Source organism: Oncorhynchus clarkii, chromosome 3 (assembly GCF_045791955.1).
Source record: "Oncorhynchus clarkii lewisi isolate Uvic-CL-2024 chromosome 3, UVic_Ocla_1.0, whole genome shotgun sequence".
NCBI lineage: Eukaryota > Metazoa > Chordata > Actinopteri > Salmoniformes > Salmonidae > Oncorhynchus > Oncorhynchus clarkii.
Genome location: NC_092149.1, coordinates 81,565,021 through 81,853,378, shown reverse-complemented (window position 1 = coordinate 81,853,378; position 288,358 = coordinate 81,565,021). Strand labels below are relative to the sequence as shown.

General features: G+C 43.3%; 7 protein-coding genes and 1 pseudogene across 17 annotated transcripts; 4 read left to right on the top strand and 4 right to left on the bottom strand.

Moving 5' to 3' along the window:
- The first annotated feature begins 11,984 nt into the window (after window positions 1–11,984).
- On the top strand, window positions 11,985–32,524 carry LOC139405508 (epidermal growth factor-like protein 6). The gene is made up of 12 exons (XM_071147902.1): window positions 11,985–12,186; window positions 14,242–14,348; window positions 14,974–15,066; window positions 15,453–15,572; window positions 17,290–17,409; window positions 18,415–18,549; window positions 18,645–18,767; window positions 21,752–22,006; window positions 28,529–28,603; window positions 28,692–28,787; window positions 29,024–29,286; window positions 29,497–32,524. The coding sequence occupies exons 1-12, from the start codon at window positions 12,113–12,115 to the stop codon at window positions 29,602–29,604; spliced, it is 1,569 nt and encodes a 522-aa protein (XP_071004003.1). The 5' UTR covers window positions 11,985–12,112; the 3' UTR covers window positions 29,605–32,524.
- A 197-nt stretch (window positions 32,525–32,721) lies between these two features.
- Window positions 32,722–34,960, top strand: LOC139405506 (ras-related protein Rab-9A). Of its 2 annotated transcripts, XM_071147892.1 has the most exons (4): window positions 32,722–32,949; window positions 33,402–33,521; window positions 33,613–33,642; window positions 33,768–34,960. In XM_071147892.1, exon 4 carries the CDS (start codon window positions 33,810–33,812, stop codon window positions 34,413–34,415), a length of 606 nt encoding a protein of 201 aa, XP_071003993.1. In that variant the 5' UTR covers window positions 32,722–32,949; window positions 33,402–33,521; window positions 33,613–33,642; window positions 33,768–33,809; the 3' UTR covers window positions 34,416–34,960. The 2 variants fall into 2 exon arrangements, with proteins under 2 accessions (XP_071003993.1, XP_071003994.1); XM_071147893.1 differs by lacking the exon at window positions 33,613–33,642 and having other exon boundaries at window positions 33,690–34,663.
- Window positions 34,961–35,095: 135 nt separating this feature from the next.
- Window positions 35,096–39,843, bottom strand: LOC139405507 (trafficking protein particle complex subunit 2-like). 7 transcript variants are annotated; one of them, XM_071147897.1, is made up of 7 exons: window positions 39,782–39,840; window positions 39,403–39,521; window positions 37,763–37,907; window positions 36,948–37,033; window positions 36,397–36,854; window positions 35,707–36,348; window positions 35,174–35,660 (listed from the first exon to the last, which is right to left on the bottom strand). In XM_071147897.1, the coding sequence occupies exons 2-5, from the start codon at window positions 39,493–39,495 to the stop codon at window positions 36,756–36,758; spliced, it is 423 nt and encodes a 140-aa protein (XP_071003998.1). In that variant the 5' UTR covers window positions 39,496–39,521; window positions 39,782–39,840; the 3' UTR covers window positions 35,174–35,660; window positions 35,707–36,348; window positions 36,397–36,755. The 7 variants fall into 7 exon arrangements, with proteins under 7 accessions (XP_071003995.1, XP_071003996.1, XP_071003998.1 ...); XM_071147901.1 differs by having other exon boundaries at window positions 35,707–36,387; window positions 36,454–36,854; window positions 39,772–39,830; XM_071147898.1 differs by having other exon boundaries at window positions 39,772–39,829.
- Window positions 39,844–52,102: 12,259 nt separating this feature from the next.
- On the bottom strand, window positions 52,103–108,622 carry LOC139405505 (neuronal membrane glycoprotein M6-b). 4 transcript variants are annotated; one of them, XM_071147888.1, is made up of 7 exons: window positions 108,486–108,586; window positions 66,541–66,727; window positions 64,122–64,278; window positions 63,593–63,761; window positions 57,462–57,535; window positions 57,202–57,267; window positions 52,103–54,824 (listed from the first exon to the last, which is right to left on the bottom strand). In XM_071147888.1, the coding sequence occupies exons 1-7, from the start codon at window positions 108,487–108,489 to the stop codon at window positions 54,675–54,677; spliced, it is 807 nt and encodes a 268-aa protein (XP_071003989.1). In that variant the 5' UTR covers window positions 108,490–108,586; the 3' UTR covers window positions 52,103–54,674. The 4 variants fall into 4 exon arrangements, with proteins under 4 accessions (XP_071003989.1, XP_071003988.1, XP_071003992.1 ...); XM_071147887.1 differs by lacking the exon at window positions 108,486–108,586 and adding an exon at window positions 78,645–78,783; XM_071147891.1 differs by lacking the exon at window positions 52,103–54,824 and adding an exon at window positions 55,271–56,477 and having other exon boundaries at window positions 108,486–108,622.
- Window positions 108,623–135,368: 26,746 nt separating this feature from the next.
- Window positions 135,369–176,046, bottom strand: LOC139406176 (NGFI-A-binding protein 1-like). Its single transcript, XM_071148673.1, has 8 exons — window positions 175,979–176,046; window positions 164,650–165,470; window positions 164,302–164,435; window positions 156,503–156,554; window positions 152,175–152,294; window positions 146,044–146,227; window positions 138,688–138,852; window positions 135,369–138,534 (listed from the first exon to the last, which is right to left on the bottom strand). Exons 1-8 carry the CDS (start codon window positions 176,001–176,003, stop codon window positions 138,464–138,466), a joined length of 1,572 nt encoding a protein of 523 aa, XP_071004774.1. The 5' UTR covers window positions 176,004–176,046; the 3' UTR covers window positions 135,369–138,463.
- A 47,299-nt stretch (window positions 176,047–223,345) lies between these two features.
- Window positions 223,346–238,478, bottom strand: LOC139405504 (major facilitator superfamily domain-containing protein 6-like). The gene is made up of 7 exons (XM_071147886.1): window positions 238,096–238,478; window positions 234,970–236,574; window positions 229,540–229,637; window positions 227,656–227,817; window positions 226,880–226,978; window positions 225,895–226,160; window positions 223,346–224,905 (listed from the first exon to the last, which is right to left on the bottom strand). The coding sequence occupies exons 2-7, from the start codon at window positions 236,568–236,570 to the stop codon at window positions 224,852–224,854; spliced, it is 2,280 nt and encodes a 759-aa protein (XP_071003987.1). The 5' UTR covers window positions 236,571–236,574; window positions 238,096–238,478; the 3' UTR covers window positions 223,346–224,851.
- Window positions 238,479–240,944: 2,466 nt separating this feature from the next.
- On the top strand, window positions 240,945–241,942 carry LOC139406175 (7-methylguanosine phosphate-specific 5'-nucleotidase-like; annotated as a pseudogene).
- A 12,797-nt stretch (window positions 241,943–254,739) lies between these two features.
- LOC139406174 (C-X-C chemokine receptor type 1-like) lies at window positions 254,740–256,863 on the top strand. Its single transcript, XM_071148672.1, has 2 exons — window positions 254,740–254,752; window positions 255,772–256,863. Exon 2 carries the CDS (start codon window positions 255,775–255,777, stop codon window positions 256,861–256,863), a length of 1,089 nt encoding a protein of 362 aa, XP_071004773.1. The 5' UTR covers window positions 254,740–254,752; window positions 255,772–255,774.
- Window positions 256,864–288,358: the final 31,495 nt, after the last annotated feature.

The window sequence follows — 288,358 nt, the reverse complement described above, 5'->3', positions numbered from 1 at the left end:
GACTCAAAGGCTTATGAACCCCTAGACAACGACCCTGTCCTGAGCCATTGTGTACGCTCACATTTTTTGACCAAACATTCGGGTAATTTAGGGCAAGCTTCATATTCAGTACCGGATATTGATATTGAATCAATGTAGTTTGTATTGCTACAGCATTAGTTCAGCATTGGACTACCCGAGTGCCACAGCAGTCAAAGGCAATGCATCTCAGTGCTCGAGGTGTTACTACAGACACCCTGGTTTGATTCCAGGCTTTATCACATCCGGCCGTGATTGGGAGTCACATAGGCCGTCATTGTAAGTAAGAATTTGTTCTTAACTGACTTGCCTAGTTAAATAAAGGTTAAATTAAAAAAAAATAGAAAAATGTCATGCCTATTATATCTATGAGGGAAAACTAGCTCAAGGCTTGAAGCCCTCAACTCTGACCCTTAGGACCTGACCTGGTTAAGGGGTCAAACTGACTGCAGTCATTTGAGCCATACGCTCTTGTTGACATGAACGGAAAGTGAGCTACTGTTCATCTTTTCCAATATGTCTCACTTCCTGTCTCAGTTTCTTAAGACTTCTGATAGGTGTTGTTCTCCCAATAGAGTGGCATGGTTAGTTAATGCGGCTGTGCCCTTTGATGGTACAGACATGACGAGACATGACCCAAAACACTGTGAAGAATTTTATTCTCCTGATATGAGTGGTTAGTTAAAACACATTGCTGTGTCTTGACCCTACCCTGATGCATAAGCCTAAGTGCAAAGTAGTTGATATAAGGGTAGTTAGCTGTTGTGAAAGCTTCAAGGAAGTGCAGCTAAGAGAGCTACTCAGGAATGACTCACCCTCACCAGAGGACCAACTGGTATGTACTGTGGGATATCTGGAATGTGTATTAGATCTCCAAACACTAATAGTTAGAAAAGGACAATTCAAAGGTTACACTGAAAGGTCTTGTCACATTTGTGCCTTCTTTTTCCTGATTAGCTTGATAACATCTGCTAAGGGGAAAGGCACACCTTAATTCAAAGGACACAGCTTTCATTTGAGCCGACGTTGGTTATTGGAGAGGAAAGGGAAATTGCTTAGCAGAGGCCTGGGGTAAAATCCAGGCTCATTTGACTCAAGGGGATCTGAGGTCTCTCATCACCATGGACAGTGGTAGGGTTTGGTGATTAAACACAGAAAACAAATAGCACATTCCTCAAATATCTAACTCTGAAGCTCAACGGGAATACCTGAATAGCTGCAGGAGAACGAATACAACACGTCTTAGCTTTGCAGGGGATTCAGAGTAGCCACATTGGCCTAGGTTGATGTGTTTCACTCTTGTGGGGTCTAGTCTAGTGAGAGTACATGTCTCTCAGAGAGGAAAATAATACTGTGAATCATCAGAGAGATGAATTATAAAGTCAGTGTGAAGTCAGTGAACGCCAATGAGAGCTCTACATCCTAACACAACACTGCCTTCAGCCAGTGTTGTGTTAGGATGTAGAGCTCTCATTGGCTGTGCGTTCACTGACTTCACACTGACTTTATAATTCATCTCTCTGATGATTCACAGTATTATTTTCCTCTCTGAGAGACATCCTAACACAACACTGGCTGAAGGCACAGCCAATGAGAGCTCTACATCCTAACACAACACTGGCTGAAGGGACAGCCAATGAGAGCTCTTCATCCTAACACAACACTGGCTGAAGGCGCAGCCAATGAGAGCTCTACATCCTAACACAACACTGGCTGAAGGCACAGCCAATGAGAGCTCTTCATCCTAAGACAACACTGGCTGAAGGCACAGCCAATGAGAGCTCTACATCCTAACACAACACTGGCTGAAGGGACAGCCAATGAGAGCTCTACATCCAAACACAACACTGGCTGAAGGCACAGCCAATGAGAGTTCTTCATCCTAACACAACACTGGCTGAAGGCACAGCCAATGAGAGCTCTACATCCTCTACATCCTAATTTATATAAATACATTTGATTTGATTTGATTTAACACAAAACTGGCTGAAGGCACAGCCAATGAGAGCTCTTCATCCTAACATAACACTGGCTGAAGGCACAGCCAATGAGAGCTCTACATCCTAACACAACACTGGCTGAAGGCACAGCCAATGAGAGCTCTTCATCCTAACACAACACTGGCTGAAGGAACAGCCAATGAGAGCTCTACATCCTCTACATCCTAATTTATATAAATACATTTGATTTGATTTGATTTGATTTAACACAACACTGGCTGAAGGCACAGCCAATGAGAGCTCTTCATCCTAACACAACACTGGCTGAAGGCACAGCCAATGAGAGCTCTACATCCTAACACAACACTGGCTGAAGGCACAGCCAATGAGAGCTCTTCATCCTAACACAACACTGGCTGATGGCACAGCCAATGGGAGCTCTACACCTTAACACAACACTGGCTGGGAACATGGAGTTTAGTGGATCAAACTGAAGAACCAAGGTTTTTGGGAACAGACATGAGATACTATTGTCCAATAACTGCAATCTTGATCTTATTTCAGTTCACATGACATATAATTTCACAATGTGAAACACTGACACACACTTACAGATGTGAGATCTTAATTTGATCACTCTTTTGTTTCTGAGAATTTGTATCAACCCCTGCAAATGATTTTCCTGAATTCACATAATAATTCACATTTCCTGTTGCTTCATAATTATTTTCCTTTTGTAGCAAACTGGTCAATTTAAGATCCTACATATGTAGATACAGTATACAGTCATAAGATCTATAACTTCATAGCTTCCTCTATTGCCTCAATGGACCAGGCTCTCAGGACAAGAATCCTGGAAGTGAACGGAATGAGCTGGCTTGTCTGTGACTATGACAGAGCTAATGGGCCACCATTAGCCAACCAGAATGAATAAGTAATGGACAGACGTGCTACAAAACTCCAGGGAGGGCCTGCCCGAGTATCTTCATCAAGGACCCGCTAATAACATGGCACAATAGTGTTTGCTGGATAATTAATGAGCAGATAACGGCAGGTGTCCAGCCGACGAGTGTTTAGCCCGTCACACCAGACATAGTGGAGTGAGAGTAGCTCCCTGATCTCATGGAGAGGCTAGCTGCCAGTCAAACCCTGCGGTCTGACTCACTGCATGACTGAGTTCCAGTGCCTGTTAGAATCATGGATAGGCCTAAAGCCATTAAGACGTGAGGACAAGAGATGTTCATGGTTTAACTTGACCTATGGCCTTTAACAGATGTGTTCGGTTGAGGTTCATGACATCTTGGCTTGATGACCTGACTGAAAAATGCAAAGACAAATGTGATCGCAACTACGGGCGGAAGAAAGTTACAGCTGACGCAAGCCAAATGTAACTGTGACTGAGTACAACCAACAAAGCCCAATCTGAAACTAATGTATACCACCAGCAGTGTTGGGGAAGCCACTCTGAAAATATAGTTTACCAAGCTGCCAATTACTTCACTCAGGAAGAAGTTAAGATACACTAAAGCTAGCCTTTAAGAAAAATATAGTTTACTGAATTAAATTAGTTGGTAAAAGTAGTTCACTACATCCAAACTACATTGTGATGAATTATCATATCTAAATATGAACCTTCATAGACTACACATTCCAACAACAGATAGATCACTGTGGAGTCAGATGTTAACAGAATGTGTAATTTGGCCGTTTAAACACAACAACTATGAATGAGGCAGGTCTGATACCGAAAAAGAAAGGAATTCTAGCCGTCTTCATCCAATTTTTTGTTGTTGCAAAAACAATAGTGTGTAGTTCCAGGAGTTAGCTACACTGCTACATGGTAAAATAGTAGTGTGAAGTTCCAGTAGTTAGCTACACTGCTACATGGTAAAACAGTAGTGTGTAGTTCCAGTAGTTAGCTACACTGCTACATGGTAAAATAGTAGTGTGAAGTTCCAGTAGTTAGCTACACTGCTACATGGTAAAACAGTAGTGTGTAGTTCCAGTAGTTAGCTACACCTCTACAAACAGTAGTGTGTAGTTCCAGTAGTTAGCTACACCGCTACATGGTAAAACAGTAGTGTGTAGTTCCAGTACTTAGCTACACTGCTACATGGTAAAACAGTAGTGTGTAGTTCCAGTAGTTAGCTACACTGCTACATGGTAAAACAGTAGTGTGTAGTTCCAGTAGTTAGCTACACTGCTACATGGTAAAACAGTAGTGTGTAGTTCCAGTAGTTAGCTACACTGCTTCATGGTAAAACAGTAGTGTGTAGTTCCAGTAGTTAGCTACACCGCTACATGGTAAAACAGTAGTGTGTAGTTCCAGTAGTTAGCTACACTGCTACATGGGAAAACAGTAGTGTGTAGTTCCAGTAGTTAGCTACACCGCTACATGGTAAAACAGTAGTGTGTAGTTCCAGTAGTTAGCTACACTGCTACATGGGAAAACAGTAGTGTGTAGTTCCAGTAGTTAGCTACACCGCTACATGGTGAAACAGTAGTGTGTAGTTCCAGTAGTTAGCTACACCGCTACATGGTGAAACAGTAGTGTGTAGTTCCAGTAGTTAGCTACACCGCTACATGGTAAAACAGTAGTGTGTAGTTCCAGTAGTTAGCTACACCTCTACATGGTAAAACAGTAGTGTGTAGTTCCAGTAGTTAGCTACATGGTAAAACAGTAGTGTGTAGTTCCAGTAGTTAGCTACACCTCTACATGGTAAAACAGTAGTGTGTAGTTCCAGGAGTTAGCTACACCGCTACATGGTGAAACAGTAGTGTGTAGTTCCAGTAGTTAGCTACACCGCTACATGGTAAAACAGTAGTGTGTAGTTCCAGTAGTTAGCTACATGGTAAAACAGTAGTGTGTAGTTCCAGTAGTTAGCTACATGGTAAAACAGTAGTGTGTAGTTCCAGTAGTTAGCTACACCTCTACATGGTAAAACAGTAGTGTGTAGTTCCAGTAGTTAGCTACATGGTAAAACAGTAGTGTGTAGTTCCAGTAGTTAGCTACATGGTAAAACAGTAGTGTGTAGTTCCAGTAGTTAGCTACACCTCTACATGGTAAAACAGTAGTGTGTAGTTCCAGTAGTTAGCTACATGGTAAAACAGTAGTGTGTAGTTCCAGTAGTTAGCTACATGGTAAAACAGTAGTGTGTAGTTCCAGTAGTTAGCTACATGGTAAAACAGTAGTGTGTAGTTCCAGTAGTTAGCTACATGGTAAAACAGTAGTGTGTAGTTCCAGTAGTTAGCTACACCGCTACATAGTAAAATAGTACTGTATAGTTCCAGTTGCTAGCTACACTGCTACATGGGGGGGGGGGGGGGGAAGTAATTAACTATTGAAAACATTACCAAGATTTTTTATTCAGTTCAACTACCACCAAGCTACTGCAGAATGTAGTTAAATTAAATTACTAGTTTACTGGAAACTCCAGTCAGTCACTGGTGGACATACTCAGTGTTCAGCCAGAATCCTCTTCGGATGTTCCCAAGGTTACATCTGTTGTTACAGAGTTCATCCTCTCCCTGTCCCTGTAGCAGCACTGTCCCCAGCCCAGCCACATCCCCATCGTAGCACACTGTGATGAAAGACACGTTAAAAAAACATCAGGCCCAGCTTACATGATGAGGCTCCTAATAACAGTAGGCCTAAAGACATTTCTTATCATTGTAAATGAAAACGGATCCTTGTGTAAATGCATTTCTGCTTTGAGGGGGTTCCATGGATAAGGTGCTTGATCTACGAGGAACAACAGTCAATGGTAATTCTGACATTATATTAATTGTACACAAAGCTGTGCCAATTGTAGACAATGAAGCTGGACAGAAATAAATAATTCAGCACTGTTTTATTTAGTGTTTGAGCCCAACACTCAACCCGTAACTGAGCACTGTTGATCTATTTCATCCTCTATGGTCTATGGCCTTTAATTTAACACCAGTCACTGTAGTTGCTACAATCACACACACACGCACACACACACACACACACACACACACACACACACACACACACACACACACACACACACACACACACACACACACACACACACACACACACGCTCGCACACACACACACACGCTCACACACACACACACACACGCTCACACAAACACACACACACACACACACACACACACACACACCCACACACACACGCACACACACATACACGCTCGCACACACACACACACGCACACACACACACTCACACACTACTCATCTCATCTCCCACACATGGCAGGATGTGGTCTTGTCGACTCTACTTTCAAAAGCCGTCTTCTCTCTCCTTTTATAGTCAAAGACATGTTCACCATGTTAACGTCACAGGCCATGTCACAGTGTGGGACACCTGACAGAACATGTAAGGTGATGAACCCTCCATTCAGTGTACTAGCAGAGGTTTACCCCGCTGACTATGCACAGGAACACCCATATAGATCCATGGAACATACAGCAGTGTTCTGATTCTACTTTGATAAGAACACCCACATAGATCCATGGAACATACAGCAGTGTTCTGATTCTACTTTGATAAGAACACCCATATAGACCCATGGAACATACAGCAGTGTTCTGATTCTACTGCATTATCCCTTGAATATCAGACTGTAGGCTTCCTGATAGTTAATAGCTAAACTGAAAAATAGAAGTAATGTAGGCCTACATGTGAATTCCAGGAAGTAGTCTGAAAAACATCCTGAAAGAAGTTGGCAATGACTCCACAGTATTGTAAAACACCTCACTGGAGTAAAAAAATGCAATATTCACATGTCACATATCACATGCAATATGTTACCACTTTAGGCCTTATGTAACAGTTCTCTTCTCTGACACTGATATGATCAAAAATTCACTTAATTGCGTAAACAAACAATTACATTGTTTTGTTTGTAGGGGCAGGGATAAGGAAGTATGGTGGTGAAATGTTTTCACTTTCAACATACTGAACGATCTGACAAATGATGCTGTTACAGTGTAAAGCCTGCTAGTGTCGGCATCACATGGACAGCCAAAGGGAGGAATGGTCAGCACTTCTCTTCGTAATGTTTCATGTTGTATTCTCATACAGGAAAATATCCAACTTCATCATGGCAGACTGAAATAGAAGCAGACAGAGACCTCTGGTGATCGACATTTTCAGATGGTTGAATAAATTAGCTCCACCTGGTAAAATTCCACTCTCAAAGAATTGACATTTCTACCCCGAGGCCAGGTAGTAGGATAAGACAGCACAGAACATGATTTACCAGGAATTAGAGAAACAAAACTAGACTTCTTGAATGATGAGCAAACACTAATCATTACATAACCACAATTATGTACATACTGTACTGATTACTGTATCCCTCAGATGCATGTGGGCCCACATTGGTTTAATGTTTTAAGAATGCTGCGATGAAGGCATTGTACAGTAAGGAAATATGCATTTTGATGGAATAGAATATCTCTCACTAAATACAATGAATAGAATGTCCATCTCCAGACAAATTTAATTTGAAGTTATCTTTTTCATTAGGATATCATGAATAGATTTTCAACCTGCGAGGATAGATCTGTCTATAAACAACAGGATTTGGTCTATTGTGGTAGGTCTTATCTTTTCGTTTCAGCCCATACAAATCCAATCCTGTTGCAGCAACGTAATTAGAAGCTCTGAGTTCGACTAGCTCAGGACTCCCCCATGTGGAGAAAACTGTCACAGGAAAACAAGAAGAGGGACATTTGCAAATCAAGTTGTTTTGGCCCATGTTTTCATGGAATAGCACCAAAACATAGTCATTGTTGGTTTGACTCATGTAGCTACATACTGGATCATATATACTATTGTGTTAATTAGCTCCCTTTGTACTGTAAGACATTGACATCTTAATTCTCTGTAAGATATTTCAATCTTAATTTGGTATTTCCCTGGTTACATAAAGGATAAGAGGATCAACTCATTCATTTTCATATTTCCCTTTTCTGATGCATATTTACAGCAACACTTCATACTGTCGCATCACCGTCAAAATGAAGAACGCAGTTCAGACATCTGCCAGATGGACAACGTACAATAAAGGTCTATAGCACATTCACTAACTATTGAACAGTGGAATGGAGAGCAGAACGGTCAATAGAGAGTCACCATCTGTCCAGACGGCTTAAAGACACTCAGATGAAACAGGCGCCTGGATCAAAGTCATGGGGCCAGTGGGGGCCAGAAGGGCCCGTGTCCAGTGGGAAACCCCTGGGTGTTTCCTCGGACAACGCCCCAGATTGGCCCCGAGGACAGAGGAGGGTGATGTTGTTGTGGGAATAATCCCTTCATCACAGCCAGCTGTGAGCCAGTCAGACATGCAGACAGAGAAAGCAGGCTCCATCACCTGTCAGCCTGGACTGCCCAGAGCCTGGACACCAGGAAACAGCTCCAGTGTCCACTGCCTGCATGACCGACATAACTCACATGCCTGAGATGTTCACCATACGGTGGCACTGACTAGATGAAGCCATGTGGACACTGGCATACAGGGTGTCGGTAGCGGAGTGTGAGTCGTAGAGATGCTGTCTTCCTACTCACATTCTTTTCATGTGTGAATTTCTGCAACCCAAAAATGTCCTTCTTATCAATCTTAATGTCAAAGTGCAATATGTACTGTAGCTGAACGTGAAACAGTGCAGGGAGAGGGCCAACGTGTCAACTGAATTCCGTTGAATTACTGCAATTATATATCTTGCCTCTGGGGGGAAAAAATAATTTGAAACAGGTCCAGGATATGAAAGGGTGACTCCAATATTCTCAAAAGGTACTTTGTTACAGGCACAATAAGTTGTACCTCCCTCATCTTTCACACGTTGATAGGGTTGCACTAGCAGTAAGAATTGTGTTCTCTAACTTCACTTATACAAGCTGAACAAAGGGATTTAGTAATGTGGGGTCGTCTCCTTCAAGTATCCAGATTTTATCCATCCCGTTCATTATTATTATTTCACATATCAAATACATGTCCTCAGTCAAAACATTCCTGAGATAGAGGCTGACGTGTGAAAGATGAGGGGGCTTGGTAGAAACACCTGGGCCAAACCAGGCAGTAGTTTCTGAAAAGTGGCAGATTTACGATCTCACTTTCATCTCATCTCAGCGATGATAAGAATAAGAGGAAGTGTCATAGATTATTATTTGTATTTTTTTTTAAAGACACTGGCCAAAATCTTTGCTCCCAGACTTCCAAGCTTCACATATACTGTATCATGCGTGTATGCCATAGGCCTACTTGAGGAAAATATTTTCCTTGTGCTATATTTGATTTCAGTTTCCTTCCTTAATGTATTACAACCATGTACTTGTATAAGACTTCATAGAACATTATCCTTGCAAGCCAGAGGACAGGACACATTCCTAAAGCAGGCAGTCATACAGAACATCTCAGAGGTCTGATTAGATCATTATTCCTAGCCAAGACCTGGGCTCGTCTCGTTTTCCTTTCGCAGACTTGCTAAGCCATGTCCCTCCTTCTCAGCAGTCAGCTCTCTAGACCGCCCCAGGATTGCTTTTACCGATTATCTCTGTAACAGAATAAGCCTCTTTTGCTTTGAACTCAGAGACTGAGATTTATGCTCAAGTCAAGGTAATGGTGTACATCAGAACTGTGCCATGTTGAATCATGTTACTGGAGGCCTATTACTGGAGGCCTATGTTACTGGGGGCCTGTGTTACTGGAGGCCTGTTACTGGAGGCCTGTTACTGGAGGCTATGTTACTGGAGGCCTATGTTACTGGAGGCTATGTTACTGGAGGCTATGTTACTGAAGGCCTGTTACTGGAGGCCTATGTTACTGGAGGCTATGGTTACTGGAGGCCTGTTACTGGAGGCTATGGTTAGTGGAGGCCTGTTACTGGAGGCTATGGTTACTGGAGGCTATGGTTACTGGAGGCCTATGTTACTGGAGGCTATGTTACTGGAGGCCTATGTTACTGAAGGCCTGTTACTGGAGGCTATGTTACTGGAGGCCTGTTACTGAAGACCTGTTACTGGAGGCTATGTTGCTGGAGGCCTATGTTACTGGAGGCTATGGTTACTGGAGGCCTGTTACTAGAGGCTATGTTGCTGGGGGCCTATGTTACTGGAGGCCTATGTTACTGGAGGGTATAGACTTTTTCCTTAAACTTTTCTACAAAACTGTGAATCAAATAGTTATGATCAGGTAAATTTAACATATAATCTGATACAATGTTATTGTTGATACCCCTTTGGCTACTGGACTACTGAAATAATGAGGAAACATGAACCACTTTTCTGGCATTCCCTTTTTCAAATTTCGGCAGTTAAATGGAGCTCCCCACAAACTCCGCCTCCCACAGCCTTGGTTGTGGTTAGCTACAGTACTGTATATATCCTAGAATGGCAGAGAAATCACAGGGCCGTATTTTACAGCTGAACTACACCATCTGACCGTGAAAAAAGCGTTCTTCTCCTCATGTGAAAGCAATTTCCCTTGTACCTCCCAAGTCCTTGTTTGAAAGCTTGGAGGTAGACTGACTCTTTGGAAGGTGTGTTTCCAGGGTTTAGGCAATACCGCACAAAGCTTTCCAATATAAAATGTCACTGCTCCATAAATCATTAGCAGAGAGGGAAAGAACAGGAGGGGGATGCAGATGGGATAGTGATACTCTAGATAGGTTTTAAAATGGATGAAAAGAGCACTAAGAAATATCAGCAACTTATGGACAAGTTTAGATATATTCCGTCTAAATCCCCAAAATATGTTTACAAAAGTCATAGTAAACTTTTAGGACAAAGCCATCCAATTAGAAAAGTTAATAGCACATGGCTGTGGTTCACTGAATTTAATGCTAAACCTGACAACCAAATATTCCAACAGCACCATTGTAGGTTGTGTAGTCTGGGTGCAGAGACAGAGTTAGACCAGATGTTAGAGTTCACTTTGAAAAGTTTGCAAACTCATTTTAAGGGCTTTTAAGTCTTAAACTTCGTATTAGCATTCATGAAAGAGAGTAGGGCTTTATGGGTGCTGGTCATTTAAAAAAAAAATGTATTCACCTTTATTTAACTAGGTAAGCTAGTTGAGAACAAGTTCTCATTTACAACTGTGACCTGGCCAAGATAAAGCAAAGCAGTGCGACACAAACAACGACACAGAGTTACACATGGAGTAAACAAGTGTACAGTCAATAACACATAGAAAAAAAGAAAGTCTATATACAGTGTGTGCAAATGGCGTAAGGAGGTAAGGCAATAAATAGGCCATAGTAGCAAAGTAATTACAATTTAGCAGATTAACACTGGAGTGATATATGTGCAGATGATGATGTGCAAGTAGAAATACTGGTGTGCAAAAGAGCAGAAAAGTAAATAAAAACAATATGGGGATGAGGTAGGTAGATTGGATGGGCTATTTACAGATGGGCTATGTACAGCTGCAGCGATCGGTTAGCGGCTCAGATAGCTGATGTTTAAAGTTAGTGAGGGAAATATAAGTCTCATAAGCAGGATATCAAAGGGAAGGGCAGCTTCTAATAACAGGCTTGGGCACATCTGGGCACAGCAATTAACACAGGCGATCCAGCTAATTAGCAACCAGGACAATGTCAGAGCAAGGCATGACATCAAGAGCCAAGATGGGTGAAACATGTGGTATCACCATGAAGAAGCAGATTGACACTGTCTGCGTCTGAAGAACCAGGGTGGTGCAAGAGGTGAAGTTCACAGGCCTCCTGTATATGGGGTTAAATAAGCAGGCAGTATTATGCTATGCATCTTATTTCATTGGTTCCCTATATGCTTTAAGTATAGCTGCAATGGTGATCACAGATCTGCCCCAGCTGGTTGAACTATTGCAGGAAAACAATGATCATGTGGAGATGTTTGGTGTACCCCCGACGTACAGCCACCAGACCCTCCAGACCCTTGCCTTCTTCCCATGCTCAGACCCCAGTGTCACTCATTGCAATGACAACCTGCCTCTGGAATTTCAGCCAAGAGAGAGAAAGAGAGCGAGAGTGGGAAGAAGAGAGAGAGAGGGGGGGACCTGACATATGGGCCTCAGATCACAGAGACTGCTATCAGGAGAGTGAAAAAGAGCGAGAAAGAAAGAGAGAGAGAGAGCGAGAGAGAGAGAGACAACATGAGCTGTACCCAGTCAGAGACATGAATCCCCTCAGCTGGATCGGTGTACTTCTCTTCCTGTTCTACGCTTCCTCTGGGAGCGCCGACGTCAACAGGTTAGTGAGCAATCAATCAAGACCGCTGTAGGAAATTATCCTCAAAGACATACTGCATGAAGTAATGGTCAAGCAATGTACTGTAGTTCATGCTTTTGTTATTGTATCCATTCACTTTGAAGCCTGCAGCAGGTGTAAAACTCTGTGTTTATTGGTAGGATTCATTCTAGATAGTAAAGGATTCAATCTGGACATTCCATTGCAGTGTCAAGGGAACAGCACTGCAAAAGCAATTGTTGCATCCCTAGCTAACTCTCCTAACAGCTACTAGCTAACACTCTGGCCAGACACAGCTGAGTGTTGTACGTGTTGTAAATGTATTACAGGTGTTTACTTTTACAGTAAAAGCAGTCGGCTCATACTGAATCCCCATCACCAGTAGCCGTGCTCATAAGACATGTGACACACACACGTTAGTCATTTAGCAAACACTACCCAGAGAGACTCAGTTTAGCTCATGACAATCACAGACATGTCATTGTTTAAATCCTACCATTACATCCTACTAAAATGTTATATTTCAATATGTACATGGGGAAAAGGGGTTGTTTTGTTGCCATGCAAGTACTGTCAGGCTGTCTGTGCCTTGGCCAGGGACTCTGTGAAGTATGGAGGCTGTGTCAGCTAAACGTTGCTCCTGACATGGTAACTGTTAATCACTGAAGGACAGCTGTCACACTATGCGGCCCCTGGCCCTCTCCTCCTGTGGGCTGTTCTGATTGATTTGTAACAGGACTCAGATTTCTCCAGACCCCTTGGAGCCAGGGGCTGCTTTCAGGAAGCCATGCAAACATCTGGAACATTTGAGTTTGGCACTGCGCTAGAGGTTAGAGGTCAGAGGCTAGAGGACTCACCAGATAATGTGTAGCAACTATAAGACAGATTTGATTCAGATCAGAAATGTTTCCCCAGCCAGATCTGCTTTTCAAAAGCCAAAGTTTTTCTGATATGAAAGGGGAAGTAGCAGATATAATTTACAGTTTAAAACACATGGAGATTATTTCCAAAGTGTTGACTTGTTGACAGTCATTCGGAACAACGTTACGTGTAATCAGATGGAGGGGGGAGGGGGGGGGGGGGGTCATGAAATTGGAGGAAATAGGTTCCTGCTTGAGGTATTCATGTAACACTGTAAGGACTCTAAGGAGTAACTGATGAAGTAGAAGTATAGAGCGTAACATGCTATTTACCTCCCTTTTCTCCCAAATAGGAGGGAGGCTCCCTTTTCTCCCAATAGGAGGAGCTCTTTTCTCCCAATATGTGGGAACCAACGGGGAACTTGCCATGGTGTAATTAGCTAGGATGTCTGCAGGTCTGCGTTTGGGAAGACTAAATGACACTTTGGGTGTCGAAGTTGATTGTCACCAAAAAGCACATGGGACATGTTTAGGGATATAATTATCTCCTCTATTTGCAGAATATTTACTGCAACTTGTGTACATTCATTTGGGCATTTGTTTTCTTCTGCGATCACTTGTAAAAATAATGATCAAACAACGTATTATGATCAAATTTTACTCACCAAATGTATTATTCCTAATCAAGAAGCTGTAGTCAATCAACTAACATTCAACTGTTCATGTAGAGATTTAACAGGGTAGATAGAGTTGTGTGTCACCTAACTGTGTGTCCTTGTGTGTCCTTGTGTGTCCCTGTGTGTCCCTGTGTGTCCTTGTGTGTCCCTGTGTGTCCTTGTGTGTCCTTGTGTGTCCTTGTGTGTCCTTGTGTTTCCTTGTGTTTCCTTGTGTGTCCTTGTGTGTCCCTGTGTGTCCTTGTGTGTCCCTGTGTGTCCTTGTGCGTCCTTGTGTTTTATTGTGTGTCCTTGTGTGTCCTTGTGTGTCCCTGTGTGTCCCTGTGTGTCCTTGTGTGTCCTTGTGTTTCCTTGTGTGTCCTTGTGTGTCCTTGTGTGTCCTTGTGTTTCCTTGTGTATCCTTATGTGTCCCTGTGTTTCCTTGTGTGTCCTTGTGTGTCCTGGTGTGTCCTGGTGTGTCCTGGTGTGTCCTTGTGTGTCCTGGTGTGTCCTTGTGTGTTCTTGTGTGTCCTTTAACTGTACAGGCACCGCAGACAAGTCCCCACCGGTGGCCAACCAGGTGTGTGTGGCTATGGCAGGAGACTGGTGTGTTGCTATGGCTGGAGAAAGAACAGCAAGGGACAGTGTGAAGGTAAGTATTTCAACAAAACAACTTGTGTTTACGTTTGGTTGAGATGTACTATATGTGGTTAAGTTTGGTTGAGATGTACTGTATGTTGTTACGTTTGGTTGAGATGTACTATATGTGGTTATGTTTGGTTGAGATGTACTATATGTGGTTAAGTTTGGTTGAGATGTACTATATGTGGTTAAGTTTGGTTGAGATGTACTATATGTGGTTACGTTTGGTTGAGATGTACTATATGTGGTTACGTTTGGTTGAGATGAACTATATGTGGTTGCGTTTGGTTGAGATGTACTGTACAATTGTCTTTGTATTGCTCTGGTCATCAATTTAACTTGTTCTATGTAACTTTCTCTGATTGAAAATATCACATACTGTAAATAGATACAGTATTCCATGAATGAAAAACTAAAGTTTGAGAATTCAAAAATGGTTCTCCACAATATAACGGGTTTTCCCATTTGTTTTTCTTTGTGGCTGAGTATTTTCCTGCAGCAGAAGAAACGCGGACTAAATTACCTCAGGGAAATTTAAACTGGTATAGCCACTATGTTGTTTCAGGTCACCAGTTTAACCCCTTCTTATTGTTCCCGCTGCTGCCTCTATGTCTCTCCTTTAAATACTTTATCAGCTCAGTGTGAACATGGCTGCAAGCACGGAGAGTGTGCTGGTCCCAACGAATGCAAGTGTTACCCAGGATACACCGGAAAGATGTGCAACCAAGGTCAGTAGGGTGACTACGGTCAATGGAATGCGAGTCAAATTGGTCTCTTGATAGAGAACAACATGAAGCTCAGATTTGCAGTCATTTTCCCTCTCTATTCCACAAGCCCCTGATAGATCACTTGATACCTCAATGTTTAGATATCAAAACAATTCATTTTCTGACAATGTAGAATAGTTAATCTGGAGAAACCCAAACTGTATACAATATGTTGGCCCTGGAACTAGGTAAGGTACGACGTCCGTGGGACAATATTCAAGTATTATGATTCAGGGAAACCATCATAGATTTATAGGTGCATCCTTTCTGATGTCCAGATGATACCTATAGCCATACATACATATCCCTGAAGTTCATAACGGAGGATTGACTGTCTCTCTGTTCAGACCTGAATGAGTGTGGCCTGAAGCCTCGCCCCTGTGAGCATCGCTGTATGAACACCCACGGCAGCTACATCTGTTACTGCCTCAACGGATACACTCTGATGCCTGATGGCTCCTGTACCAGTGAGTGGAAACTGTAACCCTGACTGTACCTGCTAGGGGAAACTGTAACCCTGACTGTACCTGCAAGGGGAATCTGTACCCCTGACTGTTAGTGCTAGAGGAAACTGTAACCCTGACTGTACCTGCTAGAGGAAACTGTAACCCTGACTGTACCTGCTAGGGGAAACTGTAAGCCTGACTGTACATGCTAGAGGAAACTGTAACCCTGACTGTACCTGCTAGAGGAAACTGTAACCCTGACTGTACCTGCTAGAGGAAACTGTAACCCTGATTGTACCTGCTAGGGGAAACTGTAACCCTGACTGTACCTGCTAGAGGAAACTGTAACCCTGACTGTACCTGCTAGGGGAAACTGTAACCCTGACTATACATGCTAGAGGAAACTGTAACCCTGACTGTACCTGCTAGAGGAAACTGTAACCCTGACTGTACCTGCTAGAGGAAACTGTAACCCTGACTGTACCTGCTAGGGGAAACTGTAACCCTGACTGTACCTGCTAGGGGAAACTGTAAGCCTGACTGTACATGCTAGAGGAAACTGTAACCCTGACTGTACCTGCTAGAGGAAACTGTAACGCTGACAGTACCTGCTAGAGGAAACTGTAACCCTGACTGTACCTGCTAGGGGAAACTGTAACCCTGACTGTACCTGCTAGAGGAAACTGTAACCCTGACTGTACCTGCTAGGGGAAACTGTAACCCTGACTATACATGCTAGAGGAAACTGTAACCCTGACTGTACCTGCTAGAGGAAACTGTAACCCTGACTGTACCTGCTAGGGGAAACTGTAAGCCTGACTGTACATGCTAGAGGAAACTGTAACCCTGACTGTACCTGCTAGAGGAAACTGTAACCCTGACTGTACCTGCTAGAGGAAACTGTAACCCTGATTGTACCTGCTAGGGGAAACTGTAACCCTGACTGTACCTGCTAGAGGAAACTGTAACCCTGACTGTACCTGCTAGGGGAAACTGTAACCCTGACTATACATGCTAGAGGAAACTGTAACCCTGACTGTACCTGCTAGAGGAAACTGTAACCTTGACTGTACCTGCTAGAGGAAACTGTAACCCTGTCTGTACCTGCTAGGGGAAACTGTAACCCTGACTGTACCTGCTAGGGGAAACTGTAAGCCTGACTGTACATGCTAGAGGAAACTGTAACCCTGACTGTACCTGCTAGAGGAAACTGTAACCCTGACTGTACCTGCTAGAGGAAACTGTAACCCTGATTGTACCTGCTAGAGGAAACTGTAACCCTGACTGTACCTGCTAGAGGAAACTGTAACCCTGACTGTACCTGCTAGAGGAAACTGTAACCCTGACTGTACCTGCTAGGGGAAACTGTAACCCTGACTGTACCTGCTAGGGGAAACTGTAAGCCTGACTGTACATGCTAGAGGAAACTGTAACCCTGACTGTACCTGCTAGAGGAAACTGTAACCCTGACTGTACCTGCTAGAGGAAACTGTAACCCAGACTGTACATGCTGCTATTCACTCTGAGATATCACTGTTAGTTCTAAATGTTCTACACAGAACCTTTAGTGTTCAATAAGTTCACTTTTCTGTGTGTGTGTGTGTGTGTGTGTGTGTGTGTGTGTGTGTGTGTGTGTGTGTGTGTGTGTGTGTGTGTGTGTGTGTGTGTGTGTGTGTGTGTGTGTGTGTGTGTGTGTGTGTGTGTGTGTGTGTGTGTGTGTGTGTGTGTGTGTGTGTAGACTCCAGGACATGCTCTCTGGCTCACTGTCAATATGGCTGTGAGGATGTACAGGGGGAGATCCGTTGTCTCTGCCCGTCTGCGCGGTTGCAGCTAGGGCCAGACCAGAGAACCTGTGTGGGTGAGTACCACTACCTTGGACCACCGACCCTGACACCATATCACTTCGTGAGGAGTTAAAAACGGTCCTTACTGGATCACTCCACCTCATAGATCATTAAGTGCTGCACACAATAGAGGGTGTGGACTTCTTAGAGATTTGTAAAGCTCTGATTTGTAAATCTCTTCTGCGTTTTCACATTCCTGCTCTGTCGCAAGGCTTCTCGTATAAGAACTTAATCATCTGTAGCAGCCTGTAGGTTAAAATGGGGTATGATATGGGTTAAAATGGGGTAGTGATGTGGGTTAAAATGGGGTAGTGATGAGGGTTAAAATGGGGTAGTGATGTAGGTTAAAATGGGGTAGTGATGTGGGTTAAAATGGGGTAGTGGTGTGGGTTAAAATGGGGTAGTGATGTAGGTTAAAATGGGGTAGTGATGTGGGTTAAAATGGGATAGTGATGAGGGTTAAAATGGGGTAGTGGTGTGGGTTAAAATGGGGTAGTGGTGTGGGTTAAAATGGGGTAGTGATGTGGGTTAAAATGGGGTAGTGATGTGGGTTAAAATTGGGTAGTGATGAGGGTTAAAACGGGGTAGTGGTGTGGGTTAAAATGGGGTAGTGATGTGGGTTAAAATGGGGTAGTGATGAGGGTTAAAATGGGGTAGTGGTGTGGGTTAAAATGGGGTAGTGGTGTGGGTTAAAATGGGGTAGTGATGTGGGTTAAAATGGGGTAGTGGTGTGGGTTAAAATGGGGTAGTGGTGTAGGTTAAAATGGGGTAGTGATGTGGGTTTAAATGGGGTAGTGATGTTGGTTAAAATGGGGTAGCGTTTCTTCCCACAAAACTGCTTGATTTGAGTGGGAGGAGCCTGTCTTCACACACACACGTCCATTGTTTTGTTAAACGTAAGTGTCAGTAAGGAATGGTTTACATTGATCCAAATATGAACCCTTCACTTCAATGGAGAATAAATAAGTGAAGTCATTCATTTCATGTTCAGCCTCTTTCTTCCCTTCCTTTGCCTTTAGATATTGATGAATGTGTCACAGGAAAGAACCTGTGCCCATACAACAGGCAGTGTGTCAACACGTTTGGCAGCTACTACTGCAAGTGTCAGAATGGCTATGACCTGAAGTATATCAATGGCAAATATGACTGTGTAGGTAAGGTATACAATCATTTCATATATACAACACATTTTGGTATTAATAATTCTGTGAGGAGATCAGCTAATCAAATCATCTAATTTCGTTTTCAGACAATGACGAGTGTGCCGCCAACACACACAAGTGCAGCCACCGCGCAGTCTGTCTGAACACTCAGGGATCCTACAAGTGCAAGTGCAAGCAAGGCTTCCGTGGCAGTGGTTTTGAATGCTCTGGTGAGACCTGAAAATATTTACTATTCATCAATCATCAAAACATTCTGAGAATGAAATCTATTTCCTGGAAAATGTGATGTGCAAGGGGGCCAGATTCGGACAGTGTTGATTTTCCAGACTGCATACACTATATTCAGCTCTTATATGTAGGCCGTCAATGTAAATAAGAATTTGTTCTTAACTGACTTGCCTAGTTAAATAAAGGTTCAAATAAATCCCTCTTAGTGATTTTACAATTGCATATTTCATCTGTGCTCTTAAAAGCATCAGCAAACATGAGCACTGCCAAAGCCAGTTTCCCATTTGCAGAGAACCTCTGCACTCTACAGATGTTACTTAGGGAGAGGCCCTGATTCAAATCACACCTGTGTAAATATCTGAACCCAGCCATCTGAAGAACAGAGGAAAGGAGAGGCATGTCTGTCTGTCTGTCTGTCTGTCTGTCTGTCTGTCTGTCTGTCTGTCTGTCTGTCTGTCTGCCTGCCTGCCTGCCTGCCTGCCTGCCTGCCTGCCTGCCTGCGAGCGAACAGGAGAGCCACAGTGCACTCTCTGAACCAGGTAGTAGATTATGTTGCCTAGGTGACATGATAGGTGCAACAAATGCCCCAGGGCTTTGTGTAAACGAAAATGCCTTTATATTTTTTGTAGTCAACCCCTATTATCAAAGCTCGTGGGACCAGGGAGACCAAGGCAGTGCATATGAACATTTCCTAAATGGTGAGATGTGTATGGAAGGCAACAAGGTTTTCCACTTCGTCTGTTCGCCGCCTACCATCTTGCTTTGTGAAACCCCCTCCGTCTCCCATGGTTCAAGGCTAGGTTCAGTCCCCACCACACACAGCTTGTTCTGCCATGTAGAACTCAGCATGAAACCATTTCAGACTTTTAAATTATGTACATAGAGCAGTAAATTAGATACAGTATACAGTGCATTTGGAAAGTATTCAGATCCCTTGACTTTTTCCACATTTTGTTACGTTACAGCCTTATTCTAAAAAATATGACATTGTTTGTGTTCCTCATCAATATACAACCAATACCACATAATGACAAGGCAAAAACAGGTTTTTCTTTTTTTTGTGCAAATGTATAACAAATTAAAACTGAAAAATCACATTTACATAAGTATTCAGACCCTTTACTCAATACTTTGTTGAAGCACCTTTGGCAGCAATTACAGCCTTGAGGCTTCTTGGGTATGACTCTACAAGCTTGGCACACCTGTATTTGGGGAGTTTCTCCCATTCTTCTCTGCAGATCCTGTCAAGCTCTGTCAGGTTGGATGGCGAGTGTCGCTGCACAGCTATTTTCAGGTCTCTCCAGAGATGTTCGATCGACATTAAAAGACTTGTCCCGAAGCCACTCCTGCGTTGTCTTGGCTGTGTGCTTAGGGTTGTCTCTGGAGCAGGTTTTCATTAACAATCTCTCTGTACTTTGCTCCGTTCCTGACTAGTCTCCCAGTCCGTGCCGCTGAAAAACGTCCCCACAGCATGATGCTGCCACCACCATGCTTCACCATAGGGATGGTGCCAGGTTTCCTCCAGACGTGACGCTTGGCATTCAGGCCAAATAGTTCAATCTTGGTTTCATCAGACAAGAGAATCTTGTTTTTCATGGTCTGAGAGTCTTTAGGTGCCTTTTGGCAACTCCAAGCGGGCCTTTTACTGAGGAGTGGCTTCTGTCTGGGAACTCTACAATAAAAGCCTGATTGGTAGAGTGCTGCAGAGATGGTTGTCCTTCTGGAAGGTTCTCCCATCTCTACAGAGGAACTCTGGAGCTCTGTCAGAGTGACCATCATGTTCTTGGTCACCCCCCTGACAAAGGCCCTTCTTCCCCGATTGCTCAGTTTGGCCGGGCAGCCAGCACTAAGACGGGTATTGGTGGTTCCAAACTTCTTCCATTTAAGAATGATGGAAGCCACTGTGTTCATGTCCAATCAATTGAATTTACCACATTTGGACTCCAATCAAGATGTAGAAACATCTCAAGGATGATCAATAGAAACAGGATGTACCTGAGCTCAATTGAGTCTCATAGCAAAATGTCTGAATATTTATGTAAATAAGGTATTTCCGGTTTTTTTTATACATTAGCAAAAATTTCTAAAAACCTGTTTTTGCTTTGTCATTATGGGGTGTTGTGTGTCGATTGATGTGGAAAAAGTCAAGGGGTCTGAATACTTTCCGAATGCACTGTATATGGCTGAGTCTGGCTGTCATGTCATGCATGGAGTATGATATTCCTGTTTGTCGTCCTACCCTCAATGCTCATCTGTCTATGAAAACATGTTTACACATAGGCAAATGCTTGTATCTCAATGAACAAGGTAAGTTATTAAGAACAAATTACAGTGATATACTGTCTGACATGTTTTGTCAATTGTCTTTATATCCTATGTCGTCTTTATAATCTATAATGGTTTTATAATCCATAATGTCTTTATAATCTATAATGTCTTTATGATCTATCAAAGTTTCAGAATCTATAATGGCTTTATATTCTGAAATGGCTTTATAATCTATAATGTCTTTATAATCTATAATGTCTTTATAATCTATAATGTCTTTATAATCTATAATGTCTTTATATTCCATAATGTCTTCATAATCCATAATGGTTTTATAATCCATAATGGTTTTAAAATCTAGAATGGCTTTATAATCCATAATGGTTTTATAATCCATAATGGTTTTATAACCTATAATGTCTTTATAATCTATAATGTCTTTATAATCTATAATGTCTTCATAATCCATAATGGTTTTATAATCCATAATGGTTTTATAATCCATAATGGTTTTATAATCTAGAATGGCTTTATAATCTAGAATGTCTTCATAATCCATAATGGTTTTATAATCTAGAATGTCTTCATAATCTAGAATGGCGGTGTAACCCCAGAATGTACACCTAAACTCTTGTATAATTGCATCAGATTCCACCTCTGTAGTTCCAGATGTATGACATGGTTCTTCTTCCTGCAGCTATCCCAGAGTCCCCAGTGAGGCTGCCAGGGAAGCTGGACAAAGAGCAGATCAAGAACGTCATCCCCGAGCCCAAGGTGACCGTCCCCCCTCAGATCCGCTTGCAGCCCTTCGACTATGACGGGGAGACCTACATGGGTGGCTCAGAGGAGGTGGGCCAGGTGGGCTTTACTGATGTAGGGAAGGAGGAAGAAGAGGAAGATGAGGAGGAGACAGATGTGGACAACAAGCTTAATTCAAGAGGAGATGTTTTCAGTAAGCCTTATTTCCCTCTAACTCTTTCCCACTAACCCACCTATTTATTGCCATCGTGGGTGGTCCCAAATCGGATTATTCCAACACTGATAATATGGAAGGTCGTACACCATTACTGCTGTGGTAATGTGCAGCGCTCGTAGTTATTCAGAAATAAAATCCCTCAGTTGTTTCAATAATTTGTGATACTGTACATACGGTTCTCTTCACCCTGTTAAATTTAGGATGATTACACATTTTCTATGCCCCCAAATGACACTATACAGGACAACTTCAAACACATAACTACGCAAAGTTCGGAGATGGATGGTCACAGGGTTAGTGCGGTGACATTGCTAAAGTAGTCAAATATTTAGTAGGAAACAACTTTACAAACTTTATCATGTTGTCAAATGACAGATGGCAATGTTGTCAGTAGCTAGCAAAGTTTGTCAAAAATAGCTTGCAATGCTAACGTTATCTAGCTACAATCCAGTGGCTTCCCCTCAATCTTAGCTAGCTAGCTAACGTTATACTGCATATAAAGTAAATCTGGTGGTATTAAAATGATGACAAAAGGTTTTTCTGCTATTTATTTGCCTCCTTTTGAATGGCATTGTATTACCATGACACTGTAATGCACTTTTGATTACATCTTCATCAGCAGTCTACATCTTCATCAGCAGTCTACATCTTCATCAGCAGTCTACATCTTCATCAACAGTCTTCATCTTCATCAGCAGTCACTGAAGATGCGTTGAGTAGAATGCTCAGTTGGGCATCAGTCCAAAACGAATGATCAAAACAATATTGTGACGAAACATGCAACCCATGAATACAACCAGCGGGTTATACAGTTCATCAAGAGGATAGGAAGGGAGTTCTCTCTGGCAAGAACAAAGGCAGGGGGCTCTGCTTTTTGACCAATAATAAGTGGTGTGACCGGGAACACAGACAGGAACTTGTGAGTTTCTGCTCTCCAGACTTGAAATACTTGGTAGTTTATTGCAGCCATATTTTTACCTTCCAAGAGAGTTCTCAGGGATTATCGCCATGGCTGTGTGCATCCCACCGACAGCAAAAATGCTCTCAAGGATCTTCATTGGACCCAGAACAAACTGGAAACTGACTACCTGGAGACAGCATTCATTTTCGAATTTGAGAACCGTGCTCCTGAATTACTATAAAAAAACGGACTGTTTTGATCATGTGGACTGGAATATGTTCCGGGTCGCCTCTGGGGATAACATCAATGAATAAGCCGACACAGTCACTGGATTCATCTAAAAAAAAGCATGATGTAATTCCGATGTAATGTCTTTCAAAAACGATCCAAATCAAAAACCCACTGATTGATGGCAGCCTTGTCAGGAAACTAAAGGAGAGAGATGCTGCTTCTAAACAAGCCAAGGTGGCCGGGGAGAATTGTATGGTTAAACGGAGCAAATAATAGCTATGCAGATCGATCAAGATGGCGAGGCACAAGTATAGGGACAAAGTGGAGGAGCAATTCAGCTGGTCGGACACGAGGCGTATGTGGCAGGGGCTTTTTTAACTATCACAATCAAATTGAGGTCACCAACGCTGCCCTACCGGACGAGGAGAAAAACACCTTTTTTCTCACACTTCGAGCAAAACGACTGAGCTGCCGAGGAAAGAACCGCACAAGGATGCCGGCCCAGATGATATCCCTAGCCGCACCCTCAGAACATGTGCAGACCAGCTAGCTTTTGTTTTCAGACATTTTCTAGCTCAGGCCATTATTCCAAACCTGCTTCAAGATGTCCATTATCAAAGGGAAAGTAACTGAACTGAATGACTACCGACCAACACTTCCGTCATCATGAAGTGCTTCGTGAGGCTAGTCAAAAATCCACAGTCGACGCAATCACCATTGCACTGCCCACTGACTTCACCCACCTGGACAAGACGAATGCGTATGTAAGGATGCTGTTCATAGACTACAGCTCAGCCTTCAATACCTTAGTGCCCTCTAAGCTCACCACAAAGCTCATAGCCCTGGGACTGAACTCCTCCTTATGCAACTTTGTCCTGGACTTCCTGACGGGCCGCCCCCAGGTGGTGAAGGTAGGCAACATTACCTCCTCCATGCTGATCCTCAACACGGGTGCTCCACAAGGGTTCTTCCTCAGGCCCCTCCTGCATACCCACGACTACGTGGCCTCACACAGTTCCAATACACAAAATAGTCTAAATTGGGGAAGCGAAATGAAAAAAAATCACTTATTTCAAAGAATAAAATAAAAAATAAAAAACAGAAAAGTGGTGCGTGGATATGTTTTCACCCCCTTTACTGTGAAGCCCCTAAATAAGATCTGGTGCAACCAATTACCTTCAGAAGTCACACAATTAGTTAAATAAAGTCCACCTGTGTGCAATCTAAGTGTCACATGATCTGTCACATGATCTCAGTGTACACTTGTTCTGAAAGGCCCCAGAGTCTGCAACACCACTAAGCAAGGGGCACCACCAAGCAAGCGGCACCATGAAGACCAAGGAGCTCTCCAAACAGGTCAGGGACAAAGTTGTGGAGAAGTACAGATCAGGGTTGGGTTATAAAAAAATATCTGAAACTTTGAACATCCCACAGAGCACTATTAAATACATTATTTAAAAAATTAAGAGAATATTGCACCACAACAACCCTGCCAAGAGAGGGCCGCCCACCAAATCTCACAGACCAGGCAAGGAGGGCATTAATCAGAGAGGCAACAAAGAGACCAAAGATAACCCTGAAGGAGCTGCAAAGCTTCACAGCGGAGATTGGAGTATCTGTCCATAGGACCACTTTAAGCCGTACAATCCACAGAGCTGGTCTTTACGGAAGAGTGGCCAGAAAAAGGCCATTGCGTAATGAAAAAAATAAGCAAACATCTTTGGTGTTCGCCAAAAGGCATGTGGCAGATTCTTGAGGGAAACCTGTTTCAGTCTTCCAGGGATTTGAGACTGGGACCTTCCAGCAGGATAATGACCCTAAGCATACTGCTAAAGCAACACTCGAGTGATTTAAGGGGAAACATTTAAATGTCTTGGAATGGCCAGGTCAAAGCCCAGACCAGAATCCAATTGAGAATCTGTAGTGTGTCTTAAAGATAGCTGTAAACCAGCAGAACCCATCCAACTTGAAGGAGCTGGAGCAGTTTTGCCTTGAAGAATGAGCAAAAATCCCAGTTGCTAGATGTGCCAAGCTTATAGAGACATACCCCAAGAGACTTGCAGCTGTAATTGCTGCAAAAGGTGGCTCCACAAAGTATTGACTTTGGGTGGGGTGAATAGTTATGCACGCTCAAGTTCTTTTTTTTTGTCTTGTTTCTCATTTGTTTCACAAGAAAAAATATTTTGCATCTTCAAAGTGGTAGGCATGTTGTATAAGTCAAATGACACAAACCCCCCCAAAAAATATATTTCAATTCCAGGTTGTAAGGCAACAAAATTGAAAAAAATCCCAGGGGGGGTGAATACTTTTGCAAGCCACTGTAAACAACCTCTCCCTCAATGTCGGCAAAACAAAGGATCTGATTGAGAACTCCAGGAAGAACCAGGTTAGGCATGCCCTCATCCTCATCAACAGGGGCCGCCGTAAAGACGACAAGTTCCTCGGTGTACAGATCTCCAAGGAGATGAAATTGTCAAACCATACGGACACCGTGGTGAAGAAGGCACGACAGCGACTCTTTAACCCCAGGAGGCTGAAGAAATGTGCCCTGTCCCGAAGGCCGTCACAGTAGTCTACAGGAGCACCATCGAGAGCATACTGTCGGGCTGCATCACAACCTGGTACAGCCACTCCACCACCGCTGACTGCAAGGCTCTACAGAAGGCGGTACGCTCAGCCGAACGCACCATTGGGTGCTCACTGCCTGCCCTCCAGGACACTTACAACACCAGGTGTCACAGGAAGGCCAAGAAGATCATCAGGGACCTCAGCAACCAGCCTGGTCTCCCTGTTTCCATCATTCAGACATGGGCAGTACAGGAGCATCATGGCTAAAACTAACAGACTGGTCAATAGCTTCTATCCCCAGACCATCAGGCTGGTTTAGTTAGCTGGACTAATTGCCTGGATTGAGTCCCTTACTTCTATCAAAGCCGTAGCATGGTGTCAGCCTGTCAGGCAGCATTAGCTTGAGGAGTAAAATTCCACAATAAAAAAAAGTCAGTTTCAAGCCCTGGACCTGTGTGTCATGATTCAGCCTGTTGCTTCATGTTCTATGCACTGAGTAGATCTATGGCTCAACATGAAAGATTCCTTATCAGTAAGCAGAGAACGGCCTCTGTTTCACATATTAGATTCACATGCTGCAAATACATATTCAAACCTTGTGTGGTTTAAAGGTATAAATAGCTAATGTGGTTAGAGGAGGAGTCATCAACACATTAGAAGAGTTCTTACTGTGTTACCTCCTGTTCTAAATAAGATGTAGCAAGAGGAAGTTGAACGAAGATACAGTTTAATGCTGCATGTAGTTCAATATGCATTTTGGTTGATGTCATCAAAACAGACGTTAGTTCTAGTGTTTGAAACAGTATTCTGTTTTGCCCCTGTCATTTGCCATTGATTATAAGGGAGACTAAAGACAGGAAAAACTGCTGTTGAAACATTAAGTGCCAGTGTGACAATCCCACACAACCACGACTGGGAAAGAGGTGATGGCACTGAGGCCATCAGTCAAACATGACCACTTCTCTAACCTTCTTTAAACCTTTATTTAACTAGGCAAGTCAGTCATTAAGAACAAATTCTTATTTTCAATGACGGCCTAGGGTTAACTGCCTGTTCAGGGGCAGAATGACAGATTTGTACCTTGTCAGCTCAGGAGTTTGAACTTGCAACCTTCCAGTTGCTAGTCCAACGCTCTAACCACTAGGCTACCCTGCCGCTCCTTCTCTGGCCATACGCTGAAACTGAAGGTTGAAAAGCAAGCATGAAGACAGCATAGAGATGAGTATAATCAGGCAAGCATGAAGACAGCATAGATATGAGTATAATCAGGCAAGCATGAAGACAGCATAGATATGAGTATAATCAGGCAAGCATGAAGACAGCATAGAGATGAGTATAATCAGGCAAGCATGAAGACAGCATAGAGATTAGTATAATCAGGCAAGCATGAAGACAGCATAGAGATGAGTATAATCAGGCAAGCATGAAGACAGCATAGAGATGAGTATAATCAGGCAAGCATGAAGACAGCATAGAGATGAGTATAATCAGGCAAGCATGAAGACAGCATAGATATGAGTATAATCAGGCAAGCATGAAGACAGCATAGATATGAGTATAATCAGGCAAGCATGAAGACAGCATAGATATGAGTATAATCAGGCAAGCATGAAGACAGCATAGAGATGAGTATAATCAGGCAAGCATGAAGACAGCATAGATATGAGTATAATCAGGCAAGCATGCATAAAAGCAATAAAATAAGCCTCTCATGCCAAATCAGTCATTTTGTTTAGAAATAAGAAGATGCTTAGCTCTTGGTATAAAACACACGTACACATAAAGGTGTCTCTGCAGTCTAATGTTTTGTCCCTGACCGGAGACATGGATCACCCCAGAGAACTTAATCTGACTAGGTTTTCTCTCATAGTCCGAGAGTCGTCGCAATGTTGGCACAGGTCTACTTATTTCTCCTAAATGGAGATATGGGCCAAAATAGATATAAATATTGGCTCTGCATCTTACAATCAAAACCCATACGAGAGTGGGCAAAGTATCACTCGTGCGATGGTATACCTCTCAGTGAGACAGTAACAAGGATATCGCTCGCCACTACTGTTGATCTCTTTATGGAAACAAGTCTGACAGTAGCCTGATCTTGCGGCAGGACGACTCAGAAGGCAAGAGGAGACAGGCCCTGAGACATCCAACAGCTCCAGGGAGGAATTTTAGTCCGCCGCCATGTGAGCGCCTCAGGATACACACAGCTCTCCCTGTGCATGCAGAGACGTGTGTTATCATCCCCCAGAACAGCTGTTCAGCAAACAGAGTCCTTGAAAGAGATAGTCTGTCATTACCTCCTCAAACACCAGCCCCCTCTGGCTGGTCAGGGTTCAATTAACAAAGTTGCATACATCTGGTTGTCTAGGGCAACTCGGTGAAGGGGGAAGTTTGTTGGGAGAGCTTTAAAGATGCGTTAGTTTTAATATCCTACGGTTAAAATGCACCATTCTGACAGATGAATGGCAGCAGGGCAGGCTTCCACTTGCAGGTTAAAAAGCCCCTTACTGTCTTTTGTTTTATGAGGGGAAATCTCTCAACTGCATAATCATCTGGAAGATTTTCAGGAATCACATATCTTCAGAAGAATGCTTGTAACTAAAATAGAGCTATATTATTAAGTAAATTAAATTATCTGGTTAGACAATGTTTTACATAAACAATAATCAAGGCTGTTGATATCCTGTTTGAATGTCATGTCTTTATTTATTTTTTTGGTGCTTTTTGCAAAAGTTAAGTACGTTATTTTGACATTTTATGTACCTTATCTTAAAAGAGTTATCTGTCTCCCAAATCAGTTCCAGAGGACTTTGAGTCCGTATTTGGTCCTGCAACGGATGTCAAAGAGATCGAAATAGCTCTAGGACAGGAAGGTAATCCTTGCTTTACTTGTTAACATAATGTGGGTAACCTTACCTTCATAATCCCTGTGAATTGTTGACATCTGACTGTGCCTTCCAGAGTTCTTCATGGACTGCAACTTCGATCAGGGCGTGTGTGAGTGGGTGCAAGACAAGGACGATAGCTTTGACTGGAGCGTGTCCTACCATGAAAATGGTACAAATTATACTATTAATTGGGCATAAATAGTTTTTACCTTCTATATTTGCCATGTAGTTTCATACAATGACCGATAAGGTAAATCCTCTATTGTTCACATGATTGTCTGAATCTATCTTCCAGAAGTTGCTCTTTGCTGTGCTTAATCTATGTATTCCCAAATAGCTGTTAGTCATACGTTAATGACTATCAGTGACCAGCCCATTGTCCACTCCCTGGTCCCTAACCCCCAGGTATGGAGTACTACATGGCTATGAGTGGTCTTCTGGGAGAGAAGAAGGACCAGGCCAGGCTAAAGCTGCTCCTCAGTGACCGGGCCCAGCAGGGAGGCTTCTGCCTCACCTTCAACTACCGCGTGATGGGCAGCCAGGTGGGCACGCTGCGGGTGCTGTTGAACAACAGCACCGAACTTGTGTGGGAGCAGAGCAGCAGCCGGAGTCAGGATTGGCAGACAGAACTGCTCACTGTAGACTGGAAGAACCAGGCCCCAGAATCTGTGAGTCACCATTCCATTCCAAACACCTAGAATGATAAAGGACTCGAATGGCGCCGGTGTATGTTCTGTGAATAACGGATTTACCAGCTCAATGTCATTCATTTAATCACCACACTTGCCAAATATGGCCACTGTTGACGGGAACAAAATACACCGCACAAGACACAATTTCCAAAACATCTAATCAACATCTTTGCTGTCATTCTGCAGATCATCTTTGAAGCTGAACGTGGGAATGGAGTTGGGGGAGAGATTGGGCTGGACAACGTGGTGCTGACCTCAGGCTACTGTCAAGGGGAAGACACAGCCATCTTTTAAACTGTGAACTCTGAACCTGTAGAAATCAGTCCAGTGTGGTTGACACAGACCTCAGAGGCAGAGCTAGCATCAGTCTCTCCCTTTAGTCTACTCTTTTTGGAGAGCAGACACATCTTCCTAAAACCCAAACTAAGGGTGTATTTTTTTTTGCTGTACTGTACAACAAGTATTAAGAAAAATGTGTATTTGCAGAATGTTTGGGAGTTCAGCCGTCCACATAGGAAAGCGTTGCTGAGGGATTGAGCATCATTGGTATGTGCAGGGATTTCATCTGCAAGTTTACAAGCTTTTCCTTTCATTTGAGCCACCAAGCCAAAGAGAGTAGTGTCCACAAATAAATGATCCACTACATGCAGTTCCGTTTTTCAATAATGTTCACAAATGTTTTTAAATATATTCAATTATTTTCACATAAATGGCAGGATACGGCAGGCTTATCTACAACAACAAAAAAACATTATATTGTGTTGCTTTTTATTTTTCTAAGTGACATTTTGCAGTTAGCTGCAATATATAAAAATAAGATAGACTAAGACTTGTAACATGTAGTTAAATGAACCCTAAATGTTAATATCAGATTCATCAAGAAGTCTTCCCTTGAACCCTACATGCTTTATAATCATAGTACGTGTATGTAACATGACTGCTGTAAATTCAGCTTTTATATTGTATTACATTTAAAAAAAAAACGTTTTTATAAGGGCTCTGTTCATGTTTTTTTTTTCATGGTCTTTGTCCATGGTCACTAGCTGCTGCGTGTCACTGATTCTATGGAGCCCTGTATACTGAAACTGTCACAACCTCTCGCACACCTTCAATCTTGACCTTGTCATAGCTGCTAGAAAGTTGTTGTTCCCTCAATCTCAAATCTCTCACAGAAAGTCACACATGTTCACTTAAAAAAAAGCAGTGGTGGAGTAGTGGAAAAGCCTTTTGTAGGGTTTGTGTTACATGGACATTGCAAAATAAGAATGCTATTTACTTGGCCAGGAGGACTCAAATAGACCACAACAGACAATGAAAAGATTAGACCTACAGGCATGAAATCAACTACCAGAAAATGTAAACTATGGGGCCTACAGTTCACGGAGGAAAAATGTTAAAAAGGAGCTTTTGTGCACTCACACAAAAAAAATAGCGTAAACAATTTACCAGGGTAATGCTTTATCTTTAACTTTGTCTATCCTATGGTCTCTGGACAAAGATTCTACCAAAGGTATCTAGATTTGGTAGTCTCCCTGGTGTCAGGTTTGGTCCTACCGTTTGGTGTCTGGTCCTATCTACTGTGTGGTGTCTGGTTTGGTCCCAACATGTGGGGTCTGGTCTGGTCTCATCTACCGTGTGGTGTCTGTTCTGGTCCTACCATGTGGTGTCTGGTCTGGTCCTACGTGTGGTGTCTGGTCTGGTCCTACCGTGTGGTGTCTGGTCTGGTCCTACCGTGTGGTGTCTGGTCTGGTCCTACGTGTGGTGTCTGGTCTGGTCTTACGTGTGGTGTCTGGTCTGGTCCTACCATGTGGTGTCTGGTCCTATCGTGTGGTGTCTGGACTTGTTCTACCTTGTTGTGTCTGGTCCTACCGTGTGGTGTCTGGTCTGGTCCTACTGTGTGGTGTCTGGTCTGGTCCTACCGTGTGGTGTCTGATCTGGTCCTACTGTGTGGTGTCTGGTCTGGTCCTACCGTGTGGTGTCTGGTCTGGTCCTACGTGTGGTGTCTGGTCTGGTCTTACGTGTGGTGTCTGGTCTGGTCCTACCATGTGGTGTCTGGTCCTATTGTGTGGTGTCTGGACTTGTTCTACCTTGTGGTGTCTGGTCCTACCGTGTGGTGTCTGGTCTGGTCCTACCATGTGGTGTCTAGTCTGGTCCTACTGTGTGTTGTCTGGTCTGGTCCTACTGTGTGGTGTCTGGTCTGGTCCTACCGTGTGGTGTCTGGTCTGGTCCTACATACCGTGTGGTGTCTGGTCCTACTGTGTTGTCTGAACTGGTCCTACCATGTGGTGTCTGGTCTGGTCCTACCATGTGGTGTCTGGTCCTACCGTGTGGTGTCTGGTCTGGTCCTACCGTGTGGTCTCTGGTCTGGTCCTATATGAGTAAGAATAATGAGTTGTACTACAGGAACTCACTATTGGAAATTCATATATTATAGTTTGATTACATTTTAGGGTATCTGAGGAGTCAATAGAAACTTATTTTGACTTGTTTCAACAAAGTTCCGGGGTAGATTTTTGGATTCCTTTCTCTGCATGTTGATTACTCAAATCGATGGCGCCAACTAAACTGACTTTTTGGGATATAAAGAATGATTTTATCTAACAAAACAACACTACATGTTATAGCTGGGACCCTTTGGATGAAAAATCAGAGGAAGATTTTCAAAAAAGGATGCCTCAGGACTACATGGCCTGATGACTCCTTGCTGTCCCCAGTCCACCTGGTCATGCCGCTGTTCCAGTATCAACTTTTGTGCCTGCGGCTATGGAACCCTGACCTGTTCACTGGACGTGCTACCTTGTCCCGGACCTACTATTATGGACTCTCTACTGCACCTGCTGTCTCTAACTCTGAATGATCGGCTATGAAAAGCCAACTGACATTTACTCCTGATGTGTTGACCTGTTACACCCTCTATAACCACTGTGATTATTATTATCTGACCCTGCTGGTCATCTATGAACGTTTGAACATTTTGGCCATGTTCTGTTATTATCTCCACCCGGGCCAGCCAGAAGAGGAGTGGCCACCACCCAGAGACAGGTTCCTCTCTAGGTTTCTTTCTAGGTTCCAGCCTTTCTAAGGAGTTTTTCCTAGCCACCGTGCTTCTACATCTGCATTGCTTGCTATTTGGGGTTTTAGGCTGGGTTTCTGTACAGCACTTTGTGACATCAGCTGATGTAAAAAAAGGCATTATAAATACATTTGATGTGGTCTCTGGTTTGGTACTATCTACCGTGTGGTTTCTGGTTTGGTACTATCTACCGGGTGTTTTGTCGTCCTCTGGTGGCTGTTTCTGTAAGAATAAGACGTGGTCTCTATTGGAGGTTCGATTGAATACTGGAGATAGCTATTTACTGGCTAAAACTTAGTCAACAGTGTAGCTGTATTTGTTTATAATTCATTATATCATAAATAATCTGCCATTCAAACTGAGTGATGTGACTCGAGAACGTTTCGAGACTTCTTAGGTCAGATGAGTGGAAACGGGCTAATGTTATCAGATGTTGTTCGAGCCAGAAGCTGCTAGGCTAGCTAACTGCTATTGAAGACCATCCTAGGGGGACAGCTACAACAACAACAAAGAAGAAGCTATAAACTATCACAGTCGTTGTATGTGTTCTTCAAAACTTGGCAACGGTAAATTAACAATTAAGTCCCATTATCAGTCTTATGGTTTAGCTAGCGGGCTTAATCGTTTTCAGCAGGATTGATAGCTAGTCATTAGGAGAAGAAAATGTGGCATCAACGTTTGGTAGTAACAACGCTAGCTAAATCAGCTATGTAGCTAAATATCGACTGTCATCCAACTTCACACTGTTGTGCGGGCGTATGTTTGCCTTATTTCTTATAGCTAGCTATCCACGCTAAGTTTCAAACATTATTCCTCGGGTAATAGGCATTTGTTCGTATCATATTCTAGATAACATTGCTTGAGAAATATAACTTGTTAGCTAGCTATGACGTGACAGTTTATGTATCGGCAGCTATGTTTTGTAAAAGTCTGGTTACAGACAGCTGTTGTAGTCACTGTACTGTATATAGTATGTTTGCAGGTTCAGTCAACACATTTGTTTGCTATTTCGTTCCAGCTGGTTGAATGTTGACCACGGTTAAGATAATGACCGACACGAAACATAGACACATGTGACCAAGCAGCTAATGTCTATAGCACATGATCCTGGCCAACTGGAGGCTTCAATAATTCACGGGTAAGTCCCCTTCTTCCTGTTTGTGTGGTAGGTTGATTTGCTGTGAATGCCACTGTAAGATAAAGTGCTAACATTCAAGTGTTTTTCTTAGGTTTCAGAATATCTACACTGAGTAGTAAAGGTAAATCTGGCTCCTAAAAATACCTTCTTCTTTTTTTTTTTAAATAGGTGAAACAAAACAGATTTGAAAAACCTGAAGGTTATTGTGCAACAGTCGTCAGTTGCACATTACATCCTGTCCCCTAGGTCCTATTTTCCAGAGGAAGAGACCACGTTTTGTTAAGAGCCATGGCCAACAAGTCATCCCTGCTGAAAATCATCCTGCTGGGAGACGGAGGAGTGGGGAAGAGCTCCCTCATGAACCGCTACGTCACCAACAAGTTTGACACGCACCTCTTCCACACCATCGGAGTGGAGTTCCTCAACAAGGACCTGGAGGTGGACGGTCGTCTGGTCACCATGCAGATCTGGGACACGGCCGGACAGGAGCGTTTCCGCAGCCTCAGGACTCCCTTCTACCGCGGGTCTGACTGCTGTCTGCTCACATTCAGCGTGGATGACAACCAGAGCTTCCACAACCTGGCCAACTGGAAGAAGGAGTTCATCTACTACGCTGATGTCAAGGAGCCTGAGAAGTTCCCCTTCGTGGTGCTGGGGAACAAGGTGGATGTGTCGGAACGGCAGGTTTCTGCTGAAGATGCCCAACAGTGGTGTCGGGAAAATGGCAATCACCCTTACTATGAGACCAGTGCCAAGGATTCCACCAACGTAACCATAGCCTTTGAGGAGGCAGTGCGGAGAGTGCTGGCCATGGAGGAGAGGGCAGACCACCTCATCCCCACGGACACAGTCAACCTCCACAGAAAGCCCCGTTCCAGCAATTCCTGCTGTTGACAACGTGTAGGGCTTACCCAGTGCTTGACTTGGACTGAAAGAGGTGCCATTATTCATTTTGGGTGCCGGTACTGTTTATATTTAGGTGCAGGAGCTCCACAATACTTTTGAACTAATATTCTATAAGAGGAACAGGAGCCCAAGCAGTAGAACATTTTGAGGTGCCGGTACTCCTGCCCAAGTCAAGCACTGGGGCTACAACCTATAAAGAACTGGAGCTAGGAGGACACACAGGCGTATTTATTAACACTCATGCTCACAAGTACAGTAAGCAAGCACTGGCTAGTGTCCGTGGATGATAATCCAATGGGTTTGTTGGTCTTGGGACTCATTGAATGTAAAGCGGGTACTTGAAGAAGAGTATTTTTGTCAGATTCCACCAAGAAATGCATTATAATTTAAATCGGTGCAATCTTTGAATTATATATATATATATATTATCTTAAAATATCACATTATATTTTGCCATCAATGTGGTTGCCAGAAATACATTCACAAAGCATCACTTCCTGTTCATATTACATAGCCAGAAAGAGGTTCCTTTTTTTGTAGAAAGTTTTTTTTACACTGTGACTGAAACCAAGGTTGAGATGAGCGGCCTTACCAGTGAAAGTATCATAATTGATTCCATTCAAAACATATTGCAGACCGTATGTAAATATAATCCCACCCAAATGTGATACAGTAGAAACAAGTCACTTTTAATCATCAATTGAGTTAAATGGGATTAGGTAAAAAAATATATATATCTAAACATAATATATTAATATTTATTACAACAAATGTTTATACAAAGCAGAGTAATTTATGCAGTCTTAATTTGAAAAAGTTAAAGCACTAATCTAGCATCACTACTTTATAGTACAGAGAGTGGGAAATCTAAGCAGAAATGAAGGTTTATGATTTCTTACACTATAATATTATTGGTGCTGGTAGCTGAATTTGCTGGCCTTGCGATATCTGCACAACGTACCGTAATGAATGAGTTATCATTATACAATGAACACAATGTTCAACACTTACACAGGACGAGCTGAAATTCTAAATATGAAAAGAATAAAGCAGAGTTCTTATGCTGCATGACATTCTGCTCTCTACCAATAATAAGGTAGTACATAACCTTGTTCTTACCATTCCAGAATCTCAGTGTTCTGATATCTTGGCTAATTGTAATTAACAGATGGGTGATACATTATGAACTTGGTCATGGTGTTGGATATGCTAAACCATGTTTAATGTATGTACCTGTCCATGTTTAATGTATGTACCTGTCCATGTTTAATGTATGTACCTGTCCATGTTTTTGTTTCTATGGGCATCTTAATTCATCTAACATGTATGTTCTTTACATTTATGGAGATCAATTTCATTTTCTTACGCACGAGTATAGTTTTAACAGTAACATTTGATTTCAACAATCATTGCTTATTGATTTTACAGTATTGTACATCCTCACAAAATAGAGTGTTGAGAACAGTTTTCTTTGCTCATTTTTTTATCATTTTGCAACAGCAGTGTTGTCCAATGCTATTTGAATAAAAACAGTCCTTGAATGAATGATCTTTCCTAAAGACGTTTGTTTGTAGTCTCCACTGTTACAGGGGGGAAAAACACTTTGTTAAAATGTGAAAAAGATATCAGTTAAGAGTTAGACTTCAGCAGTAAGTCATTTGGGAAATGTTTTCTGGTGTGGTGAATATTACTGCATATATACAGGCTCTATTTTACACGCAGAATGTGAGTGTTTGTCTTTGTACTTGCTTAATGATTAGTGAAATGTTCTGCCATTACTTTGTATGGCAAAGGCACACACATGCACGCTAGTGAATTATTTGGAAAGTGTTTTGATGAGAGAATCTGAACAGTAAGACATAGAACATTTCACAAACATCAGAAATTAAATATACATGTTTTAACCACGCTCATTCAAGGTCTAGCTCATACAGACCATGTCACTATTATCAAACTAGACCTCAGAGACCATGTCACTATTATCAAACTAGACCTCGGAGATCATGTCACTATTATCAAACTAGACCTCGGAGATCATGTCACTGTTATCAAACTAGACCTCGGAGATCATGTCACTGTTATCAAACTAGACCTCGGAGACCATGTCACTATCAAACTAGGCAACAAAATGTTGGTGACACTCACACATGCCATTAATTCATTATAAAACACTTCCCAATGCTATCTTTTATACTGTGGTTGGTAAGAATAAAGAAAGTAATAGAGTGAATTTATCAAAACACGACCAACAGGTGATCGTAGACCAATGAGGTGTATGATAAACACAATGAAGAAAATGAAAAAAGGTGCAGAACTCAGGTTGGTTCATTAGCTCAAGAGGTGCTTCTTTCCAAGGAACTGCACTTTTCTGTCAAATGCCGTCGACCGGATTGGAGCATTGGTTTCATAAAAAGGATTCATTGCAAACTGGAAAAGAGCACAGATTACTGAACAATGATCAATCATCAGAATGTTAATTTAAGTTAGGTGTATATGACCTGCACAAAAAGGGCAACTCACCTTAATGTATAAATCATACACATCATTAAAGAAGTTTTTGATTCCGTCTTCTTGTCGTACATCATGAAGCATGATGAATCTCATATGTGATGGAGATGGTTAAAGGGAAAAAAATGGAACACAGACACTACCCATATTTCTCTGGGCCCTTTGGCCAAGGAAACAATTACTATTTGTTGAATTGTAGACATATTTCAGGAATACATTATTCCATACTTTTTTGTTGCAACGTTTCCAGGGCTATATAGGTCTCAATGGCCCCGTGGTAAGTTTCGTCTCTGAGATTGGAAGGTTGGCTAAGGTTGGATCCCTGGCCGATTCATACCAAAGACTCTAAAAATGGAACCCGTTGCCTCTGCTTGGCACTCAGCATTAAGGAGATGGATTAGGGGTATGTCCCTGCTGATAGACTAGTGTCCTATCCAGGGGGTTGAGCTTGTACATCAAGCTGTCTCGCTACAGAAACGGGAGATATGCTCCTGTTAGATCAATCAAATGTATTTATAAAGCCCTTTTTAAATCAGCTGATGTCACAAAGTGCTTTTTACAGAAACCCAGCCTAAAACCCCAAATATTAAGTCATGCAGATGTAGAAGCATGGTGGCTAGAAAAACTCCCTAGAAAGGCAGGAACCCATGAAGAAACCTAGAGAGGAACCAGGCTCTGAGGGGTGGCCAGTTTTCTTCTGGCTGTGCCGGGTGGAGATTATAAGAGTACACGGCCATTAAGGCCAGATCGTGTCCTATGGACTCTTCTGCCTCAGACATTGCTACTTACTTACGTGTAGGTCTTGGGTAGTAGTCAAAAAAGGATATGTCCTGCGGTGACAAACGCAGAGACAAACCACTCATTGAACTTGTCCACAGTCTTCAGGTACATGTTGTTAGACAGCCACATGTTTTCATCCACCAAGTCGAGAGCTGCATGTGCAATGAACTGGTTCAGATGCCGGTGGTCATCCTGTTGACATATGGACAGAATGGATAAAACAATGACATATCAAGTGTGTTTATTCCCCAATGAAAAAGGCAAAAGAATACACAAAATATTTCTACTTGCTCTCAAACATTACTTCAAATGATCAACACACAGTGACCCCCCCCCAAAAAACTTCTGGATCTGCTTTAAGCTATGAAATTGAGTGAGCATCACAGTAACCTCTTCTTTTGACTAGATGTAGATAGAGATCTCAATACATAGGTAGTGATGAAGCTAGCTACCAATTTAGATAGGTCTATGCTCCTGACAACTATCTAAACTCAGAAAAAAAAGAAATGTCTCTTTTTCAGGACACTGTCTTTAAAAGACAATTCATAAAAATCCAAATTACTTCACTGTTTCCCATGCTTGTTCAATGAACCATAAACAATTAATGAACATGGAACGGTTGTTAAGACACTAACAGCTAACAGTAGGCAATTAAAGTCAGTTATGAAAACTTAGGACACTAAAGAGACCTTTCTACTGACTCTGAAAAGCGCAAAAAGATACCCAGGGTCCCTGCTCATCTGCTTGAACGTGCCTTAGGCATGCTGCAAGGATACATGAAGACTGCAGATGTGGCCAGGGAAATAGATTGCTATGTCCATACTGTGAGAAGCCTAAGACAGTGCTACAGGGAGACAGGACAGACATCTGATCATCCTCGCAGTTGCAGACCATGTGTAACAACACCTGCACAGGATCGGTACATCCGAACATCACACCTGCGGGACACGTACAGGTTGGCAACAACAACTGCCAGAGTTACACCAGGAATGCATAATCCCTCCATCAGTGCTCAGACTGTCTGAAATAGGCTGAGAGAGGCTGGACTGGTGGCTTGTAGGCCTGTTGTAAAGGCAGGTCTTCACCAGACATCACCGGCAACGTCACCTATGGGCACAAACCCACCGTCGCTGGACCAGGCAGGATTGGCAAAAAGTGCTCTTCACTGACAAGTCGTGGTTTTGTCTCACCAGTGGTGATGGTCGGATTCACGTTTATCGTCGAAGGAATGAGCGTTACACTGAGGCCTGTACTCTGGAGCGGTATTGATTTGGAGGTGGACGGTCCGTCATGGTCTAGGGCAGTGTGTCACAGCATCATCGGACGGAGCTTGTTGTCATTGCAGGCAATCTTAACTCTGTGCGTTACAGGGAAGACATCGTCCTCCCTTATGTGGTACCTTTCCTGCAGGCTCTTCCTGACATGACCCTTCAGCATGATAATGCCACCAGCCATACTGCTCGTTCTGTGTGTGATTTAATGCAAGACAGAAATGTCCGTGATCTGCCATGGCAGGCGAAGAGCCCGGATCTCAATCCCAGTGAGCACGTCTGGGACCTGTTGGATCGGAGGGTGAGGGTGCCTTGGTGGAAGAGTGGGGTTGACAGTGAGAGGCAGTTGACAGTGAGAAGACGTTTCTTTTTTTGCTGAGTATATATTATGTTGAGAATACCGTAAAGATATATACCTTTGACTCAGCTTTACCAGCAGGCAAGAACTCCATTTCAAAGACTGGGTTGTCATGATGACCAACCATGACGTAATAGAAACTGCCAGACATGTTTCTTTCCAGCAATCAACGCAGTTCTGTGTGAACAGGAATATGCATTGGCTATTTCTGTAACTTGTGATGTAAATGTGTTAGCTAGCTAACGTTATATAGCTAACTACGTTACGTAACTAACGTTAGGTAGCTATATAGCCAGCACGCTTGCAAATGCATTATTATCATCAAGATAAGCATATTGAAGCAAACTGAAAACGTCTTAATTTACAGATAGATGTTTAGATCCAAAATGTACATGTGAAGCAATAGTTTTAATTTTATAAAACAAACGTTTGTTTACCTGCAAAAAAATAATGAAACTCTCCTTATTTCCGGGGAATATCGTCACTTTTTGATGACGACATGAAAAGGTGCAATCGACCACCGAAATACATTTGCAACAAGTGAAACATTTTCAACATTTGAAACTAGTTTTTAACTTTGTGTATTTATATTTAATAGTATATATTAGTTGATTAATTTATCTGTACTTAGCTCTAATTTCAGAGACAGAATATGAAGGTCATAAATGTGCGACTGGAACTAAACAATAACATTGCCAGTTCGTTAAATTCCAACTGTTGGCACTTGGAGAGGACTTCTTCTTTTTCGATATAATGGCGTATTGCAAACAAATGTTTAAAATTCATGCTGCCACCTACTGTGCTGGAGTGTTTGGTCAATCATGGTTTACAACATTAGTTCCACAATTCTAAATCCTCCTACCTAACTCAGTACTTCTGAGAAAAAAAAGAGCCCTACAAATTTCTAAAATACACTCCCCTACCGGTCCAAAATCATCTCTGGTAAGACTCTCAGGTCAAACGGTGGAAGACTCTACCACACCTGTCGTGATAGGCAGGCCCACTACACACTGGACTGGCTCAACTTCAGAGCGCTCACTTCTGTCGACTGACGCCATTTAGAGATCATCAAGGTTCTCAAGAGAGCTTGAAGAGCTTGGAGATTACTTGGTTTGTAATCAGGAGACGTAGGTATGTACGCCTCGAATGAATGTGTATACTCAGGAGACGAATCTCTGATATTAACAGTGCCATTCTTACGCTTCCTCGCCATCACACTTCGTCCTCCCCACCTGCTAACCGTTTTTCTGGAAAGCAGACCATTGGTTACTAAGCAGGTCATTTCAACCCGAATCCCTATATATCAGTGCTGTAAACACAATATAAATGTTAGTCTCTTTACAGAGTATTAGGTTTTTGCCTTCAACAAGAAAAACCTGCAAGCTAGTATTCGTTGATTGACCCTCTCTTCCCCTGGAGGCTTTATCCCCAGATGAACTGAGGAAGAGGCTTTACCAAACCTTTAAGAATCGAGGCGTGCTTGACACACTTAAAGTAAGAATTTACATGAGCATTTTGCCTGTTAGATTGCATTAGTTAAAGTTGTACTACCGCCTTGGGCAGGCCAGTCCCTATGAAGTCTGACTCTGTCCTGATAACCACCAGTCTGGTGGCAGAACACCTGCAAAACTCTGCATCTAAGTATACCCTGTCTGTGCTCTACCCTGAATGTGTTCTACCCTGAATGTGTTCTACCCTGTCTGTGTTCTGCCCTGTCTGTGTTCTACCCTGAATGTGTTCTACCCTGAATGTGTTCTACCCTGTCCGTGTTCTGCCCTGTCTGTGTTCTACCCTGTCTGTGGTCTACCCTGAATGTGTTCTACCCTGAATGTGTTCTACCCTGAATATGTTCTGCCCTGTCGGTGTTCTAACCTGAATATTTTCTACCCTGAATGTGTTCTACCCTGATTGTGTTCTACCCTGTCTGTGTTCTGCCCTGTCTGTGTTCTACCCTGTCTATGTTCTACCCTGAATGTGTTCTATCTTGAATGTGTTCTGCCCTGTCTGTGTTCTACCCTGTCTGTGTTCTACCCTGAATGTGTTCTACCCTGTCTGTGTTCTGCCCTGTCTGTGTTCTACCCTGTCTGTGTTCTACCCTGTCTGTGTTCTACCCTGTCTGTGTTCTACCCTGAATGTGTTCTACCCTGAATGTGTTCTACCCTGTCTGTGTTCTTCCCTGTCTGTGTTCTACCCTGTCTGTGTTCTACCCTAAATGTGTTCTGCCCTGTCTGTGTTCTACCCTGTCTGTGTTCTACCCTGTCTGTGGTCTGCCCTGTCAGTGTACTACCCTGTCTGTATTCTGCCCTGTCTGTGTTCTAACCTGCATATGTTCTACCCTGTCTGTGTTCTTCCCTGTCTGTGTTCTACCCTGAATGTGTGAAAAGATCAGGAGCCCTGTTGCTTTGGAGCAGTAACACCGTTACTCAGATTGAGGAAAAGGATGTGTCTTTGCGGAGACGAGCTGTGTTGAAAGAAATATAAACCGTGTGATATAGAGAAGCAGAACAGAGGTTAACGATAGAGGCTTTTGGAAAGGAAAAATAAGTCATGTTACCACCCTCATGCTAAGTCATTTTCATCCTTAGTCATCCTTTATCAGGGTTGGTTTAGCGGCTTACTCGCAGACTGTGTGTTGACCACAGGACCTGAAAAATACAGGTGAAGTGATATCAAACTGAAAGAGCAAGCAACTATTATCTTGAAAAATGTACAGAACAGTCCAATTAGGCTAAATCTGCCATAGTAATACCATAAAGGACACTTATGATCAAAAGACGAAGAATGTGTTTCAAGGTATTATGATATTATTATGCCAGATTTAGTCTAATTGGACTGTTCTGTACTTTAAAAAAATAATTTAGTTGCTCGCTCTTTCAGTTTGATATCACTTCACTTCCCACTTCCAGCACAGAGGAGGCCTCATCGTTTCATTATTTCTATTCCGCTCTGCCTCCAGAAGGTGGCACTCTTGTGTAGGGCAAAAAATATGAATATTCATATCCTCTTTGTCTTGTTTGTTGTGATGTATTGTGTATTTTGGATCCAGTTTATCAGGACAATTTCTTCACCTTCTGATTCAATTTATAAAGAGCTATTGTGGTTCTGTTGTTGGTTTGGACCAATTGTTGCTGTCTCAGTAATGTATAGGATAAAATAAAGGCATGTTAGTAACTTTGAATGTTAATAAGTTTGACTCTCACCACTTCTATCACCTCTTCAACCCTACAAACACACAGTAGGCTATTTATTTTTTAGATTGTAAAGTTGGCGAGTATAGCCAGCTGTCAGTTAGCATTAGTATAACATCTGTGAGGACTGATCACAGAGGCTGTACAACAAGCAGTCCAGATGCATGGCTTCTTGAATAGAGCAGTTGCCTCGTCACATAATCCACAGTCTATATGCCGTATAATATTATGTCAAACGTTTGTGTTTTGTGGCTCATTTGCATGTTACAGTCTAAGTTTAAGAAGTTTGATGTAACACTTCAGGAAACCCTCATTGGAACGTACCTCATCCTGAGGAGAGACAGAGTGGAGCTGCAGGCCCAGCTCAGGCTGCTGAAGAAGCTGGATGTGGCTCAGGATGAGAACCAGGGCCTACGGGCAGGGGAGGAATGGTGGCTCAAGAAGAGAACCAGGGCCTACGGGCAGGTGAGGAACGGTGCATCAGGAGGAGAACCAGGGCCTACGGGTGTAACGGATGTGAAATGGCTAGCTAGTTAGCGGTGTTCGCGCTAAATAGCGTTTCAATCGGTGACGTCACTTGCTATGAGACCTTGAAGTAGTAGTTCCCCTTGCTCTGCAAGGGCTGTGGCTTTTGTGGAGCGATGGGTAACGATGCTTCGTGGGTGACTGTTGTTGATGTGTGCAGAGGGTCCCTGGTTCGCGCCCGGGTATGGGCGAGGGGACGGTCTAAAGTTATACTGTTACACGGGCAGGTGAGGAACGGTGGCCGAAGCCTGGCATGGTCAGGCATTAGCCTCCTGGATGTGTGTGGGAAACCAGTTAAGTCTTTGATTCCCTTTTTTTCTCACATTTTAGCCTCTCTGACCAGTCCTTTTCTCTAACGGGGAAAGTTAGTTTTTTCACTGTCGCTAGTTCAAGGTTTTTCTGCACACGAAAGTCTTGGACGGGTCGCCTAAGTGTGTCATCTATGTCCAAACAATATCATTATGTATTTTGTAAAATATACAATATATATTTTCGGGGGATGGGAAAACTTTTCAGTGTAAACTTAAATGACTATATAGCCACTGTGAATAATTCATTCTAGTCACCCAACTGGCCTTGGCACTGTGGTTGGGTCTTTTTGGATGTGCCCCAGCTGACTGTCAATGCAGGGAATCGTTGCAGTGTTTGTGGCTTTACAGATGGCTCTGGGAAGTGAAAGCAGGGGGATGTTAGTGTGGAGAGGCCAAGGAACTGAGGGGATGGATGGAGGAGGCGGAGTGCCAATGCTTCACCCCTCTCTGAGGGACACAATGATCTTCCTGTCAGAGGAGAGGAGGACGGGATATCCTTGAGTCACTTGCTAATTTACTCTCTCTCTCTCTCTCTCCCTTTCTCTCTCTCTCTCTCCCCCTCTCTCTCTCTCTCTCTCTCCCCCTCTCTCTCTCTCTCTCTCCCCCCCCCCCTCTCTCTCCCCCTCTCTCTCTCTCCCCCCTCTCTCTCTCTCTCTCTCTCTCCCCCCCCCCTCTCTCTCTCTCTCTCTCTCTCTCTCTCTCTCTTGTCCTTACTAACTGTCACTCTTGCTGCTGGTGAGTCTCTGATCCACCTCTACGCAGACGGCACCATTCTGTATACTTCTGGCCCTTCTTTGGACACTGTGTTAACAACCCTCCAGGCAAGCTTCAACACCATACAACTCTCCTTCCGTGGCCTCCAATTGCTCTTAAATACAAGTAAAACTAAATGCATGATCTTCAACCGATCGCTGCCTGCACCTGCCCGCCTGTCCAACATCACTACTCTGGACTGCTCTGACTTAGAATATGTGGACAACTACAAATACCTAGGTGTCTGGTTAGACTGTAAACTCTCCTTCCAGACCCACATCAAACATCTCCAATCCAAAGTTAAATCTAGAATTGGCTTCCTATTTCGCAACAAAGAATCCTTCACTCATGCTGCCAAACATACCCTTGTAAAACTGACCATCCTACCAATCCGCGACTTCGGCGATGTAATTTACAAAATAGCCACCAATACCCTACTCAACAAATTGGATGCAGTCTATCACAGTGCAATCCGTTTTGTCACCAAAGCCCCATATACTACCCACCATTGCGACCTGTACGCTCTCGTTGGCTGGCCCTCGCTTCATACTCGTCGCCAAACCCACTGGCTCCATGTCATCTACAAGACCCTGCTAGGTAAAGTCCCCCCTTATCTCAGCTCACTGGTCACCATATCAGCACCCCACCTGTAGCACGCGCTCCAGCAGGTATGTCTCTCTGGTCACCCCCAAAACCAATTCTTTCTTTGGCCGCCTCTCCTTCCTGTTCTCTACTGCCAATGACTGGAACGAACTACAAAAATCTCTGAAACTGGAAACACTTATCTCCCTCACTAGCTTTAAGCACCAACTGTCAGAGCAGCTCACAGATTACTTCACCTGTACATAGCCCACCTATAATTTAGCCCAAACAACTACCTCTTTCCCTACTGTATTTATTTTATTTATTTATTTATTTTGCTCCTTTGCACCCCATTATTTTTATTTCTACTTTGCACATTCTTCCACTGCAAATCTACCATTCCAGTGTTTTACTTGCTATATTGTATTTACTTTGCCACCATGGCCTTTTTTTGCCTTTACCTCCCTTATCTCACCTCATTTGCTCACATTGTATATAGACTTGTTTATACTGTATTATTGACTGTATGTTTGTTTTACTCCATGTGTAACTCTGTGTCGTTGTATGTGTCGAACTGCTTTGCTTTATCTTGGCCAGGTCGCAATTGTAAATGAGAACTTGTTCTCAACTTGCCTACCTGGTTAAATAAAGATGAAATAAATAAAAAATAAAATAAATAAACACTAGACTTCATTAACCACCCTCAGAGTTAGGCTAGTACCATGTGCTAGGCTAGTACCATGTGCTAGGCTAGGCTAGTACCGTGTGCTAGGCTAGTACCGTGTGCTAGGCTAGTACCATGTGCTTGGCTAGTACCATGTGCTAAACCACCTCCCAGCACCGTCTCAGTCAAACCAATGTCCTCTAGCTAGTTGAGGAGATTAACTGGATTGTATCACAAACAATGAATCGTTTAACTTCAACTGACATTAACATTTTTGTCACAACAATTGTCACAATACCTTTAACTAAAATACCTAACCTAAATCCATTATTTCTTGTCCGTAGTTGAAAAAAATAAAGATTGGTAACTGGATATGCTGTACAATGAGTGCCGTAGTCCTCTAATATGTAAGCTGTTAGCTTAGATGTTGTGACTCATATCCGATTGTCTCCCTGTAGATCTGGGCAGGCTGTCGGCAGAGCAGCTGGCGCTGCAGACAGAGCTGAGGAGGCTGGAGAGTGCCAGGATGCTGTCGAAAGAGGAGTCTGACAGACACAGACAGGTGCTGAAGGCCCAGCTTCAGAGTTAGGTCAGTGACACTGCTTCTCTGATAATGTGGGAAACAATGTGGAGTGTAGCGAGATGACTTTTCTTCAACACACATCTGCTCTACCGTTTATTTAGTCGTGGTTACGGTAACTCCATAAGGCCTTATATCTGGGTTGCAGTCCATTTGGGAGCCTACAGGTCATCTTGCACTTGTTCAAGGATATTTTTCTCTGTAACCCCTTGTTGGCCGTGTTGGCCGTGTTGGAGGTGTGTGTGTGTGTGGCTGTGTGGCTGTGTGGCTGTGTGGCTGTGTGTGTGTGTGTGTGTGGCTGTGTGGCTGTGTGTGTGGCTGTGTGGCTGTGTGGCTGGCCAAGATCTTCTCTACGTCCTTCTGCTGTTTGATCGTGTCTTGGTCCTCATCTTCTCTAAGTCCTTCTGGCGTTTGATCGTGTCTTGGTCCTCATCTTCTCTAAGTCCTTCTGGCGGTTGATCGTGTCTTGGTCCTCATCTTCTCTAAGTCCTTCTGGCGGTTGATCGTGTCTTGGTCCTCATCTTCTCAAAGTCCTTCTGGCGGTTGATCGTGTCTTGGTCCTCATCTTCTCTAAGTCCTTCTGGCGTTTGCTCATGTCTTGGTCCTCATCTTCTCTAAGTCCTTCTGGCGGTTGATCGTGTCTTGGTCCTCATCTTCTCTAAGTCCTTCTGGCGGTTGATCGTTTTGGTCCTCATCTTCTCTTCTTTCTATGCTTTCTTTTTCCTGGTTCTTCAACCTCTTGGTTCTGTATGATGCGGTGTTTTGTGTGATGTGTGATCTGTGTGTGATGTGTGTGATCTGTATCTGTGTGTGATGTGATGTGTGTGATTGCAGTGCGCAACTCTGGAGAATGATGCACTGCGTGACCCTTCCTTGGTGGTCCTCTCAGTGCTGGAGATCAGCCCTGATAAACTACTGCCTCCTGATATCTATGTGGACAGAGGTGTGCTGAGGGCTAGAAGGTGTAAAGAAGGTGTGATGGCCTCTCGAGGGTGCAGGCCCGACTGGGGGAGCATCAGCTCTCCAGAATCTGACGCTGACCTGGTAGACGGGGCCAAGGCCAGAATCAAAGAGCTGGAGAAGGAGGCAGAGACGCTGGAGGAAGCCTAAAGGAACACCAGCAGAGGGCAGTTCATGCCATCATGTCACACATGCTGCCCCCTCGACCCCTCTCACCACAACGAACACTGGTATCACTCCACCCTCACTCACCTCAGAGGCAACACCCACCAACGCCCTCCCTCGCCCCGAAAACAACACGTAACCCAACACCCTTGCTCCCACTCACTCCAGCATCCATAGACCTCTCTCACCCCAACGACAACCCCCTCCCAAGAGTAGCAGAACCCCCACGTCCCCCTAGAACCAGAGCCCCTCCTCCCCCAGAGTAGCAGAACCCCCACCTCTCGCCAGCCCAGAACCGCCAAGTCTCCCCAGTTCAGATCCAGAAACCCCACCTCTCCCCAGTCCAGAACCAAAACCCCCACCTCTCCCGAGAACCAGAAGCCCCACCCTTTCCCAGAACCAAATGCTCCAACTCTCCCCAGCCCAGAACCAAAAGCCCTACCTCTCTCCAGAACCAGAATCCCCACCTCTCCCTAGCCCAGAAACGGAAGCCCCACCTCCCCTCAGCCCAATATGACCTTTGCTGAAAACCAGCCCCAGCATCAGTACCGTGGTCCAAGGAGCATACTGGACTTCCACACTACTTAGTGAGGCTCTGTTCTTGGGAGACAGAATCCCACAGGAAGGCAGCTCCTCTCCCCCTGAATCGTGTCACACACCCCCCTCTCCATCTCCAGGAGGCGGCTTTGCACAGATCCTGTGGAAGTTAGGAGTCTCCACTCTGTTTTAATGGGTTGATTCACTTCAAACGGATGTAATGTCCCAAATGCTTTACTGCCAAGCCTGTAAATGTGTTTCACTGATTACAGTTACACGCACACAATAGTGGGATTATTGTGGAGAGTCAGATTAATAAAATCCTATTTACATGAACACATCTGAAAGCAGGCTACCGGAAACCTGATAAATGCAGAAAATCACCAATCCAAATATACATTCTACCACAACGACCATGTAATTTTTGGGAAGTATATTTAATTCTGAGTTCGGACATAGAGTATAAAGTTTGTAAGTGAAAACTACATCAAAGATGCATACATTCAGTTGGTTTGAACTCACTTCGCTCAAGCTAAACAGGGAGGCTCACGTTACCGGTGCTGGCACATGTGCAGATCAAATACACCACTGGAACGCCAATTAAGGTGTTTACGTCGGTATTTAATTTCCCATTCATAATGTCTGATTCAATGAGTCAGTCCATATCATTCATAATGTCTGATTCATTGAGTCAGTCCCTATCATTCATTAATGTCTGATCAATTGAGTCAGTCCATATCATTCATAATGTCTGATCAATTGAGTCAGTCCATATCATTCATAATGTCTGATCAATTGAGTCAGTCCATATCATTCATAATGTCTGATTCATTGAGTCAGTCCATACCATTCATAATGTCTGATTAATTGAGTCAGTCCATACCATTCATAATGTCTGATTAATTGAGTCAGCCCCTACAATTCATAATGTCTGATTAATTGAGTCAGTCCATATCATTCATAATGTCTGATTAATTGAGTCAGCCCCTACAGTTCATGTCTGATTAATTGAGTCATCCCATATCATTCATACTGTCGGATTAATTGAGTCAGCCCCTACAATTCATGTCTGATTAATTGTGTAAGCACATATCATTCATAATTTCTGATTAATTGAGTCAGCCCCTACAATTCATGAAATATTAATTGAGTCAGCCCCTACAATTCATGTCTGATTAATTGAGTCAGCCCATATCATTCATAATGTCTGATTAATTGAGTAAGCCCCTACAATTCATAGTGTCTATTTAATTGAGTAAGCCCCTACCATTCATAATGTCTGATTCATTGAGTCAGCCCCTACCATTCATAATGTCTGATTAATTGAGTCAGTCCATACACCATTCATAATGTCTGTCTATGTGTAGTCGTCTTCATCTTTCTCTCTTTGATCATTTCAAGTCTTCAGAAACATCATATGACAGTGACAGTGCTGAATCTGTATCTTCTGTCGTTTGTTGCATTCTCTAGTTAACAGTTGGTACTCCTGTCATCCTCAAGGGCTGAGGAGGTATCGTCTGTGGCGTTTCCTGTGCTGTCTCCTGAGAGGTGTCTCTCCCCCCTCGCCCTGACCCGCGGAGAGGTGGCGTCCTCACGGGACGTAACTTCCAATTTCTTCCCACCTCGCCGTCCTCAGCTCAGGAGCTCCGCACGAGAAACAAAGCAGGTAGCACCAGGGTTCACCACTGGAACACATTATAACAATATTTTACTGTTTACTTAATGGTTTGTTTACTTAATGGTTTGTTTACTTAATGGTTTGTTTACTTAATGGTTTGTTTACTTAATGGTTTGTTTACTTAATGGTTTGTTGAGATCGGTGTGGAAGAACTTGACTGGCCTGCACAGAGCCCTGACCTCATCCCCATCAAACACCTTTGGGATGAATCGGAACACTGACTGCGAGCCAAGCCTAATCACCCAACATCAGTGCCCAACCTCACTAATGCTCGTGGCTGAATGGAAGCAAGTCCCTGCAGCAATGTTCTAACATCTAGTGGAAAGCCTTCCCAGAAGAGTGGAGGCTGAAAGCGGGGGACAAACTCATATTAGTTTTGATTTTGGAATGAGATGTTCGATGAGCAGGTGTCCACATACCTTTGGCCATGTAGTGTATCTGCTGTGGATGGGAGATATCAGAGATGACACAGCCCTATGTGCACCCAGCATGCTTTGCTTCCTGAACACATTGTAACCGTGCCTTGGAAGAGGGGAGTGGGGCAGTGGGAGCAAACAGCTCCAGCACTGCAGGAATGCTGTTAGAGTATTTGTTATTGTTGCTGACCAGTGGCATTGCATTTCATTATACAAGATGCATCAAAGGTTGTCTGTATCTGGTGCAGTGGATTCACTGATCCATAGTCGATGTGGGAGTGTTTGCAAATTCAAGCATGTTTCCACCCATGAATGTGAAGCATCTTAAGACCTCAGTGCTGAATCAGTGCCAACCAACAGAGGGTACAGTACATACAGTATGCCATCTGTCTGCCCATGCCAAATGTTCCTCCTAACCCCAATTTTTTGCATTTATTCCCATACCTTTACTATGGCTCCTGTTAGGAATGACTGCTTGGCATTTCGTCATATTACTTACCTATTTTTTTCTTGTTTTTTACATTTTAGTTGCAGCCCTCCCATATATGCAACATGTGTAGTACCTTATTTTGTTGGAATAAAATTGTGATATGCAAAGAAAAGGAAAGTAAAGTGTCTATAGTATGTAGAATCTGGAAGTAGACGCTTAAACGTTGTTGTTCACTAGTTTACTCCAATTAAGGGAGGGGTGGTAGGGTTAGAAAGTACTAAAGAAAAATATCTAAAAAAATATATATATTTAAAAAATGATGTGTTTACATGTGGTGTATTTTGTGCTGTTGTTTGGTTAGTGTGATATGTTGTATGTGTTTACAATAGTGTTCTGTGTGTTACTTGGTTAGGGTGATATGTTGTATGTGTTTACAATAGTGTTTTGTGTTATTTGGTTAGTGTGATATGTTGTATGTGTTTACAATAGTGTTTTGTGTTATTTGGTTAGTGTGATATGTTGTATGTGTTTACAATAGTGTTGTGTGTTGTTTGGTTAGTGTGATATGTTGTATGTGTTTACAATAGTGTTATGTGATATTTGGTTAGGGTGATATGTTGAATGTGTTTACAATAGTGTTATGTGATATTTGGTTAGGGTGATATGTTGAATGTGTTTACAATAGTGTTATGTGATATTTGGTTAGTGTGATATGTTGAATGTGTTGTAAAGAAATTATTAATAAAGAAAACAAGACAAAAAACAATGACCGCTAGACACATAGTAATACATGCTATACAGTAATACATCTAGTAATGAATCTAGTAATACATGCTATATAGTAATACATCTAGTAATGAATCTAGTAATAAATACTATACAGTAATACATCTAGTAATGAATCTAGTAATAAATACTATACAGTAATACATCTAGTAATGAATCTAGTAATAAATACTATATAGTAATCAATATCTTGTTTTTAAATATCAAGTGGCCTTTATCAGGAATAAGTCATATTTTATGCATTCCATAAATGTACAAAGGTTGTCTATAATTCACTGTAACATCAACACATACTACTAAATCACTTCCGTCTGTTTTCAAATGTCTATGTTTTAATGGCTGTGTGACTGGCCTCCAGAGTGACCTTTCACTGGCCCTGCACAATGGTGAGGATGAAGGGCAGCTGATGATGTATTCTGTGTTGGTTATCCTGTCTGATGGTGTATTCTGTGTTGGTTATCCTGTCTGATGATGTATTCTGTGTTGGTTATCCTGTCTGATGATGTATTCTGTGTTGGTTATCCTGTCTGATGATGTATTCTGTGTTGGTTATCCTGTCTGATGGTGTATTCTGTGTTGGTTATCCTGTCTGATGATGTATTCTGTGTTGGTCATCCTGTCTGATGATGTATTCTGTGTTGGTTATCCTGTCTGATGATGTATTCTGTGTTGGTTATCCTGTCTGATGATGTGTTCTGTGTTGGTCATCCTGTCTGATGTATACTGTGTTGATCCTGCTGTCTGATGATGTATTCTGTGTTGGTCATCCTGTCTGATGATGTATGCTGTGTCCTCCTACCCTCACTGATTTAAGACCAGAGCATAAAGAGACTCATTTTGTGTCTCTCTAACTCTCCCTCCAGAGCCCAGCACATTCCAGAGCTACTACTCCAGGACACTACAGGCCCTGAGGAGGCCTCACTGCTCCCCCCCAGAACAGAAGGAGGCAGAGGAGCCTGAAGAAAAGAAGGCCCCGTCCTCGACAAAGATCCTCTCCAGAAAAACATGAAGATGGGCATGGAGCAAAGATGGAGTCAGCGTGTACAGGTGTGACACACACACATAAGTTGAAGAACTGTTGGTGTGTGTGTGTCTGTGTCTGTGTTTGTTTGCCTGTGTCTGTCTGTGTACCATGACATTAGGTTTTATGCCCTTTGGCATGGAAAATGAATGGCGTACATAATTTAGGAGTACATATTTAAAAAAATTATTTTCATAAAAACAATTAGAAAGAGAGAAATGTCAAAGTGGATCCCAGCCAGGACGTTGGATTGGTGTCCTCCTGGTGTTTGATCGGCAGCCATTTTGATTACTATTCTTTTTTGGTACATTATACACAGGAAGTACTGTATGATGGGACGGTAATGTCATTCAATTCACATCAAAGTCATATTCCTGCAGGCCACTACAAACCTTTTGAATATGTTGTACTATATTTCAGAGGCCACTTTGTTTACAAAACAATCAAGACATACAGTGGCTTATAAACTTTGGCCGAACCGTATTCCATTCATGGTCAGATTGGCATTTTCAATCATAGGGTGAGGTGTGATGATCAATATTCAGAATACTGTGACAAGTTAAGTATTACCTGATATAAATTCCCAAGGAAGACCTTGACACTAAATGAAAATACTATAGAGGAGTTATATACTTCAGAACTAAGAAACACCGTGGACTACAATGACATACAGTGGACTAAATTGTTCTCTGGAAACCGGCAAACACTGCCTACTATAGTTGTCAGTACAAATGACTACACATCACCTGTATCACTGCAGAAACAGTTTCTCCTTAATAATGCACTAATGAATAAACATCAATATTCCTGTAAGTCTCTTCTAAATAACAGATAAAGATTGCATCAGTAATGATGTCAGTATTTTAACAATTGCGCGTAAAAAAAAAACAATACTGAAATACAATTCAAGAAATTTAGAAAACATTTTTTTTGTTTGTTCTTTTAAGTGGTTATATTTTCAATAAAAAAAACAAGATTGAAACATCACAAAAAACACCCTAACACAGAGTTATCTCAGCTTGAATGGAGAACGGTTAATGTTCACTTACTTGCACTTTCTAAATCACAAGGTTTGCCATGGTAACAAAGCACATGAACATTTAGTTTCAGAACACTAGTTTTCTCTCAACCAAGTAAAATGTAAGCCTGTTGTATCTTGTAGTTACAGGGATAACGATTCGACAATCGCAAATGGGAATTTCAAGTCACACATGGGAATTTGGGATGAACTGTGGAAGATCATACACTATACAATAAGAAGCATTTATTCATCCCAACGATACTTTGGACATACAAGCCACTCTGTGCAACAAACCATCCTCATGTTTAATAGTCAAATTTGACCTTTATTTTTCATCTCACAAAGACATTAATCAAGACATTTTAAATTATATGTAGACTGTCTATAAAAATGCTACATTTGAAAAACTAAAACGATACTAATTATTAACCATGGAATCACACAATGGCCATGTATTAAGATGAAATATTTTGGTCAGTCTAACTGTATAATTCTTATTGGCACCATTCACTTGCCAGGGTAAAATAAATAAACTAAAATTGTAAGTTCTAATGGTGTAAGGACTAATGGTGTAAGAACTAATGGTGTAAGGACTAATGGTGTAAGGACTCAAAGTTTAAGGACTAAAAATGTAAAGGATTCCTCCTAAAAGGACTCAAATTTAAAAACCCAACCGCCACAGGTTTGTTTACAGTTACATGGGCACGTGGTTATCTCAGCTAAAATACCTGTGCATGTTCAGTAAGTGTACCTGCGTAGGCATGAGGTAGTTCCTCTTTTAGGGAATTAGGATTTTACATCATTATTACATCAATTCAAATATTAACATTTTAGTTGTAATGTAACTTGTGAAATTCTAGAATCAGAATGATCACACCTATTTAAACTCAAACTACTAGCAAGAGAACAGTTTTTTTAAACCCTAACCGTTTGAAATGGGCAGAGGGGCAACGTAAACACCTTGTCAAAGAAGCCAACACATACATGTTCTGTTGCACAATAGAATGTTGTTTTGCCTTCACATTCCTCCTCTTCATATGCTCTCCATTCAGAGCCAGGAGGAACTAACTTGTTTGCAATTAGCAACAGGACATTGCACCACTTGTATATATCTGTGATGTTGTAAGGCGTTTCATGTTGTGCCATGAGGTGTAATCAAAACTGCATCTTTGATAAAAAAAAATAATAAAAAAACGTATTCTCTTCTCGCTGACAAGAACTTCCCGCTCTTCCTTATTCATAATGGCCGACAGTTAGACCAGAATCACAACAGAGCACTCTAAAACAAGCTTCATTATTTATTTCCTTCATGTTTTAGAATAGTGCAATGTTTCAAGTTCACCAGCAATCACTGGTTAGAAAAAAATAAAAATAAGAAAAAAATAAATCGCAACAAAAACATTCCTATGAAAATTAGAAAAATAAAAACAAAAGTATATTCACACAAGAAACAGAGGTTCTGACACAGATGTCTTGATCAGTTAGTTGTAGAAAGAGACATTGATGCATTAGTTTGTTAGGAGCCGCATTACTACTGCGCTGAATGAGGGCAGCTGGCAGGTTATGGGTTCTCTTGGTCAGACCGCCTGAGATGGCGTGCGTGTGTGTGTGTCTGTGTGTGTGTGTGTGTGTGTGTGTGTGTGTGTGTGTGTGTGTGTGTGTGTGTGTGTGTGTGTGTGTGTGTGTGTGTGTGTGTGGACCAGGGCGTAATCCTTATGTGTAGGAATTGAGGCATTCCTTTGAACGAGACGTGAAGTCATGCAGCTCCTGCTCTTCCTTCAGTTTGATGTCCTGGTAGGCATGCATGCGACTGGCATCCTTTAGGTAGGCCCAGTTTGCTGAAAGAATCATGAGGAAGTGGATCTGGAAGAGAGGGCCGAGGTGGATGGCCAGTGAGCATGGTAAGATGCAAAGCAGGCTACATGAGGCAGAGCTAGGTCACACGCACGCACACACACACACACACACACACGCACACACGCACGCACACACGCACGCGCACACACACACACACGCACAGAGAAAACACAATGTTAAGCAGACAACAGACACACCTTCAAAGTAATGTCATTATCCTCAACACTACTAACATGATTATTAAAGAATATTACAGAGACATTTAAAAAGGGGAGAGGGAGAGGAAGGGTAGTGGGGTTTTAGGTTTTGCATGCCAGCTTGATGATGAAGGTGGTTAGTAGAGGTTAGAGGGGCATTGGATTGTGGTATGAGATGGAACAGGTTTTCTGTCACTGGTACTGTTCTCAGTGTCTCTTTTTCATTTGAGAAGAAATATAAAACCATTGGGGATATTTTGTACACAAAGATTGTTTATTTTGTATAGAAAGAGAAAAATAATAACTACAAGTCTTCAAAAATCTTCGGAAATAATTAAATATTTATGGAAATATGGAATATAAGTAATCATAAACAGATTAAGGAATCCAAATGAAATAAAGTAAGCATGCAGGCTCAGTGTTAAAAAAAACAACAACAACAACAGTGGCTCTTTAAAAAAAATGTAATGTTTCTGAATGAGTCAAAGAGGAGGAAGAAACCAATCAAAACTATCAGCTGAAGCTATGAAGGCATCAGGTCCCATAGCAATTACATTACTCCTCTAAAACAAGAACACTTCCTTTATAAAATATATGAAGTCATCAACTGAGGCTATATACCTTGATGGAAAATATACCCTTGGTACTGGGATTACCCTTCACAATACTAGTTATATGTGCAGTTATTGGTTTTGAAATGCTGTTCATCCTTGTCTGCGTCATCTTACGTGTGAAGACTATCTGTATCTATATATCTATATACGACTGAGGAACTAGTTTGTAATAGAAGCTTGTAATACTGACAATTCAAATTCACTGTGTAACACTTTGTGTCTTGCACCAAGAAAATACAAAAGTACACACGATCAATCCTAAAACATTAATGGGGGAAAGGCACTTTTCCAAGCCTGGCTGGTCTTCTGACAAATTGAACATTAGCAAAAAACAAATACATTTTCACCCCAAATTTAAGCACGATGGTCATGGCAACTGACGGAGAACTCCTTCATAATACAGTATTGTTCTCAGATTGTGTTTTTTGTCTTCCTCTTCCACGCCTACTGTTTATTAGCCAGAGTGCTATTAATTTAAGGGAGTTATTACTGATTTATTGTCCTAATCAGATCTTAACAAGAAATGGAGAAAAGCATAACCCTCTCAACTTTACACCACCCCATTCTTAAGACAATTCTCTTCAGGTACAGTTGGTCCTTCAGGCAAACCTATCTCTGGATAACACATGCTAAAAGATGCATACAATCAGCTATTTACACTTTAGGTGAAGGTTAATGGAGATATGTTGCTGACTATTTTTAGTCCGTGGAGTACGTGGCTGCAGGCTACTCAGAGCCGTGTCATAGACTGTGTCTCTGAACACCAGTTAAAACTTAGTGCAGCAGTCTTCTCGACTCTTAAACTTCAAAACGGCAAAGTTATAAGTGGTAGCCATCATGTAGATCAGCTGGTGGAAGAGAACAGAATACAGGCGGTAAGAGAACGCCCAAGGACATGCATGTGCATGGCTGCCATATTTTGGCAACAACTGATGTTTCAACTTTTTACTTGTAAAAAAAAAAAAACAACACAAGTATTAGTAAAATATTCATTTTTGTCACCTATATATATATGAGTTCAATGGAACCCTATGAAACACTCTTTGGTAGCAATCAGAGAGGAAAAAAGGACTGCATGGCCTTGACAGACAATTTCCCTCTTCTATCATTACTCATTGTTTTCAAAACACCCAAGACGGGACTCTATACTCTTCGGAAATGGGGCGCCCTTAGTTCAAAGAACTCTGATGTAGTCTACACATGTTTATATCCTTACAGATATTCCCCTTTATACTGTATAAACATAGCCATGTGTCCCGATACAGGACAAACGTCCACCCTGTTTCTACTTTTCTAAAATAAGTCTGGGGCCCGGGGCATCTAAGCAGATGGTTTACAGAGAATGGGATTGGAGTTGTGGAAAAGTCTACGGGTATTCTGCCTTACAGTCAGAGGTTACATAAACCATATGGGAAATGAGGAGAGGAGCACTGGATTCATGATCTACAGTCAGATACAAACTGCAAGGGTGGACTGAAGGAGAGGATGAGAGAGAGAGAGAAGAGAGAGAGAGAAGAGAGAGAGAGAGAGAGAGAGAGAGAGAGAGAGAGAGAGCGCGAGAGATGAACTTACCAGAGCAATGACAGTGGCCCCAGCTCCAGCACATGCTATGATGTACAGGTGGTAGGACAGGTAGAACTGAAAAAGACATTCATGTGATTGAACACAGTACCAGTACAGTAACTCATTGTGAATACAAATGTATGTTTTTCTGTGGACCTTGCACTGTTATTGTGAGCATGCATCTCAGAAGTAATGGCACCCACATAATAGACAGTACAGTATATCACTGGTCAAAATAATGACTGAGGATGGGAGGAGAGATGCCTTACCTCACTGGTATTACAGATGTCTCCAAGTGTGGACCCACAAGCCTTGCCTGGCGATGCGTTCCAGGGGATGATACCTGCAGACAGTCGTTCAATTCAAAGGTTAATATTGACACAGCAAATTCCTCACATCATGTCATCAGTATTCATATAATTCATATAGATACACAGTAAAGGAACCATCCTTATTTGGCCATAGCCACATATCACATTCAAATTTACGATGTGGTTATAACTTAGATGAAATCTCCATTAAAATGTCATGCTTGTAGAGTGGAGTGTAACAAACCTGTACAAGGTGACACACTGGTCATTTTAGGCTGTTATAATGTCTTATTTCTGCTATAAAACCTGAGAGGAGACGGAGGATATCGAGCCAGAGAAAAGATGCCACAAGTGGTATTTAGTATTTTATTAGGAACCCTATTAGCTGTTGCGAAAGCCACACCTACTCTTCCTGGGTTCCACACAAAACATGAAACATGTCATTTTTCCAACAATTGTTTACAGACAGATTATTTCACTTATAATTCACTGTATCACAATTCCAGTGGGTCAGAAACTTACATACCCTAAGTTGACTGTGACTTTAAACAGCTTGGAAAATTCCAGAAAATGATGTCATGGCTTGAGAAGTTCTGACATCATTTGAGTCAATTGGAGGTGTACCTGTGGATGTATTTCAAGGCCTACCTTCAAACTCAGTGCCTCTTTGCTTGACATAATGGGAAAATCAAAATAAATCAGCTAAGACCTTAGACCTTAAAAGTCTGGTTCATCCTTGGGAGCAATTTCCAAATGCCTGAAGGCACCACATTCATCTGTACAAATAATAGTATACAAGTATAAACATCATGGGACTATGCAGCCGTCATACTGCTCAGGAAGGAGACAAGTTCTGTCTCCTAGAGATGAACGTACTTTGGTGTGAAACATGGAAATGTCTTTGTGAAGATGCTGGAGGAAACAGGTACAAAAGTATCTATATCCACAGTAAAACACGTCCTATATCGACATAATGTCACACCCTGACCATAGTTTACTTTGTATATTTCTATGTTTTGGTTGGTCAGGGTGTGATCTGAGTGGGCATTCTATGTTACATGTCTAGTTTGTCCAGTTCTATGTTCGGCCTGATATGGTTCTCAATCAGAGGCAGGTGTTCGTCATTGTCTCTGATTGGGAACCATATTTAGGTAGCCTGGGTTTCACTGTGTGTTTGTGGGTGATTGTTCCTGTCTATGTGTTTTCACCAGATAGGGCTGTTTAGGTTTTCGTTACGGTCATTACGTCCTTTATTTTGTAGTGTTTGTATTGATTCGTGTTTTACGTTTGTTTATTAAAACATGGATCGAAATCTACACGCTGCATTTTGGTCCGACTCTCCTTCTCACCAAGAAAACCGTTACAGAATCACCCACCACAAACGGACCAAGCAGCGTGTTAACAGGCAGGAGCAGCGCAAAGAGGAATGGACATGGGAGGACGTTTTGGATGGCAAGGGCTGTTACACTTGGGAGGAGATACTGGCTGGAAGAGATCGCCTCCCATGGGAACAGGTGGAGGCACTTAGGAAAGCAGAGGCAGCCGGAGAGAGGAGCCAGCGATATGAGGGAACACGGCTGGCAAGGAAGCCCGAGAGGCAGCCCCAAAAATGTCTTGGGGGGGGGGGCTAACAGGGAGTATGGCTACGCCAGGTAGGAGACCTGCGCAAACTCCCTGTGCTTACCGGGGGGCTAGAGAGACCGGACAGGCACCGTGTTATGCAGTGGTGCGCACGGTGTCTCCAGTCGGTGCGGTATATTCCAGCTCTGCGTGTCGGCCGGGCTAGATTGAGCGTCGAGCCTAATGCAATGAAGCCGGCTCTACGTATCTGGTCCCCAGTGCGTCTCCTTGGGCCGGCTTACATGGCACCAGCCTTGCGCTCGGTGTCTCCGGTTCGCCTGCATAGCCCAGTGCGGGCTATTCCACCTCGCCGCACTGGCAGGGCGACCGTGAGCATTCAACCAGGTAAGGTTGGGCAGGCTCGGTGCTCAAGAGCTCCAGTGCGCCTGCACGGTCCGGTCTTTCCAGTACCACCTCCACACCCCAGCCCTCCGGTAGCAGCTCCCCGCACCAGGCTTCCTGTGCGTGTCCTCGGCCCAGTACCACCAGTGCCAGCACCACGCATCAGGCCTACAGTGCGCCTCGCCTGTCCAGCGCTGCCGGAGCCTTTCTCCTCTCCAGCGCTGTCGGAGTCTCCCGCCTGTTTAGTGCTGCCAGAGCTTTCCGCCTCTACAGCGCTGCCGGAGTCTCCCGCCTGTTCAGAACTGCCAGTCTGCAAGGAGCTGCCAGTCTGCAAGGAGCTGCCAGTCTGCAAGGAGCTGCCAGTCTGCAAGGAGCTGCCAGTCTGCAAGGAGCTGCCAGTCTGCATAGAGCTGCCAGTCTGCAAGGAGCTGCCAGTCTGCAAGGAGCCGCAAGAGCTGCCAGTCTGCAGGATGCCGCCAAAGCTGCCAGTCTGCAGGATGCCGCCAAAGCTGCCAGTCTGCATGGAGAAGCCAAAGATGCCAGTCAGCATGGAGCAGCCAGGGCCGCCAGTCAACATGGAGCAGCCAGGGCCGCCAGTCAGCATGGAGCAGCCAGAGCTGCCAGTCAGCATGGAGCAGCCAGAGCTGCCAGTCAGCATGGAGCAGCCAGAGCTGCCAGTCAGCATGGAGCAGCCAGAGCTGCCAGTCTGCATGGAGCAGCCAGAGCTGCCAGTCAGCATGGAGCAGCCAGTCAGCATGGAGCAGCCAGAGCAGCCAGTCAGCATGGAGCAGCCAGAGCAGCCAGTCAGCATGGAGCAGCCAGAGCTGCCAGTCAGCATGGAGCAGCCAGTCAGCATGGAGCAGCCAGAGCAGCCAGTCAGCATGGAGCAGCCAGAACTGCCAGTCAGCCAGACTCTTCCAGATCTGCCAGTCAGCCAGACTCTTCCAGATCTGCCAGTCAGCCAGACTCTTTCAGATCTGCCAGTCAGCCAGACTCTTCCAGATCTGCCAGTCAGCCAGACACTTCCAGATCTGCCAGTCAGCCAGACACTTCCAGATCTGCCAGTCATACAGACTCTTCCAGATCTGCCAGTCATACAGACTCTTCCAGATCTGCCAGTCAGCCAGACTCTTCCAGATCTGCCAGTCAGCCAGACTCTTCCAGATCTGCCAGTCAGCCAGACTCTTCCAGATCTGCCAGTCAGCCAGACTCTTCCAGATCTGCCAGTCAGCCAGACTCTGCCAGTCAACCAGACTCTTCCAGATCTGCCAGTCAACCAGACTCTTCCAGATCTGCCAGTCAACCAGACTCTTCCAGATCTGCCAGTCAACCAGACTCTTCCAGATCTGCCAGTCAACCAGACTCATCCAGATCTGCCAGTCAACCAGACTCTTCCAGATCTGCCAGTCAACCAGACTCTTCCAGATCTGCCAGTCAACCAGACTCTTCCAGATCTGCCAGTCAACCAGACTCTTCCAGATCTGCCAGTCAACCAGACTCTTCCAGATCTGCCAGTCAGCCAGACTCTTCCAGATCTGCCAGTCAGCCAGACTCTTCCAGATCTGCCAGTCAGCCAGACTCTTCCAGATCTGCCAGTCAGCCAGACTCTTCCAGATCTGCCAGTCAGCCAGACTCTTCCAGATCTGCCAGTCAACCAGACTCTTCCAGATCCGCCAGTCAGCCAGGATCTGCCAGAACCGCCAGCCAGCCAGGATCTGCCGGATCCAACTACCTGCCTGAGCTTCCTCTCAGTGCTGAGCTTCCTCTCAGTGCTGAGCTACCCATCAGTCCCGAGCTACCTCTGTCCCGAGCTGCCCCTCTGTCCCGAGCTGTCATTAAGGAGGGTAACCTATCTAGGGACGCTAAGGAGGTGGACTAAGACTATTATGGAGTGGGGTCCACGTCCAGCGCCAGAGCCGCCACCGCGGACAGATGCCCACCCAGACCCTCCCCTATAGGTTCAGGTTTTGCGGCCGGAGTCCGCACCTTGGGGGGGGGGGGGGGGGGTACTGTCACACCCTGACCATAGTTTACTTTGTATATTTCTATGTTTTGGTTGGTCAGGGTGTGATCTGAGTGGGCATTCTATGTTACATGTCTAGTTTGTCCAGTTCTATGTTCGGCCTGATATGGTTCTCAATCAGAGGCAGGTGTTCGTCATTGTCTCTGATTGGGAACCATATTTAGGTAGCCTGGGTTTCACTGTGTGTTTGTGGGTGATTGTTCCTGTCTATGTGTTTTCACCAGATAGGGCTGTTTAGGTTTTCGTTACGGTCATTACGTCCTTTATTTTGTAGTGTTTGTATTGATTCGTGTTTTACGTTTGTTTATTAAAACATTGATCGAAATCTACACGCTGCATTTTGGTCCGACTCTCCTTCTCACCAAGAATACAGTTACACATAACCTGAAAGGCCGCTCAGCAAGGAAGAAGCCACTGCTCCAAAATCACCATAAAAAAGCCAAACTATAGTTTGCAACTGCACATGGGGACAAAGATCGTACTTTTTCGAGAAATGTCTTCTGGTCTCATGAAGCAAAAAATAGAACTGTTTGGCCATAATGACCATCGTTATGTTTGGAGGTAAAAGGGGGATGCTTGCAAGCCGAAGAACACCATCCCAACCGTGAAGCTCGGGGGTGGCAGCATCATGTTGTGAGGGTGCTCTGCTGCAGGAGGGACTGGTGCACTTCACAAAATAGATGGCATCATAATGGGGGAAAATTGTGGATATAATGAAGCAACATCTCAAGACATCAGTTAAAGCTTGATTGCAAATGGAGCATACTTCCAAAGTTGTGGCAAAATGGCTTAAGGACAACAAAGTCAAGTTATTGGAGTGGCCATCAGAAACCATGACCTCAATCCTATATCAAATTTGTGGGCAGAACTGAAAAAGAGTGTGCAAGCAAGGAGGCCTACAAACCTGACTCAGTTACACCAGCTCTGTCAGGAAAAATGGGTCAAAATTCACCCAACATATTGTGGGAAGCTTTTGGAAGGCTACCCCAAATGTTTGACCAAAGTTAAACCATTTAAAGGCAATGCTACCAAATACTAATTGAGTGTATGTAAACTTCTGACCCACTGGGAATGTAATGGAATAAATAAAAGCTGAAATAAATCATTCTCTCTATTCTGACATTTCACATTCTTAAAAGAAAGTGGTGATCCTAACTGACCTAAGACAGTGAATTTTTACTAGGATTAAATGTCAGGAATCGTGAAAAACTGAGTTTAAATGTATTTGGCTAAGGTGTATATAAACTTCCGAGTTCAACTGTACATTTAAAAATGGCACATGTAGCCTACATATCAATGCATACACACAAACTATCTAGATCAAATAGGGGAGAGGCGTGGCACCGTGAGGTGTTGCTTTATCTCTAATGGCTCTAATATTATACTGTACGCTTTCTTGAATTTGGGGACTGTGAAAAGTCCCCTGGTGGCATGTCTGATGGGGTAAGTGTGTGTGTCAGAGCTGTGTGTAGGTTAACTATGCAAACAATTTGGAGTTTTCAACACATTCATGTTTGTTATAAAAAAAGGAAGTGATGCAGTCAGTCTCTCCTCAGCTCTTAGCCAGGAGAAACTGGCATTGGTATTTTGTTATACTAATATTTACCACACTAACGTGTTGGCTCTCAGCCACTAAAAACCTCTCCTTATCTTTATACACACCAGTGGAGGCTTCTGAGGGAAGAACGACTCATGATGATGGCTGGAACGGAGCAAATAGATTGGCATCAAACCTTGTGTTTGATGTATTTGATACCATTCCACATATTCCCCTCCAGCCATTAACACTAGCCAATCCTCCCCAATTAAGGTGCCACCAACCTCCTGTGATACACACCAATAGAAATCTGTGATCCACAGCCTCAACAGGCGACTGTACACATAAAGTATTGGAAACACCTGCTCTGTGTTATGGGTAGAAGGGACCCTGGATGGTTTTGGTCATATTCATTATGGCACAGCGTAGAGATAATGTTGCAACGGGAAGACAAAACAAGCCTTTCTTATTGGAAAAGTTCAGGTAATCCCTCTCAGTTTCAGTCTGTTTTCTTTCACATGGTGCCTAATGAAGATGACCCTGGCTGTAACTCCGGTTTTCCCTTACCGTACTGACGAACGTCGACACAGATGGTGTCCACGTTGGTGAGGTTAGCCACAGGTGACCTCATGGCGTTGCAGGTGGACCAGATGTTGTAGAAGAGGAAGACGGGCACGGCGGAGAAACCAAACACACCCAGCCAGGCGATACCCAGGATGTAGGTCAGGAACACAAACTGAGAAAACACACGTACAAAAATAGCATCACATTGGCATTAGGAAGATCTGGATCATAACTAGTATTTTCATAGCTGTTGTTTGTGTCTATTTGACAGGTAGGCATAAAAGAGAGGGCATGCTTTCGTGTCCGTTTGTGAAGAGTATTTGCTCAGACGTCGTCATTATGTCATCAGCTTGTTTGATTGATCACATTAAAACAGAACTCAGGTGTCCACGTGGTTCGGGTTGAGTACATAAAAACAAAGACTGGCTTGTTGCACGAAATTTGGTCTGATCAAGAGTGCAGTGAGTTTCGTTGTTTGGTGTAAGTTCAGTGCACGGTTAACACAGTCCAGTGGTTCACTTTAGTTACGTACCATGCCGCTAATACAGCGTCCACAGATGGTGGTCTTGAACTCGCTGTGCAGCTCCTTCACAGCGCTGGTGGTGTAGAAGCCCTCGGCCAGCAGGATGATTCCGTAGAGGAAGAAGAAGGAGGCGATGCCATAGATGACGTACTGCATCAGCTGTATTCTGTATAGGAGCAAATCCCACATAAACCCGCTCTGTGTTCTGTCCATTAGGGATAATCCAATATGACTATGTTATGTTTCAGCCTCCAACATGAGGCTAGAGGAGAAACCGTAAATGTGACAGGTGTTTGGAGGACATATTGGCACGGTTTGCCTGCCCTCGAAGACGGTGTTTGGAGGATATATTGGCACAGTTTGAGATGGAACGGAGTTCCATGCAATAATGGCGCTATATAATACTGTACGCTTTCTTGAATTTGTTCTGGATTTTGGGACTGTGAAAATACCCCTGGTGGTATGTCTGATGGGGTAAGTGTGTGTGTCAGAGCTGTGTGTAGGTTGACTATACAAACAATTTGGAGTTTTCAACACATTCATGTTTGTTATAAAAAGAAGAAGTGATGCAGTCAGTCTCCTCAGCTCTTAGCCAGGAGAAACTGGCATGGGTAGTTTTGTTATACTAATATTTACCACACTAACGTGTTGGCTCTCAGCCACTAAAAACCTCTCCTTATCTTTATACACACCAGTGGAGGCTTCTGAGGGAAGAACGACTCATGATGATGGCTGGAACGGAGCAAATAGATTGGCATCAAACCTTGGTCTTGGTCCTAACAACACCCGTGCCAAGATATCTTCCAAACACCGGCTTCTCTGGCATTATCACTTAAGTACACGTGACATTAAAACTTGAAAATTGAAATTAAAATGGGCACTCACAGAGACTCCCCTTAAACCTCATAACAAAACACTTGTCCTGTTCTTCCTCTCCTCTATGTTTCTCCTCTCTTGCTATAGACTAATGGATCTAAAATAGGTCTCATCTGGGGTAAGGTGCAAGCAGAGGTTTTTATTTGATAAAAAATAGCTGTTGTGATGAGCTCATTGAAGAAAAGATATATATATAAAAGTACCTGTAATTCATTGATAGGGCTTATCTATGCTAGGAGGCTCAGCTCACTAAGACTAAAAGGGTTGTGCTGATTAAAGAAGCAATAAAACTGGCCTTCTTTAGACAAGTTGAGTTTCTGGAGCATCAGCATTTGTGGTTTCGATTACAGGCTCAAAATGGCCAGAAACAAAGGACTTTCTTCTGAAACTCATCAGTCTATTCTTGTTCTGAGAAATTATCGCTATTCCATGTGAGAAATTGCCAAGAAACTGAAGATCTTGCACAACGCTGTGTACTACTCCCTTCACAGAACAGTGCAAACTGGCACTAACCAGAATAGAAAGAGGAGTGGGAGGCCTCGGTGCACAACTGAGCAAGAGGACAAGTACACTAGAGTGTCTAGTTTGAGAATCAGGTGCCTCACAAGTCCTCAACTGGCAGCTTCATTAAATAGTAATCTTCACTGTTGATGTTGAGACTGGTGTTTTGCGGGTACTATTTAATGAAGCTGCCAGATGAGGACTTGTGAGGCATCTCAGTTGTGCACCGGGGCCTCCCACTCCTCTTTCTATTCTGGTTAGAGGCAGTTTGCGCTGTATCTGTGATGGGAGTAGTACAAAGCGTTGTACGAGATTTCTCGCATGTAATAGCCTTCATTTCTCAAAACAAGAATATGAGTTTCAGAAGAAAATGATTTGTTTCTGGCCATTTTGAGCCTGTAATCGAACCCGCTCCAGATACTCAACTAGTCTAAAGGCCAGTATTATTGCATCTTTAATCAGAAAAACAGTTTCCAGCTGTGCTAACATAATTACAAAAGGGTTTCTAATGATCAATTAGCCTTTTAAAATTATAAAGTTGGATTAGCTCACACAATGTGCCATTGGAACACAGGAGTGATGGTTGCTGATAATGGACCTCTGTACGCCTATGTAGATATTCCATGAAAAAAAGCATCCGTTTCCAGCTACAATAGTCATTTACAACATTAACAACGTCTACACTGTGTTTCTGATCAATTTGATGTTATTATAATGGACGGAAAAAATGTTATTTACTTTCAAAAACAAGGACATTTCTAAGAGACCCCAATCTTTTTAATGGTAGTGTATAACTGGTAGAAATAGTTTATTTTTTCAGGATATCGTTGTAGACATATAGCCACTACTACTGCCTGGATTGACATGTACGGGTTTGGGGGACCAGTTGTATCTTAATAATGCTCTACTCTGGCCATTCAGTTGGATACTTACGGTTAGCCAGGCCTTAATTATAGCTTATAGGATATCACTAGGGAGCATTGCTTTTCATGGACAGGTTAAGGTCAAGGACTCCTAGCCCTACTCATGGGGTCAGGGTTCGGTCACTCACACGTCGGTCAGCATGGCGTGGTCAGAGGTGACTTTGGAGAAATGGTTCTCCAAGATGGTAAGGGTGCCGGTGAGGGCCACATGGCCGCAGCCACAGAACAGGGCCACGCCGGAGAAACATAGGATGGTGGCCACCAGCGATGCATACGGCACCCCGCCCAGACACTTGATGCAGCACTCGAAGCAACCTCCATGGAAACACAGAGAGAGAGAGAGAAATAGGGAGAACAGTCAACTTGTTGATTGAATCTTTCATCACAGAATAGTCAAAGCAGTAATTGTTGTCTTTTGAGAGAGACAATACATTTTTATTTATTCTTCTGTGCGCTTTTCACTGGGCCAAATTGGCCATTTTGGTCATATTGGTCAACCTGATATTTCTTAAACCATTGCAAAGTCCATATAAGGGCGTTGTGTTTCACTCCATCATACTCAGAAGAGCTGACGTATTGGTCCAGCACTTAAATCATATACATGGCCATCTTTACACTAGTCCATGGGCTGAGCTTAGGGACAACTTTCAAGTTCAACTCACTGAAACATTCAAATGAGCCGTTGCATAACCAATGACAGTACAGTCGAGGTAATTTAATTATTCACTGTTCATCAGAACTCAGTAAGAACATGTACTGACTTTCTCAACCTCCTCTAAATGACTCATCATTGCAGACTCCCCACCTACCAATACACTACAAAAACTATGTACACACACTACCAACACACATGTAGCGTGGACAGTGGAGTGGTATTTTAATGAGGTATGAGTGAATGATGATCAAATCTTGAACTTGTGGACTACTCATCATGATAGAATGAGACTTAACTTGCCATCTGGTATGGGCATCTATCTGCCTGCCTGCCTGCCTGCCTGTCTGTCTGTCTGTCTGTCTGTCTGTCTGTGCAGCCAGGAAGGGCAGTCTATCCTGACTATTCATCGGCAGAATTAAAGTGCACTAATGGGAGGCAGACAGGTCAGTACTGTGCTGGGGTTTCCAGCCAAACCCTAATGGAAATCAATGGCTATTCATAATGGCAGAATGAGGACTGGTACCTGTTTCGTGGTAGATTGAATCGTGGTAGATTGTATCATGGTAGACTGTGTCATGGTAGACTGTATTGTGCTAGATTGTATCGTGGTAGGTTGTATCGTGGTAGACTGTATCATGGTAGACTGTATCATGGTAGACTGTGTCGTGGTAGACTGTATCGTGGTAGACTGTATCGTGGTAGACTGTATCGTGGTAGACTGTATCATGGTAGACTGTATTGTGGTAGACTGTATTGTGGTAGACTATCGTGGTAGACTGTGTCGTGGTAGACTATCGTGGTAGACTGTATCGTGGTAGACTGTGTCGTGGTAGACTTTATCGTTGTAGACTGTATCGTGGTAGACTGTGTCGTGGTAGACTTTATTGTGGTAGACTGTATCGTGGTAGACTGTGTCGTGGTAGACTGTGTCGTGGTAGACTATCATGGTAGACTGTATCGTGGTAGACTGTGTCGTGGTAGACTTTATTGTGGTAGACTGTATCGTGGTGGACTGTATCGTGCTAGACTATCGTGCTAGATTGTACACTGTATTGTGGTAGACTGTATCGTGGTAGACTGTATCGTGGTAGATTGTGTCGTGGTAGACTGTATCGTGGTAGACTGTATTGTGCTAGATTGTATCATGGTAGATTGTATCGTGGTAAACTGTATCGTGGTAGACTGTATCGTGGTAGAATGCATCGTGGTAGACTGTATCGTGGTAGATTGTATCATGGTAGACTGTATTGTGACTGTATCGTGATAGACTGTATTGTGGTAGACTGCATCATGGTAGACTGTATCGTGGTAGACTGTATCGTGGTAGAATGTATCATGGTAGATTGCATCGTGGTAGACTATCGTGGTAGACTGTATCGTGCTAGACTATCGTGCTAGATTGTACGTGGTAGATTGTATCGTGGTAGACTGTATCGTGGTAGACTGTATCGTGGTAGACTGTATCGTGGTAGATTGTGTCGTGGTAGACTGTATCGTGGTATACTTTATTGTGGTAGACTGTATCATGGTAGACTGTATCATGGTAGACTGTATCGTGGTAGACTGTATTGTGGTAGACTGTATCGTGGTAGACTGTATCATCGTAGACTGTATTGTGGTAGACTGTATCGTGGTAGACTATCGTGGTAGACTGTGTCGTGGTAGACTGTGTCGTGGTAGACTATCGTGGTAGACTGTATCGTGGTAGACTGTGTCGTGGTAGACTTTATCGTTGTAGACTGTATCGTGGTAGACTGTGTCGTGGTAGACTTTATTGTGGTAGACTGTATCGTGGTAGACTGTGTCGTGGTAGACTGTGTCGTGGTAGACTATCATGGTAGACTGTATCGTGGTAGACTGTGTCGTGGTAGACTTTATTGTGGTAGACTGTATCGTGGTGGACTGTATCGTGCTAGACTATCGTGCTAGATTGTATCGTGGTAGACTGTATCGTGGTAGACTGTATCGTGCTAGACTATCATGCTAGATTGTACACTGTATCGTGGTAGACTGTATCGTGGTAGACTGTATCGTGGTAGATTGTGTCGTGGTAGACTGTATCGTGGTAGACTGTATTGTGCTAGATTGTATCATGGTAGATTGTATCGTGGTAAACTGTATCGTGGTAGACTGTATCGTGGTAGAATGCATCGTGGTAGACTGTATCGTGGTAGATTGTATCATGGTAGACTGTATTGTGACTGTATCGTGATAGACTGTATTGTGGTAGACTGCATCATGGTAGACTGTATCGTGGTAGATTGTATCATGGTAGATTGCATCGTGGTAGACTATCGTGGTAGACTGTATTGTGGTAGACTGTATCGTGCTAGACTATCGTGCTAGATTGTACGTGGTAGATTGTATCGTGGTAGACTGTATCGTGGTAGACTGTATCGTGGTAGATTGTGTCGTGGTAGACTGTATCTTGGTAGACTGTATCGTGGTAGAATGCATCGTGGTAGACTGTGTCGTGGTAGATTGTATCATGGTAGACTGTATTGTGACTGTATCGTGATAGACTGTATTGTGGTAGACTGCATCATGGTAGACTGTATCGTGGTAGACTGTATCGTGGTAGACTGTATCGTGGTAGACTGTATCGTGGTAGATTGTGTCGTGGTAGACTGTATCTTGGTAGACTTTATTGTGGTAGACTGCATCGTGCTAGACTATCGTGCTAGATTGTATCGTGGTAGATTGTGTCGTGGTAGACTGTATCGTGGTAGACTTTATTGTGGTAGACTGTATCGTGCTAGACTATCGTGCTAGATTGTACGTGGTAGATTGTATCGTGGTAGATTGTATCGTGGTAGACTGTATCGTGGTAGACTTTATTGTGGTAGACTGTATCGTGCTAGACTATCGTGCTAGATTGTATCGTGGTAGATTGTATCGTGGTAGACTGTATCGTGGTAGACTGTATCGTGGAAGACTGTATTGTGGTAGAATGCATCGTGGTAGACTGTATCGTGGTAGATTGTATCATGGTAGACTGTATTGTGACTGTATCGTGGAAGACTGTATCGTGGTAGATTGTATCATGGTAGACTGTATATGACTGTATCGTGGTAGACTGTATTGTGGTAGACTGTATCGTGCTAGACTATCGTGCTAGATTGTATCGTGGTAGACTGTATCGTGGTAGACTATCGTGGTAGACTGTATCGTGCTAGACTATCGTGCTAGACTATCGTGCTAGACTATCGTGGTAGATTGTATCGTGGTAGATTGTATCATGGTAGACTGTATTGTGACTGTATCGTGGTAGACTGCATCATGGTAGACTGTATCATGGTAGATTGTATCGTGGTAGACTATCATGGTAGACTGTATCGTGGTAGACTGTATCGTGGTAGATTGTATCATGGTAGATTGTATCATGGTAGACTGTATCATGGTAGATTGTATCGTGGTAGATTGTATCGTGGTAGATTGTATCATGGTAGATTGTATCGTGCTAGATTGTATCATGGTAGACTGTATCATGGTAGACTGTATCTTGGTACGTGTAGTTCTGATGAACTAGCAGAGCAGTGCCTCTGGACAGACATTATGTCAACAGTGCACAATGTGTTCGCAATAAGATCCATATATTTAGAAGGATGTTGTATTTCAAACAGCGGACTGTAGATGTGTAGCATGACCTGGTCCTGGTTGAGGAGGTGCGTATGTGAAGGTCTTATTAATGTGTGTTCCGTAGAACTGTACGCAGAGATTCATAGATTCACCTTGATTGTGTCCCAGACAACTGTTTCCTCCATTGGATATGATCTGAATGGAGGCTTAGTAACTGTGTAGAGGACATGGCGCTAAATACATTTACAGGCATGATTTCAGCATTACATTAACTGTCCATTGGTGCATGTTCTAGAATCTAGAGTCTATTCCAATGTAGAACTCTGACATTGAGATACAGGGCATAATATGCCTATTGAAATCCAGACCTCTTGCATGAGGCAGGAATCCTGAAAGTTCGTTAGTGTTTATCCTCTTTCTCTGGCCTGACAAAGGACATTAAAACAGATATATTATCATCAGAGCAGGGCCATTCAACAGTTGTGTGTTGTCAGAAAGTTCATCCCGTAGCCTTTTGTGTCACAGAGGGATAAAAACATTTTTGTCCGAGGGCTGGTGAATAGCAGTTGCCATGGCAGCATGTTAACCACAACCCAGTGAGTGTGCCCGCGGCGAAGCCCAGCAGAGTGGTTAACTCGGCCCACATTTCCCACACAGACACACATGGCAGGCAGGGCCAGGGAGAGTGAGACGGGACCAACATGAAATACACCTCAGGCCCAGTCAAATACTACCTGGTATAGTTCTACCTGATATAGATCTACCTGATATAGTTCTACCTTGTATAGTTCTACTAGTTCTACCTGGTATAGTTCTAACTGGTGTAGTTCTACTAGATCTGCCTGGTATAGTTCTACTAGTTCTACCTGATATAGTTCTACCTGGTATAGGTCTACCTGGTATAGATCTACCTGGTATAGTTCTACCTGGTATAGTTCTACCTGGTATAGTTCTACCTGGTATAGTTCTACTAGTTCTACCTGGTATAGTTCTACTAGTTCTACCTTGTATAGATCTACTAGTTCTACCTGATATAGATCTACCTGATATAGTTCTACCTTGTATAGTTCTACTAGTTCTACCTGGTATAGATCTAACTGGTGTAGTTCTACTAGATCTGCCTGGTATAGTTCTACTAGTTCTACCTGATATAGTTCTACCTGGTATAGGTCTACCTGATATAGTTCTACCTGGTATAGATCTACCTGGTATAGTTCTACTAGTTCTACCTGGTATAGTTCTACCTGATATAGTTCTACTAGTTCTAACTGGTGTAGTTCTACTAGTTCTACCTGGTATAGTTCTACCAGTTCTACCTGGAATAGTTATACCTGGTAGAACTATAGAGAGAGGTAGAGAGAGAGAGAGAGAAAGAGAGAGAGAGAGAGAGAAGGACATATTTAAGACCACAAATCGAAAACGTTACTGTACTGTATTCTACGCTACTGTACTGTAGTCTACTGTCATCTGAACTCTCTGTCCCCTTCACACTGTGATGCTATCACACCTCTGAGTGTTGTTAAACACCTCTCCTGACACACTCCGGCAGAGGGAACAAAGCTCTTTTTCTCTCCATGGAGAAGCCTCGTGCCTCGTGCCTCCTTCCCAAGGTGTTGAGTTTAATAACCATAAATTGGAGTTGGTGTTTTCACAGCTGGAGTAACGTTAGCCGTGCTGGCTGGGTCGTGTGTTACGTCTAACCCTTAACCCTGAAACAACACTGGCACCAGGACAGACCGACTTATTGACATGTGTTAGCATTTAACACCACAATAATACCACTCTATTCACATAGAACCACTATAAAAGGACTTATTCTTGGTACATGAGCCCGGAGGAAATTGAAAAAACACAATCTATCGCCTACACAGAACCTCAATGGGTCCTGCACAAAGCACCATATTGAGGGCTGTCTGCACTGACCATCATGCATCATGTTTGCATTATGTGGCACTAATCTCATCTCTGCAGAGATTAATTCAGTACAAAGGAGGAATAATATCCGGTACTGATTGTGGATGTGAGATCGAAGCTCCCGTATGGGTAAGTCCCAGTGGAGGCCAGTGAGCACATCTCTCTCACACACATAGTGCAGCAGTCTTTACATGTCCTTATTAACAGGAGGAAAGCTCTGTGAACCCTATTCCTCTTCCTACAGTCACAGTATTAATAGGAGGAAAGCAGTGTTCCTCTTCCTATAGTCACAATAGCAGACTGTAGTTTAAGAGCAGTAACTGGAGTTTCATGACTCTCTACCATGCTATTCTCAGTCCCTGTTTCTTGCTATTGCAGTCTAGACGTCTTTGCTCTCCCATTCACCACTTGCGAAATGACAACAAAGATGATATTTCAGCATTATGACTTTTTACCAGAGGAGTTTCAGTACAGGATTGAGAGTTAATGTGTAGAAGGTTGTGAGCAGGGAGATGTACAGTTATTACATCCCTCCTCTCATGTTGGTCGTCAACAGGCCTGGCTCCAGGGACTAGATAGGGAACCCTTCACGCTGGGTAAGACTGCCACTCAAATCAGAAGATTTTCTATAAAGCTCTTCTCTAATTGTAGGTCTTTATAGTACACCGATTATTACAGGATATTACATGCCTTGGTTTCTATAGTAACGTCCATCCTGTTTACTCTCTCTCTCTCTCTGGATGACACCCACAGGTAATCACACATAAGATGGAGCCTCCCGGCATGGCCCAAATAGAATGCTGCTTCAAATGAAAATCATATTGGTCCTCTGCTGTTTGTTGACTTTCACATGGCTTTCCTGGTTAAACCTCAACCCACTCCAGTAACTCTCCACTCCTCCCGTCCCTGATGAATACAAATATATATAGAGAGAGAGAGAGAGCGAGAGAGAGAGAGAGAGAGAGAGAGAGCAAGAGAGAGAGAGAACGAGAGAGAGAGAGAGAGAGAGAGAGAGAGAGCAAGAGAGAGAGAGAGAGAGAGCAAGAGAGAGAGAGAGCAAGAGAGAGAGAGAGAGAGCAAGAGAGAGAGAGCGAGCGAGAGAGAGAGAGAGCAAGAGAGAGAGAGAGCAAGAGAGAGAGAGCAAGAGAGAGAGAGAGAGCAAGAGAGTGAGAGAGAGCGAGAGAGAGAGAGCAAGAGAGAGAGAGACAGAGGGAGAGAGAGAGAGAGAGAGAGAGAGCAAGAGAGAGAGACAAAACAAGCAAGGGAGAGAGAGAAAACAAGGAGGGATGTGAAAACAGAAACAAACAGCTGTGACCAGCTGCAGTGACACTATGGCAAACTGTTGAGCCTCTCATTACTCTGGTCATGCTTAGAGCCTGAGTCAGAAACACACGGAGAGGGAGAGACAGAGAGAAATGGCACTCTATATAGCCATAATATGACATTTGAAATGTCTTTAATCTTTTGGAACTTTTGTGGGTGTAGTGCTCTTTTTCACTTTTGTTTATTATCTACTTCACTTGCTTTGGCAATGTTAACATATGTTTCCCATGACAATAAAGCCCTTAAATTGAAAATTGAATTGAAATTGAATTGCGAAAGAGTGCTGGAGACTGAGAGAAAGAGCGAGAGAGAGAGAGAGAGAGAGAGAGGGAGAGAGAGGGAGAGAGACAGAGAGAGAGAAAGAGTGAGGGAGAGAGAGGGAGAGAGACAGAAAGAGTGAGTGAGACAGAGAGAGAGAAAGCATGCGAGAGAGAGAGAGACAGAGAGACAGAGAGCGACAGAGAGAGAAAGAGCGAGAGCGAGACAGAGAGAGCGAGAGCAAGCGAGAGAGAGAGAGAGCGAGCGAGACAGAGAGAGCGAGAGAGAGCATGGATGGACGGCAGTCAGAAGAACCCTGACACAAAGAGCCAGTGTGTGTTGCCCCAGACTGTTCGTCAAGCTAAAGTTTCAAAGGGGAAGGACCATTCAGAGCATCTCTGGTCCAAGGCCGCGCTCTTCCGGCCTCTTAGTTTGGACTGGAGCACAGGGCAGGCCAACCACAGAGCTCCATCCTGTCCACCCAGCATGCATTGCACTGGCACAAAGCGCAACGGAGGAGATGGGTGGCAGCCCACTTCACACTCCAGGAGCATTCTGTCGATGTGGGTATCTGATGAGACACACCGGAATCATCCGCTGTGGCAATCAGTTTGCTCATTAGGAGAGACACCGCAGAGCAGACTGTCTACACACTGAGTGGAGGAGAAAGAGAGAGAGAGAATGTGTGTGGGTGTGTGTGTCTGTATGTGTGTGCGGCGTGCGTGTGTGTGCATGTATATCTGTGTAAGAAAGCTTTTTGAAAGGGGATCATATAAACATTGCCCAAGTGCTTTTACAGGCAACATAATGTAAGTCCTTTGTGAAAGAAGTAAGAGAGAGAAGTGGGGTGGGTTGAGAGAAGGGGGACGGCGTGTTGAGAGAAGGGGGGGGAGTTGACCTCTAACCCTGCTGCTGTAGATCATCCCCATGGTTTCTGGCTCCAGAACACTCCATCACCCCCTTCTCCCCCCACCTCTACCTCTACCTCCACAGCTGGTGATGCCCCCCCCCCCCAACCCCTCAACACCACCACAGGCCCCAACATAGCCCCTCACAGACCCTCACCCCAGTTACTAAACCCAGTCAGCCTTGCATCACTAAGCAACTCTGAGCATCACTGAGCAACACTGAGGAACACTGAGCAGACCTGAGCAACATTGAGAAGACCAGAGCTCCACTCAGCAGCACTGAGCAACACTGAGCAACACTGAGCAGACCAGAGCAGACCTGAGCAACACTGAGCAGACCAGAGCAACACTGAGTAACACTGAGCAGACTAGAGCAGACCTGAGCAACACTGAGCAGACCTGAGAAACACTGAGCAGACCAGAGCAGACCTGAGCAGACCTGAGCAACACTGAGCAACACTGAGCAGACCTGAGCAACACTGAGCAGACCTGAGCAACATTGAGCACCACTGAGCAACACTGAGCAGACCAGAGCAGACCTGAGCAGACCTGAGCAACACTGAGGAACACTGAGCAGACCAGAGAAGACCTGAGCAACACTGAGGAACACTGAGCAGACCAGAGAAGACCTGAACAGACCTGAGCAACATTGAGCATTTTATGCTGGCTAATGTAACCCGACTAACAGTTATTGTGCTGAAGTTGTTTCCAGAGGCAGTTTGGAACTTGGTAGTGAGCGTTGCAACCGAGGATACACTATTTTTTCAGCACTCCATCCTGTCCCGTTCTGGGAGCTTGTGTGGCCTACCACTTTGCGGCTGAGCCATTGTTGCTCCTACTTCACAATAACAGCACTTACAGTTGACCAGTGTAGCTCTAGCGGGGCAGAAATTTGACAAACTGACTTGTTGGAAAAGTGGGATCCTATGACGATGCCTTGTTGAAAGTCACTGAGCTCTTCAATGAGGCCATTCTACTGCCAATGTTTGTCTATGGAGATTGCATGGCTGTGTGATTGATTTTATACACCTGTCAGCAATGGTGTGTGAATGAAGTAGCCAAATACACTAATTTGAAGGATCTGGTACTGATTGTATTAAACACTTCTGCAATGGTTGTTGAGATGTGATATTCTGCGCAGCGCAAGACAAGACGTTAACAACATGTATGCTACACTAGCCCGCAAATAGATAGAAACAGAGAGACAGAAACAGAGAGACAGATTGAGATAGAAACAGAGGGACAGATAGAGATAGAAACAGAGAGACAGAAACAGAGACAGATTGAGATAGAAACAGAGACAGAAACAGAGAGACAGATTGAGATAGAAACAGAGAGACAGAAACAGAGAGACAGATTGAGATAGAAACAGAGAGACAGAAACAGAGAGACAGATTGAGATAGAAACAGAGAGACAGAAACAGAGAGACAGATTGAGATAGAAACAGAGAGACAGAAACAGAGACAGATTGAGATAGAAACAGAGAGACAGAAACAGAGAGACAGATTGAGATAGAAACAGAGAGACAGAAACAGAGACAGATTGAGATAGAAACAAAGGGACAGATAGAGATAGAAATACCAGAGTATTTGAGACCTCTTTTTATGTTTTCAAAACTGTAATGTTTACATGAATTCTGATTATTTCCATTGATACACAACATCCTGAAATATATGTAGATATATTTGTGTGTGTGTGTGTGTGTGTGTGTGTGTGTGTGTGAATGTCTATCGTTGTTTGTACATGTGTGTGTGTGTCTATGCGGTCTGTGCCTGCGCGTCTGCGTGTGTGTGTGTGTGTGTGTGTGTGTGTGTGTGTGTGTGTGTGTGTGTGTGTGTGTGTTGTTGACAGATCAGCCACTGCTCCAGAGGAGTGATTGATTTGTAGCGTGTGTATGGGGTTGATGATGTCTCTATGTCTTGATTCCCATCACCCTCTTTCACACACACACACACACACACACACACACACACACACACACACACACACACACACACACACCCTCTCTTATCAACCTCATTACAAGCGACACACCGATAACAAACCAACACACACAGCAGGAGTAATAATGATGAGGTGTGAAAATATGTCCTCAATAAGAGGACCAACATCGCCAGTGACAACCACAACATGACATCTATCATCCTCCACAGACTGAGCCGGAGACAACCGACACAGAAAACGAATGAAGTCTCATGCACAAGCAATCAAAGCCTTCCCAATACCCAACAGCCATTCAACATGATTCATGTTCCACATACTGTGTAATGTGCATCAGAAATGTTAACCATTCCAAAGCCACACACAACCATTACAAAGCCACACACAACCATTACAAAGCCACACACAACCATTACAAAGCAACACACAACCATTAAAAAGCAACACACAACCATTACAAAAGCCACACACAACCATTACAAAGCCACACACAACCATTACAAAGCAACACACAACCATTACAAAGCAACACACAACCATTACAAAACCACACACAACCATTACAAAGCCACACACAAATTACAAAGCCACACACAACCATTACAAAAGTCACACACAACCATTACAAAAGTCACACACAACCATTACAAGCCGCACACAACCATTATAAAAGACGCACACAACCATTACAAGGCAACACACAACCATTACAAAACCACACACAACCATTACAAAGCAACACACAACCATTACACACAACCATTACAAAGCAACACATAACCATTACAAAAGCCACACACAACCATTACAAAAGTCACACACAACCATTACAAAGCAACACACAACCATTACAAAAGCCACACACAACCATTACAAAGCAACACACAACCATTACAAAGCCACACACAACCATTACAAAAGCCGCACACAACCATTACAAGGCAACACACAACCATTACAAAGCCACACACAACCAATATAAAGCAACACACAACCATCACAAAGCAACACACAACCATTACAAAAGCCACACACAACTATTACAAAGCAACACACAACCATTACAAAACCACACACAACCATTACAAAGCCACACACAACCATTACAAAGCCACACACAACCATTACAAAGCCACACACAACCATTACAAAAGCCACACACAACCATTACAAGGCAACACACAACCATTACAAAGCCACACACAACCATTACAAAGCAACACACAACCATTACAAAAGCCACACACAACCATTACAAAGCCACACACAGCCATTACAAAGCCGCACACAACCATTACAAAGCAACACACAACCATTACAAAGCCACACACAACCATTACAAAGTGTGAGTGTGAGTGTGTGCGTGCGAGCGTGTGTGAGCGTGTGTGAGCGTGTGTGTGTGAGTGTGTTTGTGTGTGTTACACCATACACTGCACTGAATGAAGAAAACCCACTGATATCAGAGAGAAATTGTAAATTCTTAAAGCGAGAAAGAGAGATGAGACAGTGAATGTGTGAATGGAACTCCCACTGAGCAGAGTCTACCACGCTGTTGTGTGGTGTGAACCCAAGCAGCCTGAAGTAGACTAAAGCCCCAGTAAACCAGGCAGTGAAAGAACTATAGGAGTCCATTCTTACTGTTGATTCTGGTACCTTTTTTCTCCTGGCTCTGCTCTCGGTTCTCTTCTGATGTAGTTTCCATGGTTGTGTTTTATCCCATCCACTAAAAATGCTTCCTTTCAGCAGAATTCTCTCCTATCTCTCCCTCCCTCCATCGCTCGCTCTTCTCCCCTCTCTCTCTCTCTCTCTCTCTCTCTCTCTCGTGCTGCCTGACTAAAGCACAGCTCCAGAAACAACGCTGCCAGCTAACCTTATGCTCCACCATACATCACTTGAAATCCTCCTTTTCCCAGGAAATATTCTAGGTCTGCTTTATTTGCACTGACTGACTGTTTGGGCACTCAGACTGGGTAGCTATGGATCCACTTGTCCCATCAACCACACGCCCCCCCTCACACATACACACACATCGCCTCGACCCCCCCATACGTGCCCCCCATAGACACTCCCTCCTTGGAGGCGTCTGGGGCTAAGGGAGGAGCACCATGAATGACAAACCGGGGGCCTGCCTACCTGTCTGCCTGCCCTGCCTGGTAGAATGGTCAGGTTCCATCACAGGAGGGGATGTGTGTGGGAGAGAGTAGGGACCCCTCCTTTGGCTGCTGGGGGCTTCACTGAATGAAAACCTCACTCAATGTTGTGTGGTTCTGGGGGAGAATTTAGGAGAAAAAGGGGGACTGGGGAAGAATAGGGGAGAATAAGGGTGAATGGGGATAATAAGGGGGATAATGGGGGAGAATAAGGGAGAATGGGGATAATAAGGGGGATAATGGGGGAGAATAAGGGAGAATGGGGATAATAAGGGTGAATGGGGATAATAAGGGTGAATGGGGATAATAAGGGGGATAATGGGGGAGAATAAGGGTGAAAAAGAGGGGGAATGGGGAACAATAAGTGGGAATTGTGCGAGAATGGTGGAATGGGGGAGAATAAGGAAAAATGGGGGAGTACAAGGGGGATGGGCAATAATATGGGGGGGAATAAGGAGAAATGGGGAGAATGGGTGAGATTAATGGAGAACTGGGGTGAATAAGGGGGAATGGGGGAGAATGGGAGAGAACGGGGAAGAATGGGAGAGAATAGGGGAGAATGGGGGAGAACGGGGTAGAATGGATGAGAATGGGAGAGAACGGGGGAGAATGCATGTCAGCACACAATCACCAGCCACTCATCCAACCACAGTTGCAGGGCGGGAGTGGAAGGGGGAAGGGTGAGTTTGGTGTGTGGCGGGGGCTTCATATTCTGACTGGCACCATATGCCCCCTGCTCCCATGGCAACAACCTCTGACAACTGTCTCCCCTCCCTCTGGTGACTTCCAACTCCCACATAAAAGGACACAAGAAAAGGGGTATGATACTTCTCCTCTCCGAACAAAGAAAAAGGAGGCTCTCCAATATTTGTACGGGTGAAAGCACAGGGAGAGAATGGGCGAAAGAGAAATAAAGAACATGAGAATGGAAGAGAAATTGGGAAATAGAAGGAGAGAGAGAGAGGTGAGGGAGAGTATGAAAAAAATACGCCTGAAATGGTGAGGGAGAAAGTGAGTCTGCAGAGAAAAAGAGGGACAGATAGAGATAGAAACAGAGAGACAGATAGAAACAGAGAGACGGATAGAGATAGAAACAGAGGGACAGATAGAAACAGAGAGACGGATAGAGATAGAAACAGAGGGACAGATAGAAACAGAGAGACGGATAGAGATAGAAACAGAGAGACAGATAGAAACAGAGAGACAGATAGAAACAGTGAGACAGATAGAGATATAAACAGAGGGACAGATAGAAACAGAGGGACCGATAGAGATAGAAACAGAGGGACAGATAGAAACAGAGGGACAGAGAGAAACAGAGGGACAGATAGAGATATAAACAGAGGGACAGATAGAAACAGAGGGACAGATAGAGATATAAACAGAGGGACAGAAAGAAACAGAGGGACAGATAGAGATATAAACAGAGAGACAGATAGAAACAGAGACAGATAGAAACAGAGAGAATGAGATAGAAACAGAGAGACAGATAGAAACAGAGGGACAGATAGAAACAGAGAGACAGATGGACAGATAGAGACAGAGGGACAGATAGAAACAGAGGGACAGATAGAGATAGAAACAGAGAGACAGATAGAAACAGAGGGACAGATAGAGCTAGAAACAGAGAGACAGATATAAACAGAGAGACGGATAGAGATATAAACAGAGAGACAGATAGAAACAGAGAGACAGATAGAGATATAAACAGAGAGACAGATTGAGATAGAAACAGAGGGACAGATAGAGATAGAAACAGAGGGACAGATAGAGATATAAACAGAGGGACAGATAGAGATAGAAACAGAGGGACAGATAGAGATAGAAACAGAGGGACAGATAGAGATAGAAACAGAGGGACAGATAGAAACAGAGGGACAGATAGAAACAGAGGGACAGATAGAGATAGAAAGAGAGAGACAGATAGAAACAGAGGGACAGATAGAGATAGAAAGAGAGAGACAGATAGAAACAGAGGGACAGATTGAGATAGAAACAGAGGGACAGATAGAGATAGAAACAGAGCGACAGATAGAAACAGAGGGACAGATAGAAACAGAGGGACAAATAGAGATAGAAACAGAGGGACAGATAGAGATATAAACAGAGAGACAGATTGAGATAGAAACAGAGGGACAGATAGAAACAGAGGGACAGATAGAGATAGAGGGACAGATAGAGACAGAGAGACAGAAAGAGACAGAGGGACAGATAGAGATAGAAACAGAGAGACAGATAGAGATAGAAACAGAGACAGATAGAGATATAAACAGAGAGACAGATAGAAACAGAGGGACAGATAGAGACAGAGGGACAGATAGAAACAGAGGGACAGATAGAAACAGAGGGACAGATAGAAACAGAGGGACAGATAGAGATAGAAACAGAGGGACAGATATAATCAGAGGGACAGATAGAGACAGAAGGATAGATATAAACAGAGAGACAGGTAGAAACAGAGGAACAGATAGAGACAGAGAGACAGATAGAGATATAAACAGAGGGACAGATATAAACAGAGGGACAGATAGAGATAGAAACAGAGGGACAGATATAAACAGAGGGACAGATAGAGATAGAGATAGAAACAGAGGGACAGATATAAACAGAGGGACAGATAGAGATAGAAGGACAGAAACAGAGGGGCAGATAGAAACAGAGAGACAGATAGAGATAGAGGGACAGATAGAGATAGAAACAGAGGGACAGATAGAAAACAGAGGGACAGATAGAAACAGAGGTACAGATAGAGATATAAACTTAGGGACAGATAGAAACAGAGGGACAGATAGAGATAGAAACAGAGAGACAGCTAGAGATAGAAACAGAGAGACAGAAACAGAGGGGCAGATATAAATAGAAACAGAGAAACAGATTGAGATAGAAACAGAGAGACAGAAACAGAGGGTCAGATAGAGATAGAAACAGAGGGACAGATAGAAACAGAGGGACAGATAGAAACATAGGGACAGATAGAGATATAAACAGAGGGACAGATAGAAACAGAGGGACAGATAGAGATAGAAACAGAGAGACAGATAGAGATAGAAACAGAGGGGCAGATAGAAATAGAAACAGAGAGACAGATAGAGATAGAAACAGAGAGACAGAAACAGAGTGACAGAAACAGAGGGGCAGATAGAGATAGAAACAGAGGGGCAGATAGAAACAGAGACAGATTGAGATAGAAACAGAGGGGCAGATAGAAACAGAGGGACAGATTGAGATAGAAACAGAGAGACAGATTGAAACAGAGAGACAGATAGAGATAGAAACAGAGTGACAGATAGAAACAGAGGCAGATAGAAACAGAGGGACATATAGAAACAGAGAGACAGATAGAGATAGAAACAGAGGGACAGATAGAAACAGAGAGACAGATAGAGATAGAAACAGATAGACAGATAGAAACAGAGAGACAGATAGAGATAGAAACAGAGAGGCAGATAGAAATAGAGGGACAGATAGAAACAGAGAGACAGATAGAAATAGAGAGGCAGATAGAAACAGAGTGACAGATAGAAACAGAGGGACAGATTGAGATAGAAACAGAGAGGCAGATAGAAACAGAGGGACAGATAGAAACAGAGGGACAAATAGAGATAGAAACAGAGGACAGACAGAGATAAAAACAGATAGACAGATAGAAACAGAGAGACAGATAGAGATAGAAACAGAGAGACAGATAGAAACAGAGACAGGTAGAAATAGAGGGACAGATAGAAACAGAGAGACAGGTAGAAATAGAGAGACAGGTAGAAACAGAGAGACAGGTAGAAATAGAGGGACAGATAGAAACAGAGAGACAGATAGAAAAAGAGAGACAGGTAGAAACAGAGAGACAGAAACAGAGGGGCAGATAGATAGATAGAAACAGAGAGACAGATAGAGATAGAAACAGAGAGACAGATAGAGACAGAGAGACAGATAGAGATAGAGGGACAAATAGATGGACAGCCAGACACAGAGAGAGGTAGACAAACAGACAACAAGAGATGGCCACAGACAGACAGACAGACAGACAGACAGACAGACAGACAGACAGACAGACAGACAGACAGACTGTTGTGTGCTTTGTTTGTCTGAAGTGGTTGTGTCTGCATTGGGAGACTAGTTCTAAAGCATCCTAATGAGAGAGTGGTCTTTGAGTAGGGAGTCCTGCTGCTGGAGTGCTGCTCATGTGGGGTCTTCTCAAGGATCCTCCCCGCCCCGCAGATAGGAGGGGGAGCAGTGGGAGAGAAGAGGAGAGGAGAGCCTCAGGGGTAAGGAAAGAGAACGTAGCAGGGATCTCACAACAACAAACAAGCAACGTTTTTTCATGAATCATTTTAAGAGTTTACGTCATCTCATGAGGGGGAGAAACAAACTGAGTAAGGCCAACTACGTCTAAAGCTAATTTTACATGAGCTAAATCTCACAGTATAGAATTGCTGGCAGCATTGTAGATGTGGGATGATATAATGATTTGGATGTGATTGATACTAATTGATATAAGTGGTTCATGTGAGGCTTGTCATTATGGAGAACTTTGTAATTATCCAATTAAATAGTGTGCGAGAACTGCCAAGCGAACACATTAGTGAGGATGACACTGATGCCCCTCCTCATCCACGGTGTCACATAATGGCTGAGGTGGAGTTGTAAATGGAAGCAACTAATCCTGATGATGTTGTGATGAAATATGGACTAAGAAATTAAGTTGTGAACATCCTGTCCCTCTTTTATGACAGACATGACAGAGAGAAATACAGTTGAATTATGATTTACTCAAAACAGCCAAGCATTTTGGTAGACATGCTAGTAAATCATGAAGCAAGCTTAGGTTGGCAATAACCCCAGAGAGACTGTGTTGACCCACATAACCCCAGAGAGACTGTGTTGACCCACATAACCCCAGAGAGACTGTGTTGACCCACATAACCCCAGAGAGACTGTGTTGACCCACATAACCCCAGAGAGACTGTGTTGACCCACATAACTCCAGAGAGACTGTGTTGACCCACATAACCCCAGAGATACTGTGTTGACCCACATAACCCCAGAGAGACTGTGTTGACCCACTTTGTTTGATGGACTTCACAGGTCTGTGTTTCTGACTGTATGGCTAGCGTGCCTCACCATCCATGGTGTCATTGATTTTATTTCACGAAAGCACTGGTCCTCAAATCCATTCTGTTGTCTGTTGACCCATTTACAATATGTGGCTAAACAAGAACCAAAGCAGTTGAAATGCAATGATGGAATGGAAACAAATATTTAGCTTGACGCAAATAGCATTTTGGCCCTGCAGTTACTGAATATTTATCTGGAGAAAGCATCTGTCTCAACCTAGCGCTCATAGTTGGCCCAGTGTGCAGTGCAGACGATTGGGCCAAACCCTTAAAGAAATGCATTACACATGTCCAAGTAAAGCAGACATTTCTAAGGTCTTTAAGGTAGCGTTATTCAACTCTTATCCTTGGAAATAACCCCCAGGAGTCTAGCTAATGTTGCCCAGTCCTTATTCTGATGCTTTGATGGACCGTCTGAGGCTCTTGAACCTCCTCTGCGGAAATTCATGTTTTGTTTTTTTTTGCTGCAAAATTGGACATGCCATTAAAGAATAACTGTCCTCATTCATTACAGAGGGATTCATGTAGGGAGATGAAACCACAATGGGCTTTCTGTCAGTAATGAGCCTAATACTTCTGTTTTGCCATGTCAGACCAAAAGGCAACAGGCTAAGACACATGTACAGATGTAGGATCTTCCTTTGAGACAGTTTCTACAGCAGGAAAATAATCCTGCAGCCACAGGAAACGTGAATTTTTATGTGGAATTATAATTCATTTGGACATTGTTTTAGTGGTTGATAGATGTTTCAATTCCAAACTTCAGAAACCTGAAATAAACTAGACATTTGAAATGTCCTGCATTGCAGGAATGTTCTCCTGCGACAGGGTGATCTGTAAAACTCGCTCCTAGCAAGGACATAATATAAAGAAAGTCATAGTTTAAAAACATTGATTTTCTCTTCCCTTATGAAGAAATGTGAGTTTACAGCAAAACTGACATGCAATTCCGACTGATTTGAGGAAGTACAACAACTTCATAAACTACAATTATTGCATCCATGGATTTGCAAAGAAAACCTAACAAACTGTGAATTTGTAATGAAATGATGCTGGATGGGTAGTAAAGGTTTAAACGAGGGGGTCTAAAGTTCACTGGAAAAATAAATGACCTACACAACATTCACGTTGTTTACACCTCAAGCTAGAAGGATTTGAATGCTGATCAAAAACACATGTAGTTTTGTCCAAACTCCTTCGACTGGTTGAAGAGGCACTTCAGGGGCCACAGTTTGATATATTGTCACTCAGTCTGGACTACAACCTCTTTGGTAATAAACCATAGGGTTAATGTGCGGTGCATCATGAGTCTATTCACACATATCAACACATTGGCCTTTGTGCTAACTCCATTAGCCTAACAGGCGTCCACTTGTTGGTTGTGTTGGAAAGTTATGTACCTTAGCTAACCTTAGCTCTCTTCATTTTAGCTAGTACCATACCTTCTCGTTGAAAAGTAAGAACCTAAATCAACTGAAGTGACTAGTTCTCTGGGTTTGATGTTGGTGCAACCCATCTCTTGTGTTATACTCTCTGATCTGGTAGACATTCTTTCCACAGTGTTTGACCAAAAAATCCCCCAGACCTCTGACTCAGCGCATCCCTAATTACACGTTTGTGTTGCTGTCATTTGGGTCTGGAAGAAGAAGGAGGCGGAGAAGGAGAGAAACCACTCTGGGGGATGCCTGGCAGCCATGTTTCCCCTCTCATCTGACGTCACACTCCCATTGCTGGCACTTCCTGTAGGCCTGTGGGATTGGCTGCGGTGAGCAGCACCAGATGCTTCACATTACCCTGGCTTCCTGTCTGTTCCACCTTGGAAACTGCCATCGGGCTTGACAGGAAGGCAGGAAGCAGATATCCAAGAGGATGAAAGCCTCAAGACCTTTGGTGTCTTCACTTTAATGATGGCACCAGGACCAGGCTGGGTTACAACTGTGTGTATATAAACAAAAACTTTATGAGAGGCAGTACAGGTAAAGTTGGTCAATTGCAGTTGTTTCCAGGTAGAATTGTACCATGTGTTTTAGCTCCTTTTCGAAGTCCATAGGCCTGTTGACCTTCTTCAGTGGACTATTAGAACATTTTCTATTCTGTACTCAAAGTGAAAAGAGGATCTTTATCGTGCGCCTCTGGTCTGGACAAGGCTACTGTAGCTCTCCAAGATCCAGTTCAAAGCACATCGACTACACTATTTACACATAGACCACACTATTTACACATAGACCACACTATTTACACATAGACCATACTATTTACAAATAGAAAACACTATTTGCACATGGACAATACTACTTACACATAGACCAAACTATTTACACATAGACTACCCTATTTAAACATAGACCATATTACTTACACATAGACCACATTACTTACACATAGACCACATTACTTACACATAGACCACATTACTTACACATAGACCACACTATTTACACATAGACCACACTACTTACACATAGACCACATTACTTACACATAGACCACATTACTTACACATAGACCACACTATTTACACATAGACCACACTATTTACACACAGACCATACTATATACACATAGACCACACTATGTACACATGGACCATACTATTTACACATAGACCACACTACTTACACATAGACCACACTATTTACACATAGACCACACTATTTACACACAGACCATACTATTTACACATAGACCACACTATGTACACATGGACCATACTATTTGAAAATAGACCATACTACACATAGACCACACTACTAAAACATAGACCATACTACTTATACATAGACCACACTACTTACACATAGACAACACTACTTACACACATAGACCACACTATTTACACATAGACCACACTATTTACACATAGACCACACTACCTACACATAGACCACACTACCTACACATAGACCACACTACACATTGCAGCTCATTCAGTAATACAAAAACACATCTATGGGTAAATTCAGCTGATTCAGTGATACAAAACACATCTCTATGGGTAAATTCAGCTCATTCAGTAATACAAAACACATCTATGGGTAAATTCAGCTGATTCAGTGATACAAAACACATCTCTATGGGTAAATTCAGCTCATTCAGTAATACAAAAACACATCTATGGGTAAATTCAGCTGATTCAGTAATACAAAACACATCTCTATGGGTAAATTCAGCTGATTCAGTGATACAAAAACACATCTCTATGGGTAAATTCAGCTGATTCAGTGATACAAAACACATCTCTATGGGTAAATTCAGCTGATTCAGTGATACAAAAACAAAAACACACGGCAGGGTAGCCTAGTGGTTAGAGCGTTGGACTAGTAACCGGAAGGTTGCGAGTTCAAACCCCCGAGCTGACAAGGTACAAATCTGTCGTTCTGCCCCTGAACAGGCAGTTAACCCACTGTTCCCAGGCCGTCATTGAAAATAAGAATTTGTTCTTAACTGACTTGCCTAGTTAAAAAAAAAAAAAAAAAAAAAAAAAAAACACATCTCTATGGGTAAATTCAGCTCATTCAGTAATACAAAACACATCTCTATGGGTAAATTCAGCTCATTCAGTAATACAAAACACATCTCTATGGGTAAATTCAGCTCATTCAGTAATACAAAACACATCTCTATGGGTAAATTCAGCTCATTCAGTAATACAAAACACATCTCTATGGGTAAATTCAGCTCATTCAGTAATACAAAACACATCTCTATGGGTAAATTCAGCTCATTCAGTAATACAAAACACATCTCTATGGGTAAATTCAGCTCATTCAGTAATACAAAACACATCTCTATGGGTAAATTCAGCTGATCCAGTAATACAAAACACATCTCTATGGGTAAATTCAGCTCATTCAGTAATACAAAACACATCTCTATGGGTAAATTCAGCTGATCCAGTAATACAAAACACATCTCTATGGGTAAATTCAGCTCATTCAGTAATACAAAACACATCTCTATGGGTAAATTCAGCTGATCCAGTAATACAAAAACACATCTCTATGGGTAAATTCAGCTCATTCAGTAATACAAAACACATCTCTATGGGTAAATTCAGCTGATTCAGTGATACAAAACACATCTCTATGGGTAAATTCAGCTGATTCAGTAATACAAAACACATCTCTATGGGTAAATTCAGCTGATCCAGTAATACAAAAACACATCTCTATGGGTAAATTCAGCTGATCCAGTAATACAAAAACACATCTATGGGTAAATGCAGCTCATTCAACAATTCTTCTGGAATAAAAGAAGCCACTAATAGCAGTATTTGGAATTAAATGTTCCACTCCACAGGCGAGCCATGGCTTCTTTTCTCTGCTCAGGAAGTCCACATTCCATCTCCTCCAGAAAGGTCTGGGAGTTATTTAAACTGGGGAGGGAGGCTCTTGTAACAGCTCTTCTATCGTTGTCAGCTCTATCCTAGCCTGGTCCTATACTGTACAGTAGCAAGTCTTCTATCGTTGTCAGCTCTATCCTAGCCTGGTCCTATACTGTACAGTAGCAAGTCTTCTATCGTTGTCAGCTCTATCCTAGCCTGGTCCTATACTGTACAGTAGCAAGTCTTCTATCGTTGTCAGCTCTATCCTAGCCTGGTCCTATACTGTACAGTAGCAAGTCTTCTATCGTTGTCAGTGACTGAAGCACAAACAGAATGGACCACCAGGCTAGATCTACCCGTTCCCAGAAGCTGTTTCCAGGTGTATGTTCTGTGTGTGTCAAGACTGTTCTTTGGTAAAGATATTAGAGAGTCAGTGACTCCCCTGTGGAGAAGATATCCCTCTAATCTGATTCAATCTGTCCTCTCCATGAAGATATCCCTCTAATCTGATTCAATCTGTCCTCTCCATTCTCCACTGTGTCTATCTCTCTATCTCTCAGAGGAAGAGAGGAGCACATTCACACATCACAGCATTGCCAATGAAGCTCTCAGTCTTAGTGATGACAAACGATAATGGTCATAAACTGAAATTGCACCTGCTGATCTATCATTCCAGAGAGAGAATAGATAGAAGAGAGAGAAGAGAGAAAAGTCAGAGAAGAGAGAAGATAAAGAAGACAGAGTAGAGAGGGAAGAGGGAAGAGAGAGTAGAGAGAAGAGAGAATCGAGATGAGAGAAGAGAGAGAAGACAGAGAGTGGAGAGTAGAGAGAGAAGAGAGGGAGAGAAGAGAGAGAAGAGAGAAGAGAAAGGAGAGAGAAGAGATAGAAGACAGAGTAGAGAGAGAAGAGAGAGAAGAGAGAAGAGACAGAAGAAAGAGTAGAGAGTGAAGAGAGAGAAGACAGAGAGTAGAGAGAGAAGACAGAGAGTAGAGAGTAGAGAGAGAAGACAGAGAGAAGAGAGAAGAGACAGAATAAAGAGAAGAGAGAGAAGAGAGAAGAGACAGAAGAAAGAGTAGAGAGCGAAGAGAGAGAAGAGAGAAGAGAGAGAAGAAAGAGAGAGGAGAGAGTAGATAGAGAAGAGAAGAGAGAGAAGAAAGAGAGAGGAGATAGTAGAGAGAGAAGACAGAGAGAGGAGAGAGAAGACAGAGAAGACAGGGAAGAGAGAAGAGACAAGAGAGATAAGAGATGACAGAAGAGAGATAAGAGAAAAGAGAGAGAAGAGAGAGAAGAGATAGAAGTAGAGAGAGAAGAGAAAGGAGAGTGAAGAGAGAAGACAGAGTAGAGAGAGAGAGAGAAAAGAGAGAAGAGGAGTGAAGAGAGTGAAGCGAGGAGAGAGAGAAGACAGAAGAGAGAGAGGAGAGAAGAGAGAAGATAGAAGAGAGAAGACAGAGAAGAGAGAAGACAGAGAAGAGAGAAGACAGAAGAGAGCAGACAGAGAGGAGAGAAGACAGATAAGAGAGAAGACAGAGAAGAGAGAGGAGAGAGAAGATAGAGAAGAGAGAGTAGAGAGAAGAGAGAGAAGAGAGAAGAGAGAGTAGAGAGAGAGGAGAGAGTAGAGAGAGAAGAGAGAGAGAAGAGAGAAGAGAGAGAAGAAAGAGAGAGGAGAGAGAAGATAGGGAAGAGATAAGAGACAAGAGAGAGAAGAGAGATGACAGAAGAGAGAGAAGAGAAAAGAGAGAGGAGAGAGAAGAGAAAAGAGAGAGGAGAGAGAAGAGAGAGAAGAGTAAGAAGACAGAGTAGAGAGAGAAGAGAAAGGAGAGAGAAGAGAGAAGACAGAGTAGAGAGAGAAGAGAGAGAAGAGAGAGAAGAGAGAGAGAGAAAAGAGAGAAGAGAAGTGAAGAGAGTGAAGCGAGGAGAGAGGAGAGAGAAGACAGAAGAGAGAGAGGAGAGAAGAGAGAGAAGAGAGAAGACAGAGAAGAGAGAAGACAGAGAAGAGAGCAGACAGAGAAGAGAGCAGACAGATTAGAGAGAAGACAGAGAAGAGAGAGGAGAGAAGAGAGCAGACAGAAAAGAGAGAAGACAGAGAAGAGAGCATACAGAGAAGAGAGCAGACAGAGAAGAGAGCAGACAGAAAAGAGAGAGAAGAGAGAAGACAGAGAAGAGAGAAGACAGAGAAGAGAGCAGACAGAGAAGAGAGCAGACAGATTAGAGAGAAGACAGAGAAGAGAGAGGAGAGAAGAGAGCAGACAGAAAAGAGAGAAGACAGAAGAGAGCATACAGAGAAGAGAGAAGACAGAGAAGAGAGCAGACAGAGAAGAGAGCAGACAGAGAAGAGAGAAGACAGAGAAGAGAGAAGACAGAGAAGAGAGCAGACAGAGAAGAGAGAAGACAGAGAAGAGAGAAGACAGAGGAGACAGAGAAGAGAGAAGACAGAGGAGAGAGAAGACAGAATAGAGCAGACAGAGAAGACAGAAGACAGAGAAGACATAGAAGAGAGAAGACAGAAGACAGAATAGAGCAGACAGAGGAGAGAGCAGACAGAGAAGAGAGCAGACAGAGCAGAGAGAAGACAGAGAAGACAGAGAAGAGAGCAGACAGATAAGAGAGCAGACAGAGAAGAGAGCAGAGAGTGAAGAGAGAAGACAGAGGAGACAGAGAAGAGAGAAGACAGAGAAGAGAGGAGACAGAATAGAGCAGACAGAGAAGACAGAAGACAGAGAAGACAGAGAAGAGAGAAGACAGAAGACAGAATAGAGCAGATAGAGGAGAGAGCAGACAGAGAAGAGAGCAGACAGAGAAGAGAGAAGACAGAGCAGACAGAAGAGAGAAGACAGAAGAGAGAAAAGAGAAGAGACGACAAAGACGAGAGAAGACATAATACATCTACTGTGTCTCCTTTGTGTGAATAACACTGTTACTTGACTCTTGAATACTGTTTGTTTTCATGCCCTCTTTACGTTGCTTTCTCCCTTCTCAGTACATTGAAACGTCCTTCTGGCTATGAGAGGCACACAGTCATGTGAATAACCTCAGACCTGAGAAATCAACTGTGTCATTACATGAATATTCATTAGAAACTACAGCTGCTCCAAGGAATTCATTATGGAATTCGTTATTAATAAGTTAACATGGGTCATACAGTATGGCCAATACACGCAGTTGTCAAAGGAAATATAATGCACACTATGGTCATGTTTTACGTTTCATATATGCCTGTATTGTAATAAGGTCAACATATGTTTTCTTATTGCTCATTGTTAAGATGGTATCCTCTAAGAACATTGTTTTGCTTGTGTCCCAAGAAGTTCCAGATGCTATGATGGTTAATAACAGCTATTTAATTTAGCTGCTTATCAAACATACGCACAGAAACACACAATGGAGACATAATGAAACACAGAGACAAAACCCCTTTCCCCCTATCCTCCTCCTCCCCACTTCTCCCCGTCTCCCTCCCTCCCCGTCTCCCTCCCTCCCTCCCTCCCTCCCTCCCTCCCTCCCTCCCCTAGCTAAAGGAGTGTCAGCATTCATCTGTGGTGCTATGGCAAAAGAGGAGGTGATGGGCAGCTCACTTTAATAGTTTGTTCTGCCACGCAGCCCCCCTTATAACCCGGCTCTCTGTATCCTGGAAGGACAAAAACCTGACATTTCCCCCCTTTACAGATGTGATGTCCACAGGGGACTGTGGAAGCTGCTGGCCATTTATTAAATTCAGGACAAAGTGAATATAGGGTCAGAAGTGTCATAAGATTAAGTAATAGTATTGGGCCCTAATTAGGAAATGGGTTGGGAGGGGGGGATTTGTGTAATGTCTTTTGGTTTGTGGTTTCTGTACTGTATCTCTAAACTTCTCCTGTGTACATTATAACATCTAACAGTGTTCTAAACAGAGTTCTAACCAGTGTTCTAACCAGTGTTCTAAACAGAGTTCTAACCAGTGTTCTAAACAGAGTTCTAACCAGTGTTCTAACCAGTGTTCTAAACAGAGTTCTAACCAGTGTTCTAACCAGTATTTTAACCAGTGTTCTAACCAGAGTTCTAACCAGAGTTCTAACAAGTGTTCTAACCAGAGTTCAAACCAGTGTTCCAATCAGTATTTTAACTAGAGTTCTAACCAGTGTTCTAACCAGAATTCTAACCAGAGTACTAACTAGTGTTCTAACCAGAGTTCAAACCAATGTTCTAACCAGAGTTCTAACCAGTGTTCAAACCAGTGTTCAATACAGAGGTCTAACCACTATTTTAACAAGAGATCTAACCAGTGTTCTAAACAGAGTTCTAACCAGTGTCCTAACCAGTGTTCTAACCAGAGGTCTAACCACTATTTCAACAAGAGATCTAACCAGTGTTCTAAACAGAGTTCCAACCAGTGGTCTAACCAGTGTTTTAACTAGTGTTTTAACCAGTGTTCTAATCCGTTTTCTAACCAACATTCAATCAGTGTTCTAACCAGTGTTCTAACCAGAGTTTTAACCAGTGTTCCAACCTGTATTTTAACCAGTGTTTTAACCAGTGTTCTAACCAGTGTTCTAACCAGAGTTTTAACCAGTGTTCTAACCAGTGTTCTAAACAGAGTTTTAATCAGTGTTCTAACCAGTGTTCTAACCAGAGTTTTAACCAGTGTTCTAACCAGTGTTTAACCAGTGTTCTAACTAGTGTTTTAACCAGTATTTTAACCAGTGTACTCTCAGGCATTCTAAACCGTTTGGTATGAAACAATGACAGACACCATTTTAGAGACACTATATACCGTAAGCTGAATTCCAACTACCCGTCCTCTGCACAAAATGGCATTCCTTCCACCCTGAAGAGCAGCCTAAAATTAGCCCAGCTCATGCATCTGACAGTGCATACTTTGGGTCCTGAAGCCATGTTATTTCTCACTAGATTCACCCCAGTCCAATTGTGACCCACAGACTGAAAACATACAGTCATCCCTCAACACCAGTGAGGTAATACCAGCCAAGATACAAACTTAAGAAATAAAAACATGGATATAGATCATCACATTTGTTTTTATGTTTTGAGAAGTGAAACTGACCACAACTGAAAAGCTGTCCAGCTGGCAAAAACAGCTTTCCTTTAGCCTGACTGAAACCAGCTTTGAACTTGGTCAAGCCAAGTAGATGACGCACACACACACACACACACACACACACACACACACACACACACACACACACACACACACACACACACACACACACACACACACACACTGAAGTCTCTGTTAATAAAGTAGTGCGTATTGGGCGAGGAGTGAAGAAACACTGAATCCTACTTCTCAGGTCCACTATTCCTGATACTCTTCTACAAAGCTCTTCTATTGGCTCCTCTTCTATTGCCCCCCTAACAGTAAACCAGGGAGCTTATGGCTCCCTATGTTCCAGAGAGCGGCTCTCCATCTCAGCGGTGGCCTCTCTGTTGTCACAGCACTAGTTTCTCATAGAGCAGAGGTCAGACGATAAAACTACTTCTGAGACTTTGCAACAGTGCAAATTTCAAAGTGTACCGCTAACTCGTCTCTCCTGGTCTCCCCTAGTCTCCTCTAGTCTCCTCTGGTCTCTAATGGTATCCCCGGATCTCTCCTGGTCTCCCCTAGTCTCCTCTGGTCTCTAATAGTATCCCCTGATCTCTCCTGGTCTCCCCTAGTCTCCACATTGTTCCCCTGGTCTCTCCTGGTCTCCCCTGATCACTCCTGGCCTCCACATGTCTCCCCTAGTCTCCCCTGGTCTCTCCTAGTCTCCCCTGGTCTCTCCTAGGCTCCCCTGGTCTCTCCTAGTTTACCCTGGCCTCTCTTACTCTCCCCTGGTCTCCCCTAGTCTCTCCTAGTCTCCCCTGGTCTCTGGGATTTCCTCTCCCCGGCCCTGAAGCCTCTTGCTTCATTGATACTCTCTTAGTCCAGGGGCTTTGCAGTGCTTCCTCCTACTGTCCTCAATATGTTCACTTCTCACATCCTCATAAATGAACTGGAATGATACAAAATCCTCAGCCTGTTCTGTCTTATTAACCATAGAGCCACAGAGATGCTAGAGTTAAAACCCTTCTGGTATAATTTGGCCAAAATAGAAATGTTACTAATAATATTGATTGCTTTATACCAGTTTTTCTTTTCACATATGTTGGTGTTGAGAGGTTCGACCCTCAGTCGTGGATTTAGATTATGTAAACTACATTCTACATGACGAGTCCCTGTGCAGTGTAGAGGGAGAAACTATTTTGTTTTTTCAACTTTTAATCCACTTTCTCATTCCCCAAACAGTCTGAGCGGCAAAGCAAACAGGATCCCTGGACGCACAAGTTATTGGGTTTCCTGCAGCTGTCGCTTTATCCGGACAGAACGCTCGGCTAGAATTCTGTCTCTGCAGGGTAGAGAGAGGCGCCGTCTACGCCCATCGAGCCAATCCCTGGAGGACGAGAGGTAGAATGTGAGCTTGACTCAGAACCCTCATTACACAGGAAAATCCTTCTAGAGCTGAACGGTGTGATCAACACAGTGAAGACACTGGCTACATCAAAGTCACATGCATTAGAACCACAGTGATCTGACGGAGGCTGAATCATCATGTGGACACATATTACATAACATCTTAAGATGTGCTAAGAATATTCTAGATTTAAAAGGAGTTAGGCCATGTGGGTACACAATGACCTTTGGAACAGTTTAACTGATTTATCTCTTGAATGTATATTTGATATGTTATTATTTAATTATAAGAACATTGGTCTAATTATTCTCTGTTCAGCTGTTGCTTTTCGTAACCAGTGCAAATTGTACATTATTTTGTGGTTGAAATTTGGTTTGTGGTTGATTGAATTTGATAAATATAAAACTGAGAAAATTATCACTTTTTGTTTGTGGTTGATTGAATTTGATAAATATAAAACTGAGAAAATGATCAATTTTCTGTGGTGTATATTCCAGTGTTCAATTAAAAAAAAGTTAGTTATCTTTATTAACATGAAACTAGCCATATTAATCAGACATCACTCAAGAGGGCCATTAGCAAATTCCATCAGAATTCCAGAAGCAGTATCCATCCGCAGCTATACCACAGGGTAGCATCACCAGATATGTGGACGTTGAAGCGCTGATCCCACAAAAGTATTAATTTTAATATAGACCTGTAAAGGCACATAGGAAGTCTGAGAGGTTACTTTAGTTTATATTTAAAAGTCTGCTCGATACATCTCAAGCGTACCCTTTTGGCTGTGTATGAATGGCCAGGGTCTGGCCAGTGTTCCTGTTCATATGGTGAACACCTCTCAGCGCTGCACTGGGGGAACCTCAGATACTTTTGTCTTACGGTTGTTTAGCAGCAGCGCTAAAGGAGGCTAGCACAAAGAGCTATCTGTGGAGTTGTTGAATATGCTCTGTGGGCACCTAGCCAACAGGCTGGTCATCCAGACTCCTTCTTTAATGGTCCTCCTCCACCACACTACACCCCCACTCTCCCACTGTTCAAAATCAGCCTAATATATTTTCTCTCTCTCTCTCTCTCTCTCTCTCTCTGGCTCCCTGCAGATGACCTTGGAGGGGATTAGCTGGACGCTCTAAAACATTTGGACTCACTATAACTCTGCTGCTACCCTAATTGCCATCTACAGTCAAACAGTTCTCCTCTTTTCAAAAATGCCTACATAAAACTAAATTGGAAGGAAAACAGACAAAGGATCAACATGGGAGAAGTTCAAGCGATGGTTTTGAATAAGATCAGAAGACAATTAACAATATGGACTGAGCAATACAGACATCAACCATAGCATGTTGAAGTGTGCTGAATGTTAACTTGACCTATCCTTGATGGTGCTGACAGACAAATCACAACAAAGGTGCCTGGCAGTTATCTGTGTCAGGCACATGCTTTCAAATGGAAGGTGGTAGATTAGGGCTCCTTCACATCCACTGGCTTCCTTAAGCTTTGTCTGCACAGATACAGTCAGGTCCATGTCCTACTCGAATGTCCTACTCTATTGCTCCCACGAGACACACATCCAAAGAAAGTAATCTTGTTAATTGTGTTAGCCCCATCTTTGCTGACACTATCACTAACCCCCATCTCACCCTCTGACCTACTGGCTAATTCCCTGGTTCTGGTCTAGAACTGTAGGGAGGGCTGGTCCTGGTCTAGTACTTTAGGGAGGGCTGGTCCTGGTCAAGTACTGTAGGGAGGGATGGTTCTGGTCCTGGTCTAGTACTGTAGGGAGGGCTGGTCCTCGTCTAGTACTGTAAGGAGGGCTGGTCCTGGTCATGGTCTATTGCTGTAGGGAGGGCTGGTCCTGGTCTAGTACTGTAGGGATGGCTAGTTCTGGTCTAGAACTGTAGGGAGGGCAGGTTCTGGTCTAGTACTGTAGGGAGGGCTGGTCCTGGTCTAGTACTGTAGGGAGGGCTGGTCCTGGTCAAGTCCTGTAGGGAGGGATGGTTCTGGTCCTGGTCTAGTACTGTAGGGAGGGCTGGTCCTGGTCTAGTGCTGTAGGGAGGGCTGGTTCTGGTCATGGTCTAGTACTGTAGGGAGGGCTGGTCCTGGTCTAGTACTGTAGGGAGGGCTGGTCCTGATCTAGAACTGTAGGGAGGGCGGGTCCTGGTCTAGTACTGTAGGGAGGGATGGTCCTGGACCTGGTCTAGTACTGTAGGGAGGGCTGGTCCTGGTCTAGTATCATAGGGAGGGCTAGTTCTGGTCCTGGTCTAGTACTGAAGGGAGGGCTGGTCCTGGTCTAGTACTGTAGGGAGGGCTGGTCCTGGTCTAGTATTGTAGGGAGGGCTGGTTCTGGTCCTGGTCTAGTACTGTAGGGAGGGCTGGTCCTGGTCTAGTACTGTAGAGAGGGCTGGTCCTGATCTAGTATTGTATGAAGGGATGGTCCTAGTCTAGTACTGTAGGGAGGGCTGGTCCTGGTCTAGTACTGTACGAAGGGATGGTCCTGGTCCTGGTCTAGTGTTGTAGGGAGGGCTGCTCCTGGTCTAGTACTGTAGGGAGGGATGGTCCTGGACTAGTACTGTAGGGAGGGCTGGTCCTGGTCTAGTACTGTAGGGAGGGATGGTCCTGGTCCTGGTCTAGTACTGTAGGGAGGGATGGTCCTGGACTAGTACTGTAGGGAGGGATGGATCTGGTGTAGTACTGTAGGGAGGGCTGGTCCTGGTCTAGTACTGTAGGGAGGGCTGGTCCTGGTCTAATACTGTAGGGAGGGCTGGTCCTGGTCTAGTATTGTAGGAAGGGCTGGTCCAGGTCTAGTATTGTAAGGAGGGCTGGTCCTGGTCTAGTATTGTAGGGAGGGCTGGTCCTGGTCTAGTACTGTAGGGAGGGCTGGTCCTGGTCTAGTTCTGTAGGGAGGGATGGTCCTGGACTAGTACTGTAGGGAGGGCTGGTCCTGCTCTAGTACTGTAGGGAGGGATGGTCCTGGTCCTGGTCTAGTACTGTAGGGAGGGATGGTCCTGGACTAGTACTGTAGGGAGGGATGGATCTGGTGTAGTACTGTAGGGAGGGCTGGTCCTGGTCTAGTACTGTAGGGAGGGCTGGTCCTGGTCTAATACTGTAGGGAGGGCTGGTCCTGGTCTAGTATTGTAGGAAGGGCTGGTCCAGGTCTAGTATTGTAAGGAGGGCTGGTCCTGGTCTAGTATTGTAGGGAGGGCTGGTCCTGGTCTAGTACTGTAGGGAGGGCTGGTCCTGGTCTAGTTCTGTAGGGAGGGATGGTCCTGGTCCTGGTCTAGTACTGTAGGGGGGGCTGGTTCTTGTCTAGTACTGTAAGGAGGGATGGTCATGATCTAGTATTGTAGGGAGGGCTGGTTCTGGTCTAGTACTGTAAGGGGGGTTGGTCCGGGTCTAGCATTGTAGGGAGGGCTGGTCCTGGTCTAGTACTGTAGGGAGGGATGGTCCTGGTCCTGGTCTAGTACTGTAGGGAGGGCTGATCCTGGTCTAGTACTGTAGGGAGGGCTGCCTACCTATGGCACTGTACTAGCTACGTATGGGGACTTTACTGCCTGCGTATGGGACTGTCCTGCCTACGTAATGGACTGTACTGCCTACGTATGGGACTGTACTGCCTACGTATGGGATTGTACCACCTACGTATGGGACTGTACCAGCTCCGACACTTGTCTTATATGGCAGGGCTTGCAAACTATTACAGACTACAAAGGGAAGCACAGCCTCGAGCTGCCCAATGACACGAGCCTACCAGACGAGCTAAATCATTTCTATGCTCGCTTCGAGGCAAGCAACACTGAGGCATGCGTGAGAGCATCTGCTGTTCCGGACGACAGTGTGATCACGCACTCCGTAGCAAACGAGAGTAAGACCTTTAAACAGGTCAACATACACAAGGCTGCGGGGCCAGACGGATTACCAGGACGTGTGCTCCGGGCATGTGCTGACCAACTGGCAGGTGTCTTCACTGACATTTTCAACATGTCCCTGATTGAGTCTGTAATACCAACATGTTTCAAGCAGACCATCATAGCCCCTGTGCCCAAGAACACAAAGGCAACCTGCCTAAATGAATACAAACCTGTAGCACTCACGTCCCTAGCCATGTAGTGCTTTGAAAGGTTGGTAATGGCTCACATCAACACCATTATCCCAGAAACCCTAGACCCATTCCAATTTGCATACTGCCCAAACAGATCCACAGATGATGCAATCTCTATTGCACTCCACACTGCCCTTTCCCACCTGGACAAAAGGAACACTTATGTGAGAATGCTATTCATTGACTACAGCTCAGCGTTCAACACCATAGTACCCTCAAAGCTCATCACTAAGCTAAGGATCCTGGGACTAAACACCTCCCTCTGCAACTGGATCCTGGACTTCCTGACGGGCCGCACCCAGGTGGTGAGGGTAGGTAGCAACACACCTGCACGCTGATCCTCAACACTGGAGCCCCTCAGGGGTGTGTGCTCAGTTCCCCTCCTGTACTCCCTGTTCACGACTGCATGGCCAGGCACGACTTCAACACCATCATTTAGTTTGCAGACGACACAACAGTGGTAGGCCTGATCCCCGACAACGATGAGACAGCCTATAGGGAGGAGGTCAGAGACCTGGCCGGGTGGTGCCAGAATAACAACCTATCCCTCAACGTAACCATGTTCAATAACAAAAACTCAACAACAGAAAAATCACACCGACAAGGTCTTCAGTATGACTGACCATGTTAAACGGAACAAGTGTTCAGCTCCTAGCAAATCTGAAGGAGGAAGGCTGTAATCATTTACATATCCGGGACATTTTAAGTCTTTGATATTCCATCCTGTTTCCAGCACCATGTGGCAATGTGACAACTCTCTAACAAGGGTGAATTCTGGAGGTCAGAGCATTGATCCCCCCCCCCCCACTGTGGGATGGTGAATAGGCCCTTAATAAAAGCGAGGGGGAGGGGCCATGCTTGAGCAAGCATTCCCACTCAGGAACTTCTATTCCTATCATTTAATTTCACAATACACAACGGTCCTCTTTGTGACCGTAGGAGGACTTATTAAACTCAACAAATTAACATGAGTGCTTAGACAGAGCCACAATGTTGGCGGTGGGCAATCAACCAGCCACACTGAAGACAGAGAAGACAAGAGAGGTGTGGATGTGTGGAGAGAATGAGCAGTGAAGAGGAGAGAAGCAAAAGAAGAGGAGTAGAGAGACAGCAGGAGAGGTGGGAAGGTGGAACAGGAAAAGAGAGAGGTGGGGAGAGAATGAGCAGTGAAGAGGAGAGAAGCAAAAGAAGAGGAGTAGAGAGACAGCAGGAGAGGTGGGAAGGTGGAACAGGAAAAGAGAGAGGTGGGGAGAGAATGAGCAGTGAAGAGGAGAGAAGCAAAAGAAGAGGAGTAGAGAGACAGCAGGAGAGGTGGGAAGGTGGAACAGGGAAAGAGAGAGGTGGGGAGAGAATGAGAAAGGGATAAAATAGCAGTGGTATTTTGGTTGTACTAAGTGGTTTCACCATAGAGCCGCTCAGATAGTCTGAGAGATTAGGATTTGTGGGACTCATCTGCCGTTTAATTGACAAAGAAGATTGGTCAGATCCTCTGCCAAATAGAGAGAGCACCAGAAATCATTCCGTTTGGATGACAAATAACTCATTAATATGGATATTAAGTGTATGTGACCCATGGCAGAAAGCTGGGAGTATGTCGCACGTAACTTCTTCACAGAGAGGCATTTGAACATAACATTTTTTTGTTTTTTCATCAAAATTATATATTTTTTTCTTCCAGAAATGCCTTATTGAACATGTAAACTTTCATGTGCCTTACTAACAAACTTTTATGTACTCTGTAAATATAAATAAAATGTGAAATCACGAAGGTGTTTAGACATTGAGAAAATACAGAATTATGCCTAGCCATGATTAGTTCAGATAACGAGGGGGACATTCACGAGAAAGACAGTCCATTCTGTAACTCAAGGCTTCCCTGTCAAATACCATTTACATCTATCCAGCTGGTAATTATGGAGCTAAATCTTTGCTAAATCTAGCTAGTTATCTTGTGTCTGCATTGCCATTTTTGACCTGGAAGCGGGCATTTTCTCCTGGGATTCAGGACAGAAAGCACACTTCCACTAACATTATATCATCGAAGAGATATGTAAAAAACACCTTGAGGATTGGTTCTAAACAACGTTTGCCATGTTTCAGTCGATATTATGGAGTTAATTTGGAAAAAAGTTTGGCGTTTTGATGACTGGATTTTCATTTTTTTTTGGTAGCCAAACGTGACGCACAAAACGGAGCGATTTCTCCTAAACAAATAATCTTTCAGGAAAAACTGAACATTTGCTATCTAACAGAGTCTCCTCATTGAAAACATCTGAAGTTCTTCAAAGGTAAATTATTTTATTTGAATGCTTTTCTGGTTTTTGCGAAAATGTTGCCTGCTGAATGCTAACGCTAATGCTAACGCTAAATGCTACGCTAGCTAGCTACTGTTACACAAATGATTGTTTTCCTATGGTTGAGAAGCATATTTTGAAAATCTGAGATGACAGTGTTGTTAACAAAAGGCTAAGCTTGAGAGCTAGCATATTTATTTCATTTCATTTGCGATTTTCGTGAATAGTTAACGTTGCGTTATGGTAATGAGCTTCAGGCTGTATTCACGATCCCGGATCCGGGATGGCTAAGTGCTGATGAGATGAGTGTGTCAAAGGCTTTAGAGGGTTTGGTCAAAGGCTTTAGAGGGTGTGGTCAAAGGCTTTAGAGGGTGTGGTCAAAGGCTTTAGAGGGTGTGGTCAAAGGCTTTAGAGGGTGTGGTCAAAGGCTTTAGAGGGTGTGGTCAAAGGCTTTAGAGAGTGTGAACAAAGCTAAATGGGGGTAAACAAAGAACAACGTTGTAGCTGTTCAATGTGAAATGTTAGCTTTATTATACAACAAAAGGCTATTTAATTCTGCAAATGGTTTGCCTAATGGGGTATCTTAGTGAGATAATGTTCAGAGAATCTATTTTGGCAATTTAGCGAAAGTATGAATTTTCTAAATATATGTTTCCCAGGTATTAATGTGGAGCAAGTGTGAAAATCACAGCAAAAAAAATGTTTAAATGCCTTTTTCTCCTGAATGGGATTGTAAGTTTAGTAACTTTTAAAGCAGCATTACTTCTCCATTACTTCTCCATGTTTCCTCCAACTGCATATGCCATTTTGAAGCTCCGAGTTTCTACTTTTATCCAATGAAAAAACTCAATTTCAAATGTTGGAACATAAGACCGAAAAGGTTTGTCACATATTTAATTCAACTCATGAATGCCACTGAAAATGTCTAAATAATCATTTTTTTTTAAAAAACATGTTGGGCAGGCAAGAGGGGGCAATATTGTGATTAAGGAAACTTCATAAACAAATGGTTGAGTGACTGAGTAAATGTGTAATTATCCTTTGTAACATTAGTTGTACGCCGGTGGTGGAACGACATGGGTCACACGTGTGAGAATTCCAGATATTTCAACAGCAAACAGGCACAACTGCATCTCTGCAGACTTCACACAAATATGCATTTTGAAGTTATTTATGAGCTGTCCCCAGTTCCTGTTTTCATCATCTGGAGTGGGCCTGGGACCAGCTGTGCTCTTCTAACAGGATTGGGTAAGTTACTTTCTAAATGTAATCCGTTAGAGTTACTAGTTACCTGTCCAAAATTGTAATCAGTAACGTAACTTTTGGATTACCCAAACTCAGTAATGTAATCTGATTACATTCAGTTACTTTTAGATTAATTTCCCCTTAAGAGGCATTAAAAGAAGACAAAAATGTATGTTTACCAATTGAATGACATCTATTGCAGGATAAATCAATGTTAAAGTTTACATAGCTGGCCATATATGGATGTTATATTTTCAATTATGGGTTGGTTATGTAGGCTTCTTCTAACCCATCGCTTTCTACTACATATAACGATACGATTCAATTATATCTTTACATTAATATATCTAATTTATAAGTCCAAAAATCCATGTAGCAACTTCAGATTGCCCCTTTAAGTGTATCGAAAGTGTGCAAGTTTGAGAATGTGTCCATTAGACCTATGGATTACATTTTTATATCAGCATGTATTAGATTGAGCAATAAAAGCCCCACTTATATTCAATAGGCTGGGATCCACACTATGCAGCTGTTATAAGAGCGCATTTTTCACTGGCTGTCCACTGGTTTCAAAAACAGTCATTGATAGGCAGCTTAAACTTATTGAATTCAACTATTATTGGGTTCAAATACACATCCTTTACATGTAACTCCCCTACCCTGCCTACACACACGACCTCTAACCGAGATCATCTTGAATCAACTAAGAGCATGGGAAACATTATCTCACCCTCTGTTATTGCTCAGGCATCGGTTGACAAGCCGTTGATTCAGAGAGTGAAAACACTCGCCCAGTGGCATGACGTTCACAGCTATGGAACATTTCCTCTCATTTCCTCTCATTTCCTCTCATTTCCTCCCCTTTCATCTCCTTTCCTCTCATTTCCTTTAATTTTATCTCCTTTCCTCTCCTCTCATTTCCTCTCCTTTCCCTCTCCTTTCCTCTCCTCTCCCTCCCCTTTCCTCTCCTTTCCTCTCCTCTCCTCTCCTCTCCTTTCCTCTCCTCTCCTTTCCCTCTCATTTCCTCTCACTTCCCTTTCCTTTCCTCTCCTCTCCCTCTCCTCTCCCTCTCCTCTCCTTTCCCTCTCGTTTCCCCCACCTTTTCCCTTGTCCAGCTTAGAATACAGGGTCACTGTGTATATACATACATTTCTAAATGTAATCCGTTAGAGTTACTAGTTACCTGTCCAAAATTGTAATCAGTAACGTAACTTTTGGATTACCCAAACTCAGTAATGTAATCTGATTACATTCAGTTACTTTTAGATTCATTTCCCCTTAAGAGGCATTAGAAGAATACAAAAATGTATGTTTACCAATTGAATGACATCTATTGCAGGATAAATCAATGTTAAAGTTTACATAGCTGGCCATATATGGATGTTATATTTTCATTTATGGGTTGTTTATGTAGGCCTCTTCTAACCCATCGCTGTCTACTACATATAACGACACGATTAAATGATATCTTTACATTAATATATCTAATTTATAAGTCCAAAAAATGGATGTAGAAACTACAGATTGTCCCTTTAAGTGTATCAAAAGTGTGCAAGTTTGAGAATGTGTCCATTAGGTCTATGGATATATATTTTTATATCAGCATGTATTAGATTGAGCAATAAAAGCCCCATTTTTATTCCATAGGCTGGGATCCACACTATGCAGCTGTTATACGAGTGCATTTTTCACTGGCTGTCCACTGGTTTCAAAAACAGTCAGTGATAGGCAGCTTAATCCCCTCATTGTATGTTCCTCAGATATGTTTGGGAAAGACCGGTTCATTAGGCAGAGGTGAACACAATGTATGTTTAGTGTATCAGTGCAGTGAAGAATGACGTTCTAAAATGACAGTCGATGGAGACATCAGCATTGGGATTGAGGGAGACGAGCAACGTTTCACACAAGTTGTCAAACATCACCAAGTTGTAGACCTTGAGTAATAGAGGCACACAAATCCGATGACAGACAACTGCACTCATTAGATGAGTCATGAAACGAGAGTTTCGAAATTGGGTTAGCAATCAAGTGAATATTTATCTCTTTCTCAGATTACAGTCATAAACAATGGAGCTCCGTTTAGATCTCGTAGTTTAACGCCAGTTGTGAATCACTCTTTCCAGAGAACTATTGTGTTGAGTGCTGGCTGTAAACAACAGAGAAAAACTGTTTTTTAAACTAAGGAGTTCAAGAGTTTCCATGCAGGATTTTTTTTCTTCTCTTTTTGGCTATCAATGTCTCACTCTAAAACTAACAGAGACGAGCTGTTCAGAGTTAAGTAAGTCCATAATTTGTTTTATTTGATTAGCCTTTACTCCTGCAGTCACAAGACAGCCCTACATGTTAACCAGTATATAATTCAAAACTCACAAGCCTATTAATTTCTCTTTCATATTGACAATTGTCTCTATAAAAGAGAAATTGACAAGCTTGTGATTTTCCCCTTTTGGCATCTGCCACCTCTTTCCTTACAGAACCGCTATAAACCGGCGGTAGGTGCAGCAATGGCAGACAAATATTGATGCCACCTTTACTTTAAATAATGAAACAGCAAGTAGTCACTCCTAGGCCCCTGTATTGCAGACAAAAATGACTTTCTCAGCTGCTGTATATCATGAATGATCAGTTATCCTCTCTTTTTTAGATCATGATAATCTCCCAAGGGGCCATAGTTTAGATCATGCTAATTTCCCAAGGGGCCATAGTTTAGATCATGCTAATTTCCCAAGGGGCCATAGTTTAGATCATGCTAATTTCCCAAGCGGCCATAGTTTAGATCATGCTAATCTCCCAAGGGGCCATAGTTTAGATCATGCTAATCTCCCGAGGGGCCATAGTTTAGATCATGCTAATCTCCCGAGGGGCCATAGTTTAGATCATGCTAATTTCCCAATGGGCCAGAGTTTAGATCATGCTAATTTCCCAATTGGCCATAGTTTAGATCAGGCTCATTTCCCAATGGGGCATAGTTTTAGATCATGCTAATCTCCCAAGGGGACATAGATTAGATCATGCTAATTTCCCAAGGGGCCATAGTTTAGTGCTGCATGATTTCACAAGCTACTACTCAGGGCTGTTGGCATGGAGGAGGTACATAGCAACGGAGGTCAATGCTAAGTGGGCAGGTGAAAGTCACCTGACTTTAGAGCTGAATATAAGTTTGCAGAACATTGGGAACATCTAACTCCATGCTGAATCAAGTCTCACTTTGGGCTTCACAGGCCCCAGTCAGAGCCAAGATCCAGATCCTCCCACATCCTCAGTATATCCACTGGTATAGTACATATTTAACACCATAGACGCATGAGAGAAACAGTGGGGAATGTTTTAAATGTGACACCACCTCCAGGAGAAAGAGATGAGGGAATCAAATATACTGTAGACAGTTGTCAGTTATCTACAGTCGGATCTCTGAGAAGTATCATCTGTTCTCCATGGCTTCAAGTCATCCTGTTTATTTTGGGGTGTAGTCACCAGTACATGCCTGCATTCCTGATTTAATCTACAGCAGAGTCTTCAGTGTGTTTTCCTACGAAGCATGGAAAACAACAAGTATCCCTGAACAACCGTAAGACATTCTTTACACTGAAAGAAAACAGTTCAATCATCCAAACCACTTGAGAGATCCTTACGCTTGTTTGCTACTTTTCAGTGGTCATGATAGTCATCAACACATTACAGGCTGCTAGCTCACTTCTTATTAGTGGTTCTCGTGGTGACAGAGTTATATGGATGGCACACACCGCACCGAAAGTCGGTCTGCCGTTTGTTCGGCGCAGTGTGTTTTAGGGTCCTCCCTGCCTGTGGACGTCTGACTAGCGACATTTTCGCACAAATCTACATGCAGAATCGGTTTGCACTCAGGTTGCAAATTACAGCTGGCACTCTGTTCAGAGGTGCTAAGTACCTTCGGCCGGCAAACGCTACCGGTGTGAACGCTACCGGTGTGAACGTTCACAGCTACCGGTGTGCCCGTGCTCAACCAATACCTCATTACAAGAAGACAATCAGCAATCACTACTACACTCAATGGAAGGTTGAAGTGGTTGAAGTGAATACAAATGGAATTACTCGTTCCCATGCCTCCTAGGGGACTTGTTGTCTTAAAGTCCTACTGAGAGGATTTGAATATGAACAGAGCCTGAGGCAGTGGACAATGCACATGGTCCGTTGTAATGCAGGCCAATATCCTCTTAGGGAGGGAGAGAGAGAGAGAGATACAGGATGAGGGGCTGTTATCTTACAGGGAGTCCGTCTACTCCGCAACTTTCAATTCAGTCAACTTCCCTCTGCATCAACAGCCACTGAAGTCACACACAAAGGAGCGGGGGAAAATTAGGAGCACAATGAGTCCACTGTGGGAGCTTCAGAGGAAATGAATGAATGCTGTTGATACACATTCTCACACTGTCAGTGTTTTCACCTCCCAGTCCCTCCATAGCCTCAGCTGCAACATTGAAAATCAACAGGAGAGCTCCATTCCATTTGGTTTTCTCAGAACCCATATATCACTGTAAGAAGGAAGGTTCAGCTAACCCGGTAAAATACTATTGGTTACCACTGTGGTAGACTGAAAACAAAGCAACAAATTAGGCCTACCTTGGATAGGGTCAACAGTCTATTTCTGCATGAATGAGAATGATGCCACTCCTGTTAATGAAGGGCTGTGCATTATGATATTATGAACATAAAAGACTATGACTGTAGCTTTCCAGCTTAGACAACATGGGGGCGACTGAGAGTCCTCTATACTGTCTGTCCCATCTGGCACACAGTCTCTTACAGCCACAAAGCTCATAAGTCTGCTGGGAGCCTTTAAGAAGTATGTTGCTGAACCTGTGGCAATGGCGCCTAGCTAGCTCTCTCCTCCCAGGCATGCATCCCCAGGGTGGCTGGGAACACAGATGGACAACACTTGGGACTGAGTCAGAGAGCCCAGTGGGACACAGGAATTACACCCTAGTATAACTACTCCCAGTCCCAGTGCAGCCCTTCACATCGCATGGCACGACACAGCGTGACTTGCCCAGAGACTGAGACAAGGTGAAAATGATGGAGTCTATGGCCTCCAAGTTTGTTTTGATAACCAAATGACACAGCATAATGGATGTTTTTTGTCTACAAACTAAAACTCATCCACTGTCTGCCCACATAACTCTGAAACGCATTAGTAACAGCTGTACTGAGTTGCATACACAGATGTCTTTAGCTGCAAAAAAACACCCTCATATCATTCCATACGTCAGTCATCAATCTGACGCTCTTCTATAGGCTTATTGGAGAATGCATTTGTCTGACCAATCAATAAACAATATCATGTTTCCATCAACACCAATCTACACAGGAACATTCAAGTTGTCATTATAAACATGGATTTGTGATCAATAAGCCATTTAGTTAGAAGTTGAGAAACAAAAGAGCAGTATGTGGATTAATATATATATTGGAGTTGACAACCCAAGTCACTATCATATATTATATATATATTATATATATATATCATATAAGCTTATACTGATAGTGACTTGGGTTGTCAACTCCTGTTGGAACTACTCAGCCCATACCGAGCTGCGCTGACTGTATGGAAATCCTTTGAGATTGATCTCCCTCTTATCAAGTTGCACAAGTTGTTCAACTACTCTTTAATGCTGATAGCCTAGCAAACCCGGTCAGATCAAAATGAATTGGGTTGAAACGTATTGTAAACATGACAATTTAAGATGCGCTTTGCGCGGAGAAAGCTCAGTGGGGGGACAAAACAGAACAGGCATGGAACAAGTTGTCATTTTATAATGTAAGTTTTAACTCAAACAGAAAAAGGAATTCATATTTAAATAGAAACGTACCCATTTTTGTTTCCCAGTTTCTGAAGATGAGGTGTCTGTTGAAAGTTCAGCTAACGGGCGATGTTGCGTCCGGAGATGCACAGCGAACGCCAGACTAGTCCACTGAGTTGCTGCTGCTCGTCGTCCCGTTTGGAGACAGGCTGACTGACGTCACCACTAGAGGATTGGTGTGTAGGATTGATTAGTTCAGTTTATTAGGATCTCCATTAGCTACTGCACATGCATAAGCTACTCTTCCTAGGGTTCACATAAAACATTACTAGACAAGAACAATATAAGATATTACAAAACAAATAGATACAATATGAGTTATATATAGGAAAGACACCAAGTGACAACGAAAATACTATTTACACACTATTCATATATATATATTAATATGCTTGTATACAGTAGAGTTCAAATAGTTCTTTAGAAAGAGTAGAGGATCTGTATTACAATATGTTTTTAGAGCCAGGACAGGACAGCACTATGTTCGGGCCCCTCACCTCGCCCCTCTTCAGAGGTCAGAGAAGTTTGTTGGTCATTCAACCCTGGATACTTTATCTTGGTTTATGGCCTTTTATCTGCTGGTCCAGATAAAAGGCCACGGTCTAAACTTAGACCAGCGCAGGTTTACCTTTGCGAAGACAAGATCTGGGTTAATTTATCCACATAATAGAGCCCCACAGTGGAGCTGTCATAATACCCATAAAACCTAGTGGTCAAACAAGGAAATGGTTCCAATCGTTTTTCCACCATTCATTTTTCCCATAGGGGATTTTAGAAGCACTTAAAATAAGGGCTGTGTTTCATGTAGATTTACTCAGGTGTGATGTTTTGATTACCATGTAAATCTCTCTTGGACAAGGGGACTTTTATCAATATATATATATTAGAAGTGTTTCTAAAATCCCCTATGGGAAAAATTATTGAAACCATTTCCTTGTTTGACTGCTAGGTTTTATGGGTGTTATGACTCATACTATGCCCTATGCCTTAACTAAACTCTTTTGAGGGAAGGTAATACATTTGTAATTCCAATTAAAGTTATATAAAGTTATATAAAAAATATATATATATTTGTCTGGTGAGACTGGCTTAGCACTGCAGGGTAAGCCAAGGCTTATTCTCAATGCTGTCTATCCTGTCTACCCCTGAAGCTCCCAGTAATCCAATGTTTTGGATAAGGTGTTATCATGTCAGCTGGGCTATCCTGTGCAAGAAAGTCAACAAGGACAAAGAACCAATGAGCATTCGCCACAGATCATAGGTTAACCCCAGACCTGCAGCGTCAGTGAATCCAACCTGCTGTCCAATAACTCAATGTAGAAATCAAAGACAAAACATTAGAGGGCAATGGCTGTAGTCTCTAAGGATTGGATTCAATTTCTCCCACGGAAGTATTGCGGAAGATCCGAGTTGAAATAGTCAAGGTCATTTTCGATTGAGCTGACATATGCACAAACAATGAAGTTTCCGCGAACGAGGGAACATTGCCTTTAAATTTCAATCAAGCTATAACGTGTATCTTGCGCCATACTTCTGCAATACGGATTGAATTCCCAACTACATTCTATTACCTACCTTGTTTATTAATCTAATTAATATTTTTAAAAGCGAATGCTCAGTGGTCCAGAACATAATTACAAATACTTTGTACACTGCAAGTTGACCGCAATAAACCCAAACAGATATAGAATTTGACAAAAACATAATAATATCAAACCTAGATTACATTGAGAAATGATCACATCGTCTCTCTATTTAGTCAATGCAAGGAAATACTTAAGTACAGATTTCCTAAAATAAAATCCCTTGGAGCTAAATTTCATTTCATTTTTCATCATTTCCTGGTGTTTTTACAGTTTCTGATGTTCGATAACAAAAAATCAATAATTGGTCAGAAAACGTATTGAAATCACCAGAGGGGCCAATTCGGCCTGTGGACCACCAGTTGGGGAACCATATCGTCCCCCTCAGACTCACCATCATTCCAGTCTCTCTGCTTCTCATTAAAGAGTGGAGAAACACACAATGCCAATCAGCATCGATCCAGTGCATTGGTATCCGGTATCCAAGGAGGCCACAGTGTTCTGCAGGCCCAGTCTTTTCACTGTCGGCCAAATGGCCAATTCTCAATGGGCCACTTCATGGTCAAGCAGGGCTTGCACCCAACATGGCAAGGACAACACATAGAGAAGGGATGCTTTCGGTACCACTACCAGTTATGTCTCACCGAGAGATAGAAGGAACATCTACTGTTCTTCACTATGGTCATGGAAATTCTTACACAGGGACACTCAAAGTCAATCTTAAATAATCCGAATTTATTTGTCAGCGTGCTGGAGAGGTTCCAACCATCTCAATGCACTGTAGTACACATTTCTGTCAGAAAACTCTCCCGGGGCTGTCCCAACAGTTGCCTTATATAGCGCGATACAGAGGCAAGTTATATTTGCATGATTTACCATAATTAATTAACAATTACCGGTTTCTTCTATTCATGTGGCCAATACTGTTTCATAACATGTGACAGACCAACACCCCACGAGGCTTCTCCTCTCTAAACTGAGACTTTGAACCTGAGATATCTTGCTTTTGTTCTCAAAACACGGTCATTTGTTCTAAAAAAAAAAATGGTCTGGGCGTAATGCTAAATTGCAGCTACTGATAGGTGTGATTTGTACAGTCAGCCACTTGCGTGGACAAGGAAATTGGTTATTAGAACCGAACATGAATAGAACACAGAAATGAGTTATAAGAATAGCACAACATTTCCCTCACGCTATATATTGTGAAAAGGTAATTGATATGATATTTTGGAGTAGTTGCTGTTTTAAGAGAAGGCACATTTTTCCATTAATATCAACATGATTGTAAATGCGTAAAGAGTTCACTCATGAATCATGAGCAAAGCTTCTAGAACACAGTAGTATGTGAGTGACCCTCTCTTGTGGATCAGTAGTATGTGAGTGACCCTCTCTTGTGGATCAGTAGTATGTGAGTGACCCTCTCTTGTGGTTCAGTAGTATGTGAGTGACCCTCTCTTGTGGTTCAGTAGTATGTGAGTGACCCTCTCTTGTGGTTCAGTAGTATGTGAGTGACCCTCTCTTGTGGTTCAGTAGTATGTGAGTGACCCTCTCTTGTGGTTCAGTAGTATGTGAGTGACCCTCTCTTGTGGTTCAGTAGTATGTGAGTGACCCTCTCTTGTGGATCAGTAGTATGTGAGTGACCCTCTCTTGTGGTTCAGTAGTATGTGAGTGACCCTCTCTTGTGGATCAGTAGTATGTGAGTGACCCTCTCTTGTGGATCAGTAGTATGTGAGTGACCCTCTCTTGTGGTTCAGTAGTATGTGAGTGACCCTCTCTTGTGGATCAGTAGTATGTGAGTGACCCTCTCTTGTGGATCAGTAGTATGTGAGTGACCCTCTCTTGTGGTTCAGTAGTATGTGAGTGACCCTCTCTTGTGGTTCAGTAGTATGTGAGTGACCCTCTCTTGTGGTTCAGTAGTATGTGAGTGACCCTCTCTTGTGGATCAGTAGTATGTGAGTGACCCTCTCTTGTGGTTCAGTAGTATGTGAGTGACCCTCTCTTGTGGTTCAGTAGTATGTGAGTGACCCTCTCTTGTGGTTCAGTAGTATGTGAGTGACCCTCTCTTGTGGATCAGTAGTATGTGAGTGACCCTCTCTTGTGGTTCAGTAGTATGTGAGTGACCCTCTTTTGTGGATCAGTAGTATGTGAGTGACCCTCTCTTGTGGATCAGTAGTATGTGAGTGACCCTCTCTTGTGGTTCAGTAGTATGTGAGTGACCCTCTCTTGTGGTTCAGTAGTATGTGAGTGACCCTCTCTTGTGGATCAGTAGTATGTGAGTGACCCTCTCTTGTGGATCAGTAGTATGTGAGTGACCCTCTCTTGTGGTTCAGTAGTATGTGAGTGACCCTCTCTTGTGGATCAGTAGTATGTGAGTGACCCTCTCTTGTGGATCAGTAGTATGTGAGTGACCCTCTCTTGTGGATCAGTAGTATGTGAGTGACCCTCTCTTGTGGTTCAGTAGTATGTGAGTGACCCTCTCTTGTGGATCAGTAGTATGTGAGTGACCCTCTCTTGTGGATCAGTAGTATGTGAGTGACCCTCTCTTGTGGATCAGTAGTATGTGAGTGACCCTCTCTTATGGATCAGTAGTATGTGAGTGACCCTCTCTTGTGGATCAGTAGTATGTGAGTGACAGTCTGTTGTGTTCAGTAGTATGGGAGTCACCATCACATGGATAATGGCGCCGGAGGGTGGGGCAGCCATTTTACGGGCTACTAACCAACTGTGCTATTTTGTTTGTTATTTCACATTGTTTGTAACTCATTTTGTACATAATGTTGCTGCTACCGTCTCTTCTGATTAAAGAAGCAATAAAACTGGCCTTCTTTAGACTAGTTGAGTATCTGGAGCATCAGCATTTGTGGGTTCTCAACCCGCTTCATGAGATGCCCGCACCTGAAATGCATTTCAATTAACTGGTGTGCTTTCTTAAAAGCTAATTTGTGGAATTTCAAATCAAATCAAATGTTCTTTCCTTCTTAATGCATTTGAGCCAATCAGTTGTGTTGTGACAAGGTAGGGGGAGTATACAGAAGATTTGGTAAAAGACCAAGTCCATATTATGGCAAGAACAGCTCAAATAAGCAAAGAGAAACGACAATTCATCATTACTTTAAAACATAAAGGTCAGTCAATATGGAACATTTCAAGAACTTTTAAAGTTTCTTCAAGTGCAGTCGCAAAAACCATCAAGCGCTATGATGAAACTGGCTCTCATGAGGACTGCTACAGGAATGGAAGACCCAGAGTTACCTCTTCTGCAGTGGATAAGTTCATTAAAGTTACCAGCCTCAAAAATTGCAGCCAAGGTCTCCCGGGTGGGGCAGTGGTTAAGGGCGCTGTACTGCAGCGCCAGCTGTGCCACCAGAGACCCTGGGTTCGTGCCTAGGCTCTGTCGTAACCGACCGTGGGGCGACGCACAATTGGCCTAGCGTCGTCTGGGTGAGGGAGTGCTTGGCCGGTAGGGATATCCTTGTCTCATCGTGCACCAGCGACTCCTGTGGCGTGCCGGGCGCAGTGCACGCTAACCAAGGTTGCCAGGTGCACGTGTTTCCTCCGACACATTGGTGCGGCTGGCTTCCGAGTTGGATGCGCGCTGTGTTAAGAAGCAGTTGGTTGGGTTGTGTATCGGAGGACGCGTGACTTTCAACCTTCGTCTCTCCCGAGTCCATACGGGAGTTGTAGCGATGAGACAAGATAGTAGCTACTAAACAATTGGATACCACAAAATTGGGGAGATAAAGGGGTGTAAAAAAATAAAAAAATAAATGCTCTATAGAGTTCAAGTAACAGACAACTGTTGGGAGGAGAATGCGTGAATCAGGCCTTCATGGTCGAATTTCTGCAAGGAAACCATTAGTAAAGGACACAGATAAGAAGAAGAGACTTGCTTTGGCAAGGAAATACGAGCAATGGACATTAGACCGGTGGAAATTTGTCCTTTGGTCTGGAGTCCAAATTGGAGATTTTTGGTTACAACCTCCATGTCTTTGTGAGATGCGTGAATGTTATCTGCATTTGTATTTCCCACCGTAAAGCATGGAGGACGAGGTGTTATGGTGTGGTTGTGCATTGCTGGTGACACTGTCTGTGATTTTTTCAGAATTCAAGGCACACTTAACGAGCATAGCTACCACAGTATTCTGCAGCGATATGCCATCCCATCTGGTTTGGGCTTCTCAATTTGAAGGAAAAGCAGCCAACAAGTACTCAACATATGTGGGAACTCCTTCAAGACTGTTGGAAAAGCATTCCAGGTGAAGCTGGTTGAGAGAATGCCAAGAGTGTGCAAAGCTGTCATCAAGACAAAGAGTGGCTATTTGAAGAATCTCAAATATAAAATATATTTAGACTTGTTTAACACTCTTTTGGTTACTACATGATTCCATATGTGTTATTTCATAGTTTTGAGGTCTTCACTATTATTCTACAATGTAGAAAATAGTAAAAATAATGAAAAACCATTGAATGAGTAGGTGTTCTAAAACTTTTGACCGGTAATGTATATTACCACCACACAACAATATTACAATGTACATGTGTGTAGAGTGTGTGTGCTAGCGTGTCTGTACCTGTGTGTGTGTCTCTTCACAGTCCATAAGGTGTATTTTATCTGTTATTTAAATCTGATTCTACTGCTTGCATCAGTTACCTGATGTGGAATAGAGTTCCATGTAGTCATGGCTCTGTGTAGTATTGTGCGCCTCCCATAGTCTGTTCTGGACGTGAGGATTGTGAAGAGACCTCTGGTGGCATATCTTGTGGGGTATGCAAGGGTGTCCGAGCTGTGTGCTAGTAGTTTAAACAGACAGCTCGGTGCATTCAACTTGTCAACACTTCTCACAAAAACAAGTAGTGATGAAGTCAGTCTCTCCTCCATTTTGAGCCATAAATAATTGACATGCATATTATTAATGTTAGCTCTCTGTGTACATTTAAGTGCCAGCCGTGTTGCCCTGTTCTGAGCCAATTGCAATTTTCCTAAGTCCGTCTTTGTGGCACCTGACCATACTACTGAACAGTAGTCCAGGTGCGACAAAACTAGGGCCTGTAGGACCTGCCTTGTTGATAGTGTTGTTAAGAAAGTAGAAACTAGGGCCTGTAGGACCTGCCTTGTTGATAATGTTGTTAAGAAGGTAGAATCTAGGGCCTGTAGGACCTGCCTTGTTGATAATGTTGTTAAGAAGGTAGAAACTAGGGCCTGTAGGACCTGCCTTGTTGATAATGTTGTTAAGAAGGTAGAATCTAGGGCCTGTAGGACCTGCCTTGTTGATAATGTTGTTAAGAAGGTAGAATCTAGGGCCTGTAGGACCTGCCTTGTTGATAGTGTTGTTAAGAAGGCAGAGCAGTGATTTATTATGGACAGACTTCTCCCCATCTTAGGTACTGTTGTAGCAACATGTTTTGACCATGACAGTTTACAATCCACAATCTACTCCAAGCAGTTTAGTCACCTCAAGTTGCTAAATTTCCACATTATACATTACAAGATTTAGTTGAGGTTTAGTGAATGATTTGTCCCAAATGCAATGCTTTTAGTTTTTCAAATATGTATGACTAAGTTATTCCTTGCCATACTATCTAAATATACTCATACTCATACTCATAATATACCCATACTCATCTAAAAACTAACTGCAGCTCTTTGTTAAGTGTTGCAGTCATTAGTCATTAGTAAATATTTTTTTAAGGGGCCTTGACAGCTGCTCTGGGGAATTCCTGATTCTACCTGGATTATGTTGGTGATGCTTCCAGGAACACCCTCTCTGTTCTGTTAGACAGGTAACTCTTTATCCACAATATAGCAAGGGGTGTAAAGCCATAAGATATACGTTTTTACAGCAGCAGACTATCATCGATAATTTCAAAATTCGCAAAACAGCCCCACAATATTTTTATCATTCATTTCTCTCAGCCAATCATCAGCCAATCATCAGTCATTTGTGTAAGTGCTGTGCTTGTAGAATGTCCTTCCCTATAAGCATCCTGAAAGTCTGTTGGCAATTTGTTTACTGTAAAATAGCATTGTTTCTGGTCAAACACAAGTTTGGTAACAGGCTGATTGGTTGGCTTCCCTTCAGGCTTGAGGGCACACACTTTCTAGTAGGCTTAGATTGAAGATGTGGCAAATAGGAGTGGCAATATCGTCCGGTATTATCCTCAGTAATTTCAATCCACCGCATACCTTCTAAGTAATATGTCCTTTTTTACAGATGTCCATTTAGGCTTATATAAGAGGGTTACCACTGAGAAGAAGTAGCAGAGTGCCCTATTTCACAGGGGCAGACACATTTAATTGTGCTGAATTCCTCAGTTTGCTCAACAGCAGTAGCTTAGATCTTCGCTTCCTGTGGAATTGTTGGTAAAAACCCATTTGTTGACTGGGGTTTTATTGGGGAATCTATGTGACTTGTAAGACTACAATCAGCAGCTTGTTGAGAGTGAGGAGAGAGAGAGAGGGGCGCTAAGGGAGCCAGTTTTACATGGCAGGATAGTTGAGTCGCTCTCCAATGTCACTATGGAGATAGACTCTTCTATTTCAATCAGCCTCTCAGAGACATTTTCTCTGGAGTTACACAGCAATAGATATCATGTAAGTCATGTTACACTGTTATTACATGTTAAAAATGTGCATAGGCTCATATTTTCATATAGGTCAAATCTACTGATATAAACAATCTGTATTTAGATCATAAGACAGTTAATTAAAAATAATAGTGTAAAATCATGTGCTCCAAATTTCTCAGAATATAATAATTAATTTCCTCCAATGGAACTATTATTGTTGGCCAGGGTTTCCCCTTAACCTGGAGGAGCAAAGAATGTAGTAGGCAAAACATTCAAAGAAGATTATACTGCCAAACATTATTTTCACAACTGTACAGATCTCAAGAATCTAGTGCTTTTTTTTACACCTTGCACTAACATGTGAGATCTGTGATCTGCTCAATACCCAGCTAGCACGTTTGGTTCCTTAGAAGTTGTGGGAACGTTTTGGTTTTCCATTGGTTCTGGGAACATAGACATATGTTTTCTGACCGGTTAAAGGGAATGTTAAGAAAACCACGAGGAAACATGAAGAATATGTTATGCTGAAGTCCTGAAATTCTCACAGTAGAACGTTGTTTCTTCACGTACTCGGGAACAATTTGAGAACATTACTTTAAATAGAACCATGGGGAAAATGTAGGAAATGTTAAGCTGAAGTACTGAAATTCTATAAGGAACATATGGTTCTCAGAACGTTGTGGGATGGTTGTATGCAAAATAACCACAGGACAACCACGCTCTCACCAAGCTATAAGAAACATATGGTTCTCAGAATATTATGTACTAGGTGTGCACAGTGTATTAATCCATCCACTGTGTCCGCATTGTGACCAGATTAGCTGGCACCTCTCTGTATGCAAATTATTTGACAGATATTCTTTCGAAAAACAATATGGATTTATTTGGTTTATATGGATTTATTTATTTTAAGAACATTTTTTTAAGAACATTTTAAGAACATTTCTGATGCATTTCTGATGCCATAAGTCAAAGGTGCTATCTGGCAATGATTTTAGAGGTCGGTATAATGATGATTTAAAATGTTTGACAATCCAGATCTGTCTACACTTGATTGATATACAGACACAACGCAAGCCTGACTACCTACCAGGAAGATCTGATCAAAATGTGTTAAAAATAATAATCATCTCTACGCCTGAAATGAGTCCCACCGGGTATAAACGGGGCTTCTGGGTTTGCCTTGATATGAATATAAATGAAGGTCTAAATCTTTGGTTTTGGATGACATAAAGGAGAAATAGCAGTTATAAACATCCATGCTATTCAGAGGTTTACAGGAAGTGGACTGTGCCCCCTCTAATTGATTCCCCATTCTCAAGTAGAAAAACGGCTCATGGACAACATCAATAAAACATTTGTCTAAGGGTCACCATGAACAATAACTCAATCCAGGTTACTTAGTATCCCGGGCAGCACCCAGTCTGAAAAGAGGAGGCCAAGGACCAAGTTGCCATTAATTAAAACACGTTTGTCGTTCACCAAGTTTGTGGTCCATTCAAATCATCTATCCAAAAGTCGGTTTGTGGGTAGGTATTATAACAAACATGACATCCATTTATATTCAAAAGTAGACCAAAATAAAAATGTAATTTGTTGAGACGTCTAGTGACGTTGTTTCTGAAAAGCCATATAATATCTACCCATACTCCCCTCCAACAAGGAACTATGACACCGTATCACTGTTACCAATGTCAATGAACCATTCTCAACCTTTTTCATTTCCTCAGCACTGTATCCTCCCGTATTACAGTATTCCTCTAAAACAAACACATCAAAGTATAAAGGAGGAGAGGGTGTGTGAGAGGGGTGAGGTAATCATGCACATTTGGAATTGGAAATAAAAGCCTCTTGGAACACAGTACCAAACACAATCACCGTCATGTTTACTGAGTCACAGGGAAAATGGCAGGAAAAGAGTACTGGCCTGGCACAAGCCTAAGAGGCACAGGAACTAGTGCATACCATGTTGTAGGAGAAGAGTCAAACTTCTCAAACTTCTGTCCAAGACTTGGTCTTGGATTCAGACTTGACATAACTCTGATAGTTTGGACAAATGTGAAGAAGTGATTGAAGAATAAGACAAATGTGAACGTGCATATAGATATGAATACGTTCAAAACTCTTTGTCAAGAATTAGTATTTAGTTTAAAAACTTATATGGGATCGGTGTCCCTATACCAGGCAAGTTGTTGCTCAATATGCGGTAATGTGACTAGAAAATGTTGTATACAATAGCCAACCTTCCGGGACATAGACATGTCTTATATGGGTAGAAAATGTTAATTATTGTTTGAGGATAGTGCAACAAAACACTTTTATCACTGCAACTGGTTTGACACATTCACCTCTGAAGGTAAATTGTGTACTTACATTCAGTAATCTTGTTCTGATTTGCCATCCTGAGGGTCCAAGAGATAAAATGTTTTGTTTGACAAAATCAATTTTTATATACAAATGTAGGAACTGGGGTTTACAGTTTGACCCCACCGCTGTCTCTGGATCCACACCCACCCCGCCCGGCTATCTAGATGTGTTAAGGTTAGTGTTTAAGCTAAGGATTCATCATGTATGATGTTACTGTGTGTGTGTGTGTAAACTTTATTTTTTTATTAACATTGCATTTTTGTATGTTCTCTATAGTTATGTACTTGAAAATGTATAAATTGACCAAATCGGCACATTTGGGCAAACTCCTGGCAGACTTGATGCAAAATATTGTGTATTGAGGTAATTCTTCCCTGTATCAGGCTGAAACTTTACACACCCACTGCTGCCATCTTGTGGACAAAATCTAAATTACACCTAGGATCCTAACTTAATGTATGGCCTTTCTCTTGCATTTCAAAGATGATGGAACAAAAAATAAATAAATACGCACGTTTTTTTGTTTGTATTATCTTTTACCAGATCTAATGTGTTATATATATTTTTTATTTTATTCTCCAACATTAATTTCACATTTCCACAAACTTCAAATTGTTTCCTTTCAAATGGTATCAATAATATGCATTTCCTCGCTTCATGTCCTGAGCTACAGACAGTTAGATTTGGGTATGTCATTTTAGGTGAACATTTAAAAAAAGAGTCCGATCTTTACAGTCCCAAAGAGATAACAGATGGCCTCCCTTTCCATTATCATTGACTGAGTATGTGTTCTATTCGATGACTCAAATACAATCTCAGAGAGATCTATTGTTATTTTATTGTTTTATTGTTGTGTTACTTAAAAAAAAAAATGTGGCTTGTTTAGTAAAACATTTCTTAAAACTGCATCGTAGGTTAAGGGCACGTAAGTAAGCATTTCAAGGTAAATTCTACACCTGTTGTATTTGATTAATTCTGTCCAATCTTTCTGTGAACTATTTGGCTGTGCCAACAGATGCTGAGGTTACAACATGAACCACATGACAGATCATAGATTCCTACAGAAATGTCACTTTGAGAATGTGCTTTTGAGCTCGTTTTTAAAGTCATGGAACACTGCCATCTGTTTTATCATTATAGAACTTGTGGAAAAGGAGGTTTCACTGCCATCTGTTTTATCAGTATAGAACTTATGGAAAAGGAGGTTTCACTGCCATCTGAAACCAGATAAAGAGGAACCTTATTGTTTACCACGTACCACAAGATGCCTTCAAAATAACATGCCATGTGTTTATCCCTTTAAAGAATGCCTAAAACTAAACATTGCACTACGATGAAGCATACAAACAAATTAAAACATCTGTTGCCTGAATTGAAGTGTCTACTTTAGGCTATATGGAATGTGACTAGCTGTTTAATCCTTCTAACATGAGAAAAAAGTTCCTAACAAATACAATTTAAAGCATTTATACTTTGTTGAACATCAAGCTTCAGAGTAATAAGCCTGCTTCACAAGAAATGAGAGAGTGAGATGCATATGATTATGATCAGCATTGGATCTCATTGGATATTCATGAGGACCAATCAGTAGTCCTATGCTGTGATGTTGGAGAGAAAGACCAAATACAGGAGAATCAGACCAACAGTAGATGTATAGCATATAGAACACCAGAATCAGACCAATAGTAGATGTATAGCATATAGAACACCAGAATCAGACCAATAGTACATGTATAGCATATAGAACACCAGAATCAGACCAACAGTAGATGTATAGCATATAGAACACCAGAATCAGACCAATAGTAGATGTATAGCATATAGAACACCAGAATCAGACCAACAGTAGATGTATAGCATATAGAACACCAGGAGAATCAGACCAACAGTAGAGGTATAGCATATAGAACACCAGGAGAATCAGACCAACAGTAGAGGTATAGAACACCACACCACATTCGTTCACTGGGGTAATGCAATCACACTTCCAGTTTGGAACTCCGGAGAGGCAGGCAAGGCCCAGAGCCCCTGAGATCTCTTTCAAATGACTAGAGGGCTTCATCTCAATCACAAGACATTACAAGACATGTACTTTGGGGAAAAAATCACTATGCAGAGTCCTACAGTTAAAAATCGGTCAGGGATGTGAGGATAAAAATTATTTGACATGAATATCAGAATAATGTCTGTCAGGGCACAGAGGGACACCACATTCTGAGGAACGCTATGAAGCGGACGGCCATTATATGAACATCAAAGCAGACAGTTGTGATGCGGCGGCCATGTTGACCTACTCAGGAAGGTCAGGGGAAGTGGCCGTGTGTGTGTGTGTTCATGCGTGCATGTGTGTGTGTTGAACTGAGCTCATGTAATTTATCACCCATATGGCCCCAGGGAGAGGGCACTCAGAAAACAGATACACTTTGGGGGCTAGGGAAGGGAGGACAAAGTTATATCTACAACTATCTCTCTGAGGCCCCGTGGAACAGAGAATAAACTAAGAAAGCTTTGTAATAAACCAAAGGGATGCAAATGAGCAATATACTGCTAGGAGTGTAAAACTATGAGCTGTGATACGCTGGAAATCAGTGTTGCTGTGACTGCTGGGGTAACTTTTAGATGTGTCTTTTCTTTACAGTTGTTGGATTGGTATCTATACATTTAGACACATTTAAAGAGAAAGACTTTGAATAAGTCTAAAGGAGAAGATATGTGTGGTAAGCAATGTGAAGCAATCCTGTCACATCTGCTGCCTCTGGTTTGTGGCAGGGTTTTGGGGGTAAAGAGCCTTGGAGCGGTCAGATCTTAGGGAATCAAGTGGTGTGGGGGCTGTGTGGTGTGGGGGCTGTGCTTTGGCAAAGTGGGTGGGGTTATATCCTTCCTGTTTGGCCCGGTCCGGGGGTATCATCGGATGGGGCCACAGTGTCTCCTGACCCCTCCTGTCTCAGCCTCCAGTATTTATGCTGCAGTAGTTTATGTGTCAGGGGGCTAGGGTCAGTTTGTTATATCTGGAGTACTTCTCCAGTCTTATCCGGTGTCCTGTGTGAATTTAAGTATGCTCTCTCTAATTCTCTCTTTCTTTCTCTCTCTCGTAGGACCTGAGCCCTAGGACCATGCCTCAGGACTACCTGGCATGATGACTCCTTGTTGTGTTCAGTCCACCTGGCCGTGCTGCTGCTCCAGTTTCAACTGTTCTGCCTGCGGCTATGGAATCCTGACCTGTTCGCCGGACGTGCTACCTGTCCCAGACCTATTATTTGACCATGCTGGTCATTTATGAACATTTGAACATCTTGGCCATGTTCTGTTATAATCTCCACCCGGCACAGCCAGAAGAGGACTGGCCACCCCACATAGCCTGGTTCCTCTCTAGGTTTCTTCCTAGGTTTTGGCCTTTCTAGGGAGTTTTTCCTAGCCAACGTGCTTCAACACCTGCATTGCTTGCTGTTTGGGGTTTTAGACTGGATTTCTGTACAGCACTTTGAGATATCAGCTGATGTAGGAAGGGCTTTATAAATACATTTGATTTGAATCAGACAGCCTTTTTCGGAGAAGAGTAAAACAAAAAGCATCTAAGCGGACCCTTGTGCCTTTAAAGATAATTGGGTCACTGAAACTCTCCCAATCTCACTAGCTGACACTGGAGGAGACGCAGAACCAAGGAGGCATTTATCTGGTACAGTAGAGTCTTTAGAGAGGGGCGACTGTCCTCAGTCAAAAATCTAAAGTAGAAGGACAACTCTGAAGTAGGAGGTACTGATACACAACCTAAACATTTGCTCGAGCAAAACATGCCCGGCCAAATGAGTATGGATCAGAAGCAGAAAGACCATCAGGGTAGCTTGCTCAGGCAGCCCAAAGATCGACCTAGTCTTAAATCAAACACATGCTGAATACATTACTGTAATGTAACCTTTAATTTGGCAGAGATGGTCACGGGAAGACGCAACCTGACAATGTACCCAGCTAGCACATTTGGTTCTCATCCAAGCATATCTTGCACCAGTCCCATAAAGTGGTGGGAAGGTTGTATGCTAAGTAACCATAGGACAACCAGCCTCTCATCAAGCTATAAGAAACATATGGTTCTAAGTACAGTATGTGATAGCTGGGTAGTGCATTCTAACTGAATGGTATGTGATTGAGTTTCACACGGGCAGGCAGCTACACTATTAATCTGTTACGAACTGCAGAAATAAATGGTGCTATGTTAACATACTGGTGTTCGGAAAATTGTAGTAGAAAACCAGTGTAAGTCACTGCTGATCTAACTAGCATTTTCACTGCATTATAGCCTGGTGATCCCCGCTAGCGACTGTCCTTTCCTACACACATAATCAGAACTAATCAATCACTTCCTTTGTCCAGAGATAAAACGTTCCACGCCAACATACCACACGCTGACTAGAGTCTAACACATTAGTCATCATGGCCCACCTCAAGCGTTCTAAACGGATGAAATGGAAAGTATGACACGAAAACAAATGTTAAATACTGCAAACGCCAGCAGTTCTTCACCTTGCTGCATTTCTATAAGATTAACCCCCCGAGATTCAGTTTCACCCGAAACAAATGTCCAGGACTGTAGCATCCAAATTATTTATCTCATTCAATATCTGAGAAATCTTAAAATGGAGATGCATTTCAACTGAGGATTTGGCCCAATATCCTTTGAGTGGTGAGGGTATTCTCAAAAGCAATGAGGGTATTCTCAAAAGCAATGAGGGTATTCTCTATAGCAATTAGGGTATTCTCTATAGTAATGAGGGTATTCTCAAAAGCAATGAGGGTATTCTCTATAGCAATGAGGGTATTCTCTATAGCATTGAGGGTATTCTCTAGAGCAATGAGGGTATTCTCTATAGCAATGAGGGTATTCTCTATAGCAATGAGGGTATTCTCTATAGCAACGAGGGTATTCTCTATAGCAATGAGGGTATTCTATATAGCAATGAGGGTATTCTCTATAGCAATGAGGGTATTCTCTATAGCAACGAGGGTATTCTCTATAGCAATGAGGGTATTCTATATAGCAATGAGGGTATTCTCTATAGCAATGAGGGTATTCTATATAGCAACGAGGGTATTCTCTATAGCAATGAGGGTATTCTCTATAGCAATGAGGGTATTCTCTATAGCAATGAGGGTATTCTCTATAGCAATGAGGGTATTCTCTATAGCAACGAGGGTATTCTCTATAGCAATGAGGGTATTCTATATAGCAATGAGGGTATTCTCTATAGCAATGAGGGTATTCTATATAGCAACGAGGGTATTCTCTATAGCAATGAGGGTATTCTCTATAGCAAACAGGGTATTATTCTGCTCTACACATATGGCAGCTTTCTTATTAATAGCGTGGAATAACATAGCCAAGTGGGAATATGTTAGTTATTTCAGTGCAACCAATTTCCGCAAATGTTTTGCTATTTTTGGCAATGTTTTTCTGTAAACAGTTCAGAGAAGTGTTCATCATTATAATATTCTAACTGGGGAAAAAAGTGACAAGCCCTTCAGAGGGCAACATGCATGTCTGGTCCACAAGTCTATACTGCCATCTGGGGGTTCATTCCATACAGCAAACTATACATTTGAAATGTTTTTGTCAGCTTTGTCATTCCATTGTAATGATGCTGAACCTCTCTGCAGTGACCCATGAACATCTACAAGCAATGTACAGAAGAGAGTTTGAAAACACATGGCAGTTTTAGGACAAGGGCATTCATCTTCCAGTATGAAATGTATTGAATACATCTAGCATAATTATCTCTCATCTGAATTACAAACCCATTACTTTAACCTTTCCTATTAATCATTTACTATAACAGCAAATTACAGAAACAATATTGAAAAAATATATATCCTGACACTACAAAACAAAGCAATAGAAAATATGTATACCATTTTCAATAATGATCTCAATCATTTGTACGTTTCAGGATGACATCACATAATCTGAAACTATATGACAGAAGAAATAACATTGTTTTCTGGGATTTTATCAAATTGGTTGTCAATAGTAACTATTGTGAACAACACCATAAGACTGGAGCTCAGACTCGTTCTGAGACAATAACATTTAGGGAGCATTTTGGGGGAAGACCAAAACTTTGTAAGTGTAATGAGTGTAAGGACAGCAGTCTTTCCATTAGAAGGCCCTTACATCAAGTACAAACATTGCTTTGTGAAACTAGAAGCTCTGACACTTGATGAAATCCTCTCTATTGAGTTGAAATGCATTCATATCAATGTCAACAACTATAGTGAAACCTACGTTTACTCTAGAGTACAAAGTCATCTGAAACACATCCAAAACAATAGGATTATGGGACTAAATGCTAAACTTTCGACTACTTTAATACACACAAGTGAATTTGTCCCAATACTTTTGGTCCCTTAAAATGGTGGGACTATGTACAAAAAGAGCTGTGAATTCTAAACCGTTCACCCGATATGGATGAACAAACCTGACAAATTAAAGCTGACAGTCTGCACTTCAAATCCACAGTTCTTGAGTACAGAGCCATAAGAACAAGGCATGTGTCACTGTCCCAACATGTTTGGAGCTCACTGTACATGCCTAAATAGTATCATTGGGGACGTGTGACTTATAAAATATGGTTTCATTTAATTTGCTCTGCTGAACCTACCCTTTGGAATGCCTTCAAAAGCAACAGTAAATATGTTCAGTTATTAAGAGATATCTCAAAAATCATTCTCACGACAGCACATTGGTAGTAATCAGTGGCAAATATCAAAGCTAAGCAGGGCTGGGCTTCATTAAAACCCTGGATGGGAGACCAAATGGATAGCCGTAGATAGATCCACTCTCCAGATAGTAGATATAACATTGAGGATCTGACATTGTTTCAAAGGCACAAATTCAACATATTTTATACAAGGTTTGTCTATGTGGAAATGTGGTTACTGTGATGATGTAATTATACCACCAAAACAACAGTTCACCTTTTTTAAAATCCAATGCATTTTCCACGTAGATTCCTTGTCACAATACACTGACACATTTTGTTGAAATAACATTGATTCAACCAATTTCTACCCAGTGGAAAGCACACCGTGATCCAGACTGACTACATTGCAGACTTCTGCCTGCATATTTGAAAGATTACAAGTTGTGGCAGGTTTTAATGAGCGATCATCAACTGCACAGCTCAGGTTTATCTGTAGCAGATTTTTTTTTAAAGACCTGCAGAAGAAAATAGGGCAGGATAACATTTCACCAAGGATAACATACTACAAATGATAACATATCACCAAGGATAACATACTACAAATGATAACATATCACCAAGGATAACATACTACAAATGATACCATATCACCAAGGATAACATAGTACGAAGGATAACATTTCACCAAGGATAACATACTACCAAGGATAACAAATCAAAATAAAATAAAATGTATGTATATAGCAAATGTACATCAGCTGATATCTCAAAGTGCTGTACAGAAACCCAGCCTAAAACCCCAAACAGCAAGCAATGCTGGTGTAGAAGCATAACATACTACCAAGGATAACATATAACCAAGGATTACATACCTCAAATGATAACATGTCACCAATGATAACATATCACCAAGGATAACATGTCACCAATGATAACATATCACCAAGGATAGCATATCACCAATAACATTTCACCAATGATAACGTATCACCAAGGGTAACATATCACCAATGATAACATATCACCAAGGATAACATATCACCAATAACATATCACCAATGATAACGTATCACCAATAACATATCACCAATGATAACATATCACCAATGATAACATATCACCAATGATAACATATCACCAATGATAACATATCACCAATAACATATCACCAATGATAACATATCACCAATAACATATCAGCAAGGATAACATATCATCAAGGATAACATACCATCAAGGCCTCTTTTTACATTCCTGCTAGGCTCCACAGTGTTGTCCCACCTACACGTCTTCAATGCACACCATGGTGGCTTGCGCGCATGTGTGTGTGTGGACACAGGGCTGTGGGTTGCAGTAGGCGTAAGGGCCTATTCTATTATCAGTCCAAGCATATGTGAAGTATAGGGAGACAGGCAGTGCGTCCGAGATGAGTTTCAGAGAATGTCTTGAAATGATGTAAATGTGACATGTCAATGGACCAGTGGAGAGTCAGATTTGCAAAATGGAGGGCAAGGTTGAGCTTTGTACACGTCTCTATGTGTGGAGTAAAAGTGGTCTAGAGTTGTATTTCCTTTGGTTGCACATGTTACATGCTGGTAGAAATGAGGTAAAATGGATTTAAGTTTTCCTGCATTAAAGTCCCCGGCCACTAGAAGTGCTGCCTCAGGATGAGCATTTTCTTGTATGCTTATGGCCTTATACAGCTAGTTGAGTGCAGACTTAGTGCTAGCATCAGTTTGTGGTAGACAGTCATGAAGAGGACAGGACAGTGCCTATTCCCCCTCAGCAGACTGAAAAGATTTGGCATGGGTCCTCAGATCCTCCCCAATTTTTTTTTTACAGCTGCACCACCGCCTGGTATGGCAACTGCTCAGCCTCAGACCGCAAGGCACTACAGAGGGTAGTGCGTACAGTCCAGTACATCATTGGGGCCAAGCTTCCTGCCCTCCAGGACATCTATACCAGGCGGTGTGAGAGGAATTCCCCAAAAATTGCCAAAGACTCTAGCCACCCTAGTCATAGATTGTTCTCTCTGCAAACACACAGCAAGCGGTACCTGAGCACCAAGTCTAGGTCCAAGAGGCTTCTGAACAGCTTCTACCACCAAGCCATAAGACTCCTGAACAGTTAATCAAATGGCTACCCAGAATATTTGCTTTGTTTCCCCCAAAAAAAATGTTTACACTGCTGCTACTCTCTGTTTATTATCTATGCATTAGTCACTTTACCTCTACATCTACATATTATATCAATTACCTCTGTTGATGGCCTTGGTACTGTTATTTTATTGTTGCTCTTGAATTTCTTTGGATTTTAAAACTTTTTGTTGTTGTTGTTTATTTAGTAAATACTTTCTTAATAATCATTTTTCTTAAAACTACATTGTTGGTTAAAGGCTTGTAAGTAAGCATTTCACTGTAAGGTCTACTACACCTGTTGGTTAAAGGCTTGTAAGTAAGCATTTCACTGTAAGGTCTACTACACCTGTTGGTTAAAGGCTTGTAAGTAAGCATTTCACTGTAAGGTCTACTACACCTGTTGTATTCAGCATTTCACTGTGAGGTCTACTACACCTGTTGTATTCAGCATTTCACTGTGAGGTCTACTACACCTGTTGTATTCATAATTTCACTGTGAGGTCTACTACACCTGTTGTATTCAGCATTTCACTGTGAGGTCTACTACACCTGTTGTATTCATCATTTCACTGTAAGGTCTACTACACCTGTTGTATTCAGCATTTCACTGTAAGGTCTACTACACCTGTTGTATTCAGCATTTCACTGTAAGGTCTACTACACCTGTTATATTCAGCATTTCACTGTGAGGTCTACAACACCTGTTGTATTCAGCATTTCACTGTAAGGTCTACTACACCTGTTGTATTCAGCATTTCACTGTAAGGTCTACTACACCTGTTATATTCAGCATTTCACTGTGAGGTCTACAACACCTGTTGTATTCAGCATTTCACTGTAAGGTCTACTACACCTGTTGTATTCAGCATTTCACTGTGAGGTCTACTACACCTGTTATATTCAGCATTTCACTGTAAGGTCTACTACACCTGTTGTATTCAGCATTTCACTGTGAGGTCTACTACACCTGTTATATTCAGCATTTCACTGTCAGGTCTACTACACCTGTTGTATTCAGCATTTCACTGTAAGGTCTACTACACCTGTTATATTCAGCATTTCACTGTGAGGTCTACTACACCTGTTATATTCAGCATTTCACTGTGAAGTCTACTACACCTGTTGTATTCAGCATTTCACTGTAAGGTCTTCTACACCTGTTGTATTCAGCATTTCACTGTAAGGTCTACTACACCTGTTGTATTCAGCATTTCACTGTAAGGTCTACTACACCTGTTATATTCAGCATTTCACTGTAAGGTCTACTACACCTGTTATATTCAGCATTTCACTGTGAGGTCTACTACACCTGTTGTATTCAGCATTTCACTGTGAAGTCTACTACACCTGTTGTATTCAGCATTTCACTGTGAGGTCTACTACACCTGTTATATTCAGCATTTCACTGTGAGGTCTACTACACCTGTTATATTCAGCATTTCACTGTGAGGTCTACTACACCTGTTATATTCAGCATTTCACTGTGAAGTCTACTACACCTGTTGTATTCAGCATTTCACTGTGAGGTCTACTACACCTGTTATATTCAGCATTTCACTGTGAGGTCTACTACACCTGTTATATTCAGCATTTCACTGTAAGGTCTACTACACCTGTTGTATTCAGCATTTCACTGTGAAGTCTACTACACCTGTTGTATTCAGCATTTCACTGTAAGGTCTACTACACCTGTTGTATTCAGCATTTCACTGTGAGGTCTACTACACCTGTTGTATTCAGCATTTCACTGTAAGGTCTTCTACACCTGTTGTATTCAGCATTTCACTGTGAGGTCTACTACACCTGTTGTATTCAGCATTTCACTGTGAGGTCTACTACACCTGTTGTATTCAGCATTTCACTGTGAGGTCTACTACACCTGTTGTATTCAGCATTTCACTGTAGGGTCTACTACACCTGTTGTATTCAGCATTTCACTGTGAGGTCTACTACACCTGTTGTATTCAGCATTTCACTGTGAGGTCTACTACACCTGTTATATTCAGCATTTCACTGTAAGGTCTACTACACCTGTTGTATTCAGCATTTCACTGTAAGGTCTACCTACACCTGTTGTATTCAGCATTTCACTGTAAGGTCTACCTACACCTGTTGTATTCAGCATTTCACTGTAAGGTCTACTACACCTGTTGTATTCAGCATTTCACTGTAAGGTCTACTACACCTGTTGTATTCAGCATTTCACTGTAAGGTCTACTACACCTGTTGTATTCAGCATTTCACTGTAAGGTCTACTACACCTGTTGTATTCAGCATTTCACTGTAAGGTCTTCTACACCTGTTGTATTCGGACAAATATAATTTTATTTGTATGAATAGACAACTACAAAAAATATAGATGAAACTCTCTTGGTAAATAGTGTGGTCTACAGCTTATCATTTTTTAAATGTGTTATTTAACTGTTATTTAACTAGGCAAGTCAGTTAAGAACAAATTCTTATTTACAATGACGGCCTACCCCGGCCAAACCCAGATGACGTTGGGCCAATTGTGTGCTGCCCTATAGTACTCCCAAACACGGGCGGATGTGATACAACCTGGATTCAAACCAGGGACTGTAGTGATGCCTCTTGCACTAGAGATGCAATGTGCCACTCGGGATCCCTTCATGAGACTTGGTGAGGTACTCCACCTCAGGCGAGCATAACCTTGAGACTTCTTTAATATTAGATTTTGTGCACCAGCTTTTAATTTGTATCTAATTGTTATTTCACCTTTATTTAACCAGGTAGGCAAGTTGAGAACACCTTTATTTAACCAGGTAGGCAAGTTGAGAACAAGTTCTCATTTACAATTGCGACCTGGCCAAGATAAAGCAAAGCAGTTCGACAGATACAACAACACAGAGTTACACATGGAGTAAAACAAACATACAGTCAATAATACAGTAGAAAAATAAGTCTATATACAACATGAGTGAAGGATGCTAAATTTCTTGAAAGGGGCATGCTTATTTAAGATGGTGAGAAAGGCATTTTAAAAAAAAAGAACCAGGCGTCCTCTACTGATGGGATGAGGTCAATGTCCTTCCAGGATACCCCTGGCCAGGTCGATTAGAAAGGCCTGCTCGCTGAGTGTTTCAAGGAGCGTTTGACAGTGATGTGTGGAGGTCGTTTGACCGCTGACCCATTACGGATGCAGGCAATGAGGCAGTGATCGCAAAGATCTTGGTTGAATGACAAATAGACACAGACCTCCACCCCTTGTCTTACCGGAGGCAGCTTTTCTATCTTGCCGATGCACGGAAAACCCAGCCAACTGTATAGTATTCATGTCATCATTCAGTCACGACTTAGTGAAACATAAGATATTACAGTTGTTAATGTCCCGTTGGTAGGAGAGTCTAGAACGGAGCTCATCCAGTTTATTCTCCAATGATTGCACCTTGGCCAATAGGATGGATAGTAGAGGCGGGTTACCCACTCATTCACCGAGGAATTCTCACAAGGCACCCAGATCAGCGTTCCCTGTATCGGCGGCGTCTCTTCATGCGAATGACGGGGATTTGGGCCTGGTCTTGTAGCAGCAGTAAATCCTTTGCGTCATTAAATAAAAAATTGTCCAGTCGAGGTGAGTAATCTCTGTTCTGATATCCAGAAGTTATTTTAGGTCATAAGAGACGGAGGCAGAAACATTATGTACAAAATAAGTTACAAACACGGAAAAAAAAACACAAAATAGCACAATTGGTTAGGATCCCATAAAACGGCAGCCATCTCCTCCGGCACCATTGTATTGATAGTGTGATTTGGTGCATGACGCAGCATGACGCAGCATGACGCAGCATGACGCAGCATGACGCAGCATGACGCAGCATGACGCAGCATGACGCAGCATGACTCAGCTGCACTTCAGGCTCAGCTCACAGACGGATGGCCTGACATTCTCCTGTAGAATTCTGATACAGAGCAGAGATCATGGTTCCTTCTACCTGGGAAGCACCTGGATGATCTTCAAGACTCTTGGAAGAATGTTCTATGGACAGATAAGTCAAAAGTATAACTTCATAGATGACATGGGTCCCATTATGCCAGGCAAAACCCCAACACTGCATTCTGATAACATTCAGTATCCGAAATATGCAAAAATAGAGAAAATCAGAAAGGGGGCTGATACATTTTCACGGCTCTGTATGTGTTGTGCAATACCTTTTGTTTCCCAGAATATAGCTGAGTGTCGTGAAACTTTCCTCTCCTCTCAAGTTTTTCAAAAACGTTCAAAGGGTAACTGAGTTGAGATGGATACACATGAATAAGGACACTGAGATGGTTTTGAGAGTCGAAGGTTTGAGGAGTATGAACTGGAATATGCTGTCTGAATTACACGGTTCAGAAGCGCTGCATGGGCAGAACTCTTGATAAAAATGGCATTTTTAGGTAGTTCTTTTTTTGCGAGGAGATGAAAAATAACTGTGTAGAGGCTGAATTGTCTTTTCACTACTACATTTTTACTGTTGTGTTGGAAGAACAAGACTTTGTTCTTTATCAACGACACTAGTTTATCCTCGATCACTCGAACATGCCCATTTTCCTGAGCTCGCATAACGTTTTGTCAAAGTACGGTGACCCTTAAGGATCACAATACGCTGAGTCATAAGACATAAGTCTTTGGAGTTTTCTGAAAGCGAAACTAGAACAGTATTTCTGATGAACACAAAATGTTCACTAGAACTTATCTAGTCAGGTTGTTATCTTGATTCCGAGAGAGCATCTGCAGCCCACAGAGGACATTTACCTTTACCTAAACATACATTCTCAGAAGTTGTTTTGGCTTGTCTAGCTAAAGTTCTTAGAAACTATGTGCTATCCACCATTTTTTTTAAAAATTTGAGTTCAACTAAAAAAATATGTAAATAAAAAAGCACAAATAATTTTTGGGGAAACAGGACAGCACCATGAAAGGTAATCCACCATCAGATAAAACTAAAAAAAGGAGTTTATTGTTCATGTGCTGTATAACAAATGAAATGTAAGTGTTTACAAAACAATAGGGTGCATGACATAATCTAATGACGTTTTTACCAACAACAACTCCGACAAGAACAAATTCTACTGACAAACAAAAACGGGTTCATCCCAAAGTTAGTAATGTATCATTCTACTGTATAGTATACAAAGCTGTTACAGGTCACAACACAGGGTCAGGTCAAAGGTCGCTGCTGCAGAGGAAACTTACAAGGAACTAAGGTAGTTCAGACATCATCCTTCTTGTGAAGCTGGTTGTTGGTAGCCTGGGAACCAGTCTGTTTCTTACTGTATTTGGAGGTAGCTTTTTTTTAATACTGAAACAGTCAGGTGGTAGTCAAGCTACATTTTGCTTTTATGTATAGGTAGAATTCAGGTGAAGATTACTGAATCAATCATCCTGCCAACATTTTTCCATGACTTAAGAGGAAACAATTTAGACGTTCTAATAATCTTACAATACAGTTTTTATGATGAGGGTGGATGAAGATGCTCATTAGGCCATTACTTAATGAATCTCACTTTGACAAAATGGTCAAAGATTCGCATGCAATAAAGGATTTGTGTTCTGAACAAAAATACCTCCAATAAATTATACAAATGTATATTTTATACTCACATGTTGGTTAGTTCACTAAATATACAAATGCACACTATTTTCTCCTACTAGGGTAAGTCAAGGCACAATACTCCAGTTGTTAAGTGCTTATCCTGGCTACTGTGTATGTGTCAATATCCTCTGGCTAGCTTCTCCTGACTAAATCATCATTGAATACTGTGCTTTAACCCTTTACACTTGTGGGTGTTGGGCTAAATTGAAATGTTTCTTAATGAAGAAATCTGAAATACATATGCATCAGCATGGTAACAATTGTAAGGGAACAGTTGGGAGGTTATGGGGGGAATTATCTGACCAAAAGGTAAGGACACAACAGTTCACAATACGGACACAATACTGAATGCAAACATCACACTGTTGATATTATGTGCATTTGACATTTACTGTACTTTTCACAGCAATCTGATAATATTCTGGATACATTCAGCAATATTATAAGAATATTTGTGGAAAATGTGGGGTAGGTGCAACACAAGACAAAAAATGACAGGGGTTTGAGTGACAGAACTAACTCCAAAGTGTGCCCAGTTCCTAAGTAATTTCAATGCACTTTAAAGAAGAGTCTTTAACTATAAGGTGCTTTTTTTGAGCTCTCCTAATGTAGCTGTGCTGTTGAGGAACTAGAGCAGGAACTAGAGCAAGCACACTTGTCGTTGTTTTGTTTGCCATCACACAATTACCGTTGTTCTTTATGCAATCCAGAAACGGTCCATTATAAATCACAATCTGTGTCAGCTTTTTATATTGCCAAGATGACTAAGTTATACAATAACGATTGTACATCAAACATACTCATTCTGTTCAGAACAACCCAGGGTATGACGGCCATGTCGCCTTGTAGCTGAACATCAAACAGACTCATTATGTTCAGAACAACCCAGGGTATGACGGCCATGTCGCCTTGTAGCTGAACATCAAACATAGACTCATTCTGTTCAGAACAACCCAGGGTATGACGGCCATGTCGTCTTGTAGCTGAACATCAAACATAGACTCATTATGTTCAGAACAACCCAGGGTATGACGGCCATGTCGTCTTGTAGCTGAACATCAAACATAGACTCATTATGTTCAGAACAACCCAGGGTATGACGGCCATGTCGCCTTGTAGCTGAACATCAAACATAGACTCATTCTGTTCAGAACAACCCAGGGTATGACGGCCATGTCGCCTTGTAGCTGAACATCAAACAGACTCATTATGTTCAGAACAACCCAGGGTATGACGGCCATGTCGCCTTGTAGCTGAACATCAAACATAGAGATCATAAACATTGACACTGTATATGACATGAGTTGTGAAATGGAAATGTGAAGTGCACATTTGAACTCAAAGGTGTTTGACTTGCTTTTCTGACATCAAATAGATATTTATTAGAATCCTCGAAGTCTCATCTTTCATAGTATATCCAGTCATCTTAATTTACAGCATTTCCCTTAGACAACATAACATTTGCAAAAGTTTCCCATTAGCAGGAGGGATGGGGGCAACTTCTTGTTGCATGTGGTGCTCAAGTTCAGATCAGCTGAGCCCATACAGAGCTGTGAAGCGCAGAGCCTGAGCTCTGATGTAATTTATAGCATGTTACTGTACAGGCACTGAGCTCTGATGTCATTTATAGCATGTTACTGTACAGGCACTGAGCTCTGATGTCATTTATAGCATGTTACTGTACAGGCACTGTATTCCAATTTAGGCAAAGTGGAAAATAATTTAAATGTATATTTTTTTGTGCACTGTCACTAACTATTGCATGAAAATGGATAACAGAATGTATGAATGTAACTGAAAGAAGAGGTAGTCATTTTAAACACCAATACAGTTAGTGAGACAGCTTAACTAGGTACAATACTGAAAGATGAATTTGAGACGGAAACTTTTTTTGTTAAACTGCTTGATCTAAAGTGACATTAAGATAGTATCCCAGGGACTCATGTAATTGAATACATTACTGGAGCGTTTTATAAAGTAACATGTACATCACATCATAGTCATTCATGGGAGAATATGAGAAATTGAAAAAAAATATATAAAATAAATACTTTGGATGGAGAATCTAAAAACATGACGATGCATTTTTTGAATCAAGCTGTACTACAGACAGTTGAAGTGGGAAGTTTACATACACCTTAGCCAAATACATTTCAACTCAGTTTTTCACAATTCCTGACATTTAATCCTAGTAAAAAGTCCCTGTACTAGGTCAGTTAGGATCACCACTTTCTTTTAAGAATGTGAAATCAGAATAATAGTAGAGAGAATGATTTATTTCAGCTTTTATTTCTTTCATCACAGACGTTTACATACACTGAATTAAGATTTGGTAGCATTGCCTTTAAAATTGTTTAACTTTTGGTCAAACGTTTCGGGTAGCCTTTCACAAGCTTCCCACAATAAGTTGGGTGAATTTTGGCCCATTCTTCCTGACAGAGCTGGTGGAACTGAGTCAGGTTTGTAGGCCTCCTTGCTCTCACGTGCTTTTTCATTCCTGTCCACAAATTTTCTATTGAGGTCAGGGCATTGTGATGGCCACTCCAAGACCTTGACTTTGTTGTCCTTAAGCAATTTTGCCACATCTGTGGAAGTATGCTTGGGCTCAACGTCCATTTGGAAGACCCATTTGCGACCAAGCTTTAACTTCCTGACTGATGTCTTGTCATGTTGCTTCAATATATCTACATCCCTTCCTCATAATGCCATCTATTTTGTGAAGTGCACCAGTCCCTCCTGCAGAAAAGCACCCCCACAACATGATGCTGCCACCCCCGTGCTTCACGGTTGGAATGGTGTTCCTCAGCTTGCAAGCCTCCCCTTTCTCCTCCAAACATAACAATGGTCATTATGGCCAAACAGTTCTATTTTGTTTCATCAGACCGACCAGAGGACATTTCTCCAAAAAGTACGATCTTTGTCCCCATGTGCAGTTGTAAACTGTTGTCTGGCTTTTTTATGCCGGTTTTTGAGCAGTGGCTTCTCCCTTGCTGAGCGGCCTTTCAGGTTATGCCAATATAGAACTCGTTTTACTGTGGATATAGATACTTTTGTACCGGTTTTCTCCAGCATCTTCACAAGGTCCTTTGCTGTTGTTCTGGGATTGATTTGCACTTTTCGCACCAAAGAACGTTCATCTCTAGGAGACAGAACGCGTCTCCTTCCTGAGCGGTATGATGGCTGCGTGGTTCCATGGTGTTTATACTTGCATACTGTTGTTTGTACAGATGAACGTGGTACCTTCAGGCATTTGGAAATTGCTCCCAAGGATGAACCAGATGAGTGGAGGTCAACTATTTTTGGCTGATTTCTTTTGATTTTCCCATGATGTCAAGGAAAGAGGCACTGAGTTTGAAGGTAGGCCTTGAAATACATCCACAGGTACACCTCCAATTGACTCAAATTATGTCAATTAGCCTATCAGAAGCTTCTAAAGCCATGACATAATTTTCTGGAAGTTGTTTAAAAGCACAGTCAACTTAGTGCATGTAAACTTCTGACCCACTGGAATTGTGATACAGTGAATTATAAGTGAAATAATCTGTCTGTAAACAATTGTTGGAAAAATTACTTGTGACATGCAAAACTATAGTTTGTTAACAAGAAATTTGTGGATTGGTTGAAAAACAAGTTTTAATGACTCCAACCTATGTGTATGTAAACTTCTGACTATCTTCTGACTTCTGACTGTATCTGTTCGAGGTCATCTTGAGGGGAACTAAGACTATGGCTAACGCTAGTCAACAGGAAATAGAACTACTGCACAGTGACCACGATCCCCACGACTGGGAAAACTAGACATTTACAACTGGGTTTCTCAACAACACATTGTCGGTGTTGCTCTACTTATACACACTTGGTTTTGTACTAGTTAAAGTGAGAAGGTGGGATGTAAACCCTGTTATTACTGTTTTGTAGTTCAGATTTCCCTTCCGTTTAGTAAGACAGAGTACGTCAACGTCTCCATTTATATGGCCTCTGAGGCCCTTGTCATGAAAATCCCTACTTGTGCTTATTCTTGATGGCTATCATACACACCCGATGTTATCACAGAAAACTGTCTTGCAATAATATACAAATATGGTACTTTGTTGTCCCATAGGTTGTCATTCCATATGTTGTCGTCCAAATATGTTGCCACCCCATATGTTGTCGTCGTCCCATATGTTGGGGCGGCAGGTATCCTAGTGGTTAGAGCGTTGGACTAGTAACCGAAAGGTTGCAAGATCAAATCCCCGAGCTGACAAGGTACAAATCTGTCGTTCTGCCCCTGAACAAGGCAGTTAACCCACTGTTCCTAGGCCGTCATTGAACATTAGAATTTGTTCTTAACTGACTTGCCTAGTTAAATAAAGGTAAAAATGTAAATGTTGTTGTCGTCCCATATGTAAATTCCAAATGAAGGCTCTCAATGAATTGTAATAAATATTTAAGTTGGTGTCATAAATGAAAGCCTCTAAGTTTTTTTTTATCACCATTAGAACCTTGGATGAGTCAACCCATGGCAACACCATGGTGACACCATGGTAACACCATGGTAACACCATGGTAACCCGGCACTTTGTCAAGATAAATAAGACTTTTCTGAGCCAAATCCTGGTTGACTCAAAGTCGGTGGAAGTTCTAGTGTTGTCCTGGTAACTGACGTCCTAATTTTACACAGCACATATTTAAATGACATCAACAACAAATAAACACTTTTCAGTGTCAGAATTCTGTATGTACAAATACATCTACAGACCCCTCGCCGTCAGTCTTGAAAGTAAGAAAGGAGAACGGTAGAGTAGGGAAGGGAGGGGGAATCAACACAGTCAGTGAAAATACAAAAACTGGGGTTCTACGAGTAGAGAAATAAAGGCTCTCTAGGTGCTTTGGCCATAAAGAAACTACATGTAAAATCCCTTATCTTGAGGCAACATTGGTTGTTAAGGCTCTAATGCAGCTGTGCTTGTTTAGTATTGCCCAACGACGACTGTGTTGTGAAAGAGGGATGCGCAAAGAGGAAGAGGAGGAGGAGAAGAGGTGCTATCTGGAATCCTCTGGCTATGATTTGATGGTCTTCTTGTCAGAAAGGCTGAGAGCCCCTTGGGAGAAGTCAGCCCCGTTCCCATTTTCTGGAATGAGAGAGAAAATAAATAAATAGGAGTTAGTTCTCTCATGCTGAATCATGAGATATCCATGACAAAGAATCAACAAACTAATTCAGTATCTCAGTATCAAATGATGAATTGTGAATGAACAATAAGAGAGCATCTCTAGGGGCAGACCTATGGTCAGAGTTTTGCACTTGACATTGCTATGGTGACTCGTGGGCGGTGTCTTTCCCTCCCTGTTGCCGTGATGCCTCTTCAGCTCATTGGCTAGTTGTTTCCCCAGGGGTGTGTCTCCATTCGACTTTTGACCCTCCACCTGCAGGTTCAGTGGCCTCTCCCCTGCAGGAACACACAGCTAGGTAAGGATGAAGTTAGGATACAGACAGCTAGGTCAAATCAAAATTGTATTTGTCACAAGCGCCGAATACAACAAGTGTAGACCTTACAGTGAAATGTTTACTTACAAGCCTTTAACCAACAATGCAGTTAAAAAAAATACCTAAAAAAATAAAAAATAAACTAACAAATAATTAAAGAGCAGCAGTAAAATAACAATAGCGAGGCTATATGGTGTGGGGGGGGGGGGGGGGGGGGGGAAAGCAAGTAGTCTGGGTTGCCATTTGATTAGCTGTTCAGGAATCTTATGGCTTGGGGGTAGAAGCTGTTTAGAAGCTTCTTGGACCAAGACTTGGCGCTCCGGTACCCCTTGCCTTGCGGTAGCAGAAAGAACAGTCTACGACTGGGTTGGCTGGAGTCTTTGACAAATGTTTTTGTCTTTCTCTAACACCGCCTGGTATAGAGGTCCTGGATGGCAGGAAGCTTGGCCCCAGTGATGTACTGGGACGTACGCACTACCCGATGTAGTGCCTTACGGTCGGAGGCCGAGCAGTTGCCATATACCAGGCACTGATGCAAGCAGTCAGGATACTCTTGATGGTGCAGCTGTAGAACCTTTTGAGGATCTGAGGACACATGCCAAATCTTTTCAGTCTCCGGAGGGGGAATAGGTTTTGTCGTGCCCTTTTCATGACTGTCTTGGTGTGCATGGACCATGTTCGTTTGTTCGTGATTTGGAACCAAGGAACTTGAAGCTCTCAACCTGCACCTCCACTAAAGCCCCATTGATGAGAATGGGGGCGTGCTCGGTCCTCCTTTTCCTGTAGTCCACAATCATCTCCTTAGTCTTGATCACATTGAGGGAGAGGTTGTTGTCCTGGCACCACACAGCCAGGTCTCGGACCTCCTCCCTATATGCTGTCTCGTCGTTGTTGGTGATTAGGCCTACCACTGTTGTGAGACGTGCTTGGTCTTGCAGTCATGAGTGAACATGGAGTACAGGAGGGGAATGAGTACACACCCTTGAGGGGCCCCCGTGTTAAGGATCAGCGTGGTGGATATGTTGTTACCTACCCTTACCACCTGGGGGAGGCCCATCGGAAGTCCAGGATCCAGATCCAGAGGGAGGTATTTAGCTTAGTGATGAGCTTTGAGGGTACTATGGTGTTGAATGCTGAGCTGTAGTCGTAGTCAATGATTAGCATTCTTACATAGGTGTTCCTTTTGTACAGGTGTGAAAGGGCAGTGTGGCGTTCAAAAGAGATTGTATAATTTGTGGATCTGTTGGGGCGGTATGCAAATTGCAGTTGGTCTAGGGTTTCTGGGATAATTTGTTGATGTGAGCCATGACCAGGCTTTCAAAGCACTTCATGGCTACAGACTTGAGTGCTACGGGTCGGTAGTCATTTAGTCAGGTTACCTTAGTTTTCTTGGCCACAGGGACTATGGTGCTCTGCTTGAAACATGTTGGTATTACAGACTCAGTCAGGGACATGTTGAAAATGTCAGTGAAGACACTTGCCAGTTGGTCAGCCACATCCGACGAGCGTCAGAGCCGGTGTAGTATGATTCGAACTTTGTCCTGTATTGATGCTTTGCCTGTTTGATGGTTCGTCAGAGGGCATTGTGGGATTTCTTATAAGCTTCTGGGTTAGTGTCCCGCTCCTTGAAAGAGACACCTCTACCCTTTAGCTCAGTGCAGATGTTGCCTGTAATCCATGGCTTCTGGTTGGTTTATGTACGTACAGTCACTGTGGAGACGACGTCATCGATGCACTTATTGATGAAGTCAGTGACTAATGTGGTAAACTCCTCAATGCCATCGTAAGAATCCCGGAACATATTTCAGTCTGTGCTAGAAAAACTGTCCTGTAGCTTAGCATCTGCTTCATCTGACCTCTTTTTTTTATTGATCGAGTCACTGGTGCTTCCTGCTTTAATTTTATGCATGTAAGCAGGAATCAGGAGGATAGAATTATGGGCAGATTTGCCAAATGAAGGGCGAGGGAAAGCTTTGTACACATCTCTGTGTGTGGAGTAAAGGTGGTCTAGAGTTGTTTTTTTCCCCCCCTCTGGTTGCACATTTAACATGCTGATAGATATGAGGTAAAACAGATTTAAGTTTCCCTGCATTAAAGTCCCCGGCCACTTCTGGGTGAGCGTTTTCCTGTTTGCTTATGGCGATATACAGCTCATTGAGTGAGGTCTTAGTGCCAGCCTCGATCTGTGGTGGTATGTAGACAGCTACGAAAAATACAGATGAAAAATCTCTAAGTAGATAGTGTGGTCTACAGCTTATCATGAGATATTACAGTTTTTAACGTCCCGTTGGTAGGATATACATTCATTTAGCTCTCCCAATTTATTTCTCCGCTGATTGTGCGTTGGCCAGTAGTACGGATGGCAAGGGCAGATTCGCCACTCATCAGCGGATCCTCACAAGGCACCTCGATCTCTTTCCGCTATATCTTCACTGTCTCTACTGCGTCTCTACTGCGTCTCTACTGCGAATGATGGGGATGGGGGCTTGTTCGGGTGTCTCGAGTAAATCCCTTTCGTCCAACTCATTAAAGTTAAATTCTTTGTCCAGTTCAAGGTGAGTAATCGCTGTTCTGATTTCCAGAAGCTCTTATTCAAATCATAAGAGCTGGTAGCAGAAACATTATGTACATTGGCTTGCATAACGACAAAGCTAGGATACAGACAAGATAGACTACCTCTGTTATTTAAAGGGATACTTTGTAATTTTTGGCTCTTTATCTACTTCCCCAGAGTCAGATTAAGTCGTGGATACCATTTTATGTCTCTGTGTCCAGTATGAAGGGAGGTTAGGGCACTTTCGCGAGCAAATGCTAACCAGCATTAGCTCAATGACTGGAAGTCTATCGGTATCCGCTAGTCTATGAGTATTCGCCAGGCAGGAAAATTGTATCCACGAGATCATCTGACTCTAGGGAAGTACTGTAGATAAAGGGCCTCATTGACAAAATCCTGAAGTGTCCCTTGAACCTGCAACTAGGCATTGAGCTGTTATTTAACCTGTACTGAGGCAGAGAGCTGTAATTTAACCTGTACTGAGGCAGAGAGCTGTAATTTAACCTGTACTGAGGCAGAGAGCAGAGAGCTGTAATTTAACCTGTACTGTGGCAGAGAGCTGTAATTTAACCTGTACTGTGGCAGAGAGCTGTAATTTAACCTGTACTGAGGCAGAGAGCTGTAATTGAACCTGTACTGTGGCAGAGAGCTGTAATTTAACCTGTACTGAGGCAGAGAGCTGTAATTTAACCTGTACTGAGGCAGAGAGCTGTAATTTAACCTGTACTGAGGCAGAGAGCAGAGAGCTGTAATTTAACCTGTACTGTGGCAGAGAGCTGTAATTTAACCTGTACTGTGGCAGAGAGCTGTAATTGAACCTGTACTGAGGCAGAGAGCTGTAATTTAACCTGTACTGAGGCAGAGAGCTGTAATTTAACCTGTACTGAGGCAGAGAGCTGTAATTTAACCTGTACTGAGGCAGAGAGCTGTAATTTAACCTGTACTGTGGCAGAGAGCTGTAATTTAACCGGTACTGAGGCAGAGAGCTGTAATTTAACCTGTACTGAGGCAGAGAGCTGTAATTTAACCTGTACTGTGGCAGAGAGCTGTAATTTAACCTGTACTGAGGCAGAGAGCTGTAATTTAACCTGCACTGTGGCAGAGAGCTGTAATTTAACCTGTACTGTGGCAGAGAGCTGTAATTTAACCTGTACTGAGGCAGAGAGCAGAGAGCTGTAATTTAACCTGTACTGTGGCAGAGAGCTGTAATTTAACCTGTACTGTGGCAGAGAGCTGTAATTTAACCTGTACTGAGGCAGAGAGCTGTAATTTAACCTGTACTGAGGCAGAGAGCAGAGAGCTGTAATTTAACCTGTACTGTGGCAGAGAGCTGTAATTTAACCTGTACTGTGGCAGAGAGCTGTAATTGAACCTGTACTGAGGCAGAGAGCTGTAATTTAACCTGTACTGAGGCAGAGAGCTGTAATTTAACCTGTACTGAGGCAGAGAGCTGTAATTTAACCTGTACTGAGGCAGAGAGCTGTAATTTAACCTGTACTGAGGCAGAGAGCTGTAATTTAACCGGTACTGAGGCAGAGAGCTGTAATTTAACCTGTACTGTGGCAGAGAGCTGTAATTTAACCTGTACTGAGGCAGAGAGCTGTAATTTAACCTGTACTGAGGCAGAGAGCTGTAATTTAACCTGTACTGTGGCAGAGAGCTGTAATTTAACCTGTACTGTGGCAGAGAGCTGTAATTTAACCTGTACTGAGGCAGAGAGCTGTAATTTAACCTGTACTGTGGCAGAGAGCTGTAATTTAACCTGTACTGTGGCAGAGAGCTGTAATTTAACCTGTACTGAGGCAGAGAGCTGTAATTTAACCTGTACTGTGGCAGAGAGCTGTAATTTAACCTGTACTGTGGCAGAGAGCAGAGAGCTGTAATTGAACCTGTACTGAGGCAGAGAGCTGTAATTTAACCTGTACTGTGGCAGAGAGCTGTAATTTAACCTGTACTGTGGCAGAGAGCTGTAATTTAACCTGTACTGTGGCAGAGAGCTGTAATTTAACCTGTACTGAGGCAGAGAGCAGAGAGCTGTAATTTAACCTGTACTGTGGCAGAGAGCTGTAATTTAACCTGTACTGAGGCAGAGAGCTGTAATTTAACCTGTACTGAGGCAGAGAGCAGAGAGCTGTAATTTAATCTGTACTGAGGCAGAGAGCAGAGAGCTGTAATTTAACCTGTACTGAGGCAGAGAGCAGAGAGCTGTAATTTAACCTGTACTGTGGCAGAGAGCTGTAATTTAACCTGTACTGAGGCAGAGAGCTGTAATTTAACCTGTACTGAGGCAGAGAGCTGTAATTTAACCTGTACTGAGGCAGAGAGCAGAGAGCTGTAATTTAACCTGTACTGAGGCAGAGAGCAGAGAGCTGTAATTTAACCTGTACTGAGGCAGAGAGCAGAGAGCTGTAATTTAACCTGTACTGAGGCAGAGAGCTGTAATTTAACCTGTACTGAGGCAGAGAGCTGTAATTTAACCTGTACTGAGGCAGAGAGCTGTAATTTAACCGGTACTGAGGCAGAGAGCTGTAATTTAACCTGTACTGAGGCAGAGAGCTGTAATTTAACCTGTACTGTGGCAGAGAGCTGTAATTGAACCTGTACTGAGGCAGAGAGCTGTAATTTAACCTGTACTGAGGCAGAGAGCTGTAATTTAACCTGTACTGTGGCAGAGAGCTGTAATTGAAACTGTAATGGACAGACTGCTCTTTAATTACTTGTTACTTTTATTTCCTATTCTTATTCCTATTTTTATTTTTTTAACTGCATAGTTGGTTAGGGGCTCGTAAGTAAGCATTTCACTGTAAGGTGAAATGTAAGGTCACTCACTGTAAGATGAATACACCTGTTGTATTCAGCGTACGTGACAAATAAACTTTTGATTTAATTTAATTGTGCAGGGAGTCCCTCTTCTCAACAGAAGACACATTTCTGATATAACAGAATGATAATAAAAGTACTGTAGTGTTGTTGTGTATGAAGAGTCACGCCACATTGCTGTCAATGCTGTTTATGAAGACCCAGAGGTAGAGCACAAAGGAAGATAATTCAGTCTGTGTACATGTGAGTGCATGTGTGTGTGTGTGTTTTATTGTGTTTAAGTGTGTGTGTTTAAGTGTGTGTGGTTACGCGCCGTGCGAGCATAAAAGGAAACAGAGGAAGCAGGTGAACGTGTTAACATTGCGGTGTCATGCTGTTGACTGTGTGAGGTTGAGTTTGTGAAAGTAGAGAGGACGTGTCATCCTCAGTGCTCACCACACACTCTTCGTTGTCTCAAACGACGCACGTTTTCCGGTCGAAACCGTTTCCGAAGAGTTTGTACATATATTATGATGATATTTTGTGGCGTTGTTTGTTTGTTTTGGACATCTTTGAGGGTTTTTTCCGGCTGTTCGAGCACACAAAATGTTTCCTGGATCCAAGCCGATGTTCAGAGCCGAAGTCTACGCCCCTTTGTGGGTGATTGATCAACAGTAGGGATTATTCAATTAAGTCTTTGTTGTCTTTCAATGAGAGACGATTTGTTTTCATGCACGTTTTAATTGACAAATACTGCACTAAACATCTCAGTTAGATGTAAAATTGTACGAATAAGATCTCCTTGGCAAAAATGTCAAAATTCATGACAGATTTCTTGAGATATCTTAGATTTAATTTGGACTATTTGGACAAACTCATAATGGACAAACAGTACTATTGCCACTCTGTTTTTCAAGCGAAGGTCTTTTCAAACAAAGGTCTTTTAAGGGAGTTTGCTAGCACACTTGTTTGTTTCGTACTAGCTGAGTTCGACTAGGCGCCAGCCAAACCGCAGCATTTTTATTGTCTCATGTGCGAAAAATGCTAATATCAGTCCCATGACTTGAATGGGACTTGTGCTACAAATGTTAAAACGTTTAGCATGTGGAAACAGTGTCAGGGAAACTACACCAAAGCATGGATTGCTGTCATACCTTGTCCACAGACTGCTTACAGGGTAAAGAAATCAATGTTTAATTTTGTAATTTGGGTGAATTATCCATTTAAGAGGGCTTCAGGGTAAATCAATAGCTGCCTCAAAGCAAACTTAAAAACAACTCAGAGCATTTATAACCTTTATATATACACGTCTGCTTTCTGAGGACCTAGATAGTTGGTGTGTATATATTGAGATGTAGGCTACATGTGCCATTTGTGTGGACCCCAGGAAGAGTAGCTGCTGCTTCACAACAGCTAATGGGGATGTAATAAAATACACACACACACACACACACACACACACACACACACACACACACACACACACACACACACACACACACACACCTGGACCCATCCTGAAAGTCCCCAAAACCCCCCCCCAAAAAACAAATGACAGAGAAATGAAAGTGTGACTAGGAAATGAAACAAAGTCAGTGTATATTTAACCAGCAGAAATAGAAGGTTGGCGAACAGTGGTACCACTGACCCCATGTTAATGTTTTATTCTCCTTACTCCAACCCCAACCTAAACCGAACCCTGGTTCCTAAACTTAACCTCAACACCTAATTCATTCAACTTTACGTTTTCGTTCTGCCGGTCCAATATACACTTCCTAACATGAATGTGGAATGACTGACCTGGTGGTAGACTTGTGCTATCAGTGGAGACTCCGTTGACATGGTGACGGTGTTCTGGGTTAGTGTTGTAACTCAACCTGAAGGCCCCCAGAGGGACCTTCCACTCCAGGGCCTGCAGTCTGTCCTGGGCCTGCGCTTCTTGATGGATCTCCATCTGTCTGGTCAGCAGACGCTCCAGCTGCAGCTAACACACCCCCATGAACAGACCACAAAGACACACACACACACACACACACACACACACATGCGCGCGCGCGCACAGACAGATGCAGACACACACACAGATGGACAGACGGAGACACACACACACACACACACACAGATGGACAGAAGCAGACACACACACACAGACAGGCGCAGACACACACACAGACAGACAGACGCAGACACACACACACAGACGCAGACACACACACAGATGGACAGACGCAGAAACACACACACACACACACACACACACACACACACACACACACACACACACACACACACACACACACACAGATGGACAGACGCAGACACACACACACAGATGGACAGACGCAGACACACACACACACAGATGGACAGACGCAGACACACACACACACACACAGATGGACAGACGCAGACACACACACAGATGGACAGATGCAGACACGCACACAGATGGACACACACACACACACACACACAGATGGACAGACGCAGACAAACACACAGATGGACAGATGCAGACACGCACACAGATGGACAGACACACACACACACACACACACACACACAGATGGACAGACGCAGACAAACACACAGATGGACAGATGCAGACACGCACACAGATGGACAGACACACACACACACACACACACACACAGATGGACAGACACAGACAGATGGACAGATGCAGACACGCACACAGATGGACAGACACACACACACACACACACACACACAGATGGACAGACACAGACAGACACACACAGATAGAGGCATGCAGAGTTAGAGATAAACAAAAATAAACAAAATCTGTTCTCCTGTCTAGATACTGGTCGTTTATGCACGTCTCTGTTCTCCTGTCTAGATACTGGTCGTTTATGCACGCATCTGTTCTCCTGTCTAGATACTGGTCGTTTATGCACGTCTCTGTTCTCCTGTCTAGATACTGGTTGTTTATGCACGTATCTGTTCTCCTGTCTAGATACTGGTCGTTTATGCACGTCTCTGTTCTCCTGTCTAGATACTGGTCGTTTATGCACGTCTCTGTTCTCCTGTCTAGATACTGGTCGTTTATGCACGTATCTGTTCTCCTGTCTAGATACTGGTCGTTTATGCACGTATCTGTTCTCCTGTCTAGATACTGGTCGTTTATGCACGTCTCTGTTCTCCTGTCTAGATACTGGTCGTTTATGCACGCATCTGTTCTCCTGTCTAGATACTGGTCGTTTATGCACGTATCTCTTCTCCTGTCTAGATACTGGTCGTTTATGCACGTATCTGTTCTCCTGTCTAGATACTGGTCGTTTATGCACGTATCTGTTCTCCTGTCTAGATACTGGTCGTTTATGCACGTATCTGTTCTCCTGTCTAGATACTGGTCGTTTATGCACGTATCTGTTCTCCTGTCTAGATACTGGTCGTTTATGCACGTATCTCTTCTCCTGTCTAGATACTGGTCGTTTATGCACGTATCTGTTCTCCTGTCTAGATACTGGTCGTTTATGCACGTATCTGTTCTCCTGTCTAGATACTGGTCGTTTATGCACGTATCTGTTCTCCTGTCTAGATACTGGTCGTTTATGCACGTATCTGTTCTCCTGTCTAGATACTGGTCGTTTATGCACGCATCTGTTCTCCTGTCTAGATACTGGTCGTTTATGCACGTATCTCTTCTCCTGTCTAGATACTGGTCGTTTATGCACGTATCTCTTCTCCTGTCTAGATACTGGTCGTTTATGCACGTATCTCTTCTCCTGTCTAGATACTGGTCGTTTATGCACGTATCTCTTCTCCTGTCTAGATACTGGTCGTTTATGCACGTATCTCTTCTCCTGTCTAGATACTGGTCGTTTATGCACGTATCTCTTCTCCTGTCTAGATACTGGTCGTTTATGCACGTATCTCTTCTCCTGTCTAGATACTGGTCGTTTATGCACGTATCTCTTCTCCTGTCTAGATACTGGTCGTTTATGCACGTATCTCTTCTCCTGTCTAGATACTGGTCGTTTATGCACGTATCTGTTCTCCTGTCTAGACACTGGTCGTTTATGCACGTATCTGTTCTCCTGTCTAGACACTGGTCGTTTATGCACGTATCTCTTCTCCTGTCTAGATACTGGTCGTTTATGCACGTATCTCTTCTCCTGTCTAGATACTGGTCGTTTATGCACGTATCTCTTCTCCTGTCTAGATACTGGTCGTTTATGCACGCATCTCTTCTCCTGTCTAGATACTGGTCGTTTATGCACGCATCTCTTCTCCTGTCTAGATACTGGTCGTTTATGCACGCATCTGTTCTCCTGTCTAGATACTGGTTGTTTATGCACGTCTCTGTTCTCCTGTCTAGATACTGGTTGTTTATGCACGTCTCTGTTCTCCTGTCTAGATACTGGTCGTTTATGCACGCATCTCTTCTCCTGTCTAGATACTGGTCGTTTATGCACGCATCTGTTCTCCTGTCTAGATACTGGTTGTTTATGCACGTCTCTGTTCTCCTGTCTAGACACTGGTTGTTTATGCACGTCTCTGTTCTCCTGTCTAGATACTGGTCGTTTATGCACGTCTCTGTTCTCCTGTCTAGATACTGGTCGTTTATGCACGTATCTGCTCTCTTGTCTAGATACTGGTCGTTTATGCACGCATCTCTTCTCCTGTCTAGATACTGGTCGTTTATGCACGTATCTCTTCTCCTGTCTAGATACTGGTCGTTTATGCACGCATCTCTTCTCCTGTCTAGATACTGGTCGTTTATGCACGTCTCTGTTCTCCTGTCTAGATACTGGTCGTTTATGCACGTATCTGCTCTCCTGTCTAGATACTGGTCGTTTATGCACGTATCTGTTCTCCTGTCTAGATACTGGTCGTTTATGCACGTATCTGCTCTCCTGTCTAGATACTGGTTGTTTATGCACGTATCTGTCAGCCATTTCCTGCCTCGCCTGTCTCTCCGAAACGACAGAAAAGAAACCTGTAATTTCATGAGGGATTAGTAGGAGTTATTTTAAAATGGATACTTTGGGACATTGGCAATGAGGCCCTTTATCAAATCAAATTGTATTAGTTACATGCGTTGAATAAAACAAATGTAGACCTTACAGTGACATGCTGACTTACAAGCCCTTAACCAACAGTGTAGACCTTACTGTAACATGCTGACCTACAAGCCCTTAACCAACAGTGTAGACCTTACTGTAACATGCTGACCTACAAGCCCTTAACCAACAGTGTAGACCTTACTATAACATGCTGACTTACAAGCCCTTAACCAACAGTGTAGACCTTACAGTGAAATGCTGACCTACAAGCCCTTAACCAACAGTGTAGACCTTACTGTAACATGCTGACCTACAAGCCCTTAACCAACAGTGTAGACCTTACTGTAACATGCTGACCTACAAGCCCTTAACCAACAGTGTAGACCTTACTGTAACATGCTGACCTACAAGCCCTTAACCAACAGTGTAGACCTTACTGTAACATGCTGACCTACAAGCCCTTAACCAACAGTGTAGACCTTACTGTAACATGCTGACCTACAAGCCCTTAACCAACAGTGCAGTTCAAGAAGAGTTTAGAAAATATTTACCAAATAAACTAAAGTAAAAATTAATAAAACGTAACACAAAAACATAACAATAACGAGGCTATATACAGGTGGTACCGTTACCTCTTGTCACGCCCTGGTCTTAGTATTTTGTGTTTTCTTTATTAATTTGGTCAGGCCAGGGTGTGACATGGGTTTTGTATGTGGTGTGTTTTGTCTTGGGGTTTTTGTAGGTATTGGGTTTGTGGTATAGTGGGGGTATCTAGCATAGTCTATAGCTGTCTGGAGTGGTTCTCAATCAGAGGCAGGTGTTTATCGTTGTCTCTGATTGGGAACCATATTTAGGCAGCCATATTCTTTGAGTGTTTGGTGGGTGATTGTTCCTGTCTCTGTGTTTGTTGTCACCAGATAGGCTGTTTAGGTTTTCTCGTTACGTTTATTGTTTTTGTTAGTTTATTCATGTATAGTGTCTTTATAAATTAAAGAACCATGAATAGAAACCACGCTGCATTTTGGTCCGCCTCTCTTTTACTGCAAGAAAACCGTTACACCTCTTCAGTGTGCGGGGGTACAGGTTAGTCGAAGTAATCTATACATGTAAGTACGGGTAAAGTGACTATGCATAGATAATAAACAGGTTAGTTGAGGTAATTGAGGTCATATGTACATGTAGGTAGGGGTAAAGTGACTATGCATAGATAATAAACAGGTTAGTTGAGGTAATTGAGGTCATATGTACATGTAGGTATGGGTGAAGCGACTATGCATAGATAATAAACAGGTTAGTTGAGGTAATTGAGGTCATATGTACATGTAGGTAGGGGTAAAGTGACTATGCATAGATAATAAACAGGTTAGTTGAGGTAATTGAGGTCATATGTACATGTAGGTAGGGGTAAAGTGACTAGGCATAGATAATAAACAGTTAGTTGAGGTAATTGAGGTCATATGTACATGTAGGTAGGGGTAAAGTGACTATGCATAGATAATAAACAGGTTAGTTGAGGTAATTGAGGTCATTTGTACATGTAGGTAGGGGTAAAGTGACTATGCATAGATAATAAACAGCGAGTTGCAGCAGTGTAAAAACAAAAGGTGTAACTAGTGTGAGTGGCCATTTAACAATTATTCAATCTACCTCCCCAGTCAGATGAACTTGTGGATACCATTTTTTTTGTCTCGGTGTTCAGTAGGAAGGAGGTTAGACGTAGTTTCGTGAGCCAATGCTAACTAGCATTAGTGTAATGACTGGAAGCATATACCCATAGACTTCCAGTCTTTGCTCTAATGCTAGTTAGCAATTGACCATGACTAGTTAGCAACTTCATTCAAACTTCACACATACAAATGGTGTCCACAAGTTCATCTGACTGGTGAAGTAGATAAAGGGCTTCACTGCCAAAATCCTGAAGTATCTGTTTAAGCAGAGTGGATGATGTCTTAACAGATGTGGAGGAAGGCATGGACGAGTGACTGCTTTCATGATTCTGTTTTTTCCCCTCAACTAGAAACAAGATAAGCTGAGAGGAAACAAAACAGCTTGTCAATAACTTTGCTGATTATATGCAGTCGTTTCCTCACTTAATTTCTTCTCATTTACCCAGCCATCCATCCAGTTACCCAGCTCATCAGCCAGCCATCCATCCAGTTACCCAGCTCATCAGCCAGCCATCCATCCAGTTATCCAGCTCAGCCATCCATCCAGTTATCCAGCTCATCAGCCATCCATCCAGTTATCCAGCTCATCAGCCAGCCACGCATCCAGTTATCCAGTCGCACAGTCAGCCAGCCAGTCAGTCAAACAGTCATCCGGCAAGCAAGTCAGTCAAACAGTCATCCAGCAAGCCAGTCAGTCAGTCAGCGAGCCAGCCAGCCAGTTCATCCATCATTCCGTCAGACAGCCAGTCAGTCCGTCCGTCAAACAGTCAGTCAGTCAGTCAGCGAGCCAGCCAGTCAGTTCATCCATCACTCCGTCAGCTAGCCAGTCAGTCCGTCCGTCAAACAGTCAGTCAGTCAGCGAGCCAGCCAGTCAGTTCATCCATCACTCCGTCAGACAGCCAGTCAGTCAGCCAGTCAGTCAGCCAGCCAGCCAGTTCATCCATCAGTCCGTCAGACAGCCAGTCAGTCAGCCAGCCAGTCAGCCAGCCAGCCAGTTCATCCATCAGTCCGTCAGACAGCCAGTCAGTCGGTCAGTCAGTCCATCCATCAGACTGCCAGTCATTCAGTCAGACAGCGAGCCAGCCAGCCAGTCAGTCAGTTCATCCATCCATCAGTCCGTCAGACAGCCAGCCAGTCAGTCAGTTCGTCCATCAGACAGCCAGTCAGTCAGACAGCCAGTCAGTCCATCCATCCATCAGACAGTCAGTCAGTCCGTCAGTGGTAGTGTCGTCACCTGGATGCAGCGCCCCATAGTCTCCTCTCCTTTAGACTTGGCTGTGGCCAGCTGCTCTCTCAGGGCCTCCCTTCTCATGTGGATTGACTGCAGGGCTTCCTGGAGATCGAAGAAGCCCTCCTGACACAATAAAGAGACAAGAGTCAGTGAGGAACATTGAGACCACAGTCCTGATGAGCCCCTCTTTTCTACTCTAGGGTAGAGTGGGGTAAGTTGAGACACCCTTGTTTCTAGGAAACCATACACAACATGTATCATTTGACCACATTTGACCAATTCACAGTCTGTGAGGGAAGAAAACAACATGCAAAGTGGTAAGAAAGTTAGATCCAAGTTGAATGAATGTAATGTCTAAGACTTACTGATGCTTGTATCTAATCCAAAGTTGATAACTTTAAGATGGTTCTTTACATCAGTTGGGGTCTCTGCTAGCTTCAATATGAGGTCCTAACAGAACTAGACAATCATTTGTGCCAGGTGTGATATTCCTCCTAAATAGTTTGGGCTAATGTTCCTATCGACTCAGTAAGGCCAGCAGGCTAATGTTCCTATCCACTCAGTAAGACCAACAGCCTAATGTTCCTATCCACTCAGTAAGGCCAGCAGCCTAATGTTCCTATCGACTCAGTAAGGCCAGCAGGCTAATGTTCCTATCCACTCAGTAAGACCAGCAGCCTAATGTTCCTATCCACTCAGTAAGGCCAGCAGCCTAATGTTCCTATCCACTCAGTAAGGCCAGCAGCCTAATGTTCCTATCCACTCAGTAAGGCCAGCAGCCTAATGTTCCTATCGACTCAGTAAGGCCAGCAGGCGAATGTTCCTATCCACTCAGTAAGACCAGCAGCCTAATGTTCCTATCCACTCAGTAAGGCCAGCAGCCTAATGTTCCTATCCACTCAGTAAGGCCAGCAGCCTAATGTTCATATCCACTCAGTAAGGCCAGCGGGCTAATGTTCCCATCCACTCAGTAAGACCAGTAGGCTAATGTTCCTATCCACTCAGTAAGGCCAGCAGGCTAATGTTCCTATCCACTTAGTAAGGCCAGCAGGCTAATGTTCCTATCCACTCAGTAAGGCCAGCAGGCTAATGTTCCTATCCACTCAGTAAGGCCAGCAGGCGAATGTTCCTATCCACTCAGTAAGACCAGCAGCCTAATGTTCCTATCGACTCAGTAAGACCAGCAGGCTAATGTTCCTATCCACTCAGTAAGGCCAGCAGGCTAATGTTCCTATCCACTCAGTAAGACCAGCAGCCTAATGTTCCTATCCACTCAGTAAGGCCAGCAGGCTAATGTTCCTATCCACTCAGTAAGGCCAGCAGGCGAATGTTCCTATCCACTCAGTAAGACCAGCAGCCTAATGTTCCTATCGACTCAGTAAGACCAGCAGCCTAATGTTCCTATCGACTCAGTAAGGCCAGCAGGCGAATGTTCCTATCCACTCAGTAAGACCAGCAGCCTAATGTTCCTATCCACTCAGTAAGGCCAGCAGCCTAATGTTCCTATCCACTCAGTAAGGCCAGCAGCCTAATGTTCCTATCGACTCAGTAAGGCCAGCAGCCTAATGTTCCTATCGACTCAGTAAGGCCAGCAGGCTAATGTTCCTATCCACTCAGTAAGGCCAGCAGGCTAATGTTCCTATCGACTCAGTAAGGCCAGCAGGCGAATGTTCCTATCCACTCAGTAAGGCCAGCAGGCTAATGTTCCTATCCACCCAGTAAGGCCAGCAGCCTAATGTTCCTATCCACTCAGTAAGGCCAGCAGCCTAATGTTCCTATCCACCCAGTAAGGCCAGCAGCCTAATGTTCCTATCCACTCAGTAAGGCCAGCAGCCTAATGTTCCTATCGACTCAGTAAGGCCAGCAGGCTAATGTTCCTATCCACTCAGTAAGGCCAGCAGGCTAATGTTCCTATCGACTCAGTAAGGCCAGCAGGCGAATGTTCCTATCCACTCAGTAAGACCAGCAGCCTAATGTTCCTATCCACTCAGTAAGGCCAGCAGCCTAATGTTCCTATCCACTCAGTAAGGCCAGCAGCCTAATGTTCCTATCCACTCAGTAAGGCCAGCAGCCTAATGTTCCTATCGACTCAGTAAGGCCAGCAGGCTAATGTTCCTATCCACTCAGTAAGGCCAGCAGGCGAATGTTCCTATCCACTCAGTAAGACCAGCAGGCTGGTATGTAACTTATGACAGTTGTATTGTCAATTTTGTTTTGTATTCAAACGCCACTTTAAACGTGTACATGACACTGCAACAACATTTCCCCATGGGGCAATAAAGTCAGTAAGTAAACCTACCATCTGAGGTGGATCCTTCCTGCTGTACTGGGGTTAGTGAAGGTTGGACGAGGAGGGTTAACGCATGTCTGCTGGTCGATCAACCCTGAGCTAACCCTACCTTATGATGTGTCAACCCACAGATGGTGTCCAGTGTGTGTGTGTGTGTGTGTGTGTGTGTGTGTGTGTGTGTGTGTGTGTGTGTGTGTGTGTGTGTGTGTGTGTGTGTGTGTGTGTGTGTGTGTGTGTGTGTGTGTGTGTGTGTGTGTGTGTGTGTGTGTGTGTGTGTGTGTGTGTGTGTGTGTGTGTGTGTGTGTGTGTGTGTGTGTGTGTGTGTGTGTGTGTGTGTGTGTGTGTGTGTGTGAGTGAGTGAGTGAGTGAGTGAGTGAGTGAGTGAGTGAGTGAGTGAGTGAGTGAGTGAGTGAGTGAGTGAGTGAGTGAGTGAGTGAGTGAGTGAGTGAGTGAGTGAGTGAGTGAGTGAGTGAGTGAGTGAGTGAGTGAGAGCGAGAGAGACAGAAGGAGAGTTAAAGACCATATGACGGTGTGAGTATGTGTGCAGACAACTCAACTGTGCAAGTGTATGGGTGTGGGTGATTCACAGAGCGCCCACGTGGTGATGTCATCAGGCATATGGGTAGGCGCGACTGCACTCTTTTGGGCATTTCTGTTGTTAGAGTCCACATGGGTGTGTGCCTGGCCCTTAATGGGAGGGTGGCAGCAGTGTGTATGTGTGGTATGGAGAGGACTGAAACAGCAGCAGGAAGGCAGGTGGGTGGGGATTCATTTTAGAACTCTGTCGGTCGTTAACTCCTTTGTTGTGGTAAATTTGTGAAACTTCTCAAGAAGGACACACAGTCATGTACAGTCAAAAGAAAACCACCAGGTCGTGAGAACAATTGGCCCTTCAGCAAGAGAAAAGTGCCTCAAAATGAAAACAACTCCAAAAGTTGTTTTAAGGAAAATGTGTTTAATGTATGTAACAAACTGGGTCCTCAGTAGACTCCAATAAGTTACAGAAAACATATTGTCTATGAAAAGAATCCACTCCAAAACATTCATTCATTCATTCATTCTGTTCCCTGTGCGCCAAAGATGTGGATGTCGATTAAGGCACCCCCCCCCCCGCACTTCTCTGATTCAGAGGTGTTGGGTTACATGCAGGAAGACACATTTCAGTTAATTGCATTTAGTTGTACAACTGATTAGGTATTCCCCCTTTCCCTTCAAACAAATAACTCTGTATATGTGTTCTACAATGTGACTGCCCCAAAGGATTGAGAAACAGGAGGAAAGAGATGGGGGAGTGTGTCTGCTACCTAGCTGGTCCCACCCTGGCCCACCCCTGTACTGTGGAGTTTGATCACTCACAGAGGTTTGGATCGCCATCAAACGAACCACTGGAGAGAGATGAATGAACAGCTGCCACAATCTCACACAGCTCACTACACAAAGCCACTCTTTACTCAACAGCTGCACTACACTGTGAGGAATGGAAATAGAGGCATTGACACACTGACAGACAAGGCCCTACTACGCAGCGTCTGACGCACTTCTAAAGACAAGGAGGGGATGCAAGGAGGTGTGTCAGTCGCTCAATGTGGATTCTTAGGGCGTGACTTAAGGTGCGGAGGAGGTGACCTGATTCGACAGAGAAAGTTTTTATTGCAGTGAACTTTGAGTGCTCACTTACATTATGACACCCAGTAGTCTTGAGGGACACGCCCCCTCTCATTCGAGCCACGCCCACACAGCCAAGCTGGCTGACAGGCAGCTAAGTAAACATTAAGGCACTGAACACACCCAGCCAGAACCATCCATGCACTCACTCACTCACTCACTCACTCACTCACTCACTCACTCACTGACTGACTGACTGACTGACTGACTGTCTGTCTGTCTGTCGGAATCAGATTGTTAATGGATTAACCCTTTTTAATATACTAACACACAAGTTGTTAGGAAACTGAAGATATAGGAATGAGCTTTAAATTTATATATAGACAAACGTGGTGCTCATCAGAACATGCGGTGTGATAGGAAAGAATGAGCTCACCTCTGTTTTGATCATCTTGTGAGAAGGATCATCTCTGTCACAACATCGAGACCTACAGGAGATTGAGAGAGAGAGAGAGAGAGAGAGACCAGAGAGTGTTTTAGGGGAAGACCAGAAAGAAAGAGAGAGACAGACCAGAGAGACAGAAACCAGAAAGAAAGAAAGACCAGAGAGAGAGAGGGAGAGAGACAGAAACCAGAAAGAAAGAAAGAAAAAGAAAGAAAGAAAGAACGAGAGACCAGAACGAGAGAGACCAGAGAGAGAGGGAGAGACAGAAACCAGAAAGAAAGAAAGAGACCAGAGAGCGAGAGGGAGAGACCAGAGAGCGAGAGGGAGAGACCAGAGAGCGAGAGACCAGAGAGCGAGAGGGAGAGACCAGAGAGAGAGAGGAAGAGACCAGAGAGAGAGAGGGAGAGACCAGAGAGAGAGAGGGAGAGACCAGAGAGAGAGAGGAACATTTTAAATAGCATAAACCTTCAAATAGTGAACAGGATAACATTATATTGATCTATAATACCTAAAGGATCTGTTAATCCCTAAAGGATCTGTAATCCCTAAAGGATCTATAATCCCTAAAGGATCTATAATCCCTAAAGGATCTATAATGCCTAAAGGATCTATAATGCCCAAAGGATCTGTAATCCCTAAAGGATCTATAATGCCTAAAGGATCTATAATGCCTAAAGGATCTATAATGCCTAAAGGATCTATAATGCCTAAAGGATCTGTAATCCCTAAAGGATCTGTAATCCCTAAAGGATGTATAATCCCTAAAGGATCTATAATCCCTAAAGGATCTATAATCCCTAAAGGATCTATAATGCCTAAAGGATCTATAATCCCTAAAGGATCTATAATCCCTAAAGGATGTATAATCCCTAAAGGATCTATAATCCCTAAAGGATCTATAATCCCTAAAGGATCTATAATGCCTAAAGGATCTATAATCCCTAAAGGATCTATAATGCCTAAAGGATCTATAATGCCTAAAGGATCTATAATGCCTAAAGGATCTATAATGCCTAAAGGATCTATAATGCCTAAAGGATCTGTAATCCCTAAAGGATCTATAATCCCTAAAGGATCTATAATCCCTAAAGGATCTATAATCCCTAAAGGATCTATAATGCCTAAAGGATCTATAATCCCTAAAGGAAAAAAGGTACATATGAAAACTCCTGTAAAATATTGTCAAATGCTGATTTATTTATTTTTAATTTATGGTGCAACACCAATGACGCAATACCGGCAAGGTGGAAAAATGTGCCCGTTCCGCCCTTGAGCAAGGCAGTTAACCCCCAACAACAACTGCTCCCCAGACGCCCATGACGTGGACATCAATTAAGGCAGCACCCCGCACCTCTCTGATTCAGAGGGGTTGGGTTAAATGCAGGAAGACACATTTCAGTTGAATGCATTCAGTTGAACAACTGACTAGGTATCCCCCTTTCCCTTTCTTGCCATAAAGCCCACTTCAAAAACAAATGTACAGATTTCACTATACAAACATGGCCATTTAATCCGATTAACCGAAATGTTAGTTATTTTTTTGTTAAACAACTAATTGACCAATGTTGGTTAAATTATTAGAATTCCATTTTATTTGAACAATTTTGCAAGCTCAATGCACATAATGCTCAGCTTTTCTAGAGATAAATCAGACCAAGCCCGAACTGGGCAATGTAGTAGGGAGTTGTAGTTTCCAACAGGTCAATATTCTATATACATACTGTAGTTTAGTGCAGAAAATGTGGCAATTAACTACAATGACTAGTGATGCACTGATGACATTTTTGGCCAATACTGATATCCAATATTTTCCTTGACCCCCCCCCCCCCCCCCAAAAAAAACAATACCGATAACCGATATTCAAAATTTTAGCTGCCTTTTAAGCTTTCTAGTACAGATAAATAGTTAACACACACACGGATACAGCGGTCTAAGGCACTGCATCTCAGTGCAAGAGGCGTCACTACAGTCCCTGGTTCGAATCCTGGCTCGATCACATCCGGCAGTGATTGGGAGTCCCTTAGGGCAGTGCACAATTGGCCCAGCTTCGTCCGGGTTTGGCCGTTATTGTAAATAAGAATTTGTTCGTAACTGACTTGCCTAGTTAAATAAAAGGTTACACACACCAAAAAGTTATTTTGATGGCATTCACATATGTCCCCATTACCAGTAAAACATAATCAAAACCTATTTATTTCACTTACTTGCTGTGCTGTTTCGTTGTTCATTTCTTCAGTCATTTCATTCTCAACCAGGATTTCTATGGAACGCCATTTGGGTCGTTGCTAAAGAACGCCGTTTGGGTCTTTGCTATGGAACGCCGTTTGGGTCTTTGCTATGGAACGCCGTTTGGGTCTTTGCTAAGGAACGCCGTTTGGGTCTTTGCTAAGGAACGCCGTTTGGGTCTTTGCTAAGGAATGCCGTTTGGGTCGTTGCTAAGGAACGCCGTTTGGGTCGTTGCTATGGAACACCGTTTGGGTCTTTGCTATGGAACGTCGTTTGGGTCGTTGCTAAGGAACGCCGTTTGGGTCGTTGCTATGGAAGGCCGTTTGGGTCGTTGCTATGGAAGGCCGTTTGGGTCTTTGCTATGGAACGCCGTTTGGGTTGTTGCTAAGGAACGCCGCTTGGGTCTTTGCCATGGAACGCCATTGTGGTTTTTGCATGTCGAAAAAGATACATGTCAAATAACACTAAGAAGTGAGTGGAATTTTCCGTCGTCGTGGTTACCACTCAATCAGGACCTGAATATGACTGCACGTCACATAATTTAACGCGTTTGTACAGTTTTTACATAGTGTAATAACTATCACTCGTGTTGCACGTGTAGCGCAACATTTTACGTGGCGTCATTACGGGTATGCATAGGTATGCATGGCAGCTTTGACATCGGTTTATAACATCGGAGTTAAACTAGACGTCGGGCCAATACCGATGTTGGCATTTTTAGCTAATATCGTCCGATTCTGATATGTTCACCGATATACCGTGCATCCCTAACAATGACCATAATCCATTGCGCGCCTACTTGTCCAGTCTGTGTTTCTTTTACACCTGCTACATTAAGTTAGTGTGGGGAAGACGGAGAGAGAGAGAGAGGGAGAATAATGTGCAATCGAGAGGGATATAGAGAGCAGTTGCTTTGCGAGGTATCTCTAACTGAAAATACATGATCTAATTGATTGACAGTTGGTATTCAGCAGTCATAATAGTATGCCTTATTTACTTTGAAGAACTACATAGTGATTTTGTCAGACAGCGTAGACAGCAGCTCTATGGAGATAAGATGATGACTTGGAATGAAAATAATAAAGTCATCAAATGTAATATACACAACTGAAATATTTGATTAAAGTAATTGTGAAAAGCCCTGTACATAGCCTTCACTGTTGTTACTTTATTTTATTATTATATATTTTTTTTAACTTGGAGTTTATTTAGTAAATATTTTCTTAACTCTTATTTTTCTTAACTGCATTGTTGGTTAAGGGCTTCACAGTACCTGTTGTATTCGGCGCATGTGACAAACATTTTATTTGTATAAATGATGGTTAATAAGTGATAAGCACTAATGGACAGTCACTACAATCTATTAATCGATTTATTCTGTTTTACCACAGCATTTAACCCACATTAATGCATAGTGCATTTAATGTTATGAAAAACAAATGTAAAATCAGTGATTATTTTTTTAATAATTGAAATAATAATAATAATTTTAATAATTGAAACATTCAGGTTACATCAACTAAGCCAAAAGGATGGTGGAAGCGGGGACAATGTCCGTCCCATAAAAATAATTATTTATGAATCAGCATGCAACAACGTCACGACGCGAAGAAGTGAGAAAGACACAGGCGTTGGGTGGAATTTTCCGTCGTCGTGGTTGCCAGCCAGGAAGCACCTGCATGTCTGATTAAAACCTCTGTCATCAAGAAGGAGTAAAGAAGGAGTGGCTGGCACAAACAAGCTGGCAACTTCCAAGATGGAACATGAGATTTTTTACTCAAATAACTCATGTGATATTTTCTACTTCAACTTTATTCTCAAGGACCAGCCATGAGAAGGTAATGCTGTCAAATAAAAGTATTTGATCAGGGATTGATCAGCTATGAAATTAGAATATAGAATTATCAAATAACATTACTCACAATTTCTAATCCTCTTTTCTATATATAAATATATATACACTGCTCAAAAAATAAAGGGAACACTAAAATAACACATCCTAGATCTGAATTAATGAAATATTCTTATTAAATACTTTTTACAGTTGAAGTCGGAAGTTTACATACAGCTTAGCCAAATACATTTAAACTCTGTTTTGCAGAATTCCTGACATTTAGTCCCAGTAAAAATTCCCTGTTTTAGGTCAGTTAGGATCACCACTTTTAAGAATGTTAAATGTCAGAATAATAGTAGAGAGAATGATTTATTTCAACTTGTATTTCTTTCATCACATTACCAGTGGGTCAGAAGTTTACATACACTCAATGAGTATTTGGTAGCATTGCCTTTAAATTGTTCAATTGGGTGAATTTTGTCCCATTCCTCCTGACAGAGCTGGTGTAACCGAGTCAGGTTTTTAGGCCTCCCTGCTCGCACACGCTTTTTCAGTACTGCCCACAAATTTTCTATAGGATTGAGGTCAGGGCTTTGTGATGGCCACTCTAATACCTTGACTTTGTTGTCCTTAAGCCATTTTGCCACAACTTTGGAAGTATGTTTGGGCTCATTGTTAATCTGGAAGACCCATTTGCGACCAAGCTTTAACTTCCTGAATGATGTCTTGAGATGTTGCTTATGTTGCAATATATCCACATACTTTTCCTCCCTCATTATACCATCTATTTTGTGAAGTGCACCAGTCCCTCCTGCAGAAAAGCACCCCCACAACATGATGATGCCACCCCCATGCTTCACAGTTGGGATGGTGTTCTTGGGCTTGTAAGCCTCCCCCTTTCCCCTCCAAACATAACGATGGTCATTATGGCCATACAGCTCTATTTTTGTTTCATCAGACCAGAGGAGATTTCTCCAAAAACTACGGTCTTTGTCCCCATGTGCAGTTGCAAACTGTAGTCTGGTTTTTTTAATAGCGGATTTGGAGCAGTGGCTTCTTCCTTGCTGAGTGGCCTTTCAGTTTATGTCGATATAGGATTTGTTTTACTGTGGATATAGATACTTTTGTACCTGTTTCCTCCAGCATCTTCACAAGGTCCTTTGCTGTTGTTCTGGGAATGAGTTGCACGTTTCGCACCAAAGTACGTTCATCTCTAGGGAACAGAACGCGTCTCCTTCCTGAGCGGTATGACAGCTGCCATGGTGTTTATACTTGCGTAATATTGTTTGTACAGATGAACGTGGTACCTTCATGCATTTGGAAATTGCTCCCAAGGATTAACCAGACTTGTGGAGGTCTACTATTTTTTTTCTGAGGTCTTGGCTGATTTCTTTTGATTTTCCCATGATGTCAAGCAAAGAGGCACTAAGTTCGAAGGTAGGCCTTGAAATATATCCACAGGTACACCTCCAATTGACTCAAATTAGCCTATCAGAAGCTTCTGAAGCCATCACATAATTTTCTGGAATTTTCCAAGCTGTTTAAAGGCACAGTCAACATAATGTTTGTAAACTTCTGACCCACTGGAATTGTGATACAGTGAATTAGAAGTGAAATAATCTGTCTGTAAACAATTGTTGGAAAAATTACTTGTGTCATGCACAAAGTAGATGTCCTAACCGACTTGCCAAAACTATAGTTTGTTAACAAGAAATTTGTGGAGTGGTAGATAAACAAGTTTTAATGACTCCAACCTAAGTGTAAGTAAACTTCCAACTTCAACTGTATATATATATATATATATATAACTGTATATATATATAACTGTAATATATATATATATATATATATATATACACTGTGACTGTTTGAGGTTGTGGACAGGTGTCTTTTATACTGATAACAAGTTCAAACAGGTGCCATTAATACAGGTAACGAGTGGAGGACAGAGGAGCCTCTAAAAGAAGAAGTTACAGGTCTGTGAGAGCCAGAAATCGTGCTTGTTTGTAGGTGACCAAATGCTTATTTTCCACCATAATTTGCAAATAAATTCATAAAAAATCCGACAATGTGATTTTCTGGATTTTTTTTCTAATTTTGTCTGTCATAGTTGAAGTGTACCTATGATGAAAATTACAGGCCTCTCATCTTTTTAAGTGGGAGAACTTGCACAATTGGTGGCTGACTAAATACTTTTTTGCCCCACTGTATGTATGTATGTATGTATGTATGTATGTATGTATGTATGTATGTATGTATGCATGTATGTATATATATATATATATATATATATACAGTGCCTTGCGAAAGTATTCGGCCCCCTTAAACTTTGCGACCTTTTGCCACATTTCAGGCTTCAAACATAAAGATATAAAACTGTATTTTTTTGTGAAGAATCAACAACAAGTGGGACACAATCATGAAGTGGAACGACATTTATTGGATATTTCAAACTTTTTTAACAAATCAAAAACTGAAAAATTGGGCGTGCAAAATTATTCAGCCCCCTTAAGTTAATACTTTGTAGCGCCACCTTTTGCTGCGATTACAGCTGTAAGTCGCTTGGGGTATGTCTCTATCAGTTTTGCACATCGAGAGACTGAATTTTTTTCCCATTCCTCCTTGCAAAACAGCTCGAGCTCAGTGAGGTTGGATGGAGAGCATTTGTGCACAGCAGTTTTCAGTTCTTTCCACAGATTCTCGATTGGATTCAGGTCTGGACTTTGACTTGGCCATTCTAACACCTGGATATGTTTATTTTTGAACCATTCCATTGTAGATTTTGCTTTATGTTTTGGATCATTGTCTTGTTGGAAGACAAATCTCCGTCCCAGTCTCAGGTCTTTTGCAGACTCCATCAGGTTTTCTTCCAGAATGGTCCTGTATTTGGCTCCATCCATCTTCCCATCAATTTTAACCATCTTCCCTGTCCCTGCTGAAGAAAAGCAGGCCCAAACCATGACGCTGCCACCACCATGTTTGACAGTGGGGATGGTGTGTTCAGCTGTGTTGCTTTTACGCCAAACATAATGTTTTGCATTGTTGCCAAAAAGTTCAATTTTGGTTTCATCTGACCAGAGCACCTTCTTCCACATGTTTGGTGTGTCTCCCAGGTGGCTTGTGGCAAACATTAAACGACACTTTTTATGGATATCTTTAAGAAATGGCTTTCTTCTTGCCACTCTTCCATAAAGGCCAGATTTGTGCAATATACGACTGATTGTTGTCCTATGGACAGAGTCTCCCACCTCAGCTGTAGATCTCTGCAGTTCATCCAGAGTGATCATGGGCCTCTTGGCTGCATCTCTGATCAGTCTTCTCCTTGTATGAGCTGAAAGTTTAGAGGGACGGCCAGGTCTTGGTAGATTTGCAGTGGTCTGATACTCCTTCCATTTCAATATTATCGCTTGCACAGTGCTCCTTGGGATGTTTAAAGCTTGGGAAATCTTTTTGTATCCAAATCCGGCTTTAAACTTCTTTACAACAGTATCTCGGACCTGCCTGGTGTGTTCCTTGTTCTTCATGATGCTCTCTGCGCTTTTAACGGACCTCTATATATATATATTTTTTTTCTTTTTCTTTTTATGACCCATTAGGAGGATTACCTTCATCCTCCTGATGCTTGGACTGCTTATGAAATCACACTACTTTCTGTGTGTGTGTGTGTGTGTGTGTGTGTGTGTGTGTGTGTGTGTGTGTGTGTGTGCGCGCACGTGTGTGTGTTCTCACTTGCTAGTCCTGTAGGTGTACTTGTAGGTGACCTCGCGAGAGACCTGTCTAGCCAGACCAAACAACTCTTCTCTCCTGGTCAGCAGGGAGACCTCCTTCATACACAACTGAGCTGCTGCCTCATTCACTGTCAGCTAGACACAGAGAAGGGGGAGGAGGAGAGGAGAGGAGGGTAAGAAGAGGAGTTGGAGGGTCATTGTTATAACGAGTTCTCAATTTCGGGAAAGTTGAATAACAACAATCAAGTTCCCAAATATCTGAAAATTTTACTTTTTTGCACACTGATGCCACACACAGACAAACAGACACAAACAGACACATGCACAAACACCCTCTTTCCCCATCTACCTCGTGAAGCGTGAAGTGCTTGCCATCCTTCCTCTTGGAGTCAAAGCGTCCGTAGATTGCGCTGTACTTGCGTATCTCTTCTTCCCTCCTCGGGTCCTCCTCCTCCATGTCCAGGATGTGGCAGATCACCTTGGACAGCTTCTTGTTGCCCCGCAGCCCCTCCTTCACCTCGGACGGGTCGCTCCGGGGCAGCGCCTGGGCCAGCCGCTCCACGCACTCTGCCAGCGACCTCAACGCTGCGGCATCTAGTACCTCCTCGCCGCGGGGGGACGGCGGCGAGGGAGAACCCAGACCCAGGGTCAACTCAGCAGGGGACAGGCTTCGCTCGCTCTCCGCTCCCCCTCCCCCGCCGCGAGAGGACAAGGAGCCCCAGAAACGAGGTTCGCTGCCAATCTGCACTGGAGACCCAGTGGCCGAACATCCTCGTCCCTCGCCCCCCACCCCTGACGCCCCCACACATTCCGCCGCCAGTAGAGTGGGCACTGTGACGTGGGCGCTAGCCTTAGAATTACCGTTAGCTTCCAGCTTGTAGACGGGGATGCTGCAGACAGGGAGAGAGGCCAGGGGCTGGTTGAACATGGCCGGGTTGGTGACCCAGTCTCGCAGGGCCTTCTGGAGCCTCCTAACATGGAGGGGCTTGCTGGCCATGCCCACCAGGGCCATGATCTCCAGGAACTCCTCCTCGGCCGCCTCACACAGCTGCTGCACGTCGTCGCCACCCTGCTGGATGAAGGCCCCGTAGTAAGACAGCAAGTTGGCCCTCTGGAGGATCCTGTAGAGCTGGAGCTCCCCAAGGGTCCTGGGTAACACCGCCGCCATCCCTGACAGAACACACTGACAACTTAGTTTCAATGCTGCCAACATAACTGACAGAACACACACACACACACACACACACACACACACACACAGTATTGCCATATACTTTAACAGTCATAAAAATGATGACATAACATGAGATGTCAAGTCTGAGAAGGGATAGTCTTAACACTGTGAAAACCACTATGAAATAATAAAACCAGCCACATGCACATAATACAAATAAATTGTTCATATTCAAACCCCAGAAATAAAGTCAATTTCAGCCGTGAAAGACCTGAACAATAAATAAATCATAAATAATCTATGAATATAAAAAAACACAGCAAAAAAATACCAGATATATACACTTCTAATTTCCTGTAGATTAGAGGGATAGAGAACATGAAGCAGTAGAGCATGCAGACACAGAGAGGCAGCTCTGAACCCAACCCAGCATGCAACACTCCTGGAGACCAGGGAGAGTTACACATCATACATACTCTTCAGCACACGTAGTTGCTCGCTCTCTCTTTAGATCCGTTAGGCATTGTAGATCAAGATAATGTTATCCTGTTCACTATTGGAAGGTTTATGCGCTTTAAAACATTTTCCTCTCTATCTCTCACAGCTTTGTGGTAGTAACCTGTTGCACCGATGTTAAGGCCGAGGTATGTATAGTTTTTTTTTGCGTGCTCTAGGGCAACGGTATCTAGTTGGAATTTGTATTTGTGGTCCTGGCAACTTTTTTGGAACACCATTATTTTTGTCTTACTGAAATATACTGTCAGGGCCCAGGTCTGACAGAATCTGTGCAGAAGATCTAATTGCTACTGTAGGCCCTCCTTGGTTGGGGACAGAAGCACCAGATCATCAGCAAAGAGTAGACATTTGACTTCAGATTCTAGTAGTCTCTCTCTCAGCATGGAGTCAACCATTGTGTGTGTATGTATTGTATGTGTGAATTCCTCCCCCACTCCCTGTCCCCAGTACAGTTTATAGCTAGCTACCCAACAGAGCCAGTGAGAAGAGTGACAGGGAGTAGGGAGTGAAATGGAGCAACAAGGCAGGTTGCTGTCTATCACAGTGGCCCATTTACATTACATTGCACTGCATCTGCGCACAAAAAGTGTGTTGTGCACTGAGAATTTCACACACACACACACACACACAAACTTCAGCCAATCCCAATGTGCAATTATAAATCAACTCAATCCCAGTTTTCATACCCCTTGATTTATTCCACATTTTGCAGCCTGTTACAGCCTGAATTCAAAAATTGATAATCAAAGTGAAAATGTGTTTTAGAAGGTTTTACAAATGTATTGGAAATGAACTGGAGAAATATCAAATTTACATAAGTATTCACACCCCTGAGTCAATACATGTTAAAATCACCGTTAGCAGTGATCACAGCTGTGAGTCTTTATGGGTAAGTCTCTAAGAGCTTTGCATACCTGGATTGTACAATATTTGCACTTTTAAACTTTTTTTGAATTCTTCAAGCTCTTTCAAGTTGGTTGTTGATCATTGCTAGACAGCCATTTTCAAGTCTAGCCATAGATTTTCAAGCTGATTTAAGTCAGAATTGTAACTAGGCCACTCAGGAACATTCAATGTTGTCTTGGAAAGCAAATCCAGTGTATTTTTGGCCTTGTGTTTAAGGTTATTGTCCAAAGGTGAATTTGTCTCTCAGTGTCTGTTGGAAAGCAGACAGAACCAGTTTTCCTCTAGGATTTTGCCTGTGCATAGCACTATTCTGTTTAGATGTATCCCAAAAAACTCCCTAGTCCTTGCCAATGACAAGCATACCCATAACATAATGCAGCTACCACCATGCTTGAAAATATGGTGAGTGGTACTCAATGATGTGTTGTGTTGGATTGACCACAAACATAACACTTTGTATTCAGGACAAAAAGTTAATTTTAAAGTTAATTGCCACATTTTTTGCAGTTTTAGTTTAGTGCCTTATTGCAAACAGGATGCATGTTTTAGAATAATTGTATTATGTACAGGCTTCCTTCTTTTCACTCTATCAATTAGGTTAGTATTGTGGAGTAACTACAATGTTGTCGATCCATCCTCAGTTCTCCTATCACAGCCATTACACACCATTGGCTTCATTGTGAAATCCCTGAGTGGTTTCCTTCCTCTCTGGCAACTGAGATAGGAAAGATTCCTGTATCTTAGTGACAAATCAAAACAAATAAATCTAGCTAGCTTTCAGCTGACTGTTGTTAGCGAGAGAGGCAAGCTGCTGGACTTTGGACAAGCAACCTAACATTAGCTAACGTTAGCTAGCTAGCTGGCTACCTACAGTTGAAGTCGGAAGTTTACATACACTTAGGTTGGAGTCATTAAAACTAATTTTCAACCACTCCACAAATGTCTTGTTAACAAACTATAGTTTTGGCAAGTCAGTTAAGACATATACTTTGTGCATGACACAAGTAATTTTTCCAACAATTGTTTACAGACAGATTATTTCACTTATAACTCACTGTATCACAATTCCAGTGGGTCAGAAGTTTACATGCACTAAGTTGACTGTGCTTTTAAACAGCTTGGAAAAGTCCAGAAAATGATGTCATGGCTTTAGAAGCTTCTGATAGGCTAATTGACAATTTAAGTCAATTGGAGATGTACCTGTGGATGTGTTTCAAGGCCTACCTTCAAACTCAGTGCCTCTTTGCTTGACATCATGGGGGAAAAAAATAATCAAACCTCAGAAGAAAACAAATTGTAGACCTCCACAAGTATGGTTCATTTATGTGAACAATTTATAAATGCCTGAAGGTACCACGTTCATCTGTACAAACAATAGTACAAAAGTATAAACACCATGGCACCACGGAGCAGTCATACCGCTCAGGAAGGAGACGCGTTCTCTCTCCTAGAGATTACAACAGACGGACTCCAATGAAGTTGTAGAAGCATCTCAAAGATGCTCAATGGAAACAGGATGCACCTGAGCAAAGGGTCTGAATACTTATGTAAATAAGGTATTTCCGTTTTATATTTTTAATACATTCGCAAAAAATTCTAAAAACCTGTTTTTCCTCTGTCAATTTGGGGTATTGTGTGTAGATTGATGTAAAATGGACTAAATGAAGAAAAAAAATGCACAATAAGGCTGCAACATAACAACATGTGGAAAAAGTAACCAATGCTGCAGAAAGTATTCACACTCCTTAAAATTGATCACATTGATATTTTGTGTCACTGATCTAGAAACAATACCCCATAATTTCAAAGTGGAATTTTGTTTGTAGAATATGTTTTAATTAATAAAGCATTAAAAGCTGAAATGTGTTGAGTCAGTAAGTATTCAACCCTTTGTGATGGCAAGCCTAAATAAGGTCAGGAGTAGAAATATGCCTAACAAGTCGCATAATAAGTTGCATGGACTCATTCCATGTTCAATAAAAGTTGTTAACGTGATTTTTGAATGAGTACCCAATCTCAGACATATAATTATCTGTAAGGTCCCTCAATCGAGTAGGGAATTTCAAGCACAAATTCAACAACAAAGACCAGGGAGGTTTTTCAATGCCTTGCAAAGGGCACTGATTGGTAGATGGGTAAAAAAAAAAAAGCAGATGCTGAATATCCCTAGTTATTAATTACACTCTGGATGGTGTATCAATACACCCAGTCACTACAAAGATACAGACGTCTTTCCTAACTCAGTTGCCGGAGAGGAAGGAAACTGCTCAGAGATTTCACCATTGGCCTCATAGTGATTTTAAAACAGTTGCAGAGTTTAATAGTTGAGATATGAGAGAACTGAAAATGTAGTTACTCCACAACACTAACCTAAATGACAGAGTGTACAGTTCAACGAGGCACTTAAAGCTGCAATATGTCACTTTTTGGGCGACCTGACCAAATTCACATAGTTATAGTTATAGAACTCAAATTCGCATTGAAAGCAAGTCTAAGAAGTGGTAGATATGTTCTATTTCTATGCTTTCCGTTTTTAAAATGTAATTTTTGCGTCTTTTACTTTTAGTTTTCTACTCCAAACAACTGAAAAAAATAATAATTTGGGGTATGAAAACTATATATTTCACGGTTTAAATGGTACAATGATTCTTTACACTACGCTTGTTTGTCACAAAATTAAGCAAACTATTATAATTTCAGGAAGCAAGAAATGGTGGAGTGATTTCCGCATGGTGCATCTTTAAGTAATACTGCAAAAAATGTGGCAAAGAAATGTACTTTTTCTATTAGATATTTCTGTATTTATGTTTTCACTTGGTCATTATTGGGTACTGTGTTTAGATGGGTGAGATAAAAAAAGTTTTTTTTATCCATTTAGAATGCATGCTGTAACAACAAAATGTGGAATAAGGGGTATGAATACTTTCTGAAGGCACTGTAGCTAGCTATTTACAGTATCCTAGGTTAGTTCACATAGGCTTCTTATGACTGTCAATCTGGTACAAGCAACTGTGTTGTTGCCGAGCAACCGACCCAGTGTTAGAACTCTGCGCTTCGGCTAAAATAGACGTTAGCATAGTCAGAAATGCAAAAAAAAAAAAATGTAGCATATCGTTGGTTCTTAATTGACAGAAATGAGCACGTGAGAGCAACATATTATACATTTAATCAAAACTGTTGCCCCATAAACGTTTTCAGTCCGACAAGGTGGCAAGTTTGATGATCACTTTATAGATGCTGTAGTCTCGTTCTTATCCAATGCCTAGATATTGAGCTCGGTCGGGCCAAGACCTTGTCTTTTTTTCCTAATGCCGGACGGCTCATGACAAGAGGCAGGGAGTGTGTTGGGTACCTCCAATCAAGTTTATTTTTGAAGTTTCATCGACATTGGTGTCATATTGGATGGTAGGGGGATTTGAATGATATCATGGTAGGGGGATTTGAATGATATCATGGTAGGGGGATTTGAATGATATCATGGTAGGGGGATTTGAATGATATCATGGTAGGGGGATTTGAATGATATCATGGTAGGGGGATTTGAATGATATCATGGTAGGGAGATTTGAATGTAGCATTGAGATTCAAACATCCGTACTAAATAGTCGTGACGAACTGCTCTGTGGCTGAGTCTCACTGCTCTGTGGCTGAGTCCCACTGCTCTGTGGCTGAGTCCCACTGCTCTGCCCACTGCTCTTCCCACTGCTCTGTGGCTGAGTCCCACTGCTCTGCCCACTGCTCTTCCCACTGCTCTGTGGCTGAGTCCCACTGCTCTGTGGCTGAGTCCCACTGCTCTGTGGCTGAGGCCCAATGCTCTGTGGCTGAGTCCCACTGCTCTGCCCACTGCTCTTCCCACTGCTCTGTGGCTGAGGCCCACTGCTCTGTGGCTGAGGCCCACTGCTCTGTGGCTGAGGCCCACTGCTCTGCCCACTGCTCTTCCCACTGCTCTGTGGCTGAGGCCCACTACACTGTGGCTGAGGCCCAGTACTCCTAAATGGAGTCAGTTGACATCTCAATTAAAGATCAATTACAATTTGACAGGGCAAGAAGGCTAGAGGAGGATGAGTGCAGCTAGCATGGTGGTAATGTCAGTATCTCTCTGTTAACTTCTTTCTCTCAGTCACTTACTATTCCACATATCCTCTCTCTCTCTCCTCACACTCCTCTCCCCCACCTCCCTCTCTCCCCGTCTCTCCTTCTCGTCCCTGCCTCTCCTTCTCGCCCCTGCCTCTCCCTCCTTCCTCTTCTCTCCCTCCTTCCTCTTCTCTCCCTGTCTGTGAGACACCCTGATCCAGACAGACAGGTGCTGCATGGGCTTCCTTTTCCCCCCGTCCAAAGTCAGACATCGTGGAACAAGCTTTACACCTTGCTTAACTACACACAGCCTAACCCAGCACACTAGAGCGACACACACACCTAGTCTACCTACACACACCCTTACCCAGGACACTACAGAGACAGCTGTGCACATACCCTGTGCTGGAGCGGGCAGGTAGCCTAGTGGGCCAGTGACCGCACGGTTGCTAGATCGAATCCCTGAGCTGCCAAGGTAAAAATCTGTCGTTCTGCCCTTGAACAAGGCAGTTAACCTTGTACCGTACAACTTCCTAGGCCGTCATTGTAAATAAGAATTTGTTTTTAACTAACTTTGCTAGTTAAACAAAGGTTTAAAAAAATACCGTAAAACTTCAATTCAACTCAACTCAAATAGCCGCCTGTCACTTTCCATAGCCAGGCACCAGCATACATTTCAGCAATGTGTTATTGTCTGTTCACACTGCTATGCTTTATCTTGGCCAGGTCGCAGTTGTAAATGAGAACATGTTCTCAATTAGCCTACCTGGTTAAATAAAGGTGAAAAAAATAAAATAAACACCTGGTCTAAATTAATTGTTTACAAGATTACCATGAATTGTTTATGAGGTTTAACATTAGATTTGAACAAATTATGGCAATCATCCTCTACTATTGGAAGTAAGAAACTGCTAGCCATTGGCTGGTAACAGCTGAGAACCGCTAGGTAACCGGCAAGCACAAAAACAATAAACCATTTCGGGAGAATAGAGCCCTAGAAATCATCTGATCACCTTCTAGTGGCGTAAGTAAGAACTGACGAAAATGCACAGTCAAAAGAGGAGAATAATTAATTATTCTGTCAAGGAAAATTGTTTTATAGAGGCATACGAAGACAAAAGAAACATGACATTGTGTGAACACATTAATGCAGGAAATTAAGAAATTGATTAAAATTCTGGAAGTGAATGCTGGAATTAAACAATGAACTATGCAAATTAGCAAAAGCTGTATGCATTACGGAAATCGACGCCTGTCTCTAATTAGCGGCTGTTGTGTTCAGTGATTAAAGCATTTAAACGCCTGGGCTATGAATTTAAGTTTTACAGTAAACGTCCCCTAACTTTCTCAAAATGGGGGGGGGGGGGGGGGTAGTTTAGCTATTTGATGTTGGAATTTTAGGACCCCTGTTGGTATCTGAAAAAATATGAAACAATTATTTGATAAAAATATTGCATGCGGGTCGTGGGCATTACTACTATAGCCTATAGAAATGAAGAACAGACAGTCAAAACCCTCATCGTAAGGAGTAACGGGTTTGTCCTGTATCTAGGAGATACAGTGGGGCAAAAAAGTATTTAGTCAGCCACTAATTGTACAAGTTCTCCCACTTAAAAAGATGAGAGAGGCCTGTAATTTTCATCATAGGTACACTTCAACTATGACAGACAAAATGAGGGAAAAAAATCCAGAAAATCACATTGTAGGATTTTTTATGAATGTATTTGCAAATTATGTTGGAAAATAAGTATTTGGTCAATAACAAAAGTTTCTCAATACTTTGTTATACACCCTTTGTTGGCAAAGACAGAGGTCAAACGTTTTCTGTAAGTCTTCACAAGGTTTTCACACACTGTTGCTGGTATTTTGGCCCATTCCTCCATGCAGATCTCCTCTAGAGCAGTGATGTTTTGGGGCTGTTGCTGGGCAACATGGACTTTCAACTCCCTCCAAAGATTTTCTATGGGGTTGAGATCTGGAGACTGGCTAGGCCACTCCAGGACCTTGAAATGCTTCTTACGAAGCCACTCCTTCGTTGCCCGGGCGGTGTGTTTGGGATCATTGTCATGCTGAAATACCCAGCCACGTTTCATCTTCAATGCCCTTGCTGATGGAAGGAGGTTTTCACTCAAAATCTCAAGATACATGGCCCCATTCATTCTTTCCTTTACACGGATCAGTCGTCCTGGTCCCTTTGCAGAAAAACAGCCCCAAAGCATGATGTTTCCACCCCCATGCTTCACAGTAGGTATGGTGTTCTTTGGATGCAACTCAGCATTCTTTGTCCTCCAAACACGACGAGTTTAGTTTTTAACCAAAATGTTATATTTTGGTTTCATCTGACCATATGAAATTCTCCCAATCTTCTTCTGGATCATCCAAATGCTCTCTAGCAAACTTCAGACGGGCCTGGACATGTACTGGCTTAAGCAGGGGGACACGTCTGGCACTGCAGGATTTGAGGTCCTGGCAGCGTAGTATGTTACTGATGGTAGGCTTTGTTACTTTGGTCCCAGCTCTCTGCAGGTCATTCACTAGGTCCCCCCATGTGGTACTGGGATTTTTGCTCACCGTTCTTGTGATCATTTTGACCCCACGGGGTGAGATCTCGCGTGGAGACCCAGATCGAGGGAGATTATCAGTGGTCTTGTATGTCTTCCATTTCCTAATAATTGCTCCCACAGTTGATTTCTTCAAACCAAGCTGCTTACCTATTGCAGATTCAGTCTTCCCAGCCTGGTGCAGGTCTACAATGTTGTTTCTGGTGTCCTTTGACAGCTCTTTGGTCTTGGCCATAGTGGAGTTTGGAGTGTGACTGTTTGAGGTTGTGGACAGGTGTCTTTTATACTGATAACAAGTTCAAACAGGTGCCATTAATACAGGTAACGAGTGGAGGACAGAGGAGCCTCTTAAAGAAGAAGTTACAGGTCTGTGGGGGCCAGAAATCTTGCTTGTTTGTAGGTGACCAAATGCTTATTTTCCAGCATAATTTGCAAATAAATTCATTAAAAATCCTACAATGTGATTTTCTGGATTTTGTTTTTTCATTTTGTCTGTCATAGTTGAAGTGTATCTATGATGACAATTACAGGCCTCTCATCTTTTTAAGTGGGAGAACTTGCACAATTGGTGGCTGACTAAATACTTTTTTGTCCCACTGTATGTATGTATGTATGTATGTATATATATATATATGTTTTTTTTCTTTTTTTTTCTTTTTATGACCCATTAGAAGGCTTACCTTTATACACATTGAAAGTATTTCCATTCATCCTCCTGATGCTTGGACTGCTTACGAAATCACACTACTTTCAGTGTGTGTGTGTGTGTGTGTGTGTGTGTGTGTGTGTGTGTGTGTGTGTTCTCACTTGCTAGTCCTGTAGGTGTACTTGTAGGTGACCTCGCGAGAGACCTGTCTAGCCAGACCAAACAACTCTTCCCTACTGGTCAGCAGGGAGAACTTGTACAATTGGTGGCTGACTAAATACTTTTTTGCCCCACTGTATATATATATATTTTTTTTGTATATTTTACTTTCAATGATCGTGTCTTAGTGTTAAACAAGGATTTATGCATTTCATCTCTTGACTTTTTTTAACCACTTCAGCAGGAATTGTTGAGCGCAGTGCTCATTCCACTAACACTAACTGGAGGTCAAGCTGCAAGCATTGTACTGTAGCTTGATGCATTTGCCTCTGTCAAGAGTGGCGGCATGATCTGGCTAACGGTGAGAATGGGTGGTCTCATCATTGAACGTCAATTTGCCTGACAGTTTTGATATCCATTCATCATGATCCATTACATGTCCTAGCATAGCAAATAGTTTGATATTAATATAGAAATGTGCTTTTCCTTCTTCAAACATGCATACAACAGTGTGTAAACGTATGGTAAAGTTCAGTTGAAAGGAAATATTATGAAAATTGAGTAAATTAAACACAATTTTCCTTGTAATTGTTTTTACACACAAATATTTGTTTAAAAATTATGCATTTATCTTATGTTGAATTGTTGAAGTTGTTGAAGTTGTTGAAGTTTTAGGTTGGTTTTGCTAAGTGACACACAGTAAAGTAGTAATAATTATAAATCACTAAAGATGACAACATAAAACTAAAGTCAAAATAATTGTATTTTCAAGTATAGTTTACTAACCACCTGAATCAATTTTTTTACAGTACATAGTGGGGTCATATTAGTTTGTAACCCAAATGGTTCAGTCACTCCAGATGTTTTCCTGGTAAGACTGATTTCCTGGATATCTCCTAGTCTGTCAAACAGTGCTGTAGCTCTGCCACTTTCCACTGCAGATGCTGAAGGCCGACAAGGCGGATGTGGTGGATTGAGATGCAGCCCATGCAACAACAACAAAAAAACGGATCTCTCTCGTTTAAACTGGCGGATTTTTGATGGGGATTTTTTTAAATGTTAATTAGGTTGACGCATAGGTGCATCAATAGACTTCAGCTGTGTGTGTTTTTGTTGTTGCTGTAATTTTCGGTTTTAGTAATGACAACAAAATCACTTTAATTAACTGTACTCAGATATATTAAGTCCAACAGGTTTCTTCATATTCCTCAAATGTTTTGAGTAGTGACACATTGGGGTAGTGTAGACGCCCACCGGTTGTGTCCCTGCGCCCGGGAATAATGGGTTTGAGTTTCCCACTCATAGACTAGCCTAAAAACTCCGTCCCGCTTCCACTGTCATTGTTGCCCAAATGCACAGCAGTTCACAACTCTACTCTCCGCATACAAAAGTCCTACAAAACGTATCAATTAGTTTGTGTGCCAACAGAATGAATGACGCTTACAGGACGCGCACTTCATCAACAATAGGTACGCTTATCAACAATCAGTCTTATCACTCCCAGTCCCTTCTTTGTGATATTGGTCATGCCATTTCATGTCTACAACATTATTTAGCCTATTAAAGTCCAACCAAGATCGTCTATGGATGCGTCTCAAGTTTGCGCCCTGCTAGAAAAGGAAAGAAAACATCTATAGCCTACCTGCAGAACTCTTCACGCCGCTCATCCAACCTCCGTTCTTCACTTCTCCGTTCTCTCACCGCGAGAAAACAAATTATGAGTACGTGAAATAGAGGTTTAGAATAAAGGACCTGCTAACTATACGTTCCACCCAACTCCCCTACTGTTGGGCTGCTCCTCCCTCGCTACATCTCTCACTCCCACGCGACTGCGTGACGCAGATCCCCACGTGTGTGTCTGGGGGGCGTGGGAGCCGCTGTGTGGAATACCAAGCATCCTATCACACCAGGCAGCGACCGCGGTCAGAGGGATGGCAGAGGTTTGACTTCATTTTTGAAAATCCAATTGTAGCATACTGAAAATAGGTCTACGCCCAAATGTCAATTAACACTGTCAACCAAATAAGCAGCGGTTCCCCAAGCATTATGTAGCCTATTTTACTGTCTTTGGGACAACCTCTCCACTATGTTTTTGTTGCGATTCAAGTGTGTTCCATTGCCACCTTCTTTTCACTTGTTTTTTTTCAGTCCCACGGTAAGAGAACAGTAAAAACAACAACATTATGCTAACAACTCCTGTGCTTGGTTACATAAAGTGCTATCAAGATGCTGTAAAAAAAATAGACAGGGGACATTTACATTACACTGAACTCTGAACCATTCTGATAATAGACGGTGTCCAATGATAAAGCGAGAGATATCTGAGAAAGATGGAAGGAGAGAGGAGAAAGAGAGAAAGAGAAAGAGAGAGAGAAGACAGGGAAAGAGAGAGAAAAAGATCAAGAGAGGAGTAATTTAGGTCAACGAGGGGGAGAGGTGGAGGAAGAGAGACAGAGAGATAGGAGGAGAGAGATGATTAGAGAGGTTAAGACAGAGGTGGAGGAAGAGAGACAGAGAGATAGGAGGAGAGAGATAGAGAGAGAGGTGAAGGGAGAGAGAGAGAGGAGTAGAGAGGTTAAGAGAGAGGTGGATGGAGAGAATCAGAGATAGGTGGAGAGAGATAAAGGGAGATTGGTGGAGGGAGAGAGATAAAGGGAGATAGCTGGAGGGAGAGAAAGGGCAGGGGAAAGGGACTGGTGCTGGCGGACTGAGAGGAGGAAGAGAGATGAACTACAGGAGATGGAGAAAGAGTGACAGAGCTGGAGAGGACAGGATGAGGTCCCACATGCAGCAGGCACTACAGGATATTTACACTCCCACACTGAGTGATTCAGCTAGCAGGCAAGCAGCCTCTCCAAACACACACACACACAGTCTTGTACAGCTAACCTTCTGGGAACACACAATTCACTCCCATTCAAAACTATATTTTCTCTAACCCCTAACCCTAGCTCCTAACCCTAAACCTAACCCTAGCTCCTAACCCTAAACCTATCTCCTAACCCTGACCCTGAATGTAATTCTAACCCTAAAACTAATTCTAACCTTAACCCTAAACCCCCTAGAAATAGCATTTGACCTTGTGGGGACTAACAGAATATCCCCATTTGGTCCAATTTTTGTTCTTCTACTATTCTTGTGGTCCTCACAAACATAGTTAAACGCGTCCACTCACACGTGCACACACACACACACACACACACACACACACACACACACACACACACACACACACACACACACACACACACACACACACACACACACACACACACACACACACACACACACACACACCACTTCACTAGCAGACACCAGGGATGGGCTCTCCCTCATCCTCTCTCTTTACCTTTCATATATCTTCTTCTTCATCTCTTCCTCTCCCTACCTCTCAATTCAATTTCAATATAAGGTCTTTATTGGCATGGGAAACATATGTTAACATTGCCAAAGCAAGTGAAGTAGATAACAAACAACAGTGAAATAAACAATACAAATGAACAGTAAACATTGCACTCACGGACGTTCGAAAGAATTAAGACATTTCAATTGTCTTATTATGTCTATATTACAGTGTTGTAATGATGTGCAAATAGTTAAAGTACAAAAGGGAAAATAAATAAACATAAATATGGGTTGTATTTACAATGGTGTTTGTTATTCACTGGTTGCCCTTTTCTAGTGGCAACAGGTCACAAATCTTGCTGCTGTGATGGAACAATGTGGTATTTCCCCCAGTAGATATGGGAGTTTATCAAAACTGGGTTTGTTTCCGAATTCTTTGTGGGTCTGTGCAATCTGAAGGAAATATGTGTCTCTAATATGGTCATACATTTGGCAAGAGGTTAGGAAGTGCAGCTCAGTTTCCATCTCATTTTGTGGGCAGTGTGAACATAGCTTGTCTTCTCTTGAGAGCCAGGTCTGCCTCTAGCAGCCTTTCTCACGAGCAAGAGTCTGTAGTCAAAGCTTCGTTTAAGTTTGGGTCAGGTATTCACTGTGTACTCTCTGTTTAGGGACAAAAAGCATTCTAGTTTTCTCTGAGTTTAAAAAAATATATTTCCAATGTGTCAAGTAATTATCTTTTTATTTTCCCGTGATTTGGTTGGGTCTAATTGTGTAACAGTATAACTTTAGACCGTCCCCTCGCCCATACCCAGGCGTGAACCAGGGACCCTCTGCACACATCAACAACAGTCACCCACGAAGCATCGTTACCCATCACTCCACCAAAGCTGCGGCTCTTGCAGAGCAAGGGGAACCACTACTTCAAGGTCTCAGAACAAGTGACGTCACCGATTGAAACGCTATTTAGCGCGCACCACCGCTAACTAAGCTAGCCGTTTCACATCCGTTACACTTGCTTAGGGGGCTCTTCTACAGGTTCATTTCTCTTTAGGTGATGGCTTTGTTATGGAAGGTTTGGGGATTGCTTCCTTTTAGGTGGTTGTAGAATTTAGCGTCTCTTTTCTGGACTTTGATAATTAGCAGGTATCGGCCTAATTCTGCTCTGCATGCATTATTTGGTGTTTTAAGTTGCACACGGGGGATATTTTTGCTGAATCTCAATTTGTTTTTTGTCCCATTTTGTGAATTCTCTGTTGGTGAGTGGACCCAAAATCTCACAACCATAAAGGGCAATGGGTTCTATAACTGATTCAAGTATTTTTTAGACAGATTCTAATTGGTATGTCAAATTTTACGTTCCTCTTGGTGGCATAGAAGGTAGCCCTATGCTCTAGCCCTTGTGTGGTCTTAACCCTTCTGTTGTGTTCGTTTCATGTTAATTAATTCTGAGTTCCCGGTCCAAAATGACCGCCCATTAAGCTGATTATAAATCCATAATAATACATATATTATCACCTAATGTTGTGTTAGATCTTTTTATCAACTTAAGTTCTTGTGAACATTACACGTTTTGAACTTCTATTTGCTATTGATGGCCTGTAGGCCTCATTGACCTGAGCTCATACAACTCGTTTTTGAGTAAAAAAAAGCATAATGTATGGATTATTTTGACTATAACAAATACTCAGATGAAACATATTGTGCTATTTATCACAAACTACTTTGTGTCAATGTTTAACAAGGAATTTATCCTCCTCACCAGTCTCATGATCAAAGATATGATCAAGAGCCTCACATACAGTATATCATTAGGTCATTGTGCTGCCACAGAATGAATTGTGAGCAAGGCCTCAAAAATGCTTTATATTCCAGAGCTGCGAGAAAAGTTCTATGTATTATTGAAATAATGTTATGATTGTTTGTGAGAATGCCAACAGGTGTGGATCCCGTGGGGATTCTATTGGGGAAAGGATCCCATGGAGGTTGCCATGGAAGCCAAGAAGGGGAGTGAGGTGCATGTGTGTGTGTGTGTGTGTGTGTGTGTGTGTGTGTGTGTGTGTGTGTGTGTGTGTGTGTGTGTGTGTGTGTGTGTGTGTGTGTGTGTGTGTGTGTGTTTGTGCTCAAACACACATGCATGTGGGGGTCTGGGAGAGGAAGTGTGTCCATCTGATGAATGGGCATGTGCCTGAACTCAATTTTATACACTAATTGTAGTCTCACCCATTAATTTCTAATGACCGGTCATTTTTGACTGGGAACACTACAGATGTACAAAAGTAAAAAAATCATCAAAATGTATTTGTCACGCTGGTATGAAGAGATTCGAGAGACAGGCGCAGGAATGTCTAATAGTTTTTTTAAAATTATGCCCCAAATTACGGTGTGCCATCACCGGATTCCTGCCGCTCTGGATCATTACACCGGATCATTGCAGCTAGCTAGCTGCAAACGAGTGGCTACTGTTGGCTAACGCCTCTGTCCCGAAGCAAGCACCAGTTAGCCTTGAGCTAGCCTCGAGCTAGGCCCATATACCAGCTAATTCTAGGGCTACAATACCTCTTTTGCCAATTGGCCTGGACCCTTTATTGTCGACACGGAGCCCCGCCGATCCATCACGACTGGAATGCCAACGTGATCGCCCGATGTGGTCTCAACAGGCTATTCTGTTACGATATCGCCAAAGAACCATCTGCTAGCCCTGGCCCGCTAGCTTTCTGAACGCTGTGTCCCCTGCTCGCCTAGCGTCGTTGTGACTACCGAACGCCCCCCTGACTCACCTATTGCTGCTCTTTTGAACCTATGATCACTTGGCTACACAGCTGATGCCCCCTGGACTGTTTCAATAACACAGCATGTCATTTTGTTTATCTGTCGGCCCCAGCCTCGAACTCAGGTCCTGTATGTACCTAACTGACCTGCTCTGCCCATTCAACGTCACTTACCCTTTGTTGTCTCACCTCTCCTGATCAACACCTGTGATTGCTTTATGCCTTTCAATAATATCAATATGCCTTGTCTACTGCTGTCGAGGCTAGTTCTTATTGTTTTATTTCACTGTAGAGCCCTCAGTCCCGCTCAAGATGCCTAAGATAGCTCTTTTGTCCCACCCCACAGACATGCAGAGACCTGGTGCCTCCAAAGACAAAACTCTCTCATCGTCACACAATGCCTAGGTTTACCTCCACTGTACTCACATCCTGCCATACCCTTGTCTGTACATTACGCCCTGAATCTATTCTACCACGCCCAGAAATCTGCTCCTTTTATTTTCTGTTCCCAATGCACTTGACGACCAGTTCTTATAGCCTTTAGCCGTACACTTATCCTACTGTTCCTATCCGTCTGTTCCTCTGGTGATGTAGAGGTTAACCCAGGCCCTGTAGCCCCCAGTTCCACTACTCTTCCCCAGATGCTTTCATTTGTTGACTTCTGTAACTGTAAAAGCCTTGGTTTCATGCATGTTAACATCAGAAGCCTCCTCCCTAAATTTGTTTTATTCACTGCTTTAGCACACTCCGCCAACCCTGATGTCCTTGCCGTGTCTGAATCCTGGTTTAGGAAGGCCACCAAAAATTCAGAAATTTCCATCCCCAACTACAACATTTTCCACCAAAATAGAACTGCCAAAGGGATGGAGTTGCAATCGACTGCAGAGATAGTCTGCAGTGTTCTGTCATGCTATCTAGGTCTGTGCCCAAACAGTTTGAGCTGCTACTTTTAAAAATCAACCTTTCCAGAAATAAGTCTCTCACTGTTGTCGCTTGTTATGGACCCCCCTCAGCCCCCAGCTTTGCCCTGGACACCATATGTTAATTAATTTCCCCCCATTTATCTTCAGAGTTAGTACTCTTAGGTGACCTAAACTGGGATATGCTTAACACCCCGGCCCTCCTACAATCTAAACTAGATGCTCTCAATCTCACACAAATGATCAAGGAACCTACCAAGTACAACCCTAAATCCATTAACATGGGCACCCTCATAGATATCATCCTGATCAACCTGCCCTCTAAATACACCTCTGCTGTCTTCAACCAGGATCTCAGCCATCACTGCCTCATTGCCTGCATCCATAATGGGTCCGCTGTCAAACGACCACCCCTCATCACCGTCAAACGCTTTCTAAAACACTTCTGCGAGCAGGCCTTTCTAATCAACCTGGCCAGGGTATCCTGGAAAGATATTGACCTCATTCCATCAGTAGAGGATGCCTGGTTATTCTTTAAAAGTGCTTAAATAAGCATACCCCATTCAAACAATTTAGAACTAAGAACAGATATAGCCCTTTGTTCACTCCAGACTTGAATGCCCTTGACCAGAACAAAAACATCCTGTGGCGTATAGCATTAGCATCAAATAGCCCCCGCGATATGCAACTTTTCAGGGAAATTAGGAATCAGTATACACAGGCAGTTAGGAAAGCAAAGGCTAGCTTTTTCAAACAGAAATTCACATCCTGTAGCACAAACTCCAAAAAGTTCTGGGACACTGTAAAGTCCATGGAGAACAAGAGCACCTCCTCCCAGCTACTCACTGCACTGAGGCTAGGAAACACTGTTACCACTGATAAGTCTACGATAATCGAGAATATCAATAAGAATTTTTCTAAGGCTGGCCATGCTGTCCACCTGGCTACGCCAACCCCGGCCAACAGCTCTGCACCCCCCACAGCAACTTGCCCAAGCCTCCCTCACTTCTCCTTCACCCAAATCTATATAGCTGATGTTCTGAAAGAACTGCAAAATCTGGACCCCTACAAACAGCTAGGCTAGATAATCTGGACCCTCTCTTTCTAAAATAATCCACCGCAATTGTTGCAACCCCTATTACTAGCCTGTTCAACCTCTCTTTCGTATCGTCTGAGATCCCTAAAGATTGGAAAGCTGCCGCGGTCATCCCCCTCTTCAAAGGGGCAGACACTCTAGACCCAAACTGTTACAGACCTATATCTATCCCACCCTGCATTTCTAAAGTCTTCAAAAGCCAAGTTAATAAACAGATCACCGACCATTTCGAATCCCACTGTAACTTCTCTCCTATGCAATCTGGATTCCGAGCCGGTCATGGTTGCACCTCAGCCACACTCAAGGTCCTAAACGATATCATAACCGCCATCGATAAAAGACAGTGAGGCTAAGCTGTGTCTCAATATATTTCATTTGTGATTTTCATGAATAGGAAGATTTTGTAGGAAGATTTATGTCCGCTGCGTTATGTTAATTCGTTTGAGGCTATGATTACGCTCCCGGATCCGGGATTGATAGTCGCAAGAAGTTAAGCATTTCAAATCTAAAATGATATTTACAACCTGCTTCCTATTTCACAAACAAAGCCTCCTTCACTTATGCTGCTGAACATTCCCTCGTAAGACTGACCATCCTACCAATCCTTGACTTTGGCTTGTCATTTACAAAATAGCTTCCAACACTCTACTCAGCAAATTGCATGTAGTCTATCACAGTGCCATCAATTTTGTCACCAAAGCCCCATATACTACCCACCACTGCGACCTGCATGCTCTTGTTCACTGGCCCTCGCTTCATATCTGTCGCCAAACCCACTGGCTCCAGGTCATCTATAGGTCTTTGCTAGGTAAAGCCCCGCCTTATCTCAGCTCACTCGTGACCATAGCAACACCCACCCGTAGCACATGCTCCAGCAGGTATATTTCACTGGTCATCCCCAAAGTCAACTCCACCTTTGGCTGCAGTTCTCTGCTGCCAATGACTGGATAATTTCAAAAATCACTGAAGCTGGAGACATATCTCCCTCACTAACTTTAAGCATCAGCTGTCAGAGCAGCTTACCGATCATTGCACCTGTACACAGCCCATTTGTCAAAACCTCTTTGGGCTACCTCACCTCACCCGGTGAAATTGCAGAGAGCGAAATTCAAAATACAAAAATCACACACACACACACACACACACACACACACACACACACACACACACACACACACACACACACAATGAGAAATTGAGATTATGTTGTCAACTGATTGATCTCAGACAAAACTAAAACCTCCTTGTGCATGTGCAGCATCTCCCCTCCATTATACCCCCCCCCCCCCACACACACAACAAAATAAAATACAAATCTGACAAAATAAAAACAATTCAGACAAAATAAAAATGTATTGAAAGCATTGTTTACTAATGGGGAATGCTGTCAGAGGCTATAAAGATGCTGCAGATGACAATCCCCCCAGCTCTCTCTTTGCTGAAGCCCTGAGTGCAGGTCTGATTTATTCAGATGTCCAGGAAGAACAAGAGAACAATGATTTAGAAGAGAAGGAGGTATCTGAAGAAGAAGATGGGGAAGAATACAACCCAGAGCATGCCGCATCATCTTCAGATGAAGAAGAAATCCCCATCTGAAAGAGAGACATTTTTGTCACCATATGACAACCAGGTCATAAGTATGACCCCAGGGCCCACAAGACATGCAGTTGCCTATGCCCAGGTCATCGCCTCAAATATTCTACATGTCCATCACACCAGCCATCAAAAAATCATCCTGGAGATGACAAATTTGGAGAGTTTCCGTAAATATGGACAACTGGAAAAGGATGGATGAGATTGACCTGCATGCCTACATAGGGCTGCTAATCTTAGCAGGTGTGTATAGGTCCCGAGGCGAGGCTACATGTAGTCTCTGGGATACAGAGAGTGGAAGGGCGATTTTCCGTGCCACAATGCTGCTGAAAGTCTTTCACACTTTCTCAAGAATGCTACAATTTGATAACCGTGAGTCAAGACCTGCAAGTCAAGACTTGCAACCGTGAGTCAAGACCCCCAACCACCACTCAAGTTTCTGACCTCCCAAAGAGGAACAAGAATGTGGTCCTCTTGAACACACTGCACAACATGGCTGAGATCAGTTATTATGAGGACAGGCAGCCAGCCATCATCCTGGACTACAACCATAACAAAGGAGGCATGGACAACCTGGACAAGGTGATTGGAACTTACAGCTGGAGGAGGATGACTGCCCGCTGGCCCCTGGTCATCTTCCATAACATCAATGATGTGTCCTCATACAATGCCTTCGTGATATGGAACAAGATCAACCCTACCTGGATGCCTGATAAGCGGAACAAGAGGAGGGTGTTCCTGAAGCAGCTGGGAAAGACACTTGTAACCCCACACATTCAGGGAAGAGAGCACGTCCCCGCACAGCAGCCTCTGCAGCGCTTGTGAAAGCTGTTCAGGGGGCTGAATCTTGTCCTGATCCACCTGAGGCTGCAGCTGGGGCAGGTAAGAGGAGGAGATGCCACTTCTGCCCCCCAAAGAAGGACTGGAAAATAAATACTATGTGCTGCACATGTGAGAAATACATCTGAAAAGTCCATCCACACACACTAGCATACTGTCCTACATGTGCTAATTAGAGTTGATTGATTTATGTTCTTGACGTTTTTGTTTTGTATCTTATTTTATTCTTATTTATTGTTGTTGTTTATACACCTTGTGGGTCGGGGCAATGGTTAAAAAAATGGGAGAAGACCAGTATTTTGTAGTTTAATTCCCCAACTGACTGGGGAAGCGGGTTAGGAAACATCTCTCATCCACTCACCACTATCTCCGTGTTGGCGTCGTGTTTGCTGAAGCGGAAGAGGATGACGTGGGCAGAGATGCCCACCACACAGAAGAGACAGCTCTGCGGGCACCAGCTGACCTTCTGAATGGTGTAAGGGTCCTCCTCTACCAGCTCGACCTTCACCCGCATTGGGGTACAGTATATAAGAATATATCACTATGTTGCCAACAAAGTTCAAGACGACTGTTATTGTTTCTCTTCAATAAAATGCATTCAAAACTACCTTCTGCACATTTCTGCTACTTTCTCAGGCTATACAAGTGCTATGTCTTGCTAAGAAAATCATGTTTACACCTATGCAGGTGTAATGCACCTATTTAGTAAAGAAAACAATAATGACAGGTGTGTTGTAATAAAAACGAGTGGTGTCCACTTATTAAATGCAGTCTTTCTGCATTGTGAAGAGGGAATCCCCAGAAATTCACAAACTTTTTAATGAATGCCATGTTGTTTCTTCATGCAAAATAGATTTGGGGTTTAAAATTCAGTTAAGCTGATTATTTTATGGGTTTAGTAAAGGCGGGTCATTTTTTACTTTTTACCCTTAGGTCAAAGTATACAGAATGTTAAGCCTACACAAGGGCTAGGGTAACAGTGTCCAGATGGAATTTATATGTTTTGTCCCAGCGACTGGACCTTTTTTGGAACACCATTGTTTTTGTCTTACTTAGATTTAATGTCAGGGCACAGGTCTGACAGAATCTGTGCAGAAGATCTATGTGCTGCTGCTGTAGGCACTCCTTGGTTGGTGACAGAAGCACCAGATCATCAGTAAACAGTAGACATTTCATTTAAATTCTAGTAGGGTGAGGACGGGTGCTGCAGTCCTCTTCCTCTCCTTACCCCTCTCTCCCTTCAGTTATCTTCCTCTCCCTACCCCTCTCTCCCTTCAGTTATCCTCCCTCCCTCCCTCCCTCCCTCCCTCCCTCCCTCCCTCCCTCCCTCCCTCCCTCCCTCCCTCACTCCCTCACTCCCTCCCTCCCTCCCTCCCTCCCCCTTCAATTCTCTTCCTCTCGCACACTCTCTCCCTCTCTCTCCCTTCAGTTCCCTCCCTCCCTCCCTCTCTCTCTCTCCCTTCAGTTCCCTCCGTCCCTCCCTCTCTCTCCCTTCAGTTCCCTCCCTCCCTCTCTCTCCCTTCAGTTCCCTCCGTCCCTCCCTCTCTCTCCCTTCAGTTCCCTCCCTCCCTCCCTCCCTCCCTCCCTCCCTCCCTCACTCCCTCCCTCCCTCCCTCCCCCTTCAATTCTCTTCCTCTCGCACACTCTCTCCCTCTCTCTCCCTTCAGTTCCCTCCCTCCCTCCCTCTCTCTCCCTTCAGTTCCCTCTGTCCCTCCCTCTCTCTCCCTTCAGTTCCCTCCCTCCCTCTCTCTCCCTTCAGTTCCCTCCGTCCCTCCCTCTCTCTCCCTTCAGTTCCCTCCGTCCCTCCCTCTCTCTCCCTTCAGTTATCCTCCCTCCCTCCCTCCCTCCCTCCCTCCCTCCTTCCCCCTTCAATTCTCTTCCTCTCGCACACTCTCTCCCTCTCTCTCCCTTCAGTTCCCTCCGTCCCTCCCTCTCTCTCCCTTCAGTTCCCTCCCTCCCTCCCTCTCTCTCCCTTCAGTTCCCTCCGTCCCTCCCTCTCTCTCCCTTCAGTTCCCTCCGTCCCTCCCTCTCTCTCCCTTCAGTTATCTTCCTCTCCCTACCCCTCTCTCCCTTCAGTTATCTTCCCTCCCTCCCTCCCTCCCTCCCTCCCTCCCTCCCTCCCTCCCCCTTCAATTCTCTTCCTCTCGCACACTCTCTCCCTCTCTCTCCCTTCAGTTCCCTCCCTCCCTCTCTCTCCCTTCAGTTCCCTCCGTCCCTCCCTCTCTCTCCCTTCAGTTCCCTCCCTCCCTCTCTCTCCCTTCAGTTCCCTCCGTCCCTCCCTCTCTCTCCCTTCAGTTCCCTCCCTCCCTCCCTCCCTCCCTCCCTCACTCCCTCACTCCCTCCCTCCCTCCCTCCCTCCCCCTTCAATTCTCTTCCTCTCGCACACTCTCTCCCTCTCTCTCCCTTCAGTTCCCTCCCTCCCTCCCTCTCTCTCCCTTCAGTTCCCTCCGTCCCTCCCTCTCTCTCCCTTCAGTTCCCTCCCTCTCTCTCTCTCCCTTCAGTTCCCTCCGTCCCTCCCTCTCTCTCCCTTCAGTTCCCTCCGTCCCTCCCTCTCTCTCCCTTCAGTTATCTTCCCTCCCTCCCTCCCTCCCTCCCTCCCTCCCTCCCTCCCTCCCTCCCTCCCTCCCTCCCTCCCTCCCTCCCTCCCTCCCTCCCTCCCTCCCTCCCTCCCTCCCTCCCTCCCTCCCTCCCTCCCTCCCCCTTCAATTCTCTTCCTCTCGCACACTCTCTCCCTCTCTCTCCCTTCAGTTCCCTCCCTCCCTCCCTCTCTCTCCCTTCAGTTCCCTCCGTCCCTCCCTCTCTCTCCCTTCAGTTCCCTCCCTCCCTCTCTCTCCCTTCAGTTCCCTCCGTCCCTCCCTCTCTCTCCCTTCAGTTCCCTCCGTCCCTCCCTCTCTCTCTCTCCCTTCAGTAATTTTCCTCTTCCTACCTCTCTTCTTCTCTCCTTCAATACATCCCTCCCTCCATTCTCTCTCTCCCCTTCTCCCCATGTACATGAGGCATTATTTCCCACAACCACTGATAGACAGAAGGACTCAATGTTGATTGATAATCAGATCCTGTCAGAAGAAACAGCATACATAACCTGTTGCATCAGAGTCACCTGTCAGTCATTGGGATATGTTTCCAAAACCAGTTGCATCACAGTCCACTGATATTAGAGTCACATGTCAGTCATTGGGATATGTGTCCATAAATTCTTTGTCTGTCCCAAATGTATCATCATCAAGTAGAGATTCTCCAACTGCTAGCTCAGCTGCAGAAAAAACAAGATGTACTTTCTAAGTGCTTTGATGCATCTCAGGCACACAGAATTTCAGTTCTTAATGCCTCCTACAGACAAGGGGTCGATGAGGTGGGCGGTACTGACCTGCTCCAATCCACTGGACAGATGGTGGCTCAACTCCACAGCCAGTGGGAGACTGGACGCTGGCAAGGCGTAGGAGGTAGGGTGGGAAGCAGTCTGGTCGGCCTCCATATATCATAGAAGATCAGATTCAGCTATTAAAACCTGTTTGGGATAAGGGGCAGCATTTTCACGTTCGGATGAAAAGCGTGCCCTGAGTAAACTGCCTGCTACTCAGACCCAGAAGCTAATATATGGATAGAAAACACTCTGAAGTTTCTGAAACTGTTTGAATGATGTCTGTGAGTATAACAGAACTCATATGGCAGGGAAATATGAGGTTTGAAGTTTTTCAACTCATTACCTTTCCAAGACACAGTGTAAATGGGGTCATATTGCACTTCCTAAGGCTTCCACTAGATGTCAACAGTCTTTAGAACCTTGTTTCAGGCTTCTACTATGAAGGGGGGAGCAAATAAGAGCTGTTTGACTAATGGGTCTGGCAGAAGGCCATGAACTAAATCATATGCGTGGCCGTGAGAGCGAGCTGCGTTCCTTTTCATTTCTAAAGACAAAGGAATTGTCCGGTTGGAATATTATTGAAGATGTATGATAAAAACATCCTGAAGATTTATTCTATACATCGTTTGACATGTTTCTACGAACTGTAATAGAACGTTTTGGACTTTTCGTCTGAACCTTCGTCTGGACTTGTCTGCGCCTGGTGAATTTCAATTGGCGAACTAAACGCGCTAACAAAAAGGAGGTATTTGGATATAAATGATGGACTTTATCGAACAAAACAAACATTTATTGTGGAACTGGGATTCCTGGGAGTGCATTCTGATGAAGATCATCAAAGGTAAGTGAATATTTATAACACTATTTCTGACTTTTACTGAATCCATAACATGGCTTGTTTTTGTGTCTGAGCGCTGTACTCAGATTATTGCATGGTGTGCTTTTTCCGTAAAGCTTTTTTGAAATCTGACACAGCGGTTGCATTAACTTCTTGGTGACAGGGGGCAGTATTTTCACGTCCGGATGAAATGCATGCCCAAATTCAACTGCCTGCTACTCATCCCAAAAAGATAAGATATGCATATCATGTGTGATTTCATGAAAGTTAGATTTTCATAGTAATTTATTTGAATTTGGCGTTTGCATTTTCACTGGCTTTTGGCCAGAGAGGTTAACATCAGAGAACATTCATATTCTGAAAAACCTTCATATCTCTGAAACACACTTAGATCATTCCTTTGATGATTCAATGCAGGAGCTATATATGGTTATAGAATATACAGGAAAGATAGAAATGCGAATGTGGGAGGTGATGTCATGCATGTCCAGAGTAGGGCTGTTGCGGTGACCGTATTACAGCCACACCGGCGGTCACGAGTCATGAAGGCAGTCAAAATCCATGTGACCGTTTAGTCACGGCAATTAGGCTCTCCAAGCTCTGATGCTGCTGCTGGTCATTAGTAGCATACCAAATTTGCTAACTACCTGCACCCTATTGTCCCTCTAATCACTCTGACATCATTGCAAATGAAAAATCTAACCAAACATTCCATGAGCTCATGTTGCACAACATATCTATAGGCTATACAATTGCGGTAGAAAACAGAGTGATGGCCTCTACTAAAAAGAGGAGGATCCCATCAGCTTTCTATGGGCTAGGCCTACTATATTTATTTCTCAACTTTCCTAATATTAACACATCATATGATTATATGAACCACGGGGAAAAGCGTCATCCATTCGCTATTTAAGTGTATAGATTACATGTATTTTTTCCCGCTGCCCCTGTTTCGAGACAGGTGCATGATAATGGTCCATTCTAAATCAAAACAAATTTCCCACATATATTATTTAGTAAATGTACAGACAAGATTAAATCAAGAATAGTCTGATGGGTGACAGTATTAGCCAATCACTTGTGATTTATATATTATCACTTGTGAATGATACCCAGCATAAGAAACAATGTCTTTTTTTGCAACTTTTTCAAATCATAGTCCCACATCATGTAGCCTAGCCCATAGGCCTATATGTTTTGATAAGGTTTGTATCTAAAGTTGCCAAATAACTTAAATTAACTTAAAAGGGTGTAGAGCCTAACTGGCATACTGTATATACAGTGGGGAGAAAAAGTATTTGATACACTGCCGATTTTACAGGTTTTCCTACTTACAAAGCATGTAGAGGTCTGTCATTTTTATCATAGGTACACTTCAACTGTGAGAGACGGAATCTAAAACAAAACTCCAGAAAATCACATTGTATGATTTTTATGTAATTAATTAGCATTTTGGCATGCATATTATTAATATTAGCTCTCAAGTAGTGATACAAGTAGTGATACTCCACTTTCAGCCAGGAGAGATTGACATGCATATTATTAATATTAGCTCTCTGTGTGCTAGCCGTGCTGCCCTGTTCTGAGCCAATTCCAAGTCCTTTTTTGTGGCTGCAATCTTATACGTTTTCAGTCAACCTACCAGGTTATTTGTAAACAGATCAGGAACCAGAACGCGTCTATTTATGACATGTTTACTAATGTTGCAGAAATCTGCTCTAAAGCAGTATTCCCACCCATCCGATGTAGTGATCATAACACAATGGTCATGTCTAGAAAAACCAAAGTTGCAAAGATTGAACCTATAATTGTGTATTAATGAACAATCATACAAGAGGTTTTCCAATGATTCCTATGTCGAAGATATTTGTTCCTCTGATGTGTGTTATGAGGAACATCTTGATGCTGTACTTGAAGAATTTATGAAACTGCTTCTTCCGGTTGCTGATAGGCTTGCGCCCATCAAGAAACTGACTGTTAGAACTGTCAAATCCCTATGGATAGATGATGAATTGAAAAAAACGTATAGATGAGAGGGATGAGGCTAAGAGAATAGCAAATAAGTCTGACAACACAGCAGACTGGCAAACATACAGTAAATTGAAAAATCGCGACTAAACTAAACAAAAAGAAGAATTAACTATACTATGGGGAACAAAGATAAATGTAGATATAAAGAATGCTAGTAAAAAAGCTCTGGAGTCTGTTAAATGAAATTCTAGGCTAGAAAAGCTAACTCTCCATCCTTCATTGAGGCTTGTTCATATCAAAACCCTTTGATATTGCCAACCACTTTAACAAGCAAACTTAGGCCTGACATGCAAAACTAACTTAGGCCTGACATGCAAAACTAACTTAGGCCTGACATGCAAAACTAACTTAGGCCTGACATGCAAAACAAACTTAGGCCTGACATGCAAACAGCAAATGCTGAGCCTTCATATTCATGCGTAATGGACCAAATAATGGAAGACATACAATGTAGTTTTGAGTTCCACAAAGTGGGAGTGGAAGAGGTGAAAAGATTTGTTTCTGTCTATAAATAAGGACAAACCACCTGGTACTGACAACCTGGATGGTAAATTGCTGAGGTTGGTAGCGGAATACATTGTGACTCCTGTTTGCCACATCTTCAATTTAAGCCTAGAAGACGGTGTGCCCTGAGACTTGAAGGGAGTCAAAGGTCATTCCACTAGCCAAGAATAGCAGAGTACCCTTTAATGTTCAAACTGCCAAACAATCAACCTGTTGAAAGTGCTTAGCAAACTTTTGGAAAAAATGGTGTTTGATCAAATAAAGTTATTTAGTGATGAAGTCAATCTCTCCTCCACTTTCCGCCGGGAGAGATTGACATGCATATTATTAATATTAGCTCTCTGTGTAGATCCAAGGGCCTGCAATGCTGCCCGGTTCTGAGGCAATTGCAAGTCTTTTTTTTGTGGCACATGACCAAACGACTGAACAGTAGTCAAGGTGCGACAAAACTAGGGCCTGTAGGACCTGCGGACCCCATCATGCTGTGGGGGGATGTTTTTCAGCAGCAGGGACTGGGAGTAAAGTACAGAGAGATCCTTGATGAAAACCTGCTCTAGAGCACTCAGGACCTTAGACTGGGGTGAAGGTTCATCTTCCAACAGGACAACAAGCCTAAGCACACAGCCAAGAAAACGCAAGATGGTCACTTTGGGACAAGTCTCTGAATGTCCTTGAGTGGCCCAGCCAGACCACGGATTTGAACATATCTGGGAGACCTGAAAATAGCTGTGCAGCGACGCTCCCCATTCAACCTGACAGAGCTTGAGAGGATCTGAGAGGATGGGAGAAACTCACCAAATACAGGTGTGCCAAGCTTGTAGCGTCATATCCAGGAATACTCGAGGCTGTAATTTCTAAAAACCTGTTTTTGCTTTGTCATTATGGGGTATTGTGATGTCATTATGGGGTATTGTGATGTCATTATGGGGTATTGTGATGTCATTATGGGGTATTGGGATGTAATTATGGGTTATTGTGTGTAGATTGATGAGGAAAACCTATTTAATCAATTCTTACATCAAGGCTGTAACATAAGAAAATGTGGAAAAAGTAATGTGGTCTGAATACTTACCAAATGCACTGTAAGTGGCCATTGGCAAGGAGTCACAAATTTATCAAAACATATTCAGAGAGAGAGAGAGAGAGAGAGAGAGAGAGAGAGATTACAGTCAGTCATTACATTCCAGAACAGAGAGTAGGGTCTCATTTTAGCAATCATCATCCTTCCCTATCCAGGTTATCTCTTCTTTAAAGGTTCATCCTTCCCTATCCAGGTTATCTCTTCTTTAAAGGTTCATCCTTCCCTATCCAGGTTCTCTCATCAAAAGGTTTATTCATATTTCTGATTCATTTTTAAATCATCCTCTACACGTTTCTGTTACCACCAGTCGTCTCTCTACATGTAACTAATACTGTTTCTTATTAGATAGGAATTAAAGTAACTGTGACAGAATACATTTGAATAAATTATATATGGCAAAATACGCTGTAATGAAAAGGGCAAGACACGCCATATCTTTGTTCAGTTTGACTGACATTAGGCAAAACACGCCGTCATTTCATTGGCTGCAGCAGTCATGTCAAAGGTGTCTTGTTTTCTTTTGGAGTTTGTGTTGCGTAATCCACTGGCTGTGGGTGACTCCATAGATATAAGATGTGACCAATGCATTTACCTGCTGCATGACATTTAGCACATTTCCATGCTGTTCCACTATGACCTTGGCAGCCAGGATTTGAACAAGCAGCCCGCTAGACCAGGAAAACTACTGGGTGTGCACGCTCCAAGCTTTAAAACATATTCTTCTCCCAATCAGAGAGAGAGAGAGAGAGAGAGAGGGAAAAACCTACGCTCACTGACATATTCTGATGTTGTTGTTTTTTTGAAGCAGAGGTCCTACACGCTGACGGAGGCTGTCGCTGAAACACGTCATTTTGCTCTGACTTCTGCTGTTAAAAAATGGCATTAAGATAAGATAGTGAGTTTGTTATCCCCCGCGGGAAAGTTTTCCTGCGGTTCTATGCATACATAACAAAACATAATGGAAGATAGACAAAGGACATACTGTATACAAACAATAAATACAGGTAGAAAAAGTGCAATAGAATATTTCAGTGAGTGCAGGTTTAGTCTTTTCTGCAGTGTCCAGCCTTTTGAACCCGACACCAAAATATGTTTTGCTACTACAACCTTTTGAGTTGAGCACACCAATTTATCTTTCTACTAATCATCTAACCAGGACCATGATTATCTGAATAAGATGTGTTAGAGCAGGGCTGAAGCAAAAGCCTGCACACCCAGTTCATGAACGCTGTCACTCACTCCACATTGGTTCTAGTTCTGGTTCTGCATTCTGAATTGAAAATGAATTGAGAGAGACACACACACACGGACACAGAGAGCGAGATAGAGACAGAGAGAAAGAGATGCACAGAGCAACAACAGCTGCAGGCATAGAGGAGACATCTCTGCCAGGCTGCATGGTTGGCTATTCCTCAGGGACAGGGAGACCCTGCACTCCACACTGCAGCCTGAAGCCCCGGCCGTCCCCCACACTTCTGGCTCACCTCTCCATGACCCTCTACTCCCTGTCTCCCAGGCAGACAGACTGCTGGGCAGGCCTGCCGATTAACAACAGTATCTCGGCTTGATCTCGATTTCTCTCTCGGTCACTTTCTCTTGATCTATCAAGATAACGCTCTCTCTCTGTCTGTCAAGAAATGATAATTAGCTTTTTATACTAATTTTTTGTGTAGTATGAGATCTTCAGTTTCTTGGCAATTTCTCGCATGGAATAGCCTTCATTTCTCAGAACAAGAATAGACTGATGAATTTCGGAAGAAAGATCTTTGTTTCTAGCCATTTTGAGTCTGTAATTGAACCCACAAATGCTGATGCTCCAGATACTCAACTAGTCTAAAGAAGGCCAGTTTTATTGTGTAACGGTTTTCTGTATGTGAAGGAGAGTCGGACCAAAATGCAGCGTGTCGATTGTGATTCATGTTTAATGAAAAAAAAACACACTAAACACAAACACTACAAAAACAATAAACGTAACGAAAACCTAAACAGCCTATCTGGTGAAAACACATAGACAGGAACAATCACCCACAAACACACAGTGAAACCCAGGCTACCTAAATATGGTTCCCAATCAGAGACAATGACGAACACCTGCCTCTGATTGAGAACCATATCAGGCCGAACATAGAACTAGACAAACTAGACATGTAACATAGAATGCCCACTCAGATCACACCCTGACCAACCAAAACATAGAAACATACAAAGTAAACTATGGTCAGGGTGCGACAGTACCCCCCCCCCAAGGTGCGGACTCCGGCCGCAAAACCTGAACCTATAGGGGAGGGTCTGGGTGGGCATCTGTCCGCGGTGGCGGCTCTGGCGCTGGACGTGGACCCCACTCCATAATAGTCTTGGTCCACCTCCTTAGCGTCCCTAGATAGGTGACCCTCCTTAATGACAGCTCGGGACAGAGGGTCAGCTCGAGACAGAAAGACAGCTCGGGACAGAGGTAGCTCGGGACTGATGGGTAGCTCAGCACTGAGAGGAACCTCAGCACTGAGAGGAAGCTCAGCACTGAGAGGAAGCTCAGGCAGGTAGTTGGATCCGGCAGATCCTGGCTGGCTGGCGGTTCTGGCAGATCCTGGCTGACTGGCGGATCTGGAAGATCCTGGCTGACTGGCGGATCTGGAAGATCCTGGCTGACTGGCGGATCTGGAAGATCCTGGCTGACTGGCGGATCTGGAAGATCCTGGTCGACTGGCAGATCTGGAAGAGTCTGGTCGACTGGCAGATCTGGAAGAGTCTGGTCGACTGGCAGATCTGGAAGAGTCTGGTCGACTGGCAGATCTGGAAGAGTCTGGTCGACTGGCAGATCTGGAAGAGTCTGGTCGACTGGCAGATCTGGAAGAGTCTGGTAGACTGGCGGATCTGGAAGAGTCTGGTAGACTGGCAGATCTGGAAGAGTCTGGTAGACTGGCAGATCTGGAAGAGTCTGGTTGTCTGGCAGATCTGGAAGAGTCTGGTTGACTGGTAGATCTGGAAGAGTCTGGTTGACTGGCAGCTCTGGCTGCTCCATGCTGACTGGCAGCTCCATGCTGACTGGCAGCTCTGGCTGCTCCATGCTGACTGGCTGCTCTGGCTGCTCCATGCTGACTGGCTGCTCCATGCTGACTGGCGGCCCTGGCTGCTCCATGCTGACTGGCGGCCCTGGCTGCTCCATGCTGACTGGCTGCTCCATGCTGACTGACAGCTCTGGCTGCTCCATGCTGACTGGCAGCTCTGGCTGCTCCATGCTGACTGGCAGCTCTGGCTGCTCCATGCTGACTGGCTGCTCCATGCTGACTGGCTGCTCTGGCTGCTCCATGCTGACTGGCGGCCCTGGCTGCTCCATGCTGACTGGCGGCCCTGGCTGCTCCATGCTGACTGGCGGCCCTGGCTGCTCCATGCTGACTGGCGGCCCTGGCTGCTCCATGCTGACTGGCGGCTCTGGCTGCTCCATGCTAACTGGCAGCTCTGGCGGCTCCTTGCAGACTGGCAGCTCTGGCGGCTCCTTGCAAACTGGCAGCTTTGGCGGCATCCTGCAGACTGGCAGCTCTGGCGGCTCCTTGCAGACTGGCAGCTCCCTGCAGACTGGCAGCTCTATGCAGACTGGCAGCTCTATGCAGACTGGCAGCTCTATGCAGACTGGCAGCTCCTTGCAAACTGGCAGCTCCTTGCAAACTGGCAGCTCCTTGCAAACTGGCAGCTCCTTGCAAACTGGCAGCTCCTTGCAAACTGGCAGCTCCTTGCAAACTGGCAGCTCCTTGCAAAGTGGCAGCTCCTTGCAAAGTGGCAGTTCTGAACAGGCGGGAGACTCCGACAGCGCTGAAGAGGAGGAAGGCTCTGGCAGCGCTGGACAGGCGAGGCGCACTGTAGGCCTGATGCGTGGTGCTGGCACTGGTGGTACTGGGCCGAGGACACGCACAGGAAACCTGGTGCGGGGAGCTGCTACCGGAGGGCTGGGGTGTGGAGGTGGTACTGGAAAGACCGGACCGTGCAGGCGTACTGGAGCTCTTGAGCACCGAGCCTGCCCAACCTTACCTGGTTGAATGCTCACGGTCGCCCTGCCAGTGCGGCGAGGTGGAATAGCCCGCACTGGGCTATGCAGGCGAACCGGAGACACCAAGCGCAAGGCTGGTGCCATGTAAGCCGGCCCAAGGAGACGCACTGGGGACCAGTTGCGTAGAGCCGGCTTCATGGCATTAGGCTCGACGCTCAATCTAGCCCGGCCGACACCGTGCGCACCACTGCATAACACGGTGCCTGTCCGGTCTCTCTAGCCCCCCGGTAAGCACAGGGAGTTTGCGCAGGTCTCCTACCTGGCGTAGCCATACTCCCTGTTAGCCCCCCCCCAAGAAATTTTTGGGGCTGCCTCTCGGGCTTCCTTGCCAGCCGTGTTCCCTCATATCGCCGGCTCCTCTCTCCGGCTGCCTCTGCTCTCCTAAGTGCCTCCACCTGTTCCCATGGGAGGCGATCTCTTCCAGCCAGTATCTCCTCCCAAGTGTAACAGCCCTTGCCATCCAAAACGTCCTCCCATGTCCATTCCTCTTTACGCTGCTGTTGCTGCCTGTTGACACGCTGCTTGGTCCGTTAGTGGTGGGTGATTCTGTAACGGTCTTCTTGATGAGAAGGAGAGTCGGACCAAAATGCAGCGTGTCGATTGTGATTCATGTTTAATGAAAAAAAAACACACTAAACACAAACACTACAAAAAACAATAAACGTAACGAAAACCTAAACAGCCTATCTGGTGAAAACACATAGACAGGAACAATCACCCACAAACACACAGTGAAACCCAGGCTACCTAAATATGGTTCCCAATCAGAGACAATGACGAACACCTGCCTCTGATTGAGAACCATATCAGGCCGAACATAGAACTAGACAAACTAGACATGTAACATAGAATGCCCACTCAGATCACACCCTGACCAACCAAAACATAGAAACATACAAAGTAAACTATGGTCAGGGTGTGACATATTGCTTCTTTAATCAGGACAACAGTTTTCAGCTGTGCTAACATAATTGCAAAAGGGATTTTCTAGTGATCAATTAGCCTTTTAAAATTATAAACTTGGATTAGTTAACACAACGTGCCATTGGAACACAGGAGTGATGGTTGCTGATAATGGGCCTCTGTACGCCTATGTAGATATTCCTTTTTTTTATCAGCCGTTTCCAGCTACATTAATCATTTACAACATTAACAATGTCTACATTGTATTACTGATGAATTTGATGTTATTTTAATGGACAGTTTTTATCTGCTTTTCTTTCAAAAACAAGGACATTTCTAAGTGACCCCAAACTTCTGAACGGCACTGTATATAATCGGAGGTGGAGCCGGAGCGGGCCTGAACAGAACTGCGCCTCACATCTATGCTGCTAATGTAATTTGTGCTTATCATTGAAAGCGCTCAATCACAGAAATAATTTAGTCAACTGAAAAGGAGAGCAAGGAAATCCCAGTGGCGAAATAGTTTATTGAGCAGTCCCAACTCTACTACTACTCAACTACAACATGGGACTGAAACATGCCCAACGAGGTTGCCACACACACAGGGATATAAAGCGCTACACACGGAGGAGAAATCTCTAGTCCTAAACTCAACACCAAATGGCACAACTGCCTTGAGAAAAGAAACCCCTTGGTGCAGACACCCCTCAATAACGTAACCACAGAAAACAATCCCGCACAAAGACTAGCAGGCAGCGGAGGTAAATATACCCAGCGAAATCAACTAATAAGACACAAGTGTAAACAATACAGACAGACACAAACTAAAAGGAAAAATGGATCGGTGGCAGCTAGTAGGCCGGCGACGACGACCGCCGAGCACCGCCAGAACAGGGAGAGGAGCCACCTTCTACCAGGCCGGCGACGACGACCGCCGAGCACCGCCCCGACAGGGAGAGGAGCCACCTTCTAGTAGGCCGGTGAAGACGACCGCCGAGCACCGCCCAAACAGGAAGAGGAGCCACCTTCTAGTAGGCCGGTGACGACGACCGCCGAGCACCGCCCCAACAGGGAGAGGAGCCACCTTCTAGTAGGCCGGTGAAGACGACCGCCGAGCACCGCCCGAACAGGGAGAGGAGCCACCTTCTAGTAGGCCGGTGAAGACGACCGCCGAGCACCGCCCCAACAGGGAGAGGAGCAACCTTCTAGTAGGCCGGTGACGACGACCGCCGAGCACCGCCCCAACAGGGAGAGGAGCCACCTTCTAGTAGGCCGGTGAAGACGACCGCCGAGCACCGCCCCAACAGGGAGAGGAGCCACCTTCTAGTAGGCCGGTGAAGACGACCGCCGAGCACCGCCAGAACAGGGAGAGGAGCCACCTTCTACCAGGCCGGCGACGACGACCGCCGAGCACCGCCCAAACATGGAGAGGAGCCACCTTCTAGTAGGCCGGTGAAGACGACCGCCGAGCACCGCCAGAACAGGGAGAGGAGCCACCTTCTAGTAGACCGATGAAGACGACCGCCGAGCACTGCCAGAACAGGGAGAGGAGCCACCTTCTAGTAGACCGGTGAAGACGACCGCCGAGCACCGCCAGAACAGGGAGAGGAGCCACCTTCTAGTAGGCCGGCAACGACGACCGCCGAGCACCGCCCGAACAAGGAGAGGAGCCACCTTCTAGTAGGCCGGCGACGACGACCGCCAAGCGCCGCCCGAACAGGGAGAGGAGCCACCTTCTAGTAGGCCGGCGACGACGACCGCCGAGCACCGCCCGAACAGGGAGAGGAGCCACCTTCTAGTAGGCCGGTGACGACGACCGCCGAGCACCGGCCGAACAGGGAGAGGAGCCACCTTCTAGTAGGCCGGCGACGACGACCGCCGAACACCGCCCGAACAGGGAGAGGAGCCACCTTCTAGTAGGCCGGTGACAACGACCGCCGAGCACCGCCCGAACAGGGAGAGGAGCCACCTTCTAGTAGGCCGGTGAAGACGACCGCCGAGCACCGCCCGAACAGGGAGAGGAGCCAACTTCTAGTAGGCCGTTGAAGACGACCGCCGAGCACCGCCCCGAACAGGAAGAGGAGCCACCTTCTAGTAGGCCGGCGACGACGACCGCCGAACACCGCCCGAACAGGGAGAGGAGCCACCTTCTAGTAGGCCGGTGACAACGACCGCCGAGCACTGCCCGAACAGGGAGAGGAGCCACCTTCTAGTAGGCCGGCGACGACGACCGCCGAGCACCGCCCAAACAGGGAGAGAAGCCACCTTCTAGTAGGCCGTTGAAGACGACCGCCGAGCACCGCCCCGAACAGGAAGAGGAGCCACCTTCTAGTAGGCCGGTGACGACGACCGCCGAGCACCGCCAGAACAGGGAGAGGAGCCACCTTCTAGTAGGCCGGTGACGACGACCGCCGAGCACCGCCCTGAACAGGAAGAGGAGCCACCTTCTAGTAGGCCGGTGACGACGACCGCCGAGCACCGCCCCGAACAGGGAGAGGAGCCACCTTCGGTGGAAGTCGTGACAGTTATAGTTTTTTCTGGGTCTATTTAGTAAGTTATGGTCTCAGCAGTATGGTGTTGATAAGGTAAGGGCTCTTCAGAGTCCTTGTCTCTTGTCTCCCAGAGGTCAGGACCTCAGCTACAATAAAACTACATTTTGGTCCATTTTAAAACGTATTGTGCTTAAAGAGATGAGGAGAATATATAAATGCAGTTCAACTTTGCAACTCAGAAACTTTTGTTATTTTTATACCACAACCATGATTTTTTTTTTATAAAGAAGTACAATACTTCACTCAGAAGTACGATATAGTAATTCAATGGCTTTGTTATAAATCAGGTGCTAGAAAATTGTTTTGATTTTCCTCAGCCACTGCCAGTTCAATTACATCCATTTTGCATGCCTGTGCTAATTTTTATTAAATGGCAATTAACACAGTATTTTATTGGGTTTTTGCAGGATGAATACAATAACAAGAATGCAATGAAAACATTTTCTGCATGTTGGTCTCATCATTAAACTCTTTATGGTGTGAAAAGGAGAAGTGAAGAAAGCTCATTCATTCCAACTCCAATGTGTTGTTCTGTGGGAAGAATGTTTTGCTGTCAATATACTGTAAAATATACCATCAAATCCATGTTTTTACAAAGTAACAATAGATCTTTGGCAATACCATACAATAGCATGACCGTATGTGTCTCTCTTCCAAATAATTTTCAACATCACAATGAAATGTCTATTAAAAGCATTGAAGGGTTGAACTGGGTTGGGGGTTCAAGCACTCAAATAGTTTAAGTTTAATTTACTCTGCACTTCATTTTACCCAAATAGCACAAGTCTATAATTGAGCAATAAGGCACGAGGGGGTGTGGTATATTGCCCACATTCCACGGCTAAGGGTTGTTCTTATGCACGACGCATCGCAAACCACTCAGTCTATAAAACACTAAACTGAAAAGTATCCTGATGTGTCAAAGGTATTATTATTATTTTTTCGGTAATGACATGTTTACAAAAAAAAGTTAGTCAGGAAATCTAAACACAAATCAATCCAGGGTCTTCTCCAAGCCATGATGCAACACCCAGAAACCCCAAATCCAATTTGGAATCCCATTTCTTTTACAAGGGGCTGCTGGGTATCTGCTCAGGCAAGTTTGTGCTGCCCACTCCTTCCTGTGTGTTCAAGTGTGCCGCCCACATAGCAGGGAAGTGTGTGTGTGTGTGCATGTGTGTGTGTGCGGTGGATATAATGACTCCTGCGCCCCCGACTGCTGCATACACCCGCTCCCGCTAATGAAGGCTAACGACAGTCCAGGGGGGGGGGGGACTTCCACCCACCCTCCATCTCCTCCTAATGTGCTCTCAGCCAGGCTATTGGACCAGGCTCCCGCCAATCATTGCATGCAAGAGCCTTGCAATGAAGTAGTTAAAACTGATCAAACTTGGTGGACTAGTGTAGCGCCAACAAAGTCGAACTAATTGAAATACATATGTAGCATGCATGTAGTAGAAATACTACCCATGTAGGGGTGTGTGTACTGTGTATTTGAAATACTGTGCTTTAACGTAACCAGCAGCATGGATCGATGGACCTTGTCTCCATTTAAATACAATTTCCTGTGTTGTATGTTTGTTCCGGTTGGAGAGCATTGGACTGGAGTGCAACTATCCTGTGTCACGATGACCAAAAATAAAGTTGACAGGAAACCATGGAAGGGTCAGTAGTCCACAGAGTTGGTAATCTTTCAGAAGAAAGTCAAACAGTGGTACTTTGGCAAGCAAACAAGTGTCTGTGTCTCTGTTCTGTGATCTTCAAATGTTTAACTGTAAAACTCTGTGTCCTTCTGGAATCTTCCACACAAGAAAAAAAAGCTCAAAAGAAGCATTTGCTTTTTTTCCCCCCGGCGTCACCATATCTTTGCATGAAATCTGTGGTTTTTATGTTCACCAGAGAGCAATTAAACAGCAACTCTGCTGAGGATTGGTCCCCTAACCTGGCCTCAGATTCAGCACCGTCTTGACTCTTCTCTGTCTTCTCTTGCCAATAACCTGCCCTCTCTCTTCTATCTCCCCTATATACCCAGCCATTTACCATTCCCTCTCTCTTCAGTCTCCCCTATATACCCAGCCATTTACCATTCCCTCTCTCTTCAGTCTCCCCTATATACACAGCCATTTACCATTCCCTCTCTCTTCAGTCTCCCCTATATACCCAGACATTTACCATTCCCTCTCTCTTCTATCTCCCCTATATACCCAGCCATTTACCATTCCCTCTCTCTTCAGTCTCCCCTATATACCCAGCCATTTACAATTCTCTCTCTCTTCAGACACCAGCACAGTGGTACAAAACTCCAGTGTCCAGTTGATATACCAAACTGATTACATTGGAACGGTAATGGGGCACTGTCCTCCCACAGACTCAAGACCCACACACAAAACTGGTGCGGTTGTGGGCTGAGAGTAAACACCCAGGCAACACACAGGGGGCCCACTGGTCCAAGCCATCACTAAGCCTCACAAACTGCTTTTAAGAAACACCTCTATCACTCTGTCACGTTCTGACCATAGTTCTGTTATTTTATTATTTGTTTAGTATGGTCAGAGCGTGAGTTGGGGTGGGCAGTCTATGTTGGTTTTTATGTTCGGCCTAGTATGGTTCTCAATCAGAGGCAGGTGTCGTTAGTTGTCTCTGATTGAGAATCATACTTAGGTAGCCTGGGTTTCACTTTTGGTTTGTGGGTGTTTGTTTCCGTGTGAGTGTTTGGGCCACACGGTACTGTTTCGGTTTTGTAAATTCACGTCTTCATTTATTGTTTGGATTCAGTGTTCAGTGCTTTCTTTAATTAAAATCATCATGAACACTTACCACGCTGCGCTTTGGTCCGATCCTTACTCCTCCTCAGACGAAGACGACGATATTCGTTACACACTCCACTCTTTTAGTTGATTCTTAGATCCTGTACATGTGGATGCATCGGTACAAGATGTGTTGCTCATCTGTAGATTTACTAAGCATTTTGCACCTGCGGCAAATCTCTTTAGACAAGAATAAAATACTAAAGGTAAAAATGTATAATTGTCTTATCTAGTTCAGCTTTCTTCCATCTTGACAATAAGAACGTGCTTTAGGATTTGGCCATCACAATCATTTGAGTTGGGAATGTACAGATTATGCACAGATTAGATGAAATGGACACAAACAAAGATTAGAATAATGAGAGTTTTATCTCAAATCTACCTGGTGACTTTGACATCCCTGTCAAACAGCCTACTGAGAACATTACTCCACTGTCAATGTTCTACATTTCAATGTATAACCCATCCTCTCACATGTGATGTTGAGGATTCATTATCTTAAAAAATATATAAAAAAATGACTGCACTAAAGATCCATGTGATGAAACAGTCATGTCACTTGGCCTGATACTTGTAGCCTAGTGAATTAGATGCTTGTAGCCTAGTGAATTAGATGCTTGTAGCCTAGTGGATTAGATACTTGTAGCCTAGTGAATTAGATGCTTGTAGCCTAGTGGATTAGATACTTGTAGCCTAGTGAATTAGATGCTTGTAGCCTAGTGAATTAGATGCTTGTAGTCTAGTGAATTAGATGCTTGTAGTCTAGTGAATTAGATGCTTGTAGCCTAGTGAATTAGATGCTTGTAGCCTAGTGAATTAGATGCTTGTAGCCTAGTGAATTAGATGATTGTAGCCTAGTGAATTAGATGCTTGTAGCCTAGTGAATTAGATGCTTGTAGCCTAGTGGATTAGATGCTTGTAGTCTAGTGAATTAGATGCTTGTAGTCTACTGAATTAGATGCTTGTAGCCTAGTGGATTAGATGCTTGTAGTCTACTGAATTAGATGCTTGTAGTCTACTGAATTAGATGCTTGTAGTCTACCGAATTAGATGCTTGTAGTCTACCGAATTAGATGCTTGTAGTCTACCGAATTAGATGCTTGTAGTCTACTGAATTAGATGCTTGTAGTCTAGTGAATTAGATGCATGTAATCTACCGAATTAGATGCTTGTAGACTACCGAATTAGATGCTTGTAGTCTACCGAATTAGATGCTTGTAGCCTACGGAATTAGATGCTTGTAGTCTAGTGAATTAGATGCATGTAATCTACCGAATTAGATGCTTGTAGCCTAGTGAATTAGATGCTTGTAGCCTACTGAATTAGATGCTTGTAGTCTAGTGAATTAGATGCTTGTAGTCTACTGAATTAGATGCTTGTAGTCTACTGAATTAGATGCTTGTAGTCTAGTGGATTAGATGCTTGTAGTCTACTGAATTAGATGCTTGTAGTCTACTGAATTATATGCTTGTAGTCTACTGAATTAGATGCTTGTAGTCTAGTGAATTAGATGCTTGTAGTCTAGTGAATTAGATGCTTGTAGTCTAGTGAATTAGATGCTTGTAGTCTAGTAATTTAGATGCTTGTAGTCTACTGAATTAGATGCTTGTAGTCTACTGAATTAGATGCTTGTAGTCTACTGAATTAGATGCTTGTAGTCTACCGAATTAGATGCTTGTAGTCTAGTGAATTAGATGCTTGTAGTCTAGTGAATTAGATGCTTGTAGTCTAGTGAATTAGATGCTTGTAGCCTAGTGAATTAGGTGCTTGTAGTCTACCGAAGTAGATGCTTGTAGTCTACTGAATTAGATGCTTGTAGTCTACTGAATTAGATGCTTGTAGCCTAGTGAATTAGATGCTTGTAGCCTAGTGAATTAGATGCTTGTAGTCTAGTGAATTAGATGCTTGTAGTCTAGTGAATTAGATGCTTGTAGCCTAGTGAATTAGATACTTGTAGCCTCGTGAATTAGATACTTGTAGCCTAGTGAATTAGATGCTTGTAGCCTAGTGAATTAGATGCTTGTAGTCTACTGAATTAGATGCTTGTAGTCTAGTGAATTAGATGCTTGTAGACTACCGAATTAGATGCTTGTAGTCTACTGAATTAGATGCTTGTAGTCTAGTGAATTAGATGCTTGTAGTCTACTGAATTAGATGCTTGTAGTCTACTGAATTAGATGCTTGTAGTCTAGTGAATTAGATGCATGTAATCTACCGAATTAGATGCTTGTAGACTACCGAATTAGATGCTTGTAGTCTACCGAATTAGATGCTTGTAGCCTACTGAATTAGATGCTTGTAGTCTACTGAATTAGATGTTTGTAGCCTACTGAATTAGATGCTTGTAGTCTAGTGAATTAGATACTTGTAGTCTAGTGAATTAGATGCATGTAATCTACCGAATTAGATGCTTGTAGTCTACTGAATTAGATGCTTGTAGTCTACTGAATTAGATGCTTGTAGTCTACCGAATTAGATGCTTGTAGTCTAGTGAGTTAGATGCTTGTAGCCTAGTGAATTAGATGCTTGTAGTCTACCGAATTAGATGCTTGTAGTCTACTGAATTAGATGCTTGTAGTCTAGTGAATTAGATGCTTGTAGCCTAGTGAATTAGATGATTGTAGCCTAGTGAATTAGATGCTTGTAGCCTAGTGAATTAGATGCTTGTAGCCTAGTGGATTAGATGCTTGTAGTCTAGTGAATTAGATGCTTGTAGCCTAGTGGATTAGATACTTGTAGCCTAGTGAATTAGATGCTTGTAGTCTAGTGAATTAGATACTTGTAGCCTAGTGAATTAGATGCTTGTAGCCTAGTGAATTAGATGCTTGTAGTCTAGTGAATTAGATGCTTGTAGCCTAGTGAATTAGATGCTTGTAGCCTAGTGAATTAGATGCTTGTAGTCTAGTGAATTAGATGCTTGTAGTCTAGTGAATTAGATGCTTGTAGCCTAGTGAATTAGGTGCTTGTAGTCTACCGAAGTAGATGCTTGTAGTCTACTGAATTAGATGCTTGTAGTCTACTGAATTAGATGCTTGTAGCCTAGTGAATTAGATGCTTGTAGCCTAGTGAATTAGATGCTTGTAGTCTAGTGAATTAGATGCTTGTAGTCTAGTGAATTAGATGCTTGTAGCCTAGTGAATTAGATACTTGTAGCCTCGTGAATTAGATACTTGTAGCCTAGTGAATTAGATGCTTGTAGCCTAGTGAATTAGATGCTTGTAGTCTACTGAATTAGATGCTTGTAGTCTAGTGAATTAGATGCTTGTAGACTACCGAATTAGATGCTTGTAGTCTACTGAATTAGATGCTTGTAGTCTAGTGAATTAGATGCTTGTAGTCTACTGAATTAGATGCTTGTAGTCTACTGAATTAGATGCTTGTAGTCTAGTGAATTAGATGCATGTAATCTACCGAATTAGATGCTTGTAGACTACCGAATTAGATGCTTGTAGTCTACCGAATTAGATGCTTGTAGCCTACTGAATTAGATGCTTGTAGTCTACTGAATTAGATGCTTGTAGCCTACTGAATTAGATGCTTGTAGTCTAGTGAATTAGATACTTGTAGTCTAGTGAATTAGATGCATGTAATCTACCGAATTAGATGCTTGTAGTCTACTGAATTAGATGCTTGTAGTCTACTGAATTAGATGCTTGTAGTCTACCGAATTAGATGCTTGTAGTCTAGTGAGTTAGATGCTTGTAGCCTAGTGAATTAGATGCTTGTAGTCTACCGAATTAGATGCTTGTAGTCTACTGAATTAGATGCTTGTAGTCTAGTGAATTAGATGCTTGTAGTCTAGTGAATTAGATGCTTGTAGCCTAGTGGATTAGATACTTGTAGCCTAGTGAATTAGATGCTTGTAGTCTAGTGAATTAGATACTTGTAGCCTAGTGAATTAGATGCTTGTAGCCTAGTGAATTAGATGCTTGTAGTCTAGTGAATTAGATGCTTGTAGCCTAGTGAATTAGATGCTTGTAGCCTAGTGAATTAGATGCATGTAGCCTAGTGAATTAGATGCTTGTAGTCTAGTGAATTAGATGATTGTAGCCTAGTGAATTAGATGCTTGTAGTCTACTGAATTAGATGCTTGTAGTCTACCGAATTAGATGCTTGTAGTCTAGTGAGTTAGATGCTTGTAGCCTAGTGAATTAGATGCTTGTAGTCTACCGAATTAGATGCTTGTAGTCTACTGAATTAGATGCTTGTAGTCTACCGAATTAGATGCTTGTAGTCTAGTGAATTAGATGCTTGTAGTCTAGTGAATTAGATGCTTGTAGTCTAGTGAATTAGATGCTTGTAGCCTAGTGAATTAGATGCTTGTAGTCTACCGAATTAGATGCTTGTAGTCTACTGAATTAGATGCTTGTAGTCTACTGAATTAGATGCTTGTAGCCTAGTGAATTAGATGCTTGTAGCCTAGTGAATTAGATGCTTGTAGTCTAGTGAATTAGATGCTTGTAGTCTAGTGAATTAGATGCTTGTAGCCTAGTGAATTAGATACTTGTAGCCTCGTGAATTAGATACTTGTAGCCTAGTGAATTAGATGCTTGTAGCCTAGTGAATTAGATGCTTGTAGTCTACTGAATTAGATGCTTGTAGTCTAGTGAATTAGATGCTTGTAGTCTACCGAATTAGATGCTTGTAGTCTACTGAATTAGATGCTTGTAGTCTACTGAATTAGATGCTTGTAGTCTAGTGAATTAGATGCTTGTAGTCTACTGAATTAGATGCTTGTAGTCTACTGAATTAGATGCTTGTAGTCTAGTGAATTAGATGCATGTAATCTACCGAATTAGATGCTTGTAGACTACCGAATTAGATGCTTGTAGTCTACCGAATTAGATGCTTGTAGCCTACTGAATTAGATGCTTGTAGTCTACTGAATTAGATGCTTGTAGCCTACTGAATTAGATGTTTGTAGTCTAGTGAATTAGATACTTGTAGTCTAGTGAATTAGATGCATGTAATCTACCGAATTAGATGCTTGTAGTCTACTGAATTAGATGCTTGTAGTCTACTGAATTAGATGCTTGTAGTCTACCGAATTAGATGCTTGTAGTCTAGTGAGTTAGATGCTTGTAGCCTAGTGAATTAGATGCTTGTAGTCTACCGAATTAGATGCTTGTAGTCTACTGAATTAGATGCTTGTAGTCTAGTGAATTAGATGCTTGTAGCCTAGTGAATTAGATGCTTGTAGCCTAGTGAATTAGATGCTTGTAGCCTAGTGAATTAGATGCTTGTAGCCTAGTGGATTAGATGCTTGTAGTCTAGTGAATTAGATGCTTGTAGCCTAGTGGATTAGATACTTGTAGCCTAGTGAATTAGATGCTTGTAGTCTAGTGAATTAGATACTTGTAGCCTAGTGAATTAGATGCTTGTAGCCTAGTGAATTAGATGCTTGTAGTCTAGTGAATTAGATGCTTGTAGCCTAGTGAATTAGATGCTTGTAGTCTACTGAATTAGATGCTTGTAGTCTACTGAATTAGATGCTTGTAGTCTAGTGAATTAGATGCTTGTAGCCTAGTGAATTAGATGCTTGTAGCCTATTGAATTAGATGCTTGTAGCCTAGCAGATTAGATGCTTGTAGTCTAGTGAATTAGATGCTTGTAGCCTAGTGAATTAGATGCATGTAGCCTAGTGAATTAGATGCTTGTAGTCTAGTGAATTAGATGATTGTAGCCTAGTGAATTAGATGCTTGTAGCCTATTGAATTAGATGCTTGTAGCCTAGTGAATTAGATGCTTGTAGCCTAGTGGATTAGATGCTTGTAGTCTAGTGAATTAGATGCTTGTAGTCTACTGAATTAGATTCTTGTAGCCTACTGAACTTGTGCAAAAATGCCACTTTGCAAAAAAGTGGGACTTTCTACTCTCAACCATTCACATGACCACAAGACTTCCCTTCAACCGTCACCAGGTTCATTTTGAACAACAGTCTATGGCATTATGGCCCAATGTAGAAAAACATCCAGCCACAACAACAGTAGCCGATTAGGGATTGCATCGGTGATCATTCTCTCTCTACTAGAAAGTCCTATGAATCTTTATAGCAATACTATGACTGTCTCCAGATCGGTCCCTACAAAGCCATAGTTCACACACTTCAGCACAAGATGATGAAGAGCGAGGGGGAGGAAGAAGACAACACTAAACCTATAGATAGAGGAACATCACTAGGCTACAATGAGACTGCAAATAGGCGTACTTCTTACCTAGGGGAAAGGGTACAGTACAATCTCGTTTTAGTGATTCAGCAGACGCTCTTATACAGAGCGGTTTACAGGCGCAATTAGGATTAAGGGCCTTGCTCAAGGGCACATCACTAGATTTATTTTAACCTAGTCGCTCGTGGATTCGAAACAGCAATTTTTCGGTCCAACGCTCTTAACCGCTAGGCCACCTGACAATATTGAATGCAGAAATAATCTTTAGGGGGTGGTGGGAGGGGGGGGTCAACTAACAATGTTGAGTTAGAGACTCTGAAGGGAGGAGGATAAGTGTCTCAAAAACAATCAGTGGTATTAGCATAACACGGGGAGACAGGAAGCCAGTCAGTGTGTGAGACAGTAAACCCTCAGCCTGGCGTGGGCGTGCCTGTCAGGAAAAGCCGCCGCCATCATCAGCATCCTAGAGAAATGAGAAAGCCGCCATGCGCCGCCTGCTGCGGGTGTCCGCCCACCACAAAAAAATCCCCCTTCCACATTTTCAAAGGGCGCAGAAACAGCAACTGAGATGACATTCTCATCTGGCCTGCTTTTAAGTTTTTTGCTGCTTTTTTTGATGTGCTTTTTCCTTTCTTCTTTAGTCTGTCTTTAGTCTGAAGTATGTAGAAGAGAGAAGTGACTTTTCATCTCCTGCTAGGGCTGCACAATATGGGCAAAAAGTCGAATCACCAATCAAATATTGTGATTGTGATTTGATTTGCGATGAAGATTAAATGTATCATGTTTGGAACAATCTCAACAAAACAGCATGCAAACGTAGCCTATAGTGACTCTACCAGCGAAGAGAAGGAACTGCAGAGGGCGGGGTTTGGTGTGTGTGGGAAGCAGCTGTAAGAGGAGAAAACAACAGTGTAAACTTTAAAAACAGACGTTAAATGCAGCTAAGTGGTGTTTCAAAAATATTGCACGTGATATTAATCTCTTGCAATATGGATATTGCATTTGTCAATATTGCAATTTCAATGTGAATTTGATTCATTGTGCAGCCCTATCTAGTGGCGACCCCTCATTCAGGGCAGGTGGAGCCCCACATTTGTTGCAAAAAAAACAACAAAAAACATTGAGTTAATAAAGCTGAAAACAAACATGGTTTCTTTTTTATTTTCTTGAGTAAGGCAGATCCGAAATGCAGTTGTTCCAGCCAAGCTCAGTGCTTTCTGTGGTGGTGGGGCATTCAGCAGAAAATACGGAGAATAGGTGTTGGTCATTTTCTCTTGTTGCGCCATGATTAGCTCAATGTTCTGTCATTTGTGGGGACAGTGCGTTACCACCCCCTACCACAGTGCGTTCAAGCCCCTTGGGTGCTGTTATAGAGTTAGGGTTTAGAAGTGCCCATCCAAGAAGGCTCAAGGTCATTGGCCACAGATAAAATTGTCAAATCACGTTATATCTACAGTTCTTTCAAAATCTTAGCTAGCATGCATCATCATGAATCAAGTCGACAATCTACTGGCAAATACCTTTTATTCCTTGTCAAAATAAGAGAAATACTGAAGACAAATTATAGATAAAACATATTGGTGCTCGTCGGCCATTGGACATGAACATTACACGAAAAGTTGGAAATCGCAAATTCAACAACGAGTGGTTTGGAAGGAATCAGTGACAGTGGCTAACTGCAAGCATTGCAAAGCAATCACTAGCCTGCTATTCAGTGTGTGGTCCTAATTCTGTAATTAAGTGTCTCTTTTCCAAGTTTAAAATGATAAACATTCAACATTGTCCATGCTGTCAATGAAGCATGATTTGTGACGCGCACAAAACAACTGTTAACTCGGAACTGTGAAAACTGGACTTCAGCGAGTTCAAGACAACTGGGAATTCCGAAAAAACGAACTCCGACTGGGAAATACGTTTTGAATGGTCATCCAACTCAGAATTGGAAATCGGGAACTCGGGCGTCTTTCTAGAGCAACGACCTGAAGATCAGTGACATCATCATGATTTAACCTTGTTTTTTTCCGAGATCCCAGTTATCTTGAAAGCACAATAAATCCAGAGAATGTCAGACTTTGATGACAGAATTTGCCCACGAAGGACCGCCGTACCACCTTCCTTTCAAGTGAGCACAGCACAACAATGTGAGTCCAAAAATGTCTTGCATGCTGCTGCATAAATTATGTAATATACCAGGGAGATATGTACAGTGGGACAAAAAAGTATTTAGTCAGCAACGAATTGTGCAAGTTCTCCCACTTAAAAATATGAGAGAGGCCTGTAATTTTCATCATAGGTACACTTCAACTATGACAGACAAAATGAGGGAAAAAAATCCAGAAACTCACATTGTAGGATTTTTTATTAATTTATTAGCAAATTATGGTGGAAAATAAGTGTTTGGTCACCTACAAACAAGCAAGATTTCTGTCTCTCACAGACCTGTAACTTCTTCTTTAAGAGGCTCCTCTGTCCTCCACTCGTTACCTGTATTAATGGCACCTGTTTGAACTTGTTATCAGTATAAAAGACAACTGTACACAACCTCAAATAGTCACACTCCAAACTCCACTATGGCCAAGACCAAAGAGCTGTCAAAGGACACCAGAAATGAAATTGTAGACCTGCACCAGTTTGGGAAGACCGAATCTGCAATAGGTAAGCAGCTTGGTTTGAAGAAATCAACTGTGGGAGCAATTATTAGGAAATGGAAGACATACAAGACCACTGATAATATCCCTCAATCTGGGGCTCCACGCAAGATCTCACCACGTGGGGTCAAAATGATCACAAGAACGGTGAGCAAAAATCCCACGTGGCTGGGTCTTTCATCATGACAATGATCCCACACACATCGCCCGGACAACGAAGGAGTGGCTTCGTAAGAAGCATTTCAAGGTCCTGGAGAGGCCTAGCCAGTCTCCAGATCTCAACCCCATAGAAAATCTTTTGAGGGAGTTGAAAGTCCGTGTTGCCCAGCAACAGCCCCAAAACATCACTGCTCTAGAGGAGATCTGCATGGAGGAATGGGCCAAAATACCAGCAACAGTGTGTGAAAACCTCATGAAGACTTACAGAAAACATGTGACCTCTGTCATTGCCAACAAAGGGTATATAACAAAGTATTGAGATAAACTTTTGTTATTAACCAAATACTTATTTTCCACCATAATTTGCAAATAAATTCATATACTGTATACTGTAGCTAAGAAAGTAATACTAAGTGTATGTTGTGCAGTAAGCTGTTATTAGCCCATGTGCCTCACCCTAATAATTTGGTCTATTAACCCCTCTTAATTTCACACACTGTTCTGACTTGGTGGTGCACATGTAGCCTATAACCTGTTTTAGAGAAATTAAATCATCACATTTTGTAAGAGCTTTCATTGTCTGCTTATATGCCCCCTTTATTTATCCTATGGTTCTGACTTGGTGTACAGGGAGAACACTGTAAGAACAGTCCATGTTCTGAATTCTGTCGCTGTACATTTCAAAAGTGTTAAACAAATAGTTATATTGACTACGTCCGTCCTAGCTCGCTCACTAATGTCTTAAAGGAAATTACGGATTGCCTCTTATCCCCTTTTTGTCCCCTTATGCCATAGTTGGTACATCCCAATTGTCATTAGAAACCACATTTGTTTTAGCAAGTCAGCCATTTCATGAGGCTGAATGAACTGTTTCGCTGCCAGACAAGGCTCCGCTGAAAGCCAGGCGTAGCAGTGGTAAGATGTTGGGATTGCTGTTGGGACAGCTTTATGTAGGCAGTTTATGGGCACCGCTTCTCACCGTTATAGTGCAATTAATGTATTTTTAGTGTTGTGTTGTGGCTTTGCTGGCAGTGTTTGATTTGAGCCAATTAAAAATAATTCAAACTTTTTGCAAATAAAAGAGATTAAAGTTAATTTGAGTTGCCTTTTAATTCATTCTCCTGTCCCCCAGGCCTGATATTACGCAACATTGTAACCTGTTTGAGACCAACGCTGTATCTCTCAAAGAACTAGAATGAGATTCACTTTCTATGATCTATCTCCCTCTCTCTGCTCTGATTGACATGAGCCTGAAACTTTCATCTCTCCAGCTTTGCACATCATAATTTACCTCCTTAAGGAAGCTGCGCGAAGGGTGACACCCCTGGTAAATTTAAATACATTTGCCAAAGTTATAGAATTACTGCAGTTTGTTCATAAATAAATGAAATCATTCAAAATAGTCTACTACACCATGAGAACCCGTCAATTTTCCACCCTTTGACATACACGCCTCAGAACCGCCATCCCACTTCTGACACCGATGTAGCAAAGTTGGGGGTACCCCGACCGGGACTCGCACCTGGGTCCAGTGATTGTCAAACCAACCCCCTAACCATTGCGGCTAAAACAATCAATCATGGTAGGTCAAAGTTACACTCTGGAAAATCAAGTAATGCAATCTCTAGCTCAGTGGATCCCAAATTGAAACAAACTGTAATCTTATCAAAGTAAGAACTTTAAAACAAATCTTCAAATATGTATAGAATACAACGTTTTAGTGTCAACTATGATCAACTATGGGCCTTTTTCAGTATTATAAATGTACTTTCATGTCATTATTATGTGTTGGGACAGCCTGCAGACTTTAAATTGAGAGAATATGTACACACAGCATTAACTAGGGCAGTGGTTCCCAACCAGGGGTAGGGGGACCCCTGGGGGTGCTTGGTCTAGCTACAGTGGTTCCCAACCAGGGGTAGGAGGACCCCTGGGGGTGCTTGGTCTAGCTACAGTGGTTCCCAACCAGGGGTAGGAGGACCCCTGGGGGTGCTTGGTCTAGCTACAGGAAATACTTGAGAAGGTTCATGAGACCATAAGCCTACTGGCAAAATGCACACGAGGGGGTATTTCATGGGTAATCCGGGAAGAGCAAAATTCAGTTGGTGGTACAGTAACCGAAAAAGGTTGGGAACAACTTTACTGGAGAATATACATTTTTCCAAGTGGGATTCCCTATATTTTCTAGTGTTAATTTGGGGTCGTGCACAGAAACAAGTTTGGGAACCCTTGCTGTAGTTGTTAAACAATTGGAAAATGATAGCAAAACATATAAATATGTCATTAAATAAATATATATTGATTTCGTAACGTTATAGATAATGTATTTTACATTTGTTTGCGAAATAAAAACTTGCTCTGGTTGTCAATATCATTTACTTTGGTCTAATTCCCAACCACCGAATTTGAAAGTACAGTAACTAGCTTGCTAACAACAATAGCTTGCTTGCTAACAACAACTAGCTAGGAATGACAAATCATTTCTCTGATATAACAATTGTATCCATTGTAGGGGTAATAGCAAATATCTTCTATGTACAAACACATGGTTTGCTGCCATTGCATTTGCTCCATTCCAGACATTATTATGAGCCGGCCTTCCCTCAGCAGACTCCACTGCCATCTATAAGCTAAATCTGACTAACAAGATACTAAGCAAACTATCTAACGTACTAGAGTACTGTTGTAGTTCTCCAGACTGCTCATATCTGACAGAAAATCTAAATAGCACACATTTTGGAACGAGATGCTACAGCTCTGGCACAGTGATCAAATTGAAAGACATCTGGTCCACCTTCTAGGTAAGAACACTACAGCTGTCCTGTAGGTCTGATAAACTGGTGTTAGTCCTGGGTAGCCTAAAAATACATACACACTTCTTCATACTTACCGGTGTCTCTGACGTTATATATGCTTATCAATGCAAAATAGGTTACTTTGATGCATAGGCTATGACCGAGGGGTACTCAAATCTTACCCAGCAAGTTCCGGATTCTGCTGTTTTTTTGTAGCCCCACGGCTACACAAGGAATGATATGGTACGTTACAATTTTCATGTGGCACAGGAGTACATTGAATGTCGGAGCGCACTACAAGGAGCCGCCCCTTTTGTGACAAAAACACATTGCAACACTTCACAACGCTCCGCAGGGTCTGTCTCAGTAGGGTATAAATCAGCCTTTAGGCCTGAAAGTGCATGAGTACTGTCATAACCAGATAGTTGTCTCTAGACTATTATGTAACGGCAACAACAAACCAAACTTCCAATGAATCAATCAAATGTATTTATAAAGCCTTTCTTACATCAGCTGATGTCACAAAGTGCTGTACAGAAACCCAGCCTAAAACCCCAAACAGCAAAGCAATGCAGGTGTAGAAGCACGGTGGCTAGGAAAAACTCACTAGAAAGTCCAGAACCTAGGAAGAAACCTAGAGAGGAACCAGGCTGAGGGGTGGCCAGTCCTCTTCTGGCTGTGCCAGGTGGAGATTATAACAGAACATGGCCAAGATGTTCAAATGTTCATAGATGACCAGCAAGGTCAAATAATAATCATCACAGTGGTTGTAGAGAATGCAACAGGTCAACCCGGACAGGGGGATCACGTCAGTGACTCAACTCACTCAAATGACGCACCCCTCCTAGGGACGGCATGGAATAGCACCAGTAAGCCAGTGACTCAGCCCTTGTAATAGGGTTAGAGAATCCCAGTGGAGAGAGGGGAACCGGCTAGGCAGAGACAGCAAGGGTGGTTCGTTACTCCAGTGCTTTTCCATTCACCTTCACACTCGTGGGCCAGACTACACTCATAGGACCTACTGAAGAGATGAGTCTTCAATAAAGACTTAAAGGTTGAGACAGAGTCAGTGGCTCTCATATGGGTAGGCAGACCATTCCATAAAATTGGAGCTCTATAGGAGAAAGCCCTGCCTCCAGCTGTTTGCTTAGAAATTCTAGGGACAGTAAGGAGGCCTGTGTCTTGTGAGGCAGGACCAAATCGTAAAGATTAGGTAGGAGCAAGCCCATGTAATGCTTTGTAGGTTAGCAGTAAACCCTTTAAATCAGCCCTTGCCTTAACGGGAAGCCAGTGTAGAGAGGCTAGCACTGGAGTAATGTGGTACATTTTTTGGTTCTAGTCAAGATTCTAGCAGCCGTATTTAGCACTAACTGAAGGTTATTTAGTGCTTTATCCGGGTAGCCGGAAAATAGAGCATTGCAGTGGTCTAACCTAGAGGACACAAAAGCATAGATTCATTTTTCTGCATCATTTTTGGACAGAAAGTTTCTGATTATTGCAATGTTACCTAGATGGAAAAAGCTGTCCTTGAAACAGTCTTGATATGTTTGTCAAAAGAGAAATCAGGGTCCAGAGTAACGCCACAAGGTCCTTCACAGTTTTATTTGAGACAACTGTACAACCATCAAGATTAATTGTCAGATTCAACATAAGATATCTTTGTTTCTTGGGACCTAGAATAAGCATCTCTGTTTTGTTCGAGTTTAAAAGTAGAACATTTGCAGCCATCCACTTCCTCATGTCTGAAACACAGGCTTCCAGGGAGGGCAATTTTCAGGCTTCACCATGTTTCATTGAAATGTACAACTGTGTGTCATCCGCATAGCAGTGAAAGTTAACATTATGTTTCCGAATGACATCACCAAGAGGTAAAATATTTAGTGAAAACAATAGTGGTCCTAAAACAGAGCCTTGAGGACCACCGAAATGTACAGTTGATTTGTCAGAGGACAAACCATCCACAGAGACAAACTGATATCTTTCCAACAGATAAGATCTAAACCAGACCAGAACTTGTCCGTGTAGACCAATTTGGGATTCCAATCTCTCCAAAAGAATGTAGTGATTAATGGCATCAAAAGCAGCACTAAGGTCTAGGAGCACGAGGACAGATGCAGAGCCTCGGTCTGATGCCAATTAAAGGTCATTTACCACCTTCACAAGTGCAGTCTCAGTGCTATGATGGGTTCTAAAACCAGACTGAAACAGTGAGCTGCTGCACAACATGTTTTTCAATTTGTTTTGAGAAGAATGGGAGATTCGATATAGGCAGATTGTTTTTTAAATATTTTTTGGATCAAAGTTTGGCTTTTTCAAGAGAGGCTTTATTACTGCCACTTTTAGTGAGTTTGGTACACATCCGGTGGAGAGGGAGCCATTTATTATGTTCAACATAGGAGGGCCAAGCACAGGAAGCAGCTCTTTCAGTAGTTTAGTTGGAATAGGGTCCAGTATTCAGCTTGACGGTTTAGAGGCCATGATATGTTCATCATTGTGTGAAGAGATATAGTACCTTTAAAACTTGAGTGTCTCCCTTGATCCTCGGTCCTGGCAGAGTTGTGCAGACTCAGGACAACTGAGCTTTGGAGGAATATGCAGATTTAAAGAGGAGTCCGTAATTTGCTTCCTAATGATCATGATCTTTTCCTCAAAGAAGTTCATGAATTTATTACTGCTGAAGTGAAAGCCATCCTCTCTTGTGGAATGCTGCTTTTTAGTTAGCTTTGCAACAGTATCACATTTTCTGGGGGGATTGTTCTTATTTTCCTCAATTAAGTTGGAAAAGTAGGATGATCGAGTGAGGGCTCTTCAACACTGCACGGTACTGTCTTTCCAAGCCAGTCAGAAGACTTCCAGTTTGGTGTAGCGATGTTTCCGTTCCAGTTTTCTGGAAGCTTCCTTCAGAGCTCGGATATTTTCTGTATACCAGGGAGCTCGTTTCTTTCGACAAATGTTTTTTGTTTTTAGGGGTACGACCTCATCTAGGGTATTGCGCAAGGTTAAATTGAGTTCCTCAGTTAGGTGGTTAACTGATTTTGTGGTTAACTGATGGCTTTGTACTTTTTGTACTCTCTCCTTGAGGAGGCGGAGGAAGGAAGGAAGGGCATCTAGGAATCTTTGGGTTGTCCGAGAATTTATAGCACGACTTTTGATGACCCTTGGTTGGGGTCTGAGCAGATTATTTGTTGCGACTACAAACGTAATAAAATGCTGGTCCGATAGTCCAGGATTATGAGGAAAAACATTAAGATCCACAACATTTATTCCATGGGACAAAACTAGGTCCAGAGTATGACTGTGGCAGTGAGTGGGTCCAGAGACATGTTGGACAAAACCCATTGAGTCGATGATGGCTCCGAAAGCCTTTTGGAGTGGGTCTGTGTACTTTTCCATGTGAATATTAAAGTCACCAAAAATTTGAATATTATCTGCCATGACTACAAGGTCCGATAGGAATTCAGGGAACTCAGTGAGGAACGCTGTATATGGCCCAGGAGGCCTGTAAACAGTTGCTATAAAAAGTGATTGAGTAGGCTGCATAGATTTCATGACTAGAAGCTCAAAAGATGAAAACGTCGTTTTTTTTTTGTAAATTTAAATTTGCTATCATAAATGTTAGAAGCACCTCCGGCCTTTGCGGGATGCGCGGGGGATATGGTCACTAATGTAACCAGGAGGTAAGGCGCCATTTAACACAGTAAATTCATCAGGCTTAAGCCATGTTTCAGTCAGGCCAATCACATCAAGATTATGATCAGTGATTAGTTCATTGACTATAACTACTTTGGAAGTGAGGGATCTAACATTAAGTAGCCCTATATTGAGATGTGAGGTATCACAATCTCTTTCAATAATGGCAGGAATGGAGCAGGTCTTTATTCCAGTGAGATTGCTAAGGCGAACATCGCCATGTTTAGTTTTGCCCAACCTAGGTCGAGGAACAGACACGGTCTCAACGGGGATAGCTGAGTTGACTACACTGACTGTGCTAGTGGCAGACTCCACTACGCTGGCAGGCTGGATAACAGCCTGCTGCCTGGCCTGCACCCTATCTCATTGTGGAGCTAGGGGAGTTAGAGCCCTGTCTATGTTCATAGATAAAATGAGAGCACCCCTCCAGCTAGGATGGAGTCCGTCACTCCTCAGCAGGCCAGGCTTGGTCCTGTTTGTGGGTGAGTCCCAGAAAGAGGGCCAATTATCTACAAATTCGATCTTTTGGGAGGGGCAGAAAACAGCTTTCAACCAGTGATTGAGTTGTGAGACTCTGCTGTAGAGCTCATCACTCCCCCTAACTGGGAGGGGGCCAGAAACAATTACTCGATGACGACATCTTTATAGCTGATTTACACGCTGAATCTATGTTGCACTTGGTGACCTCTGACTGTTTCATCCTAACATTGTTGGTGCCGACGTGGATAACAATATCCCTATACTCTCTATACTCGACAGTTGTAGCTTAGCCAGCACCATCTTCAGATTAGCCTTAACGTTGGTAGCCCTGCCCCCTGGTAAACAGTATATGATCGCTGGATAATTCATTTTAAGTCTAATACTGCGGGTAATGGAGTTGCCAATCACTAGGGTTTTCAATTTGTCAGAGCTAATGGTGGGAGGCTTCCGAAGCTCAGAAGCCATAACGGGTGGAGGAGAGACCAGAGAAGGCTCGGCCTCTGACTCCGACTCGCTGCTTAATGGGGAGAACCAGTTGAACGTTTCTGTCGGCTGAATGAGCGACACTGGTTGAGCATTCCTACGGCATTTCCTTAGAGAAGCCATGCGAAAGTTGTCCGGCTGCGGGGACTTGCGAGAGGATTTATACTACTATCTGTACTTACTGGTGGCACAGACGCTGTTTCATCCTTTCCTACACTGAAATTACCCTTTCCTAGCCATTGAGTTTGAAGCTGGGCTTGTAGCACAGCTATCCTCGCCGTAAGGTGATCGTTCTCCTGTATATTATGAGTACAGCAACTGCAATTAGGAGGCATCATGTTAATGTTATTACTTAACTTTGGCTGTTGGAGGTCCTGTTTGAATGAAATCCCCTTAGAAATATGTTCACATTACAGACATGATACAGAACTATATTCATGATTCATTATAAGGGTCAGACTCAACATAAAAGGAGGACCAAGGTGATGTGAAGTATCCTACAGTAACTGACTGCCTCACCACACCGGAATGGAGTCTATTCGGTACCAAATCAATTTGCCTTCTCTATGCACTCACACTGGGTGTAAGTCAATGTGGAAACAGTTGAATCCTCAGGTTGTTAGGATCAAGAGAGAGTGGCGATGCTGCTGGAACGTTGATTTCTATGCTGGAAAGAAGGGCTTTGGGGGATTAGCATTTAAACATGTTCTTTTCACCTTTACTGGCATGCCTCAAATCCACTGGGTCTCAGTGTTCCACTTACACAGGGCTTTCAATGGGAGTATTTCATGTATCCGGTAAGGTTGTGTGTGTGTGTGTGTCTGTCTTTGCTAGGTTCCATTGAACCAATATCTCTCTCCTTCTCTCTATTCCTCTTTCTATCCCTCGGTGATTTCCTCTATGTCCAGGCTACCTGTTGGTAACAGACCGGATCATTTCCTGTATGTCCAGGCTACCTGTTGGTAACAGACCAGATCATTTCCTGTATGTCCAGGCTACCTGTTGGTAACAGACCGGATAATTTCCTGTATGTCCAGGCTACCTGTTGGTAACAGACCAAATCATTTCCTGTATGTCCAGGCTACCTGTTGGTAACAGACCAAATCATTTCCTGTATGTCCAGGCTACCTGTTGGTAACAGATCGGATCATTTCCTGTATGTCCAGGCTACCTGTTGGTAACAGACCGGATAATTTCCTGTATGTCCAGGCTACCTGTTGGTAACAGACCGGATCATTTCCTGTATGTCCAGGCTACCTGTTGGTAACAGACCGGATCATTTCCTGTATGTCCAGGCTACCTGTTGGTAACAGACCGGATCATTTCCTGTATGTCCAGGCTACCTGTTGGTAACAGACCAGATACTTTCCTCTATGGCTGGCCCTTAAATGTACACAGAGAGCTAACATTAATAATATGCATGTATGTCTCTAATAATATGCATGTGAACTCTGTGAAGCATTTATTTGGGCTGCAATTTCTGAGGCTGGTAACTAATAAACTCGTCCTATGCAGCTGAGGTAACTGTGTCTGGGTCTTCCTTTGCTGTGGTGGTCCTCATGAGAGCCAGTTTCATCATTGTGCTTGATGTTTTTGCGACTGCACTTGAAGAAACATGTCTTAAAGTAATGATGGACTGTCATTTCACTTTGCTTATTTGAGCTGTTCTTGACATATTGACTTGGTATTTTACCAAATAGGGCTATCTTCTGTATACCACCCATACCTTGTCACAACACAACTGACTGGCTCAAATGCAATAAGGAAAGAAATTCCACAAGGCACACCTCTTAATTGAAATGCATTCCAGGTAACTACCTCATGAAGCTGGTTGAGAGAATGCCAAGAGTGTGCAAAGCTGTCATCAAGGCAAAGGTTGGCTACTTTGAAGAATCTCAAAAATAAAATATATTTGGATTTGTTTAACACTTTTTTGGTTACTACATGATTCCATATGTGTTCTTTCATAGTTGTGATGTCTTCACTATTATTCTACAATTAAGAAAATAGTCAAAATAAAGAAAAACCCTTGAATGAGTAGTTGTGTCCACAGACACTTCAAAACCGTGTTTCTTATAATTTATTTTTGGACTGTCCGTTCTGCCATTCATCAACGTGTCATTCAATGCGTTTCTATGGGCTTTAGTGGTAAAGCTTAAAATCAACATTTAATCAAATAATTGTTTAATGATCCATAGTAATGACCATCTTAAAACAATTCCATACGTCAGTTTTGGAAACCACCAAATTCACATTTTAGCTTCAAACAGCTGAAAATGCAATACTTTTGGGTTATGGAAAATATATTTCACAGCGGTTTAGATGGTATAGTGATTCTCTACACTATACGTATGTGTTTTGCCACATATAAACTGAAATTAGGCGAATTATTCACATTTTTGCAACCAGGAAATGGCGTCGGCATCTTTTTAAGTATCACAAGTAAATTGTGAATCATTTAAAATGCCGTATATTAAGTAAACCAGATGGCACAATGTTCTTGTTGTTTTAATGTATGGATAGCCAGGGGCACACGCCAACACTCTGACATCATTTACAAACAAAGTATTTGTGGTTAGTGAGTCCGTCAGATCAGAGGCAGTAGGGATGACCTGGGATGGTCTCTTGATAAATGTGTGAATTAGCCCATTTTCCTGTCCTAAGTATTTAAAATGTACTGAGTACTTTTGGGTCTCAGGGAAAATGTATGGAGTAAAAAGTACATTATTTTCTTTAGGAATGTGGTGGAGTAAAAGTTGTAAAAAATATAGTAAAGTACAGAAAAACTACTTAAGTAAAATGACTTTAAAGAACCACTTAAGTACTTTTGACCAGCAAAGACGAGATGGACAGCTATGCCCAGGCTCCGCCTACATCTAACTCCGTCCCTCTCTACACTCAGAACACACCCATGCCCTGCCCCCAGCACACCTCTCTCACCCCTACCCACCCTCACCCAGTGCCCCTCTCTACCCCCCTTACCTGCCCTTCCCCAGCACCTTCACCCCACCTCCAGAGCCCTACCTCATAGGGGGCGAGAATATGGAGCTCTTCTAATATCAATTTTAACCTCTGTGGTGGACCGGAGGACCCTAAAATGGCCAGTAAATTAGCAGTAGGCAGAAAGTAGGGGGCGGTACCTCTCGGCTTCATCTTACATGATAAAACACCTAATGAGAAGAGAAGTCCTGTAACCGGGGGCAACAGAGACTTTAGGGGACTTGAGTATTCCCATCATTCCCCAAAGGCTCCCTCCTGATTCTCCACCCTTTTCCAGAAGTGTGTACTTGAACACTCCCTGGCATGGATTTAAAAGCATAGGATTGGTGTAAGCATTGGCTGGAGGGAGTTTCCACCATTTGTTAAATCAATGGGAGAAAGTGTACAAGTGTAGACTTAGGGAGAATCGGGGATGCCCCAGAGTCTCTCAGAGGTATCGTCTCTCTCAGTGGGTTTGACTTCATAATGACCCAGAAACTCTTCCTCAGGCTGTCATCCCACTCTAATCATAGTCAAAGCAGACATCTGTCTTCCTCTGGAATCGAAAACTCTGTATCGTAGTAACAACTATTCACCAGAATGACTTTCAAATGGTGCTTATAGCTCTCAGGTTAACTGGCAGCAATCAATAATACATTTGTTGTTTTTCTCCTCCTGTGTGGTAAGTGCCTGGGGCATTGAGACCTGCTCCCCTACTGGTCACTGTAACAAGCTCTCATGTACTCCCATTGCTGTGGAATCCAATGAACTCCCATCTACTGCCCCAACCTGGCTGCTTAAGAAACTGCAGCCTCGGGGACAGCCAATCACATGCTGGAAACATCAAATGGAGATTTTGATTGGACCATGTCTGTCAAGAGCAAAAGTTTTCTCCCTCATGGCTAGAAATATGCCTATGCTTGATTTTAGATTAATTTTTTTATATATTTTTTTACATACATTTGATATCAAACAGCATTAAAGTGATTACAAATTGGGTGCATATTCTTCATATTAAATTACAAGGACACATTTTTGGTAGTATAAAAAAAAAAACTTTTCCAGTGACGTATTGCAAACTGTTGTTTCACCTTGAAAAGATAAAGGCCACAGTGCACCAGGAGTATTAGTTGTCAGGTAGAAGATAGGCTACGTACAGCAGACAAGGCATGTGAAATGGTCATTACAATACAACTGTTTTAGATAGTCTCTTGGGAGGAAAGCAGTTTGATATCATTGACAATTATTTCTGTCTAAATATGATCATAGTGAAATATTTGACGTTTAGACATCTTGGCCTGAAGACACTTTATCAATACATATAGAAAGTGGTCTCTACAGAACTCATGGTGTTATAGTTTGTAGTAATTACAGACCCTAAAAGCCTGGTGGATATCATACCAGATCTGAAACGATCACATCATAACCCCTTTTACGAATCTATTCTTCCACAGCATCAGTGGCTGATAGGTGGTAGACTCGTCACTAGACACAGTTAACATTTACAAGCCGGGTCACTTTCAAGAGAGCACAAAGTTGTGGGAACAGGCGGATATCAACATAGTATGTAGAACAGTGGAGGCTGCTGAGGGGAGGACGGCTCATAATAATGTCTGGAACGGACCAAATTGAATGGCATCCAACACCTGGAAACCATGGAAACCATGTGTTTGATGTATATGACGAGCCATCTCCATTTAAGGTGCCACCAACCTCAGAACACACGTCTCTCTGACTTGTAGAATAAGTAATCAAACCAGTTATATTAATAACATTGCTATCTGCAACGTTCCACAACATTCGCCTATTGAATTGGCACCTAAACTTGATGTAAATAGGAATCTCTACAGTCCACATCAAGCAAAGCAGCCATTACACACAGCGTTTTGGATTCAGTGTGGCACTGCTACAGGAGTGTGAATCACCGACCTACAACAGCACCACGGCTCAGGCACTTCGAGGGCCAGCGAGACAAATGGAGCCTTATTCAATCGAACCCACTATCCCAGATTTCCAGGATGAGCAAAATAAATACAACTCTGTTACTCGTTTGATGTCCACTTGACAGAGTAACAATAGATCGGTCAAAGAGTTTTTCCTCAGCTGGTTAAGACTTGTCTTGCTAGGAGGACGAATTCAACCTCCTTCATTTTGGTCAGTATTTCTCTCCTGTCCAGTCTGTATAAATCATACTCCTTACTCTTTTAGCTGGACTTCCCAGCTGTGCATGGGCCTTGAATTGGTGTTGCTTGGAAGGAAAACATTTTAGGGCAGTTCCTCAATGTGCAACGTGTCCCCTCTTTCCAGTCCCCTACTGTGTGTTGGCCCGTGGAGAGGGGTGGTTGATCAGCAGGCGTAGGGGGGGGGGGGGGGGGGGGGGTCCTGGTCAGTGAGCGGGTCCCACTTGAGAGGGACCAGTCTGGGGAGGTTCTAAGGATGGGGACTGGGATCAGTTGGTTCATCTGTGCCGATCTCATTTATCTCCTACCAATCAGAGCAAAGGTAAAGTGTTACATTAATACTGTAATAATACTACAGTACTTAGCAAAATGTTGTAGATATTGTAGTGAATTCGGGTCCAGCGAAAGTCAAGTCAACACCTTAACCGTTACGCCTAGAGGTCCAAACCTCTTGCCGAGCTCGCTAGGACTTGGGTTAAAGGTCGCTACAATATGAAAAAACACCCTCATAAAATATCATTCTAAAGGCAGGTATTATATTCTCACCTTTCTTCAAGATGGGATGCATGAAATAAAGAAGACAATTCTCAGCAGGACATGATACAACATGGAACCTTGGCTGGAACATGCACACATTGCTAGATAAACATTCCGGTCACATTTCATTATCACAAATGTAAAAATCACAAACATTACCTGTTTATTTCTCTGCCCAGTGATATGTCTTTGGGCCCAGCTTCAAAGCACAGCCTGAGCCCATCAGTCTAACCCTGAACACACCAGTTTAATCCTGAACCCACCAGTCTAATCCTGAACCCACCAGTCTAATCCTGAACCCACCAGTCTAATCCTGAACCCACCAGTCTAACCCTGAACCCACCAGTCTAATCCTGAACCCACCAGTCTAATCCTGAACCCACCAGTCTATCCCTGAAACCGCCAGTCTAATCCTGAACCCGCCAGCATATCCCTGAACCCGCCAGTCTATCCCTGAACTCATCAGTCTATCCCTGAACCCACCAGTATATCCCTGAACCCACCAATATATCCTTGAACCCACCAGTATATCCTTGAACCCACCAGTATATCCCTGAACCCACCAGTATATCCATGAACTCATCAGTCTATCCCTGAACCCACCAGTATATCCCTGAACCCACCAGTATATCCCTGAACCCACCAGTATATCCCTGAACCCACCAGTATATCCCTGAACCCACCAGTATATCCATGAACTCATCAGTCTATCCTTGATACCCACGAGCTGCCAACCACCCTGTCTACCTAGAGTACCTGCAGCGGCTGATGGTTGTTGGCAGGGCTACTCCTGGCAATGGTAGCCATCTCTCTGATCTGGTGCAGGGCGAAGGCCAGGGAGACCCAGGGCGAGGCGGACACCACCCAGGCAGGCTCGCTCAAATCCTCCTGATCCTCCTGGTGCTTGGTCTTCCTCGGTGGTGTCATTGTGGCGGCTCCGTTATTTGATTGGATAATGTCTATGGTCGCTATGGGAAAAGGGCTGGAGGGGACTGGGATGTTCTCCGCCAGCATTCTGGGATCTGGAAAACAACTCAAGCTAAATGTTTCATAATTCCTGGCTTCAAAACGATTATTCCGTTAACGTGTCTGACCTAACAACAATCTCCACTATTAAGATCCTAAATATGATTCATGCAGCATTCTACTGTCTATGAATTTCTCAGTTGCTGATTGAGAAAGATAATAAAAAGTGAATGGCAGTAAATGTTATGCTTGCCAGATTGGGAGCCAGTCACTTCTCCACTAAGGGGTTTAATAGGTGAAGTAAATGTTATGCTTGCCAGATTGGGAGCCAGTCAATTCTCCACTAAGGGGTTTAATAGGTGAAGTAAATGTTATGCTTGCCACATTGGGAGCCAGTAACTTTTCCACTAGGGGGTTTAATAGGTGAAGTAAATGTTATGCTTGCCTCATTGGGAGCCAGTAACTTTTCCACTAAGGATTATAATAGGTGAAGTAAATGTTATGCTTGCCAGATTGGGAGCCAGTAACTTTTCCACTAAGGATTATAATAGGTGAAGTAAATGTTATGCTTGCCTCATTGGGAGCCAGTAACTTTTCCACTAAGGATTATAATAGGTGAAGTAAATGTTATGCTTGCCAGATTGGGAGCCAGTAACTTTTCCACTAAGGATTATAATAGGTGAAGTAAATTATGTTTTCCTGTAGGCCTAAGTCCATGCAGAGGCATGCCATGAAGGGTACAGGGTAGGATAAAATAAACATTAATGGCACATACCTTTGTTCCCACTCTGCACAGCCAGCCACTGGATGAGAGCGAAGAGGAGGAGGATGACGAGGGACACCATTCCTATCCCTCTGAAGGTGTGGGCCGCTCCTAAACCATAACCCAAAAAGACAAACGTGTGCTCCATAGGCTTTTGGAAACAAAATCTCAAAAAATGTATTTCACTCATTGCTTTTCATGTAACAGAAAAACGGTGAATTAATGACCATTTCAGGACTGTAAAGGATATATGTCACCACAGTCATCAAGGTGTGTTTCAGAACACAGAGAGAGACACACAGTTGTTATTCTGGGAGAGCTGCCAAATGCATTCCAGACCATCAAATTCCTATCCTAATGATTGAAGATGGGGCAGTTTATTAAGAGTTAAGACCTGGGTTATCTTATGAAAACCATGGAGGACAGGGCATCCTTTTAAGGAGAGGAGGCGTTGTTCAACAGTTGGAAAGGCATGTGAGAGTATGACACGTGTGAGTACAACTAGTGTAGCAGGAGTGAAGTAGGAGTGAAGCTACATTCTGTTCTGTTAGCCACTGTTAAATGTACCATCTACAATAGTCACTGCTGTTCTCAATAGTCATTTCAATGAATGAACATTGAACAGCAAATTGAACATCGAATAGCAGTCTTTACTCCTGACAGTACCTTTAACGGGTGACGCCAATAGATCCATCTCTCTTAGGTTGAATGTGTTTTACATACTCTGGAACTGGGGGACACTTAATTTGATTAAATACAACTTCTCCTCACACAGTGGTTCTTCTTACCAAAAACACTGACGAAGCCTCCCCCCACCATGGCCCCACAGCCCCGGCCCAGCCCTAGGTGCAGGCCCTGGAGGATACCCTGGGCAGAGGTCCTCAGCTCTGGAGGCACTGCAGCACTGAGGTAGGAGATACAGGCTGCCCACACTGAGGCATGGGTCACACCTAGATACACAGAGATACAGACAGAGAGAGACAGAGACAGAGAGACATACAGACAAGGAGAGAGAGAGAGACAGAGAGTGTGGGATGTGGGGTCAACTTGCAAAACAAGATTTCACAAAAATGGGACAATCACCCCCATTGAAAACCTACATGCAGAGTTCTGTAAGATTCTCCTACATGTCCAGAGGAAAACTACAAACAACACATGCAGCGCAGAATTAGGCCAATATCCACTAATAATAAAAACTCAGAAAAGAGCAATTCAGTTTTGGAAACATCTAAAATACAGTGACCACCTCTCATCATTACCAAACCCTACAATGTCAAGAGCTGAGCAAAGAAAAGAGTTCCCTCATCCAGCTGGTCCTGGGGCTGAGTTCACAAACCTGTTCTACTAACACACTGAAGCCTCAGGGACCAGAACATCCAATCAATCAGATAAAAACAATTTAAAACAGTCTAAACAAAACTACATTGCTTATTAGGAAACACAAGCACAAAGCAAAATGCAGTGCTATCTGGCCCTAAATCGACAGTACACCGTGGCTAACTATTTGACCATGGTTACTGATCAAAACCTTAGAAAAACCTTGACAAAAGTACAGGCTCAGTGAGCACAGCCTTGCCATTGAGAAGAGTAGACACAGGAAAACCTGGCTTCCTGTAGAGGAACAATCACTGCACCACAGCGGAACCCGAGAGAGAGCGTTCATGGCAAGCGACAGACGAGAGAGAGGACTTAACCCTCGCTGGGTGTGCCGTGTTTGAAGTGGCTCAACCAGCTAGTTCCAAGTCAACATGTCTCATTGTACACCAATAATAGAACAAAGCCATTGAGCCTGCTTACCCTCCATAGTCCGGCCTGGCCTTGCCCCCTATTCAGCTCTTTAGCTGGCCCATGTCGTCACGTGTGTCGTGTTCACGTCATGTCGGACACTGAAATTTCCAACTTGCTTACTCATTGTAAAAAGAGGATAGCCGAGTTTCCCACTTGGGAATGATCAGAATCAACCAATAGGAAGCGCTACGCAAATAACATAGGTTCATTTTAAGAGTTCCCGAGTTTCCAACATGACGTGAATGTGGCATAACCTCCCACTATTAGAAAACAATGGCCAGACCACAGCTACGGCCATTTTGTTTGTGTTGCAGGCTGTATCATGATTGGGAGTCCCATAGGGCCGCGCACTATTATTGTCCCAGCATCTTCTGGGTTCGGCACGGGGTAGGCCGTCATTGTAAATAAGAATTTGTTCTTACCTGACTTGTCTAGTTAAATAAATGTTAAATAAAATACAAATATTGTCATACCACTTCTTTTAGAATGACGGAGATTTTTTAAAAGAGATTCAGTGCGTCTCTAAATGTTTTGTTGGCTGTTGTTACACCTCTAGTAAATGATTACAAACATTTTAAGCGTCCTTGAATGTTAATCTTTCGTGTGCAGCTGCAACATTGTTATTCATGGCCTAAGTGGCTGTTAGTGAAGTCTAGATACAGAGGAAAAGGGTGTTTTCCAGGCAAAGGAAAAGCCTTTCATTTTGTTGAGAGGAGAGTTCCTGTCCTGCCTGATATGAACACTGAGCCAACATGCCAACAATGTAAGTGCACTGGTGCAGCCAGTTCAAACACTGCTTCTGCCTTCTTTCTATCTAATGTTAACATTAGCTAAGCTAAGCTAAGTCAACATATGCCACGCCGTGACATCCAGTGTAGCCTAACCTTGAAGGACCTCCATGGGCAGGACGAGCCAGGCGTTCTCCAGGTAGGAGATGTACAGGAAACGAGCCGTGTTGCAGGCCAGACCGATGTACAGCACCCTGTGGAGGGAGAAGGGAGGAGAAGGTCATGGAACACAGATGTGTTATTGATGTTCTGGAACTATCACTACTGTCTACACTGTTCAAATAACAATCCACCAATCACAAACATAACCCTATCCTAAATTGTAACCCTATCCTAAACCCTAGCCTATAGGAGGTTATTGCCACAACAGAGTTGCAGGTGAAAGCAAGGCCAAAGTTCAGAGGTCAAACTGTCCCAGGATTGTGGTTGGTTTGTTATTGTCATTCTGAACTAGGGTTGCAAGGGGAGGGTATATTACTGGAAACATTTCTAAGTTTACCAGTAAATTACCAGGATATTGGTATCTTTCAAGGATTTTACATAATCTATCACATGACATCTAGTGGCCCTTTTGGGTATTTCAGATTATGACAGTCTCTGGCCCTCTGTTGGGCCTTATCACATGTAAAATATATTAAATAATAAGATGGTTTTAAATATGGTTTAAATATAAACCATCAACTCAGTGAATAACATTGGTGTTTAATGTGAGGGTTACCAAAGCTACGATAGATTACCATAGATAATCTGTTAATTACCAAAATTACTGAAGATTCCGGTAACTTTGGTAAATTACCGGTAGCTATGCAACCCTATTCTGAACAGAATATATTTCCTTCCCAGACCGTTGGATATTTTGTGCCCATCTCCCATGACAACGTCCTGTCCAATCAAACCACTGATCTGACAATGCAAATACAATGCAAATATACTGACACATTTACCAAACACTTAAATGATTCCAGTTTACAAACTTCTTTCTATTGCCTCTCTCTCATGAAACAAACGCGACCTTTGAACTTAATCTAAAAGTAAACGAACGCAAAGGCTGATTGTAGTATATTATTCGCTAACAAGCTATAAATGTCCAGATGGGCCGGATATGAGATGTGGTGGATGAGAGAGAAAGAGACAGAGAGAGAGACAGAGAGAGAGGAGACAGAGAGACAGAGAGAGAGAGACAGAGAGAGAGAGAGAGAGAGAGAGAGAGAGAGAGAGAGAGACAGGGAGAGAGAGAGAGACATAGAGAGAGAGAGACAGAGAGAGAGAGAGAGAGACAGAAAGACAGAGAGAGAGATACAAAGAGAGAGAGACAGAGAGACAGAGAGAGAGACAGGGAGAGAGAGAGAGAGAGACAGGGAGAGAGAGAGAGAGAGACAGGGAGAGAGAGAGACAGAGAGAGAGAGAGACAGAGAGAGAGAGAGACAGAGAGAGAGAGAGAGACAGAAAGACAGAGAGAGAGATACAAAGAGAGAGAGACAGAGAGAGAGACAGAGAGAGAGAGACAGAGAGAGAGAGACAGAGAGAGAGAGAGACAGAGAGAGAGAGAGGAGACAGAGAGACAGAGAGAGAGAGAGGAGACAGAGAGACAGAGAGAGGAGACAGAGAGAGAGAGAGAGAGAGAGAGAGAGGAGACAGAGAGACAGAGAGAGAGAGACAGAGAGATAGTATAAGTAGCACTACTACCATGTTGTGGTTATTTTTTCACTCCTGATCCGCCATAATACTCCACTACAAACATCTTAAACTAAAATAGTTCACACAGGAACAGGACAGGAAACACAGCCGTGGGAAGTAGGGCTGTAAAAAATCAATATTAATAACAGTCCTGTATTAGTGGACTGATATTGACAACTGTAGTGCGGGCAACAACAACAACAACAAAAAACATTTTCCCACAACCTTGGCAGGAAATGAAAGACTGTCTATTCACTGAAGGTGAGATGACTTTCAAAATATTTGGCCATTGTTTAACTTCACCGACCAAAAAAGGGAACAAGTGAAAAGTCTAACCAAATCTCGATTTTTTTTATCCTTTCTCATCAAATCTGCGCGAAAGGTGAGCTATTCGGTGGAATTAAATTAAACTGAAGGACAGAAAATAATATTGCAACTGTGTAGGATAACTACAGCAGAATGACCTGACCTGGGTTCTGTAGCCTGGTCCCACAATACCAGAATGAGCTGACCTGGGTTCTGTAGCCTGGTCCCACAATACCAGAATGAGCTGACCTGGGTTCTGTAGCCTGGTCCCACAATACCAGAATGAGCTGACCTGGGTTCTGTAGCCTGGTCCCACAATACCAGAATGAGCTGACCTGGGTTCTGTAGCCTGGTCCCACAATACCAGAATGAGCTTACCTGGGTTCTGTACCCTGGTCCCACAATACCAGAATGAGCTGACCTGGGTTCTGTAGCCTGGTCCCACAATACCAGAATGAGCTGACCTGGGTTCTGTAGCCTGGTCCCACAATACCAGAATGACCTGACATGGGTTCTGTAGCCTGGTCCCACAATACCAGAATGAGCTGACCTGGGTTCTGTAGCCTGGTCCCACAATACCAGAATGAGCTGACCTGGGTTCTGTAGCCTGGTCCCACAATACCAGAATACCTGGTTCCAGAGCAGTTTGTGCTATCTTGCAAACTCCTATAGTCATTGTCATGCAGGAGATGACTAGACATACAGATACACAAACAGACCTGAGGGGTATACTACAAACAGACCTGAGGGGTATACTACAAACAGACCTGAGGGGTATACTACAAACAGACCTGAGGGGTATACTACAAACAGACCTGAGGGGTATACTACAAACAGACCAGAGGGGTATACTACTGTACAAACAGACCTGCGGGGTATACTACAAACAGACCTGAGGGGTATACTACAAACAGACCTGAGGGGTATACTACAAACAGACCAGAGGGGTATACTACTGTACAAACAGACCTGAGGGGTATACTACTGTACAAACAGACCTGAGGGGTATACTACAAACAGACCTGAGGGGTATACTACTGTACAAACAGACCTGAGGGCTATACTACAAACAGGCCTGAGGGGTATACTACAAACACACCTGAGGGTTATACTACAAACAGACCTGAGGAGTAAACTACTGTACAAACAGACCTGAGGGGTATACTACAAACAGACCTCAGGGGTATACTACAAACAGACCTGAGGGGTATACTACTGTACAAACAGACCTGAGGGGTATACTACAAACAGACCTGAGGGGTATACTACAAACATACCTGAGGGGTATACTACAAACAGACCTGAGGGGTATACTACTGTACAACCAGACCTGAGGGGTATACCACTGTACAAACAGACCTGAGGGGTATACTACAAACAGACCTGAGGGGTATACTACTGTACAAACAGACCTGAGGGGTATACTACAAACACACCTGAGGGGTAAACTACTGTACAAACAGACCTGAGGGGTATACTACAAACAGACCTCAGGGGTATACTACAAACAGACCTGAGGGGTATACTACTGTACAAACAGACCTGAGGGGTATACTACAAACAGACCTGAGGGGTATACTACTGTACAAACAGACCTGAGGGGTATACTAATGTACAAACAGACCTGAGGGGTATACTACAAACAGACCTGAGGGGTATACTACAAACAGACCTGAGGGGTATACTACAAACAGACCTGAGGGGTATACTACTGTACAACCAGACCTGAGGGGTATACCACTGTACAAACAGACCTGAGGGGTATACTACAAACAGACCTGAGGGGTATACTACAAACACACCTGAGGGTTATACTACAAACAGACCTGAGGGGTAAACTACTGTACAAACAGACCTGAGGGGTATACTACAAACAGACCTCAGGGGTATACTACAAACAGACCTGAGGGGTATACTACTGTACAAACAGACCTGAGGGGTATACTACAAACAGACCTGAGGGGTATACTACTGTACAAACAGACCTGAGGGGTATACTAATGTACAAACAGACCTGAGGGGTATACTACAAACAGACCTGAGGGGTATACTACAAACAGACCTGAGGGGTATACTACAAACAGACCTGAGGGGTATACTACTGTACAACCAGACCTGAGGGGTATACCACTGTACAAACAGACCTGAGGGGTATACTACTGTACAAACAGACCTGAGGGCTATACTACAAACAGGCCTGAGGGGTATACTACAAACACACCTGAGGGTTATACTACAAACAGACCTGAGGGGTAAACTACTGTACAAACAGACCTGAGGGGTATACTACAAACAGACCTCAGGGGTATACTACTGTACAAACAGACCTGAGGGGTATACTACTGTACAAACAGACCTGAGGGGTATACTACAAACAGACCTGAGGGGTATACTACTATACAAACAGACCTGAGGGGTATACTAATGTACAAACAGACCTGAGGGGTATACTACAAACAGACCTGAGGGGTATACTACAAACAGACCTGAGGGGTATACTACAAACAGTCCTGAGGGGTATACTACAAACAGACCTGAGGGGTATACTACAAACATACTAGAGGGGTATACTACAAACAGACCTGAGGGCTATACTACAAACAGACCTGAGGGGTATACTACTGTACAAACAGACCTGAGGGCTATACTACAAACAGACCTGAGGGGTATACTACAAACAGACCTGAGGGGTATACTACTGTACAAACAGACCGTAGGGGTATACCACTGTACAAACAGACCTGAGGGGTATACTACAAACAGACCGGAGGGGTATACTACAAACAGACCTGAGGGGTATACTACTGTACAAACAGACCAGAGGGGTATACTACAAACAGACCTGAGGGCTATACTACAAACAGACCTGAGGGGTATACTACAAACACACCTGAGGGGTATACTACAGTCCAAACAGACCTGAGGGGTATACTACTGTACAAACAGACCTGAGGGGTATACTACTGTACAAACAAACCTGAGGGGTATACTACTGTACAAACAAACCTGAGGGGTATACTACAAACAAACCTGAGGGGTATACTACTGTACAAACAGACCTGAGGGGTATACTACAAACAGACCTGAGGGCTATACTACAAACAGACCTGAGGAGTATACTACAAACAGACCTGAGGGGTATACTACAAACACACCTGAGGGGTATACTACAGTCCAAACAGACCTGAGGGGTATACTACTGTACAAACGGACCTGAGGGGCATACTACTGTTCAAACATACCTGAGGGGTATACTACAAACAGACCTGAGGGGTATACTACTGTACAAACAGACCTGAGGGGTATACTACAAACAGACCTGAGGGGTATACTACTGTTCAAACATGCCTGAGGGGTAACCTAAACTTGAACATGGGTTGTTGGTTTAAACAATTAAATCAATCCATGCCAATTTCAACCATATATTCCCCCCAAAAGTTATTTCCGAACATTTAAGCAAGTTAGCTGGCTAACTCATTGATCCAGCTTTGAGACTTCCCCCCCCCCACCCCTGGGCTTTGACCCATGCCCCCTTTTATAAACCTTATATGGCCAACCAGCTCGATGAGCTTGTGGCTGGTGAAGTAGGCAACCAGCTCTGAGATGTGGCTCAGCACCGAGCACACTCCAAATAGCGTGGTGGTCCCTTTCAGGTCCTCCAGGTGCCAGTAGAGGAACGTGAACACAAAGCCGTAGCCGAATCCCATAAACCAGGCCACGAAGAGCACTGAGCCGTACTGCACGCTACACAGCAGCCGAATGAGGTCCTGATAACGAAACGGTTGGCTGACGACACTTTGGGGTTCTAACGATTCCACCGCATGCCCTTCGGGAGATGAAACACCACTGGACGTTTGAGGAGACTCTGCCTCCTGTCTGTTATCCTCCTCCAGCTGAGCCTCCATTGGCCGGTGGTCACTACTACTCTCAAAGTAAAACTGTGTGGACAATATCAAAGCTACGGCCATCAGGACTCCGAAGACAATAAAGGCTATCTGATAGTTCTTGTAGTCGGGCACGATGCAGCCAGTGCCCTGGATGAAGAGCTTGATGTGGGTGTGGTCAATCCAGATGCCTACGCAGAGCATGGCCAGGCCCCAGCCCAGGGAGCCCCACATCCTCTGCAGGCCATAGCGGTCCTGGTGGGGGCCCAGGTACTGCAGGGTGCGCGTGTCCACTATGGTCACAGCCGGAGCACTGAAGAACTCGCCGATGATGATGACTAGCAGGATCAGGAGGAAGATGGTCTCCACCTGGTCGTGGTTGGAGATCATGTGGTAGACTTTGGGAATGGTTGTGGTGGTGGTTGGTTTGGTTGTGGTTAGATTTGAGGCAGGTTTTGAGCTGGCTGTTGTAGTGGGGGTGGTGGAAGGGGAAGATGTTGTTGTTGTGATGGTGAGGGAAGGCACAGGTCTAGTGACAGTGCTGGGTCCAGTGACATTACCACCATCGCTCCTCACATACCTGTGCAGGGGACCGCCACTAACTGAGTCTGATGCTAAACCGTGTTGATTCGAAGAGAGGGAAAACAAGTCTCCAATCACACCCCTGCGGTCCCTACTGTAATTGGCCGGCAGACCGGGGTGGGCAGGGCTGGTGGGGCGTGCGACTGTGGGTTTCCTCTCCACGCATGTTATGGAGGCAGGCTTGATGAAGCCGATGCCGCAGTTGAACACCAGCCAGCAGAAAACGGAGAACACAAGCACCACCTTGCCCTTCTTGAAGCGGTCCGCCACCACCCCCCAAAAGGGGGCGCTACAGAATTCGATGAAGTACCGGATCCCGACCAGCAAGCCGCTCTGACTGGGAGTCATCCCCAGCTGTTTGTAGTACACAGGCAGCAGTGGGTGTAGGGACCCATAGGCTGCATAGAAGAAGAAATAGAAGACCTTGGAGATGAGGAGGTGGTTGTCGATCCGCACGCAGTTCCTCTCCAGGCAGTCATTACTGGGGTTGGAGGAGGGGGAGTCAGGCTTGTCTGTGGGGGGAGACTCTGGACCTTGGGAGGTAGAGGTGGGGCCCGCGCCCACCGGTATCTGCTCCAGGGTGTTGGACAAGGTGTTGAAGGGTTCTGCCAGGACATACTTCCTCTTCTGATACCCCTCGTCATCCGTCAAGATGGCCACCTGGTCGTCACTCGCCATCTCTCTGTGTGTGTGTGTGTGTGTGTGTGTGTGTGTGTGTGAGTGAGTGAGTGAGTGAGTGAGTGAGTGAGTGAGTGAGTGAGTGAGTGAGTGAGTGAGTGAGTGAGTGAGTGCAAGTGAGCAAGAGGGGAGAGAGCGTGAGAGAGGGGGAGAGAAAGATAGGGGGAGAGAACAAATGGGGAGAAAAGGAGAGCAAGAGAGGGGGAGAGAGACAAAGAGAAAGAGAGAGAGAGGAGATAGAGAAAGAACACAAACACCATTGTAAATACAACCTATATTTATCTGATCTTGATTGTCCCTTTCATACGTCAACTATTTGCACATCGTTACTGTACATAGCCACTAAAATAACACATTTCTATATTATTTTAAAACTTTTGTGAGTAATGTTTACCCTTCATTTTTTGTATTGTTTATCATGTATTTCACTTGCTTTGGTAATGTAAACATATGTTTCCCACGCCAATAAAGCCCATTCAATTTAAAGTGAATTCAGACAGACAGACAGACACAGAGACAGAGAGACAGTCAGACAGTCAGACAGACAGAGACAGAGAGAGAGAGAGAGAGAGAGAGAGAGAGAGAGACAGACAGACAGACAGACAGACAGACAGACAGACAGACAGACAGACAGACAGACAGACAGACAGACAGAGAGAGACAGAGACAGAGACAGAGACAGAGACAGAGACAGAGACAGAGAGACAGACAGACAGACGGACAGACAGAGACTTGTGACTTTTTGGAACATGTGGTTTATGGGCTGACAAAAAGCACACCTTCATTTTCTGAACCAGACACTTTTGGTAAACCGGTGGGAAATGGGGCTAGCATGTAAGGACTGACAGCCCATAAGTTTGGCATGATAGTTTTACAAACAAATGTTGAAGTTGTCTATTTTTTTTAACATAAATAATATATGGGTCATGGCAAGGTCAGACAGGAGTAACAAAGCTCATCACTGATGAGTCATCATAAGGCTTTTATTATTTAGTAGAAAAATCTAAAACATCTATAACAATAACTTATAAGTGCAGTCAAAAAATACAATAATTTGTTTAGCAAGACAATTGAGTATGATGTTTAAAAGCTCTTACATTTTGTTATATAAAAGACTCGGGGAAAACATATCCATTCGACTACTGCCTGTACAGCAGGATACATGACTCCACATTTCCCTGTAGCGTACCAACAATATAACTGTTAGCCTGTGACTAGCTGTGCATTGCGCGAGACAAATATATTCGGGCATTAATGACAAGACAACATCACACAACCATTGATAATAATAAGCTGTTTTTTCACTGCAGCTGGCCATTATTTACTAGGCTATACACCTGTCGTTTGAGACGTTTCTTCTTGCAACAATACATTAAAAATGTAGATCTATATTCAATGTAGAAATGTTATTATTATTATTTTTTAAACAGAAGGCGTATCTAAACGTGTTATTCTATTTAACACAAATTAAGCCAATAGTAGGAAGTTAAAATTAAAATTAAAAACAGCAAAGCTATTTTCTTACCCAAATTATTGTTTCAATGTCTCAATGTTGTCTGAGTCCGCTTTTCTACAATGTATCTTCTCGAGCCCATAATTTAGCTGTCCTATTGTCGACGACTTTCATAGGATGAATATGCGGACAGGCAGCTAATGTCACCGTCAAAAATTCCGTTCTATAATTATACGCTTTCAAACGGGGCTATTCATGTTGAACACACGTCTTTTTCGGAGAAGTCTAGACTGACGTAATTTCTCGCCCGCTCACGACTGCCGGACTATTTCAGAGTTCCAGACTGTTGTGGCGTGCGTGCAGCCTAAAATGAGACTGACTGCGCATTTACTCAATGATGATGAATTCACTGATAGTCCAAAGTGGCTTCTTGTCCTCGTCGATATTGCTTTCTGCATCGATATTGCTTTCTGCATGTCCAGTTCTTTCATTTAAGCAGACATAAATAAAAGGCGCAGAGCAGATTAAGCCACTCGCTTGTTAGAATAGCTGCATTTCAATCAAATCGTATTTGACACATGCGCCGAATACAACAGGTAGACCTTACTTACAGTGAAATGCTGAATACAACAGGTAGACCTTACTTACAGTGAAATGCTGAATACAACAGGTAGACCTTACTTACAGTGAAATGCTGAATACAACAGGTAGACCTTACTTACAGTGAAATGCTGAATGCAACAGGTAGACCTTACTTACAGTGAAATGCTGAATACAACAGGTAGACCTTACTTACAGTGAAATGCTGAATACAACAGGTAGACCTTACTTACAGTGAAATGCTGAATACAACAGGTAGACCTTACTTACAGTGAAATGCTTACTTACAAGCCCTTAACCAACAATGCAGTTTAAAATATAGATTTTTTATTATATATACAAATTTTAAAAAAGAATAAGAAATAAAAGTAACAGATAAATTGCAGCGTTTGTTCCCCCCCGACAGGCTGGTCTCATAGACTGGATGTAACATAGTAAACGAAAATCCGGGACACTCAAATGAGTATGATATGTTGCGTTTGGTTTGGTTACATAAAACAAAAGGTTGCTTCAGGCAAAAACGAAAGGAGCATGGTTGGATTAGCTAATTAGTAACTACTTAATATATGTTTGAGCTACTTTGCATCTACTTAGCATGTTAGCTAACCCTTCCCTTAACTCCTAACTCCTAACCTTTACCCTAACCTAGCTAATGTAATCCACCGAGCTAGCGTTAGCCACAACCAATTGGAATTTGTAATATACACTATGTGGACACCCTTTAGTTAGTGGATTTGGCTATTTCAACTACACCTGTTGCTGACAGGTTACTGCGTTACTGAAGAGCTCAGTGACTTTCAACGGGTCACAGTCAAAGGATGCCACCTTTCCTACAAGTCAGTTTGTCAAGTTTCTGCCATGCTAGAGCTGCCCCAGTCAACTAAGGGCTGTTATTGTTAAGTGGAAACGTCTGGGAGCAACAACGGCTCAGCCACAAAGTGGTAGGCCACACAAGCTCACAGAACAGGACCTGAAGCATGGAAAAATCATCTGTCCTCTGTTGCAACACTCACTACCAAGTGTCTAGTACCTACTCGCAGTGGGGATACGAGGGTGAGGGAGAACCCAGACCCAGGGTCAACTCTGCAGGGAACGGACTGTGCTCACTCTCCGATCACCCTCCCCCGCCGTGAGAGGACATGGAGGCCCAGTGCGAGGCTCGCATTGTTTTAGTTCATGATTTATTACTTGTCATTATTAGAGCAATATTAGTAGATATAGTATTCTAAGGAGTTATTGATAATTCAGTGTTTTGAAATGTGTGCTTTTATTTTGAAGGTAGTCTAACTTGCTTACCAGAAGTGATGTTAACCCACATTATTTCCTTTTTGGGATCTTTATTAGGTACATTTTATATTCACAAATGCAAAAGGGCTAATTCAAAACCTAACTTTTTTCACTTTATAAATGAATTTAAACAACATGGTTGTTAAAAAATGAAAAACAGAATGAAAAACAAAAAGGCAATTAAAACTACTATTATTAAGATGATTTGTTTGTTTAGGATTCCTGGCATTGTAAAACGTTTGTATGATATTTGTTTGATAATAATACAAAAAAAATCCACAAATATTTATTATCCACCCGCACAGTAGGTAGCGGAATGTACATCCAATTGTTTGCAAACACCATTATACAAGAGAAGAAGATGAAGAAGTTTGCAGTCCAAACACTTAAAAGACACACCCTATCCCCTCAGCCCTCAAATTAATTAACACTTCTGATGGCGTTTCATTACGTCTGACGAGAATACACTTGCAGGGCAAAAGAGGAAGAGATAGTTTTTTGGTAGCTGGATAGCTAAATACTAGCTAGCTAGCTATATGACTATATAATATTGATTGCATTTCTAGTGTCACAGTCGGGCAAAAATGAGGGGACACCAACAGGTACAGGCCAATCAAAAAGGTTCTTTATTATAAACAAAAAAGTATTAACTTTAAACAAAGAAAAAGGAATGAGGTGTGAAAGTATCATAATGTAGGGTGTATGTAAAGTGCAGGGATGTGTGAATCTGTGTGTGTGAATATGATAGAGTGAAAACTATGTAAAACTATCAAAAGAAACAAACAAAACAGGATCATACCTGGAGGAGCAGAGAGAGAGACAAGAGTGGTTAGTGAAGCCGTTTAAATACCCTGAGCCCAGGTGACTCCAATCACTAACGACCCTCCTCCGCCTGCAGGAGGAACCGCCCCTGCAATGCAGAGGAGTGGCCGTGACACTAGCTAGATCCATCGTTTGGATCTTTGAACTTTTCTTGAATTAAACAACATCTCTCTAGAAAAATTATCCCAGAGCTGTCCAGTCCCTCAGTCTGTATGAGGGACCCTCAGAGGGTGGAAGAGATCATCAAGGCCATGCAGAAGGCTGGCACCAGCACGATTCAGGTGATTTCAGACATCGACATGACCCTCACACGGTTTGCCTACAATGGGAAGGGGTGCTCTCCTAGTCACAATATCCTGAAAAACAGCAGGCCCATCAGTGAGGAGTGTAAAGCACAGCTGAAGGACCTGCTCAACTCATATTACCCCATAGAGATCGATTCCAAACGGACAGCGGAGGAGAAGCTGCCACTCATGGTGGAGTGGTGGACTAAAGCCCATACTGGTGCAGCAGCGCATCAGGAAAGACCTGCTGCAGGATGTGGTGAAGGAGTCCGATGCTATGCTCAGGGAGCTCTACCAGCTGTTCTTTGACCACCTGCAGGAGCACAGCATCCATCTGCTCATCTTCTCTGCTGGGCTAGGAGACGTGCTGGAGGAGGTGATCCGCCGTTGGTCTTTCACCCCAACGTCAAGGTCTTCTCCAACTACATGGACTTTGATGAGACTGGAGTGCTGAAGGCGTTCAAAGGGGAGCTGATCCACATCTATAACAAGAGGGAGGGAGCTCTGCTGAACACGGGCCACTTCCAGGAGCTGAAGTCACGCCACAACGCCCTGCTGGTGGGAGACTCTCTGGGGGACCTGACCATGGCTGATGGGGTGCACAGCATGCAGAACATCCTCAAGATAGGCTTCCTCAACGACAAGGTGGAGGAGAGGAAGACGTCCTACCTGAATGCTTATGACATCGTGCTGGTGAAGGATGAGACCATGGAAGTGCCGAACGCCCTACTGCTCCACCTCACCAGCACCAAGTGACCTGACCATGAACTTGATCTCACTGGCCAATCAGTAACAAGCGTTCCGACGCTACAGGAATTATGTCGTGGCTGGTTTAGGAAGCTCTTGCTCAGGAAGTGCCAGTAGTCAGATACCATGAGCCAAGTCAGAATGGTTTTGTTTTTGGTTTGTCTTCTACTAAAGCTCCAATGGCTGTTTGTGTGGGTCGCTGGGATGGATTCCAGACTGTGTTTTGGAGTCGCCCTACAATTTGTTTTGATTTGCTCAGCAACCCTACTGTCACATTCTCAATTGTTTATGAACCGTCAATAGTCCAACTGAAATGGAACAGGAAAATTAGGTGACTTCGCCGCCTGGTAAATGTGTATTGGGTTTGTGGGGAGAGAAACGTTACTGGGGATATGTATGCTCTGTCTACATATGAGGAATGTATGGCACCGGTGGGACGTTTGGACACACCTACACATTCAGGGGTTTTTCTTTGTGTTTGCTGTTTTCTGCATTTTGGAGTGGTGGTGAGGACATCAAAGCTATGAAGTGTCACATTTGGGGTCATGTAGTGGCCGGGGGAGTGTTGAACAAATCAAAATATAGTTTGTATTTCAGGTTCTTCGGGGTGGCCGCCCTTTGCCTTGACAGCTTTGCGCACTCTTGATATTCTCTCAACCAGCTTCAGCTGGAATGCTTTTCCAACGGTCTTGAAGGAGTTCCCACATATGCTGAGCACTTCTTGGCTGCTTTTCCTTTACTTTGCGGTCCAACTCATCCCAAACCATCTCAATTGGGTTGAGGTCGGGTGATTGTGGAGGCCAGATCATCTGATGCAGCCTGGAGGTGTGTTGGGTCATTGTCCTGTTGAAAAATAAATTATTGTCCAGCAGAGTGTAAACCAGATGGGATGGCGTATCGCTGCAGAATCCTGTGGTAGCCATGCTGGTTAAGTGTGCCTTGAATTTTAAATAAATCACAGACAGTGTCACCAGCAAAACACCCCCACACCATCTCCATACTTCACGGTGGGAACCACACATGTGGAGATCATCCGTTCACCTACTCTGCATCTCACAAAGACACAGCAGTTGGAACCAAAAATCTAAACTTTTAACTCATCAGACCAAAGGACAGATTTCCACCGGTCTAATGTCTATTGCTTGTGTTTTTTGGCCAAAGAAAATCTCTTCTTATTGGTGTCCTTTAGTAGTGTATCTTTGCAGCAACTCGACCATGAAGGCCTGATTCATGCGGTCTCTTCTGAACAGTTGATGTTGAGATGTGTATGTTACTTGAACTCTGTGAAGTATTTATTTGGGCTGCCATTTCTGAGGCTGGTAACTCTAAAGAACTTAGAGGGGGTTTTCCTTTCCTGTGTCGGTCCTCATGAGGGCCAGTTTAATCATAGCTCTTGATGGTTTTTGCGACTGCACTTGAAGAAACTTTCAGATTTATTGAAATTTTCCGCATTGACTGACCTTCATGTCTTAAAGTAATAATGGATTGTCATTTCTCTTTGCTTATTTGAGCTTTTCCTGCCATAATATGGATTTATCTTTTGTATACCACCCCTACCTTGTCACAACACAACTGAGTGGCTCAAATGCATTAAGAAGGAAAGAATATTCCACAAATTAACTTTTAACAAGTCACACCTGTTAATTGAGGTGCATTCCAGGTGACTACCTCATGAAGCTGGTTGGGAGAGTGCCATGAGTGTGCCATGAGTGTGCGGGGCTGTCATCGGGGCAAGGGGTGGCTACTTTGAAGAATATCAAATGTGGAATATGTTTTGATTTGTTCGGCACTTTTTTGGTTGCTGCATGATTCCATCCATATGTGTTGTTTCGTGGTTTTGGTGTCTTCCACTGTTGTTCTACAATGTGGAAGGTAGTACAAGTGGGGAGGCACCCTGGAGTGAGAAGGTGCATCCAAACTTTTGACTGGTATTGTATGTATGCGTGTGGGTGCTGTTGTTTGGATATAGATGTTGTCTTCTCTGTATAGATGAAAGTTGAATGAGTTACGGTTTGTTTGTCATGTGGGACCTATCTTTGTCATATGAAGGAAAAGAAGACAGGACAATCTAACTTGACTTTTGCCGTGTCAGTTTGAAACGCCAGTGTTTTATCTTCGTGTTCTATACACCATACGCCATCTTTTTTGTTTTGTGAGACTTTGTTCTCGCACTTTTTGTTGTTGTTGAGAAGTGTCTATTTTATGAGAATGATTACAGTAAATGATGATCATGTTAGGCACTTATTTTCAGCTCTTAACAATAGACTACTGTTTTATATGGATATCATCAGTATGGAATCTGATGATACGGTGTTATGGTATAGGGTTGTGTGCGTGACTACGTTTTACAATGGACTTTTGTGGCGCCACAGTGCCACCTTGTGGTCAAAGTAATAGTAATTCGAGCCATGTGTAAATATTGACATTTTACAGTATCACTCCATGCTGGTCTCAAAGAATCCATCCACCTTTAGCCTTGATACATTGAAAGTACATGAGAAAAGTAATAGCATTTTGAACATTTGCCATGTTTATATTTTCTCTGCTGAACAGCTCATCAAAATGGCCGCCCAGACTATTTACATTGACACCTTTATTATTTATAGATTTCTCTTAATTGTTTTGCACTGACTCTCTTGTACTGGCTCTATGCACACTCACTAGACTCTACCCATACATTCCCACATACTACACTGACACTCCAATACACACACACTCCCTCTTCACATGCACTGCTGCTAGTCTGTTTATTATCTATCCTGATCTATCCTGATTCCCAAGTCACTTTTACCCTGACCTATATGTACAGACTGTATTACCTCAACCCCTGCACATTAACTTGGTACTCCTAGTACAGTGCCATCGGAAAGTATTCAGACCCCTTCATTTTTTTTACACATTTTGTTACGTTGTAGCGGTATTTATTATAGAGGGGTAAATATAAAGATTTTCTTGGGGCACCAGGTAGGTATTAACCATGCCGAAAGGAAAAGAGTAGAATAGGGAGAGTACCACTACCAGACCCACACACATCAGCAGAAGAGACTGCCTAGAGTGTAGCCTGGTTACCAGATAGCCAGTGGAGAGAAAAGAGAATACACACCATATAAAACCCACATCACAGCGGTAACCCACCTCATACAATAATAATAATAATAATAATAAAATAGCAGAGCAATTGGACAACTTCATAGAAACAATTTACAAGAAAAAATCCAGTCATCAGAGGATTTGCAATAATCTGTATTATCGTCCAGTGGAGTGCAGAGGGTATGAATGTGCAGAGGGTATGAATGTCCAGAGGGTATGAATGTCCAGAGGGTATGAATGTCCAGAGGGTATGAATGTCCAGAGGGTATGAATGTGCAGAGGGTATGCATGTCCAGAGGGTATGAATGTCCAGAGGGTATGAATGTCCAGAGGGTATGAATGTCCAGAGGGTATGAATGTCCAGAGGGTATGAATGTCCAGAGGGTATGCATGTCCAGAGGGTATGAATGTCCAGAGGGTATGAATGTCCAGAGGGTATGAATGTGCAGAGGGTATGCATGTCCAGAGGGTATGAATGTCCAGAGGGTATGAATGTCCAGAGGGTATGAATGTCCAGAGGGTATGAATGTCCAGAGGGTATGAATGTGCAGAGGGTATGAATGTCCAGAGGGTATGAATGTCCAGAGGGTATGAATGTCCAGAGGGTATGAATGTGCAGAGGGTATGAATGTCCAGAGGGTATGAATGTCCAGAGGGTATGAATGTGCAGAGGGTATGAATGTCCAGAGGGTATGAATGTGCAGAGGGTATGAATGTCCAGAGGGTATGAATGTGCAGAGGGTATGAATGTCCAGAGGGTATGAATGTGCAGAGGGTATGAATGTCCAGAGGGTATGAATGTGGGGGGTGTTCATAGACAAAACAAAGGCCTTAAAAATGTCCACAATCTTCTCGGCCACATGTCATTAGTACACCTCACCTCAATACAGTTAAAATAACAATCCACAACTTGCAAGCAACCTCCCTTTTAACTATAATGTCCACCAAAATACTTCTGGCAGGGCAATAATAGTCCAGCTCTAATGAACTTCAATGGGAAGTGCATTTGAAAAATAGTCTCTTGCAGGGTAATGCACTGGAACGAGAGGGAAGAGAAAGAGAACAAGAGAGATCTTAGCATGTGGTCTTCACGATTGCCGTCTGATGATTTGTTGGTTTGTATGTCAAAGCTTCGCAACAATGTTGCGATCCATAACGGGCGCGGTTCCAAACGATAACAACCACGACTTAGAGCGGTCACACCGATGATTGAGTTAAATATTTTATAAACTACACACGCTGAAAATAAACAAGGATGTCTGCAGCATAGCACACACAATCAAACTGTCGCGCCAACCAAGAGCTCCGCTCATCACCCAGAGAGCTGAAAGAGCTGTCTTTATTTCCTCCTTCCTTACTGCCGATGCGCTCTTAAAGTGGCAGCGCACGGTGAAGGCTCCGTGCAGGATTTCGCCACAACGTTACAGGCTTATTCTAAAATTGATTGAATACATTTTTTCCTCATCAATCTACACACTAACCCCACAATGACAAATTGAAAACAGGTCTGTTATGGGTGTAAGATGGCACAGTGATGCCATCTGTTGGTAAATGTTAATTACTGCAACTTTTACCGGTGTGCTTGAGATACCCGGATGTTTTGTAATGCACTGAACAAGACTGGTTACTCGCATCAATGCCTCTGTCTCGTCATTTAACATTCAAACAAGGTCTTTAGATATTTTTTGCAAATGTATTAAAAATAAAAAACAGAAACACCTTATTTTTCAGAATCTTTAATATGAGACTCTAAATTGAGCTCAGGTGCATCCTGTTTCCACTGATCATTCTTGAGATGTTTCTACAACTTGACTGGACTCCACCTGTGATAAATTCAATTGTTTGGACATAATTTGGAAAGGCACACGGGTGTCGATATAAGGTCCCACAGTTGATCGTGCATGTCAGAGCAAAAACCAAGCCATGAGGTCGAAGGAATTGTGCGTACAGCTCTGAAACAGGATTGTGTCGAGGCACAGATCTGGGGAAGGGTACCAAAACAATTCTGCAGCATTCAAGGTCCCCAGGAACACAGTGGTCTCCGTTATTCTTAAATGGAAGGCATTTGGAACCATCAAGACTCCTCCTAGAGCTGGCCGCCCGGTCAAACTGAGCAATCAGGGAGGTAACCAAGAACCCGATGGTCACTCTGATAGAACTCCAGAGTTCCACTTCCAGAAGGACAACAATCTCTGCATCACTCCACCAATCAGGCCTTTATGGTAGAGTGGCCAGACGAAAGTTACTCCTCAGTAAAAGGCACATGACAACCTGCTTGGAGTTTGCCAAAAGGCACCTAAAGACTCTCAGACCATGAGAAACAAGATTCTCTGGTCTGATGAAATCATGATTGAACTATTTTGCCTGAATGCCAAGTGTCACGTCTGGTGGAAACCTGACACCATCCCAACGGTGAAGCATGGTGGTGTCAGCATCATGCTGTGGGGATGTTTTTCAGCAGTAGGGACTTGGAGACTAGTCAGGATCGAGGGAAAGATGAACGGAGCAAAGTATTGAGAAACCTTATGAAAACCTGATCCAGAGCGCTCAGGGCCTCAGACTGGGGCAAATGTTTACCTTCCAACAAGACAACGAGCCTAAAGACAACACAGGAGTGGCTTCGGAACAAGTCTCAAATGTCCTTGAGTGGCCCAGCCAGAGCCCGGACTTGAACCCGATTTAACATCTCTGGAGAGACCTGAAAATATATGTGCAGCAACGTTCCCCATCCAACCTGACAGAGCTTGAGAGGATCTGCAGAGATGAATGGGAGAAACTCCCCAAATACAGGTGTTCCAAGCTTGTAGCGTCATTACCCAAGAAGACTCAAGGCTGTAATCGCTGCCAAAGGTGCTTCAACATGGTACTGAGTAAAGGGTCTGAATACTTATGTATTTGCATTGTGTGTAGATTGATGAGGGAATTTTTTTCTTCTTCTCCATTTTAGAATAAGGCTGTAATGCAACAAAATGTGGAAAAAGTCAAGGGGTCTCTTATACTTTCTGAAGGCACTGTATATTGTTTTTATTGTGTTACTATCTCCTTTTCTTTTAGAAAATATTTATTTTACTTTTGGGAACGGGCTCGTAAGGAAAGTCTACTACACCTGTTGTATTCGACACATCTGGCCAATACAATTTGATTTTATTTCTTGCACTAATTGCAATTTTGAGACCATAAACTGTGTATGTGGAGAAGACAATTGGCTATTAAATGTGCAGATTCTCTCAAATTCACAAAATATTCTATAATGTCACAACTATTGCTGTTTTGAAGCCTCTGTTGAAGCAATGGTTGTGTAGTATTTCCTGTTTTCACTGCATTTCACTGTAAAATGACTTCAGCTGAATTGCTGATTTGGACTCATACTGTTTGCTTTAAGTAATCTTTTGTGACATTTATGAAAGCGGACATTTTCTTCAGAAAATGTCAAAACAGGAAAGGCTTTACCCTCAAGATGTTTGGGGAAATAGTTAGATGTTAGAATAACAATAGTACAGTATCTGAATCTGACTCACATGGCTGTACTTGCTCACTGATTTTTGTGAAGGCCCTCATTACATAATTAATACAAAAAGATTTAACTCCTGCTGTGTCCTTAATGTTTTTTTAGGTTAAGATTATCTCTATAGAATCTACAAAGAGTCAAATATAAACTACCCAGTAGTGTCTTTTTTTTTTTTGGCGTTCATCCCCAAATGACAGATTACTAAACTCAATCTGTAGGTCAACCTGTCATTGCCAACTGCTGGAAGATCGATGAAGTGAGAAGGGGATATAAGATTTCACATTATAGTAGTCCATTTTGACCTTACACGAGTAACGTAAAGTGCAAGAATATCTGGAATGCTGGTCCCAAATGTTTGGTCTAATGACTACTGCTGCACATTGACTGCATGTGTGTGGAGCTTCTCCCTTTGTAAATATTAGCTTGAAAATAATGTAATCCACATCATTTATGTTTGGAAGTGGAACATTGAAGTTTCTAATAAGGCCAAGTAATAATCACTTGTATTTTGTCAGAAATGACCATTTGGAACGATTGTCTATGATCCATGAATCAGTCCAACACCTAAGTCCAAGACGCCAACCATTGGATTGATTGCGACCAAGTTGGGTTTTATAAATCGTTGGAAGGCTACGCATAATTGGGGTGAAATAAACCTATAGCACCACGTTTTACTAGGATACTACCTCAAAAACATTTTATGAGTCAGGCCAAGCAATTGACCTGATGCATTTTTTTTCCGCACATGTCAAGGCTGGCCTTGGGCTGATTTGAATGTGTCAAAGGTTCAACCATTACCAGGTTAAAGGTTATTAACAGGTATGCCTGTCCATCATTGTTTACGTTGGGTCTTTATATTTTTTATTTTTTATTCACACTGGAAGCAAACCAGGTTATAAAAAACAGAAGTGGTCAAGTTTTTTGACTTTCCAACTGATATTCAACTAAACAACAGTAAAGGAATGTATTGTTTTGTAATTAATAATTAATATAACACAGATATGTCTATAACACAGTGCCCCTCCAGAACTAATCAAATTTGAGTATTTCCCACTTCAGCTGGGACAGGTAGAAAAGTTCTCGCTACAAGCCTATATAACCCTACCAAGCAAAACGGCAAAAAAAAAAATGCTTTTATTTACCTTTATGCATTTACATTGTGACATGACCCCCATTTTCTCCAAAACACAATACAATAGAGGCAGGATACTTGTCCACATGATCAAGCATGTATTTAACCATCTCAACTGGGTTGAGGTCAGGTGACTGTGGAGGCCAGGTCATCTGATGCATCACTCCATCACTCCATCACTCTCCTTCTTGGTCAAATAGCCATTACACAGCCTGGATGTGTGTTGGGTCATTGTCCTGTTGAAAAACAAAGTATAGTTCCACTAAGCACAAACCAGATGGGATGGCGTATTGCTGCAGATTTCATGTGGTAGCCATGCTGGTTAAGAGTGCCTTGAATTCTAAATAAATCACTGACAGTGTCACCAGCAAAGCACCCCCACAGCATCAAACCTCCTCCTCCATGCTTCACGTTGGGAACTACACATGCGGAAGTCATCCGTTCACGTACTCTGACCCTCACAAAGACACAGCGGTTGGAACCAAAAATCTCAAAATCTCAGATTTTGACTCATATAATGTCTAATTTGCGTGTTTCTTGGCCTAGTAGTGGTTTCTTTGCAGCAATTCACTGCTGCAGTTCACTGCTGATTCACGCAGTCTCCTCTGAACAGTTGATGTTGAGATGTGTCTGTCACTTGAACTTTGTGAAGCATTTATTTGGGCTGCAATTTCTGAGGCTGGCGACTCTAATGAACTTATCCTTTGCAGCAGAGGTAACGCTGGGTCTTCCTTTCCTGTGGTGGTCCTCATGAGAGTCAGTTTCAACAGGGCGCTTGATCGTTTTTGCGACTGCACTTAAAGAAACGTTACGTTTCGTGAGTATATTTAGTATAGTTTTATGTAAAAATGACATCGTTTTAATTGTTTCACTATTTTTATATTTATAAAATTCACTGAGGAGCCTCCACTGTGCAACATCTACTTCCAGCTCACACTCTCGCACATGTAGATCCCCTGAATGCAGCTCACTTTCCAGCCCACTTTCCAGCTCACACTCTCAAACACATAGATCCCCTGAACACAGCTCACTTTCCAGCCCACTTTCCAGCTCACACTCTCAAACACCTAGATCCACTGAACGCAGCTCACTTTCTAGCTCACACTCTCAAAGACATAGATTCCCTGAACGCACCTCACTTTCCAGCCTCACTTTCCAGCTCACACTCTCAAACACGTAGATCCCCTGAATGCAGCTCACTCTCCAGATCCCAATCACCTGAATTCTGATCACCGGTGCACACACCTGTATGTCATTTACACACACTATTTAGTTCACTTTTTTTGTACGCCATTATTGTGAGGTATTGTTTGTTTTGTGACGCACTTCTAATCTGAGCTCTGTTTATCCCTGTAATTGACGCCTCCCGTGTATGACAGTTTTTGCCTGCCTCACTAACGATGCCTTTTGCCTATTCCCTGCCTGTACTTTAGCCTATCGGATTTCCTGTTATCAACCTATTGCCTGATCTCCCAGACGACGTTACTAGCCTTTTTGGACCCCCTGTGTATGACCTTCTGCCTGCCCCAGGACCCAGCTACCTGCCTCCTCCTGTGGTCCTTTACAATAAACACCTGCTGCGCCCTGCGCTTGAAACCATATCTCTGTCTCCCATTGTGTGCATTACACACTTACAGGGATGTTTGGTGGGGTGTACCAAAAAGTGTGTGTAAATGTGAATATATATATTTTTTCTGGTGGCATCTTAATTGGGGAGGATGGGCTCATAGTAACGGCTGGAACAGAATACATGGGATGGTATCCAACACATCAAACACATGGTTTCCATGTTCTTGATGCCAGTCTATTTACTCCATTCCAGTCATTATTATGAGCCGTCTTCCCCTCAGCAACATACTGTGGTATATTTGGTACAGGTCAGAATGATTGTTGAATGAATGTTCCACTAATACCACTGTCATCAGTCCGGTGCAACCTGTGCCGGCTCCCTGCACTCGTCCACCAGTGCGTGTGTACAGTCCGGAGTCTCCGGCGACGGTTCACAGTCCAGAGCTTCCAGTGACGGTTCTCAGTCCAGAGCTTCCAGTGACGGTTCTCAGTCCAGAGCTTCCAGAGACGGTTCTCAGTCCACAGCTTCCAGAGACGGTTCACAGTCCAGAGCTTCCAGAGACGGTTCACAGTCCAGAGCTTCCAGCGATGGTTCTCAGTCCAGAGCTTCCAGAGACGGTTTACAGTCCAGAGCTTCCAGCGAAGGTTCACAGTCCAGAGCTTCCAGCGATGGTTCTCAGTCCAGAGCTTCCAGCGATGGTTCTCAGTCCAGAGCTTCCAGAGACGGTTCTCAGTCCAGAGCTTCCAGCGACAGTTCTCAGTCCAGAGCTTCCGGCGACAGTTCTCAGTCCAGAGCTTCCAGCGACGGTTCTCGTTCCAGAGACTCCAGCGACGGTCCACGGCCCGGAGCTCCCCTGTGACGGTCCACGGCCCGGAGCTCCCCTGTGACGATCGATGGACCGGAGCTTCCTGCGCTGGTGCCATGGTCGGAGCCTTCCACTGCGCCGATGCCCAGTCCGGGCACGGCGTTCAGCCCGGCTTCATGGCAGGATCCGCGGTCTGAGCGGGTGCTACGTTCTGCACCGGAGCCGCCACCGACGCTAGTTGCCCACCCTAACCCTCACAATCTAGTTTCAGGTTTTGCGGTCAAATCAAATCAAATCAAATCAAATTTATTTATATAGCCCTTCGTACATCAGCTGATATCTCAAAGTGCTGTACAGAAACCCAGCCTAAAACCCCAAACAGCAAGCAATGCAGGTGTAGAAGCACGGTGGCTAGGAAAAACTCCCTAGAAAGGCCAAAACCTAGGAAGAAACCTAGAGAGGAACCAGGCTATGTGGGGTGGCCAGTCCTCTTCTGGCTGTGCCGGGTGGAGATTATAACAAAACATGGTCAAGATGTTCAAATGTTCATAAATGACCAGCATGGTCGAATAATAATAAGGCAGAATAGTTGAAACTGGAGCAGCAGCACAGTCAGGTGGACTGGGGACAGCAAGGAGTCATCATGTCAGGTATTCCTGGGGCATGGTCCTATGGCTCAGGTCCTCTGAGAGAGAGAAAGAAAGAGAGAATTAGAGAGAGCATATGTGGGATGGCCAGTCCTCTTCTGGCTGTGCCGGGTGGAGATTATAACAGAACATGGCCAAGATGTTCAAATGTTCATAAATGACCAGCATGGTCGAATAATAATAAGGCAGAACAGTTGAAACTGGAGCAGCAGCACAGTCAGGTGGACTGGGGACAGCAAGGAGTCATCATGTCAGGTATTCCTGGGGCATGGTCCTAGGGCTCAAGTCCTCCGAGAGAGAGAAAGAAAGAGAGAATTAGAGAGAGCATATGTGGGATGGCCAGTTCTCTTCTGGCTGTTCCGGGTGGAGATTATAACAGAACATGGCCAAGATGTTCAAATGTTCATAAATGACCAGCATGGTCGAATAATAATAAGGCAGAACAGTTGAAACTGGAGCAGCAGCACGGCCAGGTGGACTGGGGACAGCAAGGAGTCATCATGTCAGGTAGTCCTGGGGCATGGTCCTAGGGCTCAGGTCCTCCGAGAGAGAGAAAGAGAGAAGGAGAGAATTAGAGAACGCACACTTAGATTCACACAGGACACCGAATAGGACAGGAGAAGTACTCCAGATATAACAAACTGACCCTAGCCCCCCGACACATAAACTACTGCAGCATAAATACTGGAGGCTGAGACAGGAGGGGTCAGGAGACACTGTGGCCCCATCCGAGGACACCCCCGGACAGGGCCAAACAGGAAGGATATAACCCCACCCACTTTGCCAAAGCACAGCCCCCACAACACTAGAGGGATATCTTCAACCACCAACTTACCATCCTGAGACAAGGCTGAGTATAGCCCACAAAGACCTCCGCCACGGCACAACCCAAGGGGGGGGGGGGGGGGGCGCCAACCCAGACAGGATGACCACATCAGTGACTCAACCCACTCAGGTGACGCACCCCCTCCAGGGACGGCATGAGAGAGCCCCAGTAAAGCCAGTGACTCAGCCCCTGTAATAGGGTTAGAGGCAGAGAATCCCAGTGGAAAGAGGGGAACCGGCCAGGCAGAGACAGCAAGGGCGGTTCGTTGCTCCAGAGCCTTTCCGTTCACCCTCCCACTCCTGGGCCAGACTACACTCAATCATATGACCCACTGAAGAGATGAGTCTTCAGTAGAGACTTAAAGGTTGAGACCGAGTTTGCGTCTCTGACATGGGTAGGCAGACCGTTCCATAGTCCACACCGGTCGGAGTCCACACCTTTTTTTTGGGAGGGGGGGGGGTACTGTCACGCCCTGACCATAGAGATCCCTCTGGGTTCTCTATGGTGTTTTAGGTCAGGGCGTGACTAGGGGGTTTTCTAGGTATTATATTTCTATGTTGGTGTGTGTATGGTTCCCAATACACACACAGTCACGCTGCACCTTGGTCTAATTATTCATACGACGGTCGTGACACTCAGGGTGTTTAGTTGTTCCACTGATACCACTCAGGGTGTTTATTTGTTCCACTGATACCACTCAGGGTGTTTAGTTGTTCCACTGATACCACTCAGGGTGTTTAGTTGTTCCACTGATACCCCTCAGGGTGTTTAGTTGTTCCACTGATACCACTCAGGGTGTTTAGTTGTTCCACTGATACCACTCAGGGTGTTTAGTTGTTCCACTGATACCCCTCAGGGTGTTTAGTTGATTGGGTGTACAACATGTCAATTGAAATGCATTCCAGGTGACTACCTCGTGAAGCTGGTTGAGAGAGCACACACACACACACACACACACACACACACACACCACACACACACACGCATTACACACCACCAAACTCTGCTACTCCAATTTAGAGATCTGCTCCCTCGTCATCAGTAGATGTTTTTCAGCTCTGGGAGATTCTCTCGCACTGTATATTCAAATATACATTATACATACTGTATTGAATAAGGGGAAATAAAGCAGGCTGTCACCTACTCTGTGGAACTCTGTCATCATCTCTGTAGCTTGTCTCAAACCTTATGTGGTTCTGTCTACTTCCCTAAGTTTCTCTAATGTAGTAAACGTTGATCTGTTGATGTCAAACTGTGGACACGAGAGGACTTCAGTCTAGTGTGAGAGAAACAAACTTGAAAATAATTTTATTTCAGTTCAGAAGTGCTGAGACTCCGAGACAGACACTCCTCCCTGCTTCTAACGTTTCCGGCTGCTTTTCTAAGCTGTCAAGTGGACATGTAAAGCCAGGTATGGATGTGACTTACCAGTTATTAAACTGATCTGTCAGGCTACAACTTCATTTCAACCAAACCTGCATTGTAAAGAATATTTTTCACTTGTGGTCATGCCAAATGTAGAGTTGTACATTTAACACAAAAAAAAAACATTATTGCACAATTAGTAGAACTAAAAAAACATGTAACACAGTAACTACATAGCTAAACACAAAATATTATAATACACAGGGACCAGTGGCGATCGGTGCCGTTTAAGTTGAGGGAAGACGATGAGTTTTTTATGAGCATGGACAAATTTCTATATGAGAATATTGGATGATTGTCATTCATATTCCATTCACCCAGTTCAATGTAACATTGTTTAGTTGTTCCACTGACACCACTCAGGGTGTTTATTTGTTCCACTGATACCACTCAGGGTGTTTATTTGTTCCACTGATACCCCTCAGGGTGTTTAGTTGTTCCACTGATACCACTCAGGGTGTTTAGTTGTTCCACTGATACCACTCAGGGTGTTTAGTTGTTCCACTGATACCACTCAGGGTGTTTAGTTGTTACACTGATACTACTCAGGGTGTTTAGTTGTTCCACTGATACCACTCAGGGTGTTTAGTTGTTCCACTGATACCACTCAGGGTGTTTAGTTGTTACACTGATACCACTCAGGGTGTTTAGTTGTTCCACTGATACCACTCAGGGTGTTTAGTTGTTCCACTGATACCACTCAGGGTGTTTAGTTGTTCCACTGATACCCCTCAGGGAGTTTAGTCACTACACTGATACCACTCAGGGTGTTTAGTTGTTCCACTGATACCACTCAGGGTGTTTAGTTGTTCCACTGATACCACTAAGGGTGTTTAGTTGTTCCACTGATACCACTCAGGGTGTTTAGTTGTTCCACTGATACCACTCAGGGTGTTTAGTCACTACACTGATACCCCTCATGGTGTTTAGTTGCTACACTGTTACAACTTAGTTAGTTGATGGAGACATCTTAATATCAATGCACTGTTTTTTTCTTTCATGCAGCTCATGGAAATGCAAGAAATTGACTATAATGATTCGCTCTACTCCGACATCTTCAACTTCACCTATCCTCCCATAGACGAGCTCAAGGCAGCCCCCTGTAGTGTGTCTATCATGGGCTTGAGCAGTGTTGGTCTGATGGTCACATACATCATTGTGTTTGTCCTAAGTGTGCTGGGCAACAGTGTGGTCATCTACGTGATGTGCTGCTTGGCCAGGAGCCGGACCACCACAGACATCTACCTGATGCACCTAGCCATGGCCGACCTCCTCTTCTCCCTGACCCTCCCCTTCTGGGCCGTCTACGTCTACTCTCACTGGATCTTTGGTACCTTCCTCTGTAAGCTCCTGTCTGGCCTCCAGGATGCTTCCTTTTATAGTGGGGTCTTCCTGTTAGCGTGCATTAGCGTGGACCGCTACCTGGCTATCGTGAAGACCACGCAGGCGCTGACTCAACGTCGCCACCTGGTGGGGAAAGTTTGTGGAGCCGTGTGGCTGGGGGCAGGGCTTCTCTCATTGCCTGTGGTGCTCCAGCGGGAAGCTATCCAACTGGAGGATCTCAGCGACCAGACCATCTGCTACGAGAACCTGACTGCGTCGAGCAGCAACCAGTGGCTGGTTTTTGTGCGGGTGCTTCGCCACACACTGGGATTCTTCCTGCCGCTGGCAGTCATGGTTGTCTGTTACAGCTGCACGGCGGCGACGATGTTCCGTGGCATGCGCAACGCCGACCATAAACACAAGGCCATGCGCGTAATCCTGGCCGTGGTGTTGGCATTCGTGATATGTTGGCTGCCGTGCAATGTCAGCGTGCTGGTAGACACATTGATGCGAGGCGGCTCGCTGGGCGAGGAGACATGTGAGTTCCGGAACAGTGTGAGTGTGGCGCTGTACGTGACCAAGGGGATAGCGTTCACGCACTGCGCAGTCAACCCCGTGCTGTACGCCTTCATCGGGCAGAAGTTCCGGAACCAGCTCCTGCTGATGCTCCACAAGCATGGGTTGATCAGCAAGAGGGTGCTGGCCGCTTACCGCAGGGGCTCGGCCCACAGCACGGTCAGTCAAAGGTCTAGGAACACCTCTATTAGCCTGTAAGGTTTCAGTAGTGAGGATTCAATATTTTGTCACATAGCTAGCTTTGCTTCTATTTGTTTTTTGTTTTTGATGTGCATTGTCTTTTAGTATATTGTAACATGTTTGACACTATCCCATTAGTTTTTTTCCCATTATATTAATCAAAATATAGTTTTTCATGTGATACTTTAATGCTTGCTAAGTATAAACATTAATGTCAAGGCCTAATCTGTACGAAATAAAACTGAATCTTCCAACTTTTACTTGTGAAGAGACGTGTGACGTATTTGTGTCCCCCTTACAAAGATACAGATAAAATGCTATTGTACTCAGAAATGAGACGCACACATTCAAAAACATAGTTTATTTTATATTAAATTGTATCACTGTATCCAGCAACTCAAATAATGGTGTTCTGAATGTTGTCAATGCCTAAAAAACATTGAGAAAAGCCGGGAATATTTGATATTTGTCAAGACGATGATCTGATAATTAATATCTTCAGCCAAAAGGCAACGCTGCCACTTTGTAACAATGGGTGAGGAGACGTATGAGTTCCAGAACAGTGTGAGTGTGGCGCTGGACGTGAACGAGGTGATAGCGACTGACGTTTTACGTGTTCCCAACTGATTGTGTTTTTTTGTTTTTTTATTTGCGTTGTTTGTAACTTATTTTGTACATAATGTTGCCGCTACCGTCTCTTATGACTGACCGAAAATAACTTCTGGACATCAGGTCTGCGATTACCCACCACGGACTGGCAGAATCCTGTTTTTCCTTTAACGAGTCTGAAGAGCCCGACGCGAATGATATACTGCTTTCTTGGGAACAGGTCCAGATCCCCGTGATTTGCATTAAGAGGAGGGTCTAGAGGGTGGGCTGCCTTCTGAAACCTCCACTTCCTTCCATTCTGCTAGCACACATGCAAATTTGGAGAATAAAATAGATGACTTATGCAGAAGATTAAACTACCAACTGGACATTCAAAACTGTAACATCTTATGCTTCACGGAGTCGTGGCTGAACGACGCACTATCAACATTCATCTGGCTGGTTATACGCTGTACCGGCAGGATAGAACAGCGACAAGGGGCGGAGGACTACATGTTTTTGTAAATAACAGTTGGTGCACAATATCTAAGGAAGTCTCTGAGCTATTGCTCGCCTGAGGGAGATTATCTCATGATAAACTGTAGACCACACTATCTATCTAGAGAGTTTTCATCTACTGTATAAATGTAATATTATTATGTCACTAACCTGGTTTCATCCAACCTTTTTTGTGAGTAAATTCAGATAAGAAACGTAAAGACAGGTCTGATGGAATAAGTTGGTAAACTTTCCAAATGTTGACCTAACAAAATACGCTAGTCAAGGTGAGATCTTTTTGTGTCTGTAAAATTAATTATTTGAGAAATGGAGGTGGAAACGTTTTAATAACCCCATATTGAAGTAAACTTGTAGTACCGCAACGATATGTTGTGTGAGAAAGCATGCAGTTTATTAGGCTACTGGTGAAATAAATTGGAATTAACTTCGCAGGGTGGTGAAAGAAAGTGCACAGTGTTTAGCTTGATGCTCCATTCCAATAAATATTGAGGGTCTTATTCTGGAGATGATCGATTATTGGCTTCTGTTCGACAAATAAAAATAATATCGCTCTTTTGTCCATAACAATCTCATCATGTAGGCTTTACCCACACTGTATCTCCGAGCTGTTGGCTAGAGCTCACTTGCCAATACCAGATTGGGCACATTTGCAATATTTTTTTGTGACAAAACCATCAGTCGATTGGAAAATGCAATGGAAACCCATTTAATTTGCGTTTTTTATTTGGTACATAATTGTCTGTGTAACATGTCATTACACAGCCTTTCATCCAAGTCCATTTGATGGAAATACAGTATATCACAAACGTGAGTACACCCCTCCCATTTTTGTAAATATTTGAGTATATCTTTTCATGTGACAACACTGAAGAAATTACACTTTGCTACAATGTAAAGTAGTGAGTGTACAGCTTGTTTAAACCTGTTGCGACTCTACGGGCAGTATTTTTATTTTTGGGAAAAAAACTTTCCCGTTTTAAACGGGATATTTTGTCAGGACAAGATGCTAGAATATGCATATAGTCTGTGAGTATAACAGAACTGATGTTGCAGGCGAAAGCCTGAGAAAAATCCAATCCGGAAGTGCCCCATATTTTGAAAGCGCTGCGTTCCAATGAGTCCCTATTGAGCAGTGAATGGGCTATCAACCAGATTACTCTTTCTCCGTATTCCCGAAGGTGTATACAGCATTGTGACGTAGTTTTACGCATTTCTGTTGAAGAATAGCCGTAGGCGGCTACATTGCGTAAGTGGTCACCTGATGGCTCCCAGTGTGACTCTCGAGTAAAATACAAAGGTAGCCATTACTCCAATCGGTCCTACTGAAAAACAAATTGTCCCGACAGATATATTATTGAATAGATATTTGAAAAACACCTTGAGGATTGATTATAAAACAATGTTTGCCATGTTTCTGTCGATATTATGGAGCTAATTTGGAATATTTTTCGCGGAGCTATTTTGCCTACAAAAATAATATTTCGGGAAAAAATGAACTTTGGCTATCTACCTGGGAGTCTCGTGAGTGAAAACATCCGAAGTTCATCAAAGGTAAACGATTTAATTTGATTCCTTTTCTGATTTTTGTGACAAGGTTGCCTGCTGCTTGCAAGGCATAATGCTATGCTAGTCTATAATAAACTTACACAAATGCTTGTCTAGCTTGGGCTGTAAAGCATATTTTGAAAATCTGAGATGACAGGGTGATTAACAAAAGGCTAAGCTGTGTTCCAATGTATATTCACTTGTGATATTCATGAATAGGAAGATTTTCTAGGAAGATTTATGTCCGTTGCGTTATGCTAATTAGTGTCAGGCGATGATTACGCTCCGGGACCCGGGATGGGCATGGAGTTCACCAGAGCTTCACAGGTTGCCACTGGAGTTCTCTTCCACTCCTCCATGACGACATCACGGAGCTGGTGGATGTTAGAGACCTTGCACTCCTCCACCTTCCGTTTGAGGATGCCCACCTTCCGTTTGCCCACCTTCCGATGCGCACAGATGCTCAATAGGGTTTGTAGGTGACCAAATACTTATTTTCCACCATCATTTGCAAATAAATTCATAAAAAATCCTACAATGTGATTTTCTGGATTTTGTTTTTTCATTTTGTCTGTCATAGTTGAAGTGTACCTATGATGAACATTACAGACCTCTCTCATCTTTTTAAGTGGGAGAACTTGCACAATTGGTGGCTGACTAAGCACTTTTTTGCCCCACTGTATATTCATAACCATACATTTTCTTTCAGTCGGTCACTTGGTATAAAATACTATAGGGAGATACAATAATGCCCCAAGCCAGCTCAGAGGGTATCAAACAAAGAAGCATATGGCAGCTCAAGGACACACAGGTTCCACCAACTGAAAAAAATGGGGTTACAGCAGCCACTTTCTTCCCTAATACTTACCCGAGAAGCCTGACTTTCAGAGCCTTAAGAGGCTTGAAATGTCAGAGCTCCATATAGAAACCAGAACCTGCAGCAACTCAGCTATGCGGACTGAAACGCTGTAACTGCAGCTGAAGTCCATAGACCCCACGGTTCCAAGAACAGTACTTACCTTGCGAGCCTGAAATGTCAGAACTAGTACAAGGAAATTCTTCACCAAGTCACCTGTGTCACATGTGGCAAAGCACACACTCAAACAGAGTCGGTAAACAACGGCAGCCTGAAGCTCAGACCCACCGGAAACTTGCAGTAAACTGGAAACGGTGTACACTTGCACTTCCGAGTTAGCCCAAGACTCAAACAATCAGGGAACTGTGGTAACCCAAATAAATTCAACTCGCTGCAGCACAGATATCACTAAACTTCATGCTCCTGAACAATGCCCAAGCAGACGCCACACCCCTAGTGGAGTGAGCACTCTCACAACTAGGAAAACCTTGTTCTTTGCTGTCATAAACCTTGTTCTTTGCTGTCATAAACCCGGGCGATAGCCTCCATAATCCAATGAGAAAGACGGAAAGCACCTTATCCCAAACTGGATTAGCGAAACAGGCAAAACTGGTCAACCACCGAGGGGTGCAGTCTCCACTCCATAGAGGGGACCCCCTCTGGAACTTAGAACCGCACCCAAGTTTAAAAAATGTTGTAAGATACGTCGCCCTGAGTGACTGGAAAAGCGCACTGTTCCATACGAACATACTGTATAACGGGACAGGTTTAGGAGTGAGAGAGATTGCACCCCCACCCCTTGCCTATTGATGTATGCCATCGCCGTCCTGTTGTACGATCTTACCAACACATGTGATCTCACTCTCGAAACCTTGAACACTGAGGAACCTTGGGTAGAAGCAATGTGATTTTGTGGCAGGGCCGTTCTGATCCAAGACCCTACCCGACCCACACCACACCGGGTTCTGGGACGTCGGCGAACAGTAACTTGCCCCCATTGAACGAGCAACTTGGGGGCACTGTTGCCACAGTACATGCTTGGGGAGGAGGGCCCCTTTGAGACACCATCATCGCCCCCATACTTTTACCCACAACCAGGATAGTACACCGGGACAGACACAGCACAAAAATCAGCTACAGTGCTCTGAAACCCATCTCTACTGCCTTATTCAGCTCCTGTGGGAAATCAATATCATACATCTACAGCCTTGTGACCACCTCGGCCTGGTACATTTGGTTCTGCTGCTCTGCCAAGAACCGGCACTGTTTATTCTGAAGCACTGTGCTGGCATTATCCCCCTTGTTAGCCTCAGGAGTAGCTTGCCAGCCTGCCTGAATGAGAGGAATCCCAGGTCACCTTAAGCTCATCTGAGAAATCTTTAAAACAGGGGGTTAGCAATGCATCACTGCTGCAGGGACAGGAGGTAAAATACCTTCCCCCAAACCTGGAGGAAATCCTCTACGGGGGAGAAGACGGCCCCCAGGTGATCTGCCGCCCTATGACACTGCTCCATCAAAAGGCACATTAGCCACCAATGGTTCTGGAATCTAGACTCTGAACAATGCCAGAGAAACCGTAATGAGCCTCACTCGGCCGGGATGACACATCAACTCAGACTACCGCTGCTGCTCTCTCCCGGCCTCAGACAACCCTATTCCCGAGGTCACTTCCCCCGGAAGACCCTTCCCCAGCAGCCCTAATCTTTCTCACAAAGTCAGCCCTGACACCCAATGGAAGTTGAACCCAGCCGGAGACAATGGTCACATCAACTGGTCCGAGCCAAAGCCTCCTGGGCATGTTTCCTCCCCAGGCGAACAGGATAACGATTGTGAGAATCTTTCATTTTCATTGTGAAACCCCCATGCCTTAGGGCACAGTCGGAGGTACAAACTCAGCTGGTTAGTTTTTTTGAACTCTTTCCACTGGCCAAGCAAGGACGCATTAGCTTCACAAGCAGAGCAGAAAGTAGTTAGCTTTTAGCAAACACAAAAACCCTTACGAAGACCCAAATCATCTAGGGGGACGACTACTCTCTCCCCACTAACAGACACCTAAGTCGGAGCTGAGTCTCGTAATCTTCTTGTGCCTGAAAAGTTTTTGCATGACATGTGCTTTCTTCATTCAGGGATCTGTGCTCTAGATATGTGACATGGAGAAAACAATATGTTGAAATGCTGGGTCCTGTCTAATGTGACAAACAAGGGGTCTCTGGTACTCTTACTTTATAGCCAGATTTGCAGGTAAACAAGACACACGCCCATCCACCTTTCACTTGACTGCCTGTCGATTTGAGGCCCCATATAGTCGAGATAAGAGGAGTTGTGGTATGTAACAGCTTATATACCTGGTAAAACAGCAAGCAAAGTAAGGACAAATAAACTATTTCACAGACGGGGAGATTCTCCATTGGTTTGGCTAACTCTGCCATACTCCATCCTCCGTCCTCTCCTCTGTTTGAAAAATGTCAAAGGCAATCGAGGAGAGGAAAGGAAGAGAGGAAACGTAGAAACAAATGTGCTTGTATGAAATGAGACTCTCCTTCTCCACTCGTACGTCCTCAGGCAAATTACGTTTACAGGGATGGATCCCAACATAAATGCGGAAAGGGATTTTTTTAAATGTAGCTAGTTGTGCAAGACATTTTATTGTTAAAATATTAAGTAGCGTAAGGTTTTTAAATGTGTGCCTGCTGCACACTTTTCTCCTTCCAGGAAACAACAGCTTATTCAAAGGGGGTGTGGCAGATTTGAAACACTTCCGGGCTTCGTGTCCTTAGGATACTCTTGTGCATCCTCTGTCGAAGTAGATCATCGAGGAGATGAGCAGCCTCTTTCATTTGCCTACTGATGAAATGACACTGTACTCGACCACATCGGTTTCCGGGTCATGGAGGAGAGAAGATGGAGGAGTTGAGGAGAACAATGTCTTTTGCCCGAATGAGAATCTCAGGGTCAGTGACACCCTTTGTACTGAAGTGTGTGTTGACTGCAGGCTCAGCAAGGCCTGATAGGCAGCCAGCTTGATAAAAACCTCAGTTTCCAGGAACAGTATAGTACGCTGCTGCCAATGTGACAGACCCCAGGAGTGCAAGTCAGTAGCGGTGAGTGGGTAAAATCACTGAGGAAGCCAAGCCAAGCCAGTAAAACATCAATATTTTCAACAAATGTTGTGATAGTTGCATTGTTTGCTCTGTAACCCATCCGTCATATACAGTAGGGCTGTGACAAAAAAAAGACAGTCACACAGTGTCACACCCTGACCATAGTTTGCTTTGTATGTTTCTATGTTTTGTTTGGTCAGGGTGTGATCTGAGTGGGCATTCTATGGTTCATGTCTAGTTTGTCTATTTCTATGTTTGGCCTGATATGGTTCTCAATCAGAGGCAGGTGTTAGTCATTGTCTCTGATTGGGAACCATATTTAGGTAGCCTGTTTGGTGTTGGGTTTTGTGGGTGATTGTTCCTGTCTCTGTGTTTGCACCAGATAGGGCTGTTTTGGTTTTTCACATTTCTTGTTTTGTTAGTCTATTCATGTATAGTTTCTTTATTAAAGAACCATGAATAATAACCACGCTGCGTTTTGGTCCGCCTATCCTTCAACTCAAGAAAACCGTTACACACAGTGGCGGAATAAATTGACCTACGCAGACATTTGTTTTATCACAAAACCGGAGAGCAACATCTGTCTGGTGAAGTCCACAAAGCAAATTTAGCATGTAACAAACAGTTAACATGACCTGCAACATGGTCAAGCAAGTTCATGTTTTCGGCAGTTTACTACACAACTACTGATTTAGAACCACAGAGTTACAGCAAAGTCAGAACAAATACAACAGGAGGCAATGCCATTTCAACTTAAAATTGTAAACATAATCAAATCAACAAGGCTATATATACTTAGTTTAATACACTGAAGACAAACTTAAAGATACCAAAAATACACAAGTAAAAACATTTGTGGGACTCACACTACTTGTAGACTAGTTGAACGCCAATGTTCTCTTTCATGTTGGCAAAATGGTCTATGGCTCTGTCATACATTTTGTTGTCATAAGCTAACTAGCTAAAATGATTGCTAGCCTAACTTCCTCGCATGGGCAACAATGAACCAGCTCACTTAACTAGCTAGTTAACATGAACCTAAAAGGAATAGGCTACATATTGAACATCAATCATCTCTGGGCAGTGCAATAACATATTAATTCATGGCTAGATCAGAATCACCCTCATAATCATTGGCCTGTACAGAGAATTAAGTCAAAACCACAAGTCCAAATCCCCATCTCCATCCAATGCTTAGGAAAGGGCCGATTTAGCAAGCTAGCTACTGCGGGACATCAACACAAGTAGACCAGAAACTAAAATTATGTTTTTCTTAGGATGTGATTTGATTGGTGTAAAGCCAAATCCAAACTGGCTTCCCTTAGGAGGCATTTTGCTCCACCAGGACAACCTACAGATGAGTTCAGCTCAACGCTGATTGGCTAATTATGTAATGTTTTTTTAATCAACGGAAGTCAAATGCTTCCTGGCATCAATCAATCAAATGCTACGGCCGCAACATGTCAATTTCATTTGGTCCAGACAGCATCAGATAGATGGGCTATACATACTGAGACAGAGGGAAGATGGTTACATCGCTTGGTTGATTTCTCCATTGAGATTCAGACATTTGCAAATTGACTGAAAATTATGAAAACACAGAGATAGACAACAACAACAAAAATCTTATTATTATTTACTTTTTCATTGGTCAAATATTTGGGAAAGCCTGGCTTCCCTTGGCATTTATAAATACATGGTGCCAGTTACCCTCAAACTACTCTAAGCTTTGCAAAACCCCTGTCAGCCACAGTTTAAAAGAACCCACTGCCATTGATTTTGGTAGTTAAAAATGGTGCCTCACTCAATGTAAGTAGCAGTGTTGTGGACTAAAATCCTCCTAGACAACCCCTTCTCTAAAGGCATATTTAACAGAGGACAAATGCATTCAGTAAAATGAAAGGATTTTTGAACAGTGGAGTATATTAGCCAAACATTCACATCTTTAATATTCAGATACCTGTAATCCTCATGCAGGTACTGGTGTGTTGTCTCTTTAAACATCTCCATAACTCTCCCAGCCCCAAGCTCATCTGTGAGCGCTTCGGATCAGGTTGATGCCATGTGGGAATGTGCAGAATATTGTGTTGAATATCCATGGGAAGTTGATCAGAATCAGGTGGAGGGATCTGCTCTGCTGGTCTCTGGGAGGATTGGGATGCATAAACGTGCATAATTCAGTGTGTCCTGCAGTGTTCAGTGGGACACACTGTAGCAAAATGCTTTGCAACAGAAAGCGAACATCTGTGTTCTTATTAGTCAAGTTCTGGTAGTACCTCCCTGTTTCATAATGTTTCAAAAACAAAATCAACCTACTGAACACGCCCCAGGTCCTGCGCAGAGAGAGCAAGATGATGGTGAGAGAAGGAGGACTCAAGTCCGAAACCAACACATTCTTCCATAGCCTCCATCTGGCTGTGCAGTTCTCCAGCTCCACAGGGACTGTGTCCATGGCCCATTACACACGTGCCTCTTCGTCCATTGTGTGACCTCAGCCAAAGGCACTATGGGACCCCTACCATTTGCCTACGGGGTCATGACTTTGGTATTTTATTAGGATCCCCATTAGCTGTTGCAACAGCAGCTACTCTTCCTGGGGTCCACACAAAACACAAAACATAATACCAAATGACATAGTACAGAACATTAATAGACAAGAACAGCTCAAGGACAGAACTACATACATTTTTTTAAAGGCACACATAGCCTATATATCAATGCATACACACAAACTGTCTAGATCAAATAGGGGAGAGGCGTTGTGCCGCGAGGTGTTGTTTTATTTGTTTTTTTTAAACAAAGTTTCCTGTTTATTTGAGCAATATGAGATGGAAGGAAGTTCCATGCAATTAGGGCGCTATATAATGCTGTGCGCTTTCTCGAATTTGTTCTGGATTTAGGTAATGTCATGCTGACATCATTTTCTTCACACCCATCACCCATTACATATTTCATAGTTGACACACTAAATTATACAATACATCAGAGGAAAGACATGCTACCATGTTGAAGTAACCAAAGAAAAACTTAGCTGATCTTGGATTCATACACGTTTTCTTTGCTGGCTGTCTGCATGGTGCACCAATCGCAGACCACGATTCTGTTGTCAAATCAGGAAAGAGCCATCAGCTCACAACCAACTACCTACTGTCATAGATGCAGAACGTAATGTGGCCGTTGATGTTGATTTTGGCTGACTGGTGGTCGTGTGTATCCCAAGGATGGCCTGGAGGATGTCTGCATTTTGCCTTCAATGTATTCTTTACATGTTTTTAAATTCCAATTTTAACATGTTTTTAATTTGCATAGTAATCTATCAATCAAACAGTCTATCTATTCAAATAAAGTTATGAAGTTACATTGATGCACAGAGAGAGAGAGCACGCGAGAGAGAGAGAAAGAGCGAGAGAGAGAGAGAGAGAGAGAGAGAGAAAGAGCGAGCGAGCTGTAGCTAGTACTACTAGTACTACTAGTGCACAGTGCTCATAGTCATGTTTTTTATTTTTTCTTCACTTTCAAGCCTGCCTTTTCCTGAACAGCGGGAAAGCAGTTCGATGTGGGATTATGCATGGGGTTTAGTGGAAAACGGGAACAAAATTTGGTGCAAGACATGGAGTGTGAAATTTAGAGCGACCTGTTTATTGAATGCGTAACCGTTTTATAAAAGTGCTAGCGATATCGCGTACTATTTGAATAATTTCATCAAATTAGCAGGAACACAGGAGCGCAGTTTTACCTGCTTGAGTAAAGGGCCTGTGAGAATTCACTATGCGGAGTGAAAAACGTAGCTCTGAAATATTACGTTTTTGAATGGGTCCACGCGACTCTGATCTGAATTTGCCTGGATGGGATGCACAGTGAGTTTCATCTGTTGTGAAGACGACCTCCTACAGATTTCTCCTGACCAACATCACAAAAATAAAGAGAACAAGAAACTGTTGAAAAAGGTAGGACACATCACCCATTCCCATAATTAACACACCATCTTTTCATTGATAGCGCAGAAAAGTGGGCACGGATTATGGCACGGGGCAGAGGGTCTATTCCTAATAGTCTAACTCCTTCATTCACACAATACAAGGTGGCCAACCATGCATTTTTTTTGTGAATTAATATTTATCTGTTTTCAGTGGCGATTTTAGCATGTACATCTTGATGGGGCAAATAAACAAAAAGTGGGGTGCATGCCAGCAAAGCCACTACACAACACAACACCAAATAATACATTATGTGCACTATAACCACGACAAACAACAGCAGTCCCAACATCTTACCACTGCTACACCTGGCTATCAGCGGAGCCTTGTCTGGCAGCGAAACAGTTAATTCAGCCTCATTTACTGCCTTCAAAAAAAACATAGCTGATATGGCTGACTTGCTTTAATAAACGTGGTTTCTACTGACAATTGAGATGTACAAACTATGGCATATGCGGATAAGAGGCAATCCGTAATTTCGATTAAGACATTAATGAGCGAGCTAGGACGGACTAGTCAATATAACTATTTGTTCAGCACTTTTGAAATGTACAGCGACAGAATTTAGAACATGGACCGTTCTTACAGTGTTCTCCCTGTACACCAAGCCAGAACCATAGGATACATATAGGGGGCATATAAGCAGACAATGAAAGCTCTTACAAAATTTGATGATTTACTTTCTCGAAAACATTTTATAACGTAGGTTACATGTGCACGATCAAGTCAGAACAGTGGGCGAAATTAAGAGGGGAAAATAGACCAAATTATTAGGGTGAGGCACATGGGCTACTAACAGCTTAATACACAACATACACTTAGTATTACTGTCTTAGCTACAGTAACATATCTCCCTGGCATATTACGTAGTTTATGCAGCAACATACAATACATTTTTGGACTGAAATTGTCCTGTGCTCACTTGAACAGGAAGTTGACACGGCGTTCCTTCGTGTCCAAATTTTGGCATTATACTTTGTCATCAAAGTCTGACATTTTCTGGACTTATGGTGTTTTCAAGACAACTGGGAACTTGTTTAGCCAGTTGGAGCTCCTTTTTGCCCAAGTTCCCAGTTGTCTTGAACTCATTGAAGTCAGATTTCCTAGTTCCAAGTTAACAGTTGTTTTGATCACGGCAGAAATCATGATTGACAGCATGGCCAATGTTGAATGATTATAATATTAAGCTTGGAAAAGAGACCCTTAAACCCTCAATTTGGACCATACACCCACTCCAGTGAATAGGAGGCTAGTGATTACTTTGCAATGCTTGCAGTTAGCCACTGATGCCTACTACCAAACCACTAATTGTTGAATTTGCGATTTACAACTTGTCATGTAATGTTTATGTCCAATGACCGATGAGCACCGATACGTTGTATCTATAATTTATTTTCATTTGACAAGGATTAAAAAGGATTTGCGGGTAGATTGTTGACTTGATTCATGATGATGACTGCTAGCTAAGATTTTGAAAGTATGATATCGTGTGATATCATGATAAAGTATGATAACGTGATTTGACGTCATTTTATCTGTGGCCAATGACCTTGAGCCTTCTTGGATGGGCACTTTAATGTAACTCTATGGCAGCACCCAAGGGGCTTGAATTTCTGAGAACTATCCTTCAATTTGGCAGAGATGTAGTGTCCCCATGAGTGACAGAACACTGAGCCAATCACGGCGCAACTAGAGAACATTAGCAACCCCTACGCTCCATATTTCCCGCTGGCTGCCCCACCCACCAAGCACTGAGCTAGGCTGAAACGCCTGCATTTTGGAGCTGCTTTACTCAACAAAGCAAAAATGGAGACTCAATGTATTATTATTATTTTTTCTTTACATTGTTTGCAAACTGATCTGAAACACTTATTAATTAATGCCAAAATAACATGCAAAACAGGAAACCCTTGATTTTTGTCTGTTTTTTTTGCAAAAAATGTGGGGCTCAAAACAAGTGCCAGTTCGAAATTGTGTTTAGATATATTTAACCGGTTGAGAGTTTGTCACCCTTGGTGAACATAACTCAGACAAAATAGATATCACATGTGGCTTTACACAAGGTTCAATTTTGGGTCCGGTACTGTCCAGTTAATATACACTACATTACCAAAAGTGTGTGGACACCGGCTCATCGAATATCTCACTGCAAAATCATGGACTTTAATATGGAGTTGCCCCCCCCTTTGCTGCTATTACAGCCTCCCCTCTTCTGGGAAGGCTTTCCACTAGATGTTGGAACATTGCTGCTATAACAGCCTCCACTCTTCTGGGAAGGCTTTCCACTAGATGTTGGAACATTGCTGCTATTACAGCCTCCACTCTTCTGGGAAGGCTTTCCACTAGATGGTGGAACATTGCTGCTATAACAGCCTCCACTCTTCTGGGAAGGCTTTCCACTAGATGTTGGAACATTGCTGCTATAACAGCCTCCACTCTTCTGGGAAGGCTTTCCACTAGATGTTGGAACATTGCTGCTATAACAGCCTCCACTCTTCTGGGAAGGCTTTCCACTAGATGTTGGAACATTGCTGCTATAACAGCCTCCACTCTTCTGGGAAGGATTTCCACTAGATGTTGGAACATTGCTGTTATAACAGCCTCCACTCTTCTGGGAAGGTTTTCCACTAGATGTTGGAACATTGCTGTTATAACAGCCTCCACTCTTCTGGGAAGGCTTTCCACTAGATGTTGGAACATTGCTGCTATTACAGCCTCCACTCTTCTGGGAAGGCTTTCCACTAGGTGTTGGAACATTGCTGCTATTACAGCCTCCACTCTTCTGGGAAGGCTTTCCACTAGATGTTGGAACATTGCTGCTATAACAGCCTCCACTCTTCTGGGAAGGCTTTCCACTAGATGTTGGAACATTGCTGCTATAACAGCCTCCACTCTTCTGGGAAGGCTTTCCACTAGATGTTGGAACATTGCTGCTATAACAGCCTCCACTCTTCTGGGAAGGCTTTCCACTAGATGTTGGAACATTCCTGCTATAACAGCCTCCACTCTTCTGGGAAGGCTTTCCACTAGATGTTGGAACATTGCTGTTATAACAGCCTCCACTCTTCTGGGAAGGTTTTCCACTAGATGTTGGAACATTGCTGTTATAACAGCCTCCACTCTTCTGGGAAGGCTTTCCACTAGATGTTGGAACATTGCTGCAGTTACAGCCTCCACTCTTCTGGGAAGGCTTTCCACTAGATGTTGGAACATTGCTGCTATTACAGCCTCCACTCTTCTGGGAAGGCTTTCCACTAGATGGTGGAACATTGCTGCTATATCAGCCTCCACTCTTCTGGGAAGGCTTTCCACTAGATGTTGGAACATTGCTGCTATAACAGCCTCCACTCTTCTGGGAAGGCTTTCCACTAGATGTTGGAACATTGCTGCTATAACAGCCTCCACTCTTCTGGGAAGGCTTTCCACTAGATGTTGGAACATTGCTGCTATTACAGCCTCCACTCTTCTGGGAAGGCTTTCCACTAGATGGTGGAACATTGCTGCTATAACAGCCTCCACTCTTCTGGGAAGGCTTTCCACTAGATGTTGGAACATTGCTGCTATAACAGCCTCCACTCTTCTGGGAAGGCTTTCCACTAGATGTTGGAACATTGCTGCTATAACAGCCTCCACTCTTCTGGGAAGGCTTTCCACTAGATGTTGGAACATTGCTGTTATAACAGCCTCCACTCTTCTGGGAAGGCTTTCCACTAGATGTTGGAACATTGCTGCTATTACAGCCTCCACTCTTCTGGGAAGGCTTTCCACTAGATGTTGGAACATTGCTGCTATTACAGCCTCCACTCTTCTGGGAAGGCTTTCCACTAGATGTTGGAACATTGCTGCTATAACAGCCTCCACTCTTCTGGGAAGGCTTTCCACTAGATGTTGGAACATTGCTGCTTTAACAGCCTCCACTCTTCTGGGAAGGCTTTCCATTAGATGTTGGAACATTGCTGCTATAACAGCCTCCACTCTTCTGGGAAGGCTTTCCACTAGATGTTGGAACATTCCTGCTATAACAGCCTCCACTCTTCTGGGAAGGCTTTCCACTAGATGTTGGAACATTGTTGTGGAGACTTGCTTCCATTCAGACACAAGATTATTAGTGAGGTCAGGCACTGATGTTGGGCAATTACATCTGTCTCGCAGTCAGAGTTCCAAATCATCACTAAGGTGTTATGATGGGGTTGAGGTCAGGGCTCAGAACAGACCAGTCAAGTTCTTCCACACCAATATCGATAAACCATTTCTGTATGAACCTCGATTTGTGCACAGGGGCATTGTCATGCTGCAACAGGAAAGGGCCTTCCCCATACTGTTGCCACCAAGTTGGAAGCACAGAATTGTCTAAAATGTCATTGTATGCCTTTGCATTAAGATTTCCCTTCACTGGAACCAAGGGGCCGAGCCCAAACCATGAAAAACAGCCACAGATCATTATTCCACTTTCACCAAACTTTACAGTTGGCACTATGCATTGGGGCAGGTAGCGTTCTTCTGCCATCCGCCAAAACCCGATTTGTCTGTCGGACTGCCAGATGGTGAAGCGCGATTCATCACTCCAGAGAACGCGTTTCCACTGCATCAGAGTCCAATGTAGGCAATCTTTACACCAGTCCAGCCGACACTTGGCATTGCGCATGGTGATTTTAGGCTTGTGTGCGGCTGCTCGGCCATGGAAACCCATTTCATAAAGCTCCTGACGAACAGTTCTTGTGCCGATGTTGCTTCCAGAAAAAGTTTGGAACTCGGTAGTGAGTGATGTAACCGAGCTATAGTACGCGCTTCAGCACTCAATGGCATCGTTCTGTGAGCTTGTATGACCTACCACTTTGTGGCTGAGTAGTTGTTGCTCCTAGACATTTCCACTTCACAATAACAGCACTTTGAGTTGATCGCGACAGCTCTAGCATGGCAGATATTTGAAGAACTGACTTGTTGGACAGGTTGCATCCTATAACAGTGTCACGGTGAAAGTCACTGAGCTCTCCAGTAAGGCCATTATACTGCCAATGTTTGTCTATGGAGATTGCATGTCAGAGTGCACACCTCCAAACTGGGAAATGGCTATTTGACTAAGGAGAGTGATGAAGTGCTGCATCAAATTACCTGGCCTCCACAATCACCTGACCTCAACCCAATTGAGATGGTTTGGGATGAGTTGGACAGCAGAGTAAAGGAAAAGCAGCTAACAAGTGCTCAGCATATATGGGAACTCCTACAAGACTGTTGGAAAAGCATTCCTCATGAAGCTGGTTGAAAGAATGCCAAAGGGTGGCTACTTTGAAGAATCTCAAATATAAAATATATTTTGATTGTTTAACAATTTTTCGGTTACTACATGATTCCATGTGTATTATTTCATAGTTTTGATGTATTCACTATTATTCTACAGTGTAGAAAATAGTGAAAATAAAGAAAATATTGAAAAACCTTTGAATGAATCCAAAATCCAAAGTCCAACATTTTGACTGGTACTGTATACTGTATTAGAGTGAGCCATTTCAAGAATTCAGTATTTAAATACATATGCCGTGTGTATAAACACGGTTATTAAAATAAAATTTGAATTAGTAGAAATATTAGAATAAATGATTTTAGGGATACAGTATTTAAATGCACAGTTATTCAAACTTATGGGTGATTCACGATATACTGTACATCTTGATTTAAAATGTTCTCTAAAAAATATTTGTTGAACAATTAAAGGTCAAATACGCTGCATTTAAAACAGTCAATAATCTAATGAATATAGAGCTTTAGAAAATATACTTAGGCTGAATATATGCCTTCCACAACCAAGACTTACTAATAATTAAATTATTTTTTATCAATATAGTTATACCTTCTTTTTTTGTTGTTGCAATAATCACTGATCTGGCTTTCAAGTCTGTCTATAAAAATTCCCTTCTTTGTTACAAATTTAACCAGAAACATGCGTAATGCACATTCACTAATAAGGTAGCAGGCATTACTGAGCATTCAGTTTCCAGAATGAATGTTCATTGGTACATCCATTTAAGTAGTGTCTGCTCTTGCTCTAAATTTGAGAAGTTGAAACATAAACAGGGTATGGTTCGAAAGGTTAACTTCTCCTCTATTACAGTAAAATAATGTCTCAATGTGTTTCGGATTACATATGAACGATTCTGTTGGACCAAACCTCAAATGCAAATAGCGAGTTGAAACCGTTTGTCAGCGAGGAAAAGGGATCTCTCATCTTTGTTGTTGTAAGTGGTTGAGGGAGGGGCTTGGGAGAAAGAGGCGAAGCGAGAGGTTTCACTCATAAAATCTGTCCAAAATACACCCAATTCGTTTATGCGCTTATTTTGAACTGAACCTTGTCGCCTGCCTTCCCACCTTTGGGACAACGACTTCCTTTGTTAGGGCAGAGACATGAGCATCTCGTCATTATATACAGATCTTTGGTGTAAATGGGAAGGTGCACAGCACAGAGGAGCGACGGAGACGAGATATAATGAGAACAAGCTGCACACAGAACATTGAGGTTAAAATGTTGATAAAGTATTATTTCTTCACATTATATGCGCACAAGGCAGTAGACGACGTGCAAATGTTCATTCCATCATGAAATTAGCGGGAAAACACAGTTTTCAAAAAGGAACTGCTGATGGAAGTAGTTTCCTATGACAGAGTTAGAAATGTAAATCTGTTAGAAATGTAGCAAGAGAGGAGATCTAATAGGCTTACTTTGAAGCAAGGTAAGACATGCCTCAGAAAACATTCAGGTTTCTAACAATTAAGTATATGTTTTCAAAATACATACTGCCTCCAGCTCATTGCAAAGTGGTGTGTGACGAGTTGATGACGAGTTGATGACGAGTTGATGACGAGTTGATGAAGCCTGCCATCCGTTACCGTCTGATACTTCAAAACAACTGGGAACTTGGACATCTTTGACTTCCGACTTCAGTGCTTTCCAGACAACTAGGTGGAAAAAAAAGAACGAGCTACGACTGAAAAATAGTTCTGAATGGTCATCCAACTCGGGAACTCTGGTCTCTTTCCAGAGCTCTGACTTTCCAACCTGAAGATCACTGTCAGGACCTCGTATTCTTCTGAGTTTTCCAGTTGTCTTTAAATTACCACACGGTTAAGGCGCTGTCTGACATATTCTCCACTCAAAGGCTCTCTATCTGTATGCTGTAGGCGTGTGATAAACAGGATATATAAGGAATATACTGTACACACGCGCCTATTTAATTACACTAGAATGATGCATATTAACCTATAGACCGATAAGCATGACCAGTCAAATGCATTTAAAACGACTGATATTTCCATCAATGAACTGGCTAAAAAGTATTATTTCACAACGGGATTATTTTTTCTCCATCTTCTACACACACACACTGCTCTTACGACCACTCTAACTAATCAGAGACCGACGGCACTTATCCTAATCCTCAGAACAAATGGCCTTCATCGGGTGGGAATACATCAGAGCAGAGGAAGGAGAGAAATGTTCAGGACACGGGGGAATTTTGGGGATTTACAGAGAGCCCGAGGGAGAGACCACAACTAACCTCACGGTGGCAGAGGGAGAGACCACAACTAACCTACAGGGGCAGAGGGAGAGACCACAACTAACCTACAGCGGGCAGAGAGAGAAACCACTACTAACCTACAGGGGGCAGAGGGAGAGACCACTACTAACCTACAGGGGCAGAGGGAGAGACCACAACTAACCTACAGGGGGCAGAGAGAGAGACCACTACTAACCTACATGGGGCAGAGGGAGAGACCACTGCTAACCTACAGGGGGCAGAGAGAGAGAGACCACTACTAACCTACAGGGGCAGAGGGAGAGACCACAACTAACCTACAGGGGGCAGAGAGAGAGACCACTACTAACCTACATGGGGCAGAGGGAGAGACCACTACTAACCTACAGGGGGCAGAGGGAGAGACCACTACTAACCTACAGGGGCAGAGGGAGAGGCCACAACTAACCTACAGGGGCAGAGGGAGAGGCCACAACTAACCTACAGGGGGCAGAGGGAGAGACCACAACTAACTTACAGGGGGCAGAGGGAGAGGCCACAACTAACCTACAGGGGGAAGAGGGAGAGAAAACAACTAACTTACAGCGGGGCAGAGGGAGAGACCACAACTAACCTACAGGGGCAGAGGGAGAGACCACTACTAACCTACAGGGGGCAGAGAGAGAGACCACTACTAACCTACATGGGCAGAGGGAAAGGCCACAACTAACCTACAGGGGCAGAGGGAGAGGCCACAACTAACCTTCAGGGGGCAGAGGGAGAGGCCACAACTAACCTACAGGGGGCAGAGGGAGAGACAACAACTAACCTACAGGGGGCAGAGGCCACAACTAACCTAAAGGGGGCAGAGGCCATAACTAACCTACAGGGGGCAGAGGCCACAACTAACCTACAGGGGGCAGAGGGAGAGAGGCCACTACTAACCTACAGGGGGCAGAGGCCACAACTAACCTACAGGGGGCAGAGGGACAGAGGCCACAACTAACCTACAGTGGGAAGAGGGAGAGACCACAACTAACCTACAGGGGGCAGAGGGAGAGAGGCCACAACTAACCTACAAGGGGCAGAGGGAAAGACCACAACTAACCTACAGGAGGCAGAAGCCACAACTAACCTACAGGGGGCAGAGGGAGAGACCACAACTAACCTACAGGGTGCAGAGGGAGAGACCACAACTAACCTACAGGGGGCAGAGGGAGAGACCACAACTAACCTACAGGGGGCAGAGGGAGAGACCACAACTAACCCACATCGGGCAGAGAGAGAGACCACTACTAACCTACAGCGGGCAGAGAGAGAGACCACAACTAACCTACAGGGGGCAGAGGGAGAGACCACAACTAACCTACAGGGTGCAGAGGGAGAGACCACAACTAACCTACAGGGGGCAGAGGGAGAGACCACAACTAACCTACAGGGGGCAGAGGGAGAGACCACAACTAACCCACATCGGGCAGAGAGAGAGACCACTACTAACCTACAGCGGGCAGAGAGAGAGACCACTACTAACCTACATGGGGCAGAGGGAGAGACCACTACTAACCTACATGGGGCAGAGGGAGAGACCACTACTAACCTACAGGGGGCAGAGGGAGAGACCACTACTAACCTACAGGGGCAGAGGGAGAGGCCACAACCAACCTACAGGGGCAGAGGGAGAGGCCACAACTAACCTACAGGGGGCAGAGGGAGAGACCACAACTAACTTACAGGGGGCAGAGGGAGAGGCCACAACTAACCCACAGGGGGAAGAGGGAGAGAAAACAACTAACCTACAGCGGGGCAGAGGGAGAGACCACAACTAACCTACAGGGGCAGAGGGAGAGACCACTACTAACCTACAGGGGGCAGAGGGAGAGACCACTACTAACCTACATGGGCAGAGGGAAAGGCCACAACTAACCTACAGGGGCAGAGGGAGAGGCCACAACTAACCTTCAGGGGGCAGAGGGAGAGGCCACAACTAACCTACAGGGGGCAGAGGGAGAGACAACAACTAACCTACAGGGGGCAGAGGCCACAACTAACCTAAAGGGGGCAGAGGCCACAACTAACCTACAGGGGGCAGAGGCCACAACTAACCTACAGGGGGCAGAGGGAGAGACCACAACTAACCTACAGGGTGCAGAGGGAGAGACCACAACTAACCTACAGGGGGCAGAGGGAGAGACCACAACTAACCTACAGGGGGCAGAGGGAGAGACCACAACTAACCTACAGGGGCAGAAGGAGAGACCACAACTAACCTACAGGGGGCAGAGGGAGAGACCACAACTAACCTACAGGGGGCAGAGGGAGAGACCACAACTAACCTACAGGGGGAAGAGGGAGAGACCACTACTAACCTACAGGGGGCAGAGGGAGAGACCACAACTAACCTACAGGGGCAGAAGGAGAGACCACAACTAACCTACAGGGGGCAGAGGGAGAGACCACAACTAACCTACAGGGGCAGAGGGAGAGACCACAACTAACCTACAGGGGCAGAGGGAGAGACCACTACTAACCTACATGGGCAGAGGGAGTAGTAACAGCAGCAGCAGTAGTAGCAGCAGCAGGAGTAGTAGTAGCAGTAGCGGTAGTAGTAGCAGTAGTAGTAGTAGTAGTAGTAGTAGCAGTAGCGGTAGTAGTAGCAGCAGTAGTAGCAGCAGCAGGAGTAGTAGTAGCAGGAGTGGTAGTAGTAGTAGTAGCAGTAGCGGTAGTAGTAGCAGCAGTAGTAGTAGTAGTAGTAGCAGTAGCGGTAGTAGTAGCAGCAGTAGTAGCAGTAGTAGCAGGAGTGGTAGTAGTAGTAAAAGCAGTAGTAGGAGTAGTAGCAGTAGTAGTAGTAGTAGTAGTAGTAGTAGTAGCAGTAGTAGCAGCAGTAGTAGCAGCAGCAGGAGTAGTAGTAGCAGCAGGAGTAGTAGTAGCAGGAGTGGTAGTAGTAGTAAAAGCAGTAGTAGGAGTAGTAGCAGTAGTAGTAGTAGTAGTAGTAGTAGCAATAGTAGCAGCAGTAGTAGCAGCAGCAGGCGTAGTAGTAGCAGCAGGAGTAGTAGTAGTAGTAAAAGTAGTAGTAGGAGTAGTAGCAGTAGCGGTAGTAGCAACAGCAGTAGTAGTAGTAGCAGTAGCAATAGAAGTAGCAGTGGTAGTAGTAGCTGTAGTAGCAGCAGCATCAGTAACAGTAGCTGTAGTAACAGCAGTAGTAGTAGTAGCAGTAGCATCAGTAGTAGTAGAAGTAGCAGCAGGAGAGGTAGTAGCTGTCACAGCAGCATTAGCAGTCGCAGGTGTTGTAGTAGTTGCAGTCGCAGCAGCAGTAGCAGCAACATTAGCAGTAGTTGAAGCAACAGTAGCAGTAGCAGGAGTAGTAACAGTAGTAGTAGCAGTAGTATTTGTAGTACTAGTAGTAGCAGTAGTAGCAGTAGTAGTAGTAGTAGTAGCAGCAACAGTAGCAGTAGCAGTAGTAGTAGATGTAGTAGTAGCAGTAGTAGTAGCAGTAGTAGTGGTAGTAGCAGTGGTAGTAGCGGTAATGGTAGCAGTAGTAGTAGAAGCAGTAGCAGTAGTAGTGTTAGTAGCAGTAGTAGCGGTAATAGTAGTTGTGTTAGCGGTAATAGTAGCAGTAGTAGCAGTAGAAGCAGTAGCAGTAGTAGCAGCATTAGTATCAGTAGTAGTAGTATTAGCAGTAGTATTTGAGTACTAGTAGTAGCAGTAGTAGCATTAGTAGTAGTAGTAGTAGCAGCAGCAGTAGTAGCAATAGTAGTAACAGCAGTAGTAGTAGTAGTAGAAGTAGCAGCAGTAGCAGTAGTTGTAGCAGCAGTAACAGTAGCAGTTGTAGTAGTAGTAGGAGTAGTAGTAGTAGCAGCAGTAGTATCAGCAGGAGTAGTAGTAGCAGGAGTAGTAGCAGTAGTAGTAATAGTAGCAGTCACAGTAGTAGTAGTAGCATCAGTAGTAGTAGCAGTAGGAGTAGTAGTAGCAGCAGCAGTAGTAGCAGTAGGAGTAGTAGTAGCAGCAGTAGTAGTAGCAGAAGTAGCAGTAGCAGCAGTAATAGTAGTAGTAGTAGTAGCAGCAGTAGTAGTAGTAGCAGCAGTAGTAGTAGCAGGAGTAGTAGTAGCAGCAGGAGTAGTAGTAGTAGTATCTCCACCCGGCACAGCCAGAAGAGGACTGGCCACCCCTATAGCCTGGTTCCTCTCTAGGATTCTTCCTAGATTTTGGCCTTTCTAGGGAGTTTTTCCTAGCCAACGTGCTTCAACACCTGCATTGCTTGCTGTTTGGGGTTTTAGGCTGGGTTTCTGTACAGCACTTTGAGAAATCAGCTGATGTACGAAGGGCTATATAAATACATTTGATTTGATTTGATTAGTAGCAGCAGGAGTCGTAGCAGCAGGAGTAGATGTAGTAGTAGCAGCATGAGTAGTAGCATCAGTAGCATTAGTAGCATGAGTAGTAGTAGCATCAGTAGCATTAGCAGCAGGAGTAGTTGTAGTAGTAGTAGCATGAATAGTAGCATCAGTAGCATTAGTAGCAGCAGTAGTAGTAGCAGCAGTAGCATCAGTAGCATTAGCAGCAGGAGTAGTTGTAGTAGTAGAAAACCATCCCTTCACATATTGGCGTGGCACTATGCAAACTTTATCAATGGAACATCGCTCTACACACCTATAGCTGCTGCCTTTGAACTTGCTGTTGCAAAATTGGCAATGGACGTTTTTTCAATGTTTGTCGGTTGTAATTCATTAATTTGTCTCTACAGAGGATTCAAAATACAGGAACCACCTTTGACTTACATGCCTGTATGTTTTCAAGTGCAATCAAGGTAGTTTACTTTAGGTTTGGCTAAGTGCTATAGCTGGCAGTAAACTAACGCTCAAGATTTACAGTCTCAGTGTGCCTCATTTTTATCTCCCACATACAGTGTGGTCTGAAATGATTGACACCCTTGATAAAGATGAGCAATAATGACTGTATAAAATAAATAATTAAAATACTGAGTTGTATTGTACACACCAAACAAATGGAAAATTATGTTATTTTATACAAATACAATTTATCAGAGAAAGACATTTTGTTTATCAAGTAATATTTGTGGTATTCTAAAGACATTCAAGATGGCTGCCAACAGGGTTTTGTGCGCTCCTGCAAAAACTGAATCCATTCTAAAATCATGTTTTTTACCAGCCATCTTGACATTTGTTTAAACCAAAGTCTTCTATCATCGCTTTGGCCATAGATTACTGCTGTTATTTCAGAATATTTTTGTTGGCCCTGTTGACTTGCAGCATCTAGTCTACCCTACACTGTCTGGTGTGGCGCACACAGATGCCCCCATCAAAAGCTGCGAAGACTGTGCTTCCCAACATTCTCTTGTGTAACACGTGATCCTGAAGACACAAGGTAGATGACCTTTATTCTGTGACACAGGCTAACGAGACTGACATTGTAGCTGTTGACCGAGTCTTGGTTAAAGGAAGATGTCCCAGACTCAATAGTCAGTCTTTAAGGCTATAGTCTGCATAGAAAGGACAAAGTAACCTCATGTGGTTAGGTTGTAGCCATGCATAATGCACAGCATCCATCACAAGTTTTACTGGACCTTGAGGACGACGGCTTTGAATGTTTGTGGACTTGACTGAGACCATCTCTCCTACCACGTACTGTCCTCTATAACCCTGCCAACATGTTCTAAGGAGGCCCGATCTGACTCCCAGGTCCTGGAATATCCCCCAAAATGCCTGAGTACTATTCAACACAGATATAGTCGTTAAGGTATGTGATTCTTGGTGATACTAACACCCTGAAACATGGTCCATTATGCACTCCGTTTGGACTAAAACAAGTGGTGTCAAAACCAGCTAGAGGCTCCAATCAACTTCACTCCATCACCAGCCCACCTGCCACCGATTGGTTGTTCTGACCATCAAACCATATTCTGTTCAGCTGGCCTACAGCCAAACACACCATCAAGATCAGTGTTCAGACTGCGCTGCACCCCTGAATCTAAGAGGCTCTTAGTTCTCCAACTCAACATAGAAGATTCCAGTGCGGTGTATCAAGCTAAAGTTGACATCAACCAGGCCATTCGAAGGAGCAACATCACAACACCTGATAAGCCATGGATGACTCTTCAAATAAAGGAGCTCATTGTCGATAGGCAGAGAGCTTTCCAATCAGAGGACAATCATGAGTACAAGGGACTGCTCCAAAGTGACATGTCTCATCCAATATGCTAAGAAAATATACTACGAGGATGAAGTCTCTCATCTCAGGACCAAGGACAGTGAAAACTGGTTAAAGTCCATTAAAAAGCTAATGTGAGCTGCAGAAGACCTGAGAGAAGAGGAGTGTGAAACCCTGAGTCTTCACTTGTCTTCTGTGTGGAAGGACGTCACATGCAACATCCCAAGCTCGGCGGTTGAAAGCAGAATCTTGGCAAACTTCATTACTGAAACCTACAGTAATGGACAGGTCAAGATGCTTCTTTTCAAGGTGAATGGGAGGAAACAAGCTGGTAAAGACTGCACCCCTGCCTGGATTCTCAAGAGATACAGTACATTGAGAAGCTTGCCCCTGTTTTGATCGGCTTGTTCAATGCTTGCCTAGAAATTGGACATTTCCCCTCCTAGTGGAAAGACTCACTAGTCTGGGAAGTACCCAAGAAAGTCAGACCACAGTTCCCCTAGGACTATCGTTAGATCAGTTCCCTCAGGACCATAGTCGGATCAGTACCCTCAGGACTGTCGTTAGATCAGATCCCTCAGGACTATAGGCAGAGCAGATCCCTCAGGACTATAGGCAGAGCAGTTCCCTCAGGACTATCGTTAGATCAGTTCCCTCAGGACTATAGTCAGATCAGTTCCCCCAGGACTATAGTCAGATCAGTTCCCTCAGGACTATCATCAGATCTCCATTCTGAGCTGTGTTGGCAAGGTCTATTAAGGAATTCTGAAGGACCTACTACTACAGGAAACTGAGTCTGCAATTTGTAGTTCGCAGCACGGTTTCATGAAATGCAGATTGACTGTGACAGCCTTGATGCACGTGGCACAAAGCTGGCAGATTTCTGTCGATGCAAATTTGATGTCGACCCCACCTTCATTGATGTCACACAGGCCTTTGACACTATCTACAATGGACAATTTCTACACTCTCTAAGCAGACTAGACACTTCGAAAGCACATCTCAATCCACAGCTATCTTTTAAAAGAGTCGGAATTCACCCTAACCACAATGATTCCAGGATTATTTTCAGCAAAATTGCAAACTCTTTTAGAGCCTGACAGGGTCTGGTAGTGCTCCAGTCCTCCCTTACCGAATAAGCGACAGAGGCCTTGGAAAGCATATCAGCTCCTGTAGAAATGTCACTATGGTTAGTGTGAGTAACCTAGTTTATGTTCTTCTAGCTCTGCCTTCTAGTGAGGTTTTACAAACTGTCATCTCCCACCATTCTGATAGATTGGAGACTGTCAGAAAACGTGGTTGTAACGTTAATACGTAATTTGGTTGTTATTACGTTGGTTACCTCAAAACAGATGCCCAAGGGGCAGAGTGGCCCACACTCATTGAATATGGCACTTTTAGGCCTCCCGGGTTGCGCAGTGGTCTAAGGCACTGCATCGCAGTGCTAACTGTGCCACTAGAGATTCTGGGTGGCACACTGTCGCAGCCGGCCGTGACCGGGAGGCCCATGGGGCGGTGCACAATTGGCCCAGCGTCGTCCGGGTTAGGGAGGGTTTGGCCGGCAGGGATATCCTTGTCTCATCGCGCACTAGCGACTCCTGTGGCGGGCCAGGCGCAGTGCATGCTGACCACGTTACAAGGTGTACAGTGTTTCCTCCGACACATTGGTGCGGCTGGCTTCCGGGATGGATGGGCATTGTGTCAAGAAGCAGTGCGGCTTGGTTGGGATGTGTTTCGGAAGACACATGGCTCTCGACCTTCGCCTCTCCCGAGTCCGTACGGGAGTTGCAGCAATGAGACATGACTGTAACTACTACCAATTGGAAACCACAAAATTGGGAAGAATAAAGGGGTAAATAATACATAAAAAGAATATGGCACTGTTAAATAATTAGTAAAACCTTTGTGAATGACCTCATTACTGAGCGCAAAGTTGATTGCATGTTTCTCACTAAAACATGGCAGTCTTCAGACTGTAGTGCCGCTCTTATTAAAGCTGTAGTCCGAGGGGTAGGCTTTTCATACTCTATCAGAAGAGAGAAAAGGGTTGGGGGGACATCTCTAAGGACATTTAATTTGGCGACGTAGGGTCTTTTGAGCATCATGCTATACTGTTTAAATGTCAGCCCCCAGTGCTGGCTATAACCCTGTATATGCCACCAAAACACTGCCCCACTTTCTTTACTGATCCTTCTGCACTAATGTCCATGAGAACTATGATAAAATCATTGTGTGAGCGATCTTTATATTCATGTTGACAAAGAGGCTGACTCCGAGGACATAGAATTTATGGATCTTTTTAGCTCTATGGACTTTATCCAACATGTTGCTGGGCCCACCCATAACCGCGGCCATACTCTGGACCTGGTTATTACCAAGGGGAATTCTATTGACGTATCCTCTATTGTTGATGTTGCTTCATCTGATCACCACTCTGGTGATTTTACTACATAGTTGCCCATATGTCAGGGTAATACTGAATACATTATTAAGAAACACTATCCTACCTCTGAAGTTGCTACAGAGTTTATTGAGTGTATGAACAATACTCCACCATTTATTCTGCCTTCCTCTTGTGATGATTTAGTTGATAACTTTAATAGCAAATTAAGGGCAACCATTGAAAACATAGATCCAGTACGATTGAAAAAAGCCACATTCAAACAAAGAGCCCATTGGATGAGTGAGAAAACTCATCAATTAAAGATAAATTGCAGAAAGGCAGAGTGGAAGTGGAGAAAGTTTCAGGTACATTATGATATTCTAAAAGAGCATCTTGGCATACAGTGCATTCGGAAAGTATTCAGACCCCTTGACTTTTTCCACATTTTGTTACGTTACAGCCTTATTCTAAAATGCATTAAAGATATTTTTTCCATCATCAATCTACACACAATACCCCATAATGAAAAAGCAAAAAATATAATTTTGTTGACATTTTTGCATAAGAAACGCTGCAGAGATGGTTGTCCTTCTGGAAGGTTCTGCCATCTCCACAGAGGAACTATGGAGCTCTGTCAGAGTGACCATCGGGTTCTTGGTCACCTCCTGACCAAGGCCCTTCTCCCCCAATTGCGCAGTTTGTGCCTCGACACAATCCTGTCTCTGAGCTCCACGGATAATTCCTTCGACCCCATGGCTTTGTTTTTGCTCTGACATGCACTGTCAGCTGTGGGACCTTTTATAAACAAGTGTGTGACTTTCCAAATCATGTTCAATTAATTTAATTTACCACAGGTGAACTCCAGTCAAGTTGTAGAAACATCTCTACAATGGTCAATGGAAACAGGATTCACCTGAGCTCAATTTCAAATCTCATAGCAAAGGGTCTGAAAGGTTATGTAAATAAGGTATTTCATGTTTTTATTGTTAATACATTTTCAAGCATTTCTAAAAACCTGTTTTTGCTTTGTCATTATGGAATATTATGTATAGATTGTTGAGGACAAGCTTTTATTTAATACATTTTAGAATAAGGTTAAATACTTACCGAATGCATTGTATATAAGAAGGCAAAATGCCAGACGGGCTCATTTCTAACTTGGTCACTAATAATCAGAATAATTTGAGAGTGCTCTTCTCGACCATGGATGGCCTGATAAATGCTCTAGTCTACAATACCACATAAGGCACTATGGAGTTATTTGCCCTGGTTGACACAGACGTGCTCAGGAAAGTGACATCACAACTTAAGCCTTCTACCGGCTTTCTCGATCCTATCCCCACCACCTTCTTGAAAACTGTTTTTAATTGCATATTTGAAGAAGTTCCATCTATTGTTAGTCACTCCCGTTACACAGGCACTTTCGCCACTGCCTTAGAAACTACTATTGTTAAACCCCTTCTGAAGAAAAGTTATCTAGATTCTTCAGCTTTTTAGCAATTTTCAACCTTCCATTCTTAAGCAAAATTCTGCTGAAATTGGTTTTCAAAAAGCAACATTATTTAAGTGCCAACAGTACTTTTGAATAATTCCAATCTGGTTTTCGTGCCCACCACAGCACAGAGACAGCCTTAGTTAAAGTGGTAAATTATCTCAGAGCCAACACAGATGCCAGACAGCTCTCTGTCCTTGTTATCTTGGATTTAAGTGCTGCATTCGACACTGTTGACCATAATGTCCTGCTGGACAGACTGGAGAGGTGGGTTGGCCTCTACGGTCCAGTTTTAAATTGGTTCAGGACCTATTTAACCGGTCTAGCGTTTTGTCACCCTTGGTGAACACAACTCAGAGAAAGTAGATATCACGTGGTGTTCCACAATGATTGATTTTGGGTCCGATGCTATTCAGTTTATACTGTACAGTAGGAGTCGGATGAAGAAACCTGTGCCATTGCCGAAAGTGTTCAGTATCGTTGCCCCTTACCATTAAGCCCTATCTCCTCCCATAGCTGTCTGCTATCATTCAACATTGCAGACGTGTTTTGTTCCCTGGTGAATGCTGTGTTATTTTTAGATATATTTTTCAGACACTAGCCCCACCTCAACATGCATAGATGCAGGCAAGCACACACTCCTTTCACTGCCAGTAGCTTACCAATTGTTTTTGGCTTCTTTGGCTCAGTTGTTTTCTTGTCTGTCTTCTGTCATAACACGGTTAAGCTGAGGTTGCCTGACTCAAATACCTGTCATGCATCAAACAAATGGGTGCAAAAATCTATTGGTTGTTGCTGATCCGAGTTACGACCACACAATGTGAGAAGTGACAATAACCCACATGTTGATGTATTTCCCTTTAGTTCACTCTCTTGTTAACCACAGGTACAGCACTGCAGAAAGAAAGACGGGTGAGAGACAGAATAATGGAAGGATAACTAACCCCTCCACCCACCTCCACCTTGTGTGGAGGGCTTTGTGCTGAGTGGTTCTATAGAATGCTGATGTTGTGTAATGCCACCAAACACCTGGACCTCATGGAGGGCACGTCTCTCCAAAGAGAGGGAAAACAACCGGTTGCACAATATCTGGACTAGGAGAAGAGGCGGGTGGATTTGATAGCTTACAGGGTCCTTTTGAAGCACCGACGTGAAAGGATTTGCTACCCTGGAACATAGAATCAAGGAGTTGCCAACAGTGGCTAAAGTTTGAAGACAGTGGATAGAAAGGGGCAAAGATAAAAATCTGTGTTTCGGTGATCAACACATTAATTACTAGTGGATTGTGCCAATAATTGTGCCCATAAATTCATATTTTTTTAAGTTGTGGGACGATAGCGTGGAATTTTAAGGTACAAAGACCTTGAATTATTTGAAGCAAGTAAAGGTCAATGATTCAAAGCACCTTTGAAGGTACAGTTCATCTACATGAGAAATTCTCCTTGTCCAATGGGTACCTAAAGTAGTCCATAGACCCTAAAGAGAGTCAATATACAGTACTAGTCATTCAAGGCTTTTTCTTTATTTGACTATGTTCTACATTGTAGAATTATAGTGATGAAATCAAAACTATGAAATAACACATATGGAATCATGTAGTAACCAAAAAATAAAAAATAAAAAATTGAAATATATTTTATATTTTAGATTCTTCAAAGTAGCCACCCTTTGCCTTGATGACAGCTTTGCACACTCATGGCATATATTATGTTATATATATTATGTTATATATATATATACAGTTGAAGTCGGAAGTTTACATACACCTTAGCCAAATACATTTAATCTCAGTTTTTCACAATTCCTGACATTTAATCTTAGTAAAAATTCCCTGTTTTAGGTCAGTTAGGATCTCCACTTTATTTTAAGAAGGTGAAATGTCAGAATAATGGTTGAGATAATGATTTATTTCAGCTTTTATTTCTTTCATCACATTCCCAGTGGGTTAGAAGTTTACATACACTCAATTAGTATTTGGTAGCATTGCCTTTAAATTGTTTAACTTGGGTCAACCTTTCAGGTGGCCTTCCACAAGCTTCTCACAATAAGTTGGGTGAATTTTGTCCCATTCCTCCTGACAGAGCTGGTGTAACCTAGTCAGGTTTGTAGGCCTCCTTGCTCGCACACGCTTTGTCAGTTCTGCCCACAAATTTTCTATAGCATCGAGGGCAGGGATTTGTGGTGGCCAATCCAATACCTTGACTTTGTTGTCCTTAAGCCATTTTGCCACAACTTTGGAAGTATGCTTGGGGTCATTGTCCATTTGGAAGACCCATTTGCGAACAAGCTTTAACTTCCTGATTGATGTCTTGAGATGTTGCTTCAATATATACACATCATTGTTCTCCCTCATGATGCCATCTATTTTGTGAAGTGCACCAATTCCTCCTCCAGCAAAGCTCCCCCACAACACGATGCGGCCATTTTTCCAAAAAGTATGATCTTTGTCCCCATGTGCAGTTGCAAACCGTAATCTGTTTTTTTATGGCAGTTTTGGAGCAGTGGCTTCTTTCTTGCTGAACGGCCTTTCAGGTTATGTCAATATAGGACCTATTTTACTGTGGATATACAGTGCCTTGCGAAAGTATTCGCCCCCCTTGAACTTTGCAACCTTTTGCCACATTTCAGGCTTCACACATAAAGATATAAAACTGTATTTTTTTGTGAAGAATCAACAACAAGTGGGACACAATCATGAAGTGGAACGACATTTATTGGATATTTCAAACTTTTTTAACAAATCAAAAACTGAAAAATTGGGCGTGCAAAATTATTCAGCCCCTTTACTTTCAGTGCAGCAAACTCTCTCTAGAAGTTTAGTGAGGATCTCTGAATGATCCAATGTTGACCTAAATGACTAATGATGATAAATACAATCCACCTGTGTGTAATCAAGTCTCCGTATAAATGCACCTGCACTGTGATAGTCTCAGAGGTCCGTTAAAAGCGCAGAGAGCATCATGAAGAACAAGGAACACACCAGGCAGGTCCGAGATACTGTTGTGAAGAAGTTTAAAGCCGGATTTGGATACAAAAAGATTTCCCAAGCTTTAAACATCCCAAGGAGCACTGTGCAAGCGATAATATTGAAATGGAAGGAGTATCAGACCACTGCAAATCTACCAAGACCTGGCCGTCCCTCTAAACTTTCAGCTCATACAAGGAGAAGACTGATCAGAGATGCAGCCAAGAGGCCCATGATCACTCTGGATGAACTGCAGAGATCTACAGCTGAGGTGGGAGACTCTGTCCATAGGACAACAATCAGTCGTATATTCCACAAATCTGGCCTTTATGGAAGAGTGGCAAGAAGAAAGCCATTTCTTAAAGATATCCATAAAAAGTGTTGTTTAAAGTTTGCCACAAGCCACCTGGGAGA

Bases quoted from the DNA above. Each gene is read 5' to 3' on its own strand.
- LOC139405505 (XM_071147887.1), bottom strand. From the start codon at position 78,693: ATGGAAACTACATCAGAAGAGAACCGAGAGCAGAGCCAGGAGAAAAAA. The intron at 57,268-57,461 runs GTAAGGCATCTC...TGTCTTTTTCAG, and splicing joins ACATCTGTAATACCAGTGAG to TTCTACCTGTCCTACCACCT. The intron at 54,825-57,201 runs GTAAGTTCATCT...CCTCTCTTCCAG, and splicing joins GGGCCACTGTCATTGCTCTG to ATCCACTTCCTCATGATTCT.
- LOC139405507 (XM_071147894.1), bottom strand. From the start codon at position 39,495: ATGTCTGGCAGTTTCTATTACGTCATGGTTGGTCATCATGACAACCCA. The intron at 37,908-39,402 runs GTATATATCTTT...ATATGTCAACAG, and splicing joins CTGGTAAAGCTGAGTCAAAG to GATGACCACCGGCATCTGAA. The intron at 36,855-36,947 runs GTGAGTTGCCCT...GCTCTTTTCCAG, and splicing joins TGTATGATTTATACATTAAG to TTTGCAATGAATCCTTTTTA.
- LOC139406176 (XM_071148673.1), bottom strand. From the start codon at position 176,003: ATGAGCGGCGTGAAGAGTTCTGCAG. The intron at 165,471-175,978 runs GTAGGCTATAGA...GTGTTCTGTCAG, and splicing joins CGGCGTGAAGAGTTCTGCAG to GGATGGCGGCGGTGTTACCC. The intron at 156,555-164,301 runs GTGAGAACACAC...AATCTCCTGTAG, and splicing joins TACACCTACAGGACTAGCAA to GTCTCGATGTTGTGACAGAG.
- LOC139406174 (XM_071148672.1), top strand. From the start codon at position 255,775: ATGGAAATGCAAGAAATTGACTATAATGATTCGCTCTACTCCGACATC.
- LOC139405508 (XM_071147902.1), top strand. From the start codon at position 12,113: ATGAATCCCCTCAGCTGGATCGGTGTACTTCTCTTCCTGTTCTACGCT. The intron at 17,410-18,414 runs GTGAGTACCACT...CTTTGCCTTTAG, and splicing joins AGACCAGAGAACCTGTGTGG to ATATTGATGAATGTGTCACA. The intron at 22,007-28,528 runs GTAAGCCTTATT...CTCCCAAATCAG, and splicing joins TTCAAGAGGAGATGTTTTCA to TTCCAGAGGACTTTGAGTCC.
- LOC139405504 (XM_071147886.1), bottom strand. From the start codon at position 236,570: ATGGCGAGTGACGACCAGGTGGCCATCTTGACGGATGACGAGGGGTAT. The intron at 227,818-229,539 runs GTTAGGCTACAC...CTGTGTATCTAG, and splicing joins GCCCATGGAGGTCCTTCAAG to GTGTGACCCATGCCTCAGTG. The intron at 226,161-226,879 runs GTATGTGCCATT...GTTGTTTTCCAG, and splicing joins TGTGCAGAGTGGGAACAAAG to ATCCCAGAATGCTGGCGGAG.
- LOC139405506 (XM_071147892.1), top strand. From the start codon at position 33,810: ATGGCCAACAAGTCATCCCTGCTGAAAATCATCCTGCTGGGAGACGGA.